Source organism: Gallinula chloropus (genome assembly GCF_964237585.1).
Source record: "Gallinula chloropus genome assembly, chromosome: 1".
In the NCBI taxonomy this organism is placed as follows: domain Eukaryota; kingdom Metazoa; phylum Chordata; class Aves; order Gruiformes; family Rallidae; genus Gallinula; species Gallinula chloropus.
In genome coordinates, this window is record NC_140085.1 from 169,462,837 (window position 1) to 169,751,194 (window position 288,358).

The 288,358-nt window shown below is 42.2% G+C and overlaps 1 protein-coding gene across 1 annotated transcript; it reads left to right on the forward strand.

The window, feature by feature from the left end:
• Positions 1-40,967: 40,967 nt before the first annotated feature.
• KLF12 (KLF transcription factor 12) lies at positions 40,968-214,636 on the forward strand. The gene is made up of 7 exons (XM_084272174.1): positions 40,968-40,991; positions 68,118-68,207; positions 125,805-126,345; positions 143,697-143,832; positions 156,419-156,478; positions 197,189-197,346; positions 213,726-214,636. The coding sequence occupies exons 1-7, from the start codon at positions 40,971-40,973 to the stop codon at positions 213,905-213,907; spliced, it is 1,188 nt and encodes a 395-aa protein (XP_084128300.1). The 5' UTR covers positions 40,968-40,970; the 3' UTR covers positions 213,908-214,636.
• The last annotated feature ends 73,722 nt before the right edge of the window (positions 214,637-288,358 follow it).

A 288,358-nucleotide genomic window follows, 5' to 3' on the forward strand; every position in this document is an offset into this window, starting at 1 on the left:
CGTGTTCTCCTGAGTTCTACTCAGAAGTACTCCTGGCATACTCCAGAGAAGTGAAAATACTTTGTGAGCCTGATGGTACACACAGCAGGAAACACTGCGTGGCCGACAGGTTCAGAGAAGTGGTTGTCCCCCTGTACTCGACCCTCGGGAGGCTGCACCTTGAGTACTGTCTTCTGTTTTGGGCCCTTCACTACAAGGAAGACACTGAGGTGCTGGACCATGTCCAGAGAAGGGCAAGAAAGTTGGTAAGGGTCTAGAGAGCAAGACTTATGAGGAGCAGCTGAGGGAACTGGGGTTGGAGAAAAAGGAGGCTGAGAGAAGACCTTGTTGTTCTTTACAACCACTTCAAAGGAGGTTGTAGCCAGGTGGGTGTCAGTCTCTTCTCCCAAGTAACAAGTGATAGGGCAAGAGGGAATGGCCTCAAGTTGTGCCAGGGGAGGTTTAGATTGTCTGTTAGGAAAATTTTCTTCACCAAAAGGGTTTTCAGTCATTGTAACAGGCTGCCCAGGGAAGTGGTTGCATCACCATCCCTGGAGGTATTTAAAAGACATGTAGATCTGGTGCTCAGGGACATGGTTTAGTGGAGGACTTGGCAGTGTTTGGTTTACAGTTGGACTGGGTGATCTTAAAAGTTTCCAACCTAAATGATTCCGTGCTTCTCTTCCATGAAATTCCTTTCTGGATGGGGTTGTCTTTTTTTCCTTGACTACGGAAGGAGCCTTGGACTGTTAGCTTTAGTTAAAAGTGGTTAGATAGCTAATGTTAGGTCATCTGAAGTCCACCCTTAGTTTATAGCACAAGTTGAGTGGTTGAGGTACTATTTTTTTCTGCATTCTCCTCAACCAAGAGGAGCAGAGTGCAGAAAGTGTTGAATAAAAGAAAATGTGAGAGTGCTACAGTTGTGGAGTTTGATATATCCCCATACACAACAAGGCTTGAGTAAAGGATAAAAGTTCCTTGAAAACTTTATTTGCATAACATCCAAGGGATGCTTATCAAATCAGTCAGGCACTGATGTAGTAGCATGTGAACATGAACATTAGGTCTTCTCTTTCCTTTTGCTCTGAATTCCTGTCCTGTTTCACAATTTTGTGGAGTTACTCAAGGAAACACTTGCTTTTTTTCTTTATTTTTTTTTTCCCTCTGGATATCTTCCCCACTTCTTCTGATCCATCTCATTCTGAATCAGGTTTAGTCCCTCATGTTTTCCCCTCACCTATTTCTAAGTGTATTCAGCTTTTACTGGGAAAGGGACATGAAATGGTTGTTTTCCTCTCCTGCCTCTGAAAAGTTTATCTGGTAAGTTCATTAATTTCCTTTATTCCCAAGAGCAGTTCATAAAGGATAGATTTAATCTTCCATGTGTAGTGAATGTGAGGTGATTGCCAGAGCATTGTTCTTCTTAAATAGCTTATTTTTCTCTGTGGATGCACGGCTCCCCATGTCCATCGTCTCCCTCCTCCCCCTCTGCCACTGATTTTAGAGCACGGATAAAGTGATAATTTAAGTTTGTATTCAGGGTTCCCTGAAAGTACCCAGTAAAATATTCCAGTACCAGTTCATTGGTGGATTGGATATTCTGGGCAGAGCACCAGCAAATCCATGCACTGATGCTCAGCTGGAAAACGTAACTGAGTTTTCCATGGAGACTGCAGGAAAAGACCTTAGCCCATCCCTTCCTCCATGTGCTGTCACCAGCTTTCAGCTGGGCTGTTTCAGGTGACAAGGGGACAATAGATCATTATGCCAAAGTGAGTGGATCAGTACACATGGTTCATGTGCAGCTGCTGCGAGACAACCACATCGTGTGTCCAGAAGCAGTGCTGTGCTGGGATGGATTTTGGGTGATCAGAGTGCACAGCTGTAGGGGGAGGCAAGCCAACAGGTTCTGCTGAGGCTGATGTTGCTGGACCCCCTCACAGAGAGCATTGTGTCCAGCAGTGGAGAAATGAGACCTCCTGAGATGCATTGCCATCTCCTCCCCATCTCGTCTGAGGCGTGAGGTATGTGTTCTGTGCTTCTCAAAGCACATGGAGATTTTGGTATGTAGGCTTGGCAAGGTTGGCCAGCCTGACTTGCTGCTTCTCTGAGGAACTCCTTTTCCTCTCCTGAGTGCTGTCACTCACTGCAGCTGCTTTGCTTCCCAGCTGCTGCTTCTGTGTCTCTTTCCTTCTATGAACCTTGTCGCTGACCTTTCTCCTTTGCTGGGAGGTTGATGTGTCTCTGGCAGTCTCTGTGCCTTTGGAAGAAGTGTTAACTTGCCTTCACCAGCTAGTATCTCTGCATTCAGCTGCAGTGTCAGACTGGGATTGTATCACTGGCATCATTTGTGCCACTGAGCCATTCAAATGGGCTGTGGGCATAACTGGTGTGAAGTGACTCCTTGATGGGTGTTGCCAGCACCTCTGTGGTATTTAATTGCTGGTACCACTGTGTGTTCTTTCCTTTAGTAGTAGTTTCTCAGCGATGTACAAAGCTTGCTTCATCTTAGTCTTGCAGTGACCCAGTGCTGCTCTGACAGCCCATGTGGCTGCAGGCACCAGGCAGTTCTGCTGTGTTATGGGCTGTTGACTCTGGGTAGAACTCGCCCGCGAATAACCTACCAAATGAACTGCTGGTGACATTTCTACCTATGCTATCGGGCTGTCAGTTTGGGATCAGTTCCTTTTGCAGCATAAAACTCTCAGAAGTATTCACAGGAAAGGTACAACCTGTGAAAAGGTTCACAGAAGTCAGTCGCTCTTACAGGGTAGTCCAAAACGTTAGGGTAAGTAAGGAGAAATTGTTGAAAGGAGAAATACCTCCTTGAGGAACCCCTTCTTGTGAAGATATACATGTAAGCACAAGTTGAGGTGGTTGCTCTGCTTTCTTGGGTTTGACTCTTTATGTGCAGACAAGACACTTCTAAAATCCTTAAAAAGAATTTCTTCCCACGAGTTCTTGCAGGTGTGTTGGGGCTGTGCTGAGTCTAAGAGCTCCATCTGCTTTTCATTCATTGAGCTGTTTCCTGTTTGCAGTTCTGTCCTTTAAGATCTTTTTTAGTGCTTCTCTGGTAATCTCTCTACTGAGTTTTTCTTGTCATTTCACAGAATGGTCAGAGTTGGACAGTTGCAGATCACCTAGACCAACCCCCCTGATAAGGCAGGATCACTTACAGCAGGCTGCACAGGATTGTGCGCAGGAGGGGCAGAGATCTGCAAATGGCTCATCTGGGTTGGAAAAGACCCCTTTGTGACACTCTCTTGGCCTTTTGGTCTTTCAGTGGAGCATTCCTCAGTCCTTTTCTCTGAGGGTCTTACAGACCTCTCCCAAATGCCTTGATTCCCTCTAAAAGAAGGCTTCTCAAGGCTAAAGGATTAAAAACTTGGAACAGCATGTCCCAGATATGGAGCACAGACAGAAAGCTCCTGCCCAGATGGGTTATGTTCCTTTTCAGTGGCAGCAGGAAAGCTTTAGAGAGTAAACACCTAAAAATCTGGCAGGAGATGGGGAGTCAGTGATGGGATTGGACTCCAGGCCTGTCCAAGTCAAATAAACATGTTCAGTTTTCTTTCTGTACTAAAATTGTTGTTTCCATGTGGCACATTGGATTTTGGTCCACCACATGTATGTAGCAAGTAAATTGCAAAAACGAACAAAGCACAAACCACAAAAAAAGTACTTGGAGCTGAAGTGTCTTCTTTTCTTTTTTTCCTGCTCTATCTGTCTCCATTACTATTCCTCTTTTTAGTGTAACTCCTTTCCTTCAGAAGGCTCTTCCTTTGCAACTTCAGACCATCAACGGCAGAGGAGTTAGGCTATGCCCTGGCATCGTGTCAGCTCACAGACACTCAGCACTGTGTGTTGAGGGGATGTGCTGGGGGACCATGCTACCCTTGAGATGCTGCTTGTAGATGTCTTTTTCTGGGGGGAGCAGGTTGGTCCTCTTAAGAATTTCAGAAGTGCCTTTCTGCAGTCATCTCTTGCATATGACCTCCATAGCATTATGTGCTGTTGTACCAACAGTTTTAGGAGGGCCATCATAAATAAACAGAATGGTTTATTCGAACCACCCATGTCTTTATTTCTGGTCATAAATCAAGAGTTACAATTTCTGAAGCTTCTTAAGTCATTTTAACTTTGAATGAGAAGTGAGCTCTGAAACCTAGCAGTGTTAGCAATGGTTCTGAAGCATCTGAAGTGGAGAGATGATTTGGGAAATGACCAATGCAGTACTGAGATGGTTACTTTGAATTTTTCACATAAAATTCAGTTCAGACCTTTTTGCCTTACGAAACCTCATTGGCACCAATGACCTCTGCTACAGCAGCTATGATTTCTGTCAGCATTGTGACCACACCTGGGCCCTGCTTGAAATGGGTGACTCATGTCCTTGGTAATCTGATCCTGAAAAGCTGTGCTAATGGGCCCAAAAAAGCGTGCCACCTGATCCTCAAATTCAGTTTATTCCTCTCCAGCTTGCCAACCCCTCCAAAATGCCTGTCTGCAAGCTTGGGAGGTTGGTATAGGTGGGATAGGGATGCAGTTGTGGCAGCATTGCACTTTGGGCTTTGTCCTGAGGCAGGGCTAAGTTGTGATGGATCACAGGCGCTTATACCCCGTGTGGATTTGTGCATTGAGATGTAAAGCACCGATTGTAAAATATTCCCCAGATTTGTGATCTTGTTGGAGTTCAGCTCACCAGCGTGGATCATCTTATGAAGAACTTGCTGGAGTGCATTTAAGTTTATTGAACTTAAGTAATTTTTTAATAAGTATTTTGTACTGCTTAGCAGGCTGAATTTCCATCTCCTCCAACTCCTGGGTGCATCTCAGGTGTTTTGTGCACTTCCAGTCTTGCAGATTAACTGTCCTGTTGGATTTTGGTGTGCCCCCATAGCTCGTTAGCCTCTCCAGATTCTCTCTGCTTTATGACACAGCAGCAGCAGTGTGAGATCTAAGCTTGCTTCTCAGCTTTGGGTTTGTCCCCAGCTTTTTAGATGAGACTGCTTTTGCTCTGAAGTGACATAGTGAGATACAGCAGCAGTGCTGGGGACATGTCTGTAGCTCATTGCTTCCTCTATAGGCTCGTGTTTGGAAGGTTACCACTGCAGACATAACTTTGGTTTTCTTTTTTCTCACAGGAGAAATTAGGTTCAGCAGGACTAGAAGACACTCAAAAAGGTTTTCTACTTGCCAGGTGTGGGCAGATTTGTGGATTTTTCACATCTGTTTTCAAAAAAGAAATTTTTTCTTTTTTTCCCCCTACAGTCAAAATGAAAGTGAACATTCAGACTTGTGGAGGGGAGGAAATTATAAACCCATCCCTTTCTACCTGGGAGCAGAATGTTGCTTCTGCCAGCTGGCCTCTGAGAGAGCCAGCAAAGTCGTCAAGCCCATCTATCTTCATCCCCTGACAGTGCAAGGAGGCAGCTTTCTTCTTGTTGATTGACATCATCACCATTTCAACATCACTGAGGTTTTGGTAGGTGGAGTGATCTGAAGGGGTTGTAGATGTCTCATCCAGAAGTGTTGAAAGGGCACGTGTACATTTGTCATCTGAAGAAATGGGTCTCAGCCCGATGCGCACGTGTGGCTTGGTGTCAGGCAGCTGTGACGCTGCTGTTGGACTGACTGGGTCACCGTGGGTAGGTGAAGTGGTGACCGTAGTGGCCTGGATCCTGGCAGGATCCTGGTTTAAACAACAAAATGGAAATATTTTGACTCAGTGAAGGTCGAAAGGCTGCTGTTAGCTGACAAAGTCGTGCGAGAGGTGGTCAGAAAAGTTGTACTAGCAGAAGTAGGATGCACATCGTTTATAATTTATCAGTATATAGGAAAACACATTTAATGCCCTGCTGTGCAATAAATGTATCCACTACAGGATCACTGAAGAGCGGTAAGATGCTCGGCTTGTGTTTTTTAATTCACCTCTTTTCACCTAGCTAAAGAAAAGAAGCTTCTTTTGTTCTTTAGTGTTCACTTAATGAAGAGCTTTGTCCCGTGTGTGAGTACCTGCAGGGTTAGAGGAGTGAATGACAGGCATTCCCTATTTTCCAGCTCTGCATTTAAAGGTGTACAGTGAACTTCATATTGTGAGCAATTAACCAAAAACTGTTATTTCTGAAAGATGAAAATACGGGCTATTAACTGTAGGCAGCCTGAAGGAGTGCTGGCAGCCACTCAGCTGGCTGAGGGAAGAGGCAGGCTGTTTTGGAGGGAGGCACAGAAGCGCTATCTCACTGCGACGTGTAGTTAATAGAACTAGACAGAGTTGTGGCATGACTGCGTTCGGGGGTCACGGTGGTGAAGGATGCCATGATTCAACCCGATGTAGCAGGGGAGCCTTGGCAGGAAGCCGATGTGTTTATAAGAAGCGGGGTAACCACAACTGCCGGTGGCCCTGAAAGATTCCACTGTGACTTTCGTTATGAATAGCAGGCACGGCTGCTGAAAGCTCAGGGTAAGAAGAAATTTAAATACCAGTGGGGTGACACCATGTGAAGGAGTTATTACTTCTGTCTCCTGATAACAGCAGAAATTTCTGTTTCTGCTGGTTGCTGTAAGGCAAAAAAGGATCAAACATCAAATAATTCCAAAATGCCAATTAACTTTCTGTAATGTGAAATTGATGCTGGGGAGAAGTGGGAAAGGAGGAAGGCCACCATCACTTTCATTTGTTTTAGTAGAAATGGAGAGATGGGCTCCTTGCAGTGTGCTGCTCACTTCGTGGGGTTAGCAGACTTTTCCTATCAGTGATTTTGTTCTGTTGCAGAAATCAAGTGGTTTTGTCTTAGATTTAAAATGTTTTCTGAAAATGATAGGCCGCATCAACCCATTGAAATAGTACCTTGTAGTAATCATTTGGATGCCACACAAATACACCTCACTCTCTGCCTGGCATGGAATTTAGACTAAAACTGGCAAAGAAATGACAAGTTTTGCTGTAATTTTTATTTTGTACAGGGGATGTGGGGTTTTTTTTCCTGCTGAAGGGAAATCCTTGGAACTTGGACACCCTCATCAAGGCTGAATCTATCCCACTGTGATGCATGATTTCCAGTGTAGGTATATTTATGCATAAAGCATCAGAAGTGAAATTCCCAGCCTTTGGCTATGATAACAAATGAGCCAGGATTTTTGGCTGCTGCGTTATTGTGAAACAGAGTGTCAGTCAGTTTTGCCTTCTCAACATCATTTTTGTGAAAATGGTTTAAATTGCCAAAGATAAATTAAGAAATTTTGGCCAAGCTTTTCTACTGCAAATCTGTTTCTCTACCCTGACGGAGGCATGGATTTCACTTCTAACCTGCCACATTATTCCACATAGGAGGTGGTATTAATCAACTTTGAAAAGAAGTTTTGTTTTCTTTGTTCGCTTTTCATTCTGCAGTCTATTAATCTCTTTACCCTTTCTAGTCTTGGGTATCTTTTTCTGGTGCATTCCTGTGAATGCTTTAAAAGGATGCTGAACATTTGTGGTACCAGGCCTAGTCCTGCCTGTTGTTTCTTCTATGTAAGTATGAAGTTATACGGGATCTCTGCTGTTTTACCACTCCGAGCTGGGTTTACCTTGATCCTTTTAGGACTGGGTACCTGTTTGCCAAAGCTCAGTGCCCAGCACTGTGGCATTGCTCCTTGCTCTGCTTGCCCCTCCCTGGGAGTCAGATAAAGGGCAGCCTGTCCCTGCTGCCCTTTGCTAACCTGCTGCAAGCTCAGCTGATGAATTGCATAAGTGCAGTGCATGAAATCAGTGCAGAAAGGAAAGCACGGGGGCGGGGGGAAGCACAGGGTAAGTTGCATGTTTATAGTTTGTTTCTTGCTTTAGTGCTTCTTGGCATCCCTGGTAGGAGGGAAATTTCACAAAACTTAGCAGACAGTTAATTCAGAACACGACTGATGTTATCTGCTTCCTCCAAGGTCAGCAAAGTGCAGACTTGCAGCTTGTTTTGGTCACCGCTGGGGTTGAATTACAGGCATGGCATGCGGGGTTGGGCCCATGGCGAGCTCTCCAGCTGGGGAGGGAGGAACAAAGAGCTGGAATCTGGCTGGTCTGCACCTTGTTTTGTAACTGAGTAACTAGAGTAGCTCCTTTTTATATCATACCTTGCTCTTGGGCGGCACTTACACATAGCAGTGCAGTTGTGGGTGGTCCAGACTCATGTTGACTTGGTTAAATATTGCGGTTGCCTTTGCAACATGTGTTGATGGGTTATGGAGGTGATGATGGCAGTCCCCTGGTATTATGATGTCGTTGTAGAAAACATGGAATTCCCTTACATATGTTTTTTTATGTGGCTTTGTTTGGTATAGTGGTAATAAATCTCTTGGGATCCACATGTTTAAGTTCCCCTTTCTCTTCATCTTTGATACCTCTGCTGTTGTGATGCGAGAAATTACTGGATCTGGAGTCCTTGTTATGTTCAAAAACAGTTATTAGCAACACATTTTCCATGGGGAGCTTTGGACTTTGGACCTTTTGAATTTGGCCAGATCTTTGTTTACTGTAGAGCACAGCACAAACCCCTTGTGCCTAGCCATTTTATGAACAGAGGAGGTCATTGAGATTATAATTAGTGTGCCAAGAAATTAACTTTGCACCTGGATTGTTTTTTGTCTTTTGGAGAGTTTGGTGAATAATTTCTAGCTGCTGCCTTGTGTTTGTAAATTTACCAGACAAGAGAATAGGGCCTAAAACTCCAAGCTGTTGTTTCTCCTCATTTCCCTGTGATACAGATCTGAAGCTGCTGGGTTGGAAAACGTTGATACTGCAGAGCAATGCAAATACATAGGGGGCTGTGATACCACTAAATATGTTACAACGAATTCATCTTGGAATGTCAGTATGGAAGAATTAAAGTTCAGAGTGCTCTTTTACACTGACATCTACGCCTCCTGAAAGCCACCAGAGCCTTTTAACTTTCCTTGATTATGTGCTTCCCAGATGAGCTTTGAGAGGGAAATAGCACACACAAAATTGAACCGCGTTGAGATGTCTTGAGTTGGATGCTTAACTACTGAGAAGCCCACCCTCCTCTGAGTACCCTGGCTGACTCTGCAGGTTTTGTTTCATTTTATATATATATTTTTTTGTTTGCTTGGTTTCTCTGTTTGTTCTGTAGACTGCAGCAGATGACAAAGTTGCTCAGGGGGTTTGCAATGGCCCAGGACAGCTCTGTGGGGGGGATATAGGGAATCAGACCCATTTCTCCTCCACACCTATTGTCTGTCCAAGCCCCAGCACAAGGATTTTGAAGAAGCCTGGGTTTGTCTTCTGGTTTTTGGGGCACAAGTCAAGCTATGTGTGATTGAATGCAAAGACTTGGGGGCATTGGTTTCGATGAGGGATGATGAGGCATCAGTAGGCCTGGAGGAGGGTCTATTTGAGATGGGAGTGTGAGTGGGGAGGGATGGGCGTGAGCTTGTACCCTATCAAGTCTCTAGACATCCTTCAGCGGGAAGGAAGAGGTTTGCAGTCCCCATGTACAACAGGAATCCAACCAAAGCAGGTGACAGCTGGCTGTGAGAACACGAGCTAATGTTTTTTAGAAGTAGCAGAAACCCACATGAGGTTTTTTTTTCCTCCTAAGCAAAATTTTTCAGATTCTCTGATAAACTTGCTTTTTTGGCTGCTCCCACCTACCTATATAGAGCTTCATGTGCTGGTGTTTAGCTTTAGTAGACATTTGAGGGCTGTTAGGGTTTGTGCTTCAGGATCTAGAACTAAACAGGCTGATAGATCAGAGCAGGACTTGATTTTTGGAGGGATAAAGTGACTTCTACCTGCGCTGAAGTCAGAGGGCAGAAATATGCTGCATCTTAAGAGCCCACATGGATGAGAGAGGTGCAATCCATCTGCCAAATGAAAGAGCAGGTGGCAGGAAGACAGAAATACCAGTAAGGAAAGCTGTGGGATGCGGGAGTAGTGACGTGAGAAAGTTTACCAGTGAAATGTCATTTTAAGGGGGGTGGGTTAAAAAAAAAAAAAAGATGCTTGGGGACAATTTGGTGGTGATGGTGGCAGTCATGATGGAGAAGAGGAATCCAGTTCTGGACATGGTTACCTTTTTGCCCCTTGCTGTGGTTCAGCATTGGGCAAAAAGCTGTAATCTTTATATTTTCCAAAGCAAATGCTGCTTTCCAGGCACAGTCCAAGCATGAAATATCTGTTGCTGAATGGTAGGAGCTTCCTTCTGGAAGTGACCGTGAGAGAGTTAGCATGGTGTGACCCTATGGTTAAAGTTGATTTAACACCCTGTCATAAACTGTGTTTCCCAGTTGCCTGTCTGTTCTGAAGTCAGGGACGTTAAAATTACTTGATGACTACAAATAGCTCCTCTCTAAGTGTTCGGATCTGTGGTAGGATAGACAGTGAACAGTTGTGGTACTACTTTTAAATTGCTTACATTGCTGGTAGGCGAAGCCTAAGTGACCCCCTCAGGTGGTGCTGGTGGTTTTCAGGCACATTGCAGTTGTGTCTTCCTGTTTGTGGCTGTTTCCTGTTAGAACATGGTAGAATTGCAGTGAGACACTTCTCTGACAATTTTTGTTGATTCAGATATCCCAATGAGTGGGAATTTCAGATTGTTTTGAGAATGGCAAGAGCAGAGGAGGGAGGCAGAGCATTGTTTTGTAAACCAATTTAGAAGCTCTGAGCTACGTTTCCAGATGCTCAGGTTGTGATTGCCGTAAAATACTAATGAAAACATAAGGGGAACTGCTTTTATGGTGAGAGACAGTTGAAATGAAAGGAGCATGTTCAGGAGGCTATCCTTACAACCTTTACAACAGCCTGGAAAGCTTTATGTTTTCAGCTTTCTTTTCTAGCCTTTTGGAAAACTGTGGAGGTGCATAGTGCATGTTAGTTTTTATTCAGCAAGGTATCTTGATGAGAGCTGTATCTCCTCTCTTCTTTTTTGCTTTTCTTGGTTCCTAGCTGCAGACCATCTATTTCCTTAATGATGCTCAGACTCTTTTATATCTTGCTGTTCCATCCCTCTTCCCTGAGGTCATTCTCAAATCATCCATGTTCTCATGACTAAGGATAAACAAATGTGTGGATGCATGTGAGGGACAAAAAGAAGAGTGAAATGACTCCAAATCCCCCCAAACACTGCAGTGCATATGTGGTTTTTCCAGGAAAGATTTGAGAGAGACTGAGCTTAAGATGGCAAATGTTAATTATGCTTTTTTTATGTATTGTCTTTACATAGCTGCAGTGTCAATCTGCTGGAAGACAGGAATGCTCTGCAGAGGGATCTGGACAGACTGGATCACTGGGCAGAGGCCAACTTTATGGGGTTCAACAAAGCCAAATGCCGGACTCTGCACTTTGGTCACAATAACTTGTTTGGGGCAGAGTGGCTGGAGAGACTTCTGGAGGAGAAGGACCTGGGGGTGTTAGTGGACAGCTGGCTGAAGATGAGCCAGCAGTGTGCCCAGGTGGCCAATAAGGCCAACAGTATCCTGGCCTGTATCAGGAACAGTGTGACCAGCAGGAGTAGGGAACTGATAGTTCCATTATACTCAGCTCTGGTGAGGCTGCACCTCAAGTACTGTGTCCAGTTTTGGGCCCCCCACTACGAGAAGGATGTTGAAATGCTGGAGTGTGTCCAGAGGAGGGCAATGGAGCTGGTGAAGGGTCTAGAGAGCAAGTCTTATGAGGAGCAGCTGAGGGAACTGGGGTTATTTAGCTTGGAGAAAAGGAGGCTGAGGGGAGACCTGCTCTCTACAACTACTTCCAAGGAGGTTGTAGCCAGGTGGGTATCAGTCTCTTCTCCCAAGTAACAAGTGATTGGGCAAGAGGGAATGGCCTCAAGTTGTGCCAGGGGAGATCTAGGCTGGCTATCAGGAAGAATTTCTTTACTGAAAGGGTAGTCAAGTACTGGAACAGGTTGCCCAGGGAAGTGGTGGAGTCACCATCCCTGGAGGTATTTAGGAGGCGTGTAGATGTTGTGCTTGAGAACATGGTCTAGAGATGGGCTAGGCAGGGTTAGGCTGTGGTTGGACTCGATCTTGAAGGTCTCTTCCAACCCAAATGATTCTGTGATTCTATCATTTTGGAAGATACTCACATACTATGGAGCAGAGGACCCGAATTGTTTCCATTTGTTTAAATATCCTCATACCTTTTACATTTTGCTTGCTTTATGGTTGGCAGGCTTGAGATTGTTTTATAACTGCCTGATCTTTTTTCCTGCCTGGGGCAAACAATTTAAATACACTAATAATTTGCGTAACCCTTTTTGAGACTCAAATGTCTCTTCTTCTCTAGGAACATGCATGCAACAACAGCAAAGCAGGAGAATGTTATAAGAAACCTTTCCTCTTTGTACATTGGTCTCTGCAGTTGTGAAACTCTACAAAACAATCACCTAAAATTTCTGTGACAAAGATTTGGCTGCTTAATGCTGCAGAATACAATGAAATTAGTTGTTACTTTGCCTGTGTCAAGATGGTGGTATTTGTTTTGATTTGAAAGCAGCTCAATTTTTCTGGAAGAAGCCAGAAACTGCGTTTTTGGTTCAGGATGAGCAGCTGGAAGGTTAGTGATGCATTCTTCCTTGTGTGGCTGCCTTCCTGTAGGAGGCTACTGAATGGCTCAGCTCTTCTGCACCTCACTGTGTGCTTCAGTCATTTGAAATGTTAATGCTCTGGAAATGATTGGTTTGGAAGTTAATTAAAGGTGGGGATTGTTGCATGAAGGTGGTTTCATGCAGACTTTTTTTTTTTTTTTAACGTGTATGTATTTAATACATAAAGCCATTATATATATATATGTATATTTTCAAAAAAATTTATCAATGAAAGGTACTATCCAGACGATAAGGACTTTATTTTAAAAATGAACAAAACAATCTTATGAAAGCAGCTTGCAACTTGATCTTGTTACATTTTGTGTCTTGGCTTTTGGAATTCAATGTATATGGGGTTTTTTATGTGGTTTTTGGTTTGATTTGTTTTTTACATTTTATTTTATTTTCAGCCACTATTGAGGGAGACGTTCCATACCATACTTGTGGACATGGCTAAGAGCTGGTCAGGCAGGAGCAAGTCTGAAGTCTGTATATTTATATATATATATACACACATATATACACATATACACACTTGGTTTTGTTCTGCCTGTTGGACAAAATAAAATGAGTTAAAGAGCATCTCCAGACCATCTAGAAATAAGGTTCTGTAGTTAAATTCACAAAATAACAACAATGAGCTTGGGTTTGAGGATAAATATTTTAAGAAGTAGGTCCTATGTATTGCTCTGTGTAAATTTCACACATATAGTGGAGGTGGTGAATGGAAAATAAAGAAGAAAATACTTTACAAGTAGATAAAGAATAAAAGGAATTTAGGATGTTGTCCTTTTAAATATGATGATTTAATCAATAAATCTATAGGAAACCAGCATACATCAGTGCTGTAGCCATAAAACAAATACTATTATTTAAGTATTAATCTTGCAGGTGGGAAATGTATCTCTTGCACAGTGTAACCCAGCACTCATCAAGGTGGTACTTGATGCTTGTGTAAGGGTCACCTGCTTGCAATGACCTGACCCAGACGTTTCCTTTTGAAGCTAGTCCTTTTACCAAGCACACCTGGAAGACTGCTGAGAGATTTGTGCTTGGCTTTGGAAGCCTGTCTTCCCCCACTTGTAACAGTAAGGGGAACCTTAGATGATTGTTTCAAATGTGCTGCTGTCCAGAGGTACCACTGTTCAGATGCCTGCATTTTTGATCAGAGGATGTTCATGAAGTCTACCAGTGTCCTCCTTATGTGTTCCTGGGACGTCTACTGCTACTTTGTCCAAGTAAAGCTGCCAAATTCTTCAGCTTCACTACTCCAGCCTGTGAGCACCTTTCCCATGATTTTGTAGTTATTAGTAAATGTACTTCTGTGTTCCACCTGCATGGAAAAATAGGGGAAGGTGGTTCAAAGAAGCAGCAGGAGTCAAGGAGAGCAAAGAGAACCGTAAAAGGTCCAACAAATACTGCTTTGGTAATGTTAACAAGACATGTGTCTTATGTCATGCAGTATGAGTTTATTTTACAAGGGATTCAGAGCAGTTGCAGAATCTTGAAACGACCAGATTTAGACTTGTTCCACCTAACTATGTGCTGGAGGGTATGTCTACACAAGCAGGTGATCTGGAGCAGCAGAAGCAGATGGAAGCAATGAGAGTGGTTATTATTGCAGACTCTTACGACCCCATTGGAGGCTGAAGTGTGTTTGGTGTGCAGCTGGAGAGTGGCTTCTGGTTTAGCTTTCTCTAAAAGCAACGGGGTTTGTGTGCACCACTGCTCCCCTGAGAACCAGGGTAAGCTGGCAGCCCAAGCCGATGTAGTTGTATAGAGGTGGCCACCATGTTGCAGGGTCTCTTCAGAGAGGGACACTTCTGCAGGGACAGTTCACCTCTTCTGTCTCTCTTCATGCGACTGCATTTGAAACTGGGGATCCCCGAGCTCCTAAATTAGAGTGGCTTGGTGTTTAACTCGAGTGATTCTGTGATTGTATTTTTCACATGTGAGTCCTGACAGAAGAGGCCTGGAGTTGCAGTGTCTCCTTTGTCCATCAAACGTCAGTCTTGCAGTTCTCAGGAGGATCAGATTGCCTTATAAATTGTACAGGTGGGTGTTTATCCAAGAGCAACCACTAGGACATGGTCTAGAGGTAGGCTAGGCAGGGTTAGGCTGTGGGTGGACTTGATGATCTTGAAGGTCTCTTCCCACCTAAGTGATTCTATGATTAGAGCTTAGGTGGAGTAAAGCTCAACTGAACTGTTGGAAGAGTAGTAGAAGATTGCTCCTTTTGCCACAGAGTTTGTGGTCCTGTGTTACATAGCTCTCTTCTCAGTTACTGCTTCAACCAAAGATTTGTTGCACACTACATTTTCTGAAGGTTAGAGCAGGCTAAAATGCTTCTTCCCCTTCTCAAGAAGGGAAAAGCTCTCATTTTATTTATTTACTCTGCACTTGGTTTGTGGAGTGATTGTCTCTTTATCTGGCATCCTCATTTGGCCTCTCTATTCCTCAGGGCACAACGATGAATCATTCATCTCTGCATGGGGCGAGACACTTCCTTTTTTTCCTTTTATTTTTTTTAATGAATAATATTGTGGCAGAACTTGTGCATTTTTTTTTTCCTTGGGAATTGCTGCTGCGTAGAAAATCAACCAAATAGGACATAGCTCTGTAAAAAGAAGAATTGTCCCTTGCTGTGTACTGGAGGATGCCACTGTGGGAGTTGCAGTGCAACGTGCTGTGTGGATGCTGCCCTTTTAGGATGCAACCTTATAGAGGATGATCGCTCCAGGTCCCCTTGCTTGAGGGCTTTTGTCTCTTTGACACCTTTCCCCATAGCGTACAAGCAGGATGTGTTGCCTTATAGTAAATCCTGAATAGATAATTAGGCCTTAAGATTTGTTTTAGACTCTGTGTATCTGTTGATTGTCTCAGGATCACCCAGTCTCCTTTCCTTGGCTAGTCTGATAAATGAGCCATAGAATTGTATAATTGTGGGCTTAAATGATAATTTCTCTGTTATTTGTGCCTCTGGACCAAAGGGCCAGGGAAAACAGTAACCACAGTCACAGAAGGTTTAAAATAATTTGATTTAAGTCAACCCCCAAACAGTTAATGCTCTGAGGATACTGGAAGGGTACCTTAAAATTCAGTTGCCTATTACATGCAAATGACTATTTTTCTGTGCTACGTGCAGTTATTTTTAGCGTGAAGGAGATTGATTGCCAAAGTGGATTAATGCCTTTCACATCTGCGAGTCTTAGTTCAGATCAAAAGTGAAATAAGCCATACGTGTTCAGAGAGGACATGTGCACACATCCTAAGTGCTGCTGCTCAGGCTGGCCTGCTTTGAGAATTAAGAGCTGCTCCTTTTCTTGTTTTTTATAGGAGGGATTCAGGGCTACAATACTAATATGTCATAAGCACCACAGATTTAGCCTCAATTACTTTGTTTTTAATTATTATTCAGATTAATCCCTAAATAATTATCATTGGAAAATTTTCAGTCAAACTTTTTGTAAAAAAATTTAAATGTATGTTATCATTTTAATGTTTTATAGCCTTGGGGTGTGAGGACTGGAGTTGTCTGGCATTTTCCCAGATAGTCCAGCTGCCTTCAGAGGAACTGAGGAGGTTGTAGAAGTGTGGTGTGGATTCCTTTAACTCCATCAATGAGAGAGTGAGAAATAGGCAGGTGGTCACGGTGAGGGCTTTACTTGTGTGGGTACTTTCCCCCTTTTCATCTTGAACCTCCAAAAATTGTTTCTTCTTCCAGGATTTTCCTGGTTTTGTGCCAGGTTTCCTGAGGGTGTTTGGGGATAGCAAGCCAGGTGCTCTGCTGCCTTCTTAGGGACTGCTGTGGGGGCATGAGCTCCTGCTTGCATCTTCCTCGAGTGGTGGTGCTGCTCTGAAAGGGTCTCCTGCAAAAACACATGACATGGGCTTTGTTCTGCGGGTCTCCAGCTACCGGAGGGGCCTCTGAGCATCATCTTTTGGTCACAATGCAGGAGGGATGGGATTTCTGAGACTTGATAAGGCCAATGGTGAATGTAGGACAAGGGTTCCCAGGTGCTTATTTGGGGTGGCTTACTTGGAAGGATGGATGAACAAATACAAAGATTAAAGCAAGCAGTGAGCTGCAGGTGTGGACACTTCAGCACACACAGGCACAAAAAAAATCAATTTTTCACAAATGAAAGAGGAGAAAAAAAATCAATAGGGAAAGGACTGTTATTTTCAATTTAAAGCCGGAGGAGTTGGGGTTTGATCTCCGGGTTCATGCTTTCCTGTTCTCATTCACATGTTGCACGGCTCTGTTATTGGAGAACTGTAGACTGTGTCATATAGAGATCATTAAATATAAATGGCTGAAAGAGTGTGAAATGCTCCCCATCCTTATTTTATTTATTTACTTGTCTGTTTGCAGATATTTCTCCCTCTGTAGTTGGCTCCTGTGGATGCTACTTCCCTGTACTCTGATGTACTGGAGTGCATCGAGTTTTCGCTGTGGACTCCACCAGCCTTTTCCTTGTGCATGTTTTGACAATATTTAAAGCACACGATTCAGACTGTAGTTATTGATCTGTGTTTGTTTCTTTTCAACAGACTGTGATTCCATCTGGCTACCTGATGGTGAGAGTGCCCCGCAAAAACATGACCAATATTTTAAGTAGAAATACAGAATTTGATTTTGCAATGCTATCTGCATGAGGTCTGGTAAATATGATGTGAGGGGACACAGCTCTGGGGTCCCTGGTACAACAAAGATACTCAGCTGTTGGAGCAAGTCAGAGGAGGGCCATGAAGATGATCAGAGGGCTGGAGCACCTCTCCTATGAGGACAAGCTGAGAGAGTTGGGCTTGTTCATCCTGGAGAAGAGAAGGCGTCAGGGAGACGTTACTGCAGCCTTCCAGTATCTAAAGGGGCCTTACAGGAAGGATGGAGAGGGACTGTTTACAAGGGCATGTAGTGATAGGACAAGTCATAATGGCTGTTAGCTGAAGGAGGGGAGCTGTAGGTTAGATACAGAGAAGAAATTCTTCCCAATGAAGGTGCTGTGGCACTGGAACAGTTTTCTCAGAGAGATTGTGGGCACCCTCTCCCTAGCAGTGTTCAAGGCCAGGTTGGATGGGGCTTCAGACAGCCTGATCTAGTGGAAGGTCACCTGCCTGTGGCAGGGGGTTGGAACTAGATGATTATTGAGGTCCCTTCCAACCCATCTGCAAAAGCAGAGGGCTCACTTGCAAACAGGTACTTGTTAGGTCTTGGCTGTGTTGGCATCTTGGGAGAGCAAACGGAAATGATCATCAGGAAGGTACTGCCAAGTTCATGAGCGATCTGCAGAACTGCACATCTTTATCGCTGTTTTCAATCTTTCCAGTATTTTTTTATTTAATTGGATTAGGTTCTTTGCTGTGTATCACTCCAGATATTCCAGTACAGAAGGGTGTTGGAGATGCATCCACACCCACTGAAGGCTTAGAGGTTCCGGAAAAGTAGATAGGAGAAGTAAGAGTCTGTCCTGACTTGGCTCACTTGATTTCTTTGTAAGAGCAGCTTACTGTGCGAGTGCAAGCATGCCAGGAGCAGCTGTGCTGAAGAATGCTTAAGTGCATGTATTTATATATGCATGTCTGCATGTATATATACATATGGTTTTGTATATATTTGTACATGGATATGTATTTATGTATACATATGTGCATCTGAAACAGAACAGGAAGGCAAGGTGACCTAGGCTTATTTCATTTAACTCCTGATAGGGTACTCTGCACAGGTAAAGGTGTAGTCAGCACAATGCTCCTGTTGTGGTCAAGGGAAAGTAGAATGCTCTTCTAGATCTCTAGCCCTTCTGAGGTGATCCCCAGAGATGCGTGTCTGCATGTAAACTGTCTGCAGAGAGAGTCTGGGACACCTCAGGTCCCCATTCACAGAATAGTAGAGGGTTGGAAGGGACCTCCAGAAATTGAGTCCAACCCCATCTTGGTGCTTTGGTTAAATACCTAATGTTAAGGGAAAATGGACATAGACCATGGTGGAAAATATCATGGAGAAGATAGGATTTTCAAATAGTCTGAATGGCTGAGACAAATGTGACTGTGGTCGGGATGCTCTTGAAAATGCCTTTCAAGCTAATATGTAAGGATTCTACAACTAAACCAGTAAGAGGCGTGCAGATTGCCAACATGTTGTGTAAAACAACTGTGTTCCTGTGTCCATGGAGCTCTGTAATAGCACTGTGCAAGCCAGGCAAGGCATCTTGAGGTTTCATCACACCTTCTCTTTCAGCTACTACCTCAAAAACCTCCTACCTCAACCTCACCCCATCACAGGTTGCTACCTGCTCCGGTGTGTTGTGCATTTGACTGTGGTGTAATTCCCTAACAATGAATATTGAGTGTGATGAAAGGTTGACCACTAGCCAGGGCAATTTCAGTAGCATTGGGCCGCATCTTCTTCAGTGGTGATGGCTGGAGGAGGGAATGTCTTTGATCCATCAGTCTTCTGCTCATTGTATGGCTATATGGAGAGTGGTTGGAAACAGCAGTTCTGTCTGTCCTTTCTCTCCCTTCCTTGGCTGGTTCTTGAGCCTGTGTAACTTTTCTGTCCTTGCAGCTTTTGATATGGAGTGAAACTGGTACATGTAATGAGAGCGGGGTGTTGCAGGAAGAATCTTTGCCCTGTGTTTTGAGGAAAAGGTTGCTTACCACCCTGAAACTTTTTTTTTTGACTGAAACTTCAGGAAGATATAGAGAGGAAAAAAGAAATTCTTTGTGGATACTCAGGCTAACATTTTTAGGTTTTTTTTTTTTATTTATGTGCATGTGCCTGTGTGGGGAAACAGCCAGAGAAATTGGAAAATCCAAGGAATCATAAAATATGTGTGTGCTGGGCCCAGAGTGCTGTGCTGATTCGAGATGAGGTGAAAACAAAACTAACCCAAGACTTCAAAAGCAGTTCCCCAGCGTTAATTGGCTGTGGTCAGGTAGGGACTGGGAGAAAGCAGGAAAACCTCTGGGATGGTATGTCTCGGTCTCCCTGCAGTTTGACTCCTTGCTCTGAGGTTGCTGTGGTTGCCAGTAATACAAAGTGCTTTCAAGAAACTGTTCCTCAAGCGTAAGAGAAGCCTGCATTGGCAGATCTGGTACCTCATGAAGAGGGTTTGGGTTTAAGATTGGCCTTTTCTTGATGCACTAGCAGTTTACTAATTCTGGTCAGCTCTTAAAAGTGTGGGTGAAGGCTTTGATCCCACTGTGAAGTGCCTCTCACTTCTCGTGCACACAGATGCCCTGTCGTGGGCTTTTGGGTGACAGAGCTTGAGGACCAGGTGCCTGCGAGCTCGGAGCTGCAGTGGAGGATGAGTGAACACTGCTGTGTACTGGATTCGATCTTCAGACCTGTTTGTAGGTACTAAATAACGCTCAGCCTCTACAAACTGAGTAGTTGTCCCTTCCAAACACTGGAGGGAGTTTAATGGTACCTTTTTCTTTGTGTTCTGATATTAGAAGGCAGTTGGGATTATGAATAGCGGTGAAAAATCACTGGGACAAAGCAGTTTGATCTGTAGTTTGAAGGGTACTTCACTGCAAGGAGGTGTTTGGGTTTTGGTGGTGTTTTTTTTTTAAAAAAAAGCTTTTAAAATGAAAGCTGAGACAAGCACTATCAGTGAAAAGACTTTGAAAAGGTTGCAGCCAGCAGTCATAAAGATAGGACATGGATGAAAGTGATTGTAGATAATGTTTTACCTTGAACTGTCCATTTCTTTTTATATTCTTACAGTAAGGGTTTTTGATAATATTAAGTAGCTGAAAGCCTGTATTTCCATTACAATCTCTAGTTAAATATGTTCAGACTTCCCTGGAAACCCTGATCTTCAGGGACTGATGATTTTCAGCCGTAAAAATGTGTTTTGAGCAGAAACTTACCATAGGGTATTTCAACAAAAACAATCATTATAAACATATTACTATATATAAATATACACGTAAGTAATATTATTAAATACATAAAAATCTGCTGCCTTTAGAAAGCGAGTTAACAAGACTGAAGGAGATACTTTGCACTGTACTGTAAAGAACTTTGCTATGTAATTGAAACAGCACATTGTCTGGGAAAGAAAGCTAATGTTCTGTATGTATGACTGGAGTTAAGGTGTTGCCCAGTAATAGTGGTGGCTTTGAATTACCTTGGAGGGACCAGTTTTCTTAAGTAAGGTGTTGTCTGCAGGCACTGTGCTGAAGTAGGAATGTGTGCTCTGCTGGCTTAGCAGCTGAGTCCAGGATGCTCCTCTGTTTTGTGGGTTGTTGCTTTTGCTGGACCTGTAAGCAAATCCTGGAGGTTTCATTGCAATTTTATCTTCTTTTGCTTCTGTAAACAAAAACATAATTTAAATCGCCTTTTTTGCTGCCTGCTGTGAGACACTGTCTAGGTAAAGGTTTGAAGACCGTCACTTGTACAGACGCAAGGTACAGAAAGACATCGCAGTGTATCCAACCTCTCATGTCTGACTGTCTGGTCTTTGTTAAAGTTCCCATTGGCATCATATCTGACAGTTAAATAGCACTCATGGGTTAATTTAATTTTCTTTTGAAACATGTCTGTAACGTAAAGAGAAAGAGTGTTGAGAAATAAAAATACTCATGTGGACTCTTCATCATCTTTTTATGGAGGGTTCTCTTTGTTTTGCTCACTGTTTCAGGCGTGCAATTACGTTAAGGATTGATCCCTCTGAAGTTTAATGAGAAAACATATAGCTCTGTCAACAGTAGATGGGTCCTGAGGTGATTCCAGAATTACAGGAGAAATGAAATAATTATGGGGACACAGCACAGGCTCTAGCAAATTAATTCCTGACATCTGTCTTGGTTCGCCAATCAAAATTACAAGTGTTGTCTTATGTTATTTAATAACACTGTGCAAAATTCATGCATTCATGTCATTATCAGATAAAATTCTGGAAAGCATTCCAGTTCTGCAGTAACAGTCAGCAGTTGTTGTCTTGTCCCACTTGTCCACTGGATGCAGTTTTGATGAGATGGGCTTAGCAAACCCTGCACCTCGCTGTGCCAGAAGCAGTGGTCTCTGTCTCCCCTTCTCCTGCCAGTTGTACTCCTCTTGTGTGCTGGCTGCAGTACTGGTTTTGCCTCTGGGCAAGGAGATTCAGTTCACTAATCTGCCTGAAAATTAATTACTTTTATAAGTCAGTTGTAGTTTTGCTTGTTTGGTGACCTTAGCTCTTCAAAGTATTCCGATGAACATCAGAGGTGGTGAACCTCTCATGAACCAGGAGTCGATGAGCTGAATCCAGAATGGGGGATAAGGGGGTGGAAAGGAAAGAGCTGGTGGTACCACGCTTTTAGATGGCTTCATCTGTTTGGATTACCTGTGCCCTCCACCAAGAAATGTGACTGTCTTCTGGTAGAGTTGCTGTTGTAAATAGAAACAGGGTATTAAATCCAGTATGAATTGAAGGAATGCAAGAAGTGAAAAAAATATAATTAACCCATAACTGTTTTCTTAAGTACAGCTTTTGTCTACGTGATACACCTCGGTCTGTGTCAAGATCTAGAAACTGTTAGTGTCACAGACAAAACCTATTTTTGGGAAAATTACGTGACAGCAGTGATTTTTATAAGGGACCTGATGCTCAGAGGCAGTGAGTAAAACGTTTGTTTGTCTCAAACAATCTGTGCTCCTGAGTAAAATGGGTGTCCTGGGCACCTCACGCAGTCGAGTCACATGTATTTATGTATGGAAAAAGTAAACAGTAGGCCTGTAGCATTACTAATACATTATCTTGAACGATTAGCTACAAATTTATGATATTAATTTTAGCTAGACTGATGTGTGTTTTTTCCTGCCTCAGGCTATATTTATACAATGTAGTCATAATCAAAAGTGTCATAAATCTGTGGGTATTTTCTCTTATTTTCAGTGAAAGCTAATGTGTAAAACTCTGCTTGCCATACTTAATGCTGTTATGACTTGCCAGTATAAAAATTAACTTAAATCCCTTGTGTTTCGCACTTCCAAATCCACGAGGGTGAAACTGGCTTTCTGTTTTACAAAAAAACAGTGTAACAGTGAATCCGGATTGTTAATCCTTCTTAGGCAACATGTATTTATCCTCCCTCCTTCCTTCCATCCCTCCCCTGGAGAATGTGGGTTAAAAGTTATAACATCTAAGTCTTGTGACTGTATTTTACACAGAGAAAGAGGATGCTTTGCTTTTGTGGTTGGGTGTGGGGTGGGTTTTTTTTTTTTAATTTCTCCAGAGCTGTATATTCTTTTTAGTATGTAACTTGATCATTTAAAAAACAATGTGGCCTCTCTCTGAAATCACAGTGACAGCGTGAGGATGGTTATAGGACAGATCACTAGGTAGTTGATGTGAAATGTTGGGATTTTTTATGACTATTCATAGAGTACCACTGCCAGTTGCTCTGCTGCTGCTTGCTTTCACAAAAAATGTTGAATGCTGAGTACCCCTGGTGAGGTAGAAGACAGGGAGGAAGGTTTGGTCGACCACCCTTGGGCTTTTGCTGTGGGCACCTGATGATGTGGTTGGTAGAGAGCAATGCTGGTGAGCACTGATTGCTGAAGGCAGCGGGGGGCTCTGGAGAGATGCCTGGAGGCGCCATGCACAGGGAGTCGGACTGAGGCAGAGCTCCCTCTCTCTCTTCCAGATATTTCCCAAGGATAGATATGTCCCACGGCCTGAAACCAAGCGTGACCTTCATGATTTACGGTTGAAGTGCAGGCAGAATTTTCCACAGTCTGCTTTGTGTTCCTCCTCTCTGCTTCTATATGGAATCAGTTACGCCATTGCAAAAACATTACTTACAAATGGTGCTGAAAAGCTCTGCTTTAGTGTGGCATTGTTAAGTGTTTTGGAACTGAGACACAACCTGGACACTGCGCTACTTTTCTAAAGAAGGGAGAAACAATATCCTCTGAGGTTGCACCAGTTGTAAAGGGAAAAGGGAACTGAACGTGTGCTCTGAGTCCTGGGTACTGAGCGCAATCTAACTTTAGCATCAGAGGATTGTGGATTCTGTGTGCAATTCTGCTAATGCAATCTGTGGAGTCCGGGCTGATTAATATCACGTACGCGTCCCGGTGCTTCCTTCGCAGATGATCAGAAACTACAGAAATCTGTTCCTCCTTCTGTTTCATCATGTGATTCATGTTCTTAGTTTGTATGTAAAGATCTGAAACTTGAAATTTCCTTTTGGAAGATAGGAAGTATCTCAGATGCATTATAACGTGTTACGTAAACATACTGTGTGTGTAGAACCCCCCCCCCCAACCAACGAGCTGGAGGAATTATTGTTTCCACTTCATGGAAGTTTGCAAAATCTTTCTCAGAGCAGTTGATCTGAGGTATTGAAGTCCCCTAGATGTAATCTAAAAGTATGTGCTAGTTGCCCATGATTTAGGCAGTCATGTAATGTGGTTCGTTCTTTTTCAGCTGAAAATGTATTGTCGCTTTCCAGGTGTCTGTAAGCTGTGGCTGAAGATGCTGTTACACTGGTGGGCATCACATGGGAAGAATAGGAAACTTGAAATGGGAATTTTGTTCTAAAATACAGTCTGTATTATGGGAGAAGTGGAGTAACCCCTAACAGTGGGAGTTAGCCATGTGAACTGTCTGTTGGTGGTATAGTAACTGCCTATGAAGCTGTTGGGTATTTTACCTCTTCAGAATGTCATGAACAAATCGGAGGTTTTATGGTCATAGAATCATAGGGGTTGGAAGGGACCTCGAGAGATCATCGGGTCCAGCCCCCCTGCCAAAGCAGCTCCCTAGGACATCTAGCACAGGTAGGCGTCCAGACGGGTCTGGAATATCACTAGAGATGGAGACTCCACACTCCCCCTGGGCAGCCTGTCCCAGGGCTCTGTCACCCTCACTGCGGAAAAAGTTCTTCCGCATGTCGGTGTGGAACTTGCTGTGCTCCAATTTGCAGCCATTGCCCCTTGTCCTGTCTCCCCAGAGCACTGAAAAGGGGCTGGCCATTTCCCCCTGCATCCACAATACTCCAGGTGGGGCCTGACCAGGGCAGAGCAGAGGGGGAGGATCACCTCCTTACACCTGCTGGCCACACTCCTCCTGATGCACCCCAGGATCCCATTGGCTCTCTTAGCCACCAGTGCACACTGCTGGCTCATGGCCAACGTGTCGTCAACCAGGACCCCCAGGTCCTTCTCCACAGAGCTCTTCTCCAGCAGGTCATCCCCCAGCCTGTACTGATGCAAGTGGTTATTCCTTCCTAGGTGCAAGACTCTACACTTGCTTTTGTTGAATCTCAAGATGTCTTGGCAAAGAAATACAAATATACGATATATGTTTGTACACATATATGTATGTGTATTACTGGTTAGGAGTTCTGAAGAAAATTGTGTTCATTTTTAATTGCTTAGAAGGGAAGTAGGGTTTGAAGGGTGTTTTTTTCCCTTTTTGTTTTTTCCCTTCTCCAGTTGTAGGAATGCAAAAACTTGTGTGAAGCTCCCTAGTTCAGATTTTTTCCCTGAACTCTGTGTCTTAAAAATTTGTGTCACTGGAGTGGGATCTTCCATCTGCCCAAAAAACTGTGTTGTTAAAGTCTTAATGGTTGGAGAAACCTAATATGCATGGGAGAAGACTCAGAGTAGAGTGCTAATGTAGGTTGGAGGGAATTTCTTGAGGTCGTTCATTTGTCCAGGCCCTGCTCAAAGCAGGACCGAATTCAAACTCGATTCCAGCTTTAAGTTCAGTGAGGTTGCTCCAGTGGTTGTGTAATGAAGTTTTGAACATGTCCAAGGATGGAGATTGTGGCCTTTCTGGGCACTCTGAGGCAGCGTTTGATGACCTTTACCATAAAAACATTTTCACTTTTTAAATCCCTTAATTGGAATTTCATTTTCTGCAGTCGTGTTGTCTGTATCCTGTCCTGTTTGTGCACACCTTTGCGCTCAGTTGGGCTTTGTTGTCTTTGTGCTGTAGTAGGTAGTTGCAGGCAACAGTAAGATGCACACCCACCCACCAAGACTTCTCTTTTCTAGGTTGAACAGCTCTCGGCCTGTTCACAAGCGCTGTGTGCTCCAGCCCCTGACCAGCTTGGTGGCCTGTCCTGAACTCCCTCTCTGCTGTGTTCATGGCTGTCTTGTACTGAGGAGCACAGCACTAGACCCAGTGGTGGGACTCTTTAAATGTGTCCCACCAGTGCTGGACAGAGAGGGAGGTTCACCTCTGTCAACCTGCTGCTGCTCTTCATAATACAACCCAGGATGCTGGTGGCTGCCTTTGCTGGTTGGCCTGTTGGTCCATGGTCAGCTTGTTGTCCCTCAGGACCTCCAGCATCTTTTCTGCCAAGCTGCTTTCCAGCTGGTCAGCCTCCAGCATGTACTGGTGCATGGAGTTATTCCACCCCAAGCACAAGACCCGCTGGTTACTTTTGCTGAACTTCACAATATTCCTGCCAAGCCATTTCTCCAGCTTGCTGAGATCCCTCTGAATGGCAGTGCTGTCACTGAGTGTACTGACTGCTTCCCTGAATTTTACATCATCTGCAAAACTGCTGAGGATGTGCTCTGTTGTTAATGAAAGCTGTCCTATACAGCACTGGTACCTAGGAATTGGCTACTAGTAGGACTTCCAGTAGCTGGTAAATACATTCTGAGGTCAGTGGTCCACCTAGTTTTCCACCTACTTTGTAGTCCAGTAATTGGAGGTGAAGAACATTTTATCTGGTGTACATAATGAATCATGTGGGTTTCACAGTAGCAATATTTCACTCTTGGAAATCTCCCAGACTTTCTTAGATGCAGTTTGAAGAATGATTTCATTCTGGCACTCTCTTTTTTCTTTGGTCTTCAGGGTTTTATTTCAATCACTCTGGTTCTGTCAACCATCTGCAAGGTGCTTGTTCAGCTTGTATTTTCAGGTCTCCCCACAGACCTTCCTCACCTGTATTTCATATACAGAAAACTTCCATATGGGATATTTACAGGAGACAGTCTTGGCTTTTGAAGGTCGTGGTCTTTTGCTTCCTTTTACTGATGCTTTGTCCTGTCCTCCTCTTGTTCCACCGTATGCTGAGACTTCTCCTCTCTTGCCTTTATGTCCTCTTCCCTCTACTCTAGATAGCAAATTTAACCCTTTATCTTCTAGACTACATATCTATTGTCCTGTTTTTCTGTGAGGTTTTTTTTTTCCTCTTTAAATAGAAACTAATATGATAAATCTATGTCTTCGTGATGCTGCTACCTTGCACCTCTCCCCGGTGCACCGTTTGCAGCAGGGCTTCCTGTCGGTGTGTGAAAGAAAACCTGCCTTCGAGCTCATTCACACAGGAAGGAGTTGCTAAAAATGGCAAAGCCAGGGCACTGGAGTGTGAGCAAGCAAGCAAAAATTCACAGATACACCTGTTTTAAAGTCAGGAGGAGTGCCCAGTCACCAAGCAGCAGTCAGTTGTTGGGCTCATCTGCTGCGGCCCTGAAAACAGTCTCGATTAAAGAAAGTATTAGAGTTGCATAGAGAAATGAGCAGAGCAAAATGTAAAGGAGATAGCTTTCCTTTTGCTGTGTGTTACAGTCTTTATTTAAAGACATACTGTGTATAACTCTCTGGTTTTACACTCCGGGGCTTGATGGCTTCTGCTGTGGTGGCAATAAGCTGGGTGGTCTTCACCATCATTAGTACTCCTCCTTTTCCATTTCTGGAAGCAAAGAACGTGCAAATGCAGTAGGGTGAGTTGCAGCAAACATTTATTCATCTTCCTTCTCTACTTTTAGTGGCATTTGAATCTTTTTCATCTGGTTGCCTTGTCTTCATGCTATTTCTTTTCCATTCCTGTTAGTCTGCCCTTGTCTTTCACAGATGAGGCTTCTTATTGCTATTAATGGCATTATAGCATATAAGGGAAGATAACTACAAGTTGCCTAATTGCTCTATATAGATGAATGCTTATGATAATGCATTTATTAATATATCTTTCAGTGCAGTACAGGAGTGAAGCATTTTGTTTGACCATTCCTAATTAATATATATACATAATGACCATGATCGTTACAGCTAAAATTATTTTAACATTATATGATCAAATCCTAATCTTTTAAAAAAAAAAAAGTTGGTTTTTTCAAGGTTTTGTGTATGCACTAGAAAAAATGTCCTGGTATTATTTATGGTGATTCTCCAGGTGTGACTGATCAGATGCCACCAAATCCTAAGAAGTCAGAGGTATTTAGAAGTGGCTGTATGAAGTAATAACACCTTCTGTGCATGGTTACTTCAGGGTGTCTATGTTTCCATATATGCTTTTACTGTATCAAAAAGACTTTAGTTTTAGTATTGAGAACAGTGTTGTTTTGAGTGTGTTCACTACTGTTCTTTATTAACATGTAGCCTGTTGTGTGGTGGTGCAGCACTTCATCTTTACATACCTTGAACTGAGATGCATTGAAATAAAAAACAAAATCAATTACACGGGCCAAATACTGACTTTTGTATTTCACTAGAAGTCACAAGCAATTAGATCATCAGTTCCAGGGACTTGTGGTTTTTTTCTTTTCCCATTTAGAAGATCACTATATTATTTCATGTACTGAGGGGAATGAAATTGAATTTTTCTTACTTATCCTCTTGTTCTTGACAGCTAAAAGTTTGTGATGATAATTCATGTTGCTTTTCATCTTTAATATTTTTTGCAGACATCATCTGGGGTAGTTTATCTGCAAAACATCCTTAAAAGGCATAGAATTTATTGCAAGTAGTTGTATTTTGTGTGGTATTTAATCCTAATTTTCCATTGAAAAATGTTTACTTTATAGATGTCTTTAGGAACAATTGCAGTAAATATCAGAGCTCTTGGCAAACTCCCAGCCTGCATACACTGACTATTTTTGTTCTATTTGTGGTCCTGATGGTAAGTTAAAGCAGATGTTTTGTCTTCAGAGTGAATCAGGATGTATCTTGGTGCTACAGGCAGTTTTGCTTTTGCAGGTCCAGTGATTCCATTATTGAGGCTTGTCTATAATAGACATAATGAAGATGTAATGATTTTTGAGGTAATCACAGTGGTGTGAATTGCTAGGGGGAGACTAGATCATCTCTTGAGGCTTCCTCCAGTCTAGTTTTTACACTTTGTGTGAATTCTCCATTGATGGCTCTTCAGGTGGCAACAGAGAAAATGAAGCTGTGAAAGCAGAGGAGGGCCAGAGGATAGGCACCCTGTGCTGGCACACCGCTGTGGGAGTGGTGGAGGGAGGACAAATGTTTTCCTGGCTACACTGTCCCAGCCTGGCTAATATCTTTCAGCATGGGAACAGCCATGGTCTGCTGGACCTTGCCTTCAGGGCGGTCATAGCTTAAGATCGAGCTGTTGTTGATCAGCTGCTTGAAGCTTAATTTAATATTAGTTTAATTTAGTGTTAGTTGCTCCTGTGGGTAAGGTCTTTTGCCTTGGGCTAGCTTGAGGGATGGGAGGGGAGGTGTCAGGAGAGGATGTCATGGGCAGGAAGCGGAGCCTCAGAGGGTCAGCATGGGCGTGGTCTCCTGCTGAGGTCTGTAGTAAGGCTTCTCCAGCTCATGGCCCCGTTTTGCTGACACCTACAAGAGACTCTTACGATCACCTGTGTAAAGGTTTGTGTTGCTCTGTCCTCCTTATCACCTACTGCTCTAACCCTGGAACAGACCTCAACACAGCTACTTCTTGTCTTCATCCCCCTTCTCAAGAAGGGGGAAAAGGATGTTACGACTGTTCAGTCTTTTAAAAAATTATTGTTTTTTAATTTTCTGAACCCACAAATGGTTCTCATCCAAGATACAAAGTGCAAGAAAACTCAAGACAAAGCTGGTACTGCTGTCACCATTCACCATTGGTCCTCAGGAAACTTCCCAAGAGCAGCTTCTGTGAAAGTTGCATCATGAGTACAACCTAGAGACATTTGCATATTTTTGAAGGCATTTACATGATAATAACGAGATGTTTGTGAATATCATCCTTGGATATGAATACAAATGTGCTGCTGTATTCAGATAATACCCTCCTCCTGAACTCATTCAGCGTAATGTTTCCTTGTGGGCTCTTTTGAAACCCTCATAAGAAAAACAGCATGGATTGTATGTGTATTTATTTCATTATGTGTTTAAAAGACTGTACTTTATATTTGCTGACACACTGCAGGTTAAGATACTTCCAGTTAAGCTTGTGGGTTTTTAGTGAATGTGATTGTTAGGAAGCCAGACATGGCTGCTTTTTCATTTTGAAATGGTGCTGCCTTCTTCTAATCCTTCTCTGTGTGTCAGAGCCCTTTAAACAGCTGGCCCTGGTCCATAAGATTTTGCTGTACAAGAGGATGACTCACCATAGGTGATACCCTAAAGATTAGGGGCCTTTCAAGATTTCCTGACTGCTTGACACTTGCATTTTAGCACACCCGCTGTGAGCAGCGGGATGGGAAAAAAAAAAGAGGATGGGTGGATGAATCATGGACCGATCTTGTGTTATTGTCATTTGGTCAGTTGATAAGGGAAAGAGAGATAAGTGGGCTTCCTCCATACGTTAGTTTGGAAATTGCAGCTGGAAAAGCAAAATAATCTGACAGCAGTGCATCAGCAGGACTAAGAATAGAAGTGATGCAGCTGGTGAAAATGGCCCTTAAATGCAAGCCTTCCCCTCTTTGCCCTCCCCAGCTGTAAGCCTTCAGTTGGGTACCAAGGCTGGCCATAGGCCTGTCATGCATGTATCCCTGGAGTGAGCAGTTTGGATTTTAACCCTTTGGTACGCGTTTCCCGTGTGGGGTTGTGCATATGTCCACATGCAATTTTAAATTTAAAAAAAACCCTCTTTCAAACTAACCCTTGAAGGATCTAGAAGAGCCAGATCCAGTATGTAGACGTTGTTTCCCCTCCTGTATTTGCCTTGTTATTAATGTCAGGGCTGTAGCACTGATTTTTGTGTTTTGTTATTTTAAATTGTAAATGTACGCTTCTGGGAGTTTTATTTTCAGTGGTTTGCTTTTTATTATCTATAAAACTTGGTCTATGTAACCAAAAGTAATGATTTTTTTTTATTGATATACATTACTTTCTCCTGTGTATATTAAAATCAGCTTGATTTTCCTCCCAGGAGGCTAACATTTGTTTTCTAGTCCTTCTTGTCATATAAAAAGGAGCAAGCTATAACCTGCTTCATACTGTAAGACTGAATTACAGTTAATTAAAAATGGATATTTGTAATGGGCATTTTAACAGAAACTTAATTGTGATAACTCAACAGGATGAAACTCTGTAGGGGTTATCATTAGGGTGATGACATTTGCCGCTTGTGGGAGCGTTAGTTGTGTGCTCTGTTGTGTATGTGTATTACAAAGACTACTGCAGCTACTTCTCCTTCTAGTAAAACCACTCTCAGATCATCTTAACATTGCAGTATACAGTGATGTTTGCTGTTCACTTCTGGGCTGCTGTCAGTGCTTTATGTGTGGTGGTAATAAGTGAAGTTTGCTCCTGCTGTGATGCTTTTCTAATTGCTTCATCTTTGGTAAGGAAACATTTTAGGAGAGCGTCGTGTGAGACAGGGTTCCGTTTTGGTGGTGTCTAGGAGTAGGTAGCACCAGCCATCTGTACTGCTAGCAGTGAATTCAGAACACTGAAAGCTCAAAATATAGCGAACAGAATATTTGTATCTAGTGAATAAACAGGAGCACGACTTGGGATGTTGAAGAAATAATTATCTTCTATATAAAGAAACCCCAAACAACCCAAACCTTAAAATCTTTCATAGTTAGTGGTGAATTAAACAGCAGGATGGAGTCAGAATTTGTCTTTTTAATGGGAATAAAGCTGGTCTCAGTGAAACTATGAGGCGGCTGCTGGAATAATGTTGGAGGATGAATGGTTGCAGAAGAGGAGACTCAGGTAAGTGGATGAGAGCTGTGGTAGGAGTGAGAGGGTAGGTGGGAGAAGTCACAGAGGAGTGTTGAGTTCACACACTCTTTGTTGTCTTGTTTCAGATGATAATTCTAAACTATTTTAAGTAAGTGCTCACTCTCTGGGGTGAGAAGAGAGTGGTCTGGTTATAGCCCCACACCCCTGAAGTATGTGGCTGGAGGTGTCAGTTGTGACACTGAAGCCCAAGTGTGCACAGGGGACAACCGCACTTGTGCCGGAGGGGCTGCTCCTTGTGATGCGAACTTGCATACTAGAAGCTCATCCCGGCAGCAAAGGAGATGAAAAGGGCTGCCTGGCAGTCAGGACAGGAAGATTTCCCTGTCTGGAACAAGTGTCAATGGGAACAGGGGTCTGGTGGTGGCTGTGTCTCAAGAGTGGCACAGGGATTGTGAACGTGAGAGATGGGAGGACACTTGAGGCTTGAGATCCGGACATCAGCAGCGTTTCTGTGTTGGGTCATGTTTTCCTTTGAAGAACTGGTGTGACCAAAGGTAGTAGTTTGGAGAAAGGGCTGAGAGAACTCTGTGATACTGACAGTAGGTGAGGGACAACCACTCAAAATCAGTGTAATTGTAGCAGCAAAAGATGTTTTCACTATCTCCTGTTCAATCAAATGACAGAAATATTTGTCAATAGGTAATGTATTTTAGGAGCTTCCTCATAATTTGAAAATACCCAGGTAGGTGTATTCCTGGCATTAAACCAAGTATGGGTGTAGCCCCAGGTGCATCTTCAACTAAAGCATTTCTGCTGCTGCCAGTTAGTTTAACCACTTTCTTGAGCAGTTTAAGCCATGTACCGTGTCAGGTGTTGGCTTTAAATACCTTGCCTCTCAGGGGTATTGTTGAACTTGATCCTCAGGTGAAGTTGAGAGTTTAGTTTGTGTCATTCATGTTGTTCTGAGTTAGGATGGTTTGTAGGGGTTACAGACCTCACAGAATCACAGAATAACAAGGCTGGAAGAGACCTTTGAAGATCATTGAGTCCAACCATTCCCATCCTATGCTAAACCATATCCCTAAGTACCTCATCAACCCCTTTTTTTGAACACATCCAGGGAAGGTGACTCAACCACCTCCCTGGGCAGCCTGTTCCAGGCCCTCACAACTCTTTCAGTAAAAAATTTTTTTCTAATATCTAATCTAAACCTGCCCTGGCACAGCTTCATGCCATTTCCCCTTGTTCTATCTCCTGTCACCTGGCTGAAGAGACTATTGCCCACCTCTCTACAACCTCCCTTCAGGTAGTTGTAGGTGGTGATAAGGTCTCCCCTCAGCCTCCTCTTCACCAGATCATGGTGGTTAGCCTGGAATAATTTTGGGTGTCTTAGGTAGAAGTCTTTGATCCTTTCAAGAGGTGTGCTTCATTCAAAACAGCATCCATGCTGTCAAGTCTACATTGTTTTTCTGTTCTACCTAGAATAATAAAAAAAAAAAGCTTCTCTTCAGTGGTAATCTCTGGTATTTGTGCTTCTGTTGTTACTAAATCATGTATCGATGCTATTTTATTAATTTATTTGTTGCACCCTCTTCCCTGAAAGGGTTAGGTAAGTTGAGTCTGCTTCCTAGCTTGTAATGGGAATGGTAGGAGCACTAACAGGGGGTTGAGTGATTTCACTGAGGTGACACAGAGTACAGGACTAACCAGCCTGGCCAGGTTCTAGGGGCTCGAGGGTGAAAATCCTTGGGTTTTAAAACTGTGTTTTCCTCTGTGCAGTGCAGGATGGTTTCTTCAGAATACTTTCTTCTCCAGTTTAATAACCCAAGCAATGTAATTCCTTACTTGCTTATCGTCCTCAGTTTCTGATTGTTGTAATAATTTTTTACGTTAGTGCCCGTGTAAGTGATGAGCAGTGCGCTTGTGTTAACTCCTGTGTAACACCTTGGTACGTAGGAAGCTTAGCATGGGCCATGTTGCCAATTCCTGCTTTACAGTAGTATTTAACCATCTCAAGTTACTTTTTTTTTTTCTTCCCTATCTTTTTTTTTCCTCTAAGCTCTTTTAAAAATGGGATGCCTTTCCAAGTCTCTCTGGCTCAGTTGGAAACAATGACTTTTTAAGTCTTAAAAACCAGACATTGTGATTGGGAGAACAAAGGAACCCAAGACTTACTTTAAAAAAAGAGCTCTTAAAACTTGTAATACCCTTCAGTCTGCAGACAAACTAAGTACCATTTTATCTGAAATGCTTTTTTGGCCCAGAGCAGCTGCTGGACTGACTGAAATAGCAGTGATTCAGGTCCTTGCACTGCCTCTTTCTCTCCTGTAACTACAGAGCCGTGAAGGGCAGGTAGCGCAGGTGTAGGTGTCCCTGGGTAGGGGAGATGAACCCTCCAACTGGCAGAAACCGTACCTGCTGAAGTTATTCTTCAGGTTATAGTTTCTGGGCTGTGAATGCAAATAGTTCCTGAGCCACAGTTAAAGGATTTGTTTATCTGTGTTGGTCTGCAGAAGGAAATGGCACTGGCTTACTGCATGCAGATGGTGAGTCCTGCAGCCTGCTGCAGTGATCTCAGTAGGGGACTGGAAAGTACAAATTACCTTTGGAAATCAGGTTACTTCTGGGTTTGGGGCTTAAATATGTATTCAGATGAGCAGATTAACTCCCCCTTGGAGTACTGAATGAAATAGTACATTGAATTACTCCCCAGTACTCCCTTTACCACCACCCCCCTCGCCCCCAGTAAAAAAAATCAAGTGATGGGGGAACTGTCAGATAGGGGAGAAGCAAATATACTTATTTTTAAGCAAGGACAAAATAATAACCAGACCAACTGTGTCTCCTGTTGAAAATATAAGGGCTATTAGAACAAGGAGAGAAACAACAAAGGGGTAGGGAAGCCAGTGGAACTGGGACTGATGGTGTTTGTATTCCCAAGTAACTAACTTGTGCGTGATGGAGCCCTGCTCTCATGGGGATGGCTGAACACCTGCCTGCCCATGGGAAGTGGTCACTAGACCAGGCTGCTCAAGGCCCCATCCAACCTGGCCTTGAACACTTTTGGGGGGGGGGGGGACCTCCGCCACTTCCCTGGGCAACCTGTGCCAGTGCCTCACCACCCTTGTAGTGAACTTTTTCCTAATACCCAATGTAAATCTACTCCCTTCGAATTTAAAACCATTCCCCCTTGTCCTATCATGACATGCCCTACTAAAAAGTTCATCTCCAGCTTTCTTGTAGGCCCCCTTCAGTGCCCTGGAGAGACTGGTGTGATACTGTGAAAGAAACACTGGCAAGTCTCTTCCTTCTTATCCTACTTGAAGCATAAGTGGTTTTCCTGTAGGATACCTTCCTTAATGAGATTTGTTTGGTCTGAAGTGTAAACAAAATGTGGAAACAGAGCGTATGTGATTCCAACCTGAAATTGGGAATATCCAGTTTTATAACTGGTTTATTGTGCTTTATAACTTTTTTTTCAGATACTCATAAGTTCTTATGAGTTGAAATCTTGGGTAGTCGTTACCTGGAAAATAATCCGTACTGTTTTGTTGTTGAAAGTCAGAACTCAGTTCTTTATGGGTTCAGAAACATAGTGTGTTTACAGCTTGGGTGAAAATCTTGTGTGGTTTTGATGATATATTAGGAAGTGTGCTTCCAGCAGATTCTTTGAGACAGTTGTTCACAAAAAATACTTAATGAATTCACCAGATGTTCATGGTGATATGTGTGCATGCTACTGTATTCATCTACACTTATATATATATATATATAAGTGTGTGTGTGTAGATATATATACACATAAAGCTATAATTCTCATAACCAGAGAAGGCCAACTAAGTCTTCATGCACAGGCTGGTAGAGTTCTAACTCCAGTGTGGAAGGTAAGGTGGTGAACCAAGAGGCCTTGTGCTGAGTGTGTGCACTGCGGAACACGAACATTTCCTGATGTCAGAGAAGCTGCCCGAATCGATGTGCACCTGCATGTATCAAAATTTTATTTTATTTAGACCTAATGAAAAACAATGTCATTCTATTGAAACTAGAGGTGTGAAGGGAGTATCAAGGTTCCAGAGCTATCCATTCAGACAGCTGCGAGTGTCAAAGATAACCACTACTTTTAGAATAAGAGAAAAATAATCAAGGGAGGTGGTGTTGCTCTGGTTTTGGCTGCTCCTTGCAATTTATTGCACTCTTCTAAATTGACTGATGGTTATTACCTAAACCCAGGCATTTGAAGACTCCGTTAGTTCTCCAGATTTTGACTTCTACATATTTTTTTACCTTTACAATGTAAGAACATGCTCACACACTTTATAATTTCGTTTGCATACCAAAATTCTTTGTGTACACTGATACAATTATAGGGTTTTTTAATATCACTGCAAGACATCATCTTTCCCAGACTAATAATTCTCTGAAATTATGAAATGTAACGTTTATTTCCATTTTTTTTTTGTCAAACTGGACCTTTTAGTTCTAGGGGAGAATTAAGTTCTTGAAATTAATCTTTAAGTCCCAGAAGGTCTGGGACTCTTCCTTAAATCTTTTCTATTAAAATAATTCATTAATGTCAAATAAAAGACCCTGTAAAGAATAATGTTTATTCCTCTAAGCCTTTACTGAAAGACTGTGTAAACACTTCTCGAAAGTTTAATCACTGAATAAACCTTTTAAAAGGAGGAGTGGGAAGGTGCATGGCACACAGACTTCTTGTGAAGGTTGCATGTTTGGTTAACGAATCATTCATCCACATCTGGCCAGCTGCACGCTTTTTTCCCAATGGAAACCTGGTATCAGAGTATAATAATTTTGGGGAAAAAAACCCCAAACAACACAGCTGTACAGTCAGGTGAGCAAAAGGTGTGCTTTCTCATGCTGCCAGGAGCTCAGTGGCATTGAGATCGCACTAGTTTGGCATAAAAGTCACGGAGGTATCGCCCTGTGAGGCACAGCTGTGAAGTGAGGGTGGATGTTTGGGAGGAGCTGCATCACCACCCGTCCCCCTCCCCAGCCCATCACAGATTGGAGCCTCCTCTGCTTAGGTACCCCAGGGACCGAGCTGGTGGCAAAGCTGCTGCCTCTTACCTTGAATCATGATGTACTTGAGCAAGTGCCTGCTTCTCTTCTCTGTGCTAGATGTCATTCTTCGTGGGAGTCTGGATAAATATTTCAGTCTGTAGGAGTTCAGGAGAGCTAGGTATCGCCTAGCAACAACCATCCCACTCACTGCCTCCTGCTTCTCTTTACTTCTATTAAAATACCAGTGAAAACCAGAAGTTGAAGCATTAAGTTAATTTTCAGAAATATTTTGAGGAGCTTAAGATATTTTTGTTATGACATTACATCAGAGCAACAAAGATGTTGGCGGGGTGGCTGGCATCTTAAAAGAAAGTAACTCTGCTTGCCTTGTAGAAAACAGAAATCACTATCAAAGACTAGCAAAAACTTTAGCTGAGGACATCATAAACCTTCGTATCACAGTTGTTTAGTGAGTGACAGAATGCATACCAAGTCCTCCTTTGCTCCTGTGAGGTCTATAAAATACTGAGCAGTTACATTTAACCTAGACTGAATGCCTTTGAAGTTGTATTACCAGGTTGATCTTGTAGCTTTTGATGGCTGCTGGTGAGACAGTGGCTCATGTTGGTATTTGAAGTTCAAGGACAACTTTGTGGCAAAGTGTTTTGTCTGGTTTCAGTTGCAGTGGTACAGAACTCAGTTTACAAAGATCCTTGGGGCTAGACCCAACCAAGAAAGGGTAGGCATTCAAAGTGTGATTTAGGACACTGATGCAGACAGTACAGTGCTGCACTGAATTTCAGCCTCTCCTGTCCCCTATTGATCTAAAAGTTGAGGATTGTTGCAAATCCGTAGCTTGTGGCTAATGTGCATTTTATCTCTAGCTTCTGCAGAGTGCCTGCTTGATGGAGTTTATGAATTTCCCTGAAAGAATCAGAAAAGTAAGGGAAAAAAGATGCAAGTATGTGGCAACTAGTAACATAAAGGTAGCCATCCTCAACACTGGCTTGAGGATAACTGGTGTTCTTTCAGGTCTGAATGCTGATGAAACCACGCTAATTCCACCTTACCTGATGTTCGAGGTGGCCTTTGTGACTTGGGAGAAGTCATGCCCCAACTTTGATGAAGTTTGGTGTGACTCAGGACCTTTGAAAGGGATTACAGAAGTGGAAGTGCAGATTTAAGGGCTTTTAAGAAGAAAAAGCACATAGTCTAAAAGTGAAATGAATGATGCAAGAAGGTGATTCAGAAATGCAGTTATGCCCGAATATGGTGTTTGTTTTGTAGGGGAAGAAGTTAATAAATCTTGATTCAGCAAATGACTTAACTTTTTGAGTGAGTTGGACTTTTCCAAATATATGTTGCCATAATCTGTTTAAATAAGAGAAGGGGGGGGGGGAATAGCATGAAGAAATATTTATAATATGGGAATTTACTTAAAAGTTAACAGTAATTAAAAAAGATGTGAAAGCAGTACCATTATGAACTTGTTTTTAAAAGAATTGATATGGGTTTATATGTATAAAACATTCTGTTTGTAGAGAAGGCCACCTCTACACATGGTGGCCTCTGTCTAGAAATATGCTGAGCATGATTGTCCTGGAACCTTGGGTTCCTTGCTCTCATCCAGGTTTCCTGCTCAGTTCCACTAGTGGGTGACGACGCCAGCCAGGACATTTATTCTTATCAGGACTGGTTTTCCGAATGGACTGGGTCATGGAACTTCTGTCTCCTCATGCTGTAGGAATAGGAATCTAATGTTTGTTTTGCAATCATCAGCTTTATCCTGGGGTCTGAAAACATGATTTTAAGTTGATGGTTGACCTATGGCTAGAATTGAGCGTAACTTGGTGTTTGCTACTTAAATTTCTTTCTTTTGTTTGAAACTGGTGGTTTGTTAGGTTGGTTGCTCGATGATTCCTTGAAGAGCCCTTCTGATGTAGAGGTTTTGAATCAGGAATATTGTGCAGTTGTCTCACTGGGTAGATTTTCTGTGGGTATAAAAGCACTTGATACAAGTGGAAGATGTTTCTATTTGGACTTTGGTGTCTGGTTTCCTATTTCTGATAGAAACTGAGATTTCACAGTAAGCTGCTGAAAACCAGCGTCCAGGGCAGGTTTCACAGCAGTGACACACATGGCAATGGATGCAGCAGATGTGTAAGGACAGGCAGTCCTGTTTTTCATGCATTTCAAAGTCATTTCATCTGAAGGCAAAGCTTTTCAGATCTTCTGAAAATCAAGCAACATGTTTGTGGAGTTACTAGTTAAACGCTATTTTCAGAGGAACGATTCGCTTTTTATCTTCTCCCTAAAAGCAGCCTAAAATAGTCATGATGAAGAGGTGTGTGGCCTGTATGGGTGGCATTTGTGGGAAGTGTGCAATGGCCATCAAAATCAAGGCTCTTGGTCACCTTTGCTGGCAGTTGGTGTTAGGGGAAAACCCCTATCCCACCCCCAAACCACATGTGTAGCAGTGGAGCAGCCTCATGGGATGGTGATACTGCTGGTGCTTGTGCTTGACAAAGAGGAGGACAGGCAGAAACCCTTCCATGGAGGAAAGCAGCTTGATGATGGGCATAGGCAATTCAGTGCTTGATAAATTGTGCAGACCTGAAGACAATTAATGAGAGTCAATTCCTTATAATTGTTAATGAAATAGTTTTTACCATGAGGAGGGCCACTGTATGCGATTTAATAGTCAGCAAAACCAGCTGTGGCAATGGCTAGTTGGATAGCAGCACGTTAGCAGTTGTGAAACACATACTCATGTTGGCTCCATCACCAAAGCCCCATAACGTAATAGCACCTCAGTGTTGGTGTGTAACTTGAGGCCAAGTTGCATTGTAGGAGCATGTGTGTCTCTGAGCAAGTAGGGAGAAGTATAGAGAGCCTGGAGAGCTGGGAAGAATTACAGGTTATATCCTGTCTTCCTTTGGGAGACACCCTGCGAAGTTTTCAAATGCATTACATTTAATTTTAAAGAATTTGATGGCCAAGTGATTACCTAACCTGAGTAAAAAATAACATTTTGTAAGTCCAGGAAAAAGAAAATCTGGACTGCTTGTCCCATTTTTGAATGTTCATCAAGAGAAAGAGCAGGTAGAGATTCAAAGCTGGTTCTTCAAGTCTGCAATTCAAAAATATAAATCTCCTTCGTGAAATGGAAATTTTGAAACAATCCCAAATAACTCCAAGAGAGATGAAACAGCAAAAGGGAAAAGTCTACAAGATACATGAGAGATGGGGCAAATGGTCTATGATAGTTAACATGCTCAGAGCCGACAGTATTTAATTACATTTAGTGAGGTCAGTGTTTGTGATGATTTTGCAACCTTCTATGATTCAGATGAATAATTTGAATATAAACATATTTCTAAGAAAATATTAAGGTTGGTAAAAAAACTGCATGGTGTTTAGTCATTATAATAGTAGCACAGTCTATGAATATTTACTAATTTCACGTGCTTATGGGAGGTTCTTGTTTTTGGTGTAAAAGTTTGCTTAGTGTTTGCTAACCCGTTAGCTGTGTTTCTGTATATGCAGCAGTACAGAAATCGTGGGTTGTGGTTGAAAAGTGGGCAGGTGATGCTCCATTGCTATTTGAAGGATGACCTTATTTTGAATGATACAAAAATAACAGCAGATTGTTTATAATAATTCTGACAGCAGATTTAGAGTCTTGACTTCACACCATTTCCATTATTAAGAGAGACATATGTAAGGAGCATTTGTTTCCAGATACGTGTGCATGTTCTTGCAAGAGGTTTAAGACATGCTGTCTATTATTTAAATTTTGGACATCTGAAGCTTCCCCGCCCCCCCCCCCCCCCCTTCAGGCTTTGAAAAAAGTTAGAATACTGGATTTGTATATTTTCTTAAACCTGAAGGAGACACCCAAAAGTATAATAGAGTATTTAAATCTCTAGACACATTTTTATTTTATAGATTCACACAGAAGCATGACTAATTATATATCCATAGGAAATGTTTCAAGAAATACATATTCAAATTTTGTAATGGTCTTGCCCAGTTATTTCCTGTGTCTAAAGTTCTGACTGAGCTCACTAATAAATGTATTTTGGCTTTTAATGTGTTATTGTCCAGATCTCACACAGTAATTGTGGGAAACATGTTTTGAAATACCAGTAAAGAATATTCGTACTCGGTAACTGCTGGGAAGTTTACAGTACAAACGCAAGGTACTGATGTATAATGAGCTCTAAAGACTAATTAAGGCAGTCAGGATTTGATGTGCTCAAGCAGCAGCTCAGAAATTGAAGACATGGAGACCACCGACTAAAATCATTAGTTAAGACGAAACAAAAGGCTTTCTCCAATATACACTTTTAATCATATTTATTCAGTTTTATTTAAAGTGCTTATAAAAATTACCATTCATCTGACCTCTGTTTTACTGTGGAACAGACATCCGTGGTTACGTTTATTTACGTATACAATAATATTTGTGAAATTAATGAACCTCTAAGAAAATACATCAATTAAATTACTTAATCTTTTCTTTTTCAGGATTGAAGTGGATCCAGGGACGAATAGATGACTGAATATTCATATGAAGAGGAAAGCCATAAAAGTTGGTTGACATTTTTACACCCATATGCATTATACATATTACTGGAGTTATAAAAAATTTATATTGTGTTAAAAAACATAATAGATGAAATAACCAGTCTGAGTTTCATATGCCATGTTGTCTTTCAGGCAGGGGAAGAATATAGCTTAGCTTAGGTGTAGCTTAATGCAGCAGTCTCTGACCAAACCTGCCTGCCCAAAGGAAAACTTAGTAATACGTGAAGGAAATAAGGTAATTCCATTGAAGCTGGGTGTTTGAACAGGGTGATGCATAGTGCTGTTCATTACTCTTACATGCAAGGATGAAGGGAGAATGAGAGAGGCGTTGCCTTCCACTACAGATACTGGCTGTGAAGTTTAATACATTGATGAGTGGTACTCCAGGCACTTCACTGACATATGCTGTTTAAGAAGTCAGATAGGACATGATGCCTTCAGAAGTGTCTGGGTGCATTGTTTTCTTAGCACAGAGAGGTGACTGTCCTACAGCATGCGTTTTCTGCATGGGTTAAAAGGAAGAAGCTGTTAGTGGGTCTCTATGCTTTACTGACTTTATTGTTATGCTTTGTAAGGTGATAAAATTCAGGAGGCCTTGACATCTGTCAGTCTGACTTGTTGGTAGCTGGGAACTATAGGCTTTGGCTGGGATGCTGTGTTAACCAAATCCTGCCAAGGATGTTTAAACAAACCTGACTCAGCCTGTGGGTTTGCACCAGAACAAATGAATTATAATGACAGATGCAGTGTGTGGTACAGCCTGATGCCATGTGGCAGCTCCGTTAAATAACACATTCTGGAAACTGCTGGTCAAGGAAGGATATGTTATAGTGGAAAACCTCTTTCCAGGGAGCTTTCTTGAACTGAATCTCAGTTAGGAGTGGGAATGATCAAAAAACCCAGTGAAATTCATACATTTTTTAAGTTCAAGGTTAGTTCAATACCAGAAATGTAGTTCCATGAACTTGAGCTTCAGGAGGCCAAAAATTGTTATTTATCTCAGTGATAATTTGGTTCTGTCAGTCTTGGAGCGGTTCAGAAGTTTTACACTTTATCAACGGCTGACTTGGATATGGAGGAGTTTACTTGAATTCTTTTTTGGGTATGCTTTTTTAGTCCTTACAACAGTCAGTGGACATGCTGATCCTACCTACTTCTAAATTCACAAGCAGCGGAAGACTTGAGGAAATCATCTGTACTCTTGCATCTAGTCTCCTGAAATAACAGCCAGCGAAGCAATCAGCAATTCAGAAGCATCCACAGAACATCTGGTTTATATACCACAGGTCCCAGAAAACACCTCCAGCCTCCAGGAGCCAAATATTAAACCCTAACAGAAACAGTGAATGGTGTAATGTGCACAATTTCTCTATGGGGTCAGGGACCCATAGGCACAGATGTCTTAATGAATTTCTCTTTGGTTTAATTGCTGACATGTCAGTGGCTACTGCCCTTACCAATAGGTGTAGGCTTGGGATGTGCTTATGTCATGGGGAAGCAAACACTTTCCCTGCTCAGGCATACTGTCTGTGAATAACCAAGTGAAATGCTGATACCATACAAACCTTGCTTGCATCTTGCAGAACTGCAGTGATAAAATCCTATATGTATGAACTCAGGGAGGCTCTCTACTGGCATAACGTGTGAGAGGGTGCAAAGTCCAACCTAATTATCTCTAAGCTATCTCTGGGTATCATTATGTTACAGTGGACTACTTGTATGATACTAAAGACAGAACAGTGCTACCATAGCGTAGTAACGTTTTGCAGAGGAGAAACTGGGCCAGACTAGAGGACAATCTTAGGTGTCTGCCTTGGGAAGTGACACCAGGGCAGAAAATGTTAAAGATTTGTCAGGTCCTTGAAGAGGGGATGCTGTAACCAGAGTCTGTGCAGTGGAGGGAGGACATCTGGATCAGGCAAACACAAAAGGCTCTTGCACTTGCGGCCTCTTCCCAGATTTCTTGGAAAGACTATAGTTATATGAGAGATGCAGCACTGCTAGCTCTGTGTCTCTGTTCCCCTCTCTGCTTTTGCCTTTCTGGTTCAATACAGATCGGTGGCAGAAGGAATGATGAATGGAACAGGGTGACCTCTTTCTTGTCAAGCCATAGTTTCACTCTCTCATGACCTTCTGATGACTTCGCACAGTAATTGTGGGACAGTGATAAGGAAAGAGATATTGAGTTAGCTCTTTATATGTTTTCTGTTTGCAGTCTTTGCAAACACAGGGTTCTGAATTCAGCCGCTTAATCTTTTCTATGAAGAAAGTACCATGATTAACTCATACCGCTGAAAAAAATGTGGTTATGGGAAGGAATTCAAAGTCCGAGGCTAAAAATTCCTTTTCTGGGAAGATGGATTCCAGAAAACTTAAGCAATAGAGGTGGAGAGGTCTCCCCTGTGGTCACTGCTCAGATCAGTTGATAGAGATCTGGCTCCAAAAGGAAGGAGCTTGAATTTTACCCAGGACCGTGCCTCAGCCTTTCACTTTATTGCTGCTTTGCTAACCAAGTTTTGAAAGCTTTCTATTGTTAACATGAGTATGTTGGTGTAACATTGGGTGTGTAAAGACCTTGGGTTGCATCATCTTTATGTTATGTTGGTGTATTTTAGGTCTTTGTCAGTCTACAGTGATTCAGTGTGTATGTATGGAGATGACAGACCGGGGTAGGAACTGGTAAGGAAATTGGTAACTGGCAGGGAGGCACTATATAGCTCCAAAAGTTCTGGGCAAAGCAAAAATCAAGATTTTAAACCATAAACAAATGGGCAGTATTGAAAGGAGGTCAGAGGGCAAAAATAAAGGGGAGAAGAGATTGCTGTGATTGAAAAAGCAGGTCTGCGTTGTACCTTGGGCCATCTCCCACTTGCCCTGTGGTGTCACAGGCAGCCTGCGGAAATACGGCTGGTGGTTCATTTGTTCAGGCTTAACGATGTTCTAAGTTATTTAATGTTCAAAAAATCACAGAATCACAGAATTGTAGGGGTTGGAAGGGACCTCCAGGTCCAACCCCCCTGCCAAAGCAGCTCCCTAGCTCATATAGCACAGATAGGCATCCAGACGGGTCTTGAATATCTCCAGAGAAGGAGACTCCACCACCCCCCTGGGCAGCCTGTCCCAGGGCTCTGTCACCCTCACTGTGGAAAAGTTCTTCCGCATGTTGGTGAGGAACTTGCTGTGCTCCAACTTGCAGCCATTGCCCCTTGTCCTGTCTCCACAGAGCACTGAAAAGGGGCTGGCTGATTCCCCCTGCATTCCATGCTTAAGATACTTATAGACATTAATTAGATCCCCCCCTTAGTCACCACAGTGTTTCATTGAATTCAGTGGTGTTAGAAGATGACTGCTTATTTTCTAATGAGGTTTATGTGATAAACCTAGGAAGTACTGCTGTCTCATGAATGCAACCTGTGTGTCATCTCTTAAATAGCAAGCAAAAAAACCACCCAACCACAACAATGAAAAACAAGAGCCAAGTTTGGCTCAGGGAAGGACTCAGGACAAAGGAGCTCTTTCTTGAGCTTTCCAAAGCTCATTTCATCTCAAAAGTCTTCCTACCTCTGATGTGCCCTTACCTCCCCTCCCATGACTATTGTGCAGAGCAGGGCATAGGAGGGTGCTGGGTCCCTATGCAGTGGTGGCAATAAGGTCAGGGCTGCTGGTCAGGGCAACTTCCACAGGCTGCGAATAGGTGCTGGGCTGGTGAGGACCTCATCATGTTCAGCAGAGGGGAAAGTCTTGCACCTGATGAGGAACAACACTATGCTCCATTGCAGGCTGGGCAAGCCCTTGAGCCATCGCATCTAGCTTTGGAGCTACCTTGGTTTTGGATGAAGTTTACTTCATTGGACTTTCAGTCTTTACTTCTTTCCTGATTTTTAAAGTCTGGTTGTGATAAAAATGGTTATTTTTTGCATGTGTTTGAAGGTGTTTCGAGGAAGTTTAATGTTCTTATTTGCATAGTCTGAATGTTAGTAGCAGTGCAGGGATATGTTTGGGTTTTGTTGTCAGCGGTCCCCTCCGTATCTATTACAAACAAATGCAGTTTTACTAGAGAGAAAGTGACTGCGCTTAAGTGGTCTTTCACATCTAACATCATTCAGTGGATTCTTGGAGTATAATTATGACTAAAAACATCAACAGGATAAACCGTATTAATCTCAAGGGAGTTATTTTGCATTGGCCATCAATCTATCCTTTCTGTCATGGGCTTTTCAGTTTAGATTATTCTCAGGCAAAGAGGCTGTAGTTTGATGTTTTGTCTCAATTAATTATGATTATAAATATCTTGGATAAAACAACGTAACAAACAACCACTTAAAAATGACTGATGGCCCCGTTCAGCAAGGCAGGGAGACTGCGAAGTTCTTCTGGTTTCGTCTGTTGTCTAGCATTTATCAAGATTGGTCCCTTAGCAGTCGATTGGTGGTTAGTATTTAATGAATATTTCACAGTGTAAATGGATAGCAGGCTGTTTGTTGTCTGGAGCCCAGTCATGTTCACAGGACAGATCTGCTTTTACTTACTGTCACTGAAAAATGTAGAACTTACGCTGAAACTCCAGAGAGGGAGGAGAACTTTTTTTCCAAACCATATATTCAGGGAAGGGAGGAGCAGCAGAGATTTTCCTTTCTTTTTCTGCCCCTTGCAGAGGTCGGCCGCCGCTTCCTGTGCTGTGTCTCGCTCCCGGCCTTTCTCATGGGCGCCATCAGGGCTGACTAGCTGCTGCAGGGCTGTGCCTGGGGGAGCAGTGTCATCCCCAGGCTTGCTCACCCCTGGCTGAGCTCAGCTGGGAATGGGGTGAGGTGCACTTGGAACTGATCCTCATGGATGAAAAATGGTTTGAAGGCATTTCCAACACTGGTTGTTTTCTAAGGAGAAGGCGGCTCTGAAGATGCCTGCAGTGAACCCCTTCAGCTTGACACATTCGCATTGCGTACGAGCTCTTTCCTCTTCCCTTTTGCCTTTGTAAAATTAATGAATGATTTCTGAGAAGACTTCAGAATTCCTGTTAGGCTTTCCTTAAGAACAGCAGTACAAAATTTGTTCTACACCACTTCTTTCTTCATTTCTGCTGGGCAATTCCTTTCATAGCCTAAATGGTTTCTTGTTTATGGGTCCCAGATCTTGGCTCCTTTCCAGTCATTTCCCAACTATTTTGGTGTGTTTACACAGTGCTCTTCAGCAGCTGGCTTGGGGTGGGTATCTAGAGCACACACACACAAAAAATCAACTCATCAGAGTGAGGGCCAAATCATATTTAGTGCTTGGCTTGTGATCTGACCTTGTTTAAATAAAGTTGGTTTATGATTTTGAGGGCTTTGTCCTTTTATTTCATTCCAGCCAGCATGGATCAGGGGACAGACATGTAGGGATAATGGGAACTATTGGTTTTAGGTTTCATATATATCAAAAAACCAATGTATTTGAGAAGTGTTATTTTAGTGGTTGGAGATAGCTGTGGTCTTTTTGTACCCTCAAACTTCAGAAAGGCAATGGAGGTAGGCACAGGGATGGGTTAGACTTTCCCCGTCAAATCCTGGCCTCAAACTTTGCTTTAAAATCAATAAATAAAGAGATCTTTTGTATATAATTAATAAGGTTATGTTTTCAAGTAGAAAGTGTAGAGCTGGCCAAGAGACGTTTGCTCAGAATCGTGAGAACTGTCTCAGGCCCAGCAGCTGCTCAGCAGGAGTGTGCAGGGTTTGCATCCTGGTGGCTGCTCAAACTTCTGCTCTGCTTGGAGCTGCTGTGGGATGATGCTTCAGGTGCATTGATTTTGCAGCAGTTCTTGAATTAAAGTCCTATTTAATAGACAGTTCTTTTGGAAACAGGAAGACTGGAGAATTTCCCTGAAAAGAATGGCAGCAACCTTCATGTGAGGTGCTGTGTGGGGGAGTGAGGCGGCCCACATCGTAGTGCAGCTCAAAGAAGAGTAATTAGTCTAGAATTGACAAAATTTGACGAAAATGTGGGATATTTAAAATTCTGGAGTTCTTTTCACAGTTCTTGTCGTTAAAATTGCTAAATGTCATTGTAAAGCAAAGGTAAATCTTGCTGCTGTTGCCTAGATCACTCCTCCATGAAGACATATGTGGTGATGAGGAGTCTGTGATTAGTAAATTGTGGATGTATGTGAAAGCCATGTTTGAGGGCCTCCTGAATCACCTTACAGTTTTAGTTAGTAAATCTGTTGGCTTCTATCACTTCTATTACTTAATGCTGTTGGTTGTAAGGTTTGGTGTGTGATTACTTAACTTTTTTAAATTAATGTAAGTCATGTAGAGCTTAAACTCTTCCTGTGATGAGTGTTCTCCTGCAACTGTTGATTTGGTTTTTGAAGTTTGGGAATTTGAGGGGGGTGGGTGGTTTTTGTTTTTTAATTCATTTGGGGATTGCAAACCAAAAATCTTGACCTTGAAAAGTTTAGCCTTAGAGAGCTGAGAACAGAGATAACAAAAGCTGGCCTGTAAGCAGAAAGTGACAAACTGCTTTATAACGCAGGAACCCTTGGTTTCCATTTCTGGTGTTTGAAATGCGTGGGTGTGTCAGTGTTCCCGTTCTGGGAGGAGGAGGAGATGCACTACCAACAGAGTTCCCACTTCTTGGGAGGAGCAGAAACAGATGCTGCTACCTCTTGTAATCTCCAAAATGCATTTTGTAGGCTGTATGAAATGATGGAAGCAGCCCAAAATATCTATGTGAGAAAATTTGATGTGAGCCATTTCCTCAGTTCTGGCTGCAGCTGCATTTAGTATCTCAGGACTGCCAAGCCTTACGTGTAGGACCTGCCACATCTGCCTTGCTGAGTGCATCCACTTCATGGAACTTCAGGGGTCAAACTGTGGCCATAGTGTGAGTGATGCCAGGTTCCTGCATGCCTGTCAGCCAGGGTCAGGTCCCTCCATACTGCGCTTGTTGCCTTTTCGAGTTCCGGTGTCCTCCTGTACCTCTGTGGTACTCCTGTTGCTTGTTATTGTTTGTTGGAGATAATCAGAGGCCTGTCAGTGTCGTGTTTCTGTGGCATGAAAGTATCTGTTGTGTGTTGTGGGCTCTGGCATGAAGGTCTGAGGAGAGGTAGCTTTGGAGGTCTCAGTAGGACCAGTCAAACTGGTAGAGGTTTGTCCATGCTGTTACTAGAAGAGCCAGGAATGAACAGTTCCTGCAAATGACAGGCTGGTTTGGGTTTTGGAGCAGACCAAACCAGAGCTGGGAAGTGAGTCAAGTTTGTTACTGATTTAGCTTAGATCAGGAAATGCTTCCATGAATGTCCCGGCTTGGTGAGCTTCAGATCGCCCAGTAGCCTGGCCTCAGGCTACATAACCTTGGTGGCTGTTGGAAGAAAGCAAACCAGTATGCTCCAAGAGCTTACCTGACATACTCTGATTTCTCATGGGCTGTTGAAAGACTTAGGCTGTGGACATAGTCAGCAAAACTGAGAAGATCCCTTCCTGTTGCACAGCGCTGCTTACTGAGGGAGACACAGACTGCCAGTTCTGCTGGGCGAATGTTTAGGGACCTTCCACTTGAGGTCGTCAGTAGTTAGCATCTCCAGAGGGCAGTTCTTTCCATGGGATTTCTGTATTCTTCATGGAAGACCTGAGACCTCATCAGCCTCCACTTTGCTGGACTCATTCTCCAGTCCTTGGCTTTTCAAAGCACCCCGAGCATCCTTGCTCTTGCAGCCTGACTTCTCTGCTGTGGCACATTCTCATGGGAATGAAAGAGCAGTCACCGAGCTCATTTCACCTTTTATTCCTAGAGCACTTAAAGAACAATTATACTAATTCTAATAATGACTAAATTTATACTGCTCCACAGAGGGAAGCACAAAGCATTTAATTTCAAAGCTGTTTGACAAGACCATTTTGATGTGTGTATTTTCAGAAGTATGACACAAGTTTCCAAAGTGCCTAATGGGAAGAAAAATGTTTAAATTCACACTCTGAGGTTTTTGGTTTTCTGAGAAGTTGAATATCCGTTCAGTTCTGTTTGGTGTTATCCATTAAATAAAACAAGTTTAAAATGGGAATTTACAGGCTTACTGCTTGATTCTTAATGACCTGTGTCTGGTTGTTAGTTATCAGGATGCAAGCTTTTTTTTTTATGGAGGAAAAAAGGATAGTTTTGTTGGGAGAGATACTAATGCTCAGTAGCATGAAGCAGCACAGCTAACTGCATTTTAAAGTTAATCTTCACTTCTCAGTGAAAAAGGGGGAAAACCCACGGTTCTCCGTCTGCACAGATTAAGATACATCGTACCAGTGACTGAAATACTACATATGTTTCCCTGTTCTCCTTTTCCTGCATATCTGACAATAAACATTGAGTGCTAGAAATAAATGCATTTGGAGTTTAGTATTTTTGACATGCCGTGGCGAGAATAATGTCAAACAACGGCAATTTGTCACTTCTCATATGAAGGCGTAGAAGAACGTGTTAGAATTCAGTGGCTAGCACGTAAGCAGAAGGCAGTTATTTTAATACTGATATCCACTGCTAACAGACCTGAATAATGATTCCACTGGATACTGTATTTCATATACCCAAGGACATGTGTCTAAAAGAGAAAATAAGCTCCTGGTATTAATTTAAACCTTGACCCGCTCTTTACACTTCCCACATGGCGCTTCATGTGTGCTCCTGGTGATTCATTCACTCTGTCTTGTGCAGGGGTTCAGCGATGAGTCAGGAAAGGGCAAGTTCTTTTGCTGTGAGGCTGTCACCTTCTTCTGAACTTTGCGATTTACTTGGGGTTTTTTTTGGTGGTGTTTCAGTTGGGTTTGATAGCAGTCTGCTACAGCTGTGATTGCTGCCGTCACCTGTGATGGACGTGTGGGTATAGCTCAAGTGAAAACAAAAGCCTTGGCTTTCAAACACTGTGGGTGAATATGCACTGAGTCTTCACCTTAATTTCTGAGTAATGCAGAAGTGTTTCAGTATATGTATTAGCAAACAAAAAACCCCACAACCCACCCCCACAAAAAAAACCCGAAACAGCAAAACAAAAGATGTCGTAGAAATACTGAGATTCAAACCCCAAAACCCAAACATTTGGAGTGGAGTCTGAGTTTTATTTAAAACTATATGGACTTGGGCTTTGGTGGCTATGAATAGAGATAGCAGTGAGAATCTCTCCTGCAAATTGAGAAGTAAGGGGTTTCTGCTGGTCTTAGGAAGATGAAAATTAACTTGGATGTGTAGGTCGTCTTATTAAGTGCAGTGGAACTGAGATGATGTTTGCTGAACTACTCTTTGGAGATTTACATAATGGATGAGATACAGGAGCTCCAGGCGGCATGACAGTGGAGTTTATTTTATCGCAGAATGTAAAACAAGTGAATTGCCTTAATAATCTCTGCAGAAAGCAAGGATAATCTTTTTTTATATGCAGAAAGAGAGGCAGAGAGTTCATAATATCCTGGCTATTCGTGCACATGGAGCCAAACCTTTCTTTTGAATAGTCTGAATCCTTTTAACTATCATAGTGTCTTACTCAGGAGTTCCAAAGCTCTTCTGGAATGGCAAGCAACATGCATCTCTCTGTGGAAAATAGAGTTTTTACACAGTAAAAAATATACTATCTGCTGATAATTCATGGCTTGATAAGAGGCTGGGTAATTATCCTAACTGCTACGTATTTAAATATATGGAAAGCATTTATAAACCAAGCTCACCTGCTATTTATTTCTATAGTGGTAATAATAGCAATTTCAAAGGTTTTAGATCCTTTGTAATTTCAAAGTGGGTGTATGTTGGAAAGAAGTTTTCATATTAACATTAAGAGGTTTCAGGCTTTCATGTACTGAAACCAACACACCAGCTTTGGTTGGTGTGGGAGTTTTTCCTGCCTCAGCTGATAGTGTCATTTCACTATGGAGAATGGACAGACAAGTTCTGGAAAAGTAGACTAGTTAAATGTACATGGTAATAACAACACCCAAGTCCTATTGTGCGCTTCTCAACCGTGTATTTGGCTTCAGGCAAGACTTTGGCCATTACCTTACTCTGAATGTAAATGTGCCGTTACTCTTTGGTCTGTAGCAACAGTTTGTTATGATCAAGGCTACTTACCACTTCTGCCTGAAGGAAAAGATTTACTGTTGGGCATAGCAGCTTTCCAGAGTGAATGATGTCCTTAGTTTCTGGTTTCTGAGAGCTATGTGCAGCTTAAGAATCGTTTTGTATTAACCTGATGTCAATTGCTGCTACTTTTAGAAAAGTCTGGGCAAGTAATTCATCATACAATGTTGCACATAAGTACAATTGTTTATTTGCCTAATGTGAAACCAGGTTATTGGAATAAAAAAAAAAGGATAATTTCATGAATGTAGTATTCCATGAGCAAGGCTTCTGCTTATGACAAAACTTAAAATATTTCCAGTGCCTTCAGTAGCATTAAACAATACCTAGGAGGCCTGCTCAATATGCTGTGCTCCACTCTTAATTCCAGGGTGCACGCTGGGATTAGTTCTGCCAGATTTACTTGGGATATTGGATAGTGATTATTATTTATCACTCGGTGTACAAAATTAGATTTTTCTTGTCACCAGTTTCTTTTTCTGCCTGGATTTTTAGTAGATGAGTTATTTTTGTCTAGTCATAGGTTTGTATCAGTAACAACTACTGCAGAATACAAGGGAGGGCACCAAAATAGTAACCCCTGTGCTTATATTTGCTGGGGTCTGTCCACACTGGAGCCTGGTGGGACCAGAGACTGAGGTATGTTTTTTAAGGACAGAATTGTTTCCATCAAAAAGTGTTTTAAACCACTGAATTTTTTCTACCACAGTGACTCTGAACTCTCCCACGTGGGGATCTTTAGAGTAAATAAATGAAAGATCACACCAGGCAAATGTGATTTAAAGTGTCTGTAACTGTTCCCCAAACAGTGCTAAAATCGTCAATAAGATATGAGCAAGGCAAGTGAGGGGAAAAGTTCACTTCAGTCTCCAGACTTTCCAGTGTGCTGGGTAGCACCAGATCCTGAGAACACAGAATAGGATCCTGAAGAGTCATGGTGTTTGAAGGAGCCTCCTGGTTAGGACAGCTTCCTCACACCCTGCTTTTCCAGAGTTTACCATGCTTTGGGGTCTGACTACGTTTGTCTCAGAAGAGTCTTTCCTTTTTTTTTTTAATCCATGCATAAGTGAGCTAAAAGTACTTGCCTACATGTGTTATCTAGTCAATCAGGAAAAAAGGGTGGTTTTCCATGTGTGCCCGAGATAATGTTGCATTTGCAAAGGAACCCAAGTGCCAGCATGGCTGTGGTTGTTTGGTTAAACTGTTCATTTAGTTAAAAATCCTGAAGCTTTCAGCTGGAAAATTTTACAAGTTATAAAAATTTTAAAGGGAGAGAAGAGTGCTGCTTGTGCTGTTGCAGCATGGAAGTATCTGCCTTTTCCACTTCTTCCTGAAATGGCAGCCTGAGAATGCTTGTTGCACTTAAACTGATGAACCCAGAAGTCCTTGCAAGTGAGCAGTGAAGCTGGGCATTTCCATCCCCTGTTGGCTTGGCCTTCTTGGAACCCTTGGAGATGTTCCAGGTAGCCAGACAAGGTTTTGCCCTGCATAGTCGCTTGTTACTAAATCTCTTCGTAGGCTGTTCAACATGGTGAGCATGTGAAGTACCAGTGTGCACCTTGCAAAATTTCAACAAACTCTGGCCAATTCAGGCGTGAAGCTTTACGTTGTATGGCAGCTGATGATAGTAAAAATGTGAAGGATTATTTGGTAACCTATTTTAAACGGCTTGCTTTGCCTGAGTGGGGTTCCACAGGGCTAGATGTAGTCATAACTGTATTATCAGTGATCTCTTGAATTACTCTGGTAGTTCCTTACAGTTGGTCAGCGGTATGACTTCTTTTTCTTTCCAGTTTTAGTGTATTTAGGTTAATACTTAATTTTGTGGTTTAGAGAAATAAACATAATCCATTGATCTTGTGAGTATTCTGTCAGGTTGAAGACAAATGCAGAGCTCTGCTGTTTTTCAGGCAAGTGGCTGCTCATGGACAGTTGTCATTACTTTAAAAATAAATAAATAACCCAACCGAAAACCCCGACAGAACCAAGCAAAAAAAAACCCCTCCACTGGAATGTGTTAGACTGTTTTTAAACTTGGGAATAAATGATGATAGATTTTCACTTAAGAATGAGTAATTTATTATTCTTGCCACCAAACAGGTGATGGAATTACTGTGGGTTTTTTCTACAATTCTTGAAGTGGAGAATGTATGAATATCTTCAGACAAAACGCAGTATACCTCCACAGGTGTAAGGCGTAGACATGCAGACAGAAACTGGGTGGGGGCTCTGTGGTGATTGCGCTGAGCCAGCAGATGGATGTCTGAAGAAAGGGCACCAGCAATGGCACAGCTTTGGTGCTGCTTCATCACAAAACATGGGCTGGTTACCTGGCATAGACTCTTTAAGCTGAAGTCCTGCAAGGAGGCATTTTTAAGACAAGGTGCGTTCTCCTGGAAGAATTTTTAGAGTACTTTTTTACTTTATGTGTGAACTGGTGGCTTGTTGTGAGCTCTCAACATGAAAAGCACCCTCGTGAATCATCTGCACTGATTGAGGGAATTACTCCCCAGATTTGTGTCCAGCATTATTCAGTGTCTCATAAACACAGCTCTTTGAAATCCGTGTGGCTGTGATTTTAGTGGTTAGAATATTTTAGTAATGTTTATTGAATTTCAGCATCCAGAATGATGATGGAGGTAGTTTGTCACATTATTGATGTCAGTGGTCCAGATCTCTTCAGAAAGATGCGGTACACATGATGCTCTGTGCTCGTGTAGAAGTCGTTGCTTAAAAATACAAGCAGCTTAACCCATCCAGTCCTTGTGGTGCAGAGTAAATCTAGTAAAAGCATTTTAGCCGATGTGAGACATAGCTAGTGTGGATGGGAAATGATTTTCATCCTTTTACTCAGTGTAACTAAGCCACGTGTTGGAAATAAATACGTGATTTATACAGGCACAATTTCTTATTGTGTCCTAATGAGAAACGTTAAATATATTAGTATGACTCGGGGCTTGACACATGCTATAAAGGCTGTGTATGATGCCAAATAACCAATTATCTCAGTGCATTATTTCTTGAAAGCCTTGACATGGGTAAGGTCACTATACATTTTTAATGGGAGCGTGATGCTAGGTTATGAAAAGATAATACAAATAACAATACTTTGTTAGATCTTCCTGCTGCGCGACGTATAATCAGGTGCACTGACTTAAAGAACACTAATGAGGATTTAAAGACCCAGCAGGGACCATTTAGCAGTCACACACAAATCTGTCAGATGCTTTTGCAGAGCACTTCTGGTGCAAGGTAGAGTGCAACACCGGGTAGGAGTTTGTAGGTTTTTGGGTTTTGGGGTGGGGTTTTTTTTTATAACCTGGTGTAATACTTACATATATTGCACTGAGAGTAACAGTAAGTTGCAATGTTCTGGTGCTTTGCCAGGCACTGTCATTTTTTACCATTGGTGAAATTAGCCAGAGGTGGTGGGATGCATGGACAGGCTGTATCACTGCATTTTCAGAGATAAATAATGACCAAGGGAAACAAAGGAAGAGGGCTCTGAAGGTATCATTTGAAGTCCGTGCTAAGCTGTAGATGCTGTGCTGACCATCTCATTTATTTCTGGAATAAATCACAGGGAGTGTAACGCTGCAGTATAATAGAGAGTTGCTCACCGAGCTTAAGGTCCCTTTTTAACAGGGATCTGTACCACCTACTTGGCAGATGAATGTCAATTAATTCTTGAGTGTGAGTCTTGAGATTGGAATTGTGTGTTTTAGAGCTGGCTTAACTTTCATGTTCTTGTCATGTATTATATCTAAAGAAAAGACATGGGAGTATAAAGGTGTGTGTTTTCTGTCAGAGCAAAGCCCTGTCTACCTTGTATCCTTCTTCTAACAACAGTCAACAGATAGATGCATAGGGAAAGGAGGTAGCAAGGTTGTGTGTGAATGTTGGTGTTGCTCCAGTGCATCTTCTGAACTCGCAGAAAGTCTAGGGCACAAATACTTCTAAAACCAGAGGTTGTATCTGGGTTTTTTTTTTTAATGCTTGATAGCTCTTGATAAACAAGCCCTATTGTTTGGGAACCAATTTCCAGCACATCAGATGCGTGTCAGGATACCGGCTTCTCTGAGTGGGGAAGTCCTGGCTTCCAGTGCAAACCCCATGGATTCCAGCCTAAAAAGGCAGCATATAGCAGAAGATGGAAGCAGAGGCAGGATGCAGAGGATGAACACAGAAATACTGTGCAGGCACACAGGAATGGTGTCAGGAAAGCCAAAGCTCAGCTGGGGTGCAGACTTGCAGGAAATACCAAGGATGACCACAAGAATTTGCATTGCTACATCAGCAGTAAAAGCCTGGATGAGGAAAATGTGAGTTGGTGGGTGAATTACTGACAGTGAACTGAAGGCAGAGGTATTCTGTTGTTTTCTCTGCATCAGCCTCCACCTGCGTGGCCTTCTCACAGACCCCTGTGCTTGTAAATAAGGTTCAAAAAGCAGAACCACCACTCATAATCCCTGGGACATTGTCCTCATTCATCTGAGAGGACTCAACCAATGAAAGACTGTGGGATCCACCTGTCTGCACCTGTGGGTGCTGAATGCTGGCTAATGTCTTTGTGGCACCCTTCTCTACCATGCTTGAGAGGTGCTGGAGAACATGTGAAATCACTGATGCCTAGAAGAAATCAGATGGTGCACTCCTCTTCAGATAAGTCCAGAAGGGTGATCTGGGGCATTAGAGACCAGTCAGCTTGCCTTTGGTCCATGTGAAAACATAACAGAGTGAGTCCTCTGGGGAAAGACTTCTGGGAACTGTGAAGGAGGAGGTGTTTGATAACAGTCAGCATGGATTATCAGCAGGGTAAAGCACGCCAGACCCACCTGATAGCCATCTGCAGTGTAAAGTGACTGGAATAGTGAGAGAAGTGAACAACATTCACCTCAGCTTCTGCAAGGCTTTTACCAGTGTCTCCAATGATGTTCTTATATCAGAGTTAACGTTCTTATATCAGAGGTAACTTTAACTACAGCCTGGATGGGTGCACAGTCAGATGGGCAAAGACTGGCAGAGTCTTGGTCAGTTCATAGCCACATGTGGTGGGAGGATGAGAGAGAATGGATTGAAAAGAAGAGAGGTTCAGACTGGGTGTGAAGAAAACTCCCCTTTCACCGCTGTGGGTTGTCTCCCAGGGGAGCAGGCTGCACAGGACAGTTGTGCCATCTCCGTCTTTTGAGGTTAAGACCTGACTGATCATAAATCTGAGCCACCTGGCCTGACCTCTGAGCTGAATCAACTTTGAGCAGCAGGTTGGACTGGAGATGTCCTGAGGTGCCTTCCCACCTGAATTATCCTGGGATCCTAAGAAAAAAGCCCACAATTTTGCCTGTAGCATTCAGTGTTCCCTGGATTATTCCAGGGTTGCATGATATTTCATGCTGTAAAATGATATGTTATAATTATTCATTTATCTTGTCTTTCCCCTTAGATACATGCTCATGTGTTTTGTTTATAACCTTAAATTTAATATATATGCCCAGTTTGATTGGCTGTATATAGGTAATGTGACACCTCTGATTTTAAAGATGCTGTAATAAAAGTTCAGAGCATCTGTTAATGCAGTGCTATACATGCTACTCATATCTTTCTGATGTTTTTCTGCCATTTTTATGGCTATACCCATAGTTACTTAAAATACTCTTTAATCTTGATGTTAGGCAGTTATTTTAATTATTAGCAGTAATTTTGTTCATGTGCAGTGCACTTCTTTTAAACTTCTTGGTGGAATCTGAGAGTCTGAGGGAAATGTGTATTGGCGATGTTTGCAACTTGTTCATTAGAAATTCTTAACAATTAAAATTGCTCTTAAAGCAGACCCTAGTTCCACAATAACTTACTGCTTGTGGAATCTGACAGCGTTGTTCATAAGCATTTTTGTCATCCTGTCTCAGCTAAGAAAGCACTTCATGAACATTCAGGAATAGGGTTCTTTCTATGTAGAAGTTGGTGTGAGCAGCCTGAGAGCGTTGGGTTATTTTTAGACAATTTTTTTTTCCCGTTTGGTAGGGGCTTCACAAATTCTCAGCTCTGAGTTGAGGTTTATAATTCATTCACTAAGTGACCAGAAGGTTTCCCTTTTATTGAAGCGTACCCGCTGCTACTCACCAGCTTCAATATTCCTATTTTCCCAGGAGTTTGCACTGCAGCCTGTGGGGAGCGGGGAAACCTCAAACTGATGTTACCCAGAGCAGAGATCGGGTTGCGACAGGAGGTTAAACATTTGCAGTTTGGGAGTTTCATCAGAGCATACACCCTGTCTTTGGAAACGTTCAAATAAGCAGTTTGTTTGCTCCACGGCGAGACGTGTCCAAAGCAGTTACCTCTCTTCCACAGCCACCTAAGGTCCTATGCAGAGGTGCAGGGAAGGTGATGGAGCCACTCTTAGCTTCTGGCAGAGAGCCTGACTTTTTCATCTGAACGTGCAGCCCTTTAATTATCCCTGTGTTGGTTTGGCCTGTGTGTGACTCGGACGGTCTTGACACGCAGTTCTGCAAAGGCTGGCACGCTCTGGCTTCGCTTCTGCTCCGGTGGAGCTTCTGGGGCGAAGGTTGTGGTTGCAGCTTTTCCGAGCGGCTGGAATTGGGCCATGGAAAGAACGTTTTTGGTTTCATTGCTCATTGCCTGTCGTTTGTTATCTGTGACTTTGTACGTGATCCGCGGCAGACAGCTTCTGAGGTCCTGTGAGAGCCAGCTGCGCTCCTTGCAGGTGCGTCCTACGGTGTCTGACGTTGGAGGGTGCAGCTGCACACACGCGTGTTCTCCTCCTCCTCCTCCTCCTCCTCTCAAGGCTGCAGTGACTTTGCTTTGTCCCTGTAGCTGCCTGTACAACAAGCCGAGATGTAAACGAGCAACTGACTTCAGGAAACAAGGGGCTCTCTTGTGGGTGCCGTATGCTGCTCTGTCTCTACTAGTTAAAAAGATAACCAAAAAGCAAAACAGCAACAAACCCAAAACAAAACACACCCCATCCCCTTCCCCCCCAAAAACAACCAACCTACAAACACCAAGAGTTTTTAAAAGTTCTTGTGAACAAAGTAAATCTGAAATAAAAATAAGGCTTAACTGAATTTCCTGAATTTTAGTGGTTGCATATTTAACCCGAAGGGGGAAAGATGGCTTATCCTGGTTTCCTTTCAGTTCTGCCTGTATGATGGAGCACTCAGATAACTGAGAAACACTTCTGCTGTCTAAGAGGAATATCATCTACTGATCATTCTACAGCCCAGCTGCTAGAAGGCAGTTAGGCATATTTAATGTCAGCATTACCTTATCATAGAATGCGTTAGGTTGGAAGAGACCTTCAAAGGCCATCTAGTCCACCTTCCCTGCAGGAATCAGGGACACGCCTTTAACTGGGTCAGGTTGCTCAGAGCTTCATCAGGCCTGACCACGAATGTCTCCAGGGATGGGGCCTCCACCACCTCTCTGGGCAACCTGTTCCAGTGTCTCACTGCCTTCATAGTGAAGAACTTCTTCCTTACATCTAATCTAAACCTACCCTGCTCTAGTTTAAAACCATTGCCTCTCGTCTTATCGCTACATACCCTCACAAACAGTTCTTCCCCAGCTTTCCTGTAGGCCCCCTTCAGATACTGGAATGCTGCTATAAGGTCTACCCTGAGCCTTCTATTTTACCTTATATTGCTCTTACTCAGAGCACTTAGTTTCTAATGTCTGTGAGGTATAAGAAGTCAGCTTTTGGTGCTGACAATAAGTTTTATCTCTGTTCTTCTTCAAGGGGAGGGAAGACTGCACCTGGGGGAGCAACAGTTTTCTTCCCAAGCTAAAGGATTGGGGATGACCTACTGGCCAGGTGTGGTCCAGCTGGATTGAAACCCAGGATGGAAAGGGCTAGTGTAATTTATGGAGAAAGCGATGATGTCCATCCAGACCTATGAAACCTCCTATGCAGTCGTTTCACTGCTCCCTCTGGGGCTTCATGATTGTGGAGCTGAAGGTGCTGTCGTTTTGAGGTGCTGGTACGTTTGGGCTGAAAGGAGTGATGGAGCCAGCGGACTCAGTAGATGGTATTTTGTCTTGGGAAATAGCAGTTCTGTCTGGCCATTTGGCCTGCCATATGACATCTCCAAGAAAAATTTTTGACTAAATTGTGTCTACTGCTACATGCTAAATGCTCCCTTTATTCTCCAGCACACAGAGCTCACGTTGTATCAGGTTTCGTGGTAGCAGACTTTGCATGTTGGCAGGTAGGGGGAAAAATGTGCCAACCAGCTCCCCATGCTTTCAGCAGCTCATTTTCCTACCAGAGCAGGTAAGGGCAGAACTCAGACTAAAATTTTGGTTACTGTGTGTTTGCTGATAAGCTCCTGAGCAGTGCCATTCAGTACTTGTTTGCTCAGCAAATACGAAATAACCACAATTTGAACAGTTAAGAGATGTAGGAAAATTTAGTGAGGTGGCAGAACTTTTCCCCTGATACTCTATTGATGTTGCATACTCCTCCTAGCACCAAGAATTAATTAAATACACATTGTGACCTGAAACTTACTTTTTTTTTTTTTTTAATTGTCTAAACTTGGATTTTAGTTTTTGGTCAAGTCAAAAGATGGGGGATCTCTTGGATGAAAACCTGACTGGGAGCTGTTCTCACAAACTGTGTGTAAATGTTATTCTCAGGTTTAATAATTGATGCAACAACCCACCTAGTAGTAACTGTAACTTTAAGTATTACATGCTTCAGTAAATTTGATCAATAGCATATTATATCTATATTTCCCATTGCAATTTTTTGGGGGTGGATGTGATTTTTATTTGTTTTCCTTTAAAAGCGTCTTCCCCAAACTCAAGGACAGGTGACACAAGGTATCAGGTAACTACTTCTAGAAGTTGAATAGTACTTTTTTGTTTAAAACCGCCTGATTTGTAACTGTGCTCAAGGAAAAGTGCCGATCTAAGTCAATTAGTAGGGTTTGGGTGGTTTTTGGTGAAAAAGCCACGAATTTCCACTGCTGTCAGTCTTTGCTACTTGCCTGTGCTTTAAAGACCCAAAGGAAACTAGCAAGAGTTTACTTTACTATAATGCATCATGAAGTGCTATGAGAGGATGATGTGGAGGTTTTTTTTATTTAATTCTATCATAAATGCAGTGTGTTGTTTTTCCATACTTACCCTTTCTAAAGTGTATGTTTCCTAAATGATGGCACTCTTATTTTCACTTGGTTGTTTTGAAGGGTTGGGTTTTTTGTTAAGCAGGATTTTTACTTGTAAGATAAAGAAAATCCACAAATACTTAATGAATCCATTTTTATTTCCCCAAATCTTACCAAATATCCTGCAAATGTTGTGTTAGAAGGAAAACAAGGACGCTGTTAATGTTGATAAAAGTTAAATGTATGGCTTTGGTGTAATTACTGTTACTTGTACCATACTGTGTCTGAATGAGCATAGGAATGAGTGGTGATTCTTTGTAGAGAGAGCCAGAAGTGGCAGGATTGCAGAAGGGCTTTTAAGCAGCCTAAGCTGACAGGGTTGCCTGCTGAGTCTGAGAAATAGCAGATCAGCCTCTAGTTGCCAGTGCATTTGATGCTCCTCTGTCACCTGGAAACTGACCACATCTCGCTGGTTGTAATGATCTTTGTTAAAACTAATTTAAACCGAAAGACCTTGGAAGCAAAACACAGTATCTTGGTTCTTTTCATTGAATATTGTCTAGACCTGAACTTTTTCCCTGCACATAGATTTTTTTAAAGTACACAGGGAATTAAAATATAGCTACACCCTTTAGGATTTGGCTACTTAAGAACCTTTGGAGACCTGCTGCCCACAAAATTAGTATTTTCTTTTTTCTTTTTTTCTAAGGGATCTATGCATCTAGACACTTACGTTGCATGTGTACGTCTTTGTACAGGTAGCAGTGGGATACAGCCAGACATGGTCTGGTAGATCAGATGAGGATCTCAGCTGGGCAACGTGAGTTGAAGGCCAACCATTAGAATGTGCTGCTCAGGCATGGACAGCATCGGTTCATAGCCACTGTTGAGGTCTGGGCTCTACCTGAGATGCGTGGTTGTAATAAGAGACCACACTCAGAGACCTTCCTGGTAAGCTTAGAGCTATGATGTTTCCATGGTCACTGGATGCCATGCTGATGCATGTCTGTGATAGGTATACATATAACTATACTTCCCTCCTTCCACAGGCCTCCTGTGGCACAAGGTGATGTATGGAATTTCATGCACTGCATTTGTGTCCACCCTGAGCTCTGTTCAGGGCCAACAAGCAGAATAGAGAGGGTTATGTAGATCAGTGAGAAATAACCCTGTTGTTAGCTGCAGGGAATTCTTCGTACTCAGGAACTGAGCAGCTGTATTTCCAGAAGTCCATTGCTGTGGTGTCTTAAGCTTTTGATTTTTAGGTAAGGCATAGAGTGCAGCTTGGATGTCCGTATTATTCACCCTGGCTGCTTCAGTTGCATTCTCTTTTCACTAAAGGAATTTAATTTTTAATTGGAATGAACTCAAATCAACCCCACCCAGTTTCAAATGAACACAGTTTGAAGTTCAAGGCTTCGCTCTTTTCTGAAGAAATTGTTTTGGTTTTCCTTGAAGCATCAATAAATATAAATGATCCTTTTCTTTTCTGGTGAATTTGACTGGAAATTCAAGTTCAGAGTAAAATGTGGAACAACCACAATCTCTGCTTTCATTATGAACATTTCACACAGCTATAGACATAATTACATATGATGAAGATCTTATGGCAAGACATGGACTGTTAACCCTGATTCCCTGGCAGAACTCCCAGTTGAGTGATTATATTCAAGACACATAAATTTACTTTTATTTTCTATTGGATAGTTGTTTCCTACACTTTTTGGAATGAACTGCGCTTATACACACTGTGGCAATGTTAACTGGTATGCTTCACCCTAGAGATAACTACATTTAAGTGACTAACAAATCTCATTGTGAGGTATATAAAGGACTACTTTGGAAATTAAGGTCTTCAGGGGATTGAGGTAGTAGACAATTGAGTGATTCTTTCCTGTGAGAATTTGGAAAGAAGTCATTCTCCTTGGCTTCCTCTCTCTATGGAGATAGTTATATTTGAAAAGAGATGGTAATCTTTCGCTCTTTTATTATCCCTTGAAACAAAGAGAAAAAACAAATTTCTAACTTTGGAAGTCTTATCTAGTCGTATCCTTGAAAGGATCTGTTATATCTTCAAAAGCTTTGCCTTGAGTGGATCACTTCAGATTTTTTTGCCCTGAGATGTTATGCTATCTTCTTGTTTTGACTGATGGATAACTGCAGTGTAGCAATGTAAGTAATGAAAATGATATGAATTTTGGTATTCATATTCAGAAAAGGCAACAAAGCAATCTTGTTACTAGGGAATGGGCTACTTCCTCGTTAGTTCAGTCATGTTTCTAAGATATTTGTATAAAAAGGAAACTTAAAACGTTGTGTTTCTGAGATATCCAGAATAGTGTTTTCACAACAATAATTCAGAAGTTTGGAACCACGAAATGAGAATATACTGATGAAATAAGAGTAACTGCATGTGTAGAAAAAAGTGTAAGAACTAGAAAAATGAGTCAGGGTAAGTTCTAAATTGCAACATTGATATGGAAGGACTGCTTAAGGGCTGTTATTGACTCGTAGCTATTATGTACTCCCCTTAAACTTGAAACTTTTACTGTAGCTTGAATGTTGAATTTGAGTTGGCTGTTCCTGCAACTGATACTCCATTTCTCAGAAATGGAAGTACGTCATGTTAGAACTTAAGTTCTAACTTAAGTCGGTACAGAAAAGTAAAGAAAGAGTTGGCATGAAGGAATGAAGTTGGACCTAGGAGGAAGGGAGGGGTGGGGTGAGGTGTTTTGTTTTCTCACCGTCCAACTCTTACTTTGCCAATTACAGCAAAAAATTAAATTAATTATCCCCAAAGTAAGTATATTTTACCCATGATGGTACCTCATGTGTGATCTCCCTGTCTTTATCTTGACCCATGAGCTTTTCCATCTTACTTTTCTTCCCCTGTCCCATTGAGGGAGACTGCAAGAGTGGCTGGCTGGGCATCTGGAAGTTGGCAAAGGTCAACCCACCAGAGTTATGAAGCATTAAATTGTCAGCTAAGCGTTTTAGGTGTCTAGTGGAGAAGTGCAGAACCATCAGTGGCTTTGTCTTGATAGTGTACAGCTCCTCAGTGTGACTAAGTAAGCCCACTGACTTAATTAGTGACTGTAGTAACATTGATGAGATGAAAGGAGAGGAAGAGACACTCTTGCACAGGAATGTAAATGCTTGCTGAACCATGCAGGAAATGTGAGATCTGGGTTCTGGGGGCTCTGAAGCCAGAGCTCACCGCTTTCTCCCGGGGTTTGCCCATCACTATCTAGCCAGGTTTGAGAGAGAATAATTTCATTTCTGAAACTCTAGTACTGAGCAGCTAGATGTGAAAATCTTGGAGAGTGGGAGAGATGACAGTTGTGGTGTGGGATGAGGATGTGTAGTTTCTGTCATCTTGTGTTTAGAAGAAATTAGGGAGGGAGGGTTTAGAGGTTTTTCGGTGCCTCAGGACAGAAGGTCGATTGTGGCACCATCTTCCTGTTGTTAAAAGAATCACGTTGCAGCATTATTCTCAAATTCATGGCTTAGCCAGATTAAAAATGTGTCTACAAAACCACAGCCCTTCTCATGATCAGAGGCAAATTTCATAATTCATATTTAAATAAGCACTACAGGATGCTGGGGGTGGGTAAGGGGGAGGTAAGGGTGTTGTACCAGGATGAGATAGGACTTCTTGTTTCTGTTTTTTGTCTTCTAAAGGAACCAAAGAGAATTTGATGAAAACTCGCAACAAAAAGTCATCCACGTGAAGAAAATGCCAGTTGTAGTTGCAGTGGAGCTGTACTGAAAATATAGGCCGTCTAGGAGGCAGGAGAGACTTGTTATTAGACTGATGCCATAGCTTCTCAGAGGAATATGTAAGCCCAAAAGCTTCCATAATAACTGTTCTAATAGCAGTTGCCTGTACACACCTGGGTATGATTTGTGGTTTTAATTAATCTTTCAAGGGAATAAATGCCCAGAAGTGATTAGTGAAAGGCTCTAATGGATGGCACCGAGAAAGAGAGGTTGATCTCTTTTAGGATGAGTTAATTTATTGATCCAAGAGAACAGATGTTTTGGTAAGGTCGTGCAGCATTTGGCTTGATAATATATGCCTGGTTTAGGACATACATCTGCTATGTGTTCTGCCTAGGTGGGTGACTAGAGTCTACTGAGTGGGTTGCGGTAGGAGAATAGGGAAGGAAAAGCCATCATATGAATTGAGGTCACCCTCACCTGGGCAGTGCAGAGAGCTGGAAGTTAGCTGTCACACTTGATGAAGAGAGTTGAGTTACCCAGGAGGGAACTGTGACCTGAAAAATGCGTTGACTTTACATCATATTGGCAATCTCTGGTGGGTATCCTTGCTGATACCAATTCATATGGGGCGCTGGGGCAGCCTGGCCTCACTCAGGTGTGGATGCTCCATCTACATGGCCAACTGGAGAGGCTCCCAGGGGAACTCAGTTCACACCCCCAGCCCCTATGGATACGGGTCATGCCCCTTTGCCTTAGGTTTCTGCAGACCTCTGCACTTGCATCCTATTTGCTGAATGGCTTTGAACATAGTGTAATGCAAACACTGGTTGTAGCAGGAGAGCGCAGCTTGAAAAGATCGGCTCTCTGGGTGACTCTTGGGCTGAACATGTCATCCATATGGATAGCATGCTATTACCAGGCTGTGGCTCCCCCCCAGGATGTGCCACACAATATCCTTCCAGTTATAAATGCGGGAAGGATCATATAGTTTGGAAAGAATCTACTTCTGTGATTATTGCTACTCTGAATTATAAATGACCCAGAAGCCGGAGCTATTCACTGCATTCACTCTTCAGGCCAGCGCTCGGAAGGCAGAGCGCTGCTTTTAAGAAATATGATTTTAGAGAACAAAGGGGGAAGCGAGCGCTGTGAAAATTTAGTTAAATGTAAATGTGTTAAATGGTACATGAACTAGTCAGGTTTTCATGATTTATCAGTTTTAAACTTCAAAGGCTCTGGTTAACTTGCATTTTTAAAACTAATGAGTTTATCACAGCCAGTGGGGAAAAATGGTTCAAGTATATCAGCTGTAAATTGGTACAAAGCACTAAAAGGGACATTAGCCTCTAATCAGATTCTAACAGTTCATTAAACCTGCCTTTCCTCAGTGGCGCTTTGTCTTCCACCCCCCCCCCCCCCCCCCCTCCTCCTGCCTGTGCCTCCTGTGCAGGCCAGCCTGGTCCCTTCGTTCAGGCGGGTAAGACCTCCTCAGGGACTCGAAGCAATATCAGCTCATCCTTCTTTGTCTACGAGCTAAACAGCCTAAGGGATGCTCGGTGACGGTGTATTCCTGATCTTGCTGTAAAACTCAACCGTGCTGCGTATAAATCAAGAAGGGAGAGGGACCTCTCTGCAGAATAGGCACTGGGGGAGCCAGGAATGCCAGGTTGGATCCTGCTTTTGCTCTAGCCCAAACCACGTGTAGATGCTGGAGCTCAGTGTCACAGGAGATATGCTTCTCAGCGCACCACCCTTGCTGGGAAGAAGGATGTAAAGCCAGGAACAGCTTCTGCCAGCTGTTTAATGGCATCTTGAGCCCTCCTTCTCCCTCGCCACACTGCCCCCCCCCCCAACTCTTTGCACACCTCATGCCTCAGATGTTGAATAAAGATCAAGGTGCACAGCATAAATTGCTGAGAAGACACAGGAAGAGCTTTAAGAGCTTTTTTCCTTCTTTTTTCATTCCCTCCTGGTGTGTCAGTCTTAAAATACAGTAGATACACAGCGGTAGCATGGCATGGAGCAGGACATCTCAACATCTCGACTCGTCTTTGCATGTGTTTGAATGCAGGAATGTTCAGCTGGAAGTTGTTTGATCTGAAGTTTTAGAAGTTAAGCATTTAGAGCCGTTTATGAACTATCGAAATCTACTTTTTAAAGCAAAAACAGAGAGTGAATTTGCATTTGTTGTTGCATTTTCTTATGTGCTTTACCATGAAGTTCCTGCCTGCCCTGTAGTATCAAGGCACAGCTCTGTGGGCTCAAACACATGGGCTTCAAAGGGAGAGTGATGGATGGGATTTTAAGCAGGTCATTTGCTCTGCCTGTGGCATTGTGTTGGAGCATGGACATACCAGTTTCCCTGCTTTTCAGCAAGTTGTTTAAATTACAATAAAGGAGTAAACAAAAATGAACAGTTGCTGCAATATTTATATCCCTGGAAACGAAGATCCTGGGATGAGGTGCCTTCATTAGAAAAAATAATATGTTTAAAGTAGTTGTAAGTTTTTCAAATGTATTTTGGAAGCTCCATTAGGAGAGACCAATTTTCTTAAAATTCCCCTGGTCAGTAAGAAGTGAACATTCTCCTGGTGAATGCCACCACCATGCAGTACTGATCTGTTGCCCATGAAACTCAGGGAAAGTTTTTCCATGATGGTGTGGTTGTTGAGGACTGCGAGGTAACAGTTAGAGCGGAGGTGAGTTTCCAGTGATGCCTTCCAGAAGGGGCTGTAGGTTAATTAATGGCTGTGAATGAGTCACATAGAAGTGATACATGCTGTAGTTTCACTATTTGAAAAAACAGCTGTGACATCTCTGTATTTCGGAGCTGCTGACCAAGGTGTCTGTATTTGTAAGGTCAGATTCTAGCTCAAGGGATAAAATGTCTTTTATTCTCTCTGAACGGCAGCTGAAGGGGCTAGCTTTCAAACTCCAACCTTGAAGCCTTGGCTGGAATAGAAAATCTACACAGGTTGAGGTAGCATTTGAACTGAAAGCGTGAGAGGTTGTCCTGCATGTGTCCATAAAATGCTCCAGCAGCAGTGAGATGAGACATTCCCACCAGGAATGTAGATTCAAGAGAAGCACAGTTCTCTTTAGATTGAAACTCTCAGCATATGTTGCCCATTACTACAGGATAATAAAAGGTTTTAATGTGTTTTTTAAACTTATTTTGTGTCAGAGGTGAGTGTAAATAGATTGACAGGTCTTATGAGGAGAGGCTGGGGGAGCTGGGTCTGTTCAGCTTGGAGTAGACTGCACAGAGACCTTATCGCGCTCTATAGCTACCTGTAGGTTGTAGTAAGGCAGGTCCTGCCTCTTCTCCCTAGTGATCAGCAATAAGATGGGGAGATGGCCTCAAATTGTGCCGGGGAGGTTCAGATTGGATATTAGGAAAAATATCTTCACTGACAGAGTAGTGAATCATTGGAACAGGCTGCACAGGGGGGTGGTGGAGTTGCTGTCCTTGGGGGTGTTTTAAAAACAGGTACATGTGCACTTTGGGACATGGTTTAGTGGTTTGGTGGTGTAGGGCTGATGGTTGGACTTGATGATCTTGAAGGTCTTTTCCAACCTAAATGATTCTGTGATTTTAATTGGCAAACGCTGATGACTTTGCAAGATAACATATTACATGAAAACTGAGGAGTCATTTATGGGTGTTAATTTATGTGTGTTAATTTATGTGTGTTAATTTATGTGTGTTAATTTATGTGTGTGTGTGCATAGACCTTCAGGATTCACAATAACTTCTCTGAATTTCAGCGTATGCTTTCTCTAGGTAATACAAAAGTACAGGTGTTTTGACTGAAATCAAATATACCTAACTGTATGTCCAAAAACATGAAGGTATTTGCTAATGCTGCTCTCCTTTCAAGTTCTAAAGCAAGGCATTTATATATGTGCACCTGCATAATTAATTTTGAATTAAAAAATAGTAATTGGAGATAGTTCTCCCTTGTTGTGTAGAGAGAATTAGTTCCCTTTCAAGGATAACTGAAAGTATAATTTAGCATTTTAACAGAATTAGTAACTTGGTAGCTACTTTTTGAAATTAATATTACATCATCCTTAACTTCATTTCCACTAAAAGAAACTTACTTCTACAATGTTGTAGAACCAAACCAGTGAATTAAACAAGTAGTTTTCGTCTTTTTATTTATTTTTTAAATTAACCTTGTCCTTTTTCACTTTAGGACATCAGCGCCTTTGAGAACAGAATGTTAATGCTGGATGGGATGCCGGCAGTCAGAGTCAAAACAGAGCTGCTGGAATCCGAGCAAGGGGTAAGCAGATGTTTCTGTGCAGCCACGCTCTGCAGCGTGCTGGTGACCCTTCCTGAGCGTCTCTGTGGTTAGCTGTTCCTCCCCTTGTTTTGTCCTCTCCTTTTCCATGGGTTTTTTCCCCTTAATTTCTGCCATTTTGGAGCTCATTTTCTTGCTAGATGGGCCACTGAGTATCTTGTCTCATCTGTGGGGAGCACAGAACAAAACTCTGTGGAAGACTTACTGAAATTACCCAAGAGATGCTCTTGGTGTATTCTTACAATTACAAAAAAGGGTGCAGTTAAAAAAACAGGAAAAAATAATAGATTGTGGCAAAGAAGTGAAATTAATTGGTCTAATGAAGACCACCCACATCTGTGTTATTCTGTCTACTTGGGATATTTGCCTCACTGTGGTGGTTTTGTTTTTTATATGCTTGTCCTACTCCATTTTCTGTTTGTATAAAATTGCATTTTCTGGTGGAACATACTTGTTTATGATAAGAGGGCTAGAAGCTTCAGACTGTTAAGCTGGTATCACGTTGACAGCTTAATACAGGACAGAGCATGAATAGGATTGTACATTTCTTGCAGAACAGTTGTTTGGAGTTGGGAGTGGCAGATTTAGGAAAATAGAAAACTAAGTGTTTGGATTTGTTAAGGCATTTTCTGATGTATGTGGTAATAATTACATCAGAGATTATAGATTTACTACGAGAGCATATGTATTTATATGGATTTTATGTTCTCACGAACCTTCCTTTCCTTGTGTGCATCTTACATTGTCCTAAAGAATCCAAATCTCCTTTCTCCTTTGAAGATGGATGCCTCCATCCTCCAACAAGCAGAGAACCTAATAGAAGCAGCAGTGCTGTTGCTGTGTAGGGATGGGCTTTCACTGCCTCCTGTTCTTCAACTTTTTTTCCTTCCTGCTATTTTTTCAATTATTTAATTGAGAATTTAAATGATATGGAAGAGAGGGAATTAACTTCCAGGATGACTTAATTTGAAAGACTTGCAAGGAGAGATCAGTTATTAATGATGGCTTTGAGGCTTTAGTTTGAGAGAAGAAAACTTGACATTTAATGGAGTTTTTGCTCATCTTTGCCTTCTTGAGACTTAAGTACCCTCAGAAAATATACCACTACAGCATAGTTTGAGGAAAAATAAAAGTTGGACTATTGTATGTGCCACAATGATGAAAATACAAAGGCATTAGAAGCAATTTTGGTACCTTCCGTATGCTTTGCATTGTGCCTTTGTAGGTAAGACAAGCCTTACTCTGTATTGTTCAGAAGACAAAGCTTATACTGGTATTTACCTTTGCCTAGTTTAAAATAAATTCTATGTGTGATGCATATTGCTGGGTCCTTTATGAAGAATGCTTCCTTGAGCAGAGTGTGATTTGATTCTGGAAGACCTTTTGAGCGTCTTAAGAACTGGAAGGGACTGAAGGAAATGAACAACTTCTATAGGTTTTTTTTTTTTTTTTTAAATTTCCTTAGGGTTTATTTTTTAATAAAATTTTGCAGACTTCTGTGTAAGCAGAAAATGATGTCATCTCTTCTCCAGTGACTAAGCCATTGGACAAAGAGCTCGGTTTGATTTGGGATTTTATGTGCTTTGGTACTAATTAAGTAGTGTCTGGTCAAGAGTCTCTGGCACCTTTATGACTCTTCATTAGGGAACAATCAATAAATACAAAATGAATTCTCCAGTTCACTAAGAGAGGAGCTAGCCATTAGGATGGCAGTTTTCCAGCAAACAGCTTAAACTCCAAAGAGAAAGGTGGTTGAAACAGATGTTTAGCATGTGCTTCAGAGTCTGTTTTGAATATGTAGATTTTGGTAGACATAACAGGGACAAGTGTTTGAAGGCAGTGATTACCAAAGACAGCACTTGGAGCAGCTTGGGAAGATGAATATTGTAACTGGGAAGAATAAAGTGGGAACTGAAGTGTTATCCAAGTAGCATGAATTTGAAATTGCAACGTTTATTTGTGGTGTTATGATTCCTAAAGTCCCCTGAGTTGCAGAGTATGGGTATGCAGGGAGACATGATTTCTAGGTTCAAAATTTGCAAACTGAGACGGCGTTTCGAGTCTTCTGAAGGTACCGGGCAAAGCTTCATCACGTAGGATGCTGAGCACCAGGCAAGACCGGGCAGACCTCTTCCAAGCCTGTAGGAAGGCAGTTGGGCTTCTTGCTGTTCCTGCTTGGTACCTGCTGTTGGTTGTAGTTTGGCTGCAAGGGCAGAAGTGGGACATGGTTTAAGTGAGATGAAAAGTAAATTTCATCCGAGGTTAGGGGATCCTGAAGGCTGCATTAGTTGTGGAGGCACGAAACCAGCAAATGGAATCCGGAGCACCAACAGCACTCAGCTGGAGTGGTGAGTGCTATGTGGTCAGACCAGGGAGTGCTGAGCTGTTGTGTCTTGCTGCTGAGGCTTTGGAGCAGCTGGAGTAGTAGCATCTGAAGTTTTTGACTTAAAAGGACTCTGGAACATTTTCAAGAGTGCCTCCTGTTTATGTCTTAGCCTGTCTTTTAAATAAACATCTTCCTGATTTTAGAACCAGTAGTGGTGTCAAACCTCCCACAGTTCTTGTTGCAATAGCATGCATTTAATAATCTAAATTTATCTAGCATCAGCTTCCAGCCCTTTCCAGTGGTAGCAGACACATGAGAAGAATTTCCTCATGGTGCTGTGTGATGATCCCACTTAGGCCTTTCGGGGCAAAGTAGTTGTGCCTTGATTAGCTGTCGCTTGTGGTGCATGACCTCCAAGGTGGCATTCCCAGAAAGGCCCTTGCTGGAGGAGTGTGGATATTGTTTGGCCCCCCCACTGTCCTGATTTGTCAAGAGTTGGTCTGATGAGAAAGCAACTAATAGAGAACAGTTGTATTGCAATATACAGTGTTGGTGTGGTGGATTACTTCAGCAGATGATGTTACCATAGCGCTTTAGTCCATTTTTATTCCAAGTTTTTAATTTATTTTGTAATTTGATGAGTTTAATGATTATACAATATGTATTTATGCTGGGACTTTATTCCCCCGCCCCCTTATTTTTTTGAATTCATGTGTCTCCTTGTGACTAGTTTGTGAACTAGTAACCCACTGAGCTATTGACTTGAGCAATAGAAAATACCACTGCTCATCATCCTCAGTAGAATGAAGAGAAACCTCTGCAGTATGATGACAACATAGGAATAAAACGCTCAGAAAGAAGTAGGATTCCCTTTCCTTTTATACCTACTCCACCAAAATAGCACAATAGGAGTAAAAAAGGACTTGCACCAACAGCACCAGCTTTTAACCTTAAGTTGGTCAGCCCTTAAGTTGGTCTTCATTTACTGTTTGTCGCCTATGGCTACAGTGAAGGAGATGCCAGGAGGTCTTCAACCCTGTGTTGCTCTAGGTAACTTGGTCTTTGCCTGTGGTGTCTCCTGTAGAAGTCACCTGTGATGCAGACGAGAACCACAGCAGAGTGAATCATGGAGCTCAGACTTGCATTTTCTGCTGTATTTGGGTACCGAGCCAGGCAGTCAATTCAATCTATTCCTGTGTTGCTTTTGCTTTTCCTGTTGTGGACCTCAGCTCTTTCACAGGAGAAGTTAAGTTTACCATAAGGTTCTTTTCTACCATCTGTGCATGATCTCCAGGATCTTTAAGTTACTGGTTAAATGTTTTGGGTTTTTTCATGATTCCTCTGTGTCTTGAACTCTGTGAGGGTGCTCTGTGTCCAGACCTGGGCTGCTACCTCTGAAAAGTTTTAAAGATGTATTCTTAAATAACACCTCAGTCCTTATGCTCCAGAAGTGTTATGTATCTAGAGCAAGCAAAACTGGATTTAAAATACAGTTTAACAGAAGGAAGAAGTGAACAAAGAAAGGGTAGTCCAGCTGAAATTCTAGGGTGGTTCTGGGAGAATGAAGCTGTGTGAGCTACTCCTACTACAAACCAGCCCAGTCTCTAGCTGAGGCAGAAGGAGAATGGGAGCTGATGCCTGTGTTTCAGCTGTGCCCTGTACACCTCCAGTTCCTCCAAGCCTGTGACTCAAAGAAGGGTGGGGGCAGCGTTTGGGTACCTGTGTCAATGTACTGAAGGCAAAACCTGGGTTTAAAAGCTGCTGGGTTCCAACTAGGTGATTGCAGGGCAGAATGGGATTTAGGCAGCCCATAAGGGAGACATGCCTTAGGAGATAAAGGTTACTGGGCAGATTTGGAACAAAGAAATATTTACAAGGGAAATGGATTTCTTCTTTGCTTTGGAGACAGTTAAAGCAGTTCTGCTTTGGTTTATCGCCACCAATTTAGAATAGTTTAATGATTTTTAGAAGGCCATCAGCATTAGCAAGAACAGATGCTTATTTTTCCTGTGAACTACTGTCCTTAATTTTGCACAGGAGATGTAATGCAGACTATTGTTTGAGGCTTCAAGAAGACACAGTGCTGCTTTAATGACTTTATCACAAATGAAAAAAAGATATTACATGAAAGATATCGCATTGCCCTTTAACAAGGCTTCGTTATCATCTCCCCTACTGTGGAACAGGAGCTACCATTGCTAATAAATTGGTAGAATTACTTTAGAACTGTGAATTTGCTTATCATTTAATATCCTCCAGTGACCTACAGCTTTAGATCTTTTGGTCTGCAGTAAAATCTTTGTATGTCAGTAACAAGCTTCAGAGAAGGACATGAAGAAGGTTTTTCTCTCCCCATGTAGGTGAAAGTGGGTACTTCAGTGGCAAAAAATACTCTTTGCCTGGGCCAAAAACTATTTTGAAAAATAACACTCCTCATTGTAGAAATATACAGAGGATGGATTAATTTAAATGGTAATACAGACTGGGCAGTGAATGTGTTATCTGATAGCTACTATCAAGAAGTTAGGATGGGTAGTGTTGATTGGCTTCAGTGTGAACTCTGAAAGTGTTGCTGGTCATTGCAGGATATGGTCCAGTTTCTAGTTAATGTGTCTGATTCAGAGAGGCTTTCTCAAGTTATGCTTTCTCAGGTATTTGTGGAGTTGGGCAATAAGCTTTTGTTAGAAGGAGATACAGATGTGTGGACTTATATATTGTCTTCCAGTACAGAGAGTAATGAACCTCTAATTGTCATCAGCCTTTTTGCTTCCAGATCTGCAATCTCATCCATTCCTGTACTTGCATTTTGTCCCCTCAAATAATTTGAAGATATTTTGAATTTGAAGTATTCTGAATTCACCTCCTAACTCTGCTTGATCATCTCCATTTCCATGCCTTATCATGGCTGAATTGTGAAAAGAATGACTGAAATGACAAAGCCCTTTAACAACCCAAATTATTCCCTGTGTCTTTTATTTCCAGCCCAATTAACTTCTTGTCTCACATCTGAAAAATGCCATCCATGCTTATGTTGTTATATGCCTGTGCATGTTCTACCTAAGTATGGGTAATAGTGACAGAAATATGGTTTACTTTCCAAAGATTTCCAAAAAAAGCTATTGAAATTTGGTTAAGAGTGGTCTTAATAGCGAAGCTTTCTCTTTGACTGTATGGGGAATTGTTTTATGTTGATTCATTTAGTTTATGTACATTCTTTGTATTATTAGAAGAAAGGGTACTTCTAGTGTTTTCTGTTGTAAATTATGAATCTCTGTTTCATTCAAATGTTTTATTTTTTGTTTTTCTGAATTACTTAATGTTACCACAACTGATTTGGGGAAACAAATGGGATATGAACGGTGCACCTGTATCAGTCTCTTCTACAAAGAAACCATCCCTTTCTACTTTATGTTGTTGTTTTTCATTTTGCAGTAGATGGTGCTCAGGGAATGTTGTGAAGGTGTTAGAAAGGCAGCTGATACAATTAATGAGTTTCTCTATACTGACATAAATACATGACATTCTTCAGAAGGAGATGAAGATCTTGTCCCAAAGACCAGTAAGGACATAACCTACATGGGATGGTGCAATACCATGTGAGATGTATTTAAGGAGATACAGTTCTGTCCTTCAGCAGCGTTCGGGGATTATGCTTGCAACCCAGAAGGGTGCGTGACACACCCCAGAAGGGTACACCACAGCAATCAGTTGGATTAATTAAGCTAAGTGGAGCACAACAAGCAGTTAAATATTGTGGACACTGTTTCATGTTAAGTGGAAGCTCACATGAAGAGTCAGAGGTAGCTAGCTCCTACAGCGTCACTCCCAAACTGACATTCCTGCTGTATCCATTGCCAGTGACTGGATGACATAAGGGAGAGTTGGGTCAACCCATCACTGAGACAAGAAAACCTCACAGGAGAAAGGGAATGGCTGTATACATCCTGCAGTTGTGCTGTTAGGAAATCACAGCTATATCTCCTCTATCCTATGGAGGTAGAAACTATGGAGAGGGGAAGGATGGGAAGACAATTATGGATGCTGCTTTTGAGAATGGGCTGCAGTTAGAGCTGGTTAGCTGTATTTGAAACTACATCTTAAGACACCTTTGCTGTTTCTGAAACCCAGACTTTCTATTTTGGGCATGTCTCTGGCTTGCTGCTTTGCCAAATACTGAGCCCTCATATAGTTTAGAGAGCTAAGGGGCTTTTGCATCATGATGTAGGTGTGGGCCATTTATTTGGGATTTGTTTTCCCTGGGGATAGGGCACAATAGAACGATGCAGTAGAAAGGTAATGAGTTTAAGACTAACGGGAAGTGATGGTTTAACCAGTTCAGTCAGCACACTCACTGTCACACTTGCCAGGCAGTCTTTTTGCCAAGTTAACTGAGTTTACGGGTGGGGTGTTAAGATGTATGATCCTGTCTGGAATTCTGACTAAAAGAAGGATCTCAGATCCTCTGAGGTGTAATTTACAGACTGCTGTCTGCCATTGCTTTCCTTTCCTAGGGGGTTAAGTTGGCTGTTACAGAGTGTGACAGGGATCATAGCCCTTGTTCCCTCTGATGTTTGTTGTATGTGTGGTGGGAACAGGGAAGATGTTCAGTTGTGGGTGAGGAGTTAAATGCTCTAGGCACTATATAGATAAAGTGCAGTCCCTGGATATCTTGGTTTAATTAAAATCAGAAGTTGTGTTCAGACACTATTTTAACGGGCATCATCAGATAATAATGATCACACAGGTTCAGGCTGTAATAGCAAGTCTTCAAAGGAGCAAAGCAGAGTAAGGTCTCTGCTCCAAGCAGCTCGTGTTTAGCTAATGGTGTTGTGCCAGAAAGAAGTTTTCCATATCTGTAATGATAGACAGGAGCATAAAGATTGTTTAACCTACTAAAATACCCAAGATTTTATGGGGATAAATGGGGTAGAGGAAAAGGATAGTATTTCATCTGTAAGACTGGGAGGGGAGTTTCAAAGAGGAATGTGTGATACTACCCAGAAATTAGCATGATTTAATATTGTTACAGTTCCACAGAAAAATCATAGTTACACAATGTATCATCTGTTAAATACATGAATTAGTAACAGTTTTGTGTGCTTATACAGACTGAAACAGTAATGTTGGCTTTGGGAGAAAGGAAGTCAACCCTTTGATTTGAGCATGGTGCTGAAGTGTGTTGTGAGATTAGAGTTTGGTTGCCTTCTATCTCCAGTCAATTATTTTGTGAACTCACCTTGAAGTTGGTCTGCTTTTTTGATGATGTATGACCTTGCAGCTTGCTTTGCTAACAGAGTATATGATGGGAATCTCATGGAAGATTTATTCAGCTGAGAAACTCGAGCCACAAAGAAAAACAAGCATGGTACATCCAAGCTGTGTACCTGTTGGTTGCTGTGAATTTCTAAATCCACATTTTGGGTTGAAAATTTCTTGGTTGAGAGATATGAACGGTCACTTTTTTCCTTTACTGCATTAAAAAAATATTTGCAAATGTTAAAAGAAAGAAAGGTAAGAAAATTTGTCAACCATGCAAATATGAACACTTCTGCCATCCCCCCTGACATCCCCAGTTCCAGTGAGTCTTGTGTGTGCTCTGTATTCTGTTTCTTTTGGGAATCCAAAACCCAGAGGGTAACTGTAAATGTGATTTAGTTTGCAATCCCGGCTGAGGAACCAGCGAGGTAGAGATTTTTCCTCTTTGCATCCTGCTGGAAGGGTATTGATGCTGCAGTCACAGGAGGACAGAGCGTGCCATGTATCAGCTGCTACACAGCACTGGAGTCTAAAGTCCTGTTGCACTTCTACACTGAAACTCAGCCCAGGTCTCTGTGGTTTTGTGTCGCAGGGCAGTGCAATTCTGGGATACAGTAAAGCAAGTTTCAGACTTCATGCAAAACAGATCTCAGCATCTAAAAAGCAGTTACTCTTCTGATCCAGTGACTTGCCTGGTAGGGCATCTGAAGTTTTAATTCAGGTTGCAACTGCAGTATAATTTAGTAGGTTTCTATCGAACATGGTCCTTCTGTTCCTATGGAGAAGCTGGTGAAGATGAGCTAGGTAATCCCACTTTTATTAACAAGAAAGCTACTTTGAATTACCTCACACTTACCTCTGTGTGTGATTATGTATATAGATGGGTAGTGCAGACCTGCCCATGTGTACAGTAGCTTCTTCATCATTCAGGGATCCTTATTTAAAATGTTTTCCATTGAAATGTCTCAGTGAAATAACTGCGAATCACAAAATCCTTAAATTGTTTTGCTAGGAGAAAAGTTGATCATTATGTTTCATCTTGTTCTGCTCACTGGTGAGTTTAATGGGCTTCCATTTTTTTTTTTTTAAGTGCTCATTAGAATGGTCAGGTCATTGTGATGGTCTGTGTTTTGTTCAACAGGGCATGTTGGTATGTTCAGAAATGGAACAGAAGTTGGAGTGACTGGGCTCTCCTTTCCCTTTGTTTTGGCTCAGGGTGAAGTAAAATCTTTCTAAATTCCTTGTTCTTACTTGGATAATTGCTATACTTTATTTCTTTAAGGATACTAAGGTACTTGAAGTGAGATGTATTATCTAAGTGTTCATTGTTATACTTATGTACTGGCTATCTTAAGCGTAAGCCAATAGAACTCAATAATTTACAGTATTACAGAACACTTCAGCAGCATGAGACAAATGACACTATGTTTTGATAGTACCAAAATTACCTTAATCTTTGTTGTCTGCCATGAGAAGTGATTAGTTCTAGTTTTCACTTGTTTGTTGATGTTCTTTTAACTCTTTTTTTCTATTTGAGGTTGCTTTCTAAATAGTTTTTTTTAATGTACATTTTACTCTTGTTCTGTACCCTGCTGGGAAGTACTGAAAGAGCTGTGTATTTTTTAGCATTATTGGCTTTTTTCCCCTTATTTCTCCCTGTGGAGATGAACCCTTGCATAAATTACTTTAAGGATCCTGTTTTCTTCATTTTTTTAATTTTGATTTTTTTTTTTTTAATTTGCTTTCTACACCCTCCTGCCCCCTCTTTGTTTCACGCTGGGAGGATGAGTATTTAATAAACTGTTATTTAGGGGCACTGCTTTCACAGACATCCTTTTACAAATGTTGTTATTGCTTGATTGCATTGCTTAAACACACCAGGAAAATCATAGGAACCACAGACAAAAAAAGCCAAGAGCAACAAAAGGCAGCATTCGCCCTCCCCTGCCTGCACAGGTTACAGCTCTGCACAGGCCACCCCAGCGATGGAGGCCCAGCTCTTTGGGGTGGACAGGGAGCAAGGAGCTGGAGGAGCAGGAGAGGCAATGGGAGTGCAAGGGAGGGAGGGCAGCAGGTCTTCCCAAGGGAGACTTGTTCACGGGAAGTCTCCTCATCCCTGCCTCCTCCCAGCTGCTTCCCCTCCCCTTGTTTCTTGGGGGGACACCAGCCATGTGAGTGCCACCCACGTCCCACCTCCACAGGCCACTGTGACGGCATTCGTAGCCCATTTCCTACTTCCATAGTTCTACACTAGTGATCAGTATTGATACTGAGGCACTGACTTTGGCTTTCATCTTTATCTGCTCCGCTGTGCTTATGTCATTGCTGTAGGTGAGTTAGTGGAAATCCCCTAGTAGTTGTGCTGGTTTGTCCTTGGAAGACAGAAGCATCACCCTCTCCTGTCTATATGACAGATACACTTAGTTATGTTTTTAATCCTGTAGGTACTTTTCCACAACGTTTGACACTTCCTTTGATGGCTTTTTGCCAGATAGATGGTTTGGATACAGCCTGGTCATAGTGGGGCTTGGTAGTTCTCTAGCACTGGGTGCTTGGTGGCTCTGAATGTTTCCTTGTCCTCTTCTCTGGTTTTCTCTGGTGAGCTTGCTCTTTCAGTGCTGAACAGTTGTTTGTGAACAGGAAGATATAAACAGCTAAAAGATTTAACATGACCTTCTGTTTTGCACTGTAGAATAGGGAGTTCTTGGTGAGTAGGGACAAGTGTTAATGAAGAAAGGAAAAGTAGGATTGGGTACCATTAGCGATACCAGATGCTTCACCCTGGGTGAAGTCAGCCACACTGACTGTTCCCAGTCACCACCACCTTCATGTTGCCCAGAAGTCTGTTCCCAGAGGACTTGCTCCATGACTTTTCCATAGTCTGTGACTGGTCTATCATCCTTTTGGACTTCAGCTCTGAAGAGTAGAATTTGCTTTCTTCTAGATGTCAGGGTCCTCCCATAGTTTCAGGAACCTTTCAAGGATGGAAATGAAAGGTGCTGCAAGGACATTGCCAGTGCTCTCAGCAGTCATGGCTGCAGCGAGGTGGATCCCTTGGGTTTGTGTGGGTTGACTCCTCTCAGATAATTCCTGGTCCTTATTCATGACTGATGGCTCTGCTTCTTGAACCCCATCTCTAAGCATGAAGGGCATGCTGGTGAAGGCTGATGCAGAGAAGGCAATGGTGTACCTCAACGTTACTGGTGTTGGTTGCCAGTAACTCACCTGCCCTCTTAATCCAGAGATCCACGTTTTCCTTGTCCAGCCTTTTGCTGCTGTGTGTAATTATAGAAGCGTTTGTTCTGGCCTTTGAAAATCCCTGCAAATCTGAACTCCAGCTGAGCTTTGGATTTTCTGACACCATCCCTTCATGCTTGTGTGATACTTCTGTGTTCATACTTTGCCTGCTGTGCCTTCTTGTTCCTCCTGCTATGCCCCCTTTTTGCTCTGGAGCTCCATCCTGTGTTCTACATCTGACAAACTGGTCTCCCCACTATTCTTGATTTTTCTGAGTCGTGAGGTGCACTAGTTTTGCACTTCGTCTTTCATGGTCATCCAGTATTCTTGTGTTTGGCCCTTTTAGAACTACCTTCCATAGGATCCCACTTAGTTCTCTGAAAAATTCTGCTCTCTTATACTCAAGGGTCTAGATCGATCTGGACTAGGTCTCTGTTACTGTCTGTCTTACCTCACTCTCCTCAGGGTCTCAGACTCCCATTACTTAACGAACATTACATCAAAGCTACCACTGATTACCACAGCTCCAGTCAGTTTTTCCACACAAACAGTGGTCATTTTGGTTTTGTCCTTGCGGGACATCATGACAACATCAGAGAGCCCACAGTGGGTCAGGTGAAAGGTTCATCTTACCCATACAATGGGAACTCATAGCATGTGCCAACAGAAAACACAAGCAAAAGGCAAGCATACAGCACTAGCACCTGGTATACTCTTGGTATCTGTCAGTGTGCAGACTGGGGACCACATGAGCAGATACTGACCTTTTAATATTGCAAATTGTCACAGCTCTTTGAGCTCCATGGAGATTTTTCTGATAACCAGAGGTTGTGGTGTTTGTTTTGACCCGTAAGACCTTAAACTGTCTTGCACCTGCCTACTGCCATCCTGAGACTACAATAAGAGCTTAAGATTTAATGATACAGATGGCAAGGAGAACATTTCCTGTGGTAGTCTCTTGATTTATTTTCCCATTAGAGCCAAGTTGTGGATTTGTAGGGAGTTCATACAGTGCAGTTTCTGGGGAGGGCAGAAGCTATAGCTTTCAGAATATTGTCACGTGGAAAAGAAATTTTTTGTTCCTTTGACTACTGGCTATTGTAGAACAATGTGTGTAATAACTTCATAGGACTATAAACCTTGTGTTGAATAGGGCACTTAGGGCTTATATGCTAATATGTTGTTGTATTGTTGAATTAAAAGCAGATAAAGTACAGTGTCATGAACGGCCTTCAACAAAAAGTGCCACCTGTAGAAGCAGTGGTGGTCTGGGCTGTGGTTTGTATGGCAGAACATTGGTTTGGAACAGGTTGCCCAGAGAGGTTCTGGATGTCCCTTCCCTGGCAGTGTTCAAGGCCAGGTTGGATGGGGCTTTGTCAGCCTGGTGTTTTGGAGCTAGGTGATCTTTGAGGTCCCTTCCAACCCAAACCATTCTAGAGTTCTGTGAACGTCCACGGTTCTGTACAGTCCTCAAGTTAAAAGAACATGCTGTGAAAATGTGGCACAGAAAACATTATTGATTTTTTGTTACAGAAAACCTCTAAAATAGCAAGCAATAATAGAATAGAAGCCAAAAGCTATTCTGGTTGGCTTTTGAACAGTATTCATTTTTACAGAATAAACTGAAAAAAATCCAAAGTGGAAATGTAAGTATTACTTACCTCTGTTCTTGGAAAATGGTTCATAGTTTGGCTCGTTGAAGCTTGAGTTTGTTTCCTTTGTTGCTATACATGTTAGTTTTCATGAATTGATTTGGGCTGAATGACTTGTCTGGAACATGAAACAAACTTAATTTTTTTCCCTGAATAACCATTCAGAGTATTGATGGGATAAAGTGGCAATTTAAGACAGCTGTTAGCATAAAATAAATACGCATGTTGTTAGTATTGAATACACAAGCATTAATTTATTCCTGCTTTAAAATTCCATAAATGTTTCTAGTCTACCCAAGAGTATGCCTTGAGTTTCATCCCATTTTCACTGACTAGATTGGGACTTTACTGTTGTCAGGAAAGGATCAAATATTTATCAAAGGCTGAACAATAAAATAGCTGGATTGTCTAGAAATTTGGTAGCTTTAGATGGATTATGGAGAAACACTTACAGCTTCCCATAAATTGTCATTTCCAAGTTCTTGTCTGCAAAACCCCAAGTTAACAGGAAATGAATGGTGCTCAAAATAAAGGAAATCAAAGTCACGTATGCAGAGTTTGGAGTTTTCTGGTCCTCAGTAGAAAGCATGCTGTGGGCTCGTTCTGGAAGGGTGCTGAATATTCAGCATCCAGCAGAGAATGGGAATATCAACTTACTTTTCAAGAACAGAAGGAGTTCTGTTACTTACTCATGGCACCAATTTGGGGACAGGGTACCATCCAGGCACCTTAAATCCCTAAAAACTGCTACCACAATCTCTAGAATTATTGAGGTGTGCAAAAGTCTTCAAAATAATTGGAATAAATCATCTAGATTAAATTTCTGCATTGTTTTTTAACGGCAGAATAATATATTATATGTCCGGCACGATGCTCATTCGAAATATTAACTCTGCTATTAAATAGTCCATTTCCAAGACATCCTACAAGGAGAGATGGTTTTTGTGAAGAAGTGACTTTTAAATATTCTTTATGGACTGATTTTGTTCACATCAAATGGAAGGAAGTTGTGAAGTGCGTGTGAGACTGTGTTTATTGTTGATTGCTTACCCTGATTTTTTGGTAGGTTCTTTGATTCCATTCAAATGATTATCTTAGGAAAGGTATGTGTTTTTTGTGGTTATGCAGTAGTTAACAGCAAGTGCAAATTACATCAGGAAATGTTGAAGTGCCTGCTATGCAAAAACAAATTTCAGTTTAAAAATCGTGCATGTAGCATCATCAGATGGGTTTGCCTTACTCGTTTTAAAGGGAACAGGCTTTTTCTTCCAAACAGTAATTTTTCTCACCTAGATGATGTGTGACATAGGTCAGTAGCTGAGAGCTCTGACGACTCCTCCTGTATGTTTAGGTGTTAGTCTTCACTTTGAGGGTGTGTTGCTGAATTGCGACTCAGCTCAGTCCCCAGCCCCACCGCAGGATGTATCTGCTGGAGAAGATGATGACTATGTGTGCCTATGGGCAGTTCAGTTATGTGCCTTTGTGAGGGAGTGGGGTATGGACGGTGATGGCATGAAAGGGTGAAGAGAGACTGGTGATGCTCACAGTCCTCAGAGCTGAAAGGAGACACTGGGATAGAAATTCAGGGTGGGAATATGTTGCCATGCCAACGAAGTAATTTCTTTAATAGGAGGAAACTGATAATGAATAACTGCAAAGTGGGAATTTTAAGAGAAAAATACACCCTGTTAAAACCCAAAAGGTTACATTTTTGATAATTGACCTTCTTCATCCCCTCTGTGAAATCCTGCACTGGCAGCCTCTCTGTTGAAGCTTCCTGCTGTCCTGTAGCAGACCCTGCTGTGCCCATCTGCTGACCTGGGAAGTGCTCGCCCACGGTGTGGTGATGGGTGCCAGTGCTGAGCCTGCAGCCGCAGGCTGACCCGAGCCCTGAGTGGATCATTCCTCAAGCAGCTGCAAAAGCCAGATGAGGGTTTCCAAAGTCTGTCTTGCCTAGTAATTGTTTCAAGTCTTCCCTTTAAATCACTGGTTTGCATATTTACTTTTTGTCTTCCTTTTTTTCTTCTAACACAATGTGAAAATGCTGAGGAGAGGAACTTTTAAAACTTGCATTTCTTAGAAACATTTATTTCTAAACCCTGACTAGCCAGGTGTCCTGGAAGTTGGACATGTCGTGTTTGCATTTGGTCTGTAGCTCTGTAAAACGGAGGAGAAAAAAAAGCCAGTGAAGCTTTGTTTGAAACACTGAATTTTTGTCGTGCTCTTGTGTTGCAGGAGGAGTTGGCAGTACCAGGCAGTTGCATTACTTCACCTCCCAGACCCTTAAAGCAGTGTTCAGTTGGAGCACAAGCTGCATGCAGAGCAGTACTCTCACCCTTAGGCTTTGTGCTTTTGGGGTATGAGCTGTCCCTGGGATGTGAAGCTGCCGAGTGGTGTCCGTGGGGAGGATTGCTGTAGAAATCAGCCCTTGCCAAGTTCTGTGTTTGCTGCAGCTAGGCTGCTACTGGGCCCCTGACCTTGTGCAGGTGGCTTGTTCTCCTCTGCTGCCTTCTCTCAATGCCTTGCTCCTTCTGGTGCTTCTTCTGCAGATATGCAAACCTAGCAAGAGTCTTCCACCTGTCCATGCTGACGTTTTAAATGATGACTGCTGCTTTTTCTGGCAGAGTAAGGCATTGCTTTAGCAAACTGGCCAAACACAAGAGTGTGATGGCTTCTCTAGATTTGTGCTACCAGAAGGGCAGTATCAGTGCTTGACAGTATTAACAGGATGTAATAATACCCGTAGTAACAATCTTGCCAGTAGTTGTAGTGGAAGCTAGGTCAGGGATTGGAAGGGTTTGTCCCATTCCTTTGCTCTTCCCACGCCCTTCCTTCCCTCACTCCTCAACCGCCGTGGCTGAGCTGATGCTGGTACCCATGGGAGCACTCGGAGAGCCAATTCAGCTTGCCAGTCTGGCATAAAAGTAGCCTGGGGGAAGAAAAAAAATGGCAGTACTTTTTGTCTTCTCAGGAGTCAAGCAAATGCCAAAGCAAACTTGAAGCAGAAGGGATGTGCAGAGAAGGGCAACAGTAGTAAGAAACGCTTGGATATGTGCTGCCCTAACTCATGGGTCGTGCTTTCAGTCATGCCACATTGGTGAAACATGTGGTTTAGGATTTGCCATGCAGTTAGCAGGTGTTAATTGACTGGACAAGGCAGGCGTCTTGACTCTGGCTAAGTGATACTACATGAAATGACAAAGCTGTAGGACAGCACAGCCTGCCCTGGTTAGGATGAAGTAGAGATTTCCCTGTGACCGTGTTTTTCTGATAGAATATGCTGCTGGGTTGGTTTGGTTGTTGTTGTTGTTGTTTTGAAGCTGTTGTTTTTCTGAGCACGAAGCATCATGTATGCAAAAGAAAGGCAGTTTTCAAACACAATGGAGAGCTACATCTGAGGCTCACCCTTTATAACACCTCTGTGTAGCCTGTGCCGTGTCTGGTAACAGAGTACCTCGCCCTCTTGAGCTACACCATGACTCACAGGATCAAGGCCTTTCCTACAAGGGTGATGTATCTACATGCTGGAAGTCTTGGGAGCATGTCAGAAAAATACGAAAAGGGGAAAAAAAGAAAAAAAAATACAGTAGCACAGATCTGTTAAGATTTATTGCATCATTATCTCACATGAAACAGTTAAGATTGTCCTGGCATGACTGAGCAAAAACAATGGTGTGAGAGTATCATTATTTATTTTGACGTCCTACCGATTGCCCATAGAAATTTCCGGGAGCCAAAGCCATCCTCAGCAGTGAAGTCTTTTGTTTCACATAGTTTCAAAGATAGTAATTTCAAGGAGGAAAGCTTGATCAACGTCATGTTTCCTTCTTCAGTAGGGTCTATAGATGGGGGATGTGTTTGTCCACGAGTTAGTGAGACTCCCTAAGTGGGAACAATTTCTCTTCCTGCCTTCTGTTTGCTCATATAAATCCCAACAGAAAAACCCCTGAGCAGATGACTTGCAAGTTTACGCTGAAGAAACATAAAGACCGATCCCTTTTCTTGCAGACCTGGAGGAAAAGCAAACTCCATACAATATATTCCCTCTCTTCTGAGTGTAATGAACCAGCAGTTACTGCTGTTTGCAGGAACAGTGGGAAACTGCAGAACTTGACCTCAAGGTACAACCAATGACATAGTTCTGCTTGGTCTTTAGTCATGGAATTAGTTTTTGGGGGACCATAAATAATAATAGAGTGTTAAAGTAACCTTAATATGTATCCTGAGAAAGGAACTTGAAATGAAGCAGCTCCTTATTTTTGCATGAGGGGCTTCATAACCTGAAAGTGATAAACCAAACATGAAATTGTGATGTTTGAATTTAGATAGAGGTTGGTGCTGGCAGAATGGCTTAATAATTAAGGTCAGTGGCTAATAGCAGGATGCAATTGATCGGATCAGCTTTTACAAATCGATGATCAATATAATATCATTAGTATTGATTGGATATTGTTTCTGTTTCATACAGCATAAAGGGGTTTAAGCATTTGCAGCGCCCAGCGTTTTTAGTATAAGCTTCAATGTTCCCATTATGCATTTTTTTTATTCTCAGCATTTTGTTTATCTGTAGCATGTTGGTGTATTTATATAGATATTTCTTGAAATTCATTTATCAATTTGCTCTAGGTAAAAAGCGCCTAAACTGAAGCTTTCAAAAAAAACCCCAACCCTTCTCTTCATATGAGATACAGATAAACATATTCATTATGGTCCAGCTTCAGTTAAAGGTTCAGTCTAATTTTGAATTCAGAGTGTGTGTCCTCCCAAGTAAATCATTTAGTTCACTGCTACCCACCACTTCGAGCCTGACCTTGAGGAAATAAAAGGAATTCTCATCATTCTCATAAGCTCAGAGGAGGGAAAGAAGAAAGAATGTTGGGCTCTCTGGACCAAGGAAAGCACTCTTGTCACAAATGCCCTGAACATCTTAATCTGGTCAGTTTTTAGCTAGAGAACCTTATCTGAGTTCAGTTGTCAGGGAAGAATGTATGGAGGGGAGTTTATCTGGGCTAACCAGCCTCTAAGTCAGTAAAGAATTCATAGGTGAAAAACAACTGCTTCCGTTGGGCCCTGATAAGAACAGGAGCCTGTGTCTTTTGCAAAATACAGGTATTTGTTTTGCTGCTCTTTTTGGGTAGTGAGACGAGTGCTGCACTAGATGATGTTCAAATGATCTTCATGTCTGTACTAGGAAATAGTAGGTGTCCATCTAGTATGTACAGTCTCATCTTCACCGTGTTGTGCTGATCCCCATGTCATGTTTCTTCAGTCTAAAAATAAAAATGTGCTCAAAACCTGAACATCAACCCTGCTTATTTCACTACTGTTACTGGATAAAGTGCAGTTCTTGGCTCTTCAGCCCCAGAATAAATACACTGCAGATGCTCTGTTGCCCTTGGTTGATGCCTTGTGTAGCTTCAATGGCAGGGTATCAGGCAGCCTCAGTGGAAGGTAGTGGGACAAATGGTGAGGCTGAGGTTGTACCTTGGTCTCCAAAATTACTGTTGCTGCGTGGTAAGTGCTGAATCCTCAGCCATGGGAAAAGCCTCACCTTTAGCCTGTGGAAGCTCCGTTACCACTCCGTAACCAGTCGAGCCAAAGGCTCATTTGGCTGCACACTCCATCAGGGTCTCCCAACAGGTGAGGAAAACACAGAAGACAAAAGTGGTCTATGTCATATGATCCCTCCTTGGTCATAACCTGGATCAGTCAGCAGTCTTTAGGTGATGTTAAGCCCATTCATATATACTTGGACTACTGTGATTAATAGTCACTAATGAACTCTTTCCAGTGAAACTGTTTAATCCATCTTTTAACTAATTTATGCTTCTGGTCTTCAGAATACCTGTGGCAATGTGGTGGTAATTATAGGTGCTATATGAAAGATAAATATTTTCAGTTTTTATAGCTGTTGTCAGTTGCACTTGTTCTTATGTTGTGAGGAACAGTTTCCATGTCAGTAAGAATTTTGATGTTTATCATAGGACTTAAGTCATCATCTTTCAAGACCAAACTGTATTATCTACTTTATTATATACACTTGAATGTTCCTGTGTCAGATCATCCTAGTAAACTTTTTTGTCATTTTTTTCAGTGCTAACATACTTTTTTTTAAAGAACAGGTACAGGATTCTTCTTCCATAAGTTAGGTCTTTAAATGCTAAATAGCAGTGCCAGAGCTAATCATTCTTCATCTCTAGGCTAAGCAAAGCAAATTACCCCCTGGCCCCCTGATTTTTTTCCACTGGATAGGAAGGGTACATGGAGTACCGGCACAGGTTAAGGTGTCAAATAAGCATGTGAAGCTGGAGGTTCCACAGAGGGAACCAGAACTACCTGGTGGATGTTGGGTTTGTGCAGTAGTGTTTTCTGTTGCTCCCTCCTTGCATATTCCTCATGTGTGGTAACATGCCCAAACATGGTTGAGCTGATGTTCTTAAGGTTGCTGATGACATCAAACTGTGTGGTGCAGTGGAGGATGGAGGGAAGGGGTGCCATCCAGAGGGACCTTGACAGGCTGGAGAGGTGGACCCATGCAAACTGCATGAAGTTCAGTAAGGCCAAGTGCAAGTTCCTGCTTGAGGGTTGGGGCAATCCCAAGCACAACTACAGGCTGGGCTGAAAATGGCTTGAAAGCAGCCCTGAGGAGAGGACTTGGAGATGGTGGTATACAAGAAGCTCAACATGAACTGGCAATGTGTGCTTGCATCACAGGAAGCCAACGGTATCCTGGGCTGCATTAAAAGAGGTGTGACCATGAGGTCAGGGTAGTTGATTCTGCCCCTCTACTCTGCTCTGATAGCCACCAGGAGTACTGCATCCAGCTCTGGGGCCCCCAACATAAGGAGGACATGAATTTGTTGGAGAGCGTTCAGAGGTGGGTCACAAAGATGATCAAGGGGCTGGAGCACCTCTTCTGTGAAGACAAGCTGAGAGAGTTGGACTTGTTCAGTCTGGAGAAGAGAAGGCTCTGGGGAGTTGTTGCAGCCTTCCAGTATCTGAGGGCACCTATAGGAAAGATGGAGAGGGACTTTTCATCAGGGAGTATAGTGATAGTACAAGGGGCATTGGCTTCAAGCTGAAAGAGGGTAGATGTAGACTAGATACTGGGAAGAAATTCTTTCCTGTGGGGGTGGTGAGGCAGTGGGCAGGTTCCCCAGAGAAGCTGTGGCTGCCCCCTCCCTGGCAGTGTTCAAGGCCAGGCTGGCTGGGGCTTTAGGTAACCTGGTCTAGTGGAGGGTGTCCCTGCCCATGACAGGGGGGTTGGAGCTAGATGATCTTTGAGGTCCCTTCCAATGCAAACCAGCCTGTGATTGTGCTTTTTTGTGTTGTCATTCATTATAGGTGTAAGATACGGGTTTCGAATGAGTTTCCAAGCTTTAGATAGTGTTTGACTTAGAAGGCAATTTAATCAGTCTTCAATATAAGTGACATTCATACTTGAAAGGGAGGAAATCTTTACCACTTTGCCCATGTCTGTCTTCCATGCAGCGTTTAAAGGAATGTGTTGCACGTCTCGCTAACTTGACATCTTCCTTAAGGAAATGTCTTATTTCCCAAGAGAAGGACTGTAATATAAGCCATTACCACCAGAAAGGCTGCATTTACCTTGGCCAATTTACAGAACATCACTGCGGATGCACCGTAAGGGTTAGTTTTCCCACCTGCAATTCCATGTTTTTGCCTGGTTTCTCAGTATCACAAGTTCACTCTTCAAGTCTTCATAGATGGAGACCTGCTACAACAAACAAAAGTTTCTGAGAAGTGACCTAAGAAACGGAAGTGCCATATGTGAAGTGTTCTTTAAAGGCCCAAGAATACCACGTATTAAATAGCGTGACCTTTTGTGGCAGTCTCTTGATTTGATTAGCATCGGTCTTCTCACTTGTGCAATTGCTGTATGTCAAGTGGCAAGTTCTCTCTCGGCGCTGTGCTGCTGAGTGTGAAGCTCTCTTGCCTTTCTTCGTGCATGTCATGCTTTGGCTGCTACCTACTTCCACTTTGTAATTGGTTCAGGGTTTGATTAGATGAAAAGTATATTTAAAAAAAAAATAATTCGATGTCAACTTTGAAATAAATAAAAAAAAAGCTCAGAAAAGACAGGATTATATGTTCTATACGTGGAAAGTCCTAGTGGGATTTTTGGTTACTTCTTTAAAAAGGTGGGTTGTCCTTGGTGAATAGTTTGTGATGCTACCAGAGATCATTTGCTGTACAGCTAAATGCTGCTAGGTTGTTCGTTGTTATCTCATTGCTCTGAATTGGAACTGTATTGAACTTAGGATCTGCAGAGGTCTTAGTTTTTCTCTTTTAATTAAAAAAATAATGCTAATTTTTCTGACCTGTTTATTGTGCTTGCTGTTCATCAGGGATCATTTGTATGTAATGCAGCTTAAACTAAGCCTTGTGATTGAGTTTCCACTGTTACTCAGATGTTTGTCTTCTTCATCTTTTGATGTGTAGATGGGAGGGGATGCTTAGTGCTGATCTCCATCCTCCTGGTCTTCTTCCACCCGAAGTTTATCATGGGCGTTGCTCCCCTGTCTGTTTTGGGTCTGTTTAGTTTGTGTTCTTCACATCCATGGAGCCTCACCCCTGCGGCACTTATATATAGGAGAAAATTTCTAGAGAGGAAGGCTGGCAGGACGAGTAGCACAGATCTCCTGTGCCCTGACAGGAACAGAAGTGGAGCTCATGAAGTCAGTCCTCTGTGCTGCAGGGTCTCAGCTTCACGGAGTGTTGGGACCTGTTGGCTGGTGGATCTGTACAGCAGTGGGGATTTCAGGTTGCGTCTTCTACGACATGAATGAGAAAGCTTTAATACTGCTAAAAGTGCCTGAGTAGTATCTTCCAAATGAAAAGAGCATTAAGCAGTCATTGGTGACAGTGGAATAACAAGTACGACCTGTTGTCTGATTCACTGATGGCCATTTGTCACGACTGCTGAGCAAATGGAGAGCTTTGTACAAGTGATAGTGTGGGAGCAAGTAAATTAAACACACGGAGAAACACTTCTAAGGACAGTGGCACAAGAATTCATCTGTGTGTGGTCTTGCTGACCCCATTGGGATTGCTGAGAGAAGGTGGTAGCGCTGAATATGAATTGCTTATACAGGTCTCCCAACAACCTGGGCAGATGTCACTGTCCTTAGCCTTTTGCTTTGCCCCCACTTCATTTCATCATCATCACCATCCCACGGCGTAAGGCAGTACTGCTGTCAGCATGCAGCGTCCTCCCACCTTGTCGTCTTGGCTGCACGTGGTTTACCTCAAGCTCCTTCCCCATCACCGACATAACTGCTTCTGTTGTGTCAGATTGAGGAACTGACACACAACAAAAACTAACCGATTTTTGAGGAGTGGGGAGGGAAGAGGTTATTTTTAATAAGCATATCCTTACGCTTATGAAAAGAGTAATTTTTTTTGGGGGGGGGATAAGATCAAGCAGAAATAAAGATTGAGAGAAAGATGTGAGGAAGAAGAGGGAAAGTTCACCTTGAGATGTTTTAAACTGGTGACTGAACTTAACCTTCAGTCTCTGAGCAATAATCACAGATTTTCTGGGGTCCCTGGGAGGATTTCTGTGGACTTTTGTTAGAGGCAGCAGTGCAAAAATAGATTCTAAATCAGTGTTCACACTCTGGGCAGTCTGATTATTTTTTTTTCTTTTCCATTTTGCAGTTATAGGGTATTTAGATGAATATAGATGAATACTGTTATTGAAAATAATTTCATTTTTATTTCCTTTTTCTGAGCAACTTCACTAACAGACTTTTCACCAGCAGATGCAATTCATACTAGGTAAGCACCAGCAGCTTGAGCTTTGTTTTCTGGCATTCTCTTCATAACTATTTTTTGTGGGTTTCAAATTATGCCATTTGGTTCCTGCTTAATATATATTGCCTGTACTTCTCTGGACACCAATCTTAATGATCATCTTCAAAAGTATATCATCTAATACTTGTTGAAAATATTTAGTGTCACAATTCAAGCCGGTAGGGAAAACTCCTCTGATTGATTTTCTGTTTAAAAGTTATTGACACTATGAAGTATCATCACAGTAAGGAACGTTTTCAATTATGTCCTCTTTAATTTTAGAGAAGCAGTCAAAATGTCACAGTTAATTATGAAAACCGTAATTTTCAAGCTTGGATCCCTCACCCTTCTTGAGACCAGTGGCTCATATCTTAGCAGAGGTTAATTTCTGTCTTCTTTTATATGGAATAAGTAAATTGAATACCATCCACTTGGCTGTGTGGGTGTGTTTTGGATGAGATCTTAAAAACTGAGATCCTGTTTATTCTGTGTGGGTGTTAAAGATCTCAGTGTTAGGCTATATGCTGTTTTCAAGTTGCTCAATACCTTCTGGCCTTTGAGATGACTACATTTCAGCAGTGTTATGTGTACATAGTTGCAAAATATTTTGGGGTCCTTCAAAGTGAAAGGTCCCCTGCATGAGAGCATCTGGTGTACACATTTATTGTGCCTATCGCTATCGTGTTCTGCATCGTTTTTTATAGTTCTTGCATTTGTGATCGTTACTCCATTAATCAGTCTCAGAAAGTAATCTCTTTAATACTTTGAGCTGGTGTGACCTAGGTTTCATTCAGACTTTTACAGTACAAAAAAAAAAAAAGAAATAATAAAGTCAGTTTTGAACTGTTTCCTAGCCTTTAGAAAGTACAGCAGTGGTTGTGGGGCTCAGGTCCTTGTTGGGAGTCCTGACTTAACCCACTTCGTGCTGGAAGCTGAAGGTGTTCCAGACGGCATGGAATCAAATCTGTGCAACATCAGGGAAGTATTCAGTTTGTCTGGAAGTCCAGGGATTTGCCCTTTTCTGTAGCATTTGTGACTCCTTGTTCTTTGGACTCCCTCAAAGTCAGATGTAATATAGTTTATAATAATCTGATTGTGATGAGTTAGTCCATAATTTGTACTAATACCCAAAGAAAAGCATAATAATAGGTTAATATGGAGGTAATGTGTGGAGCGAAAGACAGCTTGGCCTGAAGATATTTCCATGGCAACAGAAGGATCCCTACAGATGTCTTCCTTCTAAACTTGGTGCTGTTTATTAAAGGCTGTCTGTAGTACAATCTGTAATTATCATTAGGTAAAGAAAGGTTGTAAACGTGGGTGGACTGCTTGGCTGATGCTCTCTGACTGATTTGTTTAGCACAGCTTTGAAATACAGTTACAAAAGAATATTAAAAACCTGAGATCATTTAGCAGTTTCTCTCTGCAGGTAAGCTGAGACTTAATTCGAGACTGTTGGCGAAGAAGAGTGAAATACCTGAACAACAGTGTGGGGGGAGGATGGGGAGAAATGTTTTCAAACTCTTTCAGCAGAATGACTGTTAAAGATAAAAGAACATCTAAAGCATGCTGGACAAATTAAAAGAAAATGCTGAGCTACACATAGTAAGGGAGGCAACACACAAGAAAATAAGGTTTTGTAAGTTAACAAAGCTCCTGTAAGTAGGAGACAAAGGAAATTGTAAGGCTGTTACCTAAAGGAGAAGATGAGAAAATAACGGGTGTCAGAAGTTGGAATGTGGATCAACCTTTCTTGCTCTGTCTTCAGGAAGAAGGTTAATTAGGATCAGCTGCTTAGCACGGTTGAAGCAAGCAGTGAGGTGGTAGGAACATAGGGCAGAAAAAGGCAAGAACAGGTTAAAGGGTATTTTCATGAGTGTTCTGGGTTCGGCATTCAGGATTGTAGGCTCAGTAGGGAGTTTATTCTGGTCTACCCAAGCAACTAATTGAAGCAGCTTTAAATCCATGAGCCATTACTATGTAAAAACAGTAAAGGATAGGTGAGATCCCATAAGAGGACTCAGAGAGAGCATCATCTTTAAATGAAGAAAAAAGGGAAGATTTTGGAATTGCAAACTGATTTGGTACCAAAGAAAGATGCTCAAATGCAAGGCTCATCAAAAGCAACTGGCCACAAGTAAGCAAAGGTTGGAAGTTCTAATACAATTTTGTAGTAGACCACATAGGTTTTTTAGTCTCCTAGTTACAGTATTGAAGACAAACCCAAATGTAATGATGAAATATGGTGAGTTTATGAAATGGATTTTATTAAATGATTGTCTGGGATAGTTGCTTGATGACTCCGAAGCAAAGCTGAAGTGGGGGAACAGAACCACAGGTCACAGAGTGGCTGAGGCAGGCAGATGCATCTGAAGATTGTCATCTTGGTCAAGTAGGACCACCCAGAGCGGTTGCTCAAGGCTGTATCCAGTCCATGTTTGAATATCTCCAAAGATGAAGTCTCCGCAACCTCTTCTGGGCAGCTTGTTCCAGTGTTTGACAACACTTGCAGTACAGGGGTTTTTCCTTTTGTGTTAACCTGGTATTTTCTGTATTTTGATTTGTGCCATTGCTTCTTGTCTCTTCACTGGGCACCACTGAGAAGGGTCTGGCTGCATCTTCACTACTCCCTCCCGTTAGCTACTTATTCATTGTGTGCTAAGATCCCCTCGAGCCCTCTCTTCTTATGATTAAACAAAGCCTGTAAACTTCAAGCTGGACTTGCAAGCACTATAGAAAATGGGATTAAAATTGGTAAACTGGAGGTGAGACTCAGCATCATTAAGGAAAAGATCAATACAGGAAAGTGACAAAGAATTTTAGCATGGAAAATCAAGTTAGTAAACGCATAGCATGAAATAACTGAGTAGAAGCAGCATTGGCAGATAAGTATTTGTTTCACCTAGAAAGAAAGAAAAAAGAAAATTAACATTCAGGTGCTCGAAAAGATTGATTATAGGCAGCACAGTAGACATTTGTTCTTCATATTCTCTGAAGTTGTGGTGAGAAGTTTCAGTTTCCAGAGGAAAAACTAAAATTAATAATAGCTAAGGACCATAACAGGCCACCTCCCAAGATTATAAGCCCCTTGTTCTTGAAGGTTTAGCACTGAATTGAACAAACCTCTCTAAATCTATCTGGTTGATTTTTTTAGGGCAACAAAATGAATTAGTTTCTACCTTTAATATCACACACAACCTTGATATTCTGTGCTGCTGTGGTCTCCTACAAAGGGAATTTTCTTTGGGTTGAGGGATAGAGCATCATTGGAATATGTTTTAGGATGTAGTCTGTCACTGCTGCCATAGAACATGTTTCTTGAATGTTTTGCCTGGTGTTTGGTTAAGAACTGAAGTGAACATGGAAACCTGAATTGGCTGGCAGAATTCTGGTGATCCTGTAACTCCTTATAGTGTGCATGTGTCTGATTAGGGGCCAACCCTGTCATTTCCAGAGGAGAAGAAAAAAATTAGTAGCAGTCCATTTTGCAGCGTTAATAAATTATGGCCTCGTGAGTTTTGCTCACTTGTTTGCCTGGAACTGACATTTTCAATTGTGGCTCAGTCAGAAGATGTTAGTTGATATTCATGGTAAGGTTCACGTCTGCATTTGAAATGTAGTGATTTCGGCAGCTAAGTAAACAGCCAGTAAGAGGGGAGGAGAAACGTAGCAAATAGATTTGTAGAAATAATTTTTTGATAATATCTTGCATGAATAATGTGCTGCAGTGCTTTTCTGTTAATATTGGTAGTGAGGCATTTTGCATACTACTGTATGGTGGGTACATGATCTCAGCTGAGACAGGAGCGACCCAATAATAGAAAAACTGGAAAAAAAAGGGGAAAGTCTCTGCGTATCAAGACAAGAGGAAATCAGCTTTTGAATTACTGCTTGCCTGCCTCTGCAGGACTTTGCCAATCCCTAGCCAGTGTCTGAAATGTGACAAAACTTACGAAGGGTTGTTCACTACTTCTACAGCATTTTATGGGAATCAAGATGTAAGACATAGAAGACACATAGAAGCTACATACAGCTAAGCAAATACTTTTGCTTTCCCTTTCTTTTCCCCACTTAAATCACTGTTTTAGCATCTCCTGGAGAAAACCTTTTTACTGATTATAAAGTTAATCCTTAATTATATCTGGGTGCCATGGTTTAGCCCGGCAGGCAGCTAAAGCAACCACATAGCCATTCGCTCACTCTCCCCTCTCCCAGTGGGATGAAGGAGAGAATTGAAAATGAAATAGGAAAAAAAAAGGGGGGGGGGGGAAGTAGGTAGTAATAATAGAATATACAAAACAAGGGCAATTTCTCCACCACTCAAAAGTGACGCTCTACAAAACCCAGAGCTGCCCTGCCTCCTGTCCAACCTCACAGTTCTATACAAAGCATGATGTCATATGGTATGGATGATCCCTTTGGCCAGTTTGGGTCAGCTGTCCTGGCTGTGTCCTCTCCCAACTTCTTGGGTGCTCCCTACCTTCTTGTTGGTGGGGCAGTATGAGAGCTTGAAAAGTCCTTGATTGCTTGGCAACAACTAAAACCAGCAGTGTGTTACTGACATGATTCTCATCCTAAATCCAAACCACAGCACTATGCCAGCTGCTAGGAAGAATATTAACTCTATCCCAGCCAAAACTAGGACACGTGGTTAGTGTTTGTAGGAAGAAGAGAAAGGCAGTTGGAGCTGTTGCTTAAGTTCTGTGCACCTGAGCCTTTTCTTTCACCTGTTTTCTCAGAGTCCTATAACTCACAGCTTACTATAACTACAGGAAGATTCCCGGGGGCACATTTTACTTAAATTTTACAGTGATGGTTTCTCAGTTCTAGCAGGGAGAAAAGAGAGATCCTGAGGTACCTGTTCAAGGCTAGTCAGTCTCCAAGCTGACTGATAGGCTTGAGGTATTTAATTCTTAACCATGCATCATGCTGAATACACTTTATTAATGCTTTAAGAGCCAAATCATCTAATTTTTCATAGAAATTTAATTTTAGACTTTTTTAATAGAAATTTTAATAATGCTTTTCTTTATGAACCTACTTCAGTTTATGCTTTATGCAAGCATAGAGCAAATGATGTTTAATCTCTGATGCTGTTATAATCTGGCATATCTAGGTGAGATGTAGATTAATTAGTGCAGAAACAGGCTTGCATATGAGAATTTTTTAAATTTTCTTTAAATTTCCAAGTACTCCTCAGCAGAAGAATGGCTGTATCCATGTTTATTTAAACTCTTCATACCTTCCCACCATCAATTGGAGGAGGGTGCAGAAAAGCTTTCCTGGAGGATTATGACGTTGTGCATGACCAAAACAAAGGATTCTAACATAATGCTGCATGCTGCACTGCTGACTCGCTGGTACTTCACAACTGTTAGAGTATTACACCACTTGTCTTTTCATTCCTTCTTTGTTGGTAAGAGGTCTGTCCCAGTCATCACTATAGTCAGAAAAGGGGAAGTGATGTATTTGTGGTGTTAACGCCAACATGGAGTTTGCATCAGCTCTCTAGGACTTCATGAATGTGTAGCGGTGTAATGCTTGGAGTAGTGCTGAAGTAAATCGGAGAGCCTGGGACATGTCTACAGACCCTTAAGTCTTTTCTTAAATAGTCTTTGGGAATGAAAATACTGTGAAAGGCATCCTGCTTTGCCAAACACTGATTTGCTGTTGTTGTTTTAAAGCAACGTGGTCGCGGCTTGCAACTCCCAACCTGTTTTCCTCTCAAGGGCCGTGTCCTGCCCTGGCTGTGCGTGCACAGTGCGGGGGGGATGCTGCTTGGCATTCTCCTCTTCACTGGGTCAGCTAAGGTAACTCCTCGGCTTCAAGTGTTACAAAGAAAATGAGCTTCACACGCTCAGATTTAAAAGCCTAGATAGTTTCAAAGTGTGTTGGATGCCAGCCTGATCTTAAGATACCTTCCTGCAGCAGTCATTGTAATACGCTGCTGGCCGGAGTGTCAAGTTGCCAGGCAGCTGCTACCTGAAAGAACTGTGTTCATTACTCCTGAAAAGCAGTAGTGAAAAGGACTCTGAAAGGAAAATACAGGCTTAGTTTGTAAAGGATCAGAGTTGAATGTGCCAAAGGAGTGGCTGGGTGCTCTGAAAAATATGTGATTTTTTAGGGAGATAGAGGTAGATAGTGCATCATCGGGCTTTGCTCTGTGTCACGTGAGCCTGAGCTCGCAGTCAAGTTTTTGCAAGGATGCCAACTTTGGAAAGAACAAGGTCTCCAAATGTCAGAAACTCTGATATACCTGTTTGCAGGAATATAGCTGTGCTGTGGTGAAAATAGAGTTTAACAGTAGTAAGAAAACCACCACCTAACCAACACTGCTGAATGGAAGGTGTTAGAAAAATTGCAAGCCAGTAAGTTTGGCTTAGAGAGACCCTGTATAAAGTTGTTACACTATGGCCGGGGAGTAAGCTCTAAAAGAATGTAAAAGGAATCTGAGCAGCACATGTCATCACAGGGTTTGTCTTCTGAAAGAAGGTCTGCTTGCCACTCTATGCAAAAAAGATCTCTGGGATTTTTGTTCTTTTGTATTTTTTCAAACTTTTCTACATTCTTGAACATGCTGTTAGAGGAACACTTCCTTCCCTTTTTCTATACAGCACCTTTAACGTAGAAAGGTTATGAGAAACAAAACAACAAGCATAGTCCATGGAAGTTTTTTTGTGTTTTGATTGCCTTTACAGACAAACTTTTGAATTCTTGGTGCATAAACTCGTTGGATCTGCTCACCAGGAGCTCTAGAGCATTTCTGAAGATGTTTAGCACCGAATCTTCAGCATTTACATGGCATATTTTCTGGTTTAAATATGGAAGTTTGTAATCTTCATCCTCAGTCCACGACTGCAGATACAACTTTTGATTATACATGGGGGAAAACAAAAAATCCATCTCAAATGTCCTCCCTCAGTTTGAGTGTGATAACTCTTTTCCCTTGCTGTGATTGTAGCTGAGATCAGAATAGAACCCTGTTGCCCACAGAGTGTTGGTAGTGATTAAAAACAGCTTCTAATTTAAAAAAAAAAAAGGCTTCTCCTGGGTGGAGATGTTCTGGTATCAAATTCAATCTCCCTCCTGCTCTTCCAGTGGTTGGACTAGCGTATCTGGGAAGAAAGTCAAAGTAGGTTTAGAGAGATGTTGCATAACAGCATAAATCAGTAATTGTGGAAGAGAAGGTAGTTTCAGGGGCAGAGGATGGGGAGCTGCTGAGAAGAAGAGGCTTTTATTATGGTTTGCTGAAGTATGGAGTGCAAAGTAGAGCGTGGAAAGGCTTTGCCCTCTGGGCTCTGTGGGGGGCAAGAGGTAATGTCTTTATGATGCTGTCTGATTTAAAACTAAAAATAAGACTAGATGCAGCCCTCTAAGGTATCTTGTAATACTGTGCCCTCAAGACTGCTGTAAGAGCCACGTGATGATGGTTGACAGAATAGGATTCAGCTGCCGTTGTAACTGGCAATGCCATATCTGTTACTTATCTCAGGTTCTCTTTCTTTGATCTTTGTGTCCCCAAATGTCCTTATGTGCCATCGCCTATGAATGCAGCACCTGTCCCTCTGTAACTGCAAACCAGAAGGAAATGGTGGTAATTCCCAGTACTTTTACCTGGTTCTGGTGAGCAGATAGCAAGGATGTTTTCTGCAGAAACTTTGTTGCATTTCCTCAAAGCAAATCAAGTACTTCAGTTTCTTATGGAATTACTCACTTGGCTTTGAATACCAAGTTGGGTAATGGAGAAGAAATACAAAGCCTGTAAAAATAGTCTGTGTCAGGAAAGGAGATACTTATCATAAAATCATAGAATATGTAAGGTTGGAAGGGACCTTTAGAGGTCATCTAGACCAAGCCCTCTGCATTAAGCAGGAACATCTTCACTAGATCAGGTTGCTTCATCAAGCCTGACCTTGCATGTCTCCAGGAATGGGGCCTCCACCACCTCTCTGGGCAACCTGTTCCAGAGTTTCACCACCCTCATACTGAAGAATTTCTTCCTAATGTCTAATCTAAAGCTACCCTGCTCTAGTCTAAAACCATCACCTCTCATCCTATCACTACATGCCCTTACAAGACAGTCCTTCTCCAGCTTTTTTGTAGGCTCACTTCAGGTACTGGAAGGCTGCAATAAGATCTCCCTGGAGCCTTCTCTCCAGGAGAGAGATCTTTACTTGATCAAGTTCTGTATGAACAATGAAAAGGAAAGATTATACTTCTTTCAGTGGGATCTCTAGACAATTACACTGAAGTGACTGTTCACTAAAAAAACTGATGGTGGTCCCAGTGCTCCTCAGGCTGTTGCTGAGGGACATATCCTGTTGGACAAAAACACAAACGTGGGCTGACTCGTAGCAAGAAACATATGAACCTGCATTAATTACTGACACGTTCTCTTTGAAGAATACTGGAATACCCAAAGGAGGAAACTGATGTAAAATTCATGCTGGAGTTTTCTTTAAATGGATCCTTTCCTAACAAGACTGTAAATTCAGTGAATTATGAATATCCTGCATGAGGGAGGTGGGTGGATGTGGCACAGGGTGGGATACAGCCAAGGTGAGAGGATGACCGTATCTCTTACAAGCCTTACATGCCAGTAACATCAAGGAGGCAGCACAGGAGTAGTTAACTCACAGTCAAGAGTATCCCAGGACCTCTATTTTTGTTATTCTGGTAATCTGTAGGAAGATTTTAGGTTTATTGTCTAGAACTTGCACATTGTAAGAAGAATGATTAATGAAATTTGCTAGTATAAAAAGCTTTTACAAACCAAGACGGTTTATTTCTGAGAGCTCTTTTACCTCTTCAGCTGCAGTGATTTCAGTATCTGTCTGAAGATTAAACTTCTTTACTTTCTCTGGAGGATAAATCAATGGCAGGATCAAACCACTGAAAAGCAGGATCAGGAACTGTTTGACCTGTCTTGAAGACTGGGACTGAACGAAGCTTCTTAGATTTCTTCTGTTTGCATACATTGCCTCCACCCCCCTTTTTTTTTTTTCTTCTGGTGTGTGTCATTTCCCTGTTACCAGAAATTCTTGTGCCTTGCCTAGCTCCACGAGTTGGGAACTCGGATGTGCCCTATAAACCTAAGAATTGCCACTGGAAATGCAAGCAGTTGGTAACCTTGCAGGGTTTGTCTCAGGTGGATTTCATTTCAACACAGAAGCGCTGCAGAAATACGTTGTGTTTTGCTTTCGGGTCTTTCAGGCCTTGGAGGAGTCCTGGCAGTGCTGTGCCTCTGAGGTTAGCTGGGTCTGAGATGAGGCCGTGTATTGGGGGAAATCTGAACAAGGAGAACCGGGGTTGGTTGAGGGGACACACACTGTTTCAGCTGGCGGCAATTTTCCTGAATTTTAAGCAAGCACTGAATTCGCTCTGGGTTGTACCCACAGGTTCTGGCAAAGGCCCTTTCACCCAAGCCAGTTTATTCGTCCCCAGTGCAAAACACAGGCAAAAGGTTTCCTGGGAAGTATGTGCCTGGGACTCTTTTCCCCCTCCAGTAATTTATGCTGTGGCAGTTGGGAGGCTGGAGCAGAATAACCTTCCCTGGTTAACTGACAGAGAAGAAAGAAATGCAAGGAACCATTATTTTCCTGTCAAGATTTCCCTGAAACAAAGAGGTGCAGAATTATGCATGCTGAGGGGTGTCTTTGGTCCTTTGATTAACAGCGGAGGCCCAATTTCGCCATCAAAAGCGTTCTTAATTATAAGCCCTGTTGAAAAGGCTGCCTCGAACGCCGCAGAAATGATATTACAGGAGCACGTCTGTCTTTGCTTAGGTGATCTGCAGGCATTTTGTGGGATCATTTTATGAAAATCATTGGAAATGCACTTGAGGATACAAGAGAAAGCTGGAAATATCTGTTATTTGTTTCAGCTTAATCGCAGCAGAAGGCGTTGCACCAGGGAGGAACTCAAAGGAGCTGGTCGTGGCTGGCGTGTGAGAAAGCTTCCCGCTTTGCTACCTTAGCAAAGCCTGATCCTCTCCTCGTGCAGCTGGTGACATAATGTGTATCACAAGGTCCTCCTCAAATAAAAGACATCCGTCTTGGTTATTTTATGAGTCTGCTGATTAAAGAGATTTTATTGTAATTACTATGACTAAAAGGCTACAGCAGAAGATGGAAATGTTAATTTACAATCTGCTTGCTGACCAAATGTCATGTGATAATGGATTGGGACAGACTGTGGTTTGCAAATGGACCTGAATTTTCGGAGCCGCTAATTTGAAGTGGCAGATAAAGTACCAGCATGGACGTTTCAAAAGGGACGTGTTTGATTAACCAGCGGTTGTTTGACAGGTTGGTTGAGAAATGATCACCTTTGGTTGTACAGTGGAGGCAGTGATGATGTATGTGGTAGAGGAGGGAAGGGAAGTAGCAGAAAGACAGATGGACAAAACTTGTAGGTAAAGCTCGGCTTTGTAGAAAGCAGACTGTGCTCCTGACCCACCACAGCGCTTATGTTCCCAATTTCCAATTAAACAAAGGGGATTTTGGTACCTAACTAGATATGTAGATCAGGTCTTTAATTCTGTCACTCTCTTAAGGATGTGTATATAGTCACAGATGCAGCTCATTCATTTAAAAGAGGGCGAATAAAAAAAAACCCTGTTTTTCCAGCTGTAATGTTGTCCCAGCTCTTTTTTCAGAGGCTTTATGGCTCAGGATGCAAGGTGTCAGGCACCCTCAGTCTGATACCGTGCCAAAGGGTTTGAAGGAGTTTGATAGATATGGGCTCAGGTGTTTCAGACAATGCTGGTGATGGTTGCCTGATAGCATTTCAAAAGGATTTTAATGTTTCTATGGAAATTTTGAAATAGACTGTTCCATAGTAGGGGGATAATCCTTTCTGAAATCCCCCATCTTGGTCTACGTGGCCTGTTGAAAAGATTATCCTGCTGGGTAAACTTCTAAAGCAATTTCTGCAATTTTTTTTTCTTTATCTACTCCACTGAAATCTACTTGTATCAGTACATTTATATACAGCACCGCCAAGTCTTGTTACAGGCACTTAATACATCACTGTACTGAGACTTTAATTATTACTGTTAAGAACTAAGAGTAAACTAAGCAAATATTGATTAAGTTCTTGTTCTGGAAAGTGATACCATGTTACTGAAAGAATAAATTGCAGTGTGGAGCACCTGGCTGTATTTGTATTGTGGCTTTGACATAAAGATTTGGTATTAGTCACTTTAAAAGTGTTAATGTATCTCATAGCATCGTGCAGATCTTTGCTCTGGAAAAATTTATTAGTGCTGCGTATGGTAATTGGAAAGTAAGAGTAGAGCTTGAGTGCAGATTCATTACAGTTGACAAACAGGTTTTCAGGTACACACCGTGGCTTTGCAGAGGGGTGGGTGGCACGTTGCTGTGATACCCTTTAAATTACACTTGAATTGCAAATGATGGATTACAGCTGTGCTCCAGAGGTAACGGTGCAAATGAGGAGTAGAAATAGCCCTGTGGCTCTTAGGTCTGTTTTACACACTGAAGCAACAAGTGTGTGCGCAGTGAGCTGCTTCCGGGCAGCAGTCACTGCAATGTGTTGTATATGCACTACACGGATACTCATTGCTGGATGGCGCAAGTGGCTACTGAATTTCTGAAGAAGATAGGAAAAATAAGGAGATAGGAAAAATAAGAGCTGAAAGAGGCATTTTAGTGATTGCTCCCCCAGGAGCAAATTCATAAGCACAGCTTGAAATCTAAGGGAATTAGAACTGATTTTAATAGAATTCACTCTCTTCTCCTTTGATCTTTCACAGGAGATGGTATTAGGGTTGTTGGTGTAAAATCAGCTGTCATAAGCAGAAATGGTTAGAAATTCTCAAACTAAAATCTTCATTGGGGTACTGAGAGGAATCATTAATAATAACTGACTGGCTAAAAAGGAAGAACTGGTGTTCCATGGTTTTCTGAAGTGCTTGCAAAGGGGGAAAAACAAAGAGAAAAAGAGATACACAAGTGAAGTCAGTGTCTTGTGACGATTTTTCAGCTGTTCTGTGGGTCAGTGAGTAGCAGCTCAGTGGTGCCAAGAATAGCCCTGGTCTCAGGAAAACATGTCTTTCTATAATGTCTTTATATGTATACATAAATTACTATACAATTTGAATATAGACACAAACTTACATAACTGCACAGAGATAATTATGTGGTTTAATATTTTAATTTATATTTGATGCATTGTTATTGTTACTGTTACACTGCTCTTGATGGATCCCAGAATGAATGGATTTGGAGTGGATATTGACAGATGCATTCTTTGGCTTTAATTTATGTAAAAGCCTTGGCACTTGTTGACATGAATTCAAAGGCAGAATGAAAAGGACAGAGTAACTTGGTACTGTAGGCAATGCTAAGGCAGGTATTTGAATTATGAGAGTTGCCTGTTTTCGGGTGGCAAAAGGAAATCTTCTGCTGAGTTTGTTGGGGATTCTGGATGCTACCAGGATTAATACTAAAGCAAAACACTGGTCTGACATGTTCACTACCCTCAAGCATGTGTGAGGCTTTCATTGACTTTGTCACATCTCTTACTGTTGAGACAAAATGTCAGTGGACCTGTTATTATTTTATTGGGATGTCATTTGTGATAGAGCTGATATACCATAGAAAGTAGTTGCTGACCTATATATAATTGTACTGTGACTGTGAGTGGTGCCGTGGTGAAAATCTGTGTTCAAGAGACCACGGAGGAAGTACCAAAAGCTGTGTCAGACCTTGAACTAATCCCAAATTATGAGTAAGAGGCAAGGGGAGGAAGGCAAATAAATCTTGCTAACCTGTAGAACCGCTAAAGAGAACTTGCACTGCAGTGTCAAATAAAGCTGCTTCTCCTTGCTGTCATCTTGGTGGGCTTTGAAGGTAGCTGGAGTGAAATTTCAAGTCCATGATGACACTGGGAGGTCTCCTTGCCCCGGTCCCAAGCAGCCTGTGGTGAGGCTGCCAAGGGCTTTGTGGGAGCAGGATTTCAGAGACATGCTTCCACTGAGAGTATCAAAATGTTGTTCAGTCTTCTTTTTTTTTTTTTTTTCCAAAATTTCCAATTTTTGCAAGTTCCTTCAAGATACTGACAGAGCCTGAAGTATTACTATTGCAGGTGGGTGTGGATCCAGCTTTCATCCTGGGCGTTGCCATTGACACAACCTTGTGTTCACTGTCTGGGAAAGAAAAGGTGATACTTATTGCCTACAAACTTATAGATGTCTTGACATGGCCACCAGCCCCATCCATAAATGAGGTTTTTCGCATAGTGAATGTGCCAGCACCGTGTAGCTGGGATAGAAGCAGTGATTCATCACCCAAAAATAAGTGCTGTGCTGATCATAGCTGCCAAATACTCAGTCATCAGTTTCTTCCTTGTTAAGCATTTACCACCTCCCTGACTGTGGTGTAAGCAGATGGTGGGCAGAGAGAGTTAACCATTGATGAAGTTAGTCATTGCTGGAGCACAGCGGTGGTCTTGTAGCTGCCCAAGGCTCTAGGGACACATAAGGCCAGGTTTGCCATCCTCACATTAATGCCTGTTCTTATATTGGTAGTGATCTTGGTAAGTTTAAGCAATGAAAAATCTTTAGCTCATGTTTGCTGGAGATCAGTTGAATTTATCTGCTATTAATGGGAAATAAAATTTGGTTTGCAGTTTATTTTGTCAGAAATTGTTATTCCATAAGGTGAACTGATTCACTACTTCAAATTTATGTAGCTGCAAACTGAACTTGGTCCCAGGTATTCCTGCCATGTAATAACCATAGAAGTGTTGTGTTTATCATCTTCCTGTTTGCTTTATATGTATAGTGGTAACATGTAAATCACTAGTTATACCAGGGTATGTTGTGACTTCAGTAATACAAGCTCAGATTAAGTATCTTAATTTTCAGTAGTTTTATGATGCACTGTAAAACAGAAAAGACAGAAATTCACATGAGCCCTGCTCATTCTTTCTAATCTCCTATGTATTGTCAATTTTTCTGTTCAAAAACGCCTCTGTCTTGAATGCAAGCAGTGAATTTGGCTCCATTTTATCAAAGTCATTCATTACTATGTAGATATTTTCATTGTGTTGGTCACTTCAGAATTTTCTGTTGAGAATAAATTCAATTGCTTCTTCACTGGTTTCTGGTAATAAATATTCTTAATACCTGTAATTCTCTTGGTTGCCCTAAAAGTATTAATACCCTTCCTGGGAAAAGCAGACTGAAGTTAATAGTTGGTATTCTGGACATCCTATTAGTCTAGGGCCTTCTGAAAAACCGTAAATTGCAGCTTGTTTAAAGAAGAAGAAAAGTTTGTTTGGAGCATCCTATAGAGCCAGCTGTGGTTTAGTTTGGATGAGTAACAGCGTGCTATTTCTGCTTCCTGCTGTGCTCTTTGTATTTTCACTTCAGCTTCATTCTGACCACGTGTACCCGTGGCCGAAGGTTAACTTGGACGAAATAAAGAGGGCATTGGCAGATAGAGGTAGATCAGAATTTCTGAATGAGTCTATCCCTTTTATTGAGGCACTTGGCTTCCCCTTTTTTGTCACCCACACATTTTGCAGTTAGGGATTGGGAAGGGCTGAGCATTATAGCTCCCAGCCTGAAATCCTGCTTATCCTTCTGTATGTTGTGATTAGGGCAGAAGTTGGTTTCTTCCATTATACAGGTGCTTTAATATAAAAATCACTGAATGATGTGTTTTCTTACCTCAGCTTTAGCCTGTTTCAATGCCTGTACATAGGCTGGTTATCAGACCTGGTCAATAAGGGGAAACTTTTTTGTTGGAAACCTTGATGAGAGAGCAGCTCTGCTCAGCCCAGGAGCTCTCTGGCCTCTCTTGGCCCTACTGACAATATGCAAAGATTAAATTCCTATAACTCATGTTGTAGACATCCTTATGCAGGAGCAGGGAGTATTAATCCCTACCTGAAACCTACCTGTGGTATACCATTATGGTGGCACGTGTCAGTGCTTTTTTTCTCCCTCAATATTAAAGTACACTCTATTTAAATATTCACAAAGGCTACTTAAGTCTAATGCACATTTTGTTGGTTTATTGTCATAATAGAAGCAGTTTGATGTGCTCCTTTCCCCATCAGTAAATTTTCTAGATGTTCTGTGTAATGTATGTTGCTTCATTGGCTTCAGCTGTAGTGTTTTATCGAGTTTATTTGGTAGTTAACTTAAAGTGACCTAAAAACAAGCTCTCAAAACTCACAGCAAGATTTCAAGAGTCACGTTGACCCATAAGTACCATAAGCAGAATGATATTTGGTAATGTAAGTGCCTCTCAAATTTTATAAGCTACTTATCTGTTAAGGAAGGGGTTTTGTCTAGATTAATTCATCAATAGCAGTAACATCAGAAGTACTATATATTATGATATTTTAAGCTGATTATATAGTCTGGGTTTTAACACGTTACATTCTAGTTTGGGAGAACTTTTATCTCCATAAATCCTTTTGTTTGAAGAAAGTTCAGTGCTAGTTGCAGTTTTGAGATCATCTCTCCCAGCACCGTTCCCTTTCCCTGTTTATGTGCATACACACCTGTACAGGGGAAACACAGGACTCCAGATATTTGCAATGGAGGGCTTGCTTTTCCTAATTTTTTTTCTCTTAGATCCTCTCGTTATAATTTAGATGAATTAAAGGAGTTGACTTATTCAAATTTCTTTTTTTGTGTCTTTTTTTTTTCCCATCTTTCTTAATTTTTACAGCATTCTGTGTCATTACCAAAAATGCACATGGAGGGAGAACAAGCAGCATACTTCTTAGTATCTATCTATACCAAGGATTTTGCCTTTCTGCCGGATCTGAAAGACTGAAGGCAAGACCCAAAGATGTCTGTTCCCTAGGAGATTTTCACTTCTTCTTTGAGACTAGTTCTTTTACTGGGCGAAGCTCATGTGTAAGAGGGACAGTGGAAAAAAAATCTCATCATTTACAACCTTTCAAGCAGGAGAGGCTTATTGAACTCAACATGAACTTGATACCTTTGCAAGAACCGCCAGTTACCATATTTGTTGCCTTAGTTGTACACAATGGCTATTGCAAGTGCTGCGTTATTGTCTTAAGACATATGTCTGTATCTTCAAAGAGTCACAAAGTAAACTAATTTTCCAGAGATAACTGGCTTAGCCTTGCAATGATGAACATATTCCTCTGTGATAGTATTCTGTAATTTGGGAAGTAAGGAAGATGGGATTTGAAATGTCTTGATTTTGGTGTGTACTCAGTATTTCTAAATCAGCAGTATCATATGTGTTGGTGCTGGTTCTGTATGTAGAAGTCTTTGGAGACAGGTAGGATAAAAGCAAGGCACGAATGAGGTTTTACTAGCCAAACATCTCCTTTTTCCTAGATTTGTATCGTATGTAATACTATAAAAACTTTGGTTGCTTTGTCTTATTAAGGTTTCTTAACCTTAGGTACATCAAAGCCAGCACTTTGAAACAGCATCAATGCCTGAAGCAGGGCACAGTCGGCAAATTCTGGCCTCAACAAATGTTCTTTCTTTTTTGAGATGCTGAGTATGAATAAATAACCTGAGATTTCCCTCAATAGATTCTCACATTCAGTCTTTTTTTTTTTTTTTTTTTCTTTGGCAGCCAGCCAGCCCTACCATTTTAACTCTGAGCCCCTGTTGGGACATATTTTTAATAGTCAGAGTAGATCAGTTGTTAAGCTGGGTTTTTAGTCCACGTGGAAAGCAGTTCTCTCAGGATAGGAGTCGTTAGTTGGTTCAGCAGCAGTCGCGGTCACTCTAAGCAATGCCTGCATCCCGTGGGACTGGTGTCTGGGTAGATCCACTGCCTAATTTTACACTGATCACATAATGCATCATAAAACAAAATGAGCAAGTTTTAGGGGATGATATGTTCATGTACAAACTAAAATTAGAATTTGTCAAGTAAAATCTGCTTTCTTTAATCTACGAGTGTATGGGCTTCATTGTATTCTTCTACATGGCCAGTGTAGTTAGTCTTTGGGCTAATACAGCTGGCTTTGTAAAGTCCAAGTGATGGCCTTTGAGTATGATTGTTAACTTACTTCAATAGAGTAGCAATATCCATAACAAACATGTAAAATAGAATTTACTTCCCTTCTATATAAAAACTTGCTTTTTAAGGGGGGAAAAGGGAAAAAAATGTAATAAAGCTTGTCGTTACATCCCAGGATAATAAATAAAGCTATCAATTATATCCTGTGCAGACACTAGATTAGTTTGTAGTTGAATATAAATTGCTATCTAAGCTTTAGTCATTTGGTTTGAAGTTAAACAACCCTCAGAAATGCTTACTGTACTTGAGGAGTATGTCAAACTTCTTGTTACCGTGTAAAATGATGAAGTACCTCATCTATCCATGAAGACCACCTGGGTTTATATTAACTGTGAGTCATTCTATTAAAATCTTGTAATGGGATTATAAACAGTCTTTTCACAGCACTGTTGTCATGTTAAATGATGTCCGTGTCAGCCAGTCACTTGGACACCTAGTCCTACACAAGGATGAATCTGACTTTCCTTTCCTCTTAATTCTCTACACAGCAAAATAAACGGGCAGTTAGCCTGCTCTGTTCCTCAAGTGGAACATCAGGAGGGATTTTGGTGCCAGAATTCAAGGCTGAAATCCTTAAATCTTCTGTTTGTCCACCAAAATTCGGATGAATGTTATACACACGTGTGCACACACACACACACACACACACACACACAGTACTACATTTCTTAGGGCCTAAAATCTTGTTTGTGTGTATGTGGTCCTTGCGTGAAAGGCCGAGCGCCTCAGTGATGTGTGCATCTCATCAGGACTAGGAAGAGAGGTGATGTGTGTGTTTCCTGTTGAAGGTATCTGACCTGGCAGTTGAGATGTTAAAACTGTTACTACTCAGACTCTGCTTCAGATTCCTTGAAATCTTGTGTTTTAAGAATCAGAAATAACAGGTAATGTTCCTGCCTGCTTATTTTTTTTTTCTTTTCTTTTTTTTTTTTTAACCTAGAAGCGTGGATCACTTAACCACTAATGAGGTATAAGACCTGGGTTCAGTTTACACTGGTGCCAGAAGAGATTCAAATCTGTCTCTCATGCTTGCAAGGAGAGCTCTATTTATGAGGCTTTTTATTGTTTACGAGGTACAGTTATGAGGCTGTTCTGAGATCAGATCTTTCTGATGCATCCTTTTCAACCTGTTCTGTTTTACAGGTTTTAAGATTTACAGGACAGGAGGGAAAGAGAGACAGATTGAGAGAGAGAATATTTTGATCTTAGTTTACTTGCAAATTTTCAAGGGTGCGGTTCTCAGTAGGCTTTTTCTCTTAACTAGATGTGTATTACCACACAGGTAATTCCCAGCATCTTGATTCTGTGAGAGACAGATGATTTTAGCATCTAAGTCCTGCTATGTGTTATTTGCAGTCTACCCACATGCCACATTGGGCATGCAGTCCAGAGGTTGCTGACATCTGTGCTGGAGGAAGGTGGGCTGACACCATCTCACACGTTGCTTACAAAATACCCGTCACTGATTTAATTCGGTGATTATCTAAAATAACGTGGGACTCTAGTCTCCCACCTCAGTGGCTCCTCACTGAGGAATAGTCATTATTTTCCTGTAAAACACAAAATAAAGTTTGGTGTGGGACTCAAGTCTCCCATTCCAGCCTCCTTGTTTTCAGGAGGGACTTCGGGGCTGTAGAAGAGGACTCCAGTGCTGGAGTCTGGTGGCAGATGGTGAGGACGCTGGGTGGCTTAGCCTAACACCAGGAGGACGGGGACTTCCCTGCTAGGTAAGTTATGTGGGTTTCTATGCAGTATGATGGAATTATTTGTTGGGGATTTTTTTTCCCCTTAAAAGTTGCTTAATTGTCTCTAGTCAGTAATTAGTGCGGGCATAGGAAACCTTCCATGTGATCCGAATTTTCCATAGCTGCTCAATTTCATGGCTACTTCATCCTTTCTTTGGATAACTGTCCTGTTCAGGTGAAGATGCCAAACTTTCCCCTGTATAATGGATTGCAAATCAGGGAGTAGACAAGCTGTTGAAACAGCAAGGAGAATACTGCAGAAGGTTGTTAGATAAGCCATAAGAGCATGATTTTCATTAGTACCACTGCTCTGCCTCTAAAATATTTTTTGGCAGGTGAGGAAGTGGTTGGCTCTCTCTACCAGCCAAGAAAGGTAATTTCTGTTGTAAAATGAGAATACCATAAAGAAGAGATTTAGAGCTGGTCCAAAGGAGGGACACAAAAATGATCAGAAGAATGTGATGGCTCTTCTATGACAAAAAACTGAGAGAGTGTTGGGGTTGTTCAGCTTGGAGAAGGCCCAAGGCCCTCGTTGCAGCCTTTCAATACTTAAAACAGGGTTTATAAGCAAGACAGTGAAGACTTTTTACCGAGGCCTGTAGTGACAGCACAAGGAGTAATGGTTTTAAACTGAAAGAGTGTAGATTTAGATTGGCCATAAGCAAAACATTTTGTGTGATGAAGCTGATGAAGCACTGGAACAGGTTGGCCTGAGAAGCTGTGGATGTCCCATCGTTGCAAGTGCTCAACTGCAGGTTGGATGGGGCTTTGGGCAACCTGGTCTAATGGAGGGTGTCCCTACCCTCAGCAGGGGGGTTGGAATTAGATGGACTGTGAGGTCCCTTCCAACCCAAACCATTCTGTGATACGTTTGTGTGTAGTTGTGAAGGACAGAGGGGGGGAAATGAATCAAATGTGGTGAGTATACTGACACTCAGAAGGGTGTATCTGAGCTAATCAGTACAATTGCCACACTGAAACTCTGCCCCAGGTAGCAGCACAGGGAAACCATGGCCCTATCTGTTCAGGTGTTGCTCTGTGTCAGCAGCAGTCTTCTGTACAGCTTGAACGCAGGAGTCTTGAGTTACTGAAGCAAACTTGGAGACGCAAAGCCATTTATGAAACAGCTGCTCTTTACAGCTTTTAGTTTTCTCATGTTAGATTTTCATGGCTGTAAAATGCAATTATGTATATACTAAACTAGAGATGCTCTTTTTTAATTCAGTGAGAGAAAAAAACCCTCAACCTAAGTGTGAATTCTCCTATTTAATTTGTAATATATTAAGAGTTGTCAGTACTAATTAGTGCTGTAAAATAGCTTAAACACAAGACCCATGTGTCAACAAGAGTAATAGTGTCTGTGTCTCAGGAGAAGCAGGAACTTGAGCATGTCTACCCAGAAGTGTATTTGGTTGCTCATCTGAGTGTCATTGTGCACAGTAACAGCAGCCTAGTGGAAAAGCCATTTCCCCTAGATAGGACCAGGGGAAATGGCACAAAGCTGCACTGGGGCAGGTTTAGATTAGATGTTAGGAAAAAAATCTAACTGAAAAGAGTTTCACTGAAAGAGTTGTCAGGGCCTGGAACAGGCTGCCCAAGGAGGTGGTTGAGTCACCATCCCTGGATGTGTTCAGAAAAAGGGTAGATGAGGTACTTAGGGATCTGGTTTAGCACAGAACGGGAACGGTTGGACTCAATGATCTTAAAGGTCTTTTCCAACCTTGTGATTCTGTGAAAAATAGAGCGATTCGATTTGTACATCTTCTAAAGTTACCTTACACACCGCTCCCAAAGCAAATCTGTTATGTTGGTTTTACGTGTAACTGGAGTTTTCCTTTGGAGTCAGAGCAGCAGTGCAGCACACACGTTAAACCACGGTGCCACTTGGACAGTAGGGAGGAGGAGCGTGTGGAAATGTTCAGCAGCTTTGCGTGCTTCACGTAAGCTTTGTTGGTTGAGCAAGGCGAATCCACGTGCCTGCATATGTGGCTAAAAATGCAGCAACAGGTTCTCAGAGTTGATGGATGTGCACAGTTAAGGACCTTCTTTCTTCGTCTGTGACAGTAATTGTGGCTCAGATATGGGGCGTGATTTCGATGATAGGGCACAACAGCAGCTCCCCAGCCAGTGTTGTGTGCTGCTGGATCTAACAGCAATACGTGCGACAGTGCTTACCCTAACATCACCCTTGTGATGTTACATGACATCACACAATAGGCAGTCCGTTTGATTCTGTATTAAAAATGAAATAAAGCGTTACAGAGCCTTTTTACCACCATGAATCCAAACAGGAACTTCTGGCCCCTCTGTGCTTTCATGAGTTGCTTGTGTGTTTCTTCTATGGGGTTTGCATAGGTAGCAAAGTGCACGGCTGTCAGCATCGTTGCCTCTGCCCTTGGGGGTATACTGATGTACCCCAGCTACTGCCAGTGCCTTCCCATGAGGGTGCCAGAGCCTGTTCCCCCAGCTCTGTGCCACCTTCTCTACTCCAGGAGATTGCAGGTGGCAACACATGCAGATGTCCAGGCATCCAAATTGAGCCCGAATGGGTAAAGTCTGTACAAAATGTTGTTGTTTTGTTAACAAAGGAAGGGGAGGAGGAGGCAGGGAAAAGGGATTTAGGTCAAACAAAAACTTTTGGGAATTGATTTCAAATTCACTAGCTTGTTGTAATTGGTAAAGAAACAACAAAAAGAACAGAACAGAATTGATGTGTGTTCTGTGACAGCCTAAATATTAAATGGGTCAACGTGCTTCATTAGTGACAGTTCATTTTAACATTTTCCTCCCACCACCCCCCATTTTAAAAAACCCAGCAACTTCTAAAGAACTTGAAAATAAAATAAAACTTTAATCATTTTGTTGAAAAATAATTTGTGGGTGAAAATAAAAGGATTCCTTTTTTTTTCCTTTTCCATTTCTTCCATTTTTTCTCTGGACAAGCAGGAGAAATGGCTTGTGCGTTGTTGTCCCTGTCACCATGGGGAGCACATAAGAAGTTTCCATTAAGTTAAAGTATGTATCTCCTACGGGGACTGGAGAGACTTTTTTGCCTGCAGCTTCAGGTGTCTGATCTGGTGTTCTGTATGTATTACTTGTCAAAACCCAACAATTTTGTCTCTTAAAAGAATTTAATTTTAGGGGCTGTTATATATTCCAAAGTTGATACAAGCTTGGGAAATGAAAAGGTATTAAGCTTCATCATCTTTGAAAATTGATGTTTTTTCTGTTTAAAAACAGATAGTCCTCTGGAACAGAGTTAGAGTGATGTAATCCATTGCTAATAACATGGTGATGATGTTATTTTTGTTTTAAAGTGTTTTGAGAAGAACATGTAAATACCTAGTTTCTTCTGCTGCATAATAAAAATCACTATGATATTGTTAGCTATTAAAGAAATAATCAGTTTTTGTTCAGTTGCTGCAATACATATATATTTTAAGATTGAAGGTATAAAGAAATAAGAATATGAGTGTATACAGTTGTCTCAGATGTGATAGTTTCAAATAATGAGAGTTTTTATAGATCCATACTGCAGGCTTTACTTTAGAGCAGGAAAATTACTGTAAATAATGATAGACTTTGTGATATGCTATTTATATTCAGTACCCTTAAAAATCAGAATGACTAAAATAATATGAATAGGGCTTCATAGAGCACATTTAATTTTTTATTGAGTATTATAATGTTTTAGCTCTAATGTTGTAACTCTAAACTTTGGTATTGTAATACTGGAAAAACTCAGGATTCTCACCCCCTGCATTTTCCCTTCTGTAAAGTGGAAGAAGTCTCTATCATCCCCATTTAAAGGAGATTTCTGAAGACTGATCAGTTTGCAATTACCAGCAGGTGGTTATTAGTGCCATAGGATAAGAACTGAAACAAGTCATCTCCAAAGTATTGTGTTACAAATGGTCTGTAACTGAGCACTTGTCTGTGGGGTCATCTTTGGTGTCTGTAGGTTGCCACAATCTATGTCCTGTATTATTTAGCCTTTAACTGCAATTCTTGTAATACATAAAGACTCAGAGAAGTTGCACACACAGGGTTAGGTTTTTGTTCTTGGACTTCTGTAACAGTAAGTACTATGACATACCAGTGTAGGGTAGTGACATACCAGTAAAATACCGGGGGAGGTGATTGTCCCTCTCTGCTCTGCCCTCGTGAGGCCCCAGCTGGAGTCCTGTGTCCAGATATGGGTCCCCAGTACAAGAAAGATGTAGAGCTGTTGGAGAGGGTTCAGAGAGGGGCCACAAAGATAATTAGAGAGCGGGAGCATCTCCCTTGCAAAGAGAGGCTGGAGGAGCTGGGCTTGTTCAGTCTGGAGAAGAGAAGGCTGTGGGGGAACCTCATTGCAGCCTTCCAGTACCTGAAGGGAACATACAAACAGGAGGGGATTCAGCTTTTTAAATGGGTAGATAATGGCAGGACAAAGGGGAATGGACTGAAGCTAAAGGAGGGAAGGTTTAGATTAGGTATTAGGGGGAAGTTTTTTACAGAGAGAGTGGTGAGGTGCTGGAACAGGCTGCCCAGAGAGGTGGTGGATGCCCCGTCCCTGGAGGTGTTCAAGGCCAGGTTGGATGGGGCCCTGGGCAACCTTGTGTAGCTCCAGGCCTGGAGGTTGGTGGCCCTGCCTGTGGCAGGGGATTTGGAGCTCTATGATCCTTGGGGGTCCCTTCCAGCCCAGACCATTCTATGATTCTATACCAGGCCAGTGAGTTGAATCAAATTTCATTCCAGGGGCATTAAAAACTAATTTTTGCAAATCTAAGTATTCATGACATATACAAGAGCACATTCACTTTTTTGGGGAAGAGTCAGAAATAGTCATCCCAACCCCACCTCCCCAAAAGCTGTGGTAGAAGAACATTAGTAAGCTTGGAGGATGAGGCAGGCAGTCGGCCTTTGGGCAGTGTTGGGAGGGGTCTGACTTTGATCAGGCCCTGCAGTGGGCACTTACTGCAAAATTACTTTCTTCAGTTTTTGTGGATGGGTGTTGGGGAGGGAGAGGATGTTTCACCAGCGGGTTTCAGGGAGATGTGCTGACAGCAGAGGAATGGTGAACCTCAGCAGCTTCAGCTCCCATGCCAGGCACTGGCAAGGCGTTTTGCTTTACTTGGCACAAACCCTTTTGCCTGATCACTCCAAACTTGACCCATCTCCTCCTCCCTGGGCTGGGAGGGACAGTCTCCCTCACATCCAGCCAAGTCCCACAGCCTTCCCAGATATCCCTACAATCCGACAAGATGGGCAGCATTTCCTCATCTTCATCTCCCAGTCCTTCCAGTTGCACCTGAGGTGACATGAGGTGACCTAATGGCTTGCTTAGCATTCAAAATGCCGAATTCCTTAATTTGTGGGCTCACCTTGCATGACCCTCAGTCTCTCTGGTGATGGTATCCCAGCCAGGGCTTACTATCAGTTTCCTCTCTCTGACAGTGCCAGACCCAATCTCTGCATTTTGTGTGCCTCTGTAGAGGTTTTTTTTCTGTCCAGTGTTATTCTTCTCCTCCCAGATTTGGTTCTTTGTACTTCTTTGATATCAACTGATGTCCTCATTGGTGCTGCCCAGTTCCAGAGGGGGAGTTGAAGTGGGAAGCGGGAGGGAAGTTCAAGGGAGTTAGAGGTGACCTCGCTGCACCCGGTTTGATGAGCCATCCACACTCAGAGGATGAGAGGTTTCAGCTATACAAACCCATGCTGTGAACCCTTGGTGCCAGCAAATGTTTTTGAGCATGTTTGTTTTACTAGGACCCACAGCCAGTCCTGGGGTAGATGTCCTGGAAGTCTGCTTGAGGAACAGATGCTGGAAAGTGCTAGCTTTAATACAAACTTATTTTAACTTTTCTTCTCTGAAGTGAACCCCCCTTTTTTTTTCTTCTCCTCCCAAACCACTGCCAGTCTTCATTTCAGTCAGACCTAACTATAATAAGTTCTACTATAAGTGTCTTTATTTTAGTAAAGAAAAGAGTGTTGAAATTGAGATGCAATCTCAGTGCAGAGGTCAGAAGAACAAAATGAACTTAAGCTTCAGCTTGAAGGACAGTAAACAGGAGGAGGTTCATTTGGGAAAACCGAATCCTTCTGGTGGAAATGAAGATGAACAAAGACAAGCAGAGAGAGACAGAGAGAAACCCAGTTGCAGTATATGGATAACAAAAGAGATGGGAGTTTCAGACGCAGCACCACCACCACTCTGGATGTATTTATCACACAGCTGTAGAATCGTCGAGTAGATCATGGGTATCTTCATACCTCAGAGGACACATGTGTGAGTTGGAATAATGAGGAATAATTGAAAAGAATTAACTGTCCAGTCTTTTATGCCCTTTTCACGTCAGCTGCGTTTACTGGGTGCACAGAGTCCTCTTGCGGTATCTGGCACTGCTTGCCCGGGGAGGAATGACTTGGAAATGCCAGACCAGTTTGTGAGTGCTGAGCTCCAGAGCTGGCTGGGGAGTTTTGCCTGGAGCTGGGCAACAGCTTGTAGGTGGCTAGAGGGTATAAATAATATTTTTGTGCCTTGTCATAGTCCTTTTTTGTTAATATATTTATAAATATTTTGTGATGATTTGCAAAGTAGGAAAATATTTACCAAATCTTTGCATCCAAATTTTACTTGTGCAAATGAATCTTCAGGCTTTTGTTGTTCTTCAGTGCAAGTTGGTTCACATGGAAACCTTGAACTCTTAGATGTTAGATACAAATATATCTTAGAATATGATTTGAATGCTTCACCTATAAATGTAAATGTGGGGTTTTTTGTTTTTTTTTTTTTCTTTTCAAAAATGAGTCTCCCTAAGCCTTGCTAACGTGGTGGACTTCTCTGTCAGCAAACCTGCTTGGTAGGTGCTTGTGGAATGTTCCTGGTGTATTCCATGTCAAGCTAAGTAACTAGTCCAGATGGACAAAACAAAAGTAACTTTAAAAATCTCAGTGTATGTCTAGTACAGTTCTTCTTACTGTTTTATATTGTGAATGTCAAGGACTCATTTATCAATTCAACTTTGTGGATAAGGTAAATGGAAAGATTCTGATTTAAAATTGGACTAGAAAAAATAAGGAAGTAAGTGAAATCAAGAAGAGGAAGAATTGCCAAAAAACATAGAGGAGAAACTTATGAGGAGAGCTGCTAAGTGAATGTGTGAAATTTTTGTTGCCTGGGATTTTATAAACTACCTTTTTTTTTTTTAATCCCCTATGTAATTCTGAATTGGTGGTAGTATGATATTTTTTCCCATTGCATTTTACAATTATGTAGGGATCTACCATTATCTTTCAGAATTTATCCTCAAATCTAAAATGGATTAGTGCAAGGAATACAATTGTACTATCAATAATCTTTCTATGCTTATGGAAGTAATATAGTGAATTACATCTCACGCTGCAATTGTCCCACACCTTTGTTAGAGCTGTGTCATAGCAGTGGTCATAAAGGAGTTCCTTTCAACCAACTCTTCCATTGGTAAAGCATTCTAGTAACACCACTCAAGTATGAATAATGCATCTAAGCTGAATGTGTTAATGATTTAGGCTTCAAAGGGGTAGGATTTGTTGTTTTTAAAAAAAAGTAAAAATCACAGCAGGCCCACAAAGAGTTTGAGATGCTGAGAATTTGACCTCATGTTCAAGACATGTGTCATATTTACATTTAAAGTACAGATAATAAAGGGGCTGATTGGTTTATTGGTCTGTAGAAGCCTCTAACCACTTGTTCTCCTTCTGTGGCTTTGGAGGAACCCTTTGGTAAATCTGTCAGTTTTGGGACAGGTGAACTAAGTGCTCAGTAACCATAATGCTTACTCTGTCTTTGCAGATGTATCATTTAAAAATAAGCCATTTCACACTAGATACATCTTTGTTCATCGTTAGATGTGTTTAAAAACAAATGCTGTTTGTGTAGTGATCTCCTCACATTTTCGAAGCACGTTTCCTCATCCTGGTTTGAACTGCTACTAAAGGTTGTGGCACTTTTTTCACTGTTGAAGTAGTTGTGGAGTAGCACTTCCATGACACTGGGAAAAGTTAAAAGATAATTTTTACAGCCTTGGAGCTTGAATCTTGCTTGTCTGTTTATGAATGGTTGGTTTGAATTTGGTCTCCCCAGCTCTTAGTTTACTCTCTTTTATTTTGGGGTGTCTTTTGTAGGTTCTGTGCATTTACTAACAAAGGCCACCTGCGCCTCATAGCGTGTGCTGAGTTTCTGTTGCCTCTTCAGACTCACAAAGAGAATCAAAATTTTATTTTTAGGCCTTGAGGGTTGGAAACATCCACTTTGAAATCAAACATCCAAGTGTTATGCAGAGATAATGATACATTACATGAATCACGAGTACTTTAAAGTGGGTATCTCTCAGTCTTTCCTGTTGAATCGATTCCAATTTGTTTAAATGCATTTTCATTGAACCTCTTTTTATTTTAATAATCCCTAGACTCTACCCTCTGTCTTTCTTGGTGCCAACTGGTGCTTTTTATAAAAGCTTCAATGGGAGCTGTTGCAGCAAAGTCTGACTCAACCACACTCAGGAGTGCCATCCCTGGGCATCTCTTTTCTTCCTTGGAACACAAATTCAACCTTGACCCTGAGCAACCTTTGCTTAAAAACTGATAGTAAGCCACTTTTTAATTGATGCTTCCAGAAAAACAATGTGGAAAGATCCATCCATGTGGCATTTTGTTCTCTTCTTCAGCCTGACCTCTCCTGCATTTGTCCAACGCGTCCGAGCTGAGCAGTTCTGTCAGCCCGGGGAAGCCTGCAGCAGCCTCCAGCAAAAAGGCACAGACGCCTGTTCACTTGGTGCTTTCACATTGGGAAACAAATCTTTTTAAGTATTTTGCTCAGGTTCCGTTTTCAGCTGCCTACGTGTTCGCCTTTCGGATTTTATTCAGCTCTTGCTGCTGTACTGGTGCACCCCTTGTGTGCAGGTAGTAATACAGATGTAATAACAATCACAGATAATAATGATGGCTGCGCCTCAAAGGCAGCATAGTTGAGTCTTGGATGTGTCTTCTTTTCAGGTGGATAGCAGAGTTTAGCTCACACTTTTTAATTTTGTTTTATCACAGAATCACAAGGTTGGAAAAGACCTTTAAGATCATCGAGTCCAACCGATCCCATCCTATGCTAAACCATATCCCTAAGTACTTCGTCTACCCTTTTTTTAAAGACATCCAGGGATGGTGAATCAACCCCCTCCCTGAGCAGCCTGTTCCAGGCCCTGACAACTCTTTCAGTAAAAAAGGTTTTTCCTAACATCTAATTTGACCCTGCCCTGGCACAGCTTTGTGCCATTTCCCCTTGTCCTATTCCTGTCACCTGGCTAAAGAGACCATTGCCCACCTGTCTACAACCTCCCTTCAGGTAGTTGTAGGTGGTGATAAGGTCTCCCCTTAGACTCCTCTTCTCCAGGCTAAACAGCCCCAGCTCCCTCAGCCACTCCTCATATGATTTGCCCTCCAGTCCGCTCACCAGCCTGGTTGCCCTTCTCTGCACTTGCTCGAGGACCTCGATGTCCTTCTTATGGTGTGGAGCCCAGAACTGGACACAGTACTCAAGGTGTGGCCTCACCAATGCTGAGTACAGGGGCACAATCACCTCCCTAGACCTACTGGCCACACTATTTTTGATACAAGCCAGGATGCCATTGGCTTTCCTGGGCACCTGGGCACACTGCTGGCTCATATTCAGCCTGCTGTCAACCAACACCCCCAGGTCCTTCTCTTCCTGACAGCTCTCCAGCCAGTCTACCCCAAGCCTGTAGCACTGCATGGGGTTGTTATGTCCCACGTGTAGGACTCTGCACTTGCCATTTACTTCTTTGCTTAGGGTATTTTTTTGCTTTGGTTGAAGTGGAGAATTTCAGGCAGCAGCATGTGAGTGTTGAATATTATTTCTCCAGACAGGAAGGTGTTTTCAAAAACATCTCTTCCCATAATTTTTAAGAGAGTTCACTCCTGGGTTAGCAAGATAAAACAATAATGACTCAAAGTGCTGGGTGATTGAGCCATAACTTCCATCTGTCCTTGAAGTGCCCAAGCTACTGTTTACCCAAGGTAGCTGTGTGCCAAACTTCCGTACTCTCCAAGTGCCTGTTTGGGGTGTGACAGGACAAAACCCAATACCAGCAGATATGCCTCATGGAAAGCACCTGCACAAACTGTGGTCTCGGGGGAGATGAGCTTTCTGCCTTTATCTGCAGGAAAGGTTAGGAAAACGTTCCATTTTAATTTAAGAAACCAAATTGTATAGCAAAGATGAACGCACCGTGTCATAAACCAAATCCACTGGTACGTTAGGTGGCATTACAGTTGTAAGCACATCTGGTGCACCACTGTGTGGAAGCTAAATTGCTTCTGCTAAAGCAAGTCCTCCTTGTCATTTTCAACCTAGCATGTGCTGCTTTTACTGAGAAGTGTCGGAAAATCTGTAACCTGCAGAATATTCCTGGTTATTTAGATTTCGCCCTTCAAGTGCAATGGTTGGAGCTGAAAGCTGCACTAAGCCTGGCACAATTCTGCACTGCCCTCCCAGAAGACTTGACTTCATGCCTGCGCTGCTGAGCGTTTGGTAGAGCAGTGGCAATGACGTGGTTAAACTCATGGGTAGCTTTTCAGAAGGATTATGATTCTTCTCATCTCAGTCTCCTTTAACTCTGACAAAACAAAATCATCCTGCCTGAAATGTCTCCTGCCAGAGCAGAATGAGGTGGGGAAGGACAGTCAACGACCAAGAAAGGATTTTTGTGTGTGATTTGGCTGAAGAGTTAAACGTTTAGCAATTTATTTTTTAACTTCCCGTCCTCAAAGCCAGCTTATTTTATAAAGGCTAAATTTAGTCTCTTCAGTTTCCGTCATCAAGGACAGCTTATTTGGTGTGCTTTCTTACAAATTATTTGACCTTGGGAGATCGCTGCCAGAAAGGAAGAACGCTTTAAAAGCTGGAAACCGATTGTAGGAGGCTTGTAAACCCTGTTGTAAAACTCCACGAAGGCACAAAGACTCACTGGAGCTTACTACCCGGTGAAGTTGATGAACTGCAAGGCGTCGGGATGAGTTGCTGAAAACAAAATGATCTTTGCTTTTTTCACTGGCATTAACCTTAGCTGTGTGCAAACCGTGAACCGTGTCTTGGTTGTGGATGGGAGATTTTTTTAAACACATCCCTGGATGTGTTTAAAAAAAGGGTAGTTGAGGTACTTAGGGATCTGGTTCAGCATAGGATGGGAACGGTTGGACTTGATCGTCTTAAAGGCCATTTCCAATCTTGTGATTCTATGATAGTGCCGGTGCACAGGGAAGATTGCCGTGGGCAGAATAAGAGAGTGGAAAGGGGGTGTTGCAAAATTTCCTCCCAAGAAAGTTAAGGGGAGGTGGAGTTCAGGAGGCAGGGAAGTAGTAGAGATGTGCAGGGAAGGGTGTGCAGGGAAGGATGGCCACCAAGTTATCAGCCAAAAAACTTCACCATGCTTTGCTCAGGGTCCTGTGGCTGGTTCTGAAGCTGGTTCTGTGTCTGGTTGGTTGTTTTTCTTTCCATACTGGTCGGGGAAACAGGCGGTGAGGAATGCTTTTTCACACAGCCCAGAAAAGCTCTGTGAATAGGGAAATCACGTGTTGTGTTCCTGGCGGCGTGTATTAACGGCAAGCTAATGAAACAGAGCACTGCAGAGAATGCTGGTGTACAGCTTTAAAGGGCAGGCACAAAAAGCGGGAGCCAAGAGCGCTGACAAATAGAGCCTGCAGCTTTATTAAAGAAACCCCTATTTTAAGCAGGGAGCCATCCTGACCTGCCTTCCAGTTCTGTTTCAGCCTGGATTTGAGCAGATGATGAATGGCATAAGGATGTGACCGGCGGTGTTGCAGAGAGAGGCATTGCTGAGATTGGCCTCTGAGCCCCAGACGGAGGCAGGGCTGAAGCTGTCCCTCCGCTGTACCAACGGGCAGGAGCAGTGAGACAAGGGAAGCCACGTGGAGCTGTACCCCGTCATGTTATATTTCCACAGTCTGGGCTGGCATCCAGGGCAGCCCACTGAGTTACAGAGACCTCAGGCTGAACCCTTTCTAATCCAGCAAACGATCTGGAAGCTGCCAAACTCTCAACAACAGTTTAGACCCCCAAAACCAAAACGAAGTTTGCAAAGCCAACACAAGATGCTTTTGGGAGCCAGATGGAGAAAACCTGTTTCAGACTCCCAAACTAGTGATTAGCTGAGCCCACAGCACCACCAGAAACCCAGTTCATTGAGTGAGGGTGGAAAAGCGAGAACAGAGAGACAGAAGAAAAAAACCCACAGAACCATTTGTTTTTCATCCAGTTGACTTTATGAGCTGACAGAAGTGGCTGAAGGTGTACCTCTGAATATCCCAGCCCTAGTGTTATGGTCTTCTCAATTAGAAAATAAGTGGTTCCATTAAATAAAACTAACAGCGACACTTACTGTCTGGGGAAATGAACAGTTACCTCTCAGTTAATGGGAGATCTGAGGAGATGCTGTGAAATAGTGTGCTGAGAATTCAGACATCCCTTTTGGCTTCATTGCTACTGTTCATCCCATAGTTCCTAATTCTGCAATAACCATCAATGTTGGGAAAAGTTTGCTTATACCATCCATTTTCGGAAAGTAATGGTAATTTAATGTTCAGTGATTGATTCAGATGCAGTTTAAATAGAGCTTTGGCAATGTAGGTAAAATCTGAGATCATGGAGAAACATCTATACCACTCATAGGTCACTGTAAGGGAGAGCAGGTTGTTGAGGTAAATCTTTGTTCACCACCATCACTGCAAAATGTAACACTAGTTCACAACTTTCATCTTAAGTGCAGGATGTTACAAACTTGTTTTGATAAGGATCCTGCTGTCATTTGTAATGTTGATTGACATGAGTCACATGAGTTTAGCAAAGAAAGAGCATTCTTACTTTTAAGAGTTTTTGATGGGGAAAGGAGGTCATTGAAGGACGTATTTTTCATCCCATTTGGAGAAATTAATGGATGTAAAAGTTTTTAGTTTCACTACTGAAGACTGAAATAATCATACCAGTTGTTTTACCATAGTACATACAGACTACATGGTTCCTCCAGCAGGCATGGACAAGAAGAGGGTATGTACCAAAAGGTAGATGCAATATAAGAAGTGTACAGTACAAAACTAAATGCAGAAGAGAGATTAAAAGAGAATGTGGTTTATATGATAGAGGACTGCAGGTTTTTTGTATTTGGTTTTTTTTAATTCCCAACAGAGACGGTGTAATTACTATAGTAAAGCAAAGGCCTGTTCTTAGCACAGTGTAGAAAAATCTGTAAGTCATGACCTGTGCTTTGACTCAAAGACAATTGACTCTATCTATGGAACAAGTACTTTGTGTGGCATCAGGTGTATAAAGGTTTGGGATTCTTCCTTACTCATACTGTAAGTGACCTGATGCTGCTGGCTTCAAAGGCAGGTGGGAGATTGGAGCAGTCCGCAGTTGGTTTGGTGACTGACTGCTTTTGAGGTCTGTGTGTGTCTCTTGGGTCCAGTCTCAGAAGTATCCCAGAAGTCAGAAGGCTCCTGATGTGCTCCAGCAGTCTTAAGTGTGCATGCTGGGTACGTTAAGTCCCTGCTGCCCTCAGAACACTTAGAATCATGGAATTGTCTCGGTTCAAGGGACCCTTTAGGTCATCAAGTCCAACCATTACCCTGACCTGCCAACCACCACTAAACAGTGTCACTCAGCACCACATCTGACTGTCTTTTGAATACCTCCAGGGGTGGAGAATCCACCACTTCCCTGGGCAGCCCCTTCCAATGCTTAACAAAACGTGAGGGTGCTCTGAGTAGCAACGGAGGACAGCAACAGCAGGGTAATTACTTCATCCTTCGGCTCACAGAGTAGTGAGTTGTGCTGCTGAGGCAGGTGGCACTGGATCAACCTGAAATCTGCCTCTGGCACCCAGGGGAAGCCTGGAAGTACATCAACATACAGGATTTCCTGTGTGGCACATCTGTCTGTGAGCCCTGTGGATGGAGTTGATGATTTGTGCTGCTCCTAGGTGACCCTTCCCCAGCCATGTGGGCAGGGGAATCCCCTCATCTGTGCATGAGTTGATCTTGTTCATTCCCCTTCTCTCAGACATTTAAGATAAAAGAAGTTGCCTTTGGCCTTGGGAAGGTTTGGGTATGACCTGTGCGGGCTGTCCCTCTCTGCCTTGCCTTCGCTCTGCTGCCAGCCTGCTTAGTTCAGCAGAAGCAGTCCGTTTGCCCATCACATATGTAAGGCTTGTCAAGATGTGACAGATGAGCTGCTTTGTGGCATGGATTGGGGTATGGTTTTGTCTCCATCGTGGCACATATGGTATGCCAAATGCGCGGTCTCATTTCTGACATCAGCCAGGGTAAGGTGCTTCAGAGGGAGTTACCAGGAATCATCACCGGGCAATTACAGGTAGTTTTGCCTTCTTGAGGATGAGGTTTTCCTAACTCTGTCGCTGGTAGCTGGTTGTGTGCTTTGTAAAGTAACCTGGTGTTCACTCTGCCTTCTTTTTTTAGCAGAACTCCCCATTGTCACTATAAAGGCATTTTTTTTGGCTTTTGTTATTTATATTACAGCAGAACAGCAGGGTCTGGGGGTTGGATGAATTGGGGTCCCTTTGTTTTATGTTTATTTGTGTATGAATAGAGGAAGAGACTTACTGTTCCAGAGATGTTCCTGCTTTCACACGGGGAAAATGTCAGATCCAAGAATGAGCCTAAATCAGCTGAATAGATGGGATCTACTAGAATATCTCATCTTTCAGTATGCCAGGGTTCCTATCCACTTAGGCTGTTACTATAAATTTTAATATTAGTGTTTCTATTTTTCCTTTTAGAATAACAGCTCCATCCTGTGATGAAATTTGGCTCTGACTCAAACCCAGGAGGGTTCTCCATGAAAATATTTAACACAGTTGATTATAAAAATCCCAAAGTGAATTCATAGTTTGCTTGATTGTTACCGTATTTAGAGCAGACAAACTGAAGTATTTGTGGCTTAAATATTTCTGACTTAATATTTTTAGATACTTAGTAAACACTATAATCTAGAGATTGAGAGAACACATTCAGAGCTGCTTAAAAGATTGCTTGTTAGATCTGTGAATGGAATGATTCCTTATGGTCAAGTGAGATCTGAAATAGCTTGGCAAATGTTTTTTATCAGAGTTGGTTTTCCAACCAACTGGTTTTCCATACTACAGCACGTAACAGTGTGCCTGTAGAGAAGCTCTGCTGCAGTGCTGTGCCGTGGAGGTACTTCGCTGAGGAGCTGAGAGCTGTGCTTTGTCTTACTCTACCAGGTTACCAATGGGCATTTCCTTCCTTCCTCTGCTTATTGAAAATTACTTGAAAAAAACATTTTTGAACAGTGGCTGCTAATGGTGTACTGTCAAAAAGGAAAGATATATCAAATGGGCTTCTCCAGGAATCTGTCTTTGGCCTAGCATTATTCAAAAGTTCTCTCAACCTCTTATATAAAATATAAAAATAGAAGATGGCACCTGTCTAAAAAAACTTAAGACCAACCAGGTTTGAAAGAGTTGGTCCAAAGTATAGAATTACTTTGCAAAGTCAGGACAGTTTTTCTTAATTAGTATGGAAAAATAAAATAAAAATGAAATTATAACAAAGGTGAAGGCTATTTAATGAACTAGTTCAGGATAATGAATCGTGGTAGCCATTGCTGCCAGTAACAGGGCAACTGTACAAATGTGGGTCACTTTCATAAGTTGGGGAACGTACAGATAATGAACTTGTAAGTTCAGATAATGAACTTACAGATAATGAAGTTCATTGTAAGTTCATTATCAGTAACGATGTAGAATGCAAACGTCAGACACTGAAGTGAAGGACTATGTTTGGTGTGAGGCACCACCTTTGGAAGGTGGTGTGGACAAAACCGCCAAGATCACTGCAGAGAGGAAATGCTAGGGCTTGTTCTTTCAAAGCTGACCTATGACAGAAAGAACAAACAAGGCCTGCCTAGTCTAGAAGAAGGTAGGCAAGTTGGGGTGGAGGCAAGTTTGGGGAGATTTGTCTTCACGCATGCCAAAAACTGTTCGAGAAATGGTGTTGAGCAGGTTTTCTGCGTCTGTTGGAGGTGACACGAGGGAGTAACACTGTAGCTTAAAGTTAGATGTTGGGAAGAAATGTCCTGTTCAATATAAACAGTAGTTACCTGTGGAGATGTTAAAATTTTTGTCACTGATGACTTTACGTAGTGCAAAGAAACAGGATGATTTTGTACAATTGATCCTACCACCTTGCAAGAAATGGGAGTAGAATGTTTTTGAATATTCTGTTCAAACTGAGCATGCCTGTGCTTTCTAGCATGATTTGTCCTTCACAATTAGGAGCTGGCACAGGAAAAGGAAACATCCTGTGGCTTTTATCACCTAGTTGTGTGATGTGTGTTAGCAATAGGGCATGCAAGTCATCTTTAGCCACATATGTAACTATGTCCCTTTGTCCTTCTTCAACAGTCTCCAAACGTCCACAACTACCCAGATATGGAAGCTGTACCCTTGTTACTAAACAACATGAAGGCAGATCCAGCGGAGGATTCATTATCTACAGACCATTTCCAAACACAGACTGAACCAGTGGACTTGTCAATAAACAAAGCCAGGTCATCCCCTACAGCAGCCTCATCTTCACCTGTTTCCATGACAGCATCAGCCTCCTCCCCTTCCTCGACTTCTACTTCTTCTTCTAGTCGGCCAGCTTCATCACCCACAGTAATAACATCAGTATCCTCAGCAGCATCTGTACCGTCAGTATTAACTCCAGGTCCACTTGTGGCCTCTGCATCTGGTGTTGGAGGCCAGCAGTTTTTGCACATTATCCATCCAGTACCACCTTCAAGCCCCATGAACTTGCAGTCCAACAAAATGAGTCACGTGCACCGTATCCCTGTGGTGGTACAGTCGGTACCTGTTGTCTATACAGCTGTGAGATCACCTGGGAACATGAACAACACTATAGTAGTACCACTGTTGGAGGATGGGAGAAGCCACGTCAAAGGTAAGGTGGAATCAGTTTTGTGCATCTGTGGCAGCTCTAAAACCACTCTTGTATGAGGAAAATGTACCAGGGCTAGAAAGCCATTACTTTCCAAACTAACTGTGCCCTGTGCTGAAAAGACAAACAGCTTACACTATGGGGAGAGACCTTTAACAGTCTTATCCCGGATGGTCTTTAAAAGAAATAATTTCATAAAGAGTAAGGTCAGCGGTGGTGTTGGATACTCGGACAACTCATGGCAAGTTTTGTCCTGAGGGCAATAAAACCTCTCCAGCAGCTCAAGAAGTAGGACAATGAACTAGTGACAATATATAAAACATCATAGGTGGACATTGGGTGATAAAGATTTGGCAAGGGAAGGAATGTCAGAGAGAATTTTTTCCATGCAAAGAGAAAGCAGTTACTGGGCTGCAGGAACCTTCAAAGGAAAGGTTTATGCATCAGAGAGAGGTAGGTTTTATTAAGCTCAAGAAGTGGCAATGAAATACTTTGAATTAGGTTTCTTCTTCCAGATTAAACAGCAGAAGGGGGAAGGAAGCCACATGGAGTGTATGTGTTGGGAATGAGCTTTGCAGACACAGAACCTGAGAGGCACATGGAGGTGTGAAGGGAGGAAGAAAGCACATGCCAGAAGGACATATTACACTCTTGGAGAAGCATCCAAAAAAGAAGGGCAGCTGGAGAGGAATAAAAATGAGAATGTAACAGTTACTGAGGGAGCAAGAACTTGTTAGAGATGATGACATGGTGGGTGGAGGAAGAAAGGAGAAAACAGGTGTGCCCAAATACTTTGAAAAGCATATCTGCATACCTGACTGAGAGGGGAACATGAGGAAAAGAATGGGAGAGACTCATTTCATGGTTCATCGTGTGTGAGTGAATAAAATATGGCTAATTCTCCCCTGAAATGAGCTACTGCTTGAGGCAGAAGGGGAGGGTACCAACAGGCAACCTTACTTTAGGGCATATGAGACTACAGGGCATTTAATAATACATTTTATAATATCTCTCATGTACCTAATTGCATAATGAATGGGTCTGTACAACTAGAAGACCTTTGTTCTCCCACTCTCATGTCTGGTTTTGATGCACTAGCAATTGTGTATTATTGTACAGGATCATTCTGATGATTAGTTGCATCCTGTTGTCCGTAAATCTTTAGTTCTCCTCCTGTTCCCTCAGTACCTGAGGGTGGACTGTGCCCCCTCAACAGGCTTGGACACAGGAAATGAGCTCACAGCTGATCTGGGTTTTGTTTTAAGCATCAAAATAATGGCTGAAGAAGTTTTATTGCACTTCGTACAGTGACATAATTTTAGGACTTTGTGCCATTCTGTCAAGAAATTATGAATGAAAGCAGAACTTTTCGCCAAGTTGTCTGGGGAAAAAAAGAAGAAAAAGGAAAATTTTAGTCTTTATTTTGATTTTGGAGCATTGGGCTGCAGCTGACCTTGAGCTCATCCAAATATTTTTTCCATTTGTTTTCTTTTCACAGAGGTGCTAATTGGCTCTGGGAGTAGTGTCCTGTATAGGAAACACCCCCTGATCTTGTAAAACTGGAACTTTGCTACCCCAGTTTCTTCAACAAAATTCCAGAATTTCATATGCCGTAGGGATTTCAGCCCCTGAGCTCCGGGTCTCCTGAGCTCCCTGACAATATCGCCTTTGTGCTGTGATTGGCTGAGATCATTAACCAGTCCTGCCGCGGCTGTTAATGGACAGCTGAAGAAAAAGAGGAGATTAATCACAGAATCATAGGGGTTGGAAGGGACCTCGAGAGATCATCGGGTCCAACCCCCCTGCCAAAGCAGCTCCCTAGTCATCTAGCACAGATAGGCATCCAGACGGGTCTGGAAATGTCTCCAGAGATGGAGACTCCACCACCCCCCTGGGCAGCCTGTCCCAGGGCTCTGTCACCCTCACTGTGTAAAAGTTCTTCCGCATGTTGGTGCGGAACTTCCTGTGCTCCAACTTGCAGCCATTGCCCCTTGTCCTGTCACCTCAGAGCACTGAAAAGGGGCTGGCTGATTCCCCCTGCATCCCATACTTAAGATATTTATAAACATTAATTAGGTCCCTCCTTAGTCTTCTTTTCTCAAGGCTGAACAGTCCCAGCTCACTCAGCCTATCCTCCTAGGGGAGATGCTTCAGGCCCTTAATCATCTTTGTAGCCCTCCTCTAGACTCTATCCAGGAGATCCCTGTCTTTTTTATACCAGGGAGCCCAGAACTGGACACAATACTCCAAGTGGGGCCTGACCAAGGCAGAGTAGAGGGGGAGGATCACCTCCTTCAACCTGCTGGCCAGATTCCTCCTGATGCACCCCAGAAAGTGTTCTTAATTAAGTGTTCTTTAATTTTTTTTTTTTTTTTGTCATTTTTTGCTCCCGTTTTGCTATCACTAGTTCTTTTGATATAAATGTTCAGGTTAATATGAATAAACACAATAGAGGAATAATGGGCCACAACCCACTCCAGGTAATCATCTTTTGTCAGCTTTTGCTGGAGTGTGTTATTCTTTCTTTAATGTAAAACAATATAATAAAATTCAATGACATTACCCGTATTATCTGATTAAATAAATGTTACATGTGCAGGCTAACTTCTCTTCAGTGGAAGGGTCAGCTCCTGTGCTGAAAATGAGAAATAAATGTATGCAGATGCTGACAGACGAGTGAATTGGTTGGTAATCCTCTACCAGCTGAAGGAGAAATGCAGGTTCCGAATCATATAGAGCCACAATTTTCAACTCTTACCTGAATGTTGAGGATTTCTGGAAACAAAACATATACATGCTGAAAGAAAGCTGATCCGCAGATAGGGTTGGCAGCATTTGTCTGGTAATTCATAGAATCATAGAATGGTCTGGGCTGGAAGGGACCCCAAGGATCATAGAGCTCCAACCCCCTGCCACAGGCAGGGACACCAACCTCCAGGTCTGGATCTACACAAGGCTGCCCAGGGCCCCATCCAACCTGGCCTTGAACACCTCCAGGGACAGGGCATCCAGCACCGCTCTGGGCAGCCTGTTCCAGCACCTCACCACTTTCTCTGTAAAGAACTTCCCCCTGATATCTAATCTAAACCTTCGCTCCTTTAGCTTCAGTCCATTGCCCCTTGTCCTGCCATTATCTACCCTTTTAAAAAGTTGATTCCCCTCCTGTTTGTATGTTCCCTTCAGGTACTGGAAGGCTGCAATGAGGTCCCCCTACAGCCTTCTCTTCTCCAGGCTGAACAAGCCCAGCTCCCTCAGCCTCTCTTTGTAGGGGAGGTGCTCCAGCTCTCTAATCATCTTTGTGGCCTCCTCTGAACCCTGTCCAACAGTTCTACATCTTTCTTGTATTGGGGCCCTAAATCTGGACACAGGACTCCAGCTGGGGCATGGACACAGGACTCCAGCATGAGGGCAGAGTAGAGAGGGACAATCACCTTCCTGTCCCTGCTGGCCACCCCTCTTCTGATGTTCCTCTGTTTTTGCTCTTTTGGTACTATCTCAGAGACTGTGTTGATGATCCAGGGCTGTGGTTGGGAAGCACTTGAAGTTATATTATACATTAGCCTGTATCTAAGTCCTTTTCACTTGTATGAGACTTGGGCATTTTCCTGAATAGAGATAATTTCGATGCTAAAAGTAATGAAAATTACATTAGACTTAATTTCAGACCTCTCCTGTTTTTCTAGGTGCAGGTACCTAAGGGAAAAATGCAAGAAACAGGGTATAAAGCAAGCTATTTCCTTGTTGTTCCGAGAATTATATTTCTTATGCTGAATTTTCCTCTTCCAGGTTTAACTAGAAATATTTTGTCTTTAAGTTAAGTTAAGTTTATTAAGTTTTGTCTTTAAGTTTATTGAAAAACCTTATCGGGCCACCTGCCTCTGGGCACTTTCCTTGGGTGGGTTTCTGCTTCCCCTGATGCTTCCCAGTCCACCTTCCCTCTCTCTGGGACAAAACTGGCCTCCTGGTGGCTGCAATTTCTAGGGCAAATACTTCTTTTTCTTTCTTCACAGAAACAAACAGAATTGTGTTTGAATTTTCTCTTCCCTCCAGCACAAGAAATCACTGCCTCCTCTTCAGTTTCCTCCTCTTTTTCTGTTTTTTTCTAGTCCTTCCCATCTCAGTGGCTGTTGAGTGCCAGTTTCAGCAGCTCTGCTTCATCTCTCCCTCCTTACCTGTTAATGTTTCTAACCCTCACTGTCACCTGCTCTTCTGCCGCCTCACGTCCTTCTCTGTGGCTTCATTCATCCTGACGTTCTCCATCGCACCTTCCTTCAGGAGAGCCTCAGGTCTCCTTTTCTGCCTCCCAGCAGAGCTCATTCTGCTCATTTCTGCTCCCTGTCCTGCCTCCTCCCTCCTATTTGCGAGGTTTCACGTTAAATCATTAGTGCAGCATTGAAAACCGGGTGGGCAGCGTCCCGTCAGGTCCTGCGCCGCGTGCTACACCCCAGAATTGCATGCAGACTCCCCCACCAACTCCAGACCTGCCCCTCCTGCCATCCCCCTGCTGCACCCCATGAGCAGGAGGCACCCCAGGGAGACCCCCGAAGTGGGAGGTCTCCACACCTGTGTGCTGTCCCACACCTCATGCCCAGCTGTGCACATTAACTCCCTACATTCTAATCCTCCTGTTACCTCATACAGAATCATAGAATGCTTTGGGTTGGAAGAGACCTCAAAGGTCCTCTAGTTCCAGCCCCCTGCCACATGCTCAAGGTGTAGTAACATGTTAGGGCTGAGATGAAGTTGCCTTCCTTTCCTGGTGGCTACTGTTGCCTTGTCATCCAAAGCCTTTAAAAAGCACTTGGAGATTTTTTTTCTGCGGAGTAGGTGGTGAGCACTAGTCATTCATACACATTAAACTATTCCTAAGCATTGAAATCCCCTGAAAAACTCTTTCCTCACCTTTTTTTTTCTCCCTGTTCACCAATGGTGAGGAGTACTAAAAGGTGTAATTAGAGGCACAGCAGGTAGCGGCACCTATAGATGTGGATGCCTTATGGTTTCCCTTAAAACCCTGTATTTGGTTGCTCACAGTCTGTTTATGAGGTAACCATTTAGGCTAACATTTTCCATGCTGCATGTCTGCCTCAGGCTATTTCTCTTTTTCTTTCTTCTTGAGGAAAGTTTCAAGGAAGAGCTATTCCTCTCTTCCTGAAACTTGAGTGTAAAGAAAAAGATGTAACATTTTCCACGTTGAAAAATTTATTCCGGCCTTTTTTTGGTGAAAAACTCTAGAACCTCCTTAGTTTTGTGCTGTTAATCTCAAGTTTGGTTTGGACCACTGGGAATTTTTTGTTGTGGGTTTTTTTTTTCTTTTTAAACACTTGAGGAACCAAGCCAAGTTTGAAGACCTGACCCCTGCCCCCGAGCCCTCTTAAAGGGTGAAGCAAAAAACCGCTGTGGCTGAGAAAAGGCAAGGAGGAGGTTGGAAGGAGTTGGGCAGTGGAGAGAAGGGCAGGATGGAAGGGAGTGGGTCAGAAAAGGAGGTAGTGAGATGACTATGGATGTGTGAACATGCTCAGGAGGAAAGTGGGAGATGGTCAGTAGCAGAGGAAGGGGAAGAAGCAAAAGGAGGGTAGAAAAGAGATGTGAGCAGGTGTCCTGGTTTTGGTCAGGATGGAGTTAACTTCATTTGCAACAGCGGATGGAATGCTGTGTTTGGGAGTTAAAATGGAAGCAGCGCTGATAACACCCTGATGTTTCTAGTTGCTGTCAGACAGTCAAGGACTTTCTCAGCTCTTCATATTTCTCTATTCATGAGAAAGGAGGGGCGAAGCCAGGACAGGTGACCCAAACTAGCCAAAGGGGGTATTCCATGCCAATTATGTCCTGCCCAGTTTAACGGGGGGCTGATGGGAGGAGGAGCAGGTGGTTCCAGGACGCACGATTTTTTGGGGACTGTCGGATTCCGGGACGGCTCTGGGTGGCACGGCCTGAGTTGTGGGTTTGGTGAGAAACTGCATTGTGTATCAACAGCTTCATATATTTTTTGCTTTAAAGTGCTGTTGGCATTGTTATATTTTATCTTTCTGCTATTCTGGTAAACTATCCTTATCCCAACCCACGGGCCTTTTGGTTTCTTGGTTTTGGGGTTGTTATTTGCCCCTTCCTTTTCCCTTCCCTTGCCTCACCCTTTTTACTGAAAGGGTTGTCAGGGCCTGGAACAGGCTGCCCAGGGAGGGGGTTGAGTCACCATCCCTGGATGTGTTTAAAAGACAGGTAGATGAGGTACTTAGGGATATGGTTTAGCATAGGATGGGATTGGTTGGACTTGATGATCTTAAAGGTCTTTTCCAACCTTGTGATTCTGTGACTGTTTTTGTGTTGCTGGGCCTGTGTGCAGCCCCAGCAGAAATACACAGATTGTGGCTTTTCACAGTTTACACACGCCACATTCCTTGCTGTGGATACAGTATGAAGTAGTAAATGCAGTACTGTTTGCTGTAGATATTTCCTCAGCTTAAAAGAGGTAATATCACTGGGTTACATTATCTACTGCCCTTGGGTTTTTTTTACAGCACAGCCTGCTCTTTCTGACTACCAGAAGTTTATTCCACAAGCGTAAATGCAATTTGTAGTACGAAGTTTGGAATTTAGAGAGTCGTTCCATATGTTTAAAGGTCAGATTATATGGTCTGTTTGTATAAATTATGCTATGGAAGAGGCTCTTAATTAAAACCAGTAGTGTTGCCTTTTTTATTTCATGTGAAGTGGTTACCCTTTCTACATTTTAGAGGCTAGTTATTTTGAATTTAAATTGTGTGGAGGCAGAGATTTTCTGCTTAGCTGTATTTTTTTTGTAGTTACCCACACAAATTTTTGTGGCTCTATGTATTCCAACCTGTCCACCTCCATCCTTCCCGCCCTGCTCGCCTCCCTCCCACCCCCTGCCCACCCTCCCAATATTGACTCTCTCTCCCCCTGTTTGTTTGATTTGTCTGGAAGAAATATCCATGCTTCTTGGAAAGGAGAAGCAGCTTGGCAGCGGGTAGCTAGAAAGAGAAGCAGGCAGAAGAGAGGCTTGTATTCAGGGTGGGACCTATGTCTCTGGAGATGGTGTGTATATGTAAGAACTAAAGTAAACAGTAGTTCTTGTGAGAATGGAGAGTGAAACACAGGTTACAAGATAGATTGTGGTGTTTGAAGTTGAGAAGGAGGTTGCTTGAAGACAAAGTAGCTTGGGTTAACTATGGGGGGTCCCATAAACGGTCATGTTTTTACCCAGGAGCAGGTTTGGGGAAGGGAGGCCAATGTGTATTCCAACTTCACTTCTGAAACCCACCATAAGGAGGATGAGGAAGTCCATTTCAACGTAGCCTGAATCCCTGCACCTTTTGGAGGCTGTTAATCCCTTGTCTTCCATGCCAAGAATGCCTCTGGTCCTCCAGCATTGTACTCTCACCAGGGCTGAGCTTTGATGTAGTTGCTTTTATCCTAGAAATTTAGACCCAGCAGAAACGCAAGCATAAAACTTCTCATTTATTTTATCCCTGCCTTGGGTTTTATTGTGTGTTGGACCACCCTGCTGGAAACTTTCTGGTGTTCAGAATATCTCTGGAGTGTGGCAGTGTGCAAGTTGCGATCTGCTGCTGTTTTGTAGTGGCTCTGCAATGCTTTATTTAATATTAAATATATTCTGTCCTCACTGTTCTCCCTGTTTACTTCTGGCGATAGAGTATTGGTATATTGGGTGCTCAGTGAGATATACATCTCAGTAGTCTCTGTGGTTTGTTTGCTGTGTATATGAGGTCTTGTGGCATTCAAATAGCTTAGGAAGAGAAAAGTCCTTTGCTTAAAACAATGGTGGGGTATGTTTATGCATACAACCCAATGGCAGGGATGCTTAAATATGTGCATACATTACATCCATGTGATCACTCCCACCTCTGTATTTCTCTACGCAGCTATTCTCTTACAGGTTTATGGCAAATTATTTGACTGGTGAAATGATTTTAAATATTGCCTTTGATTGGATCATAGCAATTAATATTCTCTGGTAGATTAGTTACGCTGTGCGTTCAGCGCCAGTTCCCATTCTCTGTGAACCATAGCTGTGCTGGGTGCAGTTTAACTGCTCTAGCCATATAGTCCCATAAAATCTCAATAAAATCTGAAAACTGTGGAGTATGGGTAATCTTGCTATAAATTGTAATAAAAATTACCCCTGTAGACTCTATATTCTGACCATTACAGTCATGGATACTGCTGCTCTGTACATAAAGTTTTATGAAATAAATCGACCAATTCTGCTGCCCCTACCAGACACCAGGCTGTTTTGATTGAAAATCTGATAGGTGCGCTCAGAGCCTTTTCCAACACATAAAGTGCTTATAATGAACTTGAAACAGGAAGAAAAATGCCATATATGCGCTTCATATAGTACAGACCAGTTCAGGAGGATAAAATCATGAATGCCATCATTCCCCTGCATTTGTTAGGTCAATACAGCCAGGATTTGGTTGCCTGAAACATGTTAAGTAAACCTGAATGTAACACTTAAGGGTGTATCGCTGAGGGCATAATTTCAGATAGCTCCTGTCCATCCGCGTCTACAAGCGTTGCTTCTCCATCGAAAACAAGCAGCAGCGTCTGTGATGTTCTCCTCTGACGTTCTCTTGCTGGGGAAATCTGTGCTGGGCTCCTGTTCTCTTAAGAGACTGCCAAGAAGGGGGATGTTTGGTTTTCCAGATATCAAGCTACAGTGTGAATTTGGCCTTGCACAGTTGTAAAACCTATTTTCTAAGAGTAACCCAGAAGGGTGGAGATGAGATGGTCCTTCTATTTGGTGTTCGATTCACCCAGAAGTGTTCTTTGATCAGTGGCAGTTTATGAAAGAGCAGAAGAACTGCTGTTGGCCAGCAGTTCACCTCTTGCAGTATTTTGGATACCGACCGATGCCATACACCAAATCTGAAGGCCAAAGTTGTGGTTTAGACACTACTGTTGGCAGATTCTTGGTTTTAATGACTACTCGTGTGTCATGCTGTAAATTACTTCTCTTCCAAATTTGCCCACAAGGGCCCTGAGGCCAAAGATCGTTTTCTTCAGTGTCACTGCTGGGGACCAAGGTACCTCTGTGGCATTAAGTGAGTGGTGGTAGGCGGGAGGAGAGTGTGAGCAAGCAGAGTTGTGCAGTGCTGTTGCCATTGTTCCATCATCAGGCATTTTCTGAGATCCCCAGATGACACTTCCACTCCTTTCCCAGAAAACCAGGGCATGACAGAGCTGCAACACAAAGGCTGCTCTCCTCTTGCCAGCAAGGAGTGGGTCTGCCGTGGCTCAGGGAGGCACCGAGCCATGTTCCTCTGCCAGAGCTGGTGCCCCAGCACCCAGTGAGAGGAAGGGGGTTCATGCTATGCAGTCCATGGAGACAGATGGGCTCACCACCCTTGGAGGCATCCAACTCCTTCTGATGGCTGTATGGGAGGGTTGGGGTGGTTCTGCTTGCAACGCAGGTGCTTGAAGATGGGCGAGAGGCTCTTCCCCTCCTAGTGTCCCCCAGTTCCTGAGGCCCAGGGCCCTCAGACAGTATTTGGGGCTGATGGAAACATACTGTTAGGTGCTCCTGGGTCATGGGGTGGGTCACTGCAAATGGCAGACTATATTAATATCATCATCATCGTTGTTGTTATTATTATTGTTGTTGTAGTAATAATAATAACAATAACAACAATAACAACAATAACAATAGTAACTATTATTATTATTATTATTATTATTATTATTATTATTATTATTATTATTATTATTATTATTATTATTATATTTTCTAACTATTTCTTTCACAGTGTTTCTGATGCTGGCAGGTTAATAGTGTATTGTGCTAGAACGTGAGCGCCATATAGTTTTTTTAAGCATGTTTTCCAGTCCCATCCTTCTAGGAGTTTGACAGCAAATGTCACTTCATTACCTCAGTCCTTCCTAGCCTGTGGACACACGGACACACACGTAACAGCAGTACCAATGAGATTCTTGCAAATGTTAATTTTGGGGTGTGGGGTGGTGTTTGGTTTTCCACTCTTGATGGAGGTAAGCGCAAAGCAACCATTGCTTACAGCTAGTCTTCTTTTACATGCTGTATGCCAGCACACACTGGAAACAACTGGAGAGGAGTTTCCAAGAGAGACATCTGGCAATAGCAAACATGACTCTTTCTGCTTGCTTGAGGTACCTCACGTTTCTGTACAAATTAAACTTCCATCATAGTAAAATCCTGTGGCTGTGTTTGCAAGGGCAAACACATCACCCAGGTGTGGAACAGAACTAGCAAGGCCAGAGGGACCTCCCCACCAGCCAGGGTGATGTCTCACGTAGTGCAGGACTTGGCGTTACTCTCCCTGCTGCAGACTTTTGTAACCCTGCTTTTGGCTGGCAGGTCTGGTGGGCGGATGGCAGGACCACCTGGAAATCCCGTCATGGGCAATCATTTTGATTAGCGGGTTGAATATTAGTCATCCTTCAGAGAAAGCAGAGTGGAGCGTTTAATATGTGAAACAAAAGCAAACTGCCTCTGAACTTGGGAATCCTTTCAAAAAGCAGAAGTAGATTTATAATTATTTTAAGAGAACAGCTAAGCATAATTCAGTATTAATTATGTGGCAGTGTATCAGCAGGCCACCACTCATGTATGTATTTTTACAAAGTTATTAGTACATAAGTTAGAATAATGCAAAAAAACGGACTTTTTAAGATAAAATGAGCCAGAGGCTTCAATATTTCAGGATGCTGAAAATTTCATTTTTTTTTTTTCCGTAGCATCTCATAATGAGTCATTTCAGCATTAGTTAATACTACATGGCTTAGCTATAAAGAGAGGCAAAGATCCTGATGGTTACTTCGTTTTCTCCTACTCTTAAATATTTCATTCATCTTTAACCCAAGGGGCTCGTATTTGCCTTTAAAGCAAAGGTAGTATGTAGATGTGAAATTACTTATAGTGGGTCTTTGTGAGCTTACTGATGGGATGAGTTTTCATCCCTTTCACTTGCAGGAAATCTGACTGGGTAAAAAAAAACAAACCCGGTTGCAGTAAGTGGTGGTTGCAGTATGTTGGTGTGTGGCCCTTTTGACCCCGAGAGGGCCCAGATTCAGGCCACATACAGGCATCACACTTCAGAATTTCTGGTGGTGCTTGGCCTTGCCTGCCCGGGTCAGAGCACTTGAGCTGTGTATCCCTAAATAATATTTGGAAAGAGGCAAAGCGATTAGGAATTACTCCAGTGGAGCCTAAATATGACATCCAGGGGATAGCATTTACCCAACAGCCTAGTAACACCAGCACGTGTGTGAGAAGTGAGCTTGGAGAGGTTTAAATCCACGGTCAAAGGAAAGCAGCCAAGAGATGCCCCAGCGCAGACAGGAGCCCAAATTTAGAGAGTGGAGGAGGAGAAAAATATCCTGTTGGTATGCCTCAGTACTCAGGTTATTCCCCTGGGAAGACGGAGGCTGCGTCCTGGCCCGAGGAGTTCATGTGCTCTTAGCAGCCGGCAGGCTGGATCCTTCCCAGAGATTTTGCTTCCATGACATGGCTAATCCTGTACCGTGTCAAAAATGACACAGCTATGTGCCAGAAAGCACAAATTTAATCAGTGCTCATTAGAAAGTTGCTGTGCAAATTTATATCTGTTTCAGCATTGTAGAAGGAGAAACTGCGTCGGGAGAAACAGGCTCAAGTATTGTCTTTCCCCCACAGCTAACATAAATTTTAAAGCCAAGAACTGCTTGGTTTGATAGAAATAGAAGCAAGCTTATAGCTGATCCAGATCAGATTTTTTTCCCTACTGGCAACTGACAGGTGGCAGATACAATATTAATGACTGTCGTCCAGGTTCTGGAGTGTTTACAAGCTGCTTTGTGCCTTTCATGAGAGCCATTTGCACATCTTACCTTAAAACAAGCACAGAGAGTGAAATCCCTCATACTGCCCAAAGGGAAATGCCTTTTTGGTACCGTTTGGCAAAGTGGCCATTGAGAAGTGATTGAATATATGTACGTGCATCAGGAGCAATGATCTGTACTTTCTTCAGCAAAAAGGATCCTTGTGTCTTGGGGCTAACAGGGATGGAAAGCGATGTGGCTGCTTGCAGCCTTCTGCACTTGCACACATTCCTAAATAACTCCCCTGGCTCCCCTGTCTTTTCATCGTGGAGTGCTAACAGCTTGCTTCTGGAGCTCCTGGTGCACACTCTTTCAATGACACCTTTGTCCCAGGAAAGCTGTCTCTGACTCATTTCTTTCTGCTTGCCTCCCCTTAGCCTCATTCATGCTTCACAAAACCACCGGATGCTCTGTCAGACAAATCTTGCCTTTCAAGAGGAGTCGCAAGGGCAAGGAAACCAGCTCATTTTTAAGGCCTGAGCTTTATTAATTAAATGTGTCTGCTTGTGTTGGGGGGGGACTTGGTTCAGTGGTGCAGCTGGGTCCCTTCTGGACCCATGGTCTTAAGTTCAAGGAAAAGTGTGGTTGCCAGAGCAAGGTACAGCACAAAGGGAGGCCAAAACGTCCTGGCACATTTTGTGGGCTCTCCTCTACCTTGCTTGCCAATTCTATTCCATTGCTCACTTGTCCTCCACCTTTTTCATCTCATTTACTAGATTATCTCTTGCCTGCATCTCTTCATTCTTTCCAGTTTGATGTTTGTTAGGCCAATAATTACTCTTAATTCAGTGTTTATGAACTGCCGCTGGTATTTATAGACCTTGGTGCCAGCAGTTCGACAGTTGTTCTTAGATATCCAAGAGAAAGTCAAAGCTGTTGACATAAGTAGGAGTCATGAACTCTGAATGTATAAAAATCCTGTACTGTAGTTTGCACGCTGTAGTAAGCGGTGAGGAGGAGATTTCTGTCAGGCTTTTGGCCAGTTGGTTATTCACATGGCTCATTTGGGGGAGGAGAGTAGCTTTAAAGACTGCTTTTTCCCTGCAGCAGCTGCAGCCATGCTGATGAGAAAACAGGACAGTTTACACCAGCTGGCAGCAGGCAAGGTTCAGCCTCCTGGTTAGTCACCTCGGCTCCCCAGCGCCTCAGCCACCCAAGTCTGCGAGCTGAAAAGGGAGCACGAATGGAGAGGGAGATAAAAAAGGATGTGTATGTGGGACGATGTTAAACAACAAGGAAATAAACCTTAGATCATTCTGAAATTTAATTATCACCCTTAGTTCGGTTCACTGCAAAAATATAACAAAAAAAGTCCTTGAATTGCCCGCAGTTTAATTTTGCCCACTGATGCATTTCCATTCCTTGCCTTTTGTTCCCACCACACTTGTGTGTTGCAGCACCTTGTGGTGTGCTAAAACTTGTAGGTTTGGAAGGGCAATCTATGCCTGGTGGACCATATTATCCCTAGGTGCAAGAGCACAACCCCATTGGCACCTTTGTGGCTGCGTTAGGAGTATGCAGAGTAGGATTTACCTTGCCAGGCAGACACAAAAAGAAGGTAATGAAGAGTTTTCATCCTAGCACATTCCTCTGGTAACCTAAAGACGCCACCACATAAATAGGAGTCTCAGTAACATCTTAGGAGCTGGAAATCTCCAGTACTAATGAAATGATGTGTCATATAAGGAACAAAAGTACATAGGATTTTTCATACACACTTATATCGTCTCTTTTTACGTAGGTGTATTCACGCTTAAGTGATCGAAATTGGTGTATAATAACTGTATTACAGACTAAATTATGTAACAACTTTCATGATTCCAAGTTAGGCCTAGGTTTAAACATTAAGAAACTCTCTGAGCTAGCTACTTACAACTTTTGTTGTAGCGCAAGGCAGATTAAGCCACAGTTAATAAGAGGTAGCACATACATAGCTTTTTGATACAATTTATTTACAAACATCAATTTCCACAAGCATCAGGAATAGAGGCGATTAAATACTGGGCAGATACAAACATACAACTTCTTGGAACAAGATTCACATAAAAAACCCCTGAAAAAGTAATGAAATAAGTAATAAACTCATACTTAGGGAACAAGGCAGAAATAACACTTCTTTCCAAATAGTTTTCTGTGCCTAAATCAAATTACTAGATGGTTCAGTTGCTCTTAAATAACATAGACTGAGATTATCCCTAATGCTCAGATACACATTGAATACCATCATGTGTAAGTCATGGTTTTAAGAAGCACAGTCAGAATGGTGCTTATTCTATGTGAAACAAGTAGATATTTTGAACAATTTCTAAATTGCTCTGCGTTTGTCGCATGCAGGTCACTGTGCATTGTCAACAGTCTTTGCTTTGATAAGCAAAAGATGTTTTCTTTATCATACGTTAAGAAATAACAAGCAGCCCAAATGTAGCCAGTATTATCAAGGCACTTTAAACTGTTAGTAGAAAGCTAATGGAAGTTATACTGTGCATTGGTAAATGCACTGTGCTTCTGGAAGGGGTTGTTTCATCACCTCACTGAACATATTTGAATAGTATTTTCTTTATGAAGCTCTTTAAAAAAAATGCAGCTGAAGGGCTGTATTTAATCACTCACTGTTCTTTTACTCAGAGGTGGTTCACAGCTAAGACATAAATTAAAATTTAAGACCAACTTTCCCTCAAGTCATTGCTTATTTGGGGAATGCTTTCTTTTCAAGAGCCCAACTATCCATCAGTGCTACTGTTACGGCTCCACAGCTCCTGGAGTACCTGCTGCCCTCCCATTTTTCACCCTAACCTAGTCCCCTTTCTGAAGCCAGTGAATACGGTAACATAACAAACATGGCAAAATGGAAATTTTAACGGTGACTTTTGGAGCTGTTCTTTAGCTTGTTGAACTGGTCATGATTTCTAAAGGCAGCCTGTGATACCTGTTGTCGAGGGCTGTGGTTAGCCAGAGTTGAGTAGGAATGAGAGCTACCTTCCTTGAAAAGTATGTTGCAAAACACAGAAGGTGCCCTATCTCTGACACTGCATTCATTACAGGAGCACATGCTGCCACAGTTACCTCTAGAGATAAATACTCTTGGATTCCCCTATATCACCTGAACAAACAAAATAAGCAGATTTTTAAACAAATTTCTTTGCTGGTTTTTCCCCTTCCTTGTCCTCCCTTGTGGGGTCAGGCATCTCTCCAGTTTTGCTTTCTACTCTGCTTTTGGTGCCTCTCAGCACTTAATAATCCTACATGGTGTTTCGTGAGTGAGGAGTAACATCCCTTTCTATAAATCACCTCTGAAGTTTGTCTCTGGGTCTGTCCCAGCACAAGCAATCCCCAGTTCCTCTTGGGACTATCCCAGGTGACGTGGGTTGACACCAGCTGGATGCCAGATGCCCACCAAAGCCCGTCAGGCAGGGGATGGGGGATGTGGGGAGAAAATAAGATGGGAAAATATTGTGAATTGAGATACAGACAGTTTAATAAAAGCAACAGCAAAGGCTGCATGTGGAAGCAAAGGAAAGGAAAAGATGTATTCTCTACTTCCCACCAGCAGATGATGTGTAGCCACCTCCCAGGAAGTGGGGCTTCAGCACATGTAGTGGTTTCTCTGGAAGGCAAGTATCGTAACAGTGAATGCTCCCCCTTCCTTCTCCTTTCTCTTAGCTTTTATTACTGAGCAGAGGTCACGTGGTAAGGAATATCCCTTTGGTCAGCTGTCCTAGCTGTGTCTCCTCCCAGGATGTTGCCCACACCCACCCTACTGCTGAGTGAGGGGGGAAAGTTGGAGAGACAGCCTGTGTGCTGTGCCAGCACTGTGAAGGCTGTTGTGGGGACAGCTAACTCCATCCCAGCCAGGTCACACTTGTGCCCCACAGTCCCCCCATCTCTTGGTTTCCTTCCCCTGCCCATATGCAGGTTGTACTTTCTCCCCTTCAGAGGGCAGGGGCAGCAGCCAGCATCAGGGGGAAGGCAGGTAGCCTACAGCTCTGCTCTCCTCACCTTTTCTGTTCCTTCTTGGCACAAACTGTAGCTCTGGTGGGTCGTTCTTGACTGGCTGCTAGACACCCACCCAGACACTCGCACTTCCCCTCAGCAGGACAGGGAGAGAAAAGAAGGTGGAAGAGCTCATTGGGTCAAGATAAAGACAGGGAGATCACTTAGCAATTGTCATCACAGGAAAAATGGACTTGATGTGGGGAAAATATTTAATTTATTGCTTATTAAAAGTAGATTAGGATGGTGAGAACCACTATCCCCCGCACACCCCCCGCCTTTTCCCAAGCTCAATGTTCCTCCTTCATTCCCAGCTCCCCTACCTCTCCCTGCCAGACCACTCGCTGCATGGGGATAGGGAATGAGGGTCTGCATCAGTCTGTTCCTTCGTCCTCACACCATTGCTCTGCTCCAGCGTGGGTCCCCCATGGGTGGCAGCTCCCATCAGGAGAGCCTGCTCCTCAGTTATCCCCTCCAGGGGCTGCAGGGGAATGTCTGCTCCACCATGGACCACCTCCTCCTCCTGCTCTCACCTTGGTGTCTGCAGGGCTGTCCCCCGCACTTTCTTCCTCATTCTGCCTGTGTGATTTTTATTTTTTCCCTTAAACCTGCTCTTCCTGGAGACACCACCTCGGCGGGGGGCTCAGTCGTGCCCTGCAGTGGGTGGTGAGCTGGAGCTGGCTAGAACCACTTGTGTCCAGCTTGGGGCAGCCCCAGCCTCTCCTCACAGAGGACACTGCAGCCCCTGCTGCTGTCAGTGCCCGGGCACCTGCACCATTGCCATACAATATGGATACTGTAAGCTGTGTATGAACAAAACAGGCCTGACATCCCTGATCTTCAGATGTTCCTAAGACCTGAAACCATGTGATTTTACAAAAAAAAAATCTGGCTAAGCCGGCCCTACATGCGGCACCTGAAGGTTAGTTACTGGTGTGAAGTTACATGCAGTGGCTTTGCCACGTGTAATGTAAAAGGAAGGCTTCTTCCGAGGTTGACACTGGTGTTGAGCCAGAAATCAGGACACCAGGTTTTTTTCAGATACCTAAGTTTTAGTTGACTGAAGTGACGTGGGCCCCAGCCTGGTTCCAGATGATGAATGCTCAGAATCCAAGATTGCTCCTGAAATTTTGCTGTAAAATTTGCTCTGCAGTGTGCTGTGTTGTACAAAGCAGATGTAGCCCTTTCCCTTTACTTTCCGAAGACAGGCAGAGTAAGTAACTTGAGGGTAAATGGAATGGTTGATGGATATTATGTGTGCAGCTTTATTTCAGGTCCACTGCCTGCGTTGGTGTAGCCTGTGTGTGTTCTCACGCCTGTGTGCCGCTGGAAATGCTTGTGCCTTGCTGTAGAGCACAGCTACGTGACTTTGCCAATCTGTCACCTGATTTGGGAAGCTCAGTGGATGTGTTGTGCGCCCTGATGTTGTTCTGGGACGAGATTAATTTCAGCACGCTCATATTAATCCATTATATGTCTCTTTCCAGCACAAATGGACCCCCGAGGCCTATCTCCCAGACAAATTAAAAGTGACAGTGATGATGACGACCTGCCAAATGTGACCTTAGATAGCGTTAATGAAACTGGATCTACAGCGCTCTCCATAGCCAGAGCAGTACAAGAGTAAGTATCACATTCCCAGAGTGAAATGAGTGTTGCTGAGGCGCTCCTGGGCCGATGGAGGCACCGGCCCTTGGTGGCACAGCAGGGGTGTTCACCCGGCTGCGGGCTGGCATACCTACCAGCATCTCTTCCTTGTAGCCTTTTTCCCTTTAGGAAGAGATGGCTGCATCTCTCATCTCTCCCTGATCCTCTTTTTTCCTTTCTTTCTCTCTGCCCTTATTTATTAAGTGAAGTTTCAAATTGAAATTGGTTCTTCCCCTTTATTTACTTGCAAAGCTTTTGGTGTTTTTATATTCTCTCCAAAGGGTGACTGGGTTAGACTTTCACTCAAAAACCATGAAATTCTTTTCTTGACTGAAAGCAGCATCAAGAAGTTCATTCTAGTTGCTGTCAAATAGGAACTACCCACATTTCTCCTGAAGGCTGGTGTCATTGAAAGGAAATTAGAGAGGTTCTTTGAACAGTTTTTCCATTGCTGTTATTTTTCTGTGTACTTTTACTCACTGGATGGACAAATAACTTCTTAATTTAATATCTGTATTGCTTGTTTGAAAAAAAAAAAGAAAAAGAAACTGTTTATCATGAACATTAGCAATTCTGTAGATGCACGAGCTTGCTCAGTCACTGTAGCAGCTGGAAGGGAACCAACTGTGAGGTAAATAAGTATTAATATCCCCATTTTATAGGTGAGGAAAATGAGGTTATGCGTAAAGGTCACCCTGTAGGTCTGAAGCAGAGCTGGAAATAGAACTAGAGCCTCCAGGCACTGATGATGCTTATGCTAGACCCGCAAAATGTATTACTTTATCTGAGAAGTTCAAAATATGGGCATTCTGGACATTATTAAATAGGAAGGGATATAGTGAAATCCAGTAGACATTGTTATTATATAATTTACTATGGATACATTTTAAACGTCTTAATGCGCTGTCCCAAAGTGCATCATTTTGCTTAGTTTTCCTGCCCATCAGTAGCCAACCATTCTGATGTTTCCAAGCCATGTTTGGGGAGGTACTTCTGGTTGGGGTTTTTTTTTTTGCATTTCCACCAGACACCTACTAATTCATCTTCCAGTCAAGCACAGTAACTGCGATCATCTAAACCCATATTCTGCTTAAACAGAGAGGGAGGTCTCTACGGACAAGGCGAGGTGTTGGCTCTCACTGTATTTATCACACTCCCTTTCTGACGGTGATAAATGAGGGGAAGGTTTCTTCACCAGTAACACTGTTGCTTGATAGACAGGCTTTGCACTTTATTTTGAATTCGCTAGTTCCAACACTAGGCCCTGAAGTGCTAAGTATTTTTTTTCTCAGTTTATAGCATGCATAGTAAGCCAGAAAAATAAAACAACCCATCATGATTTTGCACTAAATAGTTCTGTCTAATTAATGAAAAGAGAAATCATTGGGCTCTAGCAAATACTTCTGTTACATGACTGACGGATACTTTTCTCTGTGATTGATATTGCTTGAACACTTAGAGTATTGGCCAAAGCATGAAAAGGCTTTTGTTTTTTAGCTTTTCCACAATGCATTCCACAGTTTGTGAAGGTAAATGTGTTGAATGTTACTTGGCTGGCTCTGGAGTTTAAGAATTAAATTAAGAAATTTAATAATATAACACCAACTCATCCTTGTTACAGGTTTTATTTAAACACTAATCTGTTAGTTTATTTCAAAAGCCCCATTAGGAAAATCTAATTTGACTGTGATCTGCAATTTGTCTTCTTCTTTACTTCATTCTCAGTCACAGACAGCACGCATACAGCTGCAGAGCTGTATGAAAAGAGACGTTAGCACATTATACAGACTTCACTCAATCCGTTTCCTTCTCGGGCTGTAATATAGTGCCTTACAGATGGGCTCTGTTCTGAATTTGGGCAACTAATGTGTACCTTAATATTTGACGTTCAGCAAAGCGGTCCACTGGTAAAAAAAGCCCGCATTCCACGTACCCTTTTTGGAGAGAGGAAAGTGCCTTTGAAGCCTTCCAAAGGGAGATCCTGTGTGCTCAATTTCAGGATCTAAACTTAGCAGACAGGAATTTCCTCTGAGGATGTGGAAAGGCACCTACTGTTCTGCTGAATAACCGGGCAGCGTAGGGGCACGCATAGAAAGACTGCTTCAGTAGGCAGTAAAGCACAGGGCTACACTAAGTGCCTGTGGGGCAGGTTGCACCTCAGAGTCTAGAAGATGGACAGTGTGTGTTTTAAGTGTGCTGGTAAAGTCTTTCTTGTGAATGGTTATGCAGTTAACAACAATAAAAAACTTCTTGCATGTACTGGCTGGGAAGTACAGCATGGCATCTCCAAAGGGATGGCAGCATCCTTGCCTTCAGTATCAGGCTGCTGTTGTGCAGTCTTGTCTTTGTTAAACAAAATGCCAAGCCTGGTTTGTAGAAGCTGGAGGCCAGGCGCGAGACAGCAGTTGACCTTTTGCTGTTTTCTCTTCAGACGTGTTGTAACGTATTCTGCAGAAGGATTATAAGTACACGTATGTATGTATAGATACTTCTCTATCGCCACATGTTCTCCAGGAGCAAAGGGATTTCAGATACCTTGTGGTGGGTATTTGCTTTGGGTCAGTCCTGTGTAGCCCCTCACGCGACGTGTGGGGCTGTGGGGGATTGCCTTGGTGCAGCTCCTGGCTTTCCCTGTGTGCTGTCTGTAGGGTTCAGGATTCGTTAGATATCTGTAACATAGATATCTACATTGGAGCTAGTTATCTCCCCCCACCCTGCATATAGACCGGATAACAGTTGGCATGTCCAGGCGGTAATTCTTCTGACCTCTTCCAACTGACTAATTTGGGGAGAGAGAGCGAGTCAAGCCCATGAGCTCTCATTCCTCTCCACTGGCCGCAGGCAGCGGCAGGCAGCTGCCTGGGAAACGTGTCAGCACTGCAGATCTCTGGTGTGAGGTGAGGGTAAGGCAATCCACAGCGCCTGACTGGGGAGTCAGCGTGCCAGAAGCTGGGAGTGACAGGACAATACTGAGACCTCCAGCATCTTCCCTTGAATCTGAATCTACCAGGTGGTGTTAGCAATGCCAAGGTTTTAATCACAAGCTGAAGAAAATTAACTAGTCACCGTTTGGGGAGGAACTGTTTTAATAAAGCCATTTTTAAGCTTATTGTCTTGGAAATTGTGGCTGGGTCCCAGGGCAGTTTGGTATGTCTATGTGAAAGCTTGGCTGTTCACATCCTCTAAAACTGGAAGCCATCTGCCTGTGTTGCTGCTTTGTTTCAGGTCCACCACAGTCTTACAAGCAAAAAAGTCTTACCATTAAAAACTGTGACAATCAGACGCTAAAAGCCTCATGTTTGGCATTTGTTCTTATTAAACAGAATGTAATTTGCTTGCATATTTATAAAATAACCAACTATGACTATTTTTTAATGTGGGAAATTTCCTTCTTGCTGCTAGCTTTATATTGGCTGAGCTTCCAGACTTCTCAGTAGTTCTTTTGGAATGACTTCACAGTCTTTCTTCAGTTCAGCAAACCCAATCAATAATGTAAAGTTATAGATAAACAAAGTCATTATTTCAAGCAGGGTGCTTTGGTGGAATTTCTTTACGTGACAGGGCTGTTTTATGGCAGTTGCTCTGCCTTACCATAACATGGACTAAGAATAATTTATTAGTCTCAAATAATATGCTCTGGCTGATAATAAATATTACAGCAATATGTAGATTTTGGTGGGCTTTGCATTGTAAGCAGCATTTCATCCTTTTTGTAGCGTGTTTTACAAACTCATTTTGACGTGTAGCTCTCTAACAAAAGAGCAGATTCGCCTCTCTGTGCCTGACACCGCTGACGCTTATTGCACAGCAAGAATAGCATCGTATATTCAGGGTCAGATCTCAGATATGCTCTAGAAATCTTTCTGAAGCCAAGGGAAGAGAAGGCATTAATCAAGCCCTAGAAGACCAGTAAAACTTCTTAAGTGTCCCCCTTGGAGGCAGCGTGCTGTTCCCACAGCTTGGCAGCCTTTCCATCCCTAGGCAGCCCTGATGCAGCAGGGTACATAGTACCCTGGTACATACTAAAGCAAACCCTGAACACGGCATTCATCTCCTTTCCCTGCACACTTGTGCAGTAAAATACATTATTTTGCAGCCCGTAGCTCGCTCTCCCTGAACACAAACAACATGAGCCTTGCAGAGGCTGAGGGCAGAAGCGGGAGAAGCAGAGGGTGATTTTTAGCATGAACTTTTGATCTGGTAAAAATCCAAAGATCCAGAAATACCTCCCTCTGTCTCCAGACATTTTTTTCCATAGGGCAGAGGGAACCCCTGTGACAAAACCATTTTTTCTTTCAAGTAATGTCAAGGAGAAGATGGCCTTTGCATATAAACTGATTATGTTTAAAGTAGCTTCTTGGTTTTCTGGGGTAATGGAGAGACAGAAAGTTCAGAGAGGAAGTCCTGACTACTTGTAGTTACAGCTGCAGTTAATTCATAGGAGGTGACTGTGGTGACTTTTGGTGTGAGCTCTTCTTTGGGCTGAGCTGGGTGCCACTGGGTGCTTTTATGAAAATGGAATTAGGGACTTTGACCTTACCCCCGTTCTCTTTGGCTGTGTTGTGTGATTGATACGTTGATGATAGTGTGTTCATCTTTTCTAATTCTGGTGGGTTTTATTGTTGCAGTACAGTGGAAGATAGTTTGGGAAATTTCAGTAGCAAAAAAGAAATTACACAGCAGACAGGCAGCATAGCCACAGTAGAAATGTACTTTTAAATTGGTATGTATTTTTCAAGTCTGAGTTTTTCCTCCTTAGATGTCTTTTTTTCTCCCTCCTCTTCTTTAATGTAAATCAACTTCTGTAGTTGATTTTTATCTCCTCTGAGGTTTATAGCTGCGTCCCATCAGCCATTCATTTTCTACACGGATATTGTCTGTTTTCCTCTTTCGTCTCTAATCATTACTACCATTGTGCTATTCATTATAGGGAGCTTTCACCTCAGTTTTTCTTCTAGTTACAGGCAAAATACTTTGCCCTGAGCCTCCAAGAAACATAAATAGGGTGTTTTGCCAGTGCTTGTGTGAACTTTGCTTTTCTCTCCTCTGGTACGTCCACCCTCCGTGAACAAATGGTCATTTTAAGACCAGGACACAACTGGATGGTGATTTTACAGATGGAGGACTGGCTAGTGCTGGTCCAGAATTTCGTAGTAAAGCATTTTTTTCACTGGAGAATGTTAATTTGGATAAAGCAAAATTGTGGGAATACATCCATCTCATTTTTAATTTTCTCATGAAGAAGTCTGGGATGAGTTTTTCCATTGCAGTAAGGCTTTGCAGCGGAATATTGCATGGTTGCTGCAATGCTTCTGGAGGGAAACGGGACCCCACGCTCAGAAAGCAGAACTGTCATGTACATTCCACCTCCCCACAGGCTGTAGTGTGGTGGGGCTTCTCCTCAGCCTCCTCCAGCATCAATCTACAAACTGAACGGACTTACTAAACTTTAGAGAGAGAGAAATGTGTATGCAGCTACATCAGTGAAAGACACTGATGACACAGAGCATTGTAAGGCAGCTGATCATGTGTATTATGGTTGATGCCCCCACTGTGTGATTATTTCAAGTACATTTCTGTTCTAGTCTTTGGTTATTTTCTTGTCGGGCGTCTCAGATATGTATCCTGTGGCAGACAAGAAGAGGCTTTTGTAGTGAAAAGTGTTGCTGGATCCAAAGTTAGCTAGTGACCCAAGAGTACCGTTGAGTTGGCAGAGGTGTGCTGTGGCTCAGGTAGCTTAGAGAACTGCCCAGTACTGTGTTGCCTGGTTTGGACATACCCTTGCAGCAGGGTTCATCTTTGGTTTTCCTCAGCAGAGAGATGTGCATACTTCTTGATCCGATCACCTCATCAGTTGTGATCATCTACCTTTCGGAGGTGCCTTCCTTTCCCAACGGTTTATAAAGGGGCCTGGGAGGTAGGGAAAGTGATAAAACATTGCTGGAGTTATATGTGAGGAATTTTTTCCCCCTCTACACGATTTTCTAAGGCCATGCTGGAAGTCTATAACTCAAGAAGAAACTCAACCAACGTATATAAACATTTGGGTCTATGCAACTACTATAGGTATGATTTCTTGTATTTACATGTGGTTCAGAGAACTTGCTAAAGAACTACTGACGTGTTCTACAGTGTGTTTTTATGCTGCTTTGCAAACTTTCTCCTAGTAGAATTTGAATCCTCAGAATCACCTGTATATAAAAATGAGTGTACCGAAAGCTGTACCAAGGACTTCCACTGCAAGAGCTTGGAAGTCCTGTATACCTTTGGGAACAGGCACTATGAGGCTCGTTTCAGGATCCCAAATGGACCTATACTATTCTAAAATGTTTTTTCTGCTTCTCTTATTTCCAAGTAATAACTCGCTAGGTTGGGCAATAAAATCAAAGGATGCTATTCTCTGCATGCACAGATTTTAGGATTTTTAGTGTGGAAATTTGCCAGTATATGTCCCAGAGCCTTTTGCCAGGATAACAGATTTCCCATCAGCCAGCGATCATTAGGGACAAGGGCCAGGTGGATGGCAACTGTAAATCAAAAGCAGCTTCTACAAAGAAATTGATATCGCTGCCTGCTTTGAAAGGATGGTGCTGCTTAAATGGCAATGTATTAGGGATATTGTCAAATTGTTCCCTGAAGAAAGCTAATTTGAAAATAAAAGTGCTTTTAGCTTGGTCTACACAAAATTATGTTTTCCTGTCTCCCCAGTAACAGTAACTTAACATGACTGTTGAGTAGATGAATCTGGAGCAAGGACACATTGCCATTAGGTTGTCTTTTCCTCTTCTGTTGAATCACTTTGAAGTGCTAGACATTGCTCTTCAACACATATTTTACCACACCATTACTGTGAGTAATATTTTCCTTTTGATAGAAATATTTAAATTAAGTGCATAATAAGATGGAAGAACCAAGGAATCCAAGTTTTGTTAAAGTCCAGAGGAGTTTTACTATTTACTTCATTGGCTCTAATGATTAACCCTGAAACTGTAACAGAATTCTGGATGCTAAGAAGGTAAAAAAAAACCCTCACCACTAGCTTAGGCTATTTTTGGGACCAGTGTGGTGCAACAAGTAACAAATCTGTACCATGTATGGGTTCATAGATTCCTTTCCATACATCACTTTTGTTACTTTTATCCATCACAAGCGGACCGTCAAAGATCTCATTTCCCGGCTTCAGTTCAGTGTCTGTATTGAATTGTCTCACATAATTGTCTTCTCAAAAGTAGATTGAAGTTTTTAATTAATTTAAATTTTAGTCTTAAGAAGTGCCAATCATTTCAAGGTAGTTGTCAAACTTTGCCGTTACTGGGACTTTACATTACTAAACATGCTCACACAGATGTGCTTTGGAATAAAATGCCCCAAAACAATACAGTATGATTATAATTCATCCAGCACTTCTTATCTTTGGAGTGCTTTGCAAACATTAACTAATTAAATTGCACAGGTCCCCTGTGTGTTCAAATATTATAATTACCCGCAGGTTAGTGGCTTGCTCAAGGCCATGCAGCAAAGCAGAGGATGAGCTGGGATCAGGAACGTCTGCCTTCTAGTGCCACGCTTAATCCACTACAGTGTGTTGCTCCAGAGTGAAGCTTGTGTCATTAGTGCTTAGATATGTGAAATGCGTTTTATTGATAGGGAGGCAGGCATTGTGTAATTGCCTGAAGAGCGTGACACCGAAGAATGAATTACAAATAGCATTATGCATTACTGCTACCCAGTTAGCGGTTTGTACACCTATTTGGCAGCTGTTTCCCCAGTGATTCATTATTCAGCATTTTCTGGGTTTTCTTTCTAAATGGGCGCAGAAAGCAGAGGCAGAGCTGCGTGCATCAAGAAATGCAGAGCTGTGGCAAATACTCATCAGCATGGATTAGATAGCAGAACACTGCCAGAGAAAAAGCCACAATAAAACTACTTCAGTGAACTGCTACCTTGACTTACTGATAAGAAAAAGAAAGAGCATTGTCCTCTGCTGTCACTTGAGCCGAAATTACTTACTTCTTTTTCATTATGTAGATCAGATAAGTTTTTATCTTTCCTTTTCCATAAGGCAGTCCCTGTGATTTTGTGACAGACAAACATGCAGCACAATTAAATCTTAATAGCAGTGCTTATACTGATTTATGGAAAAAAATGTTTCCTAAGTGTTTAGATCAATGCATGCAAAACCACTTAAAAAGTTGCACAGGTCACAGGTATGAAAACTGCATGCAAAGGAGAGCATTGTTAAGAGGGGAATGCTGTTTACCAAGGCATTACTGGGTAAGTGTGTGGATACAGGGGTGTTTAAAAAAAACCACAGGGTTTTTCCTCCCATTTTCCTTTTTCCTGCACAATGGGAAAGGATTGTACTAGGTTTTCTCCTTTATTAGTTCAACCCTCTTTCACTAATAGTGGCTCCACTTGCAACCTCATTTCTCACAGCAAGTTCTTTTTAGGCTGGAGATAAAGAGGAGTGAAAGGAAGCTCCTGGGTGATTGATATGGCTGAGGTTTTTATGCTAAGCCCGTGTGCCAAGGTGGTGTCATTCTCCATGTGCATGTGACTGAGGATGTGAGTGTTACTATTTTGGACACATCAAGAAAAGGACAATTGGATCTTAAAGCTACCACACTTACAAAGTTACACTAGTAAAAATGAAAGGAAATGAAGGCTAAAACATGGAATAAAGCAACGCAACAGCTGAGATAATAACATTAATCCTGAGGTGGGTCAGAAGTAATGATAGCCACAGGTTTCAGAGTCAGGCAGAGCACCCTCATTGTTACAGCCATGACAAACAAAAGATGTGTCAAGAGCGAAGTCTAGGGCCACGTTTTTATTTATTTACCCTTCTCGGATACACATACTCAGATGGCCCAGTATACAGTGCTGCAAAGGAACATGAAAACTGAGGCAGGCAGAATATAAGGAAGAGATCAGAGTGGATCAGAGGACGCAGCCGTGGCCAAAGGGCTCTTGCCTAGCGTGTTTTGCTAAGCTCAGGCAGTGTGGAGCAGGCTGGCAGATACTGAGGAGCCCTAAAAAGTGCTCGCCCTAAGGCCTGGTGTCCATCCTAAGTCCAACTCAGTGGTTGGACTTGATGATCTCTGGGGGTCCCTTTCAACCCCTGCAATTCTGTATCCAGCTGGTGCAAAGCTCCAGTGTTGCACACAAAGCCTCAAAAATGAAAAACCTGGTAATGAATAGAACCTGCCAGCAGGCACAGAAAGAAATACTCACATTTATATATTGATTAGAAGTCTCTATCTTGTCCAAATATTTCCCTCAATTTATTTGCATTAAAAGCCCCTGATATTTAGCGTAGGGCTGGGTTACTATCATGCCAAATCAGGGACACATAATGCTGCCAGATAAACAGGTAGCTTCACATTGAATGACAGAATCACAGAGCCTTAGGATTCTGTGAAGTCGCTCTGGTGTTTCTCTAAAGAACTGATGGCAGTTGCTGCCTCTGTGATCGGTTGCTTACCAAGGCCAAAGAGTCAAACAATTTATAAATAAGTTCAGAGGAGGCACTGGAAAAATGACTGAAATCTCAGTCATAAAAGTTTCAAAAGCAGAGTAATGGGATATTATTGTGTAGTAAATTATTTGCTGGAAATTACTGACTCAGCTGAGCAGGTCGATTCACTTTGCACTCAGTATTTCCACTTCCAAACTACTTGCTATCCATATCAGCACATCATTTCTGAGACTCTTAGCCACTACTAAGGCACAGTCAAAATAAGAAGTGTTTTTCCTCTTGCTTGAGAGGAGCTACGAAGTACCTGCAGTTCTGCAACAGGTACATCCTTCGCAACATACTGTGTGTCACAGAGGTACCGCTGTCCCCACATGCTCGTAACGTGTGTGAAATACCGCTGGTACCCAGAACCAGGGTGAACCATAACAACACAGGCACATGAGGTGAGATGCGGACAGCTGGCTTTGGTGGAGGCGTTGTGAGGTTATAAAATAGATGATAGGCTCCAGCACCTGCATGAAGCATCAACAGTCCCCCCCACACGGTATAGTCAACACAGAGTTAAACACTCTGAAGTTAAATGGGCAGAGAAACAAGCTTCCTAGAACTGACTCTGCTTACCTCCTAGGTATTTGGCTGTGAGTCATCTCTACTCTCTTTGGAGCTTGGGCTTCCGACCTGTAGTTGTGCATTAAAACATAACTGGGGGCGGGGGGGGACGGACAGACAAGACCCAAAACTGAACCAAACAAAAACCAACCCAGAAACAGCTTACGTTCCCAACTTCCCATTGTGAAAAATAAGAGATTAAGGACTTCATTCTGAGCTTAGCCCATTTCTACCTGTTTTAAAGCCCAAACTGTGCTGTCCTCTTCCTACCAGCCTTTACTGTTTAAAAATGTGATGACCAGAGGCAGCAGTGGTGCAACCACCCATGTCTGGCATAAAAGCCTAGTGTTTAGAGCACTGCTTTGGGAAGCCAGGTACCTGTGATTGCCAATTGTGGAACACAAGGCAAGGATGCAAAAGGTAGCCAGGAGTGGTCCTACAACATAATTTTCCTTGTTTGTTCTTCTACACTTTTATTTTGGAACGGAAAGTGACTATTACAGATCTCTTTTATTTTGAATCCATGTTGTCAAGTGTGTTTTAGCCATTTTAGCATACAGAAGGTTCAAGCCCCAAAGGGAAGGACTGGATGTATCTCCCCAGTTCTTGGATCAGAACAGAGGATAGGTGGGAGGCCACAGCCATTTGGCTTTCAGGCCAAACAGAGAGGAGCATCCAAGCTTTTAGGTATGTGTCTGTGGGGTTTGTTGAGCTGTCTGGGCATCTTTTGCTTCAGTGCCTGGATACCGTAGGTTCTAATGAGAGTTTTAGTTGACTGCTAAATTTCTCCCTGACAAAAATTCAGCAAGGAAAAATACTTACCATCCTCACCAACTGTATGTTTGCCTCCTTGTTGCTTAGCTGTTAAAAAGGAACCTTTATGAAGTGTACAAAATTTAGAGTCATGACTTCTGGGTAATGTCTTGCGGTTCACATCAGCTTTAGGAATAAATATTCTTCCAATAAAACACAAGAGATGATCATAAATCAATTGACATGAGAAAGAGTGGTCTGTGTTATGGTTTCCAGTTGCCATTTTTTGAGTCCATGTTGATTTCAGTTGAGGGCTAATGGGGATGGGGAGATTTTGTCCCAGTGCCCTTTGATTGCGTACTGACTCAACTGTGGAATAAAATCTGTGCCGAGTGATAGGATGAGACAGGCACCTGGGATGTGTGTCTGAAGAAGGAAGCAAGTCTACACAGGGAGTGGAAAAAGGGTGGAAAATAACAGCGTCAGGCTGTGCTAAAGCTAATAACTTAGACTTTGGTATGAAAAGTCTTTACATCAGTCTGTCATCTTAATAGCAGATTTCTGTCATTATCAGAAATTTAACATTTAACAAATGGCAAAATCAAGCAAATTGGTATTTATTGCACACTTGAAGCAAGGAAATGTGAGAGATTTGAAAGATGCAGTGTAAAATATTGGGAGAACGTAGACTATTTGTAGGTTTCCAAGGGCCAAGGGAAAATGCAGTTATGTAAATTAGGAGAAGCTGATTTGAAAAATTTCCTTTTCACTTTCAACAATTATTTTGCCAACTTGGGCATTTTAATTGAGCATTATGAAGGGTCCAAAAGGTTTCCAATGCAAATGCATTCAAATGCTAGTGTGCCTAGAACATTTTTATGATTCATGTTATTATTCTAATATTTTTTGGTAGATTGGTGGGCGTTGGTCTCAGACTAATTTTGTGCTACATTTGAGGTCTAAACCACAGAGAGAAGGACTAAAGGGGGTTATTCATGAACGTGGCTTTCTATAAGGTTTGGGGTTTTTTATTTCCTAATGTGGTGGACCTGTTCCCAAAAGCCAGCTGTATGATGTTTCTTGTTTGAGCACATGCAGTAGATGAGAATTTGTCAATAGAAAAGCAACATTCCACGTTGTCCAAATCCCAACATAGGAGTTTATATAGTTGTGTCACATATTTGTGTTGTTCAGTATTCCAAATAATATTCTAGAAGATCATCTATTTTCCCTGGAGTCTCAGTTTTAAATAAAAAGTGTTGAAGGCTGGGTTTTTCAGTGATGTGTTGGGAATAATATTACTTAAGCAGCAGAATTCTGGGAGCGGTTGTTCACTCCAGCTTCTATTTCCTCTTCAAGCAATGTCTGCCTGCTCTAGATTCCTGTTAGTGTTTTCCTCTTGGTCACTGATAGTTTTTTAATAAGAAAATGTGATCCACTATGACCCAGAATTAGCACTAAGTGACACCTGGGCCTTTAACTTTTGACTCTGCCCCCATGCAAATTAATGGCAGAGCTCCTAATGACATACTTAGCATTAGTTGGGACCTCTACAGAGCAATTTCAGTTTAAGGAGGAGTTTTAAGTGAAAATCCTAAAGAGTCCCTTAAACACTGAGGCTATGTGCTTACTTTGCACTATGTGTTCCTCAAGCTTGTATTAAGCCCCCTGCAATTGTTTGGGGTAACTTAAAATTCCTAATTGTCTGTGTTCAATTTCCAGAGAGAGCATGTGGGGCTGTGCCAGGTCAGCTGTTAACCCTTTTCGTTTTTTCAACTCCAGGTATGAAGCATTTTATTGTGTATTCTATAATGTTTTGTTTTGTTGACAAAGTCTAGTAGCAGTGCTTTTCAGCTTTCATTCCCTCTTTATGTCATGGCTGGGGGATATGCAGTGCTGGGCAAGGTCCAAAGCTGATTTTTGGTATTGCTTTTTCTGTTTGGAGCTCGGGAGGGTGGTGGTGTGCATCATGGGAAAGCTGCAGGTTTTTTTCCAAATCCCAGTGACTGACATAGAATCATAGAATGCTTTGGGTTTGAAGGGACCTCAAAGATCATCCATACAAGAATAGGGGGGAAAAAAATCCCATCTGATCTCTGATAGTGCAGTTAAAAGTGTCCAAAATAGTTTGCTGAAACTGAGTGATATCTCTTACTACTCAAAAATAATGTGAATCAACATAGTTTACGGTGTAATGGCTCGTGTTGCCAGTTACCTTGAAATAATTGACAAGCAAAAGTGTAAAATGTAGGAAGAAGTATTTGCAAATGTCTCCTTGTTTTTTTTTTTTCTCTCAAGGATGCCAAGATTTTCAAACTTTACTGTGTAATGCCCCTAGTAGATGCCCTACTCTAGAGTGCAGAGTTTACATACAAGTCCAGTGGGAGGTGGAGCAGGAGGTTACAGTGAGTGTTGTGAAACCACAAGGTGCCTTGGGTTCACCTCACTTGCCCAAGTAGAAATGGTGTCATATGACAGAAGGGATGTACCAACACTGATAGCATTCCTGGTTTTTGTTGGATTTATTGCTGGTGCTTTATTGGGTTTTAAGATAGTGTGAAATGGAAAGTCCACTCTCAGTGTGCTTGCTTGTTTGCTTGTTTGTCCTTCCTGCTTCTCTGTGGGCCCCTAAAAAAATTCCTTTGGAGTCGTGTTCATCCTGTGACAAGTGTAAACCTATCAACTCACTGCTTTATCTGCTCCAGTAATCTGTGGGCCTTCTGTCTGTAGAGTACAGAAGGAAAAACAACTTCACATGTTCAGTATAAGCAAGTAAGCTGCAGAATTCCTTCACATTTATAAGTAGATCCAAGCTTCACCATAAAATTAAGAAGATGGCACATTTAAGAGCAATTACACTTTCAAATTGCTAATGAGTAGTCAAATGCAGAAATCGTTCCTCAAATCTAGTCCTATCTCCAATTTGCAGTTAATTGCAATACAACTGGTATATTTATATTAAAAATTAGCAGCTGCAACTTCTCTGTTAAAGCTCACTTAAAATCTATGTGGGTACAGAAATGTAACATTATTAACAGAATTTGAGACTTTGATGCATTGAAAAGATAGCTTGTTTTTAAAAAATCCTGAGGGTTTTCTTAGATCTGGTTGAAATCTTCAGAAATTATTTTGGAGAGCCTAATGGTTTCCCAAAATGTTGCATTTCTAAAATAAATTTATATGTTAGATACAGTTTTGGATACAGACTCCTTTAGTCAAAATTAATAATAATATTCCACATACTCATCAGGTATATTTGCTTCTATTCTACAGGAAGCATTTTCATGAAAGAGGCTTATGTTGTCAAATTTTTGCTGGCTTTTTAATGGTGTCAACATTTTGCTAAAATAAGATTGCTCGTGTATTTATATGTAGTATTTATACCTACCATAACAATTAATATGAGATCCTACTGATGAGGCCCCCAGAACAACATGCATAGTTAGATGTAAATGAAGGTGGCATAAGTCAGTTCACGTAGCACTTCTAAACCACTGAATGTTTGTTGTCTGGCTGGAGGGAGAGGAGACTGAAATGTAATATTTTGGTGAGCCAAACAGCTGTTAATATAACTAGACACTTGGAAGAAACGTGGGGTTTTCTGTGACTTCTTAACGTACAAGACTTAATTGTTAAAGAAAGTCACATCTGTCCAACCTCATTTAGGCCATGTGGACCTATCTGTAGAGTGAAAGGTGGAAATGAGACCAATGAGATGAGTATTTAAGTCAGTGTATCATTTGAAAGTATGAATTCTTATGGTGCACTGAAAACTGCTCACAGTGCTAGGAGTATTCATCACATCTGGTCTTGTGTCTATTGCAGTTTAGGAACAGTAACTGCTTGTTAGAAGTGAATTCTGCTGCAATTAGATACATCTATGTGAGTGGATGTGTTTCATTTGAATGAAATTCCATGCATGCCCAGTTTTGTTTTGTTTTGCTTTGTTTTGTTTTAAATTTCAAGAAAGTTATTATTCTGTAACATTGCACTCAAACTTAGGGTATTCTAGTTCTGAAAGTGCAGAAATATTCTTAAATATTTGATTTTCTTGGGGAGGGGGGAACAGAATGGATCACAAAGTCTTGAAGAAACAGTTTTTGTAGGCTCCTTTCCCCTTTCTTGATTGGGTTCATGAAATCTACTCAATGCCATAAGTTTTACTCAAAACCGATCTCACACAAATGTTGAGCATCTTCTGAACATATTGGGTGGCCACAGGCTGGGACTGTTGCTCCAGGTCATACATGCCTAACTGTTCTGTAATGTGTTGAGTGCTTGGCCCATGGTGCCTTCCCTGATCCAGAAGTGCCCTGATCCGCCGTTTCACTGGTGACAGAGTGATAGTGTGTGTGGGTTTCAGATGTTAGTGTGCTCAGTGTGCCTCTTTGTCCTCCGTGTCTCGCAAACAGTACTGCTTTTGCTCTTGTATAATTTACCCTCATTCTTCTTTTTTAACACCTCGTTCCACAGGCTCAGCCAGATGGGAGATGTTTGGCAGCTGGAGGACCCAGATGCCAAATTCTGGAATATAGCTTTCCTGCACTGGCATGTGGGTTCATGGCTGGCCTCTTGGCTTACACCTCTGCTAGCTTCTTGGCTTGCTGTCTAGCTGGCAGCTGTAGCACTGCCTCTGGGGCTGCATTAGGGTCAAGCTGCTATTGAGTTGGATGACTTTCCTGATCTGAATTACTCTGCCGGACACCATTTTCACCTTAGTTTGCTTTGACTCTCCGCTATTCAGAGACGGATGTGTGCACTGCTCTGTTTTATTCCTGCCATTTGTAAGACTAACTGGAAGCAGTAGTTCTCATTTGTCACCAGTTCAGGAAGAAAATAAGCATTGCAGAGTACAGTATTTCACTTGTTAGGATTCCCGTTCGGTTAGTAGGAATGTAAGGCTGAAGTCTGTACTTGCAATTCATCTCCGGAACCAAATTGCAGCTACGGAGAGCACAGGCTTTAAAAAAAACACATTTCTTATCTCTACACTTGGATTGCTTTCAACCAGGAATGAATCTAGCTTTTGTGAAACAGAAAAAAAACCAAACCCCAACAAAACCCCATATTTGGGAAGACAATTGGGATCATTTTTAAAGAAGAAGGATAAAGAATAATGATGGTGATAATACATAGGATGCTACCGGTAATAATTAAGAAGAAAATGCTTGATCTTCTCTTTGCCTGATTTGAAATGTCCTCATTACATACTTTAGTTTTACCTCAGGTTTTTTTGTTGTTGGGTTTGTGGGTTTTTTTCCATAAATAAGTTAGTGAAAAATTAATGCATCTAGGATAACCAAACCATTTGAAGTAATTCCCTCATCTGCGTCTTCTCCTCCCTGCAGCTCAGTGCATAAACATGACTTTCAGTGGGAAAAACTGCAAAACCAGGAGGTCACTAAGACTCCTGATGCTTACAGCAAAGCACAGGTCAGTCATACCCACTATGAAATGTTCATTCCCTCACTCAGCTGTAGTGAGATGATGATGTGCTCTGCTGGAGGCTGCGGCGTCCCTATCACACATTCACACAACTTCTTTAATGCTTGAGCAGATAGCAGTTGTGTCACACTTGGACACAGACTCCTCCTACCTGTGGGTTAATGTCAGGCTTTTGCAGAGTGGTCTGACCTCTGAGGAAAGCACTGGAATTCCCCATTACGATCACTCTCTGCTGATTGCCCAGGAACTCATAGGAATACAGTCCAGTTACAGTATGTAAGTTATGGATCATAGAGGGAACCAATAGGACCTAAAAGCATCTGTTTTCCTCAGAGGTAGCCTGCATAGCCCTTTCTGAGTGATAATGGAGCAGGCATAATTATTTTGGAAAACAAACAGGTAGCAGAAACCACAATATTCACACCTTTTGCAGGACAGCTTTGTAAAATAGCTCGTCACGAAAGTGGGAAACCTGAGTTTTAGGTTCTCAGCACAAGCATCACAGAAGTGTTTTAGCCATGAAGATCCTTGGCACAGGTCTAATCAGATGAGAAACTTGGGGAGCAGTGGAAGTCCCTCAAGTCCCTCCTTACTGAATATGGGCCATTGTATAGACAGAAGCACAGAAGTCACGGAGTGGGAAGCAGAGTAGGTAAGAAGAGCCTGAATCCTACCTGAGAATGGACAGGACTGGGACTGCAGTAACATTAGGCCATAAACAGACATGTATACTGAAATAAAGCTTTCATCATCAGAGCTGAGTGTCCAGATCTCTGGTATGGAGGCAGGATCCCCCTTTTCTGCCCACCCTTTTAGCCTGGTGGTTCTTGGCATTCCTGGTTACAGAGTAGCCTCACTTGCACAGACACTCATGCAGAAGACCCTGAGTCCTTATAGTCAGGTTATTCCTGGGGTGATGGATCTACTAGATCAACCATCTGTCCGAGAAGGACTTACACCCAAAGTCTCTCCTTCACTGAGCAAATTACCTGACTGCAAGGCTACAGTACACCTTGCCAGTGCCACCACCATCAAAACTCTGCCTGCCTTTTGGTGCTTCTTCACAAGACATAAGGCAAAGCTCAGGATGTCTGTAGGTGGAAAATGGGCACCTGCCAGAATGAGCATGTGTGAATGTGTCTTGTGGTTGGTATCCAAAGATGCTCCAGTTTAACAGCTGAAGGACCTTGTGAGTTTAGGGACATTCTTGGTAGGACCGTTCACAGGACTGTGTGGGAATGTGGTCATGGACCTAGGGAGGCTTTTGGGTGCCTACCTGTTGTGGTTTAACTCCAGCCAGCAGCTGAGCACCACGCAGGCACTTGCTTGCTTCCCCCGCTCTGGGATAAAAGAGGGGGAAGAGAAAACAAGGGAAGACAAAGGCAGACCTGATGGGTTGGGATAGGGGCAGTTTACTGGGACAGCAAAGGGAGAGAGAAATACCAATAACATGACTTAGGGCAAAATAGACAAACCTGGTAGTGATATACAATGCAGTTTCTCACCAAACTACACAACTCAGGCTGTATAGTGCAGACTCATCCCGAAGCCCAGCTGTCCCTAAATTTCATGTCCTGGAGCTGTGCACCCCTCCCCCAGCAGGCCCCCTTGGGGTAACCTGCCCTGGCTGTGTCCCTTCCCAGCTTCCTGGGTGCCCTCCCCACTGCCTAATCATTATGGGCAGTATGAGAAGCTGGAAAGTCTGCTTGGCAACAACTAAAAACATCCGTGTGTTATCAGCACTGCTCTCATCTGAAATCCCAAACACAGCACTACACCAGCTACTAGAAAGGAAATGATCCTAGCCGAACCCAGGACGCTGCCTCCCAAATCAGGGTTTCAACATTCCAGTTGCCACCCTTTCACCATGTATTTCACTTTCCAAACTATATTTTCTCTATTCAAATGAGCAAGCCTTCGGTGCTTTCCAGTGTAATGGAATTAAAGATGTTATTCTGTTATCCATAGTATTCCTTTTTCCTGTTTACCTGGTTTTGTCCCTTTTGCTTATCAAAGGATGGGTCTGGCTGTCCTTAGTTTTTACACCTCAGCCACCATTTTTGCCCCAGAGACATTCTTGTCGCTTCCTGTATCCCAATGGCTTTGGAAATCATATATAAGGTAGAACAAATGCTCTTTTTTTATTCTTAAGCAACTATGATTGTTGTCCCTTATACATTCTTTTCAAGCAGAGAAACAATGTGTGCTGTTAAAAAAGGAAAATAAACAACTGTAAAAATGTTTTTCCCCTTCCCTTGCGACTACAGTACATTCTGTAACCCAGTTACTGTAATTGTTTTCAAACTTTTTAAAACATGCATACTGTAGAGAGGTTGCAGTAAAACAAGTGTAAGCATTTCTCATAAGGCAAATGTGACCTCAAGGGATGAAAAAAAGATGGCAGTACAAACAGAAAATCCCATGTTTTGTTTATCAGTATCTCTTTTTTTTGGCCTAGTGGCAGATACTTGGAAAGAGAATCTGTTTACTTCAATAAAAGGCTAGCTCAGAGTTTGCTGATTCCCAAGGAAAAGTAGGCATAGTTTCCAAGTTGCAAGCTATTCAGTGTGTGTGTGATGAGCTGAAGTCATTTGTGGATTTGCATGTTGCGTTTTGACGTGATTAAATGTTTTAAGTCTATTGATTTCACGCTGGGGATTAATGGTGCTGAATGAAAGAGCATCAAAGAATAAAACGTGTTTACATGCCCGATTAAAATACCTTAAAAAAAAAAAGAGCCAGAGTACCTATTACTGGATAGGAATGAGATAAGAGCAGCATAGAACCAATCACATGTTCTGCATAGAAAGGGAAATGAATTAACTTCTTTAGGCACAGAAAGAAGAAAAGCACAAATTCGATAAGGATTGACAGTACCTTTCTGAATGCCTTAGCACTTGGGTTTCACTCCTTATTTCAGAAGAAGGGATTAAAGAGGTTTCATTATCAGTTACCGCAGATCTGTTTTACTGAACCAATCAAAGCATGATGCTTAGCTGCTTGGGGTTAATGAGATGATCTTTTAACTGGAGAACTTGTTGGTAACAGCATGTTAATAAAGGACAAGACCCAAAGATATTCAGTGCCAGCGTGGACGTGAGAGACAGTAAAAATGGTGTTTGCTGCTTTGAATTTGCATAATACTTTTAGATCTGTTTGCCTTAGCATATTAACTCAAAAAACATACCGTTATCTTAGAATGTTCACAGCGCTAATTGGTTTGTATCTGCTCTCTGCAAATGTTCCTAATGGCTGTCTGGATTCATGGGTCGTATCTGGATTTGCAGTTAGGTGTCACATTCTGTTTACCAAGATAATAGTAGATGAAGATGGAAAAGACCTATTTGCTCGTTAAATCAGTCCTGTTGAAAGCACGATACAGACTTTTTACAATAGTATTAAACTGTTAGTACCCCTGATGTTAGCCAGAATGCCAGAGAAAGAATTTATTTGGGCTTTATCTCTGGAGTAGGATGCCTTAATGATCGAGTTAGCATACAAAAATACTTGATGCACGTGAAATACTTCCTACTGAGCTGGGGAGAAGTTTAAATGTGTGGTCTAATACAGCTGAGTAAATATCTGACGAGACCAGCTCATGCACACACAGTTTTTTTTCACTGCTGATGCTGTGATCTGGATTAGCGTGTGTGAGGTGAATTCATCAGTCTGATAGAAACTACAGTTTGTTTGGCTCAGAAGGGGTTGAACGATTATCCTGGGTTTGGGGCGGTGGAGAGGCAAGTTTGACAACCCGAGGTTATTTCCCACCACCACCACCACCACCACGCTTTCACTGGTTAATACAAGACCTGAAGCCCTTGGTTACAGAACAAAGTGAGCAGCAACCAAGCCTGTGCAAACCCAGGAGAGAAGTAATGACTGTTCCTCTCGAGCTTCCTGCCTCGGTGCAGGTGCAGGAATCAGGAATTCCTGAATAATTCATAAGGTGCAAATTAGCCCCAGCTTGCTCCCACTGCTCGAAATCTGCTTCTGCTTACCTACCTAGCTGCTATGAAGAACAGAAATTAAGGAAGCTTAGGAAACCAGGGAGGGCAAGGCAGGAGGTGTTAAAGGCCAGAGTCAGGGAGACTGCTGAATCCTGGCTCGGGGCTGGCTGATGAATTAGTCTGTGCATTGATTATTCATGAAGAGTTTTCTCAGGAAGAAGTAAACTCTGGGGACCCATTCCATTGCTCTCTGAGAGGGAAAAACTTCCTTTTAAGAATTAGGTTTTTCCTGCTTTTGTTGTTATTGTTTCTAAAAATTATAGGTTGAAAGAGCCACTTAAATGCTCATTTAAAGCCTATTAAGTGATGTGGAGAGTATACATCTATTGTGTCACTAAACTCAAGGGTCCAGAGAAAATTTTCGTGAGAAGTTTCAGATGTTAAGATGCTTACTGCTTTGAGTAAAGGTGGATTCCAAGATTTTGTATTAAGCTAGTTGTATCTGGAAATGCAGCTTGTAATCTTATCATTTAAAAGGCAGCATTGCTCTCTTAAATACCATTAGTGACTATTACCTTTTCAGTTGGGTTACTCAGCTGTTTTTCTGCCCAGAAGAATGAAATGAGAAGTGAGTGGCGCTTAAATCCTTCTGCTGCGTGACACTGCAGCTTACCCAAATATCAAGTAAAAGGTTTTGCTGAGTGCTGCTGTTATGGGAGAGGGGAATTCCTTACACAGCTCTCAGAGCAGTTTGCCTTTCACCGTGCAGCACGGGGAGGAGCTGGCCTGGAAAAGGCAGGCTGTTTCTGCTGCGTACCTGAGTATCGCTTTGACATCTCTCGGGTGGGAGACGGAAGCATCCGACATCCCCAAGCAGGAGCAGGAACAAGGTAGTTAATTCTCCCTTATCGGCAGGTGTTTGTATGGAGAAAAACTCTACTAACGGTTTTGCTGTGATGAATATGAAAAGGGAAGAACAGCGAGGGGGGGAGGGGGGGAAGCTTCTTTTTAGTGGTTTGGGAGGGAGAGAGGGTTGACGTATACCCTTTCTTTCTCCATTCCCTTTTACCCACCCCCTCTTGGCTGCCGGCTGCAGCAGCTAGGTCACGTTGCCATCATCTGTTTTTGTATTTCCCTCATTTGGGTGGCTGGAATAGGAGCTGGCTCTCATTTCTAGCTGATTCTGTCATTTCCGCTAGGCCCCAGCTTGGGCGAGTGCCAGGACCAACAGGTGATCCTTGTAGCTGCAAAACAGCAGGAAGGAGGCTGTGCATGTAGGAGACAGTGCACCAGAGGGGCTGCCTGGCCCAGCTCCATCTTTCTGTATAATTAACGACCCCCCCCCCCATCATCCCCAACCCCCCATACTGAGCAGAAAATCTGTGCAGAGCAGCTCAGCTGCAGCAACCATCACAGGGGAAAAAATGCTAATAAAGAGTCCTGGAAGAATGTCAGCCCTGCGAGCAGAGAGGTGCGCTCCCTCTTAGAGAGAAGCCACGGTTGGTCCTTTATAGGAACGGGGGCAGGGGTTGGCAAAATTGTATTAGCTGCTGAAAAGTAATATGCATTCTGTCAATGGTTGCAGGAAAGCCGAGCATTTCAATAAATTTCAGTGCTGTACTCATGGGCTTTCTTGTTCATATAGGATCTAGGTTGCAATGAGGCGATAATTCAGTTAACCTGTTCTCTTCCAAGAAGCAGCTTAAGAAGTCAGGTGAAAATTGCTCAGGGAAGAGAGTTAATTCTGGTTAGGAAGGGCTATCTCGAGCTGTAGAGCTGGGGGCAGCCAGCGCAGGAGCCATGAAGGCTGCTGCCTCTGAGAATCTCCACTGCAGAGGCTTGGCTGTGTGGGGCTTTGCAGGGGTAATTTTTACAACAGGAGAAAAACTTCCAGGAATCCTCAAGACAGCCTCATAGAATTATTGTGTTTAGAGGAAACTCCTAAAGGATATCTTTAGAATGAAAAACAAAGTTATATTTAGGAGGTGGCAGTAGCTTAACAAACCCAGTTTCGAAATGTATTTCTGAGGCTCAGGTTAACCCCTTGGCACATAGTAGAATGTGAGATAATGTGTCCCTAGGAACCCTAGCTGCATGTTTGTATTTGTGAGGCAGGCTGATGTTTTAAGATAGATGCTTGGTAGCTTTAATCCTCTGCAACACAGATGATATCAAGTTATTTCTGCTCGGTACACATGGAAGCCAAATTGCTTCTCCTACCTGTGGAGTCAGCGCTAGTGGTTTGAAAGCTGAAGGCCCTATATGAAAGAGCTGTACATTTTCTGCATGCAGAGCTGGGCTGTCTCTCAATGCACCGCAGCACATCTCTGCAGCAAGGGCAGGCTGCTGGGAGAAACGAACGGGGAAGCCTCGCTCAGCTCCGTCACTGAAAATGAGGTGTTGCACCAGATCTGCACATCAGCTAGCATTCGCCCTGCCTGGCCGTTCCTGCTATACATAGCAAGCCAGACACACAAGCAGTAATGAGAGTAAACTCTGTTAGGAAACATCAACATATTTAGTAATGCTTCTAGCAGCGAGCTGTCTGCAGTCCTTTTAACTAAGCCATCCGTCATTTCTCTGTGCCTTGTTCTGCAGCTTGTCAGCCCTCCGAAGCGGGAGGAAGCACCCTAGCAGGGACACTTTGCATGTCAGGGCTACGTCATGTTGTGTGGAAACTTGAAGCGATCCAAGACCTGAACTGCAGTGTATTGCTGTGAATGCACACTTAACTTCCCTTGGACGTGTAATCCCATGCTCAGTGGTGCACTGATGCACACTAGCATCTCAAATTTATTTTTTTTTTTCCCCTGGTGCCCCTTCCTTTCTCAGTGCTGGTTTACTACTGCCTTTGCCTTCATCCAGAACCCTTGGTACATGAGGCTATTAACAGGGACTGAGGTGCTTCCCTCAAAGCATTCTTGAATTTTCTCCTCTCCCCTCTGTATCATGCGAAATTGTCCTTATCCCTTCATGTGAAGTGAGTCCTGGACGAACTTGAATAGTCCCTCTGCTAATGCTTTCCTTTGCATTAAGGGACTAGCAGGAATGATTTCTCTCTCAAATGCTCACCACTGTCTTCAGTGACCTCTATAAACCCCACCCCAGGTATGGCAGGATGAAGCGGAAGCCTTTGTCTGTAGCATGGTTGGAGTGAGTCCAGTGGCTTTGTTACATCAGAAGACAGCAGTACCAGTTGAGGAGGCTGGAGAGCAAGCAGGAGTGCTTCCTGCCTGCATTGGCTCAGTGCAGCAGAGTCCTGGCAAAAACCCTCCAACGAGTACTGCAGAAGGGAGAAAAGCATCTTTAAGCAGCCCCCGGAAAGTCAAGTTTTCCAGTGCATTTGGCAGGCAGCCTGGAGCAGATCCATTCCTTGTGCCAACCCCGTGGAGCACCACCCCTCGCAGTTCTCCCTCCCGCTGCAGCACATACCTTACTATTATTAATAGTCTGGAGACACCAACAGCATGCTTTGTTCTGGGTGGTATCTGGTTGCCCAGAGAGCAGGGAACTGTGTGGCAGTTGGTTTTTGTGCTGGTACATGGGCTTGGTAACAAGTGCTCTTATTTTTCCCGGTCTTCTGCTTTTTTAATGTACCTTCCCCTCTTCTTCCTCCCTGCTCTGAACTGTCGTCAGCGTGCTTGACAGGTGAAGGATGCTGTAATCTCTCTGGCAGAGGAGGAAGTGCTGTCAGGGCATGGAGGTGTGTGGGAGCAGCAGGCTCACATGGCATCATAGCACCTCAGTGGGAGTGGATCAGCTACACCAAGTGGGCTGCACAGTTCCTGAACACTGAGCCCTAAAAATCAAATGAAGAGTGAGAGAAGCAAGTTGGTTGCAAGTTCTTCTGACCTGTGCTGCAAATGTGTGAAGTCCCACAGTGTGGTTTGTTGGTGCACGATGTAGTGTGTAGGGAAGTCAGCTGCTCCTGTGCATCTGGCATGGTGCATCTTGGCTCAAAGTCACGGACTTTATTGTGCTGTCACTGTGAAATCAGCGAAAGCTTCAAAATCTGTGGTTGCTGTTTGTTGAAACATAAATCCTTAATAGCTGTGTTTACTTTGGACCTTACAAAACTTTCAACTATATCTGCTTTCAAGCTGCAAAACCTAAACAGAAAAAGATGTGGATTAGCGTGTGGGCAAACTGCACTTTTGGGATACACAGAGGATTTGGGAAGCGTGCTGACAAAATGTCCAGTCACGGGAATTCCTCTCGACTCAGTGTGGAATAAGAAGAGGCAGCGTGCGCTGAACCTCGTGTCCCCCAGATTAGTAGCTGTTTCATGTTATTCCTGTAACCAGTATACTTCCTCTCATTACACTACCTCCTCCTGTTTTTCCACTCAGTGTAGTTCTACTGTTTCACTGAGTATTAGCTCACTGCGGCACAATAGTTTGTCATTTTAACTACTTTGAGAAGTACCTAGTGCTCTTCTGGGAGGAGGAATGGTGGTAGCAGTAGTAGTAGTAATAATAATAATACTAATAATAATCTGCCAGGTGTACTTTGTCATGTTCTAGCATTGTTTGTGGTGCAGACACAAAAGAGAGGGGACTGCTGAAGGCTGGTAACTGCTGTAAGGTAAACCTCTAACACAGGAAGGGAAATAGTCTGTTTTATTTATGAATACACTCAGAAACAACATCTGCCTTCCAGTAGTATACCCGTACTTTTTTAGCTTAGCGCGTTTTACTTGGATGCAGCATCACCAAAGGTCAATAATAATCAGGGCTAAATTACTTACAACGCAAAGGTAATGAAACGCTCTCATTACACCGGCCATCATTTCCATTGTTAATTCAGTGTTGTTTAACTTTTCACTGGTTTCTCCGTTACGAACGCGGGCAGCGAGACAGCCGGGCTGAGCCATCTGCTGCTGGAGCTCGAGAGGTACGAAAAAGGCACCACGAATAAAATTGATTGACTGCAGTTGACCGTATTAGGGAGAGACCTTACTTGAACCAGCAGTAACCGGAGGGAAGTGTAAACTGGCTTTAATTCTCTAGCAGACCTCTGAATATTAAGGATGTGCACAGCAGTTGGGAGGATGCATTCAGAGTCTGGTCATGTTCGGGATCACATCCCCTCGGCTTTCCTGTTGTCGCTGCGGTTGTTTGAAGCCAAGGGAAATTCTCTAGCTTTTGGACTTAATGTTAGACATGTAATTGGGTGGAGAATTAATGTAAACTTAAAATAATTCAGTTTCACAGTCATTATAGTCCTTAGCTTTAAATTATTTAGCTTTGTGTCTCCGGTATCTCCCAAAAGCCCTGCCACTACAGATCGTCTGACTCTCTTTATTAGCTTATATTTTTCCCTAAAAGCAAGGCCTCGTGTACAGTATAATTATCCAGCAGCGCCGATTAACTGCATAATTCTCTTTTCTGTAAAACTGCTGTGTAAATTACTTTTCATTTCACAAAAATGACTTGTCAGGCAATTTTGTGGAGGGTTTTTGTTGGTTTTGGGTTGTGGTTTTTTTTTTTTTTTGCGTTCCTCTTTCCCAGCCACCCTCTCCATCACTGTGTCATGGTAATATTGTTAAATACTGTTGTGTATGATCCTGGTGCAAGCACTAAGCCCTACAGTAATGTCAGTGGAGAAAATTAAAGTGGTTTCCATGGTATTGTTGCTTCTACCACCACACCTGATGAGTAAAAGTCACTAAGATATCCTGCTCTTAGAGTAGGGATGTTTTTAGAGAAGATTGTCTTTAACAGCAAGATCAAAGATACCCATTTGCTTGAGTTAGCTGTTGAAATCTCCACCACTTCTCAACCTTTCAGACTGCCCATTGCTGCTTCCAGTATGCGTCAGTCATTTTGGCAGCCTACACGTCCTGTTCTTTTTTGTTGTTGTCCCTTCAGCACTTGCCTTGGCAATGGTTCTTCACCCTTCCTCCAGCCCCTCTCACCAAGACTGAGAAGCCCACCCAACCCCTACCCATGCCCATAGGTATTTCTTCATGCTCCCTAATTCCTGAGCTAGGTGATGCTGAGAAGGTGGCATGTCCTTATGGGACTGTAAAATACTCTTCAGCAGGGAGTGGTGCCGTGCTTATCAGCTTGTCACAGAATCATAGAATGTGTTAGGTTGGAAGGGACCTTTAAAGGTCATCTAGTCCAAGCCCCCTGCAGTAAGCAGGGACATCTTTATTTGATCTGGTTGCTCAGAGGCCCCCCAAGCCTGACCTTGAGTATCTCCAGGGATGGGGCCTCCACTGCCTCTCTGAGCAACCTGTTTCAGTGGTCTACCATCCTCAAGAACTTGTCATGTGGATTCAGCTTGAATAAAACAATGGGCAGTGTACAGTGAAGAGCCCTGCCTCACTGGACAATAGATAGACTGGTGGATAGCCTCAGTGTTGCAAATTGAACCTTTTCCTTTCTGACGAGCGTGATTCCTTGTCTTCCATTTTTAAAGCTATAATTTGTTGCATGTGTCATGCATTTGTAAATGCCTCAAGCAGTGTGTTTGGAGTTCATCCTAGTCCTGCTGGCATAAGAACCCGCTGACTTACTCCTCTGATATGGAAGTCCTTCACTAAATCTGGCATTTGATTTCAAAAGGGGACGCTTCCTCTGTGTGTGTGTGTAGAAATAACCGACCAATGTCTGAAATCCTTCCTGCTGAGTCAGTCCAAGAAGACTCAGTAACCCAGTTAGTGTTTACCTAAAGCATAGAAAAATGAGGTTGGTATAGAGCGGTTCTTTCCCTGGAGTACCTGCATCCCCTTCCTCTATACATAATCTACTTTATACAGCTTAAAAAAAATGAGTAGTTTATCCACCTTCGGCCTCTGAGGCTGTTTCTTGGCCGTAATGTTTAATATCCATATATGGCTCTGCCCTTCATGAACTTGCCTAATCCTCCTTTGAGCCCATTCATTCTCTTGGCCTCTGCAGTATGCAGTGACAGGGAGTTCCAAGTACGTGTTCCGTTAAAAAGACCTTCTTCCCTCTGTTCAGTTGAAGCCTCCAGTTCTTAGAAAAAACAGTGGATAATCACTTCCTATCGTTACATTCTTGGCTGTGCAGAGCTCTACTATCTCCTCTCGGTTATCTCACAAATTTGGCATTCATAGTGTGATGTGGTTGTGGCCAGCTGTCAAAGATGTGTGACACATCTTTTTACAGGGACACTTTTCACTCTGAGCTCTCTTCTTGAGACCCGAATTAACCCTAGATCTGCTATTGTTTAACTCTGTTACTAAGAATTGGATAAAGAAATACGCTTCCCATTAACCTATTCTATCACTCTTTACATTCAGAACATCATTACAAATAGTTTCTCGTGGCACAAATAGTTGCAAAGCATAAAGCTACTGAAATGCCAGTCATTAGCCTACTCTGCCCGTTTGCTTCTAATGAGTTGGTAGCTTGTCCAGCCCTCTGTTTTCCAAGTATGACAGAACGATGCTTGTTGCTGTTCTGCTGCTTGAGCTATTGGCATATCCCCAGTAGAGCTCCTCATTTCTGCAGTGCCAGGAAGACTTAGATTTACTGCACCAGTTCTTCTAATTTCTCTCTCTACTTTGTATTTCTGCAGCTAGTTCATCATCTTTCGACTTTTTAAAATGTTTTTGGTTGGGTTTTTTTTGTTTGTTTAGTCCCATGCACCTGCACTTTTACCCTGTATGTCCTCCTGCTAATGTTCTGTGTGCTGCTGTGTGTTACAGCAGTGAGCAGATGGAGTCAGACAAATAAGTATCTTTTATGATTAAAAAAGAAAAGTTGAGTTAATGTGCCTAAAAATGCAGATGTATATTTTGCATGGCATATTTACACCGTTTTATACTTTAACCACTTGTGTTAGAAATGGTCCCAATACAGTTATTTCCCTATTTCTCCTGGTCTCAGTGACCTTAATGACCAGTATTTTTATTGACACAGGGCTTGGCAAATAAAGGCTGAAAAAGTAAATGGACTATCCCCTTTGATGTGTTTCATAACTATTTTCCGTCAGACATTTGCAATACGGTTTTTAAATGTTTAATTATACTCAAAGTCATTAGAAATTTATTACATATGTCTGACTTTGAAGGGAGAGAGTTAACCACTGGAATACACACCACCCGCAGTTCTACTGCAATGTCGTGACTGACAACATTTTCTCCTATTAATTAGGGTTTTTTATCACAGTATAGAGAGGACTGGCTTCAAATTTCCATAGGCCTTTGACCAGAGTGGCTATCAACACTGAGGACAGGCTTTTATGGGACGTTAAGGGACATAATCACTCAGAGCACCATAAAGCCTGTGTGTTTCCCCTACTGTGTTTCAGTACACCTCTGTACTGCAGAAGGGGTTTGCATCAGTATGTGTACCCAAGAGTTGCTCTACGTTAGCAGTCCCTTATAATTGGGAGAAAAAGTCACAAACGTGTTGCTGTGCAGCAAGGATCTGCTTAATTGTAACAGAGGTTGGGCTGTAAACCATGCTAAGTCATAAAGGTCACAGCTTCTGTGAAAAGTTTCTCTATTAATAGTCTATAAGTATTTTGTTTCTGCCAAGCTAGTGCTTAGAACCAAATTAGTCCTCATTACAAGTCTGATACATTAAAGTCAAGGGTGTATCAGCATGCCCTGTGTTGCCTCCAGACACCCTCTGTGGTCCCTCCCTCAGACTGTGTTTTCATAAACGTACGCGTATGGCAAATATGAGTAGACAAATGACTAAGCAATTTGCTGGGCAATCAAACAACTTGTAAAACAAATGAGCCTTTTTTTTTTCCCCTTTTTTTTTTTTCCTCTTCTCTTAAATGCATTTCACAAACCACCACCTTTTTTTTATCAGCTATGAAGTCTTGATTTCTCAGTGTCACCTGTTGCTTTCAGCGCAACAGCTAAAGGTATTGCCATGGAAAAATAAATACTCAGTGTTTCTGTTGGCATGATTCCTTTCACCGGTAAAGTATGTAAGTAGAATTCATTCTGTATTTAATGGAGACAGTTGGACATCTCCATCCCATTTTAAAATATATATACCTTAAGATACATGAAGTGAATTATTTCAAGAATTGCCAGTGTCTCCCTATGTCTGCCTTTTCTTTAGCCATCAAAGGAGTCTAAAACTAAGATAGAGAAGGAGTTCTAATGAGGACAGGATAAATGGAGAAAAAATGTAAGGTAAAAATACCACCCTGGAGAAAAAAAATCTTTATTTGAAAATTAGTGTGTGAGTTCTGTTCCTAAATGGTGTAAAAGGAGCACCCAGTGAAAGACGGGAAAGAGGAGTTTGAAGGATGAGTTATCTGGTATCATACTGAGTTTTGCATTCAGTAGTTATATGGGATCGTGACTTATGTACTATATACCACGCATATTATCTTAGCTTTCTTATGCCCTGACTTTCAAGGATGCCCCAATCACCCATATTTTTTATTCTAGATATTTAATGAAGGGGGAAAAAAAAGGGGGCAGTTAATTACTCTCTGTGTCATTCCTTTGTCTGACAAATGGTAGGAACATTGTCCATCAACCTCACTTAGATATTGAGAGAATAAATTCATAAATCTGAACTCTGTTCAGATATTACGTTGGTTCTCATAGTAAAACCTATGAATTATAGATAAACCTGATAATAATTGAGAAGAAAGGGAAGAGGAAGGTTTACTGCTTTGTTTGCTCTCTTTTTGCTCCCTCTAGTAGCACAACAATGAATTGTTTATTAGCACAGTCCTAAGGGTGAGACCACTGGTGACTTCTGATGCTCTCATAAATTGTGTTGTGCCCTCAAGATACAGTTTTTGAAGTGGCTGTGGTTCACATGTCATTTCTGAATCGTAATTGTGTAAGACCCAGAAGTAAAGATTTTGATCCCAGTGGTGCAAGTTCACTTGTGCAAGTAACCCTTTTCCACTTTCAGGGAATGTCTTTAACTTCCATGGGGTCCCACATGGACACAGGTTCAGCCATCTGCATCCAATTGTGGGATTTAATGTTTAGATCCACCAATTTTAAGTTTTTTACCCTAAGGCACACCACAAAACACAGAACTATGTCAGTCAGTGTTGGGCAGTCAGGGCTTTCCCCTTAAAAAGCATTGGGATAGTGTTAGTGTGGTCTTCTGTACGACACTTTATGTCTGGGATGCTGCAGTTGTGATGTGACAAGGAAATTAAGTTTTGCTGTGTATGTAGATGAAAGTCTTCCTTTGTTGACTTAGTGTTCAAGTCTTTCATTGGTGTGACTTGGTGATATTACAAAGTAGAGGATAACTTGACAGCGTAGATGGATGGGCAACTCTAATGGGCAGAATCCAGTCCTTCCTCCTAGCGATGGGTTTTGGCCACTTCTCTTGTGTGGGTACACAAGTACAGCCGAGTGCCAGTGAATCACACAGGAGAGGGAGGGCAGTGGCACATGTTAGCTCCCTAACCTGCTTCTCCATAGCGTTGGAGGCACCTATGGCTTGGGATGGAGTGGGAAGAAGGGAAAATTGCTGCCTTTTTTAGATGCCTGTGGTTACATTATTTTAGGTGTATGGTAGAACTCTGCCATGAGAAATGTCATGTAACGATCATGCAATTAGTAATGGTGGTCAAGTAAAGTCTAGCAATAGGCCTGCTCTGTATTCAGACTTCTTAAAACTGTCTGACCTTACAGTAGAATGAGACACAGATTAATTAAGAAGGTAAAGTTGTTTTTTTTTTATATTTTCTCCATGTTTTTATGTTCCTTATGGTACATCTTTGTCAGGCAAGTAGTCTTAAAACCTGTCTTCTCAGAATTCTCATTTCTGTTGTTTCTGTGCTTCTCGTAGAAGTGGAGAAAGGTGAGGATTAAGATACCTCTTGGACGTTTCTGTATTTTTACAGCTTTTATCATTCCACAAGACCACGCACACACCTCACAGCAAGCACTAGCCTCTTAACTTCAGCTTCACCAGCCTTAGGATATTTGGGATCCTAAAACTTGGGACCCTAAAGCAGCATGTAGGGGACTGAACTGTGTGGAGGCTTTTATACAGAAAAAAGAAGTCCATGAGCTGTGAAGGTAGCACAAACACAACCCTAGCGTACAGCGCTGACATGTCGATGTGCTCAACCGCTGCATTTAAATACCACTCGGCTGTAACTATTCCAAAAGACAGTTTCCTGAGTGGTCTCTGATTTCCCTGTGTGTCCTTACCAGTAGAAATAAGGCCATGATATCGTGTGTATGTGGGCATCCTCAGAATGCTGATGGGAAATGTGAACTTAGAAGTCTAATAGCTTGGTTTTGAAAGCACATTTGTGAAACTGTACGGAAGGGATTGATCCAGCCGAACTGGAATTGCTTGCCCAAATAAAATTGCTCCTGGGCTCACAGAATCATCCTCTAACTGCAACAGTTTGCAGATGTTAAGGAGTTATGTGTGCATGGACCTTTAGGAATCTCTGTTTAGGATATTTCTGTGTTTTTATTTGATTCATGTGAATGCCAGCAGTGTGGTCAGGTTGAAGAACGTGTGAGAAATGCTGGACTTGGGAGGACGTGCGGTACGCTACCCAATGCCCATTACAGAGTAAGGCGTGAGGGGAGGAGGTATGTAGAAAGATACAGACACTTGCCAAGACTGGTGGCTGAGTGGCAAAACAAAATGGACATACTAGGAGAAGGTAAAAAGGGAAGGAGTTCAGGCAAGGTGTTTTATCTTGAGCAATATCTTTCCTTACGTGTTAAGTTTTACAATGCACAACGTAGCCTCAGCTCATCTAATTAACTCCACCAGCGCAGTGTCAGTACACTGTGCCCAAAGAGAGAGATTGGTAAAATTGTTCAATGCTTTCAAGATGTATTCTTCAGGTAGACTTTTTTTTCCCCCGTTGAAAGTCATTATGAAATGGCACTTTTTTGTTCCGTTTCTTCTGTGGCTCTTTTCTTGTCTCTGTCCTTTGCCCCCTCCCTTTCTATCTGAGGGGCTGCTGTTAGACAAAAAGAAGCACTATTTCTCTAACGTTTCTCCAGGTAACTGTATAGGGGAAGGGGGAGGGGGGGAAAAAAAATCTCCCTTTCTTATTTTTCCCCCACTTCAGGCCTCAATTATTCGATAAGCTTTGAAGAATTGTGTGGCTTAACTGCAGGAATGGCCTGATTTCTGCTAGTGGAAACGCCTTCCAGTCCTCTTGCCCAAACTGCAGCTTGGAGCACTGAAGTCTTTATTTTGGGGGAAGAGAAGGAAGTATGGAATTGTTGGGAGCGTTAAAGAACAAAGACCAGGAAACTAAGGATGGAGAAAACTGAAAACGAAAGGAGGCTGCTGCCATCTAGAGTTGAGACTAAGCGTTGATTGCATTTTCTGGAGTTGTCATTCAATTAATGTGTATGTGAAAACAATAGTAGAGAAAAACCCCTCGGAGCAATAGGATTGATCTGTTTGCTTTCCATTTCAGTGGCAATAATGGGAAATTTTAAAAGTATTTCGGATTTTTAATGGGTTTATTTGTGTACAGGTAGTCTAGGTATGCTAATCCTAATTAAAATTTTCTAATCATATGTAAAAATTAAGAAATAAGATAGTGCTAAAGGGAGGAAAACAATTTACATGTCAGTATACATTTAAAGGAGGTAAGAAAACATTGCAACCAGCTGGGTATAGATAAACGAGACTAAAAGCATTCCTTTCAGTACTGTGCTCAATAAGATGCCATCTTCATCCATATCTACGATATTGCTAGGATATTAAGTAGCAAGACATAAGTTTTACTTTTTCATCCCCTTTTTTTAAAAATTATTTTATAATACAGTGTTGTTAAAATCCCAGTTTTCACCTGACAGTCAAGTTGTAGAGGGTTTTTGAGCTTTCTTTAAGATATTAGCTTGGAGCACAAACTGTGTAACATAAAGATGAACTTGAAAAAGTATGTGTGTAGAAGCTACCCAAGCTGGTTAAAAGCTAAGCTTTCTCTCCAGAGAGAGAGAAAACATTATGTTTTTCATGAGTTCAAACCCTGGAGAGATTGAGAAGGACAGCAAACTGCTAATTGAATAAACATGTGACATTTTTTTTAAAATCTTCTTTTTTATAGCATAAGCATATACCTTTTTCAGATAGCTTCCAAAAGTGAACACTAGCTTACTACTTTGTTTTTAGACTTCAATAATTAATTATATTATAAAGTTTCTGACCAGTTTAACATAGGACCTGAATTTTAACCCCCTGTGCCATTTCGTGGCCGTATTCCTGCAAGTAGTTGCACTGACAGCAAATTGGATTTAGAAGAGTATATGTAAAGATGCTGTCAGAATTGTGGTTTGAATTAGGTCTTGCTAACTGACAAGCCTATTTTTGTTTGGTTTTGCTTGATTTAAAAAGTCTGCTCACTGTTTCCCAAGTTGATTGCATTCTTTGCAAGGGCTGGCAGACTAACCTGGGAGTGTGGATGGAAAAGCAACATGAGTATAGAAGGACACATACAGAGAGGCTATTCCCACTGCAGTGTCGCAGGGCTTTTTTCATCTCTCTTGTCTCCTTTGCCTCAGATGTTTCTCTGGCTCCAGCTTCTCGGTCCCTTGTGTAACATCATACTGGGAAGTCTGGACTCATACCAAGTGGTAGCATACTGGGGAACACTAACTTTGTTTTACATCCCCCCCCCCCCATTTTTTCAGTTAGAAATCAGAATTAGTCGCTTTAGTCTAGGCAACTTGAAGACTAGTGGCACCTTGAACTGGAACTTTTGTCCTGTGTCACATTTAGTGCCCTCACTTGTCTGGTCCTGCTTTGCTGCTCTTTCAGCCCCGGCTCTCCCATTTTGTAGACCCAGCAATGGTGAACCTCTCTTGCACCAGCCCAGCCTCCTCTCTTCCAGCAGGGCAGCACCCCACCAAAGTCTGAGCTTGTAGGAACCAGCAAACACTGTTGATGGGACCAGATACCTCTGATCTCTGGCTCTGTGGCAAGCAGAAACTCACGATTACATGTTTTTGTTGGGACTGTGAAGCAAACAGCTTCATGCATAGGGCAACACATCCCATCCAGTTCCTGAAGGCATTAGAAATCCTGTTGAGTGCTTGAAGGAGTAGAGGTATGGTGTCTGATGTAACAGACTGTCATGACTCTACCTGCCTGTGACAGGGGGTTGGAACTCTATGATTCTTGGGGTCCCTTCCAGCCCAGGCCATTCTATGACTTGAATCTGTGTGAATGTCCCATCCCTAACGTATGGCTTGCCAGGTGGCAGAATGCCTGCATTCATTTGGTGGGTTGCAGGCAGGGACAGGAGAAGGGAGGAGCAAAGCAGGTTTGGGCTCAGCATGACATACACAAGCTCAAAATATCTAATATTTGGTGCTTGGTTTGATTTCAGAGTAGATACCTCTTGCCATTACAGCATCCTTATGTCTTTTCATCGCTGGTGCATCTTCCTTCCGTAGCCTTGATACAGCTGTTAATTAGAAAAAAACATTCTGAGAAAGTTTACTTATTTCATTCTCTGTGTAAAACACTGTGCTTCAATTTGCCTCCTTTTCACTTGTGTCATGTGATGCTATTTTACTATTCAGCTATTCAGCTTTGATCTCTTGGTTTTAGTCAATTAAATGTGTAAATACACTTTGTGTTTGGGAGCTGCCTTTTAGGTACATATATAGAGACGTTTGTGCCTCCGTATGCAGCACTCCCTAATTTAAAATCAGAAAATGCTCTTTGTGCTTTTCTTTGGCTCTGGCAACATTTCTCTGACCTCCAAGCAGAAAGGAATATGATTCTGTTTTCGTGGAAGTTCAGCTTAGGATCAAACATTTCACACACTTTGATAAATCTGCTCAGGCACTTTTTAAAAAGAAGGCTGTCAAAAAACGTTTTATAGTTTTACTCTTCCTTTTTGTTCTCAGTTCTTTGAATTACCTTATTCCAAGTCTTGAAAATAACTTCACATTCATTAGTAGTTCTTTTTCCATTTTCCCCAGTATACTCTTGTCTTGTTATCACAACCAAGACAGAACTATTAAGAAGAAGTTAAATTCACAACATACACGAAGCCTTTCTTCCTTCATCTCTTTTGAACTACTTGATCTCTGTATTTAATTCTGAGGTCTAAAATGAAGCCCTGGCACTGTATCTTTCTCCCTACCTTGCTCATTTCTCCATAGTTCTGAAAGCAGAATGAGACTTATGACAGATTACTCATACTATTTTTCTTTGTACCTGCTGCAGTTAAGAAGATAGATCAAAAACTTTTTTGGGGGGGAGAGTTAAAATTCTCTGCTTGTTGGCCTAATGTGATTACCTCCTCCAATCTCTTTTTTCACCCTTCTGGTTTAATAGAGCTTTAAACTAACACAATATTTCTGTTTACTTTCTTATTTGGGCATAAGCATCTCAGAATTTATGAAGTAGGATCTGGGTTTAAAAAAGGTAAATTAGTTCTAGTAAGCTCTGACAGATTTATAGGATTGGGCATTTAGTTGTTAATAAATTCATTGCATTCTTTGAAGTAGAGCTCTACAGGGACGAAAATGTGGAGGGGGGACAATATTCTGCAAAGGGAGGTGTTTACCTGGTTTTGACAGTTCTGCATGCTGGCTTCATTCTTGGTGCTGGCAATTCCACCCTCCCTCACTTAACAGTGGCTTTTCCTATACTGCCTCCACACAGCCCAACGTTAGTAGATTACACGTACATCATAGGGGCCTCATCCTGCAAATGCTATTGTCATGCTTCTTTGCTGAGAATACAGCATTATTTCAGGGAGCTCTGCTGCATTCAGCACCTGTACAAATCCGAACAAGACCTGAGAAGAGCAGCAAACTGCTTAGATAGCTGTAGGGAGTCGCTGAGAGGACAGAGGTGAAAAGTTAAATACACGGGGCTTGGCTAAACAGCAGCTCAGGGTAACGTGAAGAAGATGGAACAAGAAAGAATCGATTAAGACTGTACATGAAAGTATCAGGTAAAAGCAGTGGCAGCAGATTAATTTCATCTATTTAGCCCTCAGTTGAAAAACGCTGCCAGCACCTTTTCTCTGCATCACAACATATGGTGGGAAAACCCCTTTAGAATGTTGAAATGAAGGAAAAAAGCCCAAGAATCTTTTATGGATGGGAACTGAAAGAAGGTATGGCAGTGGACTCTCATTTTTTGGGTGTTAAATTTGGGAGAATCTCCCAGTCCTGCTGTAAGGAATAGTTTGTGGCTGCCACTTCTTCTTTGGATGGTTTATACTACCTCTTCCTTTCTCCTGTCAGCACATCCTGTAGGACCTTTGTTATTACTGGTGATGTCTCCATGCAGTTGCCTCCAGGAGGGAGGATGAGGTGTCAGGTGAAGCGTATGTAATTCAGAATTCTGCTGCATTGCAGTTTGTCTTGTCTGCCTAGAGAAAAAGAGTGTGACCCACGCAGTGTGCATGCTGCCTTGTACTCATCACGCTAATCCATATCTCTGATCAGTCGCCATGCTGATAATCTGGGCGTTGTTTGTTGTAGGCCTAAACCCAGGAAGAGCTGCAAAAGGAGTGGAGAGGGGTGGGTGAAATTATGGGTCTGTGGGGTTGTGGTTTTGCTGCAGCTGGCAGCTGAGCACCACGTGGCCGCTCACTCCTCCCTGTCCTGGTGGGGTGGGAAAGAGAATCAGAAGAAAAAGGTAAAACTCATGGGTGGAGATGAAGGGTAATTTACTAGGACAGCAAAGGAAGAGGAAAATAACAACAGTACTTAGAATACACGCAGTGGATGTTACACAATGCAATTAGTTCACCACCCCAAAACCCAATGCCTGGCCCATCCCTGAGCGGTGACCCCTTTCCTGTCCAAGCCCCTTTATATACTGAGTACAACTTCATATGGTATGTATCCCTTTGGCTAATTTCTGTCTTCTGGTTTTGTCCCCTCCCTGCTGCTTGTGAAAATTACCTCTAGCCCAGATGAAAACCAGGACACATGGAAATGAGTAGGAGGTCGCTAGCCAGAATCTCCCCAAGACAGTGGTGTGTTAGTAGTTATCTTCTTGTAAGGTGGCTTTTAAATGCCTCTTTGGCATTTAATAATTTGAGCCATTAGAGATATTACTCTTTTAAAATACTATTTTTCCCCATGTATTTTCTGAACAGCTCTTCACAGAGATGACCTGTTAGAATTTGGTTAGCTCAAGTAAAACAAATACTTATATTACCATGTCTCCATTTGAATAGGCACTACTGTCCTTGAAATGTCAAATGTAATATGACATGTCAATTATTGTATGTCAAGCACATGATGTATTTTCAGCCCCTGTTGATTTAGATGGGTTTTGACGTGTGCTTGACATGTTCTAATGGTGCTTCTTCAGTTCAGTGAATGTCTTGAAAACAAAATTAAATGGCACATAAATCACAGCACCACCTTTTGCAGGGATGTTTGCCAGAACATGAGGTAGCAGCTTCGCGTTCCTGTGAGCGTTTGGTCAATAAGGCCTCTCTTGTTTGAGACGTGGGAGCCTGTAGATTCTGGCAGGTTTGCTAGAAGGGCAGAAACAGTTTGATGGCAAACCTGTTCCACTCAAGGATTTTTAGCCATTACTTTAGAAAAAGAAGCCCTAACATTTTCTTGCAAGGAATTTTATAAGTCTCGTACCAGTATTTGGCTCACACCGTGTCTGGCACTGTGATATGGAAGTATGTGGTGGGACCATAGGCATGACCATCATATAGCTTTAGCAAGGATTTCTTCCTAACCACATTCACCTAGAATAAGGAGGAAGTACCCTCTCTAGACATCATTGCAAACAGTAAGTAGCATTTACCGACTGCTAGCTGAGACATGAGGAGAGATTATGTTTTGATCTTTCATACTATAGGTTTCCAGATTCTGTTAGTTCTGTTCAGTGCTAGCTAGCATTTACTCTTATCCCTGAAAAACTTGAGTGCTGTTGGAGCCCTCTTGCTGCTGTGCTCATATGGGCATGTGATTTCAGCCACGTTCAAAAAGATGATGCACCTAGGGTGGTGAGAAGAGAAGAAGGAGGGGTAGTGTTGCCATACTTTTCAAATCAGGAAGTAAACTACAAAAAGAATAAGGGACAGGACATAAGGATACTGTGGAAATCAGTTGCAACCTCAAACCTTCACTACTGTTTGAATATAGCACTACTGTTTGAATATAACAATACCATCGAATGGTATTGTTGAGTGAGACAAACTCTAAAATAACTTGAGACATCATAATAGCATCAGGTCTCAAAATGGCTTTTAAATCCAGCGCTTTCAGATGGGTAGAGTTAGGCTTCAGTCCTTCAGAAAAGAAAAGCTCACCCACAGCACATGTATGTAAACCACGTCTCTGCTCTTTGAACTCCAGAGGCTGAAATGAAAGCAGCTTGTCACAAAAATAGATGAATACAAGGCCATTTTTTGTGGTTGCTCTTTTTTTGTGTGTGTCACAGAAATGAGATAGTAGGATTTAGCATCCCAGAGTTAAATAGCGAGCAGTGCGGTACGCACTACCAGTTCGGCTGATATCCTGTAATTTTATATACTGTCTCTCTGCCTGCCTTGCCTCTTGCAGAAGAGGTTTGTCAGACTGTTAGTATGAAAAGACGGGAAAGGTCCACCTGACAGGCCACCGTCTGCTGAAAAGGTTAAAGATGTTTTGAAAACGACTATAATTTACTGTACACAAAACACATTGAAATTCCAACATCTCATTTTTGTAGGAAAGACCGTAATAAGAGCAAGAAAGAACTGGCCAGTGAACGCAGCCTGTGAATGCTGCAGCTTTATTCTGTGCCTGCTGCAGGGCAAGTGGTGGGGTGGGTATCCCTGTCCACCTCCTCCAGCTACCTCCTGTATGGCAGGAGAGGGTCTTTGTCATGCCACAAGATGCTTCTACATCACATGTAATTAACTTTTTTTTTTTTTCAGTTAAAAAATTCATTCTGTCATTAGTCAAGACTACTCTACCTCTGCTTGTGTAACAAGCCACATTTCATTTGAGTGGCCAAATGTGAGCACTGATTGAGAAATGGATTTTCTGGCTGCTGTTAGAGTTAATATGATACTAAGAAAAGACTTCCACTTATCCAGGCGGAGGGAGAAGAGGTGAACTTGGAAATGGGAGTTTCCAAAGAGGATTCATGGTTGTAATTGAAGTGAATGGCTTCCCTGCAGCAATATTTCTGGAAAAATGGATAGAAGCACATCAAGTTGGGGTTTGCGTGTGCAGGTGGTTATCTTGTGTCAAACTCCATTTCAATCTGTGATGACAGTCCATCCCTCCCTCCATCCCTCCTGTATAGGATAAAAGTATGTAGCAGGGCAAAGAAACAAGAATTGTGGTGGGAGGGAAGAGCCCTGCTCCCTCTTCATCCCTGAAATGTGTTTCCTCACCTCAGGCTGGCTGCTGCGAGATGCCTCGAGCAACCTCCCACACCTCCCAGGCGGTGTCAGCAGGGATGCCTGCCCAAAGCAGTGAGCGGCACCACGGGGCACAGCACCCCATTTCCAGGGTGAGATGTGTAGCTTGTCTTATTCAGGCAGTTGCTCTCAATGGTCATGGTTGTCTTGTCTGACCTTGGCCGAATGCTAGTCTGATGTCTCCCTCCGACCTGCCTGACACTTCTTATTTACTGCAGTTGTGGCAATATTGTTCTGTCTTGCTGGGGGTTTGGATTTGGATTTGGATTTGTTGTGTTTTTTTCCATGCCTCTTCCAAATGAACAATTGTGACAGCAGAATGCTTTGATAATTATCCCTTTTTGCTGCATGTGAAGGCTCCAAATGTTTTAGGAAATTATGGGGTTTTTTTGATCTTTAAAGTTCTGGTATGTTCCATCCCATTTAACAAAACAATACAAAACAACATATGTGCAGGGTTGAGTTTTGCTAGATTTTAACAGACTCTGATTTCTCCAGTAAAAGCTCGAGTGTAAGCATGCTGGTTGTTCTTAATTACTATATTGGCAGCACTAGTTGGTGCTTTATTTGGTGACTGATACTTTTTATAAGATCTCAGATAGTAAACAAGCAGAGGTTTTAATAGATTGGGGAGAGGAAAATATCCAAAAGGGGGTGTAGGGGATTATATATTTTTATTTTTTTATTTCCAAAAAGGAAATTTAAAAAGTACAACTGAAGAAGTCCTGATGTGGATTTATGTTACTAAGCCAAACGCCCAGATAGTGAAAATTTGCGAGACTGGTGCTTTCAGGGAAGCAATAGACATTCTGGAGGTGAATGAATGGTATCCCTGGTCACCCCAGCTGGCTTTGGGCTGATAGATGCAGGAAAACTGTAGCAAAGCAAGGGAGCGCTGGGTCCCAGACTGGTGCTCCTGACCACACATTTGAGGTGCTTGAAATTCAGAGCACTCTCTTCTAGCCACTCAGGTCCGTTCACCTGCCTTCAGGATTTAAACCCTGTGCCTGGCAGTGCACTAATGAGTAACAGGCGTAAATAAGCAAGGTGAAACACGGCGGCCCGTTATTACCATTTCTTGATTCCCAGCATTGTAGGAGACACAGTCAGGAGGGATGTGCCCACTTCAGAGAGAGCAGCTAGACAGATCCACTTCACTTCTTTGTAACATTTCCTTTGTAAAGTGAATGTGTTTCCAAGTGCAAGAGTAAATGATAGAGACAGAAGTTTAAAAAATAAATACAAGTGCTAACAAGGCCATGGAATTCTTCTTTAGCGCTAAAATAGAGCAAGGATTGTCATGCAGATGAAAGAGACTCAATATGCACTTCTAAGGCATCTGTAAGAAATCCTGCTGGTGACTGGGCCACATTTCTGTGTGGATGGAAACCAAGCTCCTTCCCTCCTCTCTCAGCCAGTTTTGAATCAAAGGGAGTAGTGTGTTCATCTAAAGGTGGTGGCTATGTAACTCCCCGGGCAAAAGTGGTCATTTAACTACAATACTTATGACTCTGTGTTCTCTCGCTTTTGTTGGGCAGCATTGTTTCTAAATAGTGATCTAAAGTTATTTTTTAGGGTGAAACTAAATAAAATTTCTTTCATAAAGCCTGCAAACATGTAGTTTTGCCTGTTGCTGGTCTTTAGGGAAGGGCTGGGTCAGAAATCTGACAGTTGCAAAGCTTGTTCAACTTCACGTATTTTTATCCTTTTCTAAACAAAACATTCAATGTCTGTTGGAAGTAGTAGAATAATTTCCCTCAAATAATTGAATACTTGATGTCCCAGAGGGAGACATACGCCCTTTAGCCGGTGGGAAAACATTTCTTATCAGGAGAACACATTGTGTTACATTTCCAAAAACCTGGAGACGCAACTTCATTTAGATCTTACCCAATTTAAATCCTCACATGAGAACTTTCTATAAATTGCCATGCAAAGTGACAGTTTATATAACCAGCCAAGTCCTCAGTCTTTTTTTGCCTTAGTGGGGCTGGAGCATGCATAGAGTCAAGTCTCACCACTTTTTGGGTTTTTTTTGACGGGAAGGCATCCTCAGGATTTTGTTCTTGTCTTTCTAAAGAAGTATTTTGCTATCCTGAATGTGTCTGTAGTCTTTCCTGGACAGGTAATAGTCACACTGAGGATCATCTAGTTGTTTAAGTGGAAGAGCATGAGAGCAAGACCAGCGAAACCCAGGGGAGTGGAGCTGCTTGGCCGCCAGCTTAATTGGCACTCTTGAAAAAGTGTTACGAGGTTATTTGTCGTGAAGTATAGAGGCTGTGTACTCTGTGCACAAATGGAACCATTTATAATGTCACAAAGAGATCTGTTAAAGATACATTTCTTTAGATTTCTTAGTACAGAACATACCTTATGGCTATATGCAGTCTGCCTACAGAATAAGTTTCGCTGGTAATCAAACCTTGCCCTGCCCATGAGCACTTGAGATGGTAAATGCAGTGCTGCCTTAGTGAGAAAGCATTAAGGAGACCAATTCATGAAAACCACATTATTCTGTTATCCTCTTTGTGTTGGGACAGCGTATGACTGATTCTGCTGAGCACAATGGCAGACTTGCCAGACTTTTCCAAGGCCCATCTTCAAACTGGGTATCTTTCTGACCACAGAACTGGTGAAATGATAAACAAGAAATTGTTGATGTTTGCCCTTTTGGTACATGTGAAAAGTAGGTAAATGCTCTGTTGCCTAATTAATTACAAGTGAAAAGACTCTACCTACCTGAAGTTACTGGGAATACAGACCAAGTATTTTCTGGGTGGAAATTAGGTTGATTTCAGTGATACAGAGAAAGAAAGGAATGGTTGCCCACATGGTCCAACTGATCTGTCCAAGACCAGTAAAAAGGCACAGTAACACTTCTAGCTTGTAGATGTTAGTCATGGGTTACTATTTGTTAGAAATTATATGGCTGAGTAATTTATACAGTTTTCAAGGACACCTTCTGTCCCAGTGTGCAGCTGAAGCCTCTAGAAATCTTTCTCATACCAGCAAATACGGTGGAACAGCAACTGTATAAATTTCTGCCTAAGTAAATAATTTAGTCAGTGACAAAACCTGGCCCTGTGATCCTCTGGAGAAGAGGCAGTTCCCAACCGGGGAGGTAGCAGCAAGTCTGGGGGAAGAGGGGAGAAAACTAAAAGGATGGGAAGATAAGAGAAATGACAGTCGCCAGGAAAAGAGGTTAAGGAGCTGGATCTGGTGAAGCGCAGAACATTGCCTGGTTTTCAGGTGAGACTGTAATATAAATAGGCATGGAAAACCATGGATGCAAGGAGAGGTAGTGAGGTTTCTTCGTATTGCAGTAGTCTATTAGCACTCTGTTCGTGGGCTTGGTCCTCACTGTAATTATTTTGCTTTGCAAACACAAACCAGGAAAAAAAGGTGTAGCAAGGATCTCTAAATGAAAAGATACTTCATCGACATGCATGGCTGTACAGCCAGGTACAAGTTAGCATATTGAATAGAAAGGCTAGCTTCTTGTCTAACGTAAATACATCAGGATTGCTTGTTGTCATTAACGAAAATGCATGGTAACACAATCTGTATGGCCTCTGAGGTGTAGTAACAATTTTGATTTATGGAATGTTTTCTCATGTTCTTTTCTAAAAAATTCCTTTCCTTAGCAGAGGGTGCTCTGGAAGGCAGAAAACCCCATGTAAATCTCAAGATTTATGGATTAGAAATTAGTTTTAGAAAAAGAAATGCAGATTCACTGAAGGATGATCTCATTCTTGCTAACTTTTCTCCCCAAAATAGTTTTTATTTAGTCCCTTTCCTCCTAGCTAGATCAAATAAGTATGATACCTAAGTAGACTAATTCTTTGCAGTATGTATTCTTGAGGACAGGAGCTTGGAGAGGGCTGCAGGGCATACAAAGTAAGTTTTTTGAGATGACATTCTGACATGGGTGGCAGGTTATCTTTACATATATAAGCACTGAAGTGTGCACTTCAATGGAGTCAACTACTTAGTAGTTATCAAAATCTGCTTGATGACACAGAGTATGACAGATGACCACCCATAATTGCATTATACATAGGTGTCTAGGGTAATCAAATATTTAATGTGCTGATAATAACCCTTCCAAACAGGAAGGAAGAAACATGAGGAAGGTCATTCACACGAGCATCAGTCCCAGTGGATGCAGTGTCCTCATTTAATGTCACTGACCTGGCAAGACATTACGCGGCAGTTTTGTCAGCTGAGGCTACACAGGAGAGGCTGTTTTATCACCACTGCGGTGATCAGTTCCACGTTTATTAGTCTGACCAACCAGAGGAGGTGGACTCACGGGTGAGAATCATCATTCTGCAGATGTTGGAAGTGAATCTTGTGCTGTATTGCGGTGAGAAGGCAGAATTAGGGGTGTAAGAAGAAAGTGAAATCTGGAGAGCAGGGTACAACAGGCAGGGAGTCCTGTGCTAGAAAGTCGAGCGTCTACTCTGTTTCTGCAAGTAACCAGAACAAAGGTGAAAGACGTGAATGTGTGCGTACTCATCTGATTTCCACGCTGGAAACTTCAGCTCAGCCCATGCCTCCAACAGAGTAGTCTTTATTTCTCTTTTTTTTTTAATTTCCTCTGCTGAAAAATACCAGTATTGCTGTAGCTTGTTTGCGTATGTGTTGCCAGAAAAACATGAAGGAAAAGTATGAATCAGAAGGGAACAGGAAAGGTAAAAATTGGGGCCCTGTGCTCTCAAAGCTGAGTTGGAGGTGCTCAGTTACCCAATTTTCTGCTCTGTTTAGAAGGGAACAAAAAAGAAAGAACAGACTCGGCATTGATGCAGCCTCTGTCTGGAAGGAGTGTTAGAATGGCTGGTGCGTTAGAGATCCTGTGAATGATCGCTGCTGTTCTGCCAGCTCTGAAAGGAAGGGAACGAAATAAGATGCTCTTTCTCTGCTAGACCAGGTTCAGCTCCCAGGCCTGAAGTAGCGTGCAGCAAACACGTTTGGCATGAAGGATTTCAGGAACTACTCCTGCTTTCAGGAAGACGCACAGTGCTTTGTGTTCAGACCCAGAGAACAGGCTTTATTCCATCCACAGGATCATTGTGAAGATAGGTTTTTCCCACTGCTCGAGGTTTCCTTGTTTTCGTGTGAACACAGCTGATAGAAGGGGGGTGATGGATAATTCTGGTGAGGTGTGCAGTGGTTAATATCGATGCTTTCCCTAGCAGACCCTCAAAGCTCCTTCCCACTGCCAGAAGTTTGTTCCATGTACACTCACACTTTTCAGCTCCACCACAGCTGAAGAGATGTTGTAATGCACTCAGGTATCGCGAGGCAGCTTCAGCAGTTCAAGTAATGTTGGTTGCTCTCGGTGGGAGTAAATGCTGCAGAAAAAGCAATGGTCAGAGAGATGTGCAGGGTATTTTGTTTGCTGACCACCCAGGGTAAGGGATGTAAGAGCATAGCAATGACTGTTCAGAGCCAGAGTTGAGGATCCTCTTGCCTGTGCTCTGCTGCCAGTACAATTTTTCACTTGCTTCAGCTCAGGCATGTTCTGAACCAGATAGATGCAAATCATCTCTTATCTGTGTCTTGCTTACACATGTGATTTTCCTATTTAATGTGTGCACTGTTTGCGTATGCTGCCAAATTCTTCCCTTCTTTCTTGACAAAAAGTGTAATTTCTAGTATAACATCACCTTAAAGTACACTGATTGAAGTAACTGCCGCTAATAAAAGGGTAGTACATATTTTCCTTTTATGATCGCTTTAAGTACTGCTTGATTTGTTTTAATGTCTAACATTCCTAAGGCAGATGTTTGCCTTTCATGAAACATTAATTAGAATCTTAAGAATCAAAGAGGGGGAAAAAAAAATGCGTATGTATATATGCATGCACATCTGTTTGTCTGTGAAGGGGAGACAGTCGAAACTTTGTATTAAGAAAAGCAATGAGTAAATATTTGAGGGGAAGACTTTATTGGGAGATTACACTGATCTTTATTACATATTAAAGCAACGATACTGCTGTGTTTTTATATAGCATGATTTTGGCAACTCACTGCTGTGGTAAGTGAAGTTTTATAAAATGTAATGGAAAATAATCTAGACCTTGTTTCTTCACAGTTTAATATGTTGTGTTTATAAGGATGCTTTCACCAATATCCTGAATGGGAAGGTAACATTGTACAAGCTATCAGAAAAGAAAATTCCATTATGTGAAAAGCTACTACAAAAGAAAGTAATTGAGAGCGGGAAACCAGGAAATACAGTTCAATCCCCCTTTTCAGAACCACACAGAGTACCCAGATTGTGCCTGTTAGCATCTGAAGCTTGGCCTCAGCAGAGAGAGAATACTTTTATGTTAAGCAGTATTAGCTCCCTGAATGGGCTGCATGCTGCTGTGCACATCTTCACGTGACTCAGAGATGTGCCAGAGGAGCCAAGTAAAGGCATTGGGACCATGGTTGCCTCTGCTTCCAAGCGTCCTTGGTGGGCAGCCCCTCTGTGAGCCTTTGGTCCTGCTGCCCCCCATCACCTGAGGGAGGACTGATAGCTGCCATGGGTTTGCGTGAGGACCTCTGACACGCTCAGGGAGGAGCGCCCGTCCCACTGCTGGATCCAAAGGCCGTGATTTCAAAAAGTAACGCAGAAATTCTCAACTCTGATGCCCATGTTTATTCACTTAAGAGCCCAAGTTTTTGTAAACTTAATTAAGGAGGCCAGTCCCCACAGTGTTACTGCAGCCTGGGTTCCCTTTGAACACGGAGCCTATGGTAGAAATCCAAGGGTTTTCTTCAGCTGCTCTTTGCCACCTGCACGCAGACACTGCTTTCCTGCTTTTATTTCACTTGCCTGCACTTTCAGTTACTGCAGCTGAAAGGCTGGTCCAGAAGCTTTGCATGTGTTGCAGTGATTCACACCGCTAAATTTATACACTCTTTGAGTATTTGAATATCGTCTGTTTATACCTTTTCTCCCTTTAAAAACAATGAGAAAACATAAATACCCAGATGTCCAAAACTGGCCTAACGGTAAGATACGAATGGTTTCCTCTTGGTCCTATCCTGTGTTGCCAAGGACATTGTCACCTCCTAAGTATGTAGGATGGTCCTATCTCCCAATTTTTCTTTTCCACCTATTTATGTTTTTATCTTTGTGTGTGTTACATGCACAGTTAAAACAAGAAGCAGCTTCATAGTGGAGTCAAAGGTCGATTTTCCAGTTGTTCCTTGTGTTGATTGCTTATGTTCATGTTCATGTTCTTGATTCCTTCATACATATACTGGATTTCCATGGAAATTGTGGCATTGGTGGTAGTCACAGCAAGTTGCTACTGAAAGGGGTGATGCCACTGCCCTAACCCATCCTCATGCATGTGTCAGTGCAGGTAGTCAGTTGGCAGAGCCCGCTCTTTAGGGAGTTAAACCAGCAAAAGCAAGCAAACTGTGCAGGGTCTTTTTGCAGAGTTGACTTTTTGTCTGTGGTGGGCTGACCCTGGCTGGAGACAAGGTGCACACCTAAGCTGCTCCATCACTCCCCTCCTCAGCTAGGCAGGGGAGCAAAAATTCAATGAGCGGCTTATGCATCAGATAAGGACAGGGACAGATCATTCACCAGTTATTATCATGGGAGAAGCAGACTCAGCTTGGGGAAATCAGTTTAATTTATTACCAATCAAATCAGAGCAATGAGAAATAAAACCAAATCTTACAAACACATCCCCTTATTCCTCTCCCTTCTTCTCAGGCTTAACTTCACTCCAGTTTTCTTTGCCTCCTCCCCCTGGGCAGCACAGGGGGATAAGGAATGGTGGTTGTGGTCAGTTCACCGTGTGTTGTCTCTGTCTCTCCTTCCTCCTCAGGGGAAGGACTCCTCACACTCCTCCCTTGCTCTAGCATGGGGTCCCTCCCACGGGAGACAGTCCTTCACAAACCTCTCCAGCATGAGTCCCTTCCATGGGGTGTAGACCTTCAGGCCCAGACTGCTCCAGTGTGGGTCCCCCATGGGGTCACACGTCCTGCCAGAAAACCTGCTCCAGTGTGGGCTCATGTCTCCATAGCTTCACAGGTTCTGCCAGGAGCCTGCTCCAGCGTAGGCTTCCTGCAGGGTCACAGCCTCCTTCGGGGACATACACCTGCTCTGCAGTGGGGTCCTGCACGGGAAGCAGATGGGATCTCTGCTCTGCTGTTAACCTCCATGAGCTGCAGAACAGCCTGCTCTCACATGTTCTCACTGCTCCCTCCAGCTGTAGTTGCACAGTGCATTCCACCCCCCACACCTCTCCCCGCCCCACCCAGCTCTTAACTGTAGTGTCCCAGAGGTGCTCCCACAATGGCTGATGGGCTTGGCCTTGGTCATCAGCAGATCTAGTGTTGAACCAACTGGCATTGGCTCTACTGGACATAAGGGAAGCATCTAATAGCTTCTCAGAGAAGCCACCTATGTGACCCCCAGCTACCAAAACCTTGCCATGCAAACCCAATACATTGTCGTTGTCCCTGAATTGCGGCACTGCAGGATCAGAACAGTGCCAGTACCAACACAAAGGAAAGGCACTGGAGCAGGAGCAGTCCTGGTGGACCAGCTTAGCCACATCACATTATTCAACAGCCCAGAACCTGAGAAACACAATAGGACCACAGCTTGCGTTATGCCCACCTTGGGGGGCACGCTCTGGCTTAGCCCCTCATCCAAGCTTAGCAGATGTCATATGGGGCTGAGCCCAGTCTGTTTCTCCTTCCCATGGCAGCCAGAGTGGGGGAAACACAACTGATGCATGTCTGAGTCTCATTCCAAAGTGAAGTTTACATCTGCTTTTAGCAGCCATGGACTGTTGTTAAGGTACAGCCATAAGTCTCATTTAGCTACAGGGCGAGCTAGAGAGGAAGGTAGTACAGCCTGAGTGCTGTGAAGGAGACATGCAGTAAGATAAAGTGGGGGGAACTTGGACATAAGCTGGTCTGTACCTGGTGACTCTGGTTTAGTGTTTTCCATGAGATCCTTTGTCAGCCAAAGAGCCTGAGCTGTAGTGGAGGGGCCGAGGAAGGGTAAAGGTGTCAGTCACAAGGACAAAAACAAAACACTGAGGGACTGTTTGGGTTTGTACAGCAGCGAGCAAAGCAGCAGCTTGCTGCACATCCTTGCTGGGCATGTCAGCCAGCTCTCGCCCAGCTTGCTGAGATGTTGGCAGTGCCAGGAAGCTCGTACTTTGGCGGGCAGAAGTAAGGCTGCATGTTTGCCACAGGGTTGAGAGCACATCAGCAGGTTGTGGGGAACAGCCAGCGTGCCGTGACTTCTCACCACATCACGTGTTGTTGGTGTGTGGCAGCACTGAACACAGTTCAAGGCTTTAAGCAAACACACCGTGCTCCCCAGGCAGCTCCACTTGGAAAACATGGGATCAGTTTGAAAAGACCCGGTACGTGTGTTTCTGACAGTGTTACTGCATGTGCCAAGGGCCCTTCCCGGTCCATATGTAGAACAGAGGTGAAACACCTCGGAGGCCATGGGCAACGTTCCTAGCAAGGAAACGTAATCCTGCACTACCAGGGCTGTTCGGATCCCTGACGCAGATCAGGCTTGGGAGGACTTGATGGCCATCTGCTGGCCAAGCCCCAGTCTTTGTTTTACTTCACAGGCTTTTTCTTGCACAAGAGAGACAACGTGTGGGTTGCAGAGATCCGTGTTTTCACTTCTAGCTGGAAGTAACGGGGCCGGAGTCCTGCATATAACGGGGCCGGAGTCCTGCATATCACCCTCAATGCTCAAGTTACTTTCATTTATTTCACCCTGTGAGCAGAACTGACTACACGTGGTGCAGCTCCTTACGGAGGCAAGCGGAGTTCTCCCAGGGTTTCTGATGGTGTACAACCTTCTTCACTAATACACATATTACACTGATTTTAGAAATGGCGAGCTGCAGATAAATAAAAGGCAAGTTGACAAGTGAGAACACAGTTTTCCTCTTTGTGAATTTATCTTTCAAGCTTGAGATACCAGCAGTGTTTTGATACATCCTGCAGTTTGCCTGGGGTGATGGAACAGGCTGCCCAGAGAGGTGGTGGAGTCACCATCCCTGCAGGTCTTCAAAAACCGTGTAGATGCGGCACTCCAGGACATGGTAATAATAATCTCAGTGGTCTTTTCCAGCCTTAAAGATTCTGTGATTCTGTGGTGTCAGTTCTATTGCTAATCCCACCTTGAGTTTTAAAGGCTGCCTGAGATCTTGGCTGTTAAGAAGGGAACAGCTCCTCGTCGGGGCGCCTTGGCAGCTCTTGGCAGCTTATGTGTTTTTCAGGTCTTTGCTTGGGGCAATCTGTAAGGGACACTTTCAGTCAAAAGAAGCTGCTACAATGTCAGTGTGGTGGGTTTGGTTTTTTAATTTATTTGTTTTACATGAGTCTAAAACAAATTAACAAATAAAAATCGGTAAAAAAACTGCATTCCTGAGATTTTCCTGTCATGTCACTTAAAGCTAAAGGAGGGAAGGTTTAGATTAGATATTAGGGGAAAATTCTTTACAGAGAGAGTAGTTAGGTGCTGGAACAGGCTGCCCAGAGAGGTGGTGGATGCCCCGTCCCTGGAGGTGTTCAAGGCCATGTTGGATGGGATCCTGGGCAACCTTGTATAGATCCAGGCCTGGAGGTTGGTGGCCCTGCCTGTGGCAGGGGATTGGAACTGTATGATCCTTGGGGTCCCTTCCAACCCAGACCATTCTATGATTCTATGTCCGTTTTCAAAGTCTTTGTCCACTGCGGTGCCATCAGACAGTAGTTTCTGGAGCCCCATGCTGACTGTAGCCACCAGGCAGAGCCCCTATGGCCTTTTCAAGGCACAAACCATGGGTTATAGGACCTTTTTTTTATGTCTCTTTATGTGACCAGTGAGGGTATTTTGTAGAAATTGCTTGAGAAAGAGGAGGGTGTCCCTTTACTGCTGCGTGGCCAGGGCAAGGAGCATCTGCAAATCAACTGACAGTTACTGCAAGAGGCACTAAACTGAGGAAGCTGCAAAAAAGCACCCTGGGCTCTTTTTAAGGCTTCTTGTGGTTTCACCATTTAAAAAACCAATAAAAATCACACAGCTTTTGTAAGCCTGAAACAAGGCTTGTGGGTAGAACAAGGTACGACCTGGCTCCTTTTCCACCAGTGAGCGTGGGGTGCTCCTATGCCAGGTGGGTTAGGGTGGCAGAAGAAGATCACCTTGGAGGTGTGCTCTCACTTGCTGTGTGTCGCTGCCGCCGGCTCATTTGTCATTTAGCCTGCCCTGCTGCCAAGGGGAGGCTGGAGGTTCCATTTACTGGTGTCCAGCTGAGGGTGAACCCTTTCTCCTCGGCATGCCAAGCGAGCGATGGCTGCCAAGCTCGCGTGGGACGGTGGCGGTGCGTGGCCCCTTCCGTGGCTTGCTCAGTTGCCTTCCGTGTCGTGGAATGGGAAGGATGCTTCGCCTTTTAGGAAGAGGGAGCAATCCGAGTTGAGAAGCAGCAGCGCGGTGGCGATCACGTGGCACCTTTGCGGCACTGCTTTGTGCCACCCTCTCCTGTATAAATACCCGGGAAGGCGCAGAGCAGTTCCCAGCGGTGAGGTCACTTGCTTGTACGTGACAAATAGCTTTTTATGAGGTGCCAATTCTGCTCAAGGTTCATTTTGTCTTGGGGCTGGAAACTGTGGCAGCATTATAAGCTTGATCCTCCTCCCATTTAAACAAGCTGTACTATCCAGGAGCTGAACGCCCTGTTACAAAATACTCTTTTAAGACTGCTCATAAATCACAGGCGGCAAAAATGGTGCACAAATATTTATTTTTAAAGATAAAGATTTTCTGGGCTTGAGCACTGGATTTTGTACCTTCGTTATTGAGCCTTAAGATTTGATTTACATGTTTGGGTTCTGTTTTAGCTGGTGGGATGTTTAAAAACATGGAGTAGCGAAACCCTTCTCAGTGACTCATCTAACCCAAGACTTCTATTTGCCCTGAGATGCAGATGCTTAAATGCAATTCCTAAGCCATTTCTGTGACAGCTGAACGTATCTGTATTCTTGTCACACAGCTGAAGTGCTGATGTGTTGTCTTCCTCTCTTGGGAACTACTTTTTGCTAGTTAACATTGAGATTGCAGCCCTCTGTCCATTTTTCCCTCCATTTCAGAAATTCCCCACACGTCTGTTTACACACATTGTGTTATAGGCAAAACCTAATTAATCTGGAAAATCTTTTTGCCTGAAGGTGAAATATGAATACAAATTGTTAAGAGAAGAAGAGGGCTGTCAGAAAGTGAGGACTCTATTTTTTAAAACACTGCTTTAAATTAGGGTTGTAGTGTGAAAATACTTAAGGAAAAATAATCTCAGCTACCACAAATTCAAGGTGAACTGGACCATCAGTGAAATCATATGGCAACAATACGAGATGCATTGTGCAAAGTTTTAACTCAATATAAATAGGCCTTGGCAAACTCTGGCAGAAGTTCCTGGCAGAGCAGCTATACCTGTAACAGGACTGGCTGTTGTAAGAGAAGGTTGAAGATTGGTGTTGTGCTTCTCAGCTGATGCATCAGCATCAGTGCTCTTCTTTCAAATGCCTTTCTTAGCACCTTAGCTTCCCCAAAGGGTCACGCTTGCTTCTTTTGGTGTTCAGATTCAGTTTCTTTTCCTCTGATTCATTCTCATTTGACAGCCACAAATTCTTTCAGGAGAACTGGGAGCTTGAATCTTAAGACTTCAAAAGAGCTGGCTCACCTTCAATGTCAAGTAAACCCAGGAATGTGGGGGAAGCCCCAGAACCCTGATGAAGGCCAATGTTGTTCCAGTGCTTAAAGTAGCTAAACAGGCTAGTATAATTGTAGGTGAACGTGACTGCTGTGCGGTAGAACTGTAATGGGGTTGATAAGGAGATCAATTAATAATGATTTATAGCTGGGTAATATAATCAGTGGAAGTTGATGAGGGTTTGAATCTTGGCATGCCAGCTTGATAATCGTTTATGACACAAGTTTATCTAACCAAGGCAAGTGTATTGTGGTAGCAGGCTCTCCTCAAGTATTAGGCTTGGTACATGCTGTATTTATAAAATAAAGCAATGTGACTTCAACATTTCTTTTTTATCTGCTTACAGTTGGGTAACTGATAGGCCTTCAGATGTTCCTGTAAGTGGAATATCTTTGCTGAGCACAGGCGTTTCTGTGGGGATCATTTGCTGGCCCTGTGCTAATAAACTTTTTTTTTGTTTATCAGTGGTCTGAAAGAAAACAAAAGCCATTGACTTTTAGGTGATAGATTGAGAATTGTTAAATAAGTAAATGGAAAAATCGCTGCTGCAGGGTGATATGGATCTCTTAGCAATCTGTATGCAAGCAAACAACAGCTGTTTGGCCAAATGTGAGGATCCATAGTCCAGATCTGGGTGCTGGAAACACTTTTTCATAAAAGGTTTCGGGATTTTTATCTGTTTAAACTTGTCAAGGAGAAATATGGAGGCTATACATAAAGTTGGTTAGAAAGCAGTGTTCAGCTCAGCTTGAATCTGGACACATGTAAAATAAATACAAAGCTCAGATGAAGTCAGGCTACTTCATTACTGGAGCAGTATTTCAGGGGTCGTGGTGTTTTCTCTGGCAAGAGGCACTTGTAAATTAAGACTTGAATTATTTCATACTGCACAATGTGCTCTAGTTCAAGCACAAATTGTTTCAAATATTAACTAATTGTTAAGGTCCCTTCTGGCACAGTGATGTATTACAGCTGATCTCCCGGGGCCCGGGATATGCACCACACTCTTACTTCATTTTTTGCTTCTGTTGTGTTTTCCAGTTCAATTTCACCGTTCAGTATTGAGAGCACAAGGCGCCAGAGGAGGTCCGAGTCTCCGGACTCCAGGAAGCGGCGCATCCATCGGTGTGACTTTGAGGGGTGCAACAAAGTATACACAAAAAGCTCCCACCTGAAGGCTCACCGGAGGACGCACACAGGTAAGGATTTGCTGGCACTGTGCACCACGGCTAAGACAAGCTCCTTTCTACCTAATTTAGGAGGTATTGAACCTGTCATCCTGCACCAAAGGCTCTGAATGACAGAGATATCTGCGAGCGCACCAGCATTTGCATCTGGTGCAGACCAAGAGCTTCCATCATCCCCACTTCGCAGCGCAAGCGTGGTGGCAGCACAGCCCAGACTCTTTTTAGATGAAACTAAACATTAAAGTGGCTTCCAGGGACACATCTGCTGTGCTGCAGCAAACAATGGGAGATCATTGCTTGGGACGGACCAGAGCTACTCCAGGGAGAGCATGTGGTGTGGATATGGATGTTCAGCACCTTCTCTTTTTTTTCACTCTGCAGACCTGCTCCTGTTGAGCTGCTACTTGTTTTTGCAGATGTAGCCTTTGAATGCTAGGTGCCACTAAATGCCTTCGGTTCAATTCAAGTGTAAACTCAAGAGCCTGGTGTTTCTTTCTGGAGGCCTTCAGAGGCACCTACCTCATACTGCAGAGGGAAGACAGTCACTTCATGCAAATGGGTTGCACTAGGCCTCTGCAACAGAGATAGAAGAGAGGTGCCTAGATGAGCTGGGTCCTGTTCGGTGACGGCTTAACACATAATCAATACCTGGTGTCCTTGTTAACTTTATGGGGTGTTACTCATCTACATGACAGGCATGTAAGGGTAGCTGAAGCAGTGATGTGTAATTGTTGTAATTTTATGGTAGATAAACTCAGGAGCAGCAATTTGAAGTCATCAGGAACAATTGAAAAGGCGATCACTTGGATGGCTAGAAAGGTGGTGGACAGAATGCGTTGAGTTTCAGTGCTGTTCTTTACCCTGCTGCTGATTTGCTTAAATTAAATTTATTCTCTTTGCTCTTAATGCACTTCAGCATTCTTGTAACTCCTTGGAGAATAGAGGGTGTTTATACAGCATGCAACACAATGTTGTTCTTTGCTGAGAATCTGCTGGTGCTTTCTGTGGTGTGATGCAGTCTAAAGAGTATGAGTTATTATTTTTAAAAAGTAAGTGATGGCTTCTCCGTTTCAAATGAAGCCACGTCTCCATCACTCTTTCCAATATGTCTTTTGGTTGGTAGGACTTTTGTTGAGAGGAATACTGAACAAGGCTCCATCCTAATACCCCCTACTAAACCATTTTCTGTAAGGTAAGAGTCCCTTACTTAAACAGCGGAAATGTTCTGGTGATCTGGGAATTTCATTATGTTTCCCTCCAGGCCAATTATTCTAGTTTATTCATATCATCCCATTAAAGCTTGCAACTCTTCTCCTCTCTTCATTTATCATGCCTTGTCTGAATTCTTTTATCCTCTTCCTTATTCTTTCCCATCTTCAATGTGGTCTTGCCTTCCTACCCTTCCGTTATATTTCATATGCCCTTACCGTGTTGCTTTGTTCTCTGTAATTCTTGGGTTACTTCTTTTATCCCAATCTGCCCCTGTTCTGTCCCTTTCCTTCTCCCTGCCCTGATTTCTAAGTTGTTTCTCTGTTCTTGCCTGTATCACCCTTTGAGCATTATATGGCTGTAACAGATTAGAAGGCAGAGAGCCTAGCAGAGGTATGAAAACAGTAGACTTCTTGGGTTGAACCAAAACCGCCACTTTATGTGCTTACGCTGCAGGGATGTCACTCTCTTCTAGCATGCAAGACTGACAGCCAGCTGAGGAGTATATCCAAGCACCATGTAAGAAGCCGAGTTATAAAACTAGAAGTGAACAATCTCAGAAATGTCACGCCCAAATTATCCCAGAAATGCTGGAGGCTTTTCTCTGCTGTGATGTTTCAAAGCACTGTGAAGCACGTTCGATAGCGATCTTAGGGCAGACCAGCACTCGTGGGTAACCCACCCAAATCAGTGTTAGATAGCCTGCACTGCTGACTATCCAGGCTGTGTTCTTAGGGTGCTCAAAACTCGGCTCTGGTGGCTTGAAATGTTGGTAATTACAACTTTTATAGCTGTAACGCTCCAGCAGCACAAAGGGAATTGTTGTACCTGCTGTAATCGTAGGATCCATCTCCCCAGCCTTGGTTCCCTGGCAGCTGGGTGTCTAGGCTATGCTATCTGTCTGGGATCTCTGGGTAGAGGGATTGGCACCTCTGGGGCACGTTATTCCCTCTTCAGGTAGACCCAGGTATTGGCTTGCAAGGGTGCTTTTCTTTCACTGCTGACTGCAGAGGAAGCCCAGATACCTACCTGTTAGCTGGCTGAAATGAATCCCCACCCCAAAAGGCAGCTGACTAAAATACTTTGCAGTCGTGTTGGATGTTGGTATATTCCTTCAGGGAGAAAAGGAAAATAACATCAAATCAAAACCCTTCATTAATGGTCATCTGTTGACTGCTTTATATTGTCATGTCTTCATGCCTGCTGCAAAGTAAGAAGTGTAGTCTAGAGAGAAGGTGAGCGCTTGAGTTTATCCAACAGATCCAGTGAGAAAAACCTGTATCCCACTGTTAAAATTAAATGTTTTACAGAGCTCTTCATAGCTCTTGGTAAGAAGTTGGTATACTCTGACTTCGCATGTAGCACCAACCATGAGCAAACTTCACATATTAATCTCATCTTACGTTTTTTATCTCAGCCTTTACTTTTGCTTCAGGGGAAAGAAGTTAATTATTCACGTATGACCCACAGTAATTAGTGTGCAGTTTTGGATAAGTATAAATGAAGTATGACAGCTATGCACGCAAGGGTGAGCAGGTTTCAGTAGGAAACTTTCTGAGAAGAGATCACAGAAACTCAGCGTTGCATAATCTAGACCTGGGGTTTTTTTGGGGGGAGGCTGATCTTGCAGACAACTGTTTACCTAAGCAGAATGTGTTTGAGAACTTTTTTATTTATATATTATCTTGAAGGGCTTTTCCAACCAAAACCATTCTGTGATTCTAAAATACTTGCAGCTGTTTGGATGCAGGAGGGCAGCAATGCAGTATTTTGAACAGATTTGTTGGTTGGAAAGCATATAACTTTTAAACATAATTAAAAACAGGGAAAAAAGACAGTATAGCCGGTAATAGTTGTGTTTAATACCCTTAGAGGGACTCCTAGGTCTTTTCCTTTAAATGTGCTATCACCTGAGTGCCCAATACTTCTTACCAGTGTCAGGAAAGCTTGGTGTACTGGTGTGGGCACGCAGTCCACTGGAGGGCGAGCTTGAATTACTCATCGTCTCTCCGACCAGAAAAAAAACTGCAAGTGAAACCTGTAATGGGTTGAGCGTTTCATAAATCAGACGCCCCGGTATTAAATTTCTCTTTCTTAGTATCAGCTTCTTGTTGTTGTTTTGCCAAATCGTCAGATGAAGCTATCGGGAGGTATCGGGTGTGATGGAGAGCCTGCGGGGCTCGCGGGCAATCTCGCAGCTCAGGTTTATCCACTCTTTTCCGCAAGGCGAAACTGTGAGAAATTGTCTCGCTGGGGTTGTGTTGAGTTAGTTTCTGCTTCAGTGGACCTGAAGAAAATTACTAATGTGTGACTCTACAAATGAGTAATCCTTAAAATCGGGAGAACCAGCAGGCCCTGGGTTGCACTCACGGTGTGCGTGTGTGTGTCTGCGCTGTGCTCGGCGTAGGTACTGGTGTCAGCCCCGGGAATAGAGCGAGCTGTGAATCCTGTTCCCCATGAGGTCTGCACCCATGCAGCCTGGTGGGACTCATCTTACTCAGTTTTCTGCTTTTATTTTGAAGATGGAAAAAATTGTAACATTATTTTTGATATGCAATAGCTATTTCAGGCCTTTTAGGCAGTACTAAAGTTGCCACTGACACTTCCAGTAGGACAGCTGAGCATTGCAGACTAAGTAATACTGTTTCCTTCCACTCTGGGTTCCCCTCCCACACCCCATCAAAATTTCGTTCTAAAAATATTTAAATTTATCTTAATGAATTGCTGCTCCCTTTTCTGCTAGCCCTGGTTTGTGAAAGAACTACAGATTCTCTTCCCTCTGGAGAGAGATGAAAATCTGGTATGTTTTATGGAAATCAAAGAGTAAAACCATGCCTTCTGTTGAGAAGCTGATACGGGTTATAAAAACTAGACTCTTAATAGCTGATCTGTGAAGTTGGTGAAACTGGAAGTCATGGGCCTGTGAAAACTGTAAAGCACAGTAAATAATTTCATTATTTTGGCAAAAGCAGGCAGATATTTTCATGCCGTAAAACTGAGGGTATACATCTTGACCTCCTCTCCTGTTGGCTGGACGTTCCTGAAATGTCAACGGAAAGCTGCAAAGTAGTGAAAAATGTTTGCAGTTTCCCCTGCAAAATTTCACTTGACGTGTCATTATTTTTCAGTCATCTGTAACTGTAAGGAGAACAGGTTTGTAAGCTAGCTATGGTGAAAGCAACAGGACGAGGCCATATGCGCACACCACTCATCAGGTCAAATGCAAGGCAGTAAAGTCTCTGGTGAAATTAAACATTTCAGTATAGCCTTTATCAGCATAATAGTTCTGGGTAGAGGGTGTGTGTCGAAAGATGAGAGGACAGGGGAATCTGTTTTAGGGAAAGAAGGAAAACAAGAACAAACACCCAGGACCCTTTAGGCTGGTTTCTTTAACGGTGTAAAGGAGACGTTAGAAAGTGAAAACAGCCGTGATCATCTGAAGAACGCAGAAACCATTTTTTATTCATACTGGTTTCAGCTGCCTTGTTAATTCATTAAATAATGAAAACCACAAATAACCAAAGACGGCAGGTTCTGGCTGCCAACAGAGGCGCAGCAGGGCAGCGGCTGCCGGCTACGGGCGATGTCCTGGGGCATGTGTGCGGCGGTGCGCCCAGCCATGGTCAGACTGTCCCACTGGCCAACCACGTGTCTAAACGATGCTTTCACCTTTCATCCACAGGCTTCTTAGTCTAGAAATTCTAGTGTGCAATATTGTGATTTGACCTCAGTCAGGGGCCTGTTGGTACCAAAGCTAACGTTTGCATATCGTGATCCAGTTTTCACAGACATCATCTGTCTCCTCTTCAATTGGGAGAACATGTAAATCTGAGGCACATTATGTAAATTGAAGAGGCAAATTATGCTTTCTGTTAGAGGGCCTGGTAATGAACACAGAGACTTGAAACATGGATGATGGATAGTGCATGTTGAGGAGATTGAAAGCTCTTCCCTTTTTTCCAAGTATGCAGAGTACACTGGGTGGTGTGAATGTGTCACCGACTGGGACCAGAGAAATCTAACCAGCTACAGAGGCATCTAAAAGGAAATCTGATTTGTCTTGGATTTCACATCTAAAGTTGCTCACAGTTAATTCCAGTTGTAGCTCATTGTGGCTACACTCTCACCATATGGAGATGCCTACGGAGTTTAAAACGTTGTGTGAATCATCCTGAAGAAGTCAATAAAATAAGAAGATGCCTGCTTTAAGGTTATGTGGGACATCATTTTACAACAACTTATGCAGAAGAGACCTCCAGCTCCATAGGGTTCTCTTTCATCCTAGGAGTGATCAGCATTCTGTACTCCTGTGCCATCTGATTTCAGTCCTTATTTACAAATCTCCAGAGGAACGTGGCAGAGTGACTTTCTGGAGTTGATGACAGCAAAAGCTTTCCTATGAGCATGAAGTGGGAATGAATTTAGTTCGTGAGCATAGGGCATTGGATAGCCACAGCCGTGACTTTGCTCCTGCTTGGGAGGGGTGGAGAAGGGTAAGGGCTGTAACTGGAGCACTTTCTTTAGCGTTCAGATATTGGGCTGAAACTGCTGTTTTTTGCCTGTGATCCCCAACTAGTACCAGGTCCAAATCATGGCTGCTGCAGAAGATGCAGCAGGCTCGTGAGGCACTCAGAGGCGGGCTGAGTACAGCCCCTGGGCCAAGTGAATTTTTGAGTGTTTGGTGCTTTGTCCTTGATCAACGCCTATATCATTCCTGAGAGATGAGAGCAAATACCTTTGCCACAGACGTAATGAAGCCTATTTGTCAGTGTCAGGGGGTCTTCGGCGGCGTTACATGGAGACAGTAAACATCTCAGAAATGCGGTTTTGTACCTGAGAAAATGACAGCATTTCCTCCCTGAGATGTTCCTTTATAGCTGGGTTGAGACACCACCCTAGAAGAGAGAGGGCCAGTGAGTACATGGGTGATTTATTTAGTCTGTGCTTTTTCAAACATTGCATTCCTTTCACTCACTGTTGCTCCATATATTATTTTAATATGAAAGGGCCCCTGTCATTAGTCTTTGTTCACATTTTCCTTTGAGCAATTTCAGAGTGGACTTAAGAAGTTTCAGGCACCAAAAAAGTTATTTTTGTTCTGTAGATTTTAAAACTCCATTTATTACCTGTTGTTTTCTTAAGGTCTGTTTAATGCCTTTCGCGAGCTGTAAGTTCCAGAGAGATATTTACAGGTTTGTAATCCCTTCTTTAGGCAAATATTGGAAGGAAGAGCATTTTTAAAATAATCCTTCTGGATTTCACTTGAACTGTGTAGATTTTTGGCCTTCTTTAAAACTAACACCTCTTTGTCACCTGCTCTCCAGACTTGCTCTTCAAAAGGCCCAGCTTTTCTTTTCCATGTCCTACGTACATGTTCCTTAGGCCCTTATCCCAGAGCTCTCCCTCCTCCACGTAAGTCTGCTGGGTGAAAAAAAATCTGCAAGTGCAGGTTCACATGCTGTTCAAGAAACAGGGAGTTTAAATAAACAAAGCCAATTTAAAAATTAATTTGCTTTAAGTAAAATGGGAGGTTCTATTTGTATTGGGTGATGCTTTTGTTTTTTAAGAAATACTTTTCTTTTAGTGCTTAAGATTTATTGCCAGTTTCAATAAACAGCAGAGCTTTCCAATGTGGAAACCAGTGTATTTCATGGAAGTTTTCACTACTAGCTTTTCTGCGCTTTTCTTCATGCAGTTTTTATTTAGAAGATAAACAGATTGTTTAATAAATGGGGCTGGTGAAACCTCAGCTGAAGCCTCAGTCTATTCCTGTTGATGTGACTGAGTTCAGATTTCAGGACAGAAATGTATTTAAAAACAGATGTCTGCTGGTGCAGTATGTAGCAGGGTATAAAGCAGGCTCACCGATGCCACCACAGCCTGGCAAGGGGATGTTCAGAAATGGGAACCTCTGGATCTAGTGAGATAGTTGTCTGAGTCCAGCTACTTACGGGCAGGTGTCCATACCGCAAGGAGCTTGTACATCCACTTCTCTTCCAATAGCTGCTTTGTGGAAAGTTAAATGATTTCATTGCTGGCACATTTTGTGAGCTCTGAATTCACCTTACACATGAGGAGTCATTTGTCTGCATTGTAGGTCTGATGCCGTGCCGATATGGAAGAGTGCCCACGTGGTTATTCCAAGGCGCTTTGATGGGAAAGCGAGTCTAATTGCATCTGTGATTGCTTTCAGTCTCTAGGTTATGAAAAATATTTGCAACAGTGCCCCTTGACTTCGTAAATATGGGGTGCATATGTGTTTTGTCTGTGTGTGGCACGAGGGAATAATGATGATTTCATTATGCAGGAGAAAATTTTCTCTAAGCAAACCATTTAGTACTTAATATTCTACCTCCAAAGAACTGCAGTTCATCTAAGGTCTCAGGCATGATTGTGGTCTACCATGTGTAGCCCTGCAGTGGCATGAAGGTGAGAAAGAGCTCTCTGCTCACATTCCCTCCACGTTGCTTTCCCAGATGTTGCACCCAGACCTGGAGGAGTAAATACACAGTACAGTTCCCAAGGACTCTTGCAGCCCACTTGGTCCCCGACAGAGGGAACAGGATAGCAACTCGCTACCGGCATGTCCTTTACTGGTGGTACCCCGTGTCTTTTAGGAAGCATGTCTGGAGTTGCTCATGCCTTCCCTGTCCTTTTCAGGGCAGCCTTCAATCAGGAGCACGGTCCATGAGAGTGGAGCGTGCTCAAAACTGCAATTAAGCTTCACAAAACCCTGTTTTGGAGTTTCATTCCAGTTTTCTGGATATCTGCTTTCTTTTTTCCATGGCTAAAAGGAAACGAGAGGTAGAGAGTGTTTACGCTTTTTACAAATAAGTAGGTAGAAAACTGGGGAAATTTTTCAAATGCTTCTTGTTTCGCAGGAAAGGAGAAAGATCAGATGACATCTGTATAGGACGAGGGGTTATTTTCTGGCAAAACACATCAGTGTTTTTTCTACATAAAATAAGAACTGTAGTGGTACCTCGGTCGCAGTAGCTCTAATGATCTTTTCCCTCTCCATGTATATTTTTGTCAGATAATTTTTTTCTTTAGTATCATAGATACTCTGAGGTTTATGGGGATAGAAATTGGTATCTCTTCATTTGGGAAGTTTAATTCCATTCACAACTCCTTTACTTAAATGAGAGGTGGCTTTTTTACTGCTCTGTTTCTGCAGACAGCACAGGACACCAAGGTCCGGGCCTCTGCTTAAGCCTGACTTACAGCAGGGCACAAACCACAAGCAATCAGCTGTGCAAAATTAAGTGACGTGAAGCTCATCCCTTGGAGCCTTTTTGCTGGTTGTTGGATGGTCGGTTGGGTTTTTTACAGTTAATGGAAGGTTTAACTTTTACGCTGAGAAACTTCAGTATTGCTCTTGATAAACATGGTGGAAAAATCCCTGGAACATCCAGGAGGTGCAATAGTGGCAGAATTGGAGGCAGTTGGAAAGGGAAGTGTCACTTGTTTGACGACTCCCTTGCTATTACGGACCACAGTGAAGGAAAGATGCATTATTTGGGGAGGCCAGACTAAAACCCAGGCCTGCAGCACCCCAGTTCATGACAGAGTGTAGGTCTGCTTGTACCCTCTGTGCAGTTGGCTGCTGATGGAAGGGCGGATCTGTTGCATCACCTTTCCCAAATACTTTTGTGAGTGAAGGCTGCCAAGAAAGGAAAAATCTCAGTCTTTCTGATGACACTGGAAATTCGATAGTCCTCTGTATTTGTTGTGGCTGAAGGGAGGAGGAAACTTCATGCCATCTTCCACTACATAAATACAGACACATACATATAATATATGTATGTTTGTGTGTGTGTCTGTGCACTTAACACATTCTTACATATGCAAGTATGTACCACATCATGCAGAAAAATATTATTCAGGAAAGGTAATAAACTTTGTCATCTACTGTTGGGATTTAGTCTGAGTCCTGGATTCAGGGGTGCAGGAGGAGGCCTTTTACATTTTAAAAAAACATTATTTTTTCTGGTTTTATAGGTATTAAAATTTATCATTCTACATCACCAAAGCCAGGTTGATTGGGGCCCTGTGCAATGTTGTCTAAATCCAGGCTTGGAGGTTGGTGTCCCTGCCTGTGGCAGGGGGGTTGGAACTCTATGATCCTTGGGGCCCCTTCCAGCCCAGACCATTCTATGTTTCTGTGATCACCAGTGCCCTTGGCAATGCACGTAACTAGTCCTTGCCCCAGAGAATTAAATCATTTATATCTGACACAGTACTTGGTATGTCCCATTGAGGGGCAAAGCCTCCGTGCAGAAGCCCTAAAAGGGGACATATGGAAGAGAAGTTTCTTGGATTCCCTCTCTTCATTTATCTCCTGTGCTTGTGGTGACTGAATAGGGCTGAGACCAATGTAATGGATTTGCCTTAAGTTATGGAGAACTGAATTTTGTGGGGTTAGTCACAAAGTCTTTTTTGTTGGGATTTGTATTAAAGTGGCAGCAAACTGAGATGGCTGTGTAGCTGGAGGGGCAGGGAGAAGGAAAGAAAAAAGGTTGCTGAACTGTTACTGGTCTTGCAGAGGGAGTGGGAAGAAGGGCCAGGATGGCAAGGAGGACCCAAGCTCAGCAGTGCAGTGGAAGGATAAGACTGGTGTGGTGTGGTGTGATGTGATGTGAGAAAAGGACCCGTGCCTGAATTATCAGAAGTGGAGCATGCAAATAATTGGTTCAAGAGCTGTCAGAAGTACCTCTTATTGTAGGGTGGAGGTTGTCACTGAATTTTTGAATTGAAATAATTGTTTTGTTCCAAGTTTTCATGTGAAGAAACCATGTCCTCCGTGCTTTGCCTAAGTCAAACGGAGAACAAGGAATTAAAAAAAACCTGAATTTCAAGACGTGTCACAGGCAGCACAGTATGTTCTTGTTCTGATCGTAGAAATTGTTTTCCCAGATTTGCTCAACTGATATGAAACTTTAATCTCTTCCCAGAAAGATTTTTTATTTGCATATTTTGACAATACCGAAATAAGAAAGTCAAATTCACTGTGTTCACCAAAGAGATACAGCAAATCAGTAATCTCAGGTGACCTTTAGAAAGACATCTAAATAATTGGGCAGGATTTTTGCATCAAAATGGTAGAAAATAATTCAAACTTTTGCAGGGATGAAACTGAGATCTACCAGCTTCATTACAGAAAGTAAGATGTTCCTAACACATGAGTCATAGCATTGCTGTTCCCTGCAGTTCTCTGCAGTTTTGGGAAGGCTGCTGATGTTGGCTTTCCTACCTGCAGGATGGATGCAGTATTTGTTACACAGTTCTATTACAAAGACAGACTTTTATGAAGGATTAGATTTTATTTCAGAAAAAAACACAACAAGCCCTTTATAAGGCACTTTGAAATTGTAAAGTGCTTTATAAGTGCTCTGATGTTATTTCATTAAAAAATTATACTAATAAAAATATCACACAAAACGTAAGACTTGTCATTTTTCCCTCTCCCCTGTGTCTAAAAGCTAAGCTGCCCTTTTCCTCTGGGAGTGCTTGGGGATGCTCATTATCCGTACTTTTGCTGTAAAAAGATTCTTTTCTGCCTAAAATTGCTTATTTTTAGTAGAAATCTAATTAGCTGTCATCTGTGGTTTGCAATTTATGATTTCCCCTTCCAGAGTCCTGTCAGTACGGGTGCAGTGTGACTGTTTCAAAACAGTTCTGGTGTTCATGTGGGAGTTGAACCCAGCTCACATGAATACTACATCTTATATATGTTGCATAACATCCTGTAGCAGAAACCAAACCAGGAGCTACCAGAAGACGTCCTGAACCCTGAAAAGCTGCAGATCTGTTGACTTTGACTAGAAAATTTAACATCATCAAACATAATCAAGCTTGCTGGAGTCTTTCTTTTCTTTGGACTTGTTATGGACCTCACTCTGTGTTTTTATGCAGGGGATACTCCTACACTACACAAACCTACAAACCAAGTTTCGTTTCCAAGTGCTTTTCTAACTTAGTCTTTCTCAAAAGTGGAATTTCAGCATGTGGCTCTTTCACAGGATGTTGAACGCTTAAATACAAGGAAATTGAGTAGGTGGCTAAGCCTGTATCCCTTAACAGCCCCTCGTGTATTTTCTAGTTGATTCTTATTTGGAATAAAAATGTTACTAGTATTTCAAAATGCTGAGTACTGTTGCAGGAAGGGTCTACAGACAAGTGATGTAATAACTCAGAGTCATGGTGAGCATTCCATGTGGAGAAAAACTGGATAGATGGGAGTGTGTGAAGAGGACACATAAGGAGGGACATGGCACTCACCTGTAATACCAGAGAAAGAGGTGAGAATATGTCAGAGAAAGAGATTAGTTTAGTCCTCGTAGGAGACAGCATTACCTCATCATTACTTAATGGCATGGCTAACGAATAAATGCAGCTTAAATGATACACAGATGAAAGGAACTGCAAGTGTGCAGGGAGTACACAGAAAAAAAAACATCTGGAATTGCAGTAAATAAGGTTCCTAGCCTAGGGAACGTAAGCCTGGATTTTTCCTGGAGCTCCAGAGCAGCTGGCAGAATAACCCATAAATATTTACATGGTGTTCTTGTGGTGCCTGTCTTTGAAACATCTGGCATCAAGTACTGTGGTACTAGCTAGTTGATGGGCAGAAGATATCTGCTGAGGAACATACTGCATGGGGAATTATGCCCAGGGTAGAACAGGCCCTGGTCTCTTCATCTATTTATGTGTCATGGTCTCCTCTTGGTACCCAGAAAGGATGTTGTGGGGTTTTTTTAAGTGGATGTGAATGTCATCTGGCTGCAAAGTAAAACTTTGTGAGAGATGTATTTCCATGGGTGAATGTTCTTCCGGATGTTAAAGTACATGAATAAGGAAAAGGGAAGACAGATGTTGGGCTGTGGGGAGGGTGGAAAACTTTGGAAGGGCTGGCTGAACAGTGGTCATTATTCAGCATTATTAATTCATTATTTGCTTGAGTTTAGGGAGATTTAATGAGTAACCATTGTAACTCTGCTCTTAAGTGCTTAAGTGAAAGGAGTCATGGTAGGGTAGGAAAAATAATATGGTAAAAGTAATTAAACTCATTTGGATTGTGGCATCTGGACTACAAAAGGCAAGGTTTTGGAGGGCTCTTAGAAATAGATGTTTTGTTAATAGAAGATTAAAAAAATTACTAGTTCCATTTGGGGCATTGAGTCATACCTTTAAAACTTCATAATTAACTTCCCAAAACAATAGAAAATACTCATTTTCTGCAGGGAACCATCTAGAAAAGCTTTTTCATGCTCCAGGGTCCCCCTTGATCCATATAAATGCCTGTCATGGCATACTGCTCCGCGTCCATGTGTTGCAGGACAAAGCTGTGGAATAGCATCTGAATGCAATTTCTCTGTGTTTTGGGATCTTTTTGTCAGGTTTTGGGACAAAACAATGGAGGTCTCAAAGAGAGGTGCTAAAGAAGGGGGTCAGTGCCTGTGAAGATGTTCACAGCTCCAGGCATTTATTTGCAAATGGGTAGCTTCTCCAAGTCTAAAATCTTGCGGATTCACAAGATTGAACTAGCTGACAGGGGTATGTCTTTCTCCAGTTCTCTTCACACTAGTTGCCACAGGTTCTTATTTTCTTTCTGCAGCTCTCTTTACTGCCATTTTCCAAAACTTGTCCACTGTTTCATCTTCTCCTTCATTCCCATGTTGCCACTACCCTGGGCAAGACTCACACCACCTGCTTTTCCTCCTTAGAGCTCAATGAGAGTATGAGTGTCTGGGTGCATGACAGTAACTCTGTGGTCCATGCTCTGGCAGCTGCCAAGCCATCAAAGGAGCCAAAATGTGCCCACACTTTGAACCCAAGAGTTTCTTAGACACTTAAGCTCAAGTGTTCACAGAGAGGTAGAAGTGTCTGAGTCACAGTGGTTGGGTATTTACTTCAGTTCCCCTGCAATCCAGTCTTAAAATGGCAATACATGTGTATAAGCACCGATGCCAGTTTATTTCTAACTAGCTTACTAACAAACTAGTTTTGTCTGCCTCCTCATTGCTTTCTGGGTTGCCCTGCTGAGGTCCTGCTTCTCTCTGTTGATTGTACAGAGAATTTCGGCTCATTTCAAACTCATCAGCTGAAGATGGTGTGTGACTACAGAACCATGGAATCATAGGATCATTTGGGTTGGAAGGGACCTCAAAGATCATCTGGTACCAAGCCCACTGCTGTAGTCAGGGACACCCTCCACTAGACCAGGTTGCCCAAAGCTCCATCCAACCTGGCCTGTAACACTGCCAGGGAGGGGACAGCCACAGCTTCTCCGATACCTGACAACAGCTTACCATCCTCTAGGAATTGTGCTGGCCCCTTTTCCATCCTTTGAACTCCTAGATCTTCTTTTTTTTTTTATACTGTAATTCTTAGTTGTCACTCTGCATTTCTGGGATGTTATCAAATATAACATAGCTAACAGTATTGCCTAGGAAGAAGAACATTTTCTCCTATCACCTGTCCATCCACAGGTAATGTGGGTATCTAATATAAAAGCATTATTATTATTATTCCTCTAAAAATGAGGTTTGCATTAAATGTTTTTGATTAATCTTGATGAAGAAACGTATCTTTCACAGTATTCTTCATAGTGGCTTTTTTAAGGTGCATGTCATTCATGAATGTCATTCTGAGTAATGCTGCTTTGCCTGTTCTTTTCCTTCTTTTTGCTGTACGCATGTATTTAATTGAAAATAATGAAAGGTCTTCCTAGGCTGAGCTTGTAAGAGTGATTTTCTTCAGTGGTGTAAATAGCTCGAGAGGAATGTGGTTAGTCCTGTCTCTGTCACATTGCTCTATAGGGGCTGGGTAAGCAGCACTCACTCATTGAGGAGGGAGGCTGGAAGCAACACCTGGAACTCCAGCCGAGTGACCCGTGCTCACATCCTTCATCAGCTGACTTTCCTTTCTTACCCAAAGTGATACTGTTTTAATGGATGAACAAACTATTTCTGGTATTTCTCTTTCACCAACTATCCCTCCCTGCATCGGGTTCTCCATTTGTCTTCTGCCAAGGGAAAGAGAAGCCGGGATTTGTGTGCCAAAGAGGCCATTGCAGGGAAAAGATCTCAGGGCAGGGAGACACTTGGAATTTCAGATGCTTTTAAATAAGGATCCAAAGCTTTCGAAATACGTCCTCGTTTTGCTTTGAAAGTCTCCGCGGTCAGAGAAGCCAACCAGGGCAGTGTCCAAGTCTAAACAGAAAGAGAGTTTTCAAGTATGTTGGGGATGGACAGGGCAAGTGCTCCACTTGGAAGCGTTTTGACACAGCGTGACAAGGTTGGTGGGACAGCCCTGCCAAGTTAAATGGGGAGATGGCTATATTTGTCTGGTGCTCCGCACCAACTGTTTCGTGGCAAGGGTATGTATGTAAGACTGTTTGGTGGTGAACCTGAACATGTTTTGTTGTACTCTTGTCATTGGCAAGAGCGTGCAACCCACCATCTGCCATGTGGCTTGTGCCCATCCAGCTTGCGGCAGCTGCTGGATTCCAGGCAACCAACTCTGCAGCCACCCAGGGCAACGAACAGTATTTGGTGCTTTGTGCTTGGTTGAGGGCTATAAAATTATCTAGGCTGAGTTGCTGCTGATGCAGCTATGGGCTGTGGTCACCTCTGAGCCTGGAATGCTGTGTTCTCCTCACAGCAACTGTTTCCCACCCCCGTCTGACATCAAAACTGCAGCACAGCCCAGATGGTGCACAGAAGGTACCAGCCCAAGGAGCTCAAATGTTGCTGACAACCCTGCTGACATGCCCGTAAAGCATCCAGTTTCCTTACAGAGGCACCCACGGCCATTTCAGCTGGACTTTTCAGGGCAGTTTTGACTTTGTGATGGCATTCTTGCTTGGGAATTTCCTTTCGAAACCGAGGGCCCTCAGCAAAGCATTTATTGACTTTTGAGGAGACGCATAGAGGGAGGTGCTGCCTACGACAGAGCAAGTGTTGCGTCACTGTTTCATGTAATTGAAATAGTTTCTTGCAAGCTGCTCGTGATTCATAAGAGATAATAAATAACTGAGGAATGATTGTGCCTGGTGAAGGAAGCAGTTGTTGCAGAGATGCTCCTGTGTTGCCCCTGGTTGTGATTAGCTGGTTTCAGAAAGGGGAGGTAAAACATCATTTTTGGCACGCTAAAAGAAGATACGTACAGACCTCACACAGTGGCTTTTCCTCAGTTTTGGTGCATGCTCAGCTGTAGGATCAAGGTAACTTCCAAGAACATTTAACATGTAGACATTGAGGGACAGCGATAGAAATCACAAATAAGTATAGCCTACAAACATGGTGAAAATGGAGTTTTATACCAGTTTGCTTTTTGAAAGCACAAAATGCAGTTTTACTGTATTAATCTACTCCTCTGACATGGTACAACGCAAAACATGGGTCGTGCATCATCCTTGCCTTCAAATAGAAAACAGAGGGTGGGATTTACCAAAAATCTACACTTAGCCCCCGTCTGATCTCACTGAAGTAAATGGGTATTTATCCCAAACGTTGTTCAAATCCTGTGTCTGAGTACCTTTTAAAATTGTACACCATTCCTGGTAACATCTTAAACCCAAAATTTATTTTACTGAACGTGCAGAAGATAAGAGGAATGTTTTACAGATTGAATTTTTATGTACAACTGGGAAATCCTAGTTCATTTTTACCAGCTTGCTGAGAAATGTCCTGCCGTGTTGTTTACATAAATAATGAGAAACCTTCATGGACTTCATTAAAGTGATTGGAATTCTGTGGCAGCCTGCGATAAATTGCAGAAATATCAGGCAATCTGGCCATTTTGGGAGAAAGTGTAGCCTGGTGAGATGAGGCTAGCAAATTCGTATGGTAATCATGAGAATAATTACACAGCCCTTTGTCCCGATGTTAATCCCCACATCACCCCTGCAAGGTAGGATCTATATTGTTCCCTTAATCCTGTTGATTTTCTTAGTCATGTGAATGCCACAGGAATGATAAATCTCAAGGCCTTTTCCTTATATTCAGCAGATTTGGTACCTGGCAATTGTGTAATTTGGCCTAAAGCAACCCCTAGGCAGTGGGTGTTCATGGGAGGCGTGCGGAGGGGGGGTTGCCGGGATTAAGAGCAACAACAACGGGGAAAGTCACCACCTGTTTTTCCACCCCCTTCCCAACTCTTTCTTTTGTCTCTCCCAGGAGAAAAACCCTACAAATGTACCTGGGAAGGCTGCACCTGGAAGTTTGCTCGCTCCGACGAACTGACGAGGCATTACCGCAAGCACACGGGAGTGAAGCCATTCAAGTGTGCAGACTGTGACCGCAGCTTTTCCCGCTCAGATCACTTGGCGCTCCACCGCCGCAGGCACATGCTGGTTTGAGGAACGCTACCTGTTCCAGCTGAGTTTAAGAGCTGGGTCTCTTAACTACCCGGAGTGAATTCAGCAGGGCTGAATCCCCTTCTACAGTGTTAACAGACAGGGCTTTCCCTGATGTCCATAACAAAAAAAAAAAAAACCACAACAGAAATTTAGGGAAAAACAAACAAACACAAACAAACAAACAAACAAAAGCAGGAAAAGAAGTGCCATTCTTCTCCTCACCATCTGAAGTTAACCCCCTCTGCCCTTCAGCATGGCTACCCCCTGAAAGTGTCATCACAATCACCTGGGAAATAGCAGCCGAAATGCTACAGGAATGGGCATTATTTTTACATGCTGCATCCTTTGACAAAAGATGTTTATGGCTTGTATGTTTTCTCAGCTGTCGGACGTTTTGTTCCTGAAAAACCACTGCTGATTGGAGGATTAGGTCCCACAAACCGATGATGATGATGATGAGAGCAAGACCGCTAGACCTTTATTATCCCATCTTTTCCCCTTGTTTTGAATACCACCTGGCCGATGTCAGCATTATGCCTGAGCTGTGCTACAGACAAGCTGCGTGCGAGCAGGCAAGAAGATTCTGCTGGAGAGGTCCCACTGTTGGAGGGAAGGGTCACTTGAGCAGACTTTTGCAATAACGATGGTGGCATTTTAATATTGTACCACAATTTGTCATTATGCCCTAGAGGACACCAGCCATTTAACCTTTTTCTTTTCATTTCCCCTCCCCGCCCCCTCCCCTTTCTTTTCTTTTGTTGTTGTTGTTGTTGAAGTCTGTATAATAAACAAGGGGCGGCAGCGTTTCTGCTGAAAGTACAACATTAAGTATCTGTATTTTACCACGGACTGACTTAGAACCATTTTCTGATTTGCGTAGAAAGAGACATCTAAAAATGACTGCCCCATTCTCAACATGCAGTTTTCTTTCACGCAGGTATCCTCTTCCCCACAACCATTGTTTGAACACGAGGAAATAGTCAGATCTTAAACTCGCTGGTACCAAGGTTAGTGCTGTAGCCATTCCTGCAATGTAATTGAATGTACCAACAAAACAAAGCAGAGAAGAAACGGCTGCATCTCTTGCAGAGAAAAAGCAATAATGAATAAAATGGCTCTCAAGACAATAATTTGCTCCACACCAACAGAAGGGGGGGCTATGCAGAAATAGCACATAGGGTCATTTAAGTTAATCTTTCGGGTGGTTTCGCTGACCTGCTCGGTACCACAATTAAGTACTTTCATTTCCGTCAACATAGTACTTGTGTCTGGAAAGCAAGAAGGATAAAGGAAGGAGCTGATTGTTGAGGAGTCCGTGGGTGAACTATAAGTAGGAAAGAGAAATGTTTCTGCAGTGGTGCTCTGCAAGACATTAGGTTTCTCTCTGGGAGTTAGGGAATAACAAGATTCTGCCAGCTGTCTAGTATGATATAAACGGCCCTTTATATGGGTACCAGTGGCTGCTGCTGCTGGCACTTTCGATCCAAGCCTTTTCAGATTAAATAAAAGGAAATTCTTGATCATTCCCATGCAGCCCCATATTTGTGAAGCGATTGGTATTAATTGAATTACATAGGGAAAGAAACTCTTATTCATCAGTTGTTCGTGCAAAAGGAATAGTGTTTTTCTGTTTTCTTTCCTCACAAGGATCTGCCTATTCAGCTGAATTTGACAAAGGAGGAGGCTTGGCAAGATTTTTTAAGCGTCGAGGTTTTTATAGCTTAGAGATGAAAGATGTATACATAAAGGTCTTTTGCAATGCATTTAATTATGAATATTTGGTTCCAGGAATTGCACACATTAAACTTGTGATGCCACTTGTTCATTTTTAAATGTTTGATCAGTCTGCATTAATTTCTGATTCCTGAAGTAACTGTGATAATTGGGTGGGCGGGGGGGGGGATTCTGAAATCGAAGTAAACTTTAAGAAAAAGAGCACAGTGTACCCATGCAGATACTGAAAGCAGTTGGCATCAATTGAGGATTAATACGACTGGGATAATACTTTATAACAGCATTTACAGGCCCCAGACTTTGATTGGCTTTAAATACGTTCTTAATATTCCCCAGTACTGGATAGTTTATCAGCTCTCTGAAAGAAGAACTGCAATACTGTTAAAGTTCAGGCTTCCCTCTGCCAACAGCAGAGAAACCCAAGACAAATTATTTGCAGCCATTGTGGGAAAAATGCTTCTAACCCATTGACTGTGTTGGTAATCGACTTCCACCGAATTCTTCCACCAAATTTTAGTATCCAGCTTCAAATCAGGAATGAAACGAGGCACTAAGTGTCCCTGCAAACATGAAAAGACTGTGGCAGCTCAGGGCTTCTGGATAGACTGTGAGGCATCACCGTCCTGTACCAACAGCATTACTGTTGTTGGTTTAAAGAACCTGGTTGTCAGTGTTGTGCGTGAGGTGGTTCATGGATTAAGTCTGAAATCTGTCTTTTACGTACTTCAGTATCATCCCCTTAAGTGGATCTGTCATTCTCAGCATTTAGGGAGAGAAGTCAGGTCAGGTAGGAGTCAATTGATAAAATTATTTTCCTGCCCAAGAACATTTTGCCCACTAATTACTTGAATAGAAGTAATTTGGTTGAAGAACTGATGGCATACAGAATTCCTTTCAGAATCTATTTTTTTTTTCTCCCATAGAAAATTTGGTTTATTTGACCAGAAACTCTTAAGGGCATTCTGCTAGCGTACAGGAGGAGCAGTGAGAGTGATTGTCTCTGATGTTATTCACAAAGGCAGGTTATAACTGAGAGATACCAGTGTCCTCTTTGGGCTTCCCCTGTAGTCAATGAAGAGAGAGAAGAACTCTTCTGAGAGAAATCGAGGGGCCTCAAATTTTAGCATTCAGCTCTGAGCTGCCCCAAGGAGGAACACATCTGTCATAGACCCTGAGGAGGCTCATCTCCCGAGGCTGGTCTGTGTGAATCCCTTGTCTTTCAGCTGGTTTCCAGTTACTTTATGCATAGGAAAGACTGCAACAGAAAGAGGGTCTGGTTTTATTCAAGGAGCCCCATAACGATACAGGGCTGCAGCGATTCTCAAGCCAAGGGACGCAGGCGTAGAGCGTGTCGGTGGGAATAGAGGGAAGCCAAAATGCATGCACTAAATTTTCTTACTTCACAGGCAGGAAATACGTCCTCAACTTTCCCAGCACATGTGTAAGGGCTTTTTGTGCTGCTGTTACCTCTTAAGAAGTTACACGACCAGCAGCAGTCCACCACCACTGGGTTTCAAGTATCCACTATGGTTCTTGGCAAGGCAAACTCCATATTCTCACCAGCACTTGCAGGCTTTGACCTCAAAATACTCTGTGAGGTTGTTTTCTGGTTTGTTTTCCTCTTCAGATGTATTTTAAGAGAAGCTAGTCGGTGGGAAGTGGGTGTTTGGATGTGGAGCTGATGTCCCCCGAATTCTCAGGGTGCCCTTCCCTCAGTAGCTGCGGTTCAGACCCACCAAACTTCTATGCTTGTGCAGAGCCCAAGGGTGATTGCTCCAGAGTAGTTTCCTTGAAAATCCTGGTACCCACTGCAGGTCCATGACATTTCACAACCGTGGCAAAGGCTTACATCACGTGTAGCATGCAGAGAAGCCGGATCTCCTCTTCACACAACACAGTAGGTCCATCTTACTTGAGTAGTTGGGAGGGACAAATGTACAGTGTTCCATTCTTTCAGAAAGACGGAGGTGCATGCTTTTAAGAGTGAAGTAATATTGACTGTGCCTGTTACAGCTAATAAGGGCAATTATGCCACAAAGTGTCGGTGTTCATATGTTTTCTAAAGGATTCAACGGATTTGTCAGGAAATCTCAGTAGCCAGCATTCTAGGAAAACGTTAACAAGCAAGCAGCTTTGATACAGACCTTTTTTAATTTTAAATTGTCATTATTTTTGGAGCACCTGTTTTATTCAGCACTGTAAAATTGGCTCATTGCAACAGCAGTTTATACTTGGGAATGAAGATGCAGTATTCCTTATTCTCTTTCATGCTTACACAATTAATTACATAGATTTAGACTGACTTGTATATATGATTATTTGCTGAAGTAATGTGTAACAAAATTAACAGTGTTGAAAATTCCATCAGTGATGTTTTTTGGGGTAAACTCACAGTGCGGAGCATGGACAAATAGCTGGACAGCCTTTCTCCCCTATAATAATGGGAATAACAGTGATCATAAGTCTTGTTTTCCATTAGCCACATTGAAAATGTATTCTAGTTGCCATTTATAAATTTATCTTCTGATAATAAATGCTGTTTAATGGAAAAAATCTCTTTCTCCTTTATTGAAGGTGGGTACCTCAAAATTGGAGTAAGTTTCACCATTAATATCCCACTTATTTTTTTTTTTAGTTTGAACTTTGGTTTGGGAAGGTCAGTACATGAAACTTCATCTTCCACAGAAGGCAAGTCTTAAGTAAATCTGCCCAACTCCGCGTGCTCATCCATACGCATGTAAACCCCAACACTTCCACATGCCTCCATCCGTGTGCAGGTAATAAACAAGTATTATTTAAAAAATAATAATAAAAAAAATCAGAAAAGGATTAATTGGAAATAAACACTGTAAAAGAAAATATTGCCTTCTTAAGAAACCAGCGCGTATCGCTGTATTATGCCTTTGCCTGTGGTTTGTAACTGGAGAAGTTCACAAAGAAACGTTAAAGATGGTTCTATTTTCACAGTTTTATTATGGCGTAACAGTTACTCTGTGATGTATGCTTATGAAGTCAAGCCTACTGATACCTTAAAAACGCTTAAATTCTGATCAATTTCCTCAGTAAATCAGGTTTTAGTACAGAAATGTAACTGTAAGGATACTGCATCTTTAGAAATCAAAATAACCTTGAAAGTATTTTACTATACTTGTAGCAGTTTAAATATCCTGTAATATACGTGATAGTGGAAAAGTATTTTCGAACTCGCAGTTTTACATGGGGTGTAAATAGGTTGAATGAAGTACATTTTTTTAAAGACCTTTAGTTTTCATCAGGAAAACCGGTAAGATAATGCCTTGCAGAGCTTAAACGCAGCACTGTAGGAAGTAAACGCTTCTGTTTCGTGGGAGCATGTTTCCTCTGGAGAGTGGAGTGGCCACTTCTTCGCTGTTTCGCAGATGGCGTGCGATGACAGCAGAGCCGTACTGAGTCCTTCAGTGTCGAGTAAATCAATGCTCAGAGTGTCTTTGACTGAATAAAGGAGGAAAAAAAAAAACCCCAAAAGCACAACACTTAATCAAAATGAAAACCATAGGAAGGGGTTTGTGTTGTGTGGTTTTGGTTTTTTCTTCTGACATTTTAACAGTGAGTTGCAGATCCAGTACGAGCAGACTCTCATCTATTTGATTTCTTGTATTTCCCTGACTACAATGCGACTTGAATAAAGGTTGCAGAGCTGAAATAGGCAGCTGCTCTTTGCTGATTCCAGGGGAGTTTAGTCTTCTCGGTGCAAGTAGCATGTCAACAAAATCAGTGGCAACAGGGCAGTTGCAACATGTAAAATGCACATACACTTCAGCAAGATAGACTGAAATCTATTTTAAAAGATGAAACAGAAACTGAAAGTGCCTGTTATTAGAACTGATGGGATGTTCCTATACTTTTACACAGCAATAACTTAACAGGATTCTCTCGACAATAAGGTGAAAACGAAATTTTACTCGGAGAACAATAATGCAGCACAGAAACAAACACAAAGTGCCATTTGTATTTGCACACGTTGCGAAATTGTGTTAGAGGTTATAGTTATTTTCTCAGATAGCATCTGTCATATCCTCGTAGAAAGAAAATGAATCTTCGTTTACAAGTGACTCATATCCATATCGATTTTCAGTAGGTGTGAATGGAGGTCATCGTCAAGCAGTGTTTTAGGGGATTTCCTCTTTATGTCTGATGTGCCCCTGTGCCCAGGGTATTCTCTAGTGAAATAATCCAAAAACCAGCAATAAGCCCCATGGAGCTTTTTATTTTTAGGGTATTTGGTAGAATTGGGATTGTCTTGAAAAATCCTCTGCATCGAACTCTGGAAACACAGAGTTCACCTTCTGTCTCCTTTCTATTCATCATGTAACGCTTGGAGTATTTAGTAGCATCTTAGATCTGGTTGGCTTCAGGAGTAGGCAAAATATATCGCTTGCTTTTCTTTCTTCTGGGGACAGGGGAGTGAAAAATTGGGGACTGTCAGGCTAGAGACTATTTTAGTAGCAAACAAGAAGTCGATATTCCTAAAATGGAGTCAGGAGATTTTTGTATTGAGCGGCCGAAACATTTGCGTCAATAGACTAATTGATCTTACAAGAAAATGGGCAGCTGTGACTCTGCCATTCTTTTAGTTCTCAATTCTTATTATTATTTTTTTAAAATCTGGTAAGTTTTCTGTTTAAAAAAAAAAAAGCTAACTGCTGCTAATGGATTCTTAAAATAGCAGTGTAATGCCATCCCTCACACTTCTGTTCCTAAAAATGAATTCATTTGAGATAAAATGTAACTGATTGTCCTGATACCTTTGCCAAGGAAGATTGCTTTCCATCCTCTGAATCCGTACCTGTCCTTTATCCAGACTGAATGCTGGACTTGAAAAATTCCTGATCCTCCCTAGACTTCTGCCGCCATCGGTGGGTTGCTGCTGGGCTGAGAGGGTGGGTGTTCAGTTTTAGGCCCTGAGGCAGGGCCGGGCATGCACAAAACGTACTCAAAGCACATGGACTGGCGTATGAAAAGGAGACGTCTGTGCACGCCGGTCAGTCGTGTGAGGAGACCATTAGTGTAGTAACAGCTTCATTTCTAAACATTAGGCACCGGTGGAGATCAGCCCATCAGAACATGCAGGTACTTATTCTGTCATCCTGAGCTTAATCTCCAGATATTAAGCGCATAAAAGAACCCAATTCATGGTGGGGATTTTAGGAGGGCAGCGGGGAATGTGTCATCGGGAGGACAAAGGAAATGCTAGTTCTTACCTCCTACCTGAGCTGCTGTTGGAGAGGAGAGTTTGGTTCTTTGTTCTGAAGCAGCAACACTACAAGAAGGCACCCTCGGAGACTTGCAGGGCTGGGAGGTTTGACAGACCCAGCCCCGCGTGCCTTGGTTCTTGCGTAGGAAAGGGCGCCTTGTCTTCACCATCACAAAATGAGCCAGGCTTTTTTTTCCCTTCATTCTGAAAAACAAACACTGAGTTGGATGTTTTCCCCAATTTTACTGGTTTGCCAGCATGCTTCTATAAGCAGCTTGCTCTTCCTGACTTCGAATTACGAAATAAACTCAGTTGCCCTTGTAGTAATTTTTAGATTACTCAGGACACAATTGTTCAGTCCTCCAGACCAGCAAAACTAGCTAGGCATGTGAAATCCAGCTTTTATGGAAATAAGAATAGAAAAAAATTATTTGAGTTCCTATTGTCCATGTGTGTGGCCTGTAACATCTTCCCCGGTTTGGTCTCAAAAGTGTCAGTGAGCCAAGAGGCTGTCGGTTTGGAAAAAGAAGAGGTGAATGGTGGTTCACACATTGATGTACCTTGGTCCTTGCAGCAGTACAGTGTCTGGTGGGGGACCACAGGTGATGGCTTTGATGGATTGTCCTAAGCATGAACCATGAAATACAGAAGTAGGTTCAGACACAGCTTTTCTCCCTGTCCCTGCCTTTCTAGATGCAAAGAGCTTCTTTGTAAAGACAGTTTGAGCCATAATCATCCCGGCTGAACAAATCTTTTTCACAACTCAGAGTTCATGCTGTCATTTCTGTTTTCAAACTATTGTTCACTGCCACGTTTGCATCCATCTTTTCATTAAACACCCCAGTTTATTTCTTATCATCCTGTACATTGATTCCTTGGTAATGTAAGTCCCCTGCTGAACACCAACGCAGTATGCTCTCTTGACCTGCTGTCTGTCCCTAAAAAGTTGTATCTCCCCTTTGCAGTTGCAGTAGACTTTACTCAGAGATAGTAATGAATTGCTTCGGTTTCATGCACCATCAGCCTTAAGACGTTCAACCCACACACAGAAACACACGCATTCAGCACACTTCAAGTGAAAGAGGGATTTGGACACTGCTATCAACATGTGGGGTCAAAAATACCATTACATTGCAAAGTTCTTTCAGCTGTGTTTAGGAAGAAACAACAATAATGAAAAATATCAGTCTTAGCCAAGTCACTTATGGAAGAAGCGAATTCCCCTATGGCATTAGTTGAATGAAATCCTAAGGATGGGGTTGCATTTGGCCCCAAACCATTCCTTCTAATCAGATCGTTAGCGTTGTATGTACCAGTGAGTGTTCATTTGATCCTCCTGTGTAAAAATACAAAAACATCCCTTAGTTTACAAAGAAGTGATTAATTTGGGACTGAAGCTTCGCAGCAACAGAGTTAGTATGTACGGCACCTCGATCTTTTCCCTAGATAAGATGCAAAAGGGAGAGTCATCACCAGTAACCCCATAGAGATAATGGTGTCAGTAGAGGTCCTACACTTGAAATGAATAAAAATACCAGTGCTAGCAAGCAAACATATTAGTTTCTTAAGTCTTTTCTTTTGCCTTCTTTTCAAAAGCTTTTAAATGCAAAAATTACTTTTTTCTTCGAAAATAAAAGTAACCATCTGAAGATCTAATTTCCCAATAGTTTCCTCTGCATTTATATACTATGTAGTGTTTAGGCAACACCTATGTTATAAGTTTATTAATATTATGTAAGTGTTGTTCTTGTATTTATGTATAGTGTATGTATTGTAAATATACTCAGAGCTTTTTTTCCTCTTACTGTAAAATGGTGATTTTTGCCCTATGATAATGTAAAGGGGGTCCCCTAATGAAATTCTGTCAGAGGAGGATTATTCCAGTCTATTCTCAAAGATTTAAATGAACAAGTGTTAATGTTTTTAATGGTGTCTCAGACATATTTTGTTGGTGCATTGCTTTTCTGTATTCAACTTTCCTATGAATTGAGCTGTGAATTGAAATAGAGTTTAAACCTTTAAATGTATGCATTTGTATAATTATCTGAATGGAGGCATGAAGGTTAAATAAAGCATTTTGTATGGAACAAAACCCCTAATTATTACTGTGGATGACTCAAACCTTCTGGAACACCCAGTTATTAACTTTTTAAAATTAAACCTTTGTTAAAAAAAAAACCTTTTCTATAAACATATAGTGATTTCTTTTAATTGAGTGTTTGCTTTAAGAGATGGATTTTACTTGCTTTCCTGATTCTTTAAAAGCCATCACGTAGAGTAGACGTTCTTTCTCCTTTCACAGTGTTTGTGCATCCATGGCAAAGCTGAAAGAATTAAACCAGCACCCAGCGGTATAAGCAAAAATACCCTGGGATGATGGAAAAGTATTTTGCATTACTATATAACCTGAGTCCCCAGAGTACTTTTAAAATGACATTGTATGTCTGTCTCTGCTTCTTTCCATCTTCTTTCCCTGTGTGCAAGGAGGCTGACGCGGGTAACATGCGACATATCTAAGGTACCCATGTAGGGATTCGTCCAGTCCTCCTGCAAAGTAAAGTGACAGTGACTGAAGGAGGGCAGCAGCTGACTGGAAATACCTAGTTGAAGAGGCTTGGTGTTTGTGGTAGCTCCCAGGGACGTTTCAAGGCCCATGAGCTTCTCCCTTGTGTTTGAGCTGGTCCGTAGGACAATGGCGGACAGCAAGCCAGAGGCTTGGAGCTGTGCTTTGTCCTTAATGGTGAAATTTCTCCTTAATTGTGAATTTTCCCTTTCCCTCGCCTCTCCATCCACTGGCTTTTAACCGGTATGATCATTTATCTAGTAAAAAAATTAATGTTACATGGTTACAGGCAGGGAAACAAGTAAACAAAGTGATTTGATTTGGAGACCTCTGGACCTTCTCAAGAGATGTGTCTAAACCAAAGCCATGCTACAACAGACCATGAATCTCTCAAACCACTGCCGAATTTAAAACTTCAGATAGTCCTACAGGCCCTTCCAAAGCACTTTTGCTTTCCACACAATAAGTTGTTTGTTCTTCTTCGGTGTCCTGCGTGTGTTTAATATCATTTTTATAAAACGCCTCACTGCCTGTTTAGTCTGACTTCTCCAGCGAACGCCCACATCGGCCACTGCCCTGACCCATGGCCTGTTCCTGAAAAGTTATTTCTTCCACTTGCATAAACAACAGCTCTATTGTCATCTAATCCCTCCTTCCACCGCCTTCCCCCTTTGTTATTGAACGGTCCGATTGGGGTGAAAAGTCGGTGCGTGGCGTTTCGCACACTTCACGTGGCACGCCTGGCTCTCTGCGAGCGTGACGAGGAGCAGACACTGGTAACCAACCACCTTCAACTTTGCACATTGAGTTGCTGAATCAGATAAGAATTGTCCCCTCTCTACCTGCAGAAACAATCTCATCGTCACCATCCTTGAACCTGGGGAGACTGCCTGTCTCCTGGACGGAGCTCTGGCGGTGCAGACTTTCACCCGTAGGTTTACGATGCGATTTCTCCTCGCCAGCCTGCAATAGGGAAGCACACCCATATGGGAGCTTTGGCTGAAAGACCTGCTCAGCTGCACCTCGGCGTGCTGCACTGTGATCCAGTGGTGTGAGGTACAGGTTAGGAGTTGAAAGGGCAAGGCTAGGGAAGCCAAATTTTGTTGGTTGCTGAGTATTTGTCCTTTCCAAAGAGGAGCCAGCCCCTATGTCCAGGGCAGACTGCTCCTGGACATAGTATGGTCTTCAGCAATGGAAACATGTCCCTTACTAACCCCTCCCATCCTTTCTAATCAAGCAGAGCTATACACTTTTAATAGACCAAGAACCAAGTATACACCTTCTGAACAGACCAAGTTACTCCGCAGTAGAGCAAGAAATGTCAGTCACAGAATGGTTGGAGTTGGAAGGGGCCTCTGGAGGTTGTCTGTCTGGTCCAACCCTCTCCAGATTCACCTAGGGACAGTTGCCAGGGCTGCATCTGAGGATGGAGACTGCCCAGCCTCTCTGGGCACCCTGTGCCAGGGCTCTGTCACCCTCACAGAGGAAAAGTGTTTCCTGATACTCAAGAGTAGCACCTCACCGTCTCAGATCCCTACTCTCTCCCTTTAGCCATTAGGCAGAATGCTTTCCCTCGTTAAGGTTTCCACCCAATCCATAGCTGGCCACGGTTTTGTATTTTACCAGTGGGTATTTTCCCTGAGAGGCCCTGAATAGCAGCAGTAGCCACTGCCCTTCCTGTTGGAGCACACTAACGAAGGCATTTACTGCCTTGCGTATTTGTCTTAGCAAAAATATATAGCCCATAATAACTAGGGCTGCCGCTTACGAAGGAATGAATAACCAGATTTAGCCAGTCAGCTCAAACATGTCAATATATTTTATCCTTCATGTTTTTGTTTGTATCTTCACACAGCCTTGCTCGCAGGTGCACTATGCCCTTGCCTTGGTTATCTTTCTCACTCGCTGTGGATACTGATCTGTAGAGCCTCCTTGTAAAGCTTTCCAAATAAATTCTTCTTTTCTTTTTTGGGGGGGTGACTTTTCTACGCCTCTATTTTTCGGCCTGTACAGAATATTAACAGACAGAAACTGACAATAAAGTCCAGAAACGCCTACAAAAAGCAAACAGTGAAACCGAGACACTTGCAGAGCTCTATAAAATCTCTGCCAAGCTCAGGTTGCTGTTTAATCTTTATATACAGGTACGTCTCAAGGTTATCTGCTCCCGAGGGCTTCACTGGAGCCTTTTGTGATTTGTCATCCGCTCAGCTCCTTATCACTCGGAGGTATTTCCCCTTGTAACATTTATTATGGGCTCCCTTCTGTGTTCCTCACTAATGCGGTGCCGTGAAGAGGCTCTGGTATGCAGTCTGTAAGGAGTTATTAAATTTCCCTCTCCTGTGATCAGTGGGATCGTAAATGGGACACGTGGCATAGCATACACAGCAGTGCCGATGGCTGAACACCGTCGCTGGGTGCTGAACGTGAACAATGAAGCCTGAAGCTCTGGAAAGGAGTTTTCCACCTCCATCCAGCAGTCTCTGGTTGGAGAAGAAGTTTAGGCAAACACATCCATGCTGAAAATGTATATACATGTGTAAATGTTTATATAAGGAAACTGCTACAAATAGCACCAGGTAGCCAATGCAGCACCTTAGCTAACACACTGGCTCTGTTTTTCAGATGAAAAATTCTCAGCCCTTTCCACCAGGATGAGCGTGGCCATCCTGCCGTGTTGCCTCATTTGAGCAGGGGTGACTCCAGCCCTGGCTGATGCAACCGCGCGTTGCCATGTCCCCGGAACCGGCAGGCTCAGGAGAGGAGCACACCGAAATTGCTTCATCGCCTGGTGGCACGGAGCCCGTTTGCGTGTGGCTGAGGCCAGGATGGACGGGGATTTCCTCGGAAAGAGCTTCCTCTCCTGCCTCCGCGGCCCGGGTCGGAGCCACTGAAAGAGAGGGCTGGCTGCTGCAGGAAGCGGGATGCAACTGTGCCCCAGCGATCGCTTTATCCAGCGGATAAAGCCAGTTTAATTCCTCATTTGTTCTCAAATACCTGCTGTGTCTTCATTGACGTCACAGGTCTGACTGGTAGCACGTATAGGCATGCAGGTACATACATAAATACACATTTTATATATATATATATACACACACACTCTGCTTAGTACATACATATATATACACACAGATGCACATGCACTGTATGTGTGTGTGTGTGTGTATATATGCACACATATATATGTGCATATCTATCTATCTCTCTCTATATATATAGATATATGGACATATGTGCTAAAGGTAGTTGGAATACCTCTATGAATTCATGCCTGTGGGCACCAGGAGCATTACTAGGAACATCTTAGGAGCCAGATGTCCATGTAACTGCACAAAAGCAGCATAGCAATTTTGAAGATCTTTATCTTAAGATGTGAGAACTGAAAGGCCAAGGGGAGGAAATGAATGCTCAGGCTCCTGCGTCTGTGTCCCTCTGCTTGAGATGGTGCTTCAAGGGATACCCCAAAGCCCTGGGTGCCCCCCACACCTGATCTGTTCTCATCTCCCCCCCTCCAGACACCATGGGTTCAGCCAAAGCTTGGATTGTGAACATCTGGTAGGGGACAGTGTGGTGCCTCCAAAGAGGTGTCCAAGGTCACCCAGACAGCCTGGAGTCCTGCGCACAGCACCACCAGCACAGCATCCAGGCATGGATAGAGGCAGATGAAGAGACTTGAAGCCCCAGGGGACAGCAGGGAAACGAAGCAGGCATTTTAGCCCTGGCTGTACTGAGGGCCTCACTTTGCACTCAGACCAGAGGGTGGGGTTGCAGGTAAGTGATGTGAGCAGGAAACCAGGGGCTTGCTCCTCCATACCAGTGGTATGTCCCCACTTTCAGGGGGAGTCGTGGCCTGGGGGAAGGAGCTTCCTGATACTCAAGAACCTGGGATTTGCTGAAATGAAATGGATCTCTGTATGCACAAATCAGCAACACGGCTGGTTCATCAGCTAGTGAAGTATCCATTTGTTTCTAAGGGGTTTCGAAACAGATTTTAAAAGGCTGGTAGAGGCTTTTGGTTCTGATTATTTATTTATTTACAAATAATTATTCAAAGTATCTGGGGCTTTTCAGTGTAAGTAGGAGTAAACTCAGAGCTTCCCGGGACTCTCTGAACATGCCAAGAAGGGAAGACTGCAAAGGCTTTTAGAGCAAATAAAACAAAGGCAGAAAAGCAAGCCCGTTGTGATGAGCCGGGGGGAGGAGAATGTGGGGACAGGGCCCTTTTCCTTCCTCAGCCTCTCTTTGTTTCCCGTTTTGTTTGACATTTGTAATCAAAGCCTCAGCACCTTTGCTTTTAGTTACAATAACTTTGCTGCAGCTATTACACGAGCCTCTGCAGATGTACACACAACCCAAGTTTCTAGCCTCCGGCACTGACCACTCCCCAGACAAGATGCTTGTTCCTCTACCACAGTACGTGTGATTCTGCAAGTCTCATTTATCACAAAGCAGCAGTACAGACACAAGAAAAGTACAGCAGGAGCCAGGGGCTCAAGACGAGGTTTGGCACACAGTACATCAACAGCAGAAAAGGCTTATTCCTTGGGCTTTCATCACTAACAACATCTGGGAAGATGAATGTAACGCAGTCACGGTTACTGCAAATTAAAATAAATGAATAACCTGCCAAGTGTGGGGCAGAAGTGCTACATTCATGTGTTGTTGGTTTGGTTTTGGGTTGTGCTTTTTTTTTTTTTTTTTTTTGTGGGAAAAACTAATGTGGCCCTTTGGGACTGTCAGTTTTAGTTTGGTTCTTGTTGATGTCCGGGTACCCCATAAACTTTTAAGGAGGTTTCGAGGCTTAAAATATTTTCCTTGACTGTCCTAGCAGGAAGATTATTGGTAGGAAGTAGGGATGGCATTGCCAGAAATTTCAAGGTTGAATTCAGCTCAGAACAGTAGAGACCAAAAGTTAGATCACTGGCTCTTGCTTGCAGAAGCAATGTGCTACCCAGTAGGTAAGTCACTGATCAAAGACAAAGTGGAAGGTAACACCTTGCTCCAGGAGGCAAAAAAAAAGCTTATAAATATATGAAACCTTTTTTTTTCCTCTTTTTTTAAATTTCTTTTCTATTTCTGATTCAGGCCCTGCTGGTAGATTGAACAACTATCTCTGCAGCTCAGTGCAGCAAGGCTGGGGTGCCACCCACCCACAGTAGTCCTAGAGGTCAGGGTTAGGGGGGAAAAAGACCAAGATTTGAAAATGATTAGGCTGTACAAGACTGCATCATTTGATGCAAACAGACATTTATCCTTTCATTACACCTTTAGCTGTATGTCCCTTGCATAAAGTTTTTTTGAAATGTCTTTGCAAACTTTCTGACAATTATTGATATTGATGCTGGTGTGTTTCTCCTCTTTTAAAATATGGTTCCCTACCACCAAGACTCAAATTAAACAAATACATATAGACATTTGAAAAACTTGAACAGTCTTATCTGAAGTGTTAATAGTATCAGAGTTATCTCCAGCTTTAAGGAACAAACCTTTTGTATCCCACATGAAAATCTAGGTCTTCCCATTCTTTTGTGGTATAAAGCCAGTATTTCTACTCCTAGTGGGCAAGACCACAAGCCATGGGCTTAAGGGTTCAAAACAACATCAAGCGAAGCAAATACTGTGGGAGTGACATTTTTGCTTGATCACAGGTGTTTATGAAGGCATTGGAAGTTGGGCTACCTCTTGAAAAGCCTGGATGAAATTACTTTTGGTCCACAAGGAATTTTTTTCTTATTTGAAGTTATGTTCTAGTCCATCTTTAACCCAAAATCATGAATTTTAGACATTTCAAGTTAATTTTAATGAAGGCCCCTCTGCACGATACTAAGCTTGTTTTCACTGCTAGCAGAAAATGGTGAAAGTTGACAAGAGTATATATTTTCCAGGGATTCATATCCCCAAAATTGTTACTCATTAGAGATCTGAAAACCTTCATGGGCTCATTAAGTAGGTATTGAAATGTCATGGCTGGGTAAGTGGAACTCAGTGACTAACATGTTTTCAAAAGAGACACTTTTGTGGTGAAAAGTGGTTGACCAATGCTCATCTTCATGTGAATGAGCAGATTGTACAGTCCAAGACTGGCAGACAAACAGAAATTGGATTAAGCCTAACTGTACAACTTTCAGTTCCTCTCCTGGGCATTGTCTGCAATGATGCCTCAGATTGAATTTGCAAGATTGAGGAGTGTATGTATCATGAGTTTATTCTGTGTTTCCATGTACATTTCAATATTTTTAATGTGCAACAATAACAAAAAAAAAACCCAAAAAACAAAACAAAGAGCAGTGGCCCAGTGGCCCCAGTGCTTGACTACAGCATGAGCTTGAACTCTGGTGGACCTACCTTAACCACAACACCAGTGACATGTCAGCAATCTGTGAACTGGAAAACAAAGCCATTAAATTCTTTTGGCATTGTTTTTCTCACAACAAAAGGTCTGAAGAAAGGGAGTTACAAAAAATGTGTTTTACACTGGAGGCCCATTAGCTGTGTTGGTCAGAGAAACCGCTTTGCAGCCTCCACCTGCAGTGTTGTGTGTGAGGGATTTATTTTATACTCTGCTCATCACAACAAACAGACCTCCCGAGTAGCAATGTGTGTTTTCATATAAAAGATAATTTGGGGGCTGTGAAGACTTGAAACTCAGGTTTGGTCATAATTATTAGAAGGTCACCTAGGAATTCTGGAGCAGTTTGTTTATCCTGATTCCAGCCTGCTAGGTCCAAGAAAATACACTTAATTCAATCCAGGTGACTCTCCATTAAATATAATCTTGTCTTAATTGGCGCCACCTTGACCTCTACTTGTGAAGTCTGTTTTGTGGTCTACAAGTCTAGCTTCAAATGCTCAAACAGACATTTTTCCATCTTATTCCCCATGATTTCATTATGACAACACATTTCATACCAGGCGCTCCATGTGCGTGTGAAACGAAGGGGAGATTCAGTGACCAGACTACGTCCGAGAGGGGTGGCTGTCGATTCCTCAGGCTGCCGGCCGTGACGGGCTCTGCCCAGCTTGGGTATCACAACCTGTAGGGTGATCAAGACCAAGGTATCAGTGAGTGAATCAGAGGCACTGCTTTCTGGGGCTGCCAGGTCCTGGTTGCTTCTACAGCCCGTGGAGAGTAATGCCAACGTTAATTAGCACTGGCTAATCCAATGAGTGCAGATGGTGTGACCACTACTCCCCGTTGAAAGGTTCAAGGCTGGTGAGCAGCAAGAACTGAGCTGACCTGAACACAACTCACTCTCCCCAATGCAGACGTCTGTGTCCAATTTATGTGTCCCCCTTGAGGTAACTGTCTTAGCCTTGCAGCCCTACAGCAGGCTTGAATTCACCCTAGCAAAGCAGTTTCCAGAAGAGCTCAGCCTCTGCTAATGATTTGACAGTTTAGCACTGCTCTGATGAGGGGAGTAACAGGAAGGTCGAGGCAGTCCTACAAAGTCGTGGACCAAAGAGCATTAAGAACTGCAGTTCAAAGCAGAGCATCAGATGCCCTCCCCTTGGCATTAGGGCTTTTAATCTCATCTGGCATTTCAGGCTGATGAAACGATTGCGCTGAATTTCCATTTCTGACAGTGGCAGAGAAACAGAAGGTCCTTTATTCAGCCAAAAGCCGCAGTTTCCATTCTGGGAAGGAATACAGGACTTAAGTAGTCCATATCATGGGCAATAGCCAAGAGAGAGCTTGTCATGTTTGATCAATTGCTGGTGGTAGGAGATTTTCTGTGAAATGTGGTTAAAAAAAAAATTGACTCAACCACTGACATAAATTAATACACTAATGATATTAAACCTTGGCTCCAGTGCTGGCTGCTGCTTCAGAGGGCTTGAAAACCTAAATTCTGAATTATGCACCAAACTCAGGCCACCGATTCATCTGGCAACATTTACAAATGTCACATCAATGCTTTTCCAGAGAAGAACAAAGTGGAAACATTGACAGGTCCCAGCAAGCTCGAAATAGATAGAAATTGGATAGAAATTCATATGGAGTGCTTAAAACAGGTACAATCTGGATTAAGATGTAGTCTGGCATCTCAGGTACTTTACGAGTGAGCAGGTTTGAGAGCTCTCAGGCGAATTAGATGAAAACCAGTCCTATCAGTAAAACTGCACCATATGGCTTAAGGAAGCCAAGCACGGCTTGATACAATGCACAAACATATCTACTATCAAGGTAATATAAAGTGTATTTTATAAGCTGCATTTAAGCAACATCTACATTTTGCACAGCAGAAGACAAATGTTTTGGCTTTCTTTCAAAGACAGGGGTTCTGGAGTCACATGGCACCGTGAGCCCCAGCTCCCATTTGAGCTGGGGGCAGGAAATGGTCATTCTCAGGACTGCAGAGAGAATTTAGAAGTTGAAAATTTTCCAAGAAGAGAGAAGGCAAAGAGAAGGAAGGGATTTTTACAGCATTATTGTTTTTAAGCCAATGGACTCTACTACAGAAAAGATTTTCATATTGCTGCCCAAGAGCTACGTGCAGTTCCTGAAGCAAAATCTGGGATTTTCAGCTTTCTGATGGTGGTTTTGGATTCAGCATGTGTCACCTTAAGGTACCTGATAGGGAAAGGAAGACCTGAGTCTCAGAGGTGTATGGGAGAAACATGAGAGACTTCAAATTTACCTAAAAATTGGTTAACATAGGTTGCACAGTTCTGGAAAAAGATCTCCTGAGCAATGGTGCTGCAGGGAGACAGCACAGGGGACTCTGGGTTTTAGGATATGTTTAAAGGAGTCAGTTTAGAGGGCAGCCAGCGTTCTATGAATGTGTGCTCTGACTTAAATTTCTTTTTTGGAAAGCTTAGGCAGAATAAAGGGGCGAAGGGCTGGAGCATGTATCTTCTTCTGCCATATATCATGTTCACAAGGCATGACCAAATCTTCTCTGTGGCTTCCAGATTGTGCCAGTCTGGTATTTTGGTTTATTACACAGACACCCAGAAACTCATCTGTGCCAATGGATCTGCCAGGCTGCAGTCCTGCTGGGACTCTCTCTGATGGCTTTACAGTAACAGGTCACTATTTCACCTGGGACTGTCCCCAGAGTTTGCTCCCGAAGCTTGTGCAGACATACTGACCTTGCTGGGTGGCAGCTCTGGAGTGCAGCAGCAGTTTCAAATCAGGTTCTGGGGCCGGATGAGGCCAGGGGTGACTCTCTGCTGGAGAAAGGGTTGGAAGGAAACCCCCACGGGCAACTAGTTTAGCCGGGTCCTATTCTGTCCTGGGTCCAATCCAACCAGATGCGGTGCCACAGTGACCTCCAAGCTACTCCAGAACCACTTTAGCTGAGTTAAAAGAAATAACAATGTATTGCCAGATCCCTGAAATAATTTTTTGGTCCTTTTTATATTCAACCAACCATGGCTGTCAAAGCACATTGTAAGCACAGAAATGCATCATTCAGTACATAGGTGTGTTGTTCCACGTTTAACTGACGTGTTTCCAAAGGAGTTGTAATTCACCTGGTTGGTGTTTTCTTTTACAGTAGCTTTGGCTTCCATGATACTGTGCCAAGAAAGGCATCTTCATTTGTGCCCTTAACTATCGGTGTTGTCAGCAAATTACTGGCAACAGCACGTATTAGTGTCTTCATCAGAGTGAGGATTTATGATGTCACCACTAAATCCATCAGGGACATTACATCCTTATAATTCATAGCTGACTCTTGAACACATGAAAGGAATGGCAATGTGCCAGCTAACAAAGAATAATTGTGTTACTTACCTCAGCCATGATAATTTGCTTAAATAATAAAAATACGCCGATGCAACGAGGAAAAATTGTTGCACTGATAAACACAAAGGAGAAAAACAGGGAAGTAGTGAGCAGTATGTTAGCTGCCCATCTTTTTTTTGGCAGCACTGTTTTCAGTTTCTGGTATTTTAAGCTGATGGGAGCTTTGATCAGTATTTACACTGCTTTCAGTCAAGAGGAACATGGCGTGAAGTTTCATTTTAGAACCAAAAGGATAGCAGTACTGTATGGCAGGAGAAAAATTTTGCAGGCAGCAAGTTGCAGTCAGTCCATATTTTTAATATGAAATCGATTGACTACGCCTGAGAAAGGATATTAAGCGGGTATTCCGGAAGCCTGATCTCATCTGGGAAGGAAGCTGAGCTCACTGATGAATGGAGCTGCTAAAAACGTGCTCCCAGTGCAGATTTCTGAATTGTTCTCCTCACGTCGAGTTCACCTGTTCTTTGAATTTTTTCTCAATGAGAAAAGATTCCCAAAGATGGGAACAGTAGATCTAATCAGAAAACGGGTTTTCTTTTCCCATGAAAATCGTATCACCACCATTATTATTTATAAACTTTATAAGGACCATTGCAAAAGCAGTTTTTTCTTTCAAGACTGCAAAATGTTGTCTGGGAAGTACCCTTTTCTATATGGAAAAGGTATCAAGGTTCCTCATGGGAACTGGAACCGGAGTGTTTCTACGAGCTGAACACCGTGGAGAATGTCACTCATGCAGTGTTGTTTCTTTCTTCCTAAGCTGCCTCATTTTCACTCCTTCTGGCAAACGATGGCAAATATAGTCCAAGCAACACATGTGGAGGGGAGAATTAGGGCACAAATAGATTTTTGTGGGATATCTTGGGGTCTATGCACTGAAGATTTTACATTTTGTAAGTACCCATTATTGAATAAAAATTCCTTTTTTAGCACCAAAAAACCCTTTTCCCCTCTTTTTTTCTACTTTCCACCCTGAAAAAATCTCTTTAAAAAGCCCCACTTTTTGTTAAAATTCAGCCTCAATGAACACTTTCAGTCAATTCAAATTAACGTGGCATTGGTAAAGTGGACTTTGGTAAAGCAAACCAAAAAAGGAGGAGCCTATACCAAAGACATCTGCTATATTAACCCATGCCTAATTTATTAAATGCTAGAACAGACTCTGTGGTCAGGTAACTTTGCTTTTCAAAACATCACACTTAAACTCAGAGGGATGGGGGAGAGAGGGAGAAAGGAAGGGGAAGCTCGGTGTAAGAAATTATCTATACAAGCTCCAAAGAGTGCCAGACAAAATATTAGTCTTCTGTTAAATTATACACTGTGATATGGAAACACTTGCATTCCTCTCCCAATTTCTGAAAGGTGACAAAAAAGAGAAATACTGACAAAGAAACTGAACATCAAAGGCCAAATCCAGGGGTGGTGTTCTCCACTCCATGGTAATCCCCAGTCTACACCGGCTCTCAGTTTTGTCCCCGGTGCCAAGGGACAGTAAGCTCCAGTGATTTCACCACCACTATCCTGCAGCCTGTGAATCAGAGACGTTGTATTGCCGCCAGGAAAAAGGAACTTGTTGAAAGAGATGTGCTCTGTAACCATGGAAGTCATCAAGAGGGTTCCAAACTTTAACCACATGAGTGAGTAAAGCAAAGCAAAGCAAACCAAACTGTCAGCATAAGCGTGTAAAGGGGGAAAATCCAGAGGGAGGCAAACTTCTGCAGTGATGATATTTTTGTGATTATGTGGGACTGGAGAACAGTGAATACCTTGTTATCCGACTTATGAAAGCAGTCGTAATGTGTGCTCCTTGCATTTCTGAAGATTTCTACTGGCATGGATCTTGTTATTAGTTGTAAGAAAAATTGTCTGTGCTCACTGCACTACTGTTAACGTGCAACCAGCCCAGACCTTTCTAGTTTCTTATCGAAAAAGCTTGTGAAGTGCAGTTTCTCCTGCAACTTGTACTAGCCAGCCAGATACATTAGCATAATTACATTTGTCATGGGTTACCTGGAATACCTGAGTCACTTTGTGCTCTACCTACCTCTAGTTCTTTTAGTGTTCAGTCTGAATGTTATCGTGTTAAGATGGGATTTATTGCTATAAATATTTTTCTTATGACTCTTTCCCAGTGCTTGTTTGGTGGTGATAAAAACCAAACTGACATGTGTCCATTGTGTGGTAATGCATTTAATCCATGCCTTGTCTCTTGAGTCTTACAGTCTGTAGGCTGCGTTGCATAAAGGAATGGCTTTTACGGTACTTCAGGTTTTATAAAGCAAACATTTGTGGGTTAAGGGTGCATTTCCCTCCTGATAGGTGTTGGCACACCCATTTCTAATTTCCATTGTATAAGCCAAAAGAGAATTCTGCTTGCTAAGAGCATGTAGGTGTGTTGATGCAGGTGCACTGCATCTCAAGGGTTACCTGAGGCCATCCAAGAGCCAAATCTGCTCTTGACCGTCTAGGAGGCCACAGGGTTGGTGCTATGGCAGACTTTCCTTCAGAGCATTTTAATGCTTTATGTGTTCAGGCATGTCTAGCACGTTCTTAAGCTGTGAGAATGCCATGAGAAGGTCAGGGTGCACATGAGGAGGCCAGGCCAAGCAAACCTGGATGGACTTTTTGCAGGTTGCGTATGAGGAACTCAGGTGGGCAGGAGGTGGGATTTTGTGCTCACAGCTACAGCTGCAGCTGTATCATGTCTTTGCCAAAGAATGCTGAGCACATATAGGTACGACTAACTCAGATGGTGGGAAGGGGCAGGCCAAAATCTACAGCACCTTAATTTAAAGAAAAATGGCCTGTGGAGTTGGAACTAAGTAACATCTTGCTCCACAAGCATGAACCTACAGACACAGAACACATTCACTCAGGCAGCTGAAGAAAATACTGTATCAAGGAATCATCTTCAACTCAGGCCAGTACTTTGGAGTGCTGAGGTATGATGTATTACTCACTTGACCTGCTGTGTTGAAATATATACGTACCTATGAATAACCCTCCCAAAAATGTGGCTTACATCAATCAACCTGTCCTTAAGATGGTTTTGGATTCAAAACTCTCATGATCCTTGTTTTTGGATTTTGAATGGTTTCTATATTTGGAAGTAAAATTTCTAAGGGTCCCTGAGTTGACACTGCTCCCCCTATTTGCGTGTGCATTTTGAGTTTTGAAACGAACACAGCCTACCCCCTGTCCCCTGTCCCAAAGGTAACATGCTCATACCTAAGGCAGTCTTTTGTTGTGAGACTTGCAAGAAACTCCACAACTTTGGTATCACATAAAATACACTTTATGGTCTTTAACAGGTCAGCTTAATAGAAAAGGCAGAAACTTCCTCATAACCCACTGTGAGTAAAGAGGGTGGAGTCTTAAAAGGTGGAGGTGCTTTGGAGAGCCTTTCGGCAATCTATTCAGGAATCATCCAGAGGCAAGATCAAACCTGTTGATTTATAGGCCAAGAGGTTCATATCTGTGTCACATGTGGCAAATGGGAGATTATAGCAGCAGAAAAACTATGATCTCACGGTCACTGAGTACATGTAACTCTCATTGCTGACATCCCAGCCCGACATGGACCACTCCGTGTGGGGCTATGAGTCAAGGTGACTGAAAAGCCTTTGTGTAAAGCAGGATGAAGAGAGAATATCATGTTTCATCTCTAGATGAAGTATCGTGTGATGATCACCACATGAGACAGAGACCAGACAATGAGGACTGTCCCTTCTGTGCTACCCATGCTTTTTCAGCAAGCTGCAGTGACAGGTAGAAGGAAGTCTGGGTGTGGTGCTGCAGAGGACAGATAATTGCTACCTTTGCAGTTCTTCCTGCTGTTAAAAAACACATCTAAACCTGAGCTTCCCCGTGTTCAGCAAGGGACTGAAGACCCACCTCTTTGTTCAGGCTTTTAGCCAACTTCCCTCTCTTGATAAAAATAACTAACAGTGAATGTGGCGTTCTTGGCAATTTGGTAGCAAACCGGCAATAGGTTCTACTTGTTTTTTCCTACAAAGCTGAAGTGCTTAAGGAGTTCACAAGATGTTTGTTTCTCAGACCAGGGAAGGGTACTTTGTTTTACTTGAATGTGAGTACCTGAGATACCTGGAATAAATGGCGAAACAAATCACAGGAGAGCAATGCTGCTCTTTGTGCTGAGGAATGCCACTGATGCCGTAGACTGCTCTTACCACAGCGATGCCTGTTGCTGTATCCCTTTCAACATAGCCATACCACTGAGCCTGCAGCAGGTCTATGACTCAGAGCTTTCCCATATCAACCGGGTACTGGCTTTTGTTCTTAAACAGAGGTAAATTAGCTTTGCTATTTTCTTACAAGATCTTGATTATCAGTCAAAGCGGTCTCATCTGTGTCTGCCCAGGAGTAATACTTTGCAAGAATGGTTACGTGGAGGGAGAGAGAGGAAGGAACACATTTTTGAGTTTTCTTCACTTTAATGAAACAACAAACTGGAGAAAACTTTATATGTGTGTTCCCACACCTCCACACATGTTTGGTTTATGTAGACAGCATGTTGTAATCAGCATCTCTCCTACTCCTCCTCCCCCACCCTTCCTCTGCAAAGTGACCAGAGGAGTATCTGCATTTCTAATTCTCCAGTGTCCGGTTTCATTCACAAAACTATTGCTTCTTTCATGCAGGGAGGCTGGTTTGAAGATACCTACGCAGCCTGTTTGCACTGGGCTGGATGTTCAGCTGTTAGTTTCAAGTTTGGCAATAAAATCCTACTTAGGATAAGGAGTTGCAGCTCATAAGGGCCAGAACTACAATTGCACCTCACTATTAAAAGGCCCTTCTTTCTTGGTGACCTTCCACATAATTGAAAATGAGGTATATCTTTCTTTATAAGGGTGATTCTATATTGTATGAAAGTAATCTCCTTGAGAACTTTTCCAATATCTGCTTGATTATAATGTTCTATTTAAACAAACTCGCAGCCTGTAAGAAATGGTACTTATTGCAGGGCAAGAGGCTTTTGACCTTCTATGTAATTATTCCCAGCTCACCCTTGGAAGTCCGCATTACTCGGAGCTGAATTTGTGGCATTGTGTGGTGCAAAAAGGAACTGAATTGTATCCATTAGTAAATTTGAACTGGAACACACAGTAAATGTCAAGATTCTTAATTGCGCTTTCTATAATGGCTTCCAAGCTTACTAAGGAACAATCAAAAGCTATTAGTTATGACTAGGTAAACATTTTAAGGACTTTTCTTTTTCTCCAGAAGACTCTTTACTTCTATTTGATGAGTCTTTGTACATGACTTAATGTAAAGTTATGAAAGACTAGATGTGTTTGGGATAAAATTATTCAGGGGATTTTTATGAGAACATTCAGGCCTCCTAAACACTCATGGTTTCTAAGTTTTAACTGTAAAGCTTTCTGCATTGGTCTATATTACAGCAAAGTGGGGTTTTATGCTGATTTATCTGTAATGCATTCTTATCTATCAGTCTGCCTTCTGTGATAGACTTTCTCCTGTTAAGTGTTATCTCTTCCCTGCTCAGCAGCATGAAGTTGACCATGGAAGTGATATTCCTTTTTTATGTGAAAGCAGTGATAGAGATTCCTCTGGGGTTTTTGGTGTGAGGTTTTCTTTTCTTTTTGTTTGTTTTTTTTTTGGGGGGGGGGTTTGTTTGTTTGTTTTTTCTAGAGCAACACTTTCAGGAACAACATAATGAAAACTTCTTTCTCTGGAAATCTCTTACCCAACATTTGACTGAAAGCTAGGCAAAGGGCAAAGACTAGCTGCTTGCAACAGCTCCTCAAAAGCCAGTGTTATCTGACCGACAGTAACACATTGTTATTCAAGACTGAGAATCTGTTCAAAGACGAAGATAAGTAGTTGGCTGCTGCAGCAAGATTGGGTAAGATACAATGATTCTGTAGCCAGCAGCACAAAAGGGAACTATGTGTTTAGCATCAGATCTAGGTCAGATCTCAGCTCACATAACCGCATATGTATTTAAGTTGCACAGACTGGAAGCAGCTTTCATTGGGAGAAAGACTTGAAATAAGTCCAGAACAAGACTTGAAATCTTATCAGTGAAGCCCTACTTCTGCCACCATTACCCACAAGCTCACTTAGATACTCAGAAAAAGTGCATATGGGGCTATGTCCCATGGCACTTCAGGCAGCTATTGATTTCTGATATATAGCCATAAGCAGCACCAAAACTACAGAAACCAACCCCGAAACCAAAGTAACTCCTGAGGCACCAGCAAGCAAATTTGTAAATCACTTGCTGACAAGAAGCTAAATAGCTTGGGAGGCATTGGTCACTGCTGTATCTGGATGCCAAAGTACAGCGAAAGCGTGATCTGCAGTCCCTGCACCCAGTGTGCCCTGTGTCCCTGGAGACACAGGGACAGCCAAAAGCAGACACAAGTTATAAGGAAGTAGATGGAATTTAGGCTGCTTTAATCTAGGCTCAAGTACTTTAAAGTCCACCATTGTAAAAATTTCTTCATTCACTGTTCTTAACAACAGCTGCTTCTTATTATCCGTGAAATTAATTTATGATGATTAGCCTTTAGAAAATTATGCAGATTTTAGTAGAAGATAACCGTGAAATCATTAAGAGGTAGTTGCTTGCAAGTCCTCCTTTTTTCCCCAAATGGAAGCATCTGTTAAAGCTATACAGTTCATCTACAAAGGGACTGCAAAATTAGAGACATTGTTGCCTACAGTGACTATGTGTGAGAACAAGGATGCTTTTAAGAATGCAGTGAAAGAGAAACCAGAAACTTTCTGGGAAGAAATCCAGAAAGCAAGCTCTTCACAGGCAGGTTTCAAAAAGATTACCCAAAATAAAATGTCAAAAGCATCTGACAGTCAACAAGAAACTTATTTTTTGCATCTTGTTTTTTACATAGTCTCACATAATACTGTCATAGGGAACTGGAACATATAATCAAGAGGAAGTCATTATAAGAAATATTAGTAAAAAGGATGCTACCACTGTTCATTGTCATATGGCTTCTTCACAAAATTAATTCAGGCTGTTGGTTTATTGATATAGAGGTAGACTTTAAGTAAAGAGGAGGAAGGATGAAAGATAACCACAGTAAAGGAGAAGGGATAACTACCTCTATGCCACTAGAATAGTAAGAAGACAGAGGTAAACAGAAGCAGAGTGAGATGATGCCAATGATGACCTATTTATTTTTCCAAAGAGCTACATTGCCCCATTAATTTTTCTGCCAGTGCCCTATCTACGTGCAATCAAACTGTTCCAGTGCTATGCAACACAGCTTGTTTATCTCTTATGAGGACGTGATGCACTGGAGTGGGATTCACCTGCCCTATCTCAAGTAGCTGTATTGCTTCAGGCACCTGAATGTTTGGCACTGGGTCATCTCATCTCCATGCTACCACCATTCTCCTGTCTTTATGTTCAGTAAGTGACTAAAGTCAAGTGCTTGAAAATCCCTCCACAACCATAGCAACGTTTGTAGTGCACACATCCATGACAACCTATGTCTCTAAGCTGTGTCTCTAACCTATTACTACCTGGAAGCCATTATACTATTGATCCACAAATGAGCTCGAATGAACAGCCTGAAAATGATGTGGAAGGACGGTGTGAAAAACATCAAGGCCAGACAGGATCTTCCTGACCTTCAAGTAGCTGTGGAGGAGTGAGACAGCAGATCTACTGCAAGCAGGGTCCTTTGTGTGGGTTCCCTGAAAATTCATGAGCACAGACTAGCCAAGAATGCATTAGTGGGAGGTGAGGGTGGTTTTAGCTTTAGGCCAAAGTTGGGTCTAACACAGGTCTCAAACCTAGAGTGTCACAGTTTAATAACTAAGCACCAGGCAGCCACTTAGCCCCCACACCGTAGAATGGTGAGGAGAATGGGAGAAAAAAACCTCATAGGTGGAGATAAAGACAGTTAAATATGGTCACAAAGGAAAATGATGATGATATTATTATTATGTTTTAATATACATAGAATCATAGAACCATGGGCAGGGACACCTTATATTAGACCAGGTGGCCCAAAGCCCCAGACAACCTGGCCTTGAACACTGATGTGGGAGGAGCATCCATACCTGCTTTGGGCAACCTGTTCCAGTGCCTCACCATCCTCACAGGGAAGAATTTCTTCCTAATATCTAATCTAAATCTCCCTTCCTTCATCTTAAAGGCATTGCCTCTTGTCCTATCACTACACTCCCTGATAAACAGTCCCTCTCCATCTTTCCTGTAGGCCCTTTCATGTACTGGAAGGCTGCAATAAGGTCTTCCTGGAGCTTTCTCTCCTCCAGGCTGAACAAGCCCAACTCTCAGCCTGTCTTCTTCACAGGAGAAGTGCTTCAGCCTACTGATCATCTCTGTGGCCCTCCTTTGGACTCTTTCCAAAAGGCCCATGTCCTTCTTGTACTGGGGACCCCAGAACTGGATGCAGTACTCCAGGTAGGGTCTCATGAGAATGTAGTTCAGGGTGAGAACCACCGCCCATGAACCACTGGTCACTGTGTTTTTCATGCAGCCCAGTATACAGTTGATTTTCTGAGCTGCAAGTGTGCACTGAGGGCTCATGTTGAGTTTTGCATCACCGACAACCCCAAGCCCTTCCCCTCAGGGCTGCTCTCAATCAGTTCCCCACACAGCCTGTAGCTGTGCTTGGGAACACACCAATGACCTTGCGCTTGGCCTGGTGGAATTTTGTGGGGTTCCATATACAACAAGAGAGATGCACAAGTGCAATGCTCATTGCCTGTGGAAGAAAAAAATCCCTGAGGCCCACTCTGTTTCAGAGCAATGATACTGGCTCCCAGCTAGTTTCCCCAGTTGCATGCTGAGTATGATGTCATATGGTATGAAATATCCCTCTGGTCAGTTGGGGTCAGATGTCCTAGCTGTGTCCTCTCCCAACTCCTTGTGCACCCCCAGCCTACCAGCTGGTGAGGTGGTGTGAGAAGCTTAAAAGACCTTGGCTCTGTGTAAGCACTGCTCAGCAGTAGCAAAACATCTCTGTGTTATCAACACTGTTTTCAGCACAAATCCAAAATGCAGCCCCATACTAGCTACTATGGGGAAAATTAACTCTATCCCAGCCAAAACTGGCACACAGAATGAACGAGACGAGGGACAGGGTGGGTTTTGGTATGTGCATAATAACAGGTCCCTATTGCTCTTTGGTTATCTGCCTCACCTGATGCTTGTCTTCATCTTAGCTAGTACCATGTTTATTGAACAATGCCTCAAAATTATCCATTGTTTTGGGGTTTTGTACTTCTGGTTAGAAGCCAATGCCTCTATTCCTTGTCCCAGATTCCAGACCGTTCAGAGGAGAAGTGTGGGGAGCACTCACAAGCACTGCAATGCAATCCCCTGTACTCTTCTGTCATTGGAGTGGCCTGTGGCCTGAGTTAGCATTCTTCCAAACACCACCTAAACATTCTTAAGGAGTTAGCATCACTCAGAAATCCTTCCCAACAGGCAGCTGGATGTCCCTACACTATTCTGAGGAGTAAGAGAGTTGAATAGTGTGGACATGAATTGTCCCATACCAGCTGGTAACACTGCAAGAAAATGACCTCAGTGGCTTTTAAAATGCACTACAAATTAGGTCATAGGGCAAATCTTCTGTTCTGGAACCTTGGTGGCCCAGGCCTTCAGCATCAGGTTTGTCCATGTGTCTTTTAAGATCTTGAAGCAGTTTCAATTTTCAACCAGTTTATTGATATCTGGGGTCCCGGTAAGGGCTTGGAGGCAGCAATTTAGGACATATTCAGACATGCATAAAAGGTCTTACACAGCTGTGAAGGGAGACCACAGACCTGAGAGGTTTTGTGTTCTTTTCCTGTGCAGATTGGATTTAAACTTCTGAGCCGCTTGTGGTGGCAGAGAGCTGTTCACAGCCATCCACAGGCTGGGTGAGGTACAACGTGTCAGAAAGCCCTTGTGGGCAGAAGAAGTGATAAGATGTTAAAGTCTCAGTTCATTTATCTGTATGCATGTATCTTGTATGATCAGAGATACCATAGCTGATCTCAGCTGCCTCTCCATGAGGACAAAGGTGACCCACAAATAAGGCATCATAGCTGCCAGCTTCACGTGGACCATCTCCTTGCCTGTGTTTAAAGCACAGACATACATCTTGCAGAAGTCTTTATCTGGAGTAGCTGGAAAGTCTGATGTCCTAACAGAGCCACTGAGGATGAAGACCTTGATATCTAGATGTTTGATAGTGGGTGTATGGAAGAATTAAGTGTCTCATGTAGGCAACTGTATTACAGCTAAGTGCAAACATCTAACTGGGAGAGACATCTACCTGTAGATAAGTAGCTTAAGGCAGACAAATTGCAGCAAACAAGTCTAATAAATTGCTTTGTCACAAGCATAACCAAAGCAGTAATGTGCTCTCATTCGGTGGAGGCAATAAAGTTCTATGGAAACCAGCCAGTATGATTTAGCTCTGGCTTTAGAAGTTCCTTAATGTTATTTGCTAATGGTGCAATTGTACTTTTGGAAGGCCTTTACAGGGAAGAGCAATCACACTGTCTTGCAAAGAAGCTGAAAAACAAACAGATTTATAAATGACTCAGTGAAGAACTCAAAAATGGCCAGACTAAACAGCCCTCATGGCCATCTGCTCTCCTCCTTCCCACTGGAAGTGTAGGAGCGTAGATCAGGCAGACAGTGATGCTTCCTTCAGATTTTAAAAGGCAGGGCTAAGGCTTCTCACCCTTTTTCCTATCCTAGTATCTATAATTAATTTAGGGGACTCTGAGAAAGTCCATGTTTAACTTCAAACACATGGAGTCTTCAGCATAATGATGGGCTGGTGGCAACGAACCACAGTGGTGCTTGAGGCAAGGATTTCCTGAGACAGAATGCCTGAGCATCCAGAGGCATTGAAATGTCATGGGGAAATCTCTGCAGTGCCATTGACAGACTGCTACTAGCTGCTGTGGATGTGGTGAATACCACAGGAAGGGAAACCTTTCCTCTTGTAAAAACTGCCGCTCTGGCGATTAAAGTCCTCACCAGAGCTCAAACTGCTTTCATTAGAGCCAGTTGGAGTTTCACCACTGACATCTGTAGGACCAGTGTCAGTCCAGCTATCTCTAAACCAAATTAAAGTAACTGTGTAACATTATCTAGCAAACACAGAAGACCTTCAAATACGTCCTGGGTTGTGTTTCATTTTCGTTTTTTCCTATAAACAGTTGGACTAGAAAGTGACTGATAATTAGCTGAGCACTATGTCACTGGTCTTGAATTCACTCTACTACCTAGGTGAGCTTATAAATTAAGAGAAGAAACCATAAAAACAGATAGGTCCTATTCATGTACACACAGAGCAATCCCAGAGGATACTGCTAAATGAAACAGAGTGCTAAATAATTTAAAAAGCTGGATTTTATTTATTTGGGTATAGCAGGATAAACAAGGCGCGGAATGTATTGTGCTGATTCTCAAAATTGCATCACAGGAGGAATAATCGGCCTTTTAATTGCTTTCCTCTGTAGTCAGCTGAGGTCGATACCACCTTCTCTGTTTGTTTTATTTGAATTCTATTATTTTTCCTTTTTTGTTTATTTTTTGGAGGGAGGACATTGCGTGACTGTGTAGGTACTGAAATGGAGAAGGGATCTTAAGGGTTTAGCAGGTGAAAGCTGAGTGCCTGTTGGAAGTGGCACATGTGCATCTCCCCCCAGTGTTTCTGAAATAAAGAGATTTGCAATGTATGTATTTCTGACAGGACAACAATAAATAAGACTTGAATAAATGAATCTGTGACTTGTTTCCACCTGCAAGTGGGGCCTCCCCAGGCTGAGAAAACTGGAAATTATTCATAATCACAATCAAGGAATAATAAGGTTCTTATAAGGATTGCCTACCTAATCATCAGGGATCTGGGCTTGACAACCCAGGCCTGTGTTCCTGAAATAGGTTTTGTAAGCCAATGTCAAGAGTGTGAAAACAGGTTAAAGAAAACCACCTTAAAAGGTATTTTAGGGTAGGCCTCCTCTTTGTCCCCATTAGCTAATTCTGCCTTACAATCAGGTGGCAGCATGCAGTGGACCAGAAAATTCTGCTGTGTGCCTTCTTTTTCTAAGTATTAAGGGTATTTAACTGGAGGACCAGGTTCTCCTGCCAGGTACATGTTTAGCATCCAATTCACGAAAGCGACTTTGATTCAGCTCCACAAGTGCAAAACAAAAGGACAAGCAAGTCTAAGACAGGATAAAGTCTAATAGGGATGAACTTTAGGTGTATCTGATCCAAAAGCCAAACAAACAAAATCCTCACGCTTGCTCAGCCTAACCTTACTGAGCTCACTAGACTTGCTGAGCTGATTTACTGTTTAACCTGAGAGTTGTTTGGTGCCTGCGTGCCCGAGCATGACCCAAAACACTGGTCGGAGTAGTTTTGGGGTTTAGCTCCAGTCTACAACAGACTGAGTTTTGGAGTCTGACAGAACAGAATGGGGAGGTTTCAAAGGGAACTACCACATACACACCTAAGATGTGTGCTGCAGACAGGAGGTACTCATTGTCACACCTCCTGGATGAGCATTTATAAGCCTGGTGGAATGAATCTGAGCCCCTGGTGCCTACAACTGAAGCATTCAAGTGCTAAAGTCAGAAGCGTCACTCAAGACTTCAGCTGGACACATCCCATTGTGCCACTAGAAATTAATTATTTTATTTACAATAGGGATATGCATATAAAAATGTATCTGGGACACACTGGCAATTTATTCAGCTCACTGCAAGCAAATGAAAAAAAACCAAAAAAATATCCAGACTTATTTTCTGCTCTATTGAAATAAGTTAGCTGTACTGTGTGGAGACATCCCATTTTGCAACACCATATGCAAAATGCTCTTTCTTATACAGGATTTCTGGCTGGAGAACAAGTGCAACAGGAAAAACAGCAATGTAAACAATTCCATTTAACTACACTTATCTGGGCAAACACACGGAAAAGTCTGGGCAAGCTTCGGCTCTTGGAGAGATTCTCAAGCTGAGGGCCGGGGCGCCAAGATTTTGTTACTCTTATGCTGAAAATGTTATTGCTATGCTGGAAAAAAAGTTGGAAACCTGCATCTAAATGTTGAAGACGAATTTGTACTTAGTACTACAATCCTCCATTGGCAAAGAAAGAATGAACTGGGTGATGTAGTAACTGTTTTCCATCTCAAAGTTCTATTAGCCTGTACATTTGATAATTATTGTGATTTCTTTTAACGACTTGCAGAGTGCCTCAAGCTTTGGCACAGAAGTCCCTTTTGTTAACAATAGTATTATTAATTATAATAATTTCATATTTCAAAAATTTAATTTTTTGCTACTGTACCTTTTGCTGCTCCATCATCAAATTTCCAGAAGTTCCTATTTTAAATTTGGTAAGAAACTGCTTGAGACAGTGCCTTTTCCCAACATTCTGTGAAGACCTGAATGGACAGTGGCACGCAAAATGGAAGTCAAATTTTGTTTCAAAACTTGACATGTTCTCAAAATGCAGGCTGTCTGCTACTTGGGAAGTTAATGTTTTGTTTGTTTTCAAAATAAAGTTCTGAATCAGATCCAACTTAAACTTTGGGGTTTTTTGAAATTTCTCGCAAACTGGATATTCCAGGAGAATAATTAAATACGTACACAGCAACTAATTAACTAGATGAAAATTAAGCTAGCAATAAGTTTGGAGTTTTGCTTACTGTACTTTTTCTTCCTCCTGGGATCAAGTATGGACGCGTGCAAAAGTGCTGCTACAGCCTCCTCAAACAGGTCAGATATGTCTTTAGTGACTGAGCCTTGGTCCACTGGGACAAAGGATGAAGGAACACCAGTCTGAAAACAGTCAAATAATAGCCTTAAGTATCTTCAATGACAATTAGGTGAGAGAGCACTGTCTGAAATGCTGTAGTACGTAGGGGATGCCCTCTGCAAGTGTGCAGAATCTAGTGGCAGCACAATTTGCTTTGTACAGCTCTGGTGGTAGCTTAGAGTTTTTGGTTGTGGATAGATATTTGCCAGATGAGATTTAAAGGAAGAAAATTAACTTAATATAAAAAAAAAAAAAAGAGAGGAAGTGCAAATTTAAGAACTCTCTTCTTTTTTATCATGTGGAATAGAAGGAAGCAGAGACTGTCCCATGATTCCGCATTATACTTTAGGGGTAATGATAAGAAACACAAATTAACAGAGCAGTAACTATTCTGTTTTGCTGCTGAACCGTAATCTAGGATTTAATGGAATTTGTGTCTTACATGCCTGTTATGGAAAGGTTTGTAACATGACTCAGAAAACCCAAAGTAAAGATGCCATTTGAAGGGAAAAGTATTCTCATCTGACAATAGGTTCAAAGATGAGAAAATAAATGCTTGTGAAAGGAAAAATCCCTGTCATATATGACAACTATATACAGGTAATGAAGCTGTGTCAAATGAATGAAAGAGGTTGGATGTGCTCAAGAACTGGTTTTCATCTGTATTTGGGGAGAGGTATGTCCATTACATACAATGTTGTGAATGAAATAGAAAAGTTACCATCTGTAACTGCAGAGGGGGGAAAGCTGGGGAACTTGTATTTAAAAGTGGTAAGGAAATTAGCCAAGGAAATTAGCCTTTGAAGGCCCATGGTAAGTTTTTAGCAAAGCTTGGAAAACTGAAGGAATTCCTGAGGATTTAAAACCTTTTGGTACTGGTCTGGTGCTTGAAAATGATGAAAGGAATGACACAGGTAGCTATCAGATAATTATCCTGGCAGTCTTGGTTACAAAATACAGGGCCATGGGTTTTGGACAGCAGAACAAAGAGTTAGAAGCTGTATTTTGTTTGGAAGGTAGGTTTTGTTTGTTGTCTTTTGTTCTGAAACTAGCAGACAATGGTAAGTGTACTGATGTCACATACTTGGATTTCTTCAAGGCATTCGACTTTCCATCCATTATGTTTTGACTAAGAAACATGAATTATATAAAATTAATGCAGCATAACACTTAACAAGCATGTCATAAAATGGGTCCTGGAGAGATCTCAAGGACTTGATACAAAGGCAGAACCGATCTGTTTCCAGCACTGACTCTTAAGCTGGCATTGTTCAATATTTTCATTAGCATCAATGACCATACAAAGTGTTTTCAGGTACACAAAGTTTGTTGGGTTAAAAAATATAGAAGGAAACACAATACAGACAGCGTCAGTATAATAGTCTGCTTAAACACTCACAATCCCATAAAATGCAGTTCAGTACAGATGTGCATGAGACAACAGCGCCAAAAACAAAGAGGGAAAGAAACAATTCCTTCCATGGGAAGGTGGGCTTCACCCTGGATACACTCTGCCTTGTGTTGTAACCTTAACAAAGCCACATGTTGTGACCAATATTTGTGTCTTTAATTATTAACTTTTTAGTCTTATACTACAAATCTAGATGCAACCAGGGGAATAGTTGGGTGGTATAAAGTTAGGTGAGATTTATTTTGACCATTCTCCATGGAAAAAATGGCTAAAGGAAAGACTTATCCTTTACCTTTGAAAAAATCTGACCTCAGAATAGTGCTGTGGCAAAGTAGCTCCTGCAGTCCTTGCATATAAGAAGGATGATATCTCATAAAGACTGGGAAAAGCTGTGGCTGTCCGCACAGCTTTGACAAAACTGTAGCTGTGATACCAAGATTGCTCTGATGTCCACTGTTTCAAGAAGCACGTGTTAATATCAGAGTGGCTATAAAAGGAACCTAAGGGCTCGAAAAGAAACCTTTCTCAAGAGTTCAGATGTACAGCTTGCTAAGTTCACTGGTGAGGAGAGGTTGTTCATCCCATATGCTAGTCCCTGTGATGAGACCTGATAGTGGGATATTTCTAATCTTGTTGTTAAAGGCTTAGTGAGAGGCTTGAAGTTCAGCTTAGACCAGCTTGGCCTTGACATTAGTTGCATTTTCCTAGCTGCAAGGTTGTTCAAGCACTCAGAAAGCTTAACTGGTATTGTAGTGGATTTAGACTCTCTTGAATATGGTCAGTAATATTGCTAAGAATGTGCTGTAATCCAAAATCTGGATTAGAGAGTGAGGGTTAGTCTGGTCACTTCTGAGGTGCTGGAATCAGCAGGTCTGTGGAGGGTGTTTTTCTGTCTCCTTTATGATCCATGGTGAAAACACAGAACTCGGCATTTAGCTCAGCATGGTTGTAACTTCCACATTTTGACAGAGGCGTATCTTGTATTTCGCATCTTCAGTAGGTTTCTTGGAAGGATTTCCCACTCTTTCTTTATGTAATTAATATCCAGGTACATTTGTATGCTTATGTACTTTTTCCTCCCTCTGAATCGTTGCAGGTTTGTCCCAGCTATAGGAAGGGCTGCACATCAATGTTCTCGGAGCAGCAGATGCAAGCTTGGTCTCTCCTGCTCACATGCTCAGGAGTCAACTGATCACCAGATTTGGTTTGGTGCAGATCAGCAGGGCTTTCCTATTCCATACCTGTGGCATTTATTACCCTCCTTGATTCATTTCTTGCACGCTTTGTTTTCCCTTCATTTGGGACAGGACATGAGGGCTAGGGTCTGTAATAAAAAGAACTTCAACAAAATCACCAACTAATTAATTCCACCATTCTGCAATTATCTGCCATGTTGTCTGCAAGATTCTTCCAATTAAGAATATTTCATAGCCAACAAATTGTGGTGAACTACAGTGCACAGCTGCACCCTGACATACGCCTGTTCTGATGCTGCTTCAGCTATTCAAAACTGAATAAGGCACAGAGATCCACAGGTGGCGGTGGAAATAAGGGAATTCATTCGTGTTCTAATTTATATGGCAAAATCTTCAATGTACTAGCACTGGAATCCTCTGAATGTCACCTCAGTAAACACATACTGTCGTTGTAAGTGATTTTTGGCTTGCTGGTGTTTTGTTAGGTAATGGTCTGCGTAATGGTTACACATGAGCAATCATGATAAAGGGAAACACTTAATACGTCATCTTACATTGCCCACAATCTATAGATGGACATTATTTCATCTCATACAATTTGATGCACCTGGGACTCTGAATTACTATTGGAATGAGCCTGAATGAGTATTTTGGAAGCCCCAAAAGATATGTTCTCTGAAGTCCTACCTTACGACTCCCAGACATCTGAACATTGCATTGTCTGAACCTGATAGACTGTTATTAGAGAGTGGAACAGATCTGAAATTGAGGAGAGCATTTGCACAGAGTGAAGATCAAGAGGTTTAATACAGGTCTCTCCGGGCTATCACAAAGCATTTACATCACTTTTGGTAACACTGGGGAAGACGCTGGCAGGAGTGAAAAGGCCAGCAAGGCCAGCTCCACTTGACTGAGTTTCTGAAGTAATGGATTTTTTAAAATTCTGCACTTGGTATGGGTCCAGACAGCCTTTCAGAACAGCACAGGCCAGGAGTTACTTAGAGGGAGAGTGGCACTTTGGTGGTGTGAAAGAGCACAGTTCTGCTGAAGCTGGCTGAGTTCTTGTAGGCTGGAGCAGCAGAGGAGCAGGTCACAGAACAACAGACATGGTCCTTCTGGAAGCAACTGGCTGCTGCTCAGGTAATGAGCCCCTCTGCCATGAGGTGCTCTAGGTGTAATAATAAAGCAGGGACAGGCTTTGTGTTAAAGCTGGCATGTTCCATAGGAGAGCGTGACATCTTTCTGTAACAGTAGCTTGTTTTTCATAAACTACATAAACTCTTTTTTTTCCTCTTTAATTATTTATTAATTGAGCCATGTCCACCTGCTGGATGACTTTGCCTGGTAATGACATCATGATGACAAATCTAGAATTATCTGTCACTCCAATTACCTTTTTGAAGTGTTGGCAGAATGCTTGGGTGGGTGGGGGAGAGTGGTATTAATTCTGTTGCTGTTAAAATGTGGCAGATGTTTCAGATTGTTCCTCAACTTTTCATTTTACTACTCTATTGTTCAAGATGTCTACATCTGTAAATTAAGAAATTCCATTTGTTACATTTCTTAATTACTGTTAGAACTGTTAGAAAACATTTAATCCTCAAAAGCTGGTATAATGATATAATGGAAAAAGAGGATTTAATGACTTATTCTTTTTTTTTGTGCGTTATGAATAAGTTAAAGATGTTCAGAGACTTCTATATGATATATCTGTTGCAAATCTACTAGAAAGCCAGAGATCTCAAAAATTTACTTCCCTTCTATTTTTATTCTGCATTCTCAGTGGTTATCCAAGGTGTGAGGATACCAGCAGTCCAAAAGACGACGTGTCAGCATTAGATACTGAGTGAGAATGTACAAGGGCTACTCTGGAGTGATGGTAGATCATCTCAGGGCATTATTAGAAAGTGTTACAATTAATTTGTATTTCAACTTCAGTCTTCCAAAATGGCTGGGTTACAGCGACAATACTTAGCATCTCTTATATATCGTTAGCACTCATTAGTAAATGTCACCTGTCATGTTTTCCAGTCCCTGCATTGCGACGTGCATCTCTGCTTCTTGATGACTGCAAATTGCCCCTGTTCGATCCTGAACTGTTAAGACAGCTGGCAGGAACATCCAAGATGTCAATTATCTCGTATGTTTGGCAGATGGACAAGACTTTTTCCAGAAGACCTTTCTGACAGACTCTTACTGAAGCTGTCATATCCCCCACCTGACCCTCATCCTTACTACATTTGCTTCTGTCAGAGGACTTTGCTATGTATTTTCGTAATTGCTTTCCACAACTTATCATATAACTCACATTCTTAGCGATGAACTGTGAAATATAACAGATGGGATTGCAAACCCCCAAAATACTGGGAAGTAGACATTTTCCATGGTTGGTATATAATCATGCAGGGATGTTAGTGACATGTAAAATTGCTTGAGGCTTGCAAATCTTTTGAGAACACCTGCAAAAGGGGTGCTGACTTTTTTTGGTTTACAAAGTAACATGAATCTCTACAACTGTTATCCATACTGGGCTGTAAATTCAACACTTTGATTTAAATAAATTACCTTAGTGACAACTGACCATCAGAATTGAGAACTGAGCATTGTAGAACACAAATTTGAAATGAAAAAAAGTCTAAAATAAAAGCCACGAGTTGTTCTGCACAACTTTTCACACACCATAAGAAGAAACAATCAAGTCCTGCCACTCTTGGTTATTATACCTGTGCTTGCATGGGTGCCAGTTTTGCACCCTTCCTTTGGGCAAGTCTTGGTAATGCTAAGTGTGACTAATGCCCCAGAAATGTCACCTTTCTGAAAAGCCTTGAGGTCACTCCAAGCTCTCCTTTGCACCAACTATTATTGCTCTGCACAGCATCTATCCTGCACTTTAACTGTATGTGAATTATTCTAGGCATCAGGAGAGAGAGATTAATTTGAAAAAGCCTCATTAGAATAATATCCAACTCCTATTTTTAAAAGGAATGTTTACCTGGGGCTCCTGGCCAAATTCCAATCCCACTAATTATGCTTTACTAAAATAAGTTATCACCGGCACTTTTACTAGGATGGAGTACAACTTTTTGGTTCCTGCTCCATTTGGGTTAGTAGTGTTGCTCTGAGTTGTTAGCCATTGCTAGGTCTCACTGGTAGGTATAAATCAGGGGTGATTTTGCAGGGAAATACAGACCAGGGATCTTCAGACCTTGGTTACATCTGGAAGAGGGTATTCAGGCTGCTTTGCAGGTGAGCAAGTGAAACATGTCCTCTGAGGACTGAGTCTGTCCATGGTGACTAGTGCTTTCCGTATGGGTCCCAGTCCCATATCATGTTCTGCTCAGCAGATTCTTGGGTATGTATCACTTCTGCTGAGGGCCTGGTCTTGATGATAGTTACATGTGGAATCAATTTTATCTACATGCTTTTTTCTGTTAACTAAATGGAATTGATCACATGAATGAAGTTCAAAAGTGATTTGGGATGCATTTATCCTGCTTCCTTTTGTGTGTGTGTGTGTAAATAGTGAAAAAATCCTGCTTCAGCAACGTTTTAATGCCTCTTAGAAGTAGTCTGCTCTGATTTTTTCCATTGCAGAAAACAGTTTTTATTACGATTTCTGAAGACCAGACCTAAGCATACATTTAATTTCACTTACGAGTTCCCAAACATCATAAAACTAGAAAATTCACTAAGAAAATATTTATTTTTGCATACTGGCTGTATAACACAAATATTTTGTCACCATTAACATTCCATTGCAGCTTAGAAATGAAAATGCATACAACATATTTATTTCCAAAGTGCTGAAAATATTCCTTTTCAAAATATTTTCAAAGGCATTATAATTATGAGGATGAATCACAGAATTTCTTTGCTTTCTGGGTTAGCCAGAACCACTATATTTATTCTCTCTTGCTTCTACCAGTAATCAAATTTTTGGCTGTTCTCCAGAAATGTTCAGTAGCCTGAAGAGAGAGCAGTGAACAGCAGAGCAGAAAATTGGCATCTTGGAGTATTTCTGCTTGGAGGGCTTGCTAAACAGCATCATTCAGCTTATGACCAGATATGACTGTGAGCCAGTCCAAAAGCTCTGCAGGCATCTCAGCATAGCTCTGAGCATCGCCTAATACAGCCTGTACTAACTGTGAACCTGAATCCAGCTCACTTGCTTCCTATACCGTGTGATGCTTCTTACCAGTTTAGAGCAGTATTTTGCCTGCACCCACCTGGAGGGAAACCACTCCAGACCTCCTGTAGTCCAAAGGGAGCTTGTACTCACTGTTCCCCAAATGTATCCTTTGCCATCACTTTTGAATGCAATGATAATACATGAATGCCTGCAATGAAGCAGTTTTAAGTTCAAGTTTGACACGTGGACTAGGTCTCAGGAAGCATGGGGTTTGCTGCTGCCCTCCTGATGATCCCAGGCAAGCTGTGCCTCATTTTCTGCCTTAGTTTCCTTGACTTTGCATTGAGGCTAATTACACTGTTTGTTTGTTCTCATCTCTGGGATCTAGTCTTCTGCCAGCGACTCATATAGTGTAATGATGAGTGTGGGGAAGTTCTTGGACAGCCAACCCTGGGGCACTTTCCTGTCCCACCCTTCTGCCTGTGAAGGAGATCCTCTCTATGCCACAACCATGTCTTTGCCCCCTCCAATTAGATGCATGTGATTGTCTGCTGCCCATAACAAACCCTAGAATCCTAGAATGCGCTAGGTTGGAAGGTACCTTAAAAGGTCATCTAGTCCAACCCCCCTGCGATAAGCAGGGGCACCTTTAACTAGATGAGATTGTTCAGAGCTTTGTCAAGTCTCACCTTGAATGTCTCCAGGGATGGGGCCTCTACTACCTCTCTGGGTGACCTGTTCTAGTGACTCACCACCTTCATAGTAAAGAACTTTTTCCTAATGTCTAATCTACACCTACCTTGCTCTAGTGTAAAACCTCATCCTACCGCTACGAGCCCTTATAAATAATCCATTCCCAGCTTTCCTGTAGGCTCACTTCAGGTATTGGAAGTTTGCTATAAGGTCTCCCTGGAGCCTTCTCTTCTCCTGGCTGAACAAGCCCAACTCTCTCAGCTTGACTTTGTAGGAGAGGTGCTCCAGCCCTCTGATCATCCCCTGTGGCCCTCCTATGGACCCGCTCTAAAAAGTTCATGTCCTTCTTGTGCTGAGGGCTCCAGAGCTGGATGCAATACTTCAGGTGGGATCTCACCAGAGCAGAGTAGAGGGGCAGAATCACCTCACTTGATTTGCTGGCCCCACTTCTTTTGATGAAACCGAGAATGTGATTTGCCTTCTGGGCTGTGAGTGTACATTGTTGGCTCATGTCCAGCTTTTCATCCATCAGTACCTACAGATCCTTTTCCACAGGGCTGTTCTCTACCACATTATCCCCCAGCCTATATTGGTAATGAGGATTGTCCCAACCCAAGTGCAAACCTTGCACTTGCCTCTGTTGAATTCCATGAGGTTTGCACAAGCCCACCACTCTAGTTATCCAGGTCCCTCTGGATGACATTCCATCCGTCTGGTGTGTTGACCGTACCACTTGACTTGGTGTGATAAATCCAAACTGCCCGCTGAGATCTGGCTATTTTCCATAATCTGAAGCCAAATAGTCAGAATCCAGTTATATTTAGGGGTAGGATAAAAACATATTAAACTATATTTATGTTAGGTCATTATTGCCCAAACCCTGGTTTGATCCAAGATGAAAGTTCAGCTTGCAAGCTTTCCATAACTGCCTAATCCTCTATGTGCTTATGTTTGCTAGATTCCTCCCTAATTAACCTGAAAGGTCCCCAGGCATTTGGGTTTAGCCACCCACATGTGGTCAGGAGCATCTGTTACTGCTGAATTACTTCTACCTGTAGGTAAACAGATACCCGAATGAGGTTGGTATTCCCTGGAAAGTTCTCCAGGCTCATTTATGGTAAAAAACTGCAGTCGGTGTCACTAAGAAGGGTGATTTTTCCTGTTTGGTGTAAAAGTCAGGTAGTTTCACCTCTTTCAAATACTTCTTCCTTCTCTGTAGAAAGAAGAGGAGATTTCAGTTTTAACAATTAAAGAGGTTTTAGGCTTACCAAGTAAGTTCCCCAAGTTTGCAGATGTCCTAGTTAGGCCCAGTATCTGGTTTTCTTCTTCTGCACTGAAGCCAGGTCACAGCAAAATCAGGCATCCAAGAGTCTTGGAACTGTGAAAGAGGTTATGTCAGAGCTTATTTCTAGTCTAGAGACTCAGCTGAAGCTGCTAGAAATTTGTTTTTGAATTTTTAGGAGTTACTGTTCCTTTCCAAGGAAGACTTTGTTCTTCGTCCAATATCCTATGTGACAAGCACACGCATCCAAGGGACTTGGAGTGGAGCTCTGGCTCTGCAGCACATATGTTGCTAACAAACATACAGAGAGGCATTCTTACCAAAAGTGTCTGCACAAGCATTCTAAGAAGGGGAATCAGGCATATCAGGGCTCACTGCAGGTGATGCCATCAGTCTGCTGCTGCTGCTAGTATCATCCTCTTTCTTACTGGAGTTGTAGGAAAAAAATCACTGCTGCAAGAAACTGTCACATATAACGAAGGGAGAGAGGCTTTGAAGGATACAAGCACAAGAGTAATAAATTTCAGGCAGCTCTCAGTTGTCTGCACATCTTGTATCCAGATTGAGGATTATGTGGGTCAGGACCACAGGGTCATATAAGAGGTTGAGCCTGCTTTAGTAGCTCAGTATCAGCAATCCCTCAACACAAATATGTTGCTTCTTAGAGACAGCTCATATTCAGAAGCACAGTAGCCACTTCAGTGTGTCCTGCAGTCCAAACTAACAAAAACTGATGAACATGTACTAATTCGGGGTAGAACCAGCTCAGCTACCCCTGATTCACATCCTTGGGATCCAAATGAGTACAAAATATGACACATTCTACACAATCAGCACAGACCTAGCAGGATTTATTAGCCTTATATGACCTGAGTTACCTCTGTACACTCATGCTATTCTGTAGCAAATTTAAGAACCACTCCTGGTCCTCAGGATGCTGGAAAACATGAATATAGAGGCACCAGAGAGGTTCTTCAGGAGCTCTCTTGGGTTGAGCTAGTGCTTTGGCTAAGGCTCATGTATGCTGATGAACCCAAGCCAGCTGAGTTTGGCTGGACATTAGTACCATGTATGCAATAACTCAGGCACTGGATTATTCGAGTTTTTCTTTCATGCTCAGTAGCCGAGATAATGAGGAGCTGCTGGTGAAATTTTTACAAAATCACATTTAAGATAATCTTCAGATTGATGTTCCTATGGCTGTTATCCATCATGTTAAAAATATAAACCGCAACATAAAGAACAACTGGTCCCAGGACAGGCTGAGACTTGCAGCTTCACGTCAGAGGGAGCCATTTGTAGACGGTGTTTCTAACCCCAACTCTGGATTTCTTACAACAAGAAAGATTACCAGGTCCTCAGAGCTATTTAAAAGCAGACTAAAAAAAACCAAAAAACCCAACCCTTACTTTTCAGTCTCACATTTGGAAAGCCCTCAGTTGACCTATTAAGGTAATCCTTCCTTCCTTCCTTCCTTCCTTCCTTCCTTCCTTCCTTCCTTCCTTCCTTCCTTCCTTCCTTCCTTCCTTCCTTCCTTCCTTCCTTCCTTCCTTCCTGCCTTCCTTCCTTCCTTCCTGCCTTCCTTCCTGCCTTCCTGCCTGCCTTCCTGCCTTCCTGCATTCCTGCATTCCTGCCTTCCTTCCTTCCTGCCTTGCCTTGCCTTGCCTTGCCTTGCCTTGCCTTGCCTTGCCTTGCCTTGCCTTGCCTTGCCTTGCCTTCCCTTCCCTTCCCTTCCCTTCCCTTCCCTTCCCTTCCCTTCCCTTCCCTTCCCTTCCCTTCCCTTCCCTTCCCTTCCCTTCCCTTCCCTTCCCTTCCCTTCCCTTCCCTTCCCTTCCCTTCCCTTCCCTTCCCTTCCCTTCCCTTCCCTTCCCTTCCCTTCCCTTCCCTTCCCTTCCCTTCCCTTCCCTTCCCTTTCCTTTTTCGCTTCTCTGTGTTATTGCAAATTTTAGGAAGTGTTACTGTCCCTGTGTGTTTTCTTCCAATGAAACTATAAATTTCCCCCAAATATGCTCAGAAGTTGGTTGCTGTCAGAACATGAAATTGACTACTAGATAAGCATACATAAAAGTGGTTATTTCCATAGAGGTATCAAAGGCACAAACCAAATTAAAAGCCTTCTTTGATTTTTAAACACAGGCAGCTATATGGGTGGCAGGATAGGTGGTTTTGCTCTTTAAAGTGTATTTCCTGAAGTATGAGCTTGAGCTTAAATGTCCCCAACGTGAATTTGCATCTGACTATTGATGTTCTTGTCAGTCTTGTTATTACTGTTCACTCATGAAGCCATCTCACATCTTAAACTGTGACAGATCATTAACTGCCTAAAAGTTAGACAGGTAGTATAAAGTAGGTAATTTACCTACCTTGATAGACCATGGATGAAGAGAAGCAGCTCTCAAAGGTCATCATGTGACACCTTAAATATGTGATATCCCATACCAGTCTTCAAATGGAAAGAACTGAAAGCCATTACTTGATGACTACAATGAGAATGAAGATGAACTAGTTTGGGTGAGGGGCATGACTTTCAGATTACTAAAATTAATTGTATTAAATCCTGTCCAAAAAGTACAGATGTCTAACAGAGACTAGGTTTGCACTAGCAAGTAATTCATTGCAACAGGATCAGATCATTGCTTCACGGGAAAGGCTTTACAACAATGCAATCTTCAGACTACCTTGAGCCTGGTCCTCTGGACTGAACTTCCCCAAAAATCCTATGGTTCAAAGTTGTGTGAAGGGCTAGTTGCTGTTTTTAACCTTATGAACCCACTTAGGATTGGTGTGCATTGGTGAGCTGCTGGAGCAGAGATTCTGGTTGAGTTTCCTTTAGAAGGAATCTGGTTTATCTTCCCACAAAACTGCTTTGCAAATGAACCAACACATGTGATACTTGGGGAACAGGGCTACTGCTCCAACCCACGATGCTTGAGTACACCCTCAGCTTTTTATTAATGGCTGCTAAGAGAGGCTGCCATTGGTCATTAAATCTCAGTGAAATCAATGAGACTCAGCAGGGGCTGAGATCCCTGTCCCAGCTATAAACCCTTACCAACACATTGATAGGCGTTTTATGCTAAATTGGGTTGTCCCTAAGCACCACATCTATATGTCTTTTAGATACCTCCAGAGATGGTGATGTTTCTACAGCCCTAGGCAGCTTGTTCCAATGATTGATAACCCTTTTGGTGAAGGAATTTTTCTTAATACCCAGTCTAAATCTCTTCTGGCACAATTTGAGGCCATTTCCTCTTGTCCTGCCCACAACCTCCTTTTCTCCAGGCTAAACAATACCAGCTCCCTCAGCTGCTCCTCATAATACTAGTGCTCTAGACCTTCATCACCTTTGTTGACCTTATTTGGATGCACTCCAGTACCTCAATGTCCTTCTTGTAGTGAGGGACCCAAAAACCGAACAGAGTAACCAAGGAACTGCCTCCCCAGTGCCAATTACAGGGGAACAATCACTTCCCATGTGCCGCTGGCCACACTGTTTCTAATACAAGCCAGAATGCTGTTGGTCTCCTTGACCACCTTGGCACATTACTGGTTCATATTCAGTCAGCTGCCAAACAACACTCTTAGGTCCTTTTCCAGCCATTCTTCCATGAAGCTGTTGCAGTGTTGCATTGGGTGGTTGTGACTCAAGTGCAGGACTTGACACAGCCTTGTTGAACCTCAGACAGCTGGCTTTGGCCCATCGATCCAGCCTGTCCAGAACCCCCTGTAAAGCCCTCCTACCCTTAAGCAGATCAGCACTCCTGCCCAGCTTGGTGGCATCTGCAAACTTAGCAGGAGTGATGTATAAATGAACTTACAAACAAAGCACAGGACAGGAAATAAATCAAACAAGTTAAGCAGGTAAGGTATATGTCAAGTCAAAATCTTCTTCTATCTCTTTTAATTTATTTTTCACTGCTCATTTCCTATGCATTCATTTATATCTAAAAAGCAATTTCCCAAACATTGTTTAAACCCAGGGTTTGATAACCTGCTGCTATGATAATTTTTCTATGTAGCATTTCAAAACACATTTTCTTTTCCTATGCCTTATGCTGTCATAACTTTACTTCTTCCTCCCTGTAATTTGTGAGAGATGTTGGGGTTTTTTTAGAACTGTAGCAAGAAACAAGTCCAGAAGAAATAGTTCACCTTGTTGCAAACAAAAAAGTGAGAACTTTCTTTGGCCAATTCATCATCTGCCTGACTTCTGGATTTCCTTTTGTACACAGCACGGATCAGTTCAGTATCAGGATTTTAATGGGGGGTAGTTGTAGTTATCATTCATTATCAAGTTTTCTTACGCACACCTTAGTCATGTGGTGAGCTGCTTTCCAGCCAGTGTCTGTTACAGGAATAGGCTTCTGCAGTTACTGGGACTTTGGTATACCGGTAGTTAACAGACTGAGTGAAAAGGGTAAGCACTACATGCATCAAATACTGAGAAGGCAGGAGAAGAATATTTGCTTCCCACCAGCAAAAGAATCCAGGTGGGAGAAGGCAAGGCTAATACATAAAGGGAAGTCGATAGAAATTTTACTGTGTTGAATTTGCTAATGGTTTGGAACTGACTATACTGGTGAAATAATTGGGGAACGCACACCGAATGATATTAAATGAGCTTTTGGCTCTTGCTTTGTTTTTCAAACTCTCTTAGCCACTAAAAAATTTGAAGATACATGATCTAATCAAAAGTATTGCACACATGGTTGAGAAGATAATGCAGAGATACGGGGAAACTGACCCACGCCAGCTCCAGGCAAAGCTGGTGAGATATCTGAAGGTTTTGTAAACAAGGTATAAACACCTCATCACATAGTATACATGTAAAAAACATTGACTAGTTTCCCTTTGTGACACAGGCAGAATAGATTTCTGGCTATTGATCATGTATCTATAAAATATTTTCACTATGTTCACAAATAATTTTGGATTTCAGAATGTATTTTTGATTAACAATCTAAAAATGTACAGTTTCAGTGACCTTCCTGCACTGAAATAGTTTACTGCTATTTTGTCACAGGGAAGTTGAGCACTTAACAAAATTTACATTCTGTTTTGCATGCTGGTAGGCTTCTATTTCTGCAAAATATCCTCAGGACTAATCACCTAATTATTAAATTATTAAAAGAACATTATTTAAAGTCAAACAGAACGTATCAGTGTGCAATTTTGGATCACGTTCTCAGCTGCCCTAAGGCACATGGGATATGCAAGTGTATCTGGTGTTTACATCACTGAATCTGGACTTTTGTATTCTTTAAAAGTTTTGAGTCACCAGGCGCAAAACCCTCTTATTCTCCCTGTAGAACTGTGCTTCAGACTGTCAGATACATCCTGGGCATGGAAATACGTGAAATAAGTGAAAGTTCTGTTGAGTGATTGGTCTGATAACAGCAAGGAATGCTTTAAGAAGAAGAAGCTCATAGCTGGAATTGCAATCATTGCAGTTACTGTGAGCTGGTCTTAAAGCAGATAGATTGAATTTAATCAATCAGTACGTTTTTCCAGATGGCCATAAGTATGTGTTTTATAATCTACATTTTAAGGAGTGTTTGTTTCTTAACTCCTGAGGTAAGAGTAAATTAAGACATAATTCTGAAATCAATTTAAAGAATACCATGAGCACTAAAGTATATTTTTCTTTCCAGTACATAAATAAGATCTCACCGAGTGACAGTGATAGCCTGCTTTTCTCTGTTTCTCTCACAGGGACATATATGAGTGCTTGTGAATACCATGTTGCCAGCCCTCTCATTACTTATTCATAAGCAGGAAAGCCACGAGACCCTCAGGTCTAGTGTTAATCAACATTGCTACAAACTTTTGACTCTATGAGCTGGATGTTGGACAAGAAAACCAACAGTTGTCCGAGCACTGGTGGAGGCCTTGGGCTCCAGGGATCTCTGCTGGCCCTCACTCTACCACTAACCCCAATTTTGGTAAATCCTGTCTGTGTTGTGTTTGGATTTCTCTGATCTGTATTTCCCACTTGGTTAACCTAGACAGTCCCTTGAAATCCCACAAAACATCTTTGTACAGGAGCAAGCTTGTCTAATGGCCAGCTGGGCACCTATGCCCACTTTCCACTGGGGAAGAGCGCTTTCACATGGTCCTTCTGTCTCTAAATCTTTGGTGATGCTACCAGAGCATCTCTGCTAGTCCATTCTCCTTTCACAGTCCCTGCACAGTCAATTGCTCCAGAGGATCTGGATCTCAGCTGAGAACTTCAGGATCAGGCCCTGGCAGCTGGAGCGGGTGGGCGGCAGCCAAGACCCTGCAAAATGCATGTCCCTCTGAGGAACTTCTAATACCTGACCTTAGGAACAAGCAGATCTGGAGGGAGCCTCAATTGTATAACGTCAGTATTAGCAGCGGGATCAGAAATGCCCTAATTCCTAGTGTAATTTGGGGTTGTGTAACGTGGCGAATGAGCTTTGCTTTAGCACGTGCTCCAGAGAGGGAAGGAGGCACTCGGGGAAAATGGGATGAAATATGCTGCGACTCAGATGGAGGCGGTGGATTAAGTGGGATTTTAAAACAACACAAGCATTAGTCGTAGTAGTAGCAGCAGAGTGTACCAGAAAGTACTGCCTCTCCACCTCTGTGGGAAAAGTAAACAGAGAAAAAAAATCCACTGCAGAGGTGCAGGACAGCAGGAAGCTTCTGGGGGTTGAGAACATGGTGTTTGAGGACTACAAAGCCTACAAACTCCCTTGTTACAAGATCAAGACTTTCAATATTACTACCACAAAGTGCCTTATCGTCAATGTCTCCCCCACAAAATCAGTGTACTGCTTAACATTTTCTTATTCAGTATCTCACTAAGTGGACCTAGTCCCTTATGCCCCAGTTGATGTGGGAAGAATTGGACTCAAAAGGAGGGAAGCAAGGAAAATAATACAAAAGACAGCTTAAAAAGAAGCAGGGTTTTTTTCCCCCAATATGAATTTAGAACATCTAGCAGAGTGCCTTTCAAAAACCCTGCAAGTTAAACAAACTGACAGTAGAAAGAAAGAAATAAAACTAGCTTATTCTCAGTGCACCAGGAGCTCCTCTAGGGACATTTTAGGTGAGAGACATTTGCCCCCCACTGAAGAAGATTCAGACTTGGGGTTGAATCATCTCCTGGAAATTTTTCCCTGTCCACTGGCTGTACAGCAGAGGTGAGATAGGTCTGCTCTGGACAAGGGCTTTTGTTTAGAGACCTGGAGCAAGGTGGGATGAGTCTGCAGCTGGATGATTATGTGTTCGCCCTGGTGAACCCTACGTAATTTGCCTCTGAGGACTATAAAACAAAAAGCGGTGTAGCAGGTCAAGACACAGCTACAACTGTAGCTGCAACCCTCCAGAGAGCTCTTTATGTTTCCCTCATTTGGCAGTAACTGTGTGGGAACAACTTACTTCCCTTGTCCTGCTACAGTTCCACCTTTTGATTTTGTTTTCTTCAAAGCACAGTCAAAAGATATTCCTTCAGGACAGACCTTCACCACAAGCATCACCAGGGGCAAAAAATAACATCTACATGAAATTTAAAATCTGATTTGAAAACAGCCTACCAGACATATGTTTCAAACTCAGCTCACTGGACTCTTGCAAAATACATTCTGGGAGCTTCAAATGTACATACTGAAGCATTGCAGTGGTGGGTTTTTTAAAGATCTGTAAGTGTATAAAACATTGACTTCCATATTGGCATGGCAATACACAAAGCCTGCATATTGAGTACCTGGAGTAGAAATGTTCATGCAGTGTGACTGGTATTGTTTCCTTTCTCTAAGTCGTTACAAAAAATCTTTGGGAGTGAGCAAATTCTTCCTTGGACCACCACATTCTGAAACCAAATATTAGAGAAATTCAAAGGCTGTGAATGGAAACAAGACTTGTTTGCTGTACTTAATGTCCTCCATCGTGTAACCACTCACATGGATTTGTGAAGAATATTTGTATGCACAGAAATAGCACCACAAGGAATCTTGGCAGTTCCTCTTGAAGGTTTCTAAACATATATATATATATATACACACACACACACATACATAGAGTTGTTTCTTGCATCTTTAAATTGCTACCAAATAGAGCTAGGAATTACTTTTGTCCACTTTCCTCCTTTTCAACTCTTTCTGGATATATTATTACCTCATCTGGCTTATTATTGTACCTTGTGTTCTTTTCCTTCTTCATTACAGTTCTGTAAAAAGCTTTTGGGTTTATTGTTAATTTTTTCTCTCTCTCCCTTTTTTTTTTTTCCCCAGTCTTAATTATATATCTCTGAAAATGTGTTTCTGAGGTTTTTGCTTTGGCTGGAAGCACGGTAGTTATATTTATGGGTCTACCATCAGTTTGCTACAGTTCAAGTGATTTTCTGCTTTTTGCTTGTTATGTTTTTGCCTGGACTTGATATACTTTATGAGTTTTTCTGCGATATTGGCTTGTATATCTGGCATAGATAATATTTTGCCTTTCTGCTAATATCCTATCAGAGACCCAAAGAGTAATAATTTTTTCTTCCTGTGTAATGTTGGGAGATTATTTTTTTTAAATGAGCTGGAAAGCTTTAGTAGTTTACCAGAAATGAAAGCTTGTAATGAATCCACATGGAATTCTTTAATCATATCTTTGCTATTTTATAACTGTACCTTCAAGTGGAATGTGTTTATATTTGCTGAGGGAAAAAAAATAATTCTCGTTTAGCATTTCAGCATTATGCAGGAATTTTCAGTGCATGGGGTTGCTCATCATTTTTTCAAGAGTACAAAGAGTACTCAGGAGGGAGAGAGGAGAAAGGTGAGAGGTGCTTTTCCAGCCTGAGAAAGGTGAAACAGAGGCTTCTCTTTGCCATCAGAGATGAAGCTGCTGGCAAGCTGACTTGTCCACTGTCATGTAGAGCTGGGTTGTGGTGCTACAAATGACACTAAGAACTTACCATTGTCCCAAGGATTTTGGCAAATATTTGTGCTTTATTAACTTCCTCTCATTGACAGCATTCTAAAAGAACTTCTAGGTTGAGAAGGTTTTTACCTCCAATGATTAGAAAACATCTACACTTTTAGAGGGTATTTTGATATGCACAACATTTTGAACGAACAAACATAATATTCATTAGTATCATGAGCCATGTTTGGAGCCGCAACCTCAGACTCATCTGACCATCAGCCCAGGATGCTCTGTGTGGTGAGTACAAGGCCACAGGTTCTGCTGGGTGAATCTGCTCTCTACAGGCTTCCCCTATGATCCCCAGCTGGAGGCACCCTCAGGGCAGGATGCTCCTCACTTACTCCTGTGTGCTGCTTCTATGTGTCTTCCACTGAAGCTTACCAACAGCAGAGTCTTCACTAGAGGCAGGTGTTACTGAAGATTAGGAAGATACCCAATGCAGTGGAAGGGAAGAAATGCCTTCTAGCATTTGTAGCAAAAGCAGGTTAAAATGGTGAGGAAGAAGGTCCTCTGAGGGGCACAGGGAATTTTACTTCTAAATGTTAGACACCGTTTTTTAAATGCTGGATCCTAACTGATGGTAGATCCTGATTACAGGAAAGTGAGTAACAGGCCTGGAGTTTTTCAGCTGATAGCTGCCTTTCATAACAAAGCATTAAAGGCTTAGCAAAAGATCTAGGGGGTGTCTGGCTAAAAAACCCCCTAGGATAAACAACCAGAATTCTGCCACTTTCTGATGTGCAGAAGAGGTTCCCCTTCTCCTACACTGCTTTCAGCTGCCTTGCGATTGCTTAACATGGGGAGGAGCATTAGAGCATCATATTGTTATTGATTTCTTGCTTACTGTCACAAATAAGATATATTTCATTTTTAATGCCTCATAAGACCTTCTTCTAAGAGTCCTACAGATTTCCAGATTGCTTGGATTGCTTTCTTAAATTATGGATTCTCTCTGGGATCTTTTAAAAATTGCCATGTCTCTTTATAATGTCAACAGCTTTTTTCCTCCAATAGTTATGTAGCGCTCTCATCATTGCCTTTCAATTATTCTGAATTATTTTCTCCCTTCCTAATGCAGTCATATCTACATTGCTTCTTTTTATGGTTTAAATGGGATGGATTGTCTGTCCTCTTTGTTTCTGAAGAGCATTAATAAAAAATCATAAATTAAGTTTAAAAAAAAAACCAAACCCAAACAAAACAGTTAAGACCAGATCAGGTTCAAATCAAAAAGGGAAAAGAAGCAGCAGCTCCCTGAAAACTCTTAGGCATTCCTCTGCTTACTCACTCTTCAGACGTCTTGCCAGGAAGGCTTGGTGTAGAGGGTGTGCAAGTGGTAGTAAAGGGAAAGGTGGTATTATGCCGAGATGATGGATACAGAGCAAGCCAAGTGCCAAGGGCAGCCCTGCACCTGAATGGTGGCCAGAAGATGATGCCTGCAGTTCACAGAACTCTTGACGTTCTGCGGTTTGCTTCTGGTGGAGAACAAAAAATGAAAGCTCTGTCTGTTGGGTTTGTCTTTTTGGTTTTGGGTTGGGTTTTTTTTTGTATGTGTGCATGTGTGAGGAAACAAACAATAAACAAAACCATTAGAGAGCTCTGGCAGCGTGGGGGCCTCTTATGATGGAGTTAAGTTGTGAGGCTCTACTCAACTCTGAGCAGAGAGGAGACTTTAAGCCTACGGCCCAGCCAAGTGTTGCAAGCTTTTTCAAAGTCTGTCTTAAGCTCCTGAATATTCACCTTTCCCTATAAGCTGTACAGTTATAGGAGAAGGCAATGGCCAAAAAAGACTTAACATTAGAAAAGACTTCTAATAGGGATGTGGCTGACTGGATTTAAGCTATCCTCTCCCTCCCCAAAAAAGGCACAGAAATCTTTTAAATTTCGGTTCTGTCATATTTCCACATCAACACAACAGGGAGACTCATTCCTGTGTCTACCTGGAGTCTGAGTGCTGAAAACAGGGTTTGACAGAGAGAAAATGTTTCAACCAACAAAACTGAGCTCCTAATTTGCCCAACTACACACCCTGGGGTCTATTCCGCATGTATTAAATACATATGTAAATGTCTCTGCATTTTTCTGACTTATATGTCATATTGCACAAGCTGTCTTGAGAAAAAAATGAGAGGTGCAAGCGTTTAGTAGGAGCTGCTGACACACTTCAGAATTCCAAATAAAGTGTTTCTTCAGAGAAATGTGACAAGCGCAACTGCTGCCCTCCACAGTGTCTCGGCACTCGGTCAGAGGCAGTTGTAAAAGACCTTGATTTTCAGGAAGTGCTTTTAGCACCGAGATCTTTTACAACATGTCTTTTGATAGTCAAATGAGTTCTTCATTTCTTCTCCATACGAGAGATCGATGGTGCATTAACATTACATCTAAATCTTGCATGGATCTTTAGACCAACCTCCCTGTGGACAGGTTTTTCACTCATATTGAAAGATTTCATTGATCATGTCATTTGAAATCCCAAGGTCTTTGCACCGCTCTAGTCAGGGAGAATTGGGTGTCTTAGTACAAATGACACACTGTATCCGAAGCTTTTCCTTCTGAAAAAAAAAAAAAAGAAAAGAAAAAAAAAAGGAAAAAGGTGATACAGGAATAAAATGAAGCTTTGCTTTTCAGAAGAAATTTTGAAAATACTATAACTTTCAAAAGGTATAACTTTTAGGGCTGTTGTCACATATTGAGAGGACAAGAGAGACCAAGTCAAGACTGAGAAAGACAAAGAATTTTCTGATCACTTTTGGAAGTTCATTCACACCACACTAAGAACTTGCTGTTCCCCAGGGTCTCAGCCATCTCCCTATATATTTTAATACTGGTTAAAAATTAAGAAATGAACATGTGCTGGAAGGGATGAAAACACTAGGCTATGAAAATGAGGGAAAACCAAGATGACACTACCAGATGGCCAGGCATGAAGCACTGTTTTAAGATACATACCATCACGTTAAGCTACTGGCCTTCTGGAAATGTAAATGCACTCAGAGAAAGAATAACGCTTCCCCATTATTTTTTCTCCACTGTGTACATGCAAAGCCTTTTTATTTCCTTTTCCATTTCATTGTTATTTCCATCATAAAATAGGTATTGAAGATAGTTTGATGAACTATCCTCTGGAGATGTCAATGTATTTCTGTTGTTTCTTTCTACCTATGTAGTCATGAAGAATCCTGAAACCTCACTTCTCCGTGTGTCAACACAACAGAGAGAAAGGGCAAAAGGAGAGATAGGTCATATCATCAATTTGCTACCAAAGCTAGGTGACACATGACTTTCACAACTTGGCCTTCTTTCTCAGCAACCCTGGCTGCATGGTTTCCCTCTCAGTTGTCTTCTCTATGCAGTCCTAAACTTTTCCCCAGACTTTCTCTCTGCTTTTAATTTTCTCCCCTCTTTTGTACTGTGCTCACTAAACTCCAGCTTCCCAACTTTCCTCTTCCCTAGAACCAAAGCCAGGGCATGAGCTACTCTTGTGATGGGGTCGAATCATCAGGAAAACCATGCTAGAGCTCAGTCCCTGGCCTCCTTGTTTTTAGCAGTGTCTTCATGCCATAAAAACTCATTCCTGCACATTGTGTAAGAGCCATTTATCCCAGAGGGAATCATAGGCTGTGTATTTCAGAGAGCCCCAATATGCCACAGTCCCCAGACCATTCCCCTAGTGATGGGGACCGAGCCAAATCAAATCCCCTGCTGCTTTACAGTCCTGCAGCTGTTTTCAGTCTGGTAATCAACACCTTTTTTCACAGATTTATCTTCAAATGCACCTCTGATGGTTCTGCACATATTTGTTTCTTTGTAATTGTGGGTTTCTATAAAGCTTAATGCCCCCTCTCTAATTTTTCAGCTGAAATATGTGGAGAAGATCTGACATGGGTAGGGCTGGTAATTTTATAAACTCAGCCTCTAATTTTCACACAGGAATCTGTGAGGTAAGCAGTGTCTTTTAAAAAAAAAAAAAAAAAAAAAAAAGAAAAAGAAAAGAACCATAAGCCACTACGGTTCTTTCAAAATTTGTTCCATATCTTTGTAGCTATGACACTGCCATCACAAAATCCTTCTTTCATAGTAATTTTAGGTAGATTTTGATGTGTTTCAAATGGCCAGAGAAGATGCTTTATCATTAATAAGTATAAAACCCCCCAAAATATAATCATAGGTGTTCAAAGGGAATCTGATCTTGAAGTTAACTGCAGAGTTGGTTCAAATTATGTTTTAGCTTAGATGGTTCATGAATTTGTTTTTCTGCTCTATCTATGAACAACTGGTGAAATATTTACTGCTACTATCAGACTAAAACAGATGTTTCTTGGACAGGTCTTTATGCAATGAAAGAAGGCAAATTCCCAATATGTAAATCGTTTATTTATGATTTTTCTTATTTTTATCATTATTAGATGCCTTAAGACATATATTTCCTGTTCATAACTATAAAAACTGATTTTCTGCTGTAGGTCTTCTTAAAATCCCATTTAAATATAATATCCTTCTAATATGTACAAGTATGGTACTGAGTCATTATACATTTGACAGGAATAAAAATTCAAGTGGAGAGTGTATTAAAAAACCTGAACAACTAGAGAAGCCCTGTCACACAGACACCCCATATATTTAGGAAGACCAGAAAAATCACATCCCTAGGTAGTATTTGAAACATCCTTCTGTAAAACAGAGGGTACAGAAAAATGACTGTAAATTCTAGACAAAACTGAGGGGTTTACAAGGCAGGTGTCAGAAGAAGTAATGGAGAGGCTATAACACATACAAGACAGTTTGCAGTAATCAAAAAATGCTATACTGATGAAGATCTGATCACCTCTGATTAGACTCCAAAGCAGATCAAATCCACGATATCTAAAGAGACATTTCTTCAGCGCTAGCAAGGGCCAGACATGGAGCAAGCCAGAATTATACTCTGTGCTAAAAGAAACAGCTGAAGTGGCATTATTTTTACAGAAAACAAGAGACATGCAGAAATGAGGCTGTGGTGGGAATGACTGCTGCCTTCTGCTTAACGGATATGGTGAGAAAGGAGGGAAGGGGTTAAGGTTTAACGGTGTTTTTATTTGAACCCACAGGGCATGCCTAACACAGGCTACAGTGAAACTTTAGTATCACAGGACATCTATCCTGTATATGGAATCTGGGAATTATAATTTTTCTCATCTCATCAAAATTGTTCAGGTATTTTTTTAGGTAGAATATAGTGTCCAAAATTAATATAACCTGGTAAAGTCATATGTATTTCTCACACAGCTCATACAGCAACAGGTAGCACAGTACCTTTTATAGTGTTTCAGGTGCAGACTCAGGACCATCTAAAAGAATACCAATTGTCCCTGTTTATAGAAACAGGGTTCTGGTTCTGAAAAAAACAATCCCCCATTCCCTCTACTGTCTCACTGCTGAAAACAGACATCTTATACTGAAAACCCATTATAATTTCAAGCCCCCAACCACAAATTTTAGTAAACATTATATAAAGTTGAAGAAAAATACATCTTTCTAACTTAATATTATTTTCTGCATAGGAATTAGGAAAAATTTCCCTGGAATCAAACTGTGATTATTCTTCCTGTTTCGCAAACTATAAGTAAATATTAAGCAATCAACATCTACATTTTGTTTCTATAAGCCCTGCATTGAGTAATGTTTAGTACTCTATTGGATCACATCAGCAGGCATGACATGATGTACTGTACGTGTCAGATGTATTTAATTTTGCCACGCATTCTGTGGGTGGCTGAGGAACAAGCACATTCCAAGACCTTGAAAATCCTTCTTGTTCTGCAAAAAGGGAGGGCATATATCTTTTTTTTTTTTTACAAAACATTTTTCCAGCTATCTTATAGTATTCACCCTGAAGGACGAGAAGAATTTTAAAGGGACCAGACAGTAAATCAGCCAAATGCTCAGAAGGCAAGATATATACCATCTCCACCCATTGCTTGAATGATAAGCTCACCTCATGATATATATAACAGGTTCACGTTTTTTTCAGACAGTAGTTGGGTTGGCACAGTAAAAAGGCACATGCATGTTCTAGTCATTACGCTTTTGCTAGCAAAATACCGTATAATGCTATAGCTAGAGCTTCACATTCAGCTTAATCCACAATACCTTTTTTTAGCTACAGAATCAGCTGCCTTGGTCACACAAGGTCAGGACTATAAGTAGCTCAAATGAACTCTGGAATGTATTTTCCAGTAACAACATCTGGCTATTGAAAACTCCACTGACAGCTGCATTGGTGGCTGTGAGAGGCTATCTTCAGGTCAAACTGCTGTAGGCCTGGCTGAGCCCTCCTTTTCGCCAATGAGATTTACTTTTTCCATCCCTTTCGCTTTGAATCTGGATGATATCAAGATTTCAACCTTTCCTTGGACTCATGAAAAACACACTCATCATGTTAAGCTATGAACTGATGCAAGAATGTAGTTGAGCAATAATATAGCTGAGCTTGAATAGTTTAATTTAGTTGAGCTCAATACATCGGTCCCTTGCAAAAATAAGTCCAGTAACTAGATCTATACATCTATACACCTTCTTCCACAAGCCCACTGCCATCTACTTGTGATAAGATGCCTTGTGTATGTTGCCCTTGCTCTTCTCCCCACAGCAGTCACAGCAGAAGAGGACCCAAGCAGAGGAGTCAGGCCAGCTTCACTCCAAGGCACAGCTGAAGACAAGATGTGACACTAAAGTCTCTGAAGTGTCCTCAGAGAAACCGACTGCTTAATGGCAGGTGTGGTTGGTTAATTGGGGTTTTTGTGTCATCAAACCCAGTTGAATTTTACTGACTTCAGCCAACCCTTACTCCAAGAGCTCCAGTCCATATCACAGAATCACAGAATCACAGAATCGTAGGGGTTGGAAGGGACCTTGAGAGATCATCAGGTCCAACCCCCCTGCCAAAGCAGGTTCCCTAGGATATATCGCACAGGGAGGCATCCAGACGAGTCTTGAATATCTCCAGAGATGGAGACTCCACAGCCCTCCTTGGCAGCCTATTCTAAGGGCTCTGTCACCCTCACTGTGCAAAAGTTCTTCTGCATATTGGTGCAGAACTTCCTGTGCTCCAACTTGCAGCCATTGCCCCTTGTCCTGTCTCCACAGACCATTGAAAAGGGGCTGGCCAATTCCCTCTGTGTCCCACACTTGAGATATTTATAAACATTAATAAGATCCCCTCTCAGCCTTCTTTTCTCAAGGCTGAACAGTCCCAGTTCTTTCAGCCTGTCCCCACAGGGTAGATGCCCCCACTCCTTTAATCATCTTCATAGCCCTTCACTGGACTCTCTCCAGGACATCCCTGTCCTTTTATACCAGGGTGCCCAGAACTGGATACAAGATTCCAGGTGGGGCCTGACCAGGGCAGAGTAGAGGGGGAGGATCTCCACCATGCTAGAAACTGCTGAGTTTTACTAAGCCCGAGCCACAAGCCATAAAGCTAATGTGAAAAGTGAGGACCTGCAAGTAAGCATGTGCAGCTAGTTTCTGAAAAATGGAGATGTTACTGGGACACCAGCCGACACGTGTGGACAGTCAAATATGTTTACAATGAGAACCCTGACCACTGCCTGGAAAGATGTTAGACCTTTTCTAAGAAATTGATTTTCTTTGACATTGGCAAAATCAACCAGAAAAGATATTTCACATCCTTCTGTTGATTTGGTTCTGTTTAGTACTAAATTTCTGTTTAATTGCTCTGAGATAATCTTGTCACTGGAGGTGATTTTCAGAGTGTAAGCCAAACTGGTAGGTAGCAGAATAATAAAAGCTCTTTCCAAAAGGAATAAGGAAAAATCATTGGAAATGTTATTGGATGCGTTTCTAGGAGAGACTGAAACTTAAGACAACATTTTTCCAGTTGATTTTAAGGTATTATTAAATTGTTTTGCATCGCTGAGAATACAGGAAGACTGCTGCTTGTGAATACTTTACTAGGAAATTGTTTTAGCTAGAACATTATTTTTGAAAATGTTCGTTTGCCATTAATGCTGTAAATGCTCACACCCAGCCCTCTGTGGGTTTTAGTGTTTGCAAAGAGCTCAATCAAACTCCTACTGAAAATAATGGAAAAATCTGAATAGTGGAGAAGTGTCTAAATATAATCAAGTGTATCATTCTCTGCTTGCTCAGAGGACTTAACTGCCGTGATTCTTACATGAATCACAGACAAGAAGTTCAACAGATAAAATCCTGTCCTATCGGTAACTGACAACAGCCTTGCCTTTGACTATTAAAAAATCAGGCTGTAAGCTAAATGGCAGAGATGACACCAACAATATACCGTTTACTTGCTTCCCTTTACTCTTCTCTACCTCTGTCATCCTTCCCTAAACTAATGTCCATTGCAAATTAGATTTTAACTCTGAATAATAACTCAGCATTATCAAGGTCTAATTTTAATATCACTTTATATTTACTATTGATTTTGTGTAATCTTGATATTCAGAGAGATAAGAATTGAATCATTTCAACCCAGTTAGATATTGCACTGTTGAAATCAGTGGGAGCAGGAGTTGGCCCTATTCCAAATCCTACTGAAGGGAACTGGGATCTTTTCACTCATTTGGATGGGTTTCATTTCAGATTCTTGGTGAGGATTAAAGGGTAACTGTTGCCAAAGTACAGAAAACTTCCCCCCCCCCCCTTTCTGAATTAACATTAATACTCTGTCTGGGTAGAGGTTTACTTTTTCTTTCTTTTAAAAACAACAAAGTCTTTTAAAAATAGAGTTGCAGTTCAGTATTTCCAATGATAATCTCTTTCATATAAATAGAAATAGTCATATTGTATAAATGACCTTGGGTTATTAAGGAAAGATGACTGCAAATGGAAAAAAAAAATCCATTTGCAATACTGAACGTAGGCAGCATTTGTATCTGGCAAAAACATTTTGTATGCTACTATATTGGCTTTGAACTTATTTCCCATGGGAGTAGATGTTGCTCAAGAAAACAGGTGTTTCAGTATAATACCTAGAGGGCATTATTTAAGTAAGTTTAATATTATTTGTTTAAGGAATCCACTCAAGGTATCTTGCACTTTGTTTTGACACAGTTCAGCAGAAGATATTTATTAGGATTTAAACAGACCGTGGTTCATAATTGTAAATGCCCATGACTGCTACATAAATCTGTTTAGACCTGCTAACAATTTAAAACTATACCAGGACATCACTTTTTCCAAGCTCAAGTTTTTGTATACCCCATGTCTCAAGACTCTCAAACAGTGTTAGCCTTTTGGTTGATCCTGCCTTGGACATCAGGCCACTTACGTTAGCGTTAGCCGGTGTACTACTGCTGACTCCTGAGAGCTGTGCCCACTCTGCTGAAGGTGCTCACAATCTCACCCTGGGGGGATCAAATTCCTCTTACCTAACTCCAACATCTCGAAGTTAGATGGAAGTCTAAAGTAATTGCTGAGGTTCCTTTTAAAGAATAAAAAAGGAGGACGTTTCCGAAGGGAGATTCATCACCCGATCTTCCAGTGCGATGAATTGCCACTTGAGCTGCCCAGTTCTCCATTTCTGGCAGAGAGAGCCTCTGCACCGAGCTGTCCTTCCACAGCCAGCTTTTACATGGATAGCGTTAGGGGAGTTAATTCCATGGCTGTGACTAATGATTTATGGAGCATGCCTGAGCAGGTGGGTACAGACAGCCCTGAGTTCATCCTGTCCATGCTCCTGCTCAGTCAGCGAGCTCTGAGGAAAGGTAAAATGAGCTCAGGTCTGCCTGCACCTGCCTGGGTGAAACATGCCCTTGGAAGAAGAGGTATGAGTAGCCAGTTGCTGCTTTCAGCTGCACTCATGCAGGTCCACTGAAGTCATCCCTGGGGGGAAGGAGGAAAAAAAAAAAGAGTAAATCAATAGGAGAAGATAACTGAATGATGTAAAAAATTGGCCTTTTTATGACCCTGAGTGTGAAAAGCAGAAATGGAGAAGAGAGGAGCTGTGTCCCAGGAGGCAGTTAATAAACATGTGAGACTAGCATTTTTTTTAAAAAGGCCATTAGGCTCTAATTGCTCTGGAAGAAGCCAAGTTCCATAAAATCAGCTTCTGTACAGTAGCAAGTGCTCTTCTTCCCATGTACAGACTGCTCTGCTCTGAGTGCCGAGTAGATTCAGAGGTGTCTAGGACATGAGTTAAAATACTTATTTTTGAAACTCTCTCCATCTTCTCTGAGTGCTGGAAATTCTATTTTTATGGCGAAAGTAAGCACAGCAACATGAGTGCTACTTTTTAAATGGCATACTTGATACGCTTTAACAAACTAAGCATATTGAAAGTGTCCAGTAGTGAAAATTGAAAAGAAAACACAGAAAATATATTCTGTTTGTGCATAAACATACGGTTTTAAAGCTGGCATGCGTGCGTTTTAAAAATGTAATGCTTTGCTTCTAAGTATGAATGTTTCCTTTTTTCCATTGGAGATTAGGTGAGGATTAATCCCTTCTGGAGGCAGACCTCATATTATTAGCCTGTCCACTGTTAGGCTTTTGGATGTCCTAAGAGAGAAAATACTTCGCTAGGTTTAGTAAATCTTGGTAACACTATGTCACCTTCCAAATTTCCCACCTACTTCTTTCAGTGTTGTCACTTAACTAGATGGATAGCACTAATGAGGTCTCAGATGCGTGAGGTATCCGTTCAGTCATCTGTTGTAAAGCTGTTCAGGAATATGGCAGTTGATTCTAAAGTATCTATGGATAAATACGACTTCATAACTTTTACTCCAAATATGCATTCTGAAAGCAATGCACAGTTGACATGTAGATGTCAGTTGAGAACTGTAGTGTTGTATGATACCTCCAACAAGGGCTGTGAGAAGGAATGGAGTCCCCCCGGGAGGAATAGCCCAGTGTGTAGCTAGGACATACTGCCTCTTTCACAACAACACTCAGCTGAGGCAGAAACTCCATTTTAAGCACACAGGTAAAAAGGTAAAACCACCATATATTCTGTGTGACTTGAGAAAGAAGAAAGTAGACATGGAAACATTGGCACAGAAGCATGGAAGAAGCAGTCCAAACGTGGGAACTCTCTGCCATAACTCCAGTACTCCAGACTGACATCCAGGTCCAACTGCATCGTGTTGCAGACTGCTGTCAAACTTAGGACTATGGGCAAACTTATGCTCTATGGGCACCAGTTGGCGTTGAGTTGTTTTATTTAGCATTATGTTGTTATTTTTAGTCTCAGAGATTCTGAGATCTTACTTGCTTTCTGGAGCCAGAGGACTATTGCTGATATTTTACTTGCGTCCATTAGACAGGTAATACTGCAAGACAGTCTCAATGAACAAAAGCTCTCACAATGAAAAATTACTTTGATTAAAAATGGTTTTATTTTGAACTTTTCACCTTGCTCTTTACCTGCATTTTTGGAGCTTGGCATCACATTTATCTTTCCCTCACTTTTCTTTGCATATCTACAGATTTATGAATCTGTGTCTAGGACAGACCTCACTGTAGTATGTAGACAGAATTTAATATATGATGAATCTTGTCCAAGATGAGTTCTCTTCAATCTTCTACCATGTCAATATTCTTGCATCATCATCACACACAGATGTTGGTGTAAAAGGCAGTCTTGTGTGCCTAGTTTATACAGCCTAACTTTAGGTTCTTAGTGAACTTATTCTACAAAAAATAGGTGCTCATAATGTTAAAGGAAAAAAGTAAGTGCTTTAAAAGTCATCCAAATAGAATTACTGCCCATTAAGTTTTAAGCATTTTAGGCATATATCTTCATTTATTATACAGAGAACTTTGAGACTTACTGCAATGCTTCCCCAGATCCCTAAAAATTAGATGCCAATGTTAGGCAGAGGCAATTCTTGGAGTTCATGTGACCTCTACTTAAATATCTGCAATGAAAAGTAGTTACATTCTTAAACATCTCATCTTTTTCAGACATATTCCTCAAGAAACTGGGAATTGCATGATAGGTGCATCTATTTTTTTTTTTTTTCTGATTTTAATAAAGGATTATTATCTTGGAAGCAGGTATCAACAGAGTGCAAGCACTGGAAACTGATAAGATTAATTCCACCGTCTGGAACTTCGGTCTCTAAGACAAAAACTTCAGAAAAAGATGGACTAAATTCAGAATAATCCCTGATTCATGCTGAATGCAGCTTCTTGTGAGAGACATTATGCAACAGCAAAAATTCAGTTTGAGGTATTAAAATATTTGAAATATATATGCCAAATCCAGCAAATAGTTTGAGCCAAAAACTTCTGTGTGATCCACCATGACTTCCACCTGCATATCCTTGTTAGTTACAGATGCCCTGTTAGATTTTCTTCTTTCTGGTTTTGTGAAGTAAGAAAAACATCTGCAGAACTATTGAATGCGCTCAGCTTCTTCAGTCTCACTGAAGATAAAGGTACTCCAAGTAGATTCGAGATCTTTCCAGGTAAAGTCCACACATAGACTGAGAAGCACTTTACATCTTCACCATAAATCTCAACAAATATTTTAAAATAGGATAGGAGATCCTCAGCTTCATGTGACTTCAAATTCTGTATTTCAAATCAACTGAGTATGAACACCATGTGAGGAAGAGCTAATAGTATTGCATACAATTCCTTATAATCATGGGCAAACAGACTATATAATGACTTTCATAAACTGATCAAAGCCATTTTAAAATATCTAGGTTTCTCCTCCTATCACTTTTCTTCTTAGACTCACAACTTTATTTTGTAGAATTATAGAATGGTTTGGGTTGGAAGGGACCTTAAAGATCATGTAGTTCCAGCACTCCTGAATGAGAAGGGACACCTTCCACTAGATCAGGTTACTCAAAACCCCATTCAACCTGGCCTTGAACACATCCAGGTAGGCTGAATTTATTTCTTAGAATCCTTCTTTTATATTCTATAGTGAACTGTGTCTGTTAATAATCGTTAATTATCTGCTCTATTCCAACTAAAAATAGTTCTTTTGTATTCTTATATTTATCTCCTGAGTTTAAAGAGAGACCAGCCATTTCTCCTCTCAACCTTCAGTTTTCCTAGTTAAGGAACATCAGTTCCACTCTGGAGGACTTAGCACAGTGAGGCCACTCAAATTTTTGGTCTTTGGATGCAAGAGTGGAAATCACAATCCCAAGTAATACATTTAAATTCTTTGTCCAAGGATTTGGTACAGCCCAGTGCTTATGAATGGAATTCACTCACAAGAGCCAACATGCCCCGACACCTAAACTAACCCCATAGGAAATGCCAGAGAGAAGAATGTGTCTGAGATTCTTGCCATGGCCTCTACCATGATATTCACATTTTTTTCTTTTTTCTTTTTTCTTTTTTTTACTTGAAATGCCTGCTCTGGTACATCCTAAGAATAATAAACTAACCTGTTGTCTGAGGGGATCTGAATTCCTACTTTAACACAGAATCCAGCCAGGATAGACCGGAGTAATTATGCATGTAGCAGAAGATCAGTCTTGAAATAGTAAAAATGAATTTCAGAGCTATTACTGAAATTGTTCACAGTGGCTGTAGATTACTTTGAGATATGCTGGGGTATCAGTGTGGTCTAAAATCTACACCTTTAAAACCAACAAAACTGAGTTAACACCATCAATGTACCATTATTTTAATGGTTTTGTGTTACCACATTTAGTTAATAAAAAGGATTTGCAATGTCTTTATTTTAAGACTAAATGTAGGGAGAACTGCCATCTATATAAATTTTCTGTGCAAATTCATCAGAGCACATAAGGAAAGAAAGCATACAAAAATAAAACAGACCAAAAGTGACACAAACTAAGTAATAAATAGACATTCTCCTATTAGAAAAGTCCAGTTTCATACAGACAAGATGTTCTCAAAAAGTTCCTTTTTTAATCTATTATAACAGTAAATCTTTCAGCTTCCCTTAAATCTTTCTCTTGCAGTCTTTCTGAGTCACATTTCTATAGGCTACTAAGTGAATATACCTAGCTTTTTGCACAAAATTTGAAGGCTGTTGTCATCCCAGGTTTTGAAACTCCATGAAATCATAATTACAATCATAAAGGCAAATATAGCCTTGTTATTAAGCAAATAACTAGTTAAAACCTCCCTGAAATCTTCCCCACCCATCAGTGTAGGATATATCGGGTTTTTTGCATTCTTTGTCAGATTTATTTGGTTGTCAGTTCAGTTACCGATGCAATTAAAAGGCTCTATCTAAGTATTACATTTATGACAGAAAAAACCTTATTTGTGGACTTCACTCATTCATCACCATTTTAAAGACACTTTTTTGAGTTTGGTTACATAGCAACATTCCATTCAAACAACCCCATCGGCAAATTTGCTATAGTTGCCAGAAGTGTATCATTCAGCAGGTGATAGTAGCAGTTAGATTGGGTGTTCTGGTGAAATAATTTTATTTCAGTGAGCTAAATATTTTTGCACATAGAAATACAAAATTTAAGATATTAAATTACTGGCACATTAATACAGCATGCCTTCATCAGCATGCCTATTTAAAAATAGCTTCATTAAAAAGAATTTATTTTTTTCTCACCTCAAAGATCCATTCTGTATCGATGAATGTCCAAATAATATTGATATGGATCTGTAGAGACTGGATTTAAATTTAATTGTGTTAAAATAAATGCATAAGAATGTTGAAAATAGAACAAATCCCTCAATCATTTGTTAAGACATTCATCTCACCTGTCTTCATGGCCTTGGCTCAGTCTATGAATCTGGGGACATCTTAGACTCCTTAGATGAGTCCCCTATGCCTTCAGCTACCTCCCCAGATGACTGCAAGATATTTAGATGTTGTCTAATGTCAGGTCTACACAGATTTTTTAGATCATCAAGGATATTATGAGTGATGCTGGATGCCTATGTTTAGGAACTGACTTGAGCCTCCATATGATTAAATTATCTTTTGGGGTGAGCATGTATCAGCATGGAGGTTTCTACACATGAGCAAAGTCTCATGAGTCTGTGAAGTAATTTGAGCTCTAGTCAATACAATGAGTGGAGTATGGAGTATTCAGCTTACCAAAAGTAGGCATCTACTGTAGAGACAGTTGAATATCTCTCCAGATTTTATTTGCTCTACTATGAGTCAGCTCAGCTGCATAAATGTAGAAATTCAGATCCATGTAAGCTGTTCAGAATATTCTGACTGGCTTCCAGCTGCCAGCCTAGAAGGGTTGGAGTTTTTCCTACACATGTCCTATCTGCCAACCCCAAAACAATGTCCCAGGTACCTCAAATAATCTCCTCAACACCCCTGTGAAAACATATGAATCAACTCCTGAATTTACTATAATGAGAATTTACACATCTATCTCACATGCTGACACTTACACTTTTTCTCATTTAATGTCTACAACCTTGACTGATTCCTGACATAACTAACAAAGCCTAACCTTGCTATCTAGCATGTCTCTAGAAGAAGCAACAGCAAGAGGCACCACCAATGGGAAATTCAGTCCTTTCTAAGATTAGACATAGCTAGGATGAGATGCCTATTTATCCTCCAGGACAACACTTTGCTGTTCATGAGGGTAACTGAAGATCCATGTTGTCCTCTGTATGCTACAGGCACTGTTCATGAACTGTTCATGAAGCCTTGGACTTGTATAAGGCTTGTGTAAGGATTATGAACAGCAGAACTTGACCAAAATTCCCAAAGAATCTGTGAAGAAACAAGCAATAATGGATGCTACTAGGGCTAAGTGTCAAGAACTTAGAAGTTAGGATTCAGATAGAAGATGAAAAAGAAGTCGTTATTTAGGACTCAACTTCATGAGGTTTTGTACCTTGGATACTATTGCTATCAACAGTGTGTGTGTGCACTGATATTTCATTGTATGCCTGTGTTGAAAGTTCAAAGATGTATGAAGCTTTTGTCAGCTATTTTATTTCTTTTGTTTTCAGCTGGTCAATGAATAAATGAGGCACACTTACAAAAGAACCCATAATCCTAGCATAGAACTGTCTTTTGGTGCATGTTTTGCAAAGAAAAAGAAAGACACTGGGAATTCACATTTTGAGAGCTTCCTTCTGTGTGGGCTGAACAATACAAACCAGATAGTTTCCTTTCATTACTGCATGGGGCTGTCATTTAAGGCACAATCTGAATGGGTACGGAGCAGCTGTTCTTTAGTTCTCTGGAGTTTAGAGTCTGACAGTTTAAATTCAGTAAATCAAGATCCAATGAAGTTAGAAAAAGGCTTCTGTGCTTGCTGCTTTTACTAGGTTTAGTAGCTCATAATATGGTATTATGCTCCTGTCCAATGTATAAGGAGATGCAGAGACAAAACCTTGATTTAAGATGGTAGTTTCGTGGATTTTGGTCTGTATTTCAAAAAGATTGTAAATTCTTATCTTCAATCCTGTCAGAATCAATCTAAGGTTAACAATGTGTTACATTTTAAATAGATTCTTATCTTCTTTTATCCCAAATAGAGAGAGAATGGTAAAACACAACTCTTCTGCTGGACATCAGCTGTCACTTTGGGTTTTAGAGATAGTGGGATTTGGGACAGGTCATGAATTAAAGACTGTAGAATTAGGGAGTATCTAGGATCTACAACTCTGGACCATTTGACTCCCTTAGTATATAGCCTTTTTAAATTACTCCTTTGATTCCTCACACAGATCCAAAGCCCTTCCTATCATTTATTTGTCTCACCTGAAACTGAAAGTGGAATTAGTCAAAGGACTTCCTTACACTTTGCTGTGCCTCAGACTAGCCCCAGTCAGTCCGTCCATCTTCATCCAGATACATTTGAGCTGTAAAGACTGTCACTGTTGCTCCAGCAGTAATAAATGGGAGCTACGACTGCTCTATGTACATACATACACATGCACAGGTCTTTGTCCTTTGAAGATGTGCTGGCTGTTTTGCATTCCGATTTGTTTCCACAGCTACGCTGAGCAGTGTATCCAACTGTCTGCCCAAAGTAGAGTCCTTCCTTGACATGTAACTGTAATATGTAGATGTAAAAGCTCTCTGGAATTCATGCACTAGAATTCTTATGCAGCCTTCCTCTTACAGCACCTGAAAGGTATGTCGACACAAATTATGCAGACACATCCACTGCCACGTAAACCATGCTTGATGGAGAGTGGTTACCATAATGCAATAACAGAGGGAAAATGTCTATCTTTATGATAGAGCTGTACATTGACAATTAAATCCTATGATAAATATTTTAATGATCTTGGGTTTTCTAATCCTGAAGATCAGATTCTTCACGAAGAACAAAAAAGGATCTGGAGAGTTTTGGGTGCTAATTACGGCAAGCATGATTTTTTAGACCACTGAAAGAGTTTCAAAGGTTCCTCCTTGAATACATTTTAAAGTGTATGTAATATTTGTATTAAAAAAAAAAAAAACAGGAGAGGAACTTCTAGCCAAATTCTCCTGCCTGTGTCATCTTCTCCTGTGGAAGAACATGGGTGACACTCTTTTTATCCTACAGTGTAAGTGACTTCTTTTTTAGTAAAGTTGGCAGGAATCACCTGAGCAGAAAACATTGGAGGCAGGATACAACATTTCCACACTATTTCCTCTAGCAGCAGATGTAGTATTTTTGTTTAAGGGGAAATCACAAGCTGTACTGCAAGTCACTGATTCTAAGCTTTAATGAAGCTTTGTACACAAGTGGATGAGCAGAAAGGGAACTTTAGGACCCAAAATGTCACTCTTTGGATTAAGTGAGAGCCAACTGGTCTTAAATTCTATGCATAATCTTCTGAAAACACAGAAATGGGCTTAGTTCTTCATATATAGGTCTATTCAATAGCGTAGGTAGATGCCTATATTCACATAGGCACATAAGCATATCTGGGCAGGCTTTTTAATTAATAGATATTTAATTTGCAAAGAATGTTACCATTATTAAAGACATGTTAATACCAATGGATAAGCTAGTTAATCTCCTTTTATAAACTGCCAACATGTAGTGACATTTTCAGGTGGGTTTTTTTTATGAGTTTCATCACAATGAAGTGCTGGTTCTGCTATATAATTCAATCCATTTTACTGACTCACAAAGGGTGGAGTAAAATGACAAAGTCTTCGGTCCTTCAGTTAGAACTTTTCATAATACTGAGCGATTATACATTTATCTGCTTATTAACATAAAGTACAGCACTATGTGAACTCTTGATCCATAATTACCATTGTAAAACTAACTTTAAAGTATAACAGAACCACCCTGACATGTATAGAGATAGAGAAATATGCTGGATCTTAGATTATACAAATAAAACTCTAGCCTGTCATTAAGAAGTGTGTGTGCATGGGGAACCCCTACCATCATGTCATGAAGACTGGAATCTTGGCCAGAGGTCAAAGGCTCTGTGTAGCAGGTAGTACAAAGAAGACAAAGAGGTACCAAATAATGTTTGTCTGCCAGAATACAGGAGTACCTGTATGAAGTGTTTTAGGGCAGAGAGGAATGCAATCACATGTGCTTTCTCCCATGGTCATTCACAGAAGTGGAAAAATTCAGTTAAAACAGTAAAATGCAGTTAGTTGGATTAATAATCCACCTTCTTTAATTTGCTGGTAAAAACAAAGCAGAGCAAACAAAACAAACAAACCAACCAACCAATCAACCAACCAACCAAACAAACAAAAAGCAAGTGTGTTTCATGTTTTTGCAACTCATGCCATGAAGAGAGAAGTCAAATGTTTTGTAGAAGAGCTTCTCATGAGATCCTGTGCTAGATGGCCAAATAAAAGAAAAATGAGAAAGCTCTTCTCCCCAAAAGATTGGTTGTTACATTATTTAGCTTTGAAGTGCTTTCCTGCTCCTGTCATTTCACATCTCACCCTTACCACCAAGATACTACTCAAAATTTTATGATGAACCTATCTATCACTCCTTATGCAATTGTTAGTAGCAGACTTTATTAGCAAATATTAATTGAAGGAGATTTACTTATATAAGGTAACTGTGCTATCCATTGGATCAAAACTACTGTAATACTGTATCTATTTTTTAATTAGAATCAAGTGGATTAGCAATCCCAAATATAGCAGTGTAGGGAGGGAAAGAAGAGAACATTAAAAAAAAACCAAAGCAAAGAGATTTGATCCTGTCATATATCCAATTTTTGGCAAGGAAAAACTGTCATAAATATTTCCAAGTGACTTAGGAACCCAAACGTATTTCAAAAAGACAGATTTATAAGGGCACATAGACAGATAAAGGTTTAGACAGTGCCATGGGGGGACTTTTTTTTTAAAGCACCAAGCAGCCAGAAGAATGTAATTATTGAAATCAATGGGAGTTTGTTCTAGAAATAATGCATTGTTTAGAAATCACCCAGATCTGGGGCTGTCTAAACTCACAGAGTTTTTTCAGTGTACATGTTCTGACTGATCAGCATGGTAAAGCAACAAACTCCAATGACTTCTGCCCAAACAGTTTCGAGATACAATCCCCATACATAGGGTTATTGTTTTCTTATATCTTTTTTTAATTATTCAGGTTAACCTGAAACAACCTAAATGGGAAATAAAGAAAGACCTATTTTGTTCTGTTGTTAACTTGGCATCAACATACTTTTTTGGGAGGTCAAAGTAAATTAAATACCAATGGTGAGACCTAAGCCTTGTTAAGTGGTCAGGTAATTAACCAGTGAAGATGGACTGAAACTGCAGAAACATTTCTGGCCTTTTCAGACTTAGTCTTCTTTTTCCCTTAAGCATAGGGCTTGATTAAGTGAAAAGGACTTGTGAACTGAAGCCACCAGGTGTGATAAGTTTGGAAGGATTTAGGTCATTTTAGCTTTTGTTACCTAATTTGTTTGGATGCAAGCTAGGTATCTAAATTTCAAATAGGGAAGAAATCTGTACAGTTGTGGAAACAATTCAGCTGGCAGTATGTATGTATCTTTTTGAGAGTGAACTGGACTGACTCTCAGATGACATCAGCAAGACTTCAGATACTTCACTGGTGTAGACTCGACACTGTCAACACCCCGTTTTAGGCCATGTGCTTTGAGAAGCCCATTATTATTTTGTCTCAAATAAACACACACACAACCTCATTCAGCTAATCTAAGCTGCTTCTGAGTGTGCAACAGTTTGAATACCTAGGCCTGCCTTCAGTGAAAAGATACAAACACCATCAGAGGAGAGCTTAATTCTGGAGCGAGCCAAATCACCCTCCGGAGATGTGTGTCTCTTTTGACAAGGAGGAAGATTATGGTGAATAGGCACCTAACTTAAGTAGTATGAAACCAACCTTTCCAGTCTGGAGCTTCTGTGTTGTTGCATGCTTTTGACAAACTCTTCTTAATGGTTACCTTTGGCTCAAGTGATCTATGTTTATGTTTCTGCGTTGCTGTGTGTACACAGTATGTATGCGTGCGGGTACAGGTTTAAAATACAAATGTGCTGTTGATGAATCTATTGACTTCAGGAAGCATAACTATCCATAAAAATGAAAGTCATTATCTGAATTATAGTTTTTAAAAATTTACATAGTGGCACTGAACTAGCAATTGTAGACATTCCCCTTGGTGACTATGAAAGTCCAGGTTTATTGACATGACGCGTCCATTGTGAAAGGGGCATATCCTGTGATTCGGAAGAAGATGTATCCCATGGTCACAGCTGTTTACATCAATAAACATCAGTTCCAACACCTGCTTGATTTCTAGTTGCTGTTACGCAGACTTCCAGAACAGGCTTTGTAGCACTTTTAGCCCAAGCTCTTAGGCCAGCAAGAAAACACAAGAACTTCACAGGAGGCTAAAACTTCTCACAGCACCAGCTCAAAGAGAACACTGTCAGTAAACCTACCTGGTAGTTAAGAGCAGTCTTGAAAAGCCAGCATCTGAGATCCTTCCATTTATATTATTACCTCAAGGACTGACTGAACTGGCCCTGCCTGAATTCCTAATGTGAAGGAACCTGGGTGAGAGAAAAGTCAACATGCAGGGCATGGGGAGGCATACTTGCCCTGGCAGATCTGGGAGGTCATGGTTTGTCCAAGCCTCAGGCTACTAATGCATGCCTGCAAAATGGACAGAAGATGAGTCTGGTTTTCAGGATGACTCTGTAGAGATAGACACCTTGCTGTAAACAAATTTAAAGAAGTTTCTTGGAAGACTTTAAAACCAGGTATGAGACCTAACAGGATCACAGCATTGCTGTCAGGTCCCACATTATTTGATGTTTCATTAAAGTTCAAGTTAAGATCTAAAGATCTAAGCTTTTTTTTTTTTTTTTTCCTCTGAGAATTTAAGTCTGAATGAGGCATATTGGCCTCTATACATACAGTAGACGTAGAGAAAGAGACACCTTCAGAAAGTGATTCATCTCATCCTAAGATAGGCATTTATGATAGGTCATACAATTTGCCTCTGGTAGTGTTTATTTTCTCCTACCTTAACTATAAAAGAAGTCTTGGTTGAGTAGCTCACACTTAGATGTCCGATTTTCAGACATCTGGAAGCCATCTGAAAGCAGTGTTTGAAAGCCCCAGTAATAAGGCCAGTTACCCTGGGCTTCATGTTGTGTTAATGGAATGCACATGGCTTTTGACTTTCTTAGAGACTGGACAGAGCCCACTGGTTGCCTGCAAAATACTGTAGAGACACACCCTGTGAAGGATTATTTGAGGGAATTCCCTGAAAATACAGTTTTTAATCCTACCTGCAGCAAATAGTGCAGTGATAGTGGCAGAAATGCTGTAAAGCACCAGGGACATGTGGTGAATACATGAGGAAAACTAGTAAGATACCTCCTAAAGAACGGAATTTCTTTATCTGCCCTGACCTCAGCATGGGGAATAGCCACAGGCAATAGGAATTCCTCCATACATCTACCACCCTGAAAAATGTGAAACTGATGACAATGAAATATCTGCAATTTCCAGGCACGTTTGCCTAGGGGTTCAAGTGGTCACAGTAGGTTTCCTTCATTGCACCAGTTTTTACAACATGCATAACAGACCTTTATTCTTCCACTTTGGTTTATGGCTCCTCGTACATGACAATGGATACTAATTGTTAGCTATGTTTATGACAGCAGTGTTCCCAGCAATTCAAAAGATGAATGGACTATCATCTCAGACCTCACAAGCCACTTCTATGTTTCTTGATTCTTACAGCTAAATTATATGACTTTCAGGATTAACTGGAAGATGCACCTGTTTTCCCAAGCTTTGAATAAGCAGAGAAGGAGTAGATGAACTGAATGAGTGATGGGTTTTGGGCGGGCTTATATGGAGATGGTAAAAGATTCTCTAATGTAGGCAGTGCAGCATAACTGGATAGCTTAAGTGGTTATCATGCTATGCAAAAAGAGTTAGTCTGGATGAGCCAATGTGCTTTAATCCACTGTTTTCATATTTCAGTCCATACATTCTTCAATATGTGCATACTAAGAGAAAAACAAAATTAATTAAAATAAAACAAAAACCCTAAAGAAATAAATAGTATGAAATAAAACTGTAATCATCAGTCTGGAAAAGATGACCTTCTTTGACTGGCCAAACATGAATATGATAAATGGTCTAACATTTCTGTTTAGCAGCACATTTGGAAGCTTGAAACCCAACTTGATAATGCCACAATACGCAGTAATAATTGTTGGGAAGACACATGCCACATAATTAGTTAACGAACCTGGGTGCAGCAGAAAGCAATGAACGCCTCATAAAGCTCCTACATGCACAAGGAGAGCGCGCACTGTTTAATGCACAATCATTCAGCACAGCTTCTTCCAGTCATTCACTCAGTGCATACCAGAAATGCTGGATTCCTCATGCACCGTGCAATGTGTCTGGATACACAGCGTGCGAGGTCACTCCTGTAGGTCTGATAGATTACGTTTATTGTTCACAGCCATGTGCATGTTTCATGCCCAGATGTCCAGAAGCCTTCAAATAGTCCCGCCTAATCTTAGCTGGGGCTATCATGGAATTTTTTTCACAATGTTCTTTGGCTAATTGTAGCCCAAATTAACTCTGAGTAATTTTAAAGGTATCTGAGACAGCTGCACTAGTTGTGTTAGGTGACCTAAATGCTGCTAATAGTCAATAGGGAGAACTAAACACTTCTCAGGGTGCATAATCACCTTCCAACTGTGTCTTTCTTTCTGCCTGGACACCCAAGGGGCCTGGAGCAATGAAGCTTCTGGTGTGCGAGCTTCAGCTAAAGGTGTTTGGAGGAGGAATTTAGGCTTGCATGATCCCTGGCAAAAGAGCACAGAACAGGCCAGACTGCATTCCCTTAAGCAGCTTTCTTCTGGAGCACCACAGGGATCTGGCTACTACATGGTCTCTACCAACAAACAGAAGAGGTCCAGTGCCTGGTCCAAAGGCAAATGACCCTAACTGCCTCGCATCCTCACTACTTCAGGCTTGCTGCCTCTAGAGCAGATTTCCTCTGGGCAGAGGTAACTGCAGCAGCCCAAGCAGAGAGTAGTAGCAATTAAACTGTGTGAAACATCAATGCTCAAGCTTGCTCAATAGCCCTGGCTGACTTTTCCAGTCTAATTATTACCCTGTACACTAGTATTTAGGTTTCCAAGAAGTACCGAAAATAGCAAACCATTACATACCCAGTCTATGCCAATATTAGCCAAAGATAGATCTACACCAACAAGGATTTATGCTTCAGGTTCTTTAGCAAAATACCTATCAAGCCTTCCCATCCACTCTTCATTTACTAGCTACAGATAATTAGTCTAATTCAGAAAACAATTGG

Bases quoted from the DNA above. Each gene is read 5' to 3' on its own strand.
- KLF12 (XM_084272174.1), top strand. From the start codon at position 40,971: ATGAAGAGGAAAGCCATAAAA. The intron at 126,346-143,696 runs GTAAGGTGGAAT...GTCTCTTTCCAG, and splicing joins TGGGAGAAGCCACGTCAAAG to CACAAATGGACCCCCGAGGC. The intron at 156,479-197,188 runs GTATGAAGCATT...TGTGTTTTCCAG, and splicing joins TTTCGTTTTTTCAACTCCAG to TTCAATTTCACCGTTCAGTA.